Source organism: Pongo pygmaeus, chromosome 7 (assembly GCF_028885625.2).
Source record: "Pongo pygmaeus isolate AG05252 chromosome 7, NHGRI_mPonPyg2-v2.0_pri, whole genome shotgun sequence".
Lineage (NCBI taxonomy): Eukaryota > Metazoa > Chordata > Mammalia > Primates > Hominidae > Pongo > Pongo pygmaeus.
Window position 1 is genome coordinate 26,561,488 of NC_072380.2, and position 288,358 is coordinate 26,849,845.

General features: G+C 44.9%; 2 protein-coding genes and 1 pseudogene across 3 annotated transcripts; 2 read left to right on the forward strand and 1 right to left on the reverse strand.

Annotated features, from left to right (window-relative positions):
- Nucleotides 1-65,694: 65,694 nt before the first annotated feature.
- PNMA2 (PNMA family member 2) lies at nucleotides 65,695-74,932 on the reverse strand. The gene is made up of 3 exons (XM_054498545.2): nucleotides 74,788-74,932; nucleotides 70,518-70,647; nucleotides 65,695-70,214 (listed from the first exon to the last, which is right to left on the reverse strand). The coding sequence occupies exon 3, from the start codon at nucleotides 69,724-69,726 to the stop codon at nucleotides 68,632-68,634; it is 1,095 nt and encodes a 364-aa protein (XP_054354520.2). The 5' UTR covers nucleotides 69,727-70,214; nucleotides 70,518-70,647; nucleotides 74,788-74,932; the 3' UTR covers nucleotides 65,695-68,631.
- A 59-nt stretch (nucleotides 74,933-74,991) lies between these two features.
- Nucleotides 74,992-215,045, forward strand: DPYSL2 (dihydropyrimidinase like 2). Of its 2 annotated transcripts, none has more exons than XM_054498542.2 (14): nucleotides 74,992-75,651; nucleotides 139,316-139,404; nucleotides 141,154-141,338; nucleotides 181,190-181,354; nucleotides 183,658-183,719; nucleotides 184,254-184,334; nucleotides 184,910-184,978; nucleotides 191,647-191,767; nucleotides 200,338-200,494; nucleotides 200,849-200,990; nucleotides 204,518-204,688; nucleotides 209,151-209,330; nucleotides 210,124-210,289; nucleotides 212,484-215,045. In XM_054498542.2, exons 1-14 carry the CDS (start codon nucleotides 75,298-75,300, stop codon nucleotides 212,573-212,575), a joined length of 2,034 nt encoding a protein of 677 aa, XP_054354517.1. In that variant the 5' UTR covers nucleotides 74,992-75,297; the 3' UTR covers nucleotides 212,576-215,045. The 2 variants fall into 2 exon arrangements, with proteins under 2 accessions (XP_054354517.1, XP_054354518.1); XM_054498543.2 differs by lacking the exon at nucleotides 74,992-75,651 and adding an exon at nucleotides 134,889-135,633.
- On the forward strand, nucleotides 108,726-109,423 carry LOC129042466 (proteasome activator complex subunit 2-like; annotated as a pseudogene).
- Nucleotides 215,046-288,358: the final 73,313 nt, after the last annotated feature.

Below are 288,358 nucleotides of genomic sequence, written 5' to 3' on the forward strand. Positions count from 1 at the left end.
CCTGCCTAATTTTTTTTTTTTTCAATTTTTAGTAGAAATTTAAAAATCCCCCAGTGTGGCTGATTGGCTGACAGCCACACTGAAGCTTCATTCCTGCCTCTGCTCACTCAGCAATCCTCATTCCTCAAATACCTCTTCTCCCTGTTGTCCAAATGTCCCCTGTACTTCAAGACCCATAGGTCACATCCTCCAAGAAGTCTTCCCAGTCCACACTTATCCTTCTTTTAAATCAGGGGTGCACACCCTGAGTACGTGTTACAATCACCTAGGAAGCTTTAAAAAATAAGATTAGGGGTTAGGGAGAGGGGACCAGAGCAGCTGAATCAGACTCTCTGAAAATAGGACCTGGGCATTTGTAGTTTTTAAAGCTCCCATGTCATTCTAACACGGCCAGGATTGAGAAGTACCATCCTAAGCAAATATTACAAATATGTCGTGCTTCCACACCCATGGCTATGTTTTGTTTGTTTGTTTGTTTTTGAGAAGGAGTCGCACTCTGTCACCCAGGCTGGAGTGCAGTGGCGTGATCTCAGCTGACTGCAGTCTCCACCCAAGTTCAAGAGATTCTTCTGCCTCAGCCTCCCACGTAGCTGGGACTACAGGTATGTGTCACCACACCTGGCTAATTTTTTTATTTTTAGTGGAGAATGGGTTTCACCATGTTGGCCAGGCTGGCCTTGAAATCCTGACCTCAAGTGATCCACCCACCTCGACCTCCCAAAGTGCTGGGATTATAGGAATGAGCCACCACGCCTGGCCACCCTTGGCTATGTTATTTAAGACATACAAGGGAAACATTAACTTCCATATTAAAATATTCTCTTTCTTTTTTTATCCTGTACAGAGCATACCATAGCAGCTTGTGCCTGAGACCTCGACAAATATCTGGTGGATAGATTGGCTTGCAGAGCACATTCTGCCTGTAGAAATGAGTTAGCAAGGTTAGTCAGCCATTGTAGATTTCAAAGGGCGAGAAGCCTAGCCAGAGGTTATAATATAGCATGATATCCTCCTGGAAATGGAATTCTTCACTTGCAATGCATTTTAGGAGCCGCTGCTCTGTATGAGCCACTCTGCTAGGTCCCAGCATGCATGATATTATTCTATACAAAGAATAATATCAGAGCTCACAGCCTATGCAGGAAGTAAGCAATTAGTTAGAGCGTGATGTGTACTGCAACCCAGGTAAGTACACAGTGTCACGGATGCTTCCAGGAGGAAGTCATAGTCTGACCAGGAAGTTTGAGAATACTTCTCATAGGAAGTAACAATCTACCTGGAAAGATCTAGAAAGATGAACAGTACCAGTGTATTGATTAGAAATGCGTTCAGCAGCAAGTCATAGAACACATGACTAGTAAGGTTTAAATAAATAGAAGGTTATTTTCTCATATAATAAGCCTAGAGGTAGGCACTAAAGGTGGTACATTGGCTCACTGGTGTTGGGACTAAGGTTTCTAAAATTCTCTTGTCCTCTGAGACATGGCTGCAGGTTGGTTGCAGCAGCTCCAGGCATCGTGTCCACATTGAAAGGAGAAAGGGGGAGGCCAGCTATGATTTCCCCTTTTATCAGGAAAGCAGGAAACTTCCTGTGGATTTCTGCTTATATCCTACTAGCCAGAACTGGGTCATGTGGCTATCCTTAGCAGCAAGGGAGCCAGGAAAGAGAGGATTTCACTTTTCCAGCTTCTTCTATATATGGGAGGGCAGGTAGGAGAAGGGGGCTAGACTGAATCCTGTGTGAGCCAACTAGCAGGCAGAACATTTTGCGCAGAACTGCATTTGCAAAAACATGGAGCTGTGAAAGTGTGTGGAACATTTACAGTCTATTTATTTATTTATTTATTTATTTAGAGACAGATTCTTGCTTTGTCGCCCAGGCTAGAGTGCAGTGACACGTTCTCGGCTCACTGCAACCTCTGCTTCCTGGGTTCAAGCAATTCCCCTGCCTCAGCATCCCCAGTAGCTGGGATTACAGGTGCCTGCCACCATGCCTGGCTAATTTTTGTATTTTTAGTAGAGATGGGGTTTCACCATTTTGGCCAGGCTGATCTTGAACTCCTGACCTCAAGTGATCCACCCGCCTCAGCCTCCCAAAGTGCTGGGATTACAGGCATGAGCCACCGCCCCCAGCCTACAATCAAAAAATTTACTATCATCAAAGTACAGGGCATGTGGCAGAGGAGTGTGGGCAGACAAGACAGAGAGAAGTAGAGATGAGACTCTTCAGACCCTTGAATGACATGTTGAAGAGCTTGGAATTTTCTCATAGAACGTAGGTAATCAATAGAGAGGTTTCATCCGAGGAATGATAAAAATCCGTTTGGGAAACAGAGGCAGTGTGGAGGATGGGTCAAGAGAGAATCAGAAGGCAGATGATTTACAGCAATCCAGGCCAGATATCAGGAGGGCCTACTCTAAGATTGCTTTTACCATAGCTACTGGGGAAGAGTCGGGCAGGAGAGCCCAGAGGCCACGCATGTGATGGAAACAGCTGCCCAAACTGCATCTTCAGGTAAATATGGCGGACCACAGTTCCCCCTTCATAAAGGCCTCTCGGGTGTGTTTCCTGGAAGGAAGAGGTGGGAGATGTCGCCACGCTCAGCACACCTGTAAGGTGTTGCATTAGTCTCCTGGGGCTGCCGTAACAAAATACCACAAAGCAGATGGAAACAACATGCATTTATCCCCCCACAGTTCTGGAAGATGGAAGGCCAGGATCAGGTGTCAGGAGGGTTGGTTTTTTCTGGGGGTTCTGAGAGAATCTGAGGGGAATTCTATGGCTTTCTCCCAGCTTCTGGTAGTTGCTGGCAATCCCTGGTGTTCCCGGGCCTGTAGACACGTCACCCCCATCTCCGCCTCTGTCTTCATGTGGCATCCTCCCTGGTGTGTGTCTGTGCGTCCCAACCCCCTTGTCTTATGAGGCCCACTCTAATGCAATAGGACCTCATCTTTGCGTAATCAGATCTGCTACGATACTATTTCCAAATAAGGCCATGTTCACAGATATATGAATGCTAAGAGCCAGTGGGCCAGGTTGCCCATGTGAGGGAGCCAGTCTCTGCACCTTGAATTTCTCTACTGTTCTGGCCTCCGGGGCCATGACATTGAGGATGGCTGGCCACTGGGCATTGCTCCTTGCACCATTTTCTCTGGGACTCCCTGATACATGTGAGGTTCTTCTTTCTCAGGCCTCCTTGAGGTGCAGGGACCCCCCCCCCCCCATTGCCTAGTACTCCAAACTGGCCTAGGTCCACCTCTCCCAGCCCAAATGTCCTGAGGTCCGTAACTGGATTATGACTTCATAAACACCCTTCCCCCACCCTCAGCACCACCACACCCAGCGTCTGAGCTGGAAGACTGCCCACATCCTTCCAATCCACTTCCCTTCCCTGTTGTTCATCCTCACATTTCCCTAACCACAGGCCAGCAGAGCTAGAAAAAACCCTAGGACAACTAGTCCAGTGACAGCGAGACATTCATTTTAACCTTAGTTCACATGGTGCAGCCGCTACAGAAAATGGTATGTGAGTTCCTCAAAAAATGAAATGTATGATCCAGCAGTTTCACTTCTGGGTTTCTGGGTATAGTCCAAAAAAAACTGAAAGCAGAAACTTAAATAGCTGTTTGTACACCCATGCTTATAGCAGCATTAGTCACAATAGCCAAAAGGTAGAAGAAACCCAAGTGTATATCAACAGATGCATGGAGAAACAAATATATATACATACAATGGGTTATTATTCAGCTATAAAAAAGGAATGAGGCCAGGCTCGGTGGCTCACACCTGTAATCCCAGCATTTTGGGAGGCCAAGGCGGGTGGATAACCTGAGGTCAGGAGTTCAAGACCAGCCTGGACAACTTGGTGAAACCCCCGTCTCTACAAAAATACAAAAATTAGCTGGGCATGATGGCGGGTACCTGTAATTCCAGCTACTTGAGAGGCTGAGGCAGAAGAATTGCTTGAACCACGGAGGCGGAGGTTGCAGTGAGCCGAGATCTCACCATTGCACTCCAGCCTGGTTGACAGAGTGAGACTCTGTCTCAAAAAAAAAAAAAAAAAAAAAGAATGAAATTCAGATACATGCTACAACATGGATGAACCTTGAAGACATCATACTAAGTAAAATAAGCCAGTCACAAAAGGATAAACAGTATATGATTCCACTTATATGAGGTACCTAAAGTAGTCTAATTCAAAGACAGAAAGTATAGTAGTGATTACCAGGGGTTGGAGGGAAGGAGAAGGGGAGTTATTGTTTAATCAGTATAGAGTTTGGGAAGATGAAAAAGTCCTGGAGATGGACAGTTGTGATGGTTGTACGATAATGTGGATGTACTTAATGCCACTGAATGGCACACTTAAAATGGTTAACATGGTAAATTTTATGTTATGTATATTTTACAACAATAAACTAGTAAATACACAGGTTCTGTTTATTCCCTTTTTTTTTTTTTTTTTTTTTTTTTGAGACAGAGTCTCAGTCTGTTTCCCAGGCTGGAGTGAAGTGGCACAATCTCAGCTCACCGCAACCTCTGCCTCCCAGGTTCAACTGATTGTCTTGCCACAGCCTCCTGAGTAGCTGGGATTACAGGTGCCTGACACCACACCCGGCTAATTTTTACGTTTTTAGTGGAGACGGGGTTACCCCATGTTGCCCAGGCTGGTCTCAAACTCCTGACGTCAAGTGATCCGCCCACCTCGGCCTCCCAAAGTGCTGGAATTACAGGCATGAGCCACCATGTCTGGCCATTAATTTCTTTATTCAAGTGTTTTACGTCACTTTTTGCTTCTGAGATGTGACCAAGATAGGAGTTAACCTTTCTAAACTCAATGTAATATTTGCAATTTTCCTTTTTTGGGGAGACAGTTTTTACTTTAGGACCTAAGGGCTCGTGACTGTTATTTCTCCCTTTTAAAAACGAGTGTAAAATCTTTGTTTCGTTCATAATTTGCCCCTTGACTTTCACTTTGTATAATGTTAGGTTTATCACCTCTGCTGTCTTTTCTGGTTTGTATTTCATTCACTGCTTCCTTCTGGAAATAACATAGTGCTCCTACTATGTGCCAGGCCTGTTCCAGGTACCGAGAATACAGCAGCAAACAAAACAGACCTATCCTGGTGGAACTCACATTCAAGTTCGGGAGATAGTAAATCAAAATACATAGGAAAAATAAACTTTTATATTATCTGCATGTTGGACCCTTTGTAAGTCAAAGGTCCTCGCAGATCCGCAGGCAGGTGGGGAGCAGCAGAATATCACGGACACGCGTTAGAAACTTGGGGACCCACCCTCGACCAAATGAATTCGCATCTGTGTTGTAGCAAGGTCTTCAGGTGATTCACAAACGCGTTCGAGTTTGACTGCGGCAAAGGGCTAAGGAAAAAAAAACTAAGCAGTGAAGGGACTGAGGAGGGACTGTGAATTGCAGGAGTGGGGGTGCTGTGATTTTAAAACCAGTTGCCAGGGAACAGGGAAGGCCTGGTTTGGAAGGAGGCCCTTCTGTAAGATCTGAAGGGGGTCAGGGAACGAAGCTCTGCGGGTATCCGGGAGAAGCCACAGCAGCAAATGCGAAGACCTTCGGGCTTCGAGGCAGGGGACTGCTGTTCAGAGAGGCTGGGGCAGAGCCAGCTAGGGGCAGCGTGGTCCCGGGTGCAGCCGGCTCATTTTTACTTCGTCTGTACTCTGTGTTTGGGGTGTGTCCTGCGGCACAGTCCCTGAGCGCTGGAACGTGCGCGGCCCTGCAGGGCAGCGCGGCCGGGGAATGCACCGAGCTGCGCGCTTCCAGCGCCGTCGGTCTGGAGTTTCTGCCATTCTAGCTCCCAAGGCTCTTCTATTTTGGGCTTTAAAAAAAATGCACAGTCCTCTTTTATCGGTCAGGCTTGTAGCAGAAGGTTCAGGTCCAAGAGGACCTTTTGGATTTAGTCCTTTCTGTCGGCTCCCGCAGTCAAAACCCCCTTCCCTTAAACTCCGCCTGCCCTCGAGCCGTCTCTCTACACCATGGAACCTGCACAGAGGCGTCCAGGCCAGTGCACCCGAGCCGGAGCAGACGGAGAACGCCCCTGTGCTCACCCTGCCCTCGGCCTTGCGTGGGGAAGACGCTCTGGGTCTGACCCTGGCGAGTCACTGCGTCTCTCGACGCGCGCTGCTCCCTCAGCGAAAGGGGGAAGTATCAGCGGCCCAGCTGGGTGGTTCTGACCCAAGTGGGATCACTTCTAGGGAAGCTGCTGTGGCCAGAAAGCACTGCACAAAAGACTAAGTGTAGCGCGCCGCCTTTGGCTAAACCACGGCTGTGCGGACCACCCTGGACCCGCGCCGGGATCTTCTGGTTTCTTCTACACAGGGAGTTGTGAGGTTGCTACACCCCCGGGTCTGGATTCCGCACCCGCAGCGGCCCCCGCACGGTGACCACATACCAGGGACTCGACCGAGCATCTCCGGCCGCAGGATTCCCCGGGGGAGCGTCCCCGAGCGGAGGAGAGAAGCGATTGGCTGGGAGGGAGGTGGGACGAGCGGTTACGCCGGCGCCAGGACACTGCGGGGCGGGGACCAGGGGACGGGCGGGGTGCGGAGGAGGGGAGAGGACGGAGTAGGGCGGGAGAGGGGAGAGGAGAGGGAGGGAGGAGCGGAGGAGGGGAGAAGAGGGGACTGGGACGGGGTGACCCGAATGGGGAGGCGGGGCAGAGGGGACGGGGGGCGGGGAGGGGAGAGGGCCGGTAGGGAGTGGAGAGGGGAGGTTGTAGGGGAGAGGAAAGGGGCAGAGGGACCTACTGGGTAGGGAAGAAGGAAAGTGGGGTGGAGTGAGCGAAGAGGGGACAAGGAACTGGGTGTGGAGAGAAAAAGGAACTGAGTGGGGAGGAGAAGAAAAGGGAGAGAAGCGGAGAGGGGCGAGCAGGAGGAGGGAGGGCGGGGCGCCTCCCAGCAGCCGGGCGCAGGCCTGGGGTCCTCCCCTCCCCCGGAGGCCAACGTCCCTGGGGCGTGATTAGCAGCTCCTTGGGGAAGAGGACGGAGCCTGAGCTCGGGGCGCGGAGGTCTGGGCGGGGCGACCCGCGGCGCTGCTCGTGGCCGCGGCGATGGTGCGGGGACCGGGGAGGTTTGTCCAGGAGGGCGCTGGTCACACCGCGTTTCTGAGCCTTTCGATTCCTCCTCGGCTCTGCTCTCTGCAGCCGCTCTGCCTTCCCTCCGCGCTTCTAAGCCGAGTCCCGAGCGCCCAGGGGCGGGGCGGCGGGGTGGGGACACTGATGGACGCCCCAGCGAGGACCTGCGGCGTGCGATCCCGGGCGCACGGGATGTGCAGCTGCAGTGACTACATGGTCACCCGAAGGACCCTGAGAGAGGAGCAGCTGTAGGGGGTCCTTGAAGAGGGTCTGACCACGGGGTTTGTGAGCGTCAGCGCGGGGGAGGCGTGGGCCTGGAAAGATGGGGGAGATCTGGCCGGTAGAGACGTGAGTGCCCCAGAAAGGGGGGCCGAGGTGGTGGAGGCGGGCGCGCGGCTAGCTGGGCTCCAGGACAGGAGCGGCGGGAGGCAGCTGGGAAGGCCTCAGGCAGGGCCAGCGAGCAGCACCCCCTGCAGCCTGCCAAGTGCAGGTACCAGGCCACCCCTGCCCTCACCTATGTGTGACCCGTCGAGGTAACCTTTCTGAGCCTTGACTTGTCCACATATGCCAGTGGGGCAATCTCTGAGGGTGGTGAACATGTGTATATGGGAAGCCGTATAGTGGCCTTCCCAGCGTGGCAGCTTCATAAACTTAGTCCCTTTCCCTCCTGGAGGAAGGAAGTCAACCCAGAGTCTTGTCACTTCTGGGCACTTTCCTAGCACAGGTAAGCGCCAAATAGAATCAAACAGAAGAGGCATCTCAGAGTTCAACAGAACAGGTGCCTGGCCTAGCTGGCCTCCGTTTGCGGGATGAATAAGAATTCCCTTACAGGCCAGGTGCGGTGGCTCACGCCTGTAATCCCAACATTTTGGGAGGCCGAGGCGGAGGGATCACGAGCTCAGGAGTTCGAGACCAGCCTAAACAACATGGTGAAACCCCGTCTCTACTAAACATACAAAAATTAGCAGTGCTGGTGGTGCACGCCTGTAATTCCAGCTACTTGGGAGGCTGAGGCAGGAGAATCGCTTGAACCCGGGAGGCGGCGGTTGCAGTGAGCCGAGATCCTGCCACTGCACTCCAGCCTGGGTGACAAAGCGGGACTCCATCTCAAAAAAAAAAAAAAAAAAAAAAAAATACCCTTACAGATTGCATCTGCATTAAGACTTAAGGCCTCAACTTGTTGATTCTTTGCTAGGGATTCTTATCACAATACAAAGAATTTACTGCCATTGATTGCGTCCGAATGGACAGACACACACAAAGATGCACATTTCATGGGAGGGTCTCTCTCATAAGGAGACAGAACCCTTCTCAGCCTGAATTCCTTGACTTGCAAGTCTGTGTGGGATTCAGGATTACAGATTTAATGACCAAAACGTAATAGGGTCTGCGAGGCGGGATCCACAGCAGAGCTGTGGGCAAAACTGCTGGAACCAGGCAGGTCCTACCTCCACTATACAGCATAGAAGGTGACGTGTCTGAGAGCACACAGGCTCTGGTTAGGCTTTGTGGAATTCTGACCTCAATGAGTCACTGAATTGTTGAGATTGCCCTGGTAAGTCAGATCTTGATTCAGTTTCTCCATAGGTAAATTGGGAACAAATATATTGGCTGTTTAACTTCCCTTAGGGTAGGTGCGGTCTTAAAATAGCTTCTCCAAGTTGAGGCAGTTGGTGGGTGTGACTGTCATTTCTGTGGGATGGAGGAGTTGCAGCCTCCCTGTGAGATCAGTGCCCTGGCATGGCTGAAGTGACATGGAAAGGCCAGGAGGCAGCCTGGCAGGAAGGGTGGCATCCCCCAAAGGGAGGGAAGAGGGAAGCTGGAGAGGTGTGGCCGACCCTTCCCAGAGAGATTTCATGACACTGGCATTCCCCAGGGGCAGTGTGTGGCTCTGCGAATGTTCCAGACATTAGCCAGGGCAGGTGAAGCCGCCCTTTATGCCATACGTGGAACTGTGATTTAGGAAGTGGCTTAGTTGGTGGAATAATCATTGCTGAACCACAGTGTAACCACAAATGCAAACAAGCGTGCACCTTCTTTCCTGGTGAGTGCAATAGTCAGCCAAGTCCTTCTGGACCAGCCTGGCCTTGTTTCCTAACTGGGTAGGCCCTGCTTTGATGACAGGTGCATTCCTAGAGGTACTGTCTTCCTGCAGAGCTTTACGTAATGCAATGCCAAGAAGGCTTTGATGGTGTGGACTCTTACTGTCATTGAAACATCCCAATGAACTCTCAGGGCAGCAATGAGTGAGAGCAATGGCTTGGGAGACCCTTCTTCATCTGGTTGGGCTGGTGTGTTTGCTGCCCTTGGAAATTCTCTCAGCATTCCCGCTGTTTCTCTCCTCAGCAAGCTTATTTATGTCTTTATACCTACACTCAGGGGACCTAAAAATAATGTTTCTCATTTCAGTCAATCTTCCTCATCCTCAACGTCTCATTCAAGCCACACCTCCATCTTCGGTCCTCCCAGACAGCTCCAGGATTTTTCTCTGAGCTCATAGCATTCAGAGTCATTTCACACACATAATGATCTTGAGTTGCCTGTCATTTTTAGGTTCTGAGTCTTTTTTTTTTCTTTTTTAGGCAGGGTGTTGTTCTGTTGAGCATGCTGGAGTGCAGTGGTGTAATCAGTCAGAGCTAACTGCAGCTTCAAACTCCTGGGTCCAAGCGATCCTCCCCACTCAGTGCCCCAAGTAGCTGAGACTACACCACCATGCCCAGCTAATTAAAAAAAATTTTTTTAGAGATGGGGTCTCACTATGTTGCCCAGGCTGGTCTCAAACTTTCGGCCTCAAGTGATCCTCCCGCCTTGGCCTCCCAAAGCACTGAGATTACAGACATGAGCCACCAAGCCTGGTGGTTTATGAGTCTTAACTCCTCTTCTGGAATCTAAGTTTCCTGATGGCAGATATGCTATGAGATATATCTTTGTATTTCTGATGAATCCAAAACAATGTGGAAGGTATTTCAGGCTCTCGCTCAATACTTAGAAATAAAACTGGTAGGTTGAATTACTTCTGGTAATTCAGTGTGCTGGGTTGAGCTCATTTCGTTCTTCTCTCACCCTATTCCGGAGATGGGACATTTATCTCCACCCCTTCCTGGAGCCCTGGCTCATGCCAAGCTAGGATGATAGACAAGTTTCTGGTAAGATGGAGAAAGGGGATTAGTATAATAACACATTACAATTGGGCTAAAGGAGTCAGCTTTAGCAAGATTTTGAATGATCTTGCAGGTAGCAACCCCCAGCCCCCAAGACCTAGTGACTTAAAACAACAGCTGTTTATTTGCTTATAAGTCTGCCATCTGGGCTGGGCTCATGTGGGTGGTTTTGCTGCACGTTCTCACCTGGGCCACTTACAGGTTGCAGTCAGATGGCACCTCAGCCAGAAGGTCCAAGCCAGCCTCCTTCAGGTGGGCAGCATGCTGGCAGCAGTGGGAGGCCCCCAGGTCTCCTCCATGGAGCGGCCTCTCAGTCATTTTCGTGGGACAGACTTTTTTTTTTTTTTTTGAGACAAGGTCTCACTCTGTCGCCCAGGCTGGAGTGCAGTGGTGCCATCTCGGCTCACTGCAGCCTTGACCTTCCTGGCTCAGGTGATTCTACCACCTCAGTCTCCAAAGTAGCTGGGATTACAGGTGCACACCACCACGCCCAGCTATTTTTTTTGTATTTTGTTACAGAGACGGGGTTTCACCATGTTGCCCAGACTGATCTCGAATTCCTGGGCTCAAGTGATCTGCCCGCCTTAGCCTCCCAAAGTGCTGGGATGACGGTGGCTCTGTGCTGGGCCAAGACTGTTTCTTAACAGCAGGGCAGCTGGGTTCCAACAAGACAAAACCTTTTCTTGCCAATGCCTGACAGTCACACACTGTCACTTCCACTGCGTTCCGTTGACTAAAGCAAGTCACTGGGCCAGCCAGGGCCCTGCAGGAGGGCCGTGGGGTCCATGGATTTATAGGAGGAGTGGCAAAGTCATACTACGTCAAGGCTTGCAGGATCGGAAGGATTGTTGTGGGTGTTTTTGAGCCAGCCTACCTCACGGAGAGAGGCACCTCTGTTAGGATTTCCTGAAGCAGCCCAGGAGGGTCCCTGTGCCTTTACACAATCCCCCAACCCCCAGCTTCCCAGGTCCGCACCTCCTCCAGCTCCTCGGCCTGAAGACCAGGTGGAACTGATGGACTCGAACCAGGGCTCATGATTCCGACTGGTTTGTAGAGAGACTGAGGGTCCATGGGAGGACAAGAGGGAGAAGGAAGATGAGATGAGAGAGATGAGGCTGCCTGACGCCCCGGAGGAGGTTGGGTGTGGACCAAGAGGCGAGTCTAGAGGAAAAGTCAGCAACTGTTTGGTGCCATCCTGTGGTTTTTTTTGTCAGGCTATAATGCTTTTATTTTGGATTAAATAGCGTTTACCTTCTCAATTTCTATCCAATAAGGGCATAGGTTAAACAAATGTCTGTTCTTTATTTTTTTTCTTCTTTTGTAGAAATGGGGTCTTGCTATTTTGCCCAGGCTGATCTTGAACTCCTGGCCTCAAGCAGTCTTCCCTCCTTGGCCTCCCAAAGTGCTGAGACTACAGGCATAAACCACTGCATCCAGTCTAGTGTCCTGATAGAGACTAAGAATTTCCTCATAGCTGGAAATTTTTAGAGACCTTGTCTCTAAAAAACTTTTTTTTAATTAAAAAAAAGAATTTTCTTCTAATAGAAAATCCTGTCAGAAGAGCTGTGTTTAGATGTGTAATGAAAACACATGTAATAGCCAGGCATGGTGGCTCACACCTGTAATTCCAACACTTTGGGAGGCTGAGGTGGGAGGATTGTTTGAGGCCAGGAGTTTGAGACCAACTAGGGCAACAAAGCAAGACCCTGTCTCTACAAAACATTTATTTTTTTAATTAGCCGAGTAAGGTGGTATGCACCTGTAGTTTGGCTACTGGGGAGGCTGAGATAGGAGGATCACTTGAGCCCAGCAGTTCGAGGCTGCAGCGAGCCATGATTGTACCAATGCACTCCTGCTAGGTGACAGAGGGAGCCCCTAACTCAAAACAAAGCAAAACAAAACTAAACACAGGGGAAGAAAATTCCCACAGACGTGATGATTTTCTCTGTACTCTCAACTACTCTCAATACTTCACTTCTGAAACCAGATGTGTGAACTTTTTCCCCACATTGACCAATTTTCCAACCCCAGCTGGAAGTCCTGAAATTCAATCCAATTCTGACACTACCTGGAGTTGGCACAGCCCCTACCGGTTGAAGTCTGATGGGACTGTCATTAGACTGCCCCCACTTCAGATGCCAGTTGCAAGCCCGTGCTGTCATCTCTGCTTCTGATGGGCCAGCTACAAATCAGAGGTTCCCATGACCCCATCCTCAGATTCTATCATTGCTGGAATGGCTCATAGAACTCAGGGAAACACCTTATTACGTTTGCATGTTTATTATAAAGGGCACCGCTCAGGAACAGACGAAGGGAAGACAGCACAGGGCAAGGGATGGGGAAGGGCATGGAGCCCCTATACTCCCCGCAGGCCTGCCGCCCTCCCAGCATCTCCATGTGCTCAGCATCCCAGAGCTCTCTGAATCCCACCTTTTGGTGAGGCTTCATGATGCAGGCATGACTGATGAAATCGTTGGCCATTGGCCATTCAACTCAATCTCCAGCCCCTCAGTCTCCTCCAGCCTCCCCAGGGGGTGAGAATTGGGGGGCAGTTCTGAAAGTTCCCATCCTCTGATCACATGGTTGGTTCCTCTGGCAACCAGCACCTCCATCCTCCAAGAGCCACCTCATCAGCAGAAACTCAGGTTGAAAGGGGCTGGTTATGAATCACTTAGGAAATTCCAAGCGTTTTACGAGCTCTGTGCCCAATACAGGGTTGAAGACCAAGTGTGTATCTCTTATTATAAATCACAATACTGTATCACAAAATGGTTAACTGACGCTCTTCAGGACCAACAACAACAAAAACTTTCTCTCTCATCCGAAAACCTGAGAATCAGAAAGTTAAACTCTCAGATGCAACTGAGGGTGCTCAGCCCTTCTCTCTCCTCTGCAGCCTGGCCCCTCCGTCTTTGGCCCGTCTTGTGGGAAGAGACCAACTCTCTCCCTTGCAGACACAATGCAGCTATCTCCAGAGTCAACTCTGGAGGGACCTCAGGGAGCTGAAACATCACACAGTGCCAGAAATTTCTCTCTTCCTGGCCCAGGAAGCCAAGGCCATGATACCCTCAGTTTCAGCGACTGGGGTGGCATGTGAACTTTAAGGGGCTCCCCGGGTGAAAACACAAATCCACATGTATTGAGCTGGACATGGAGGCTCATGCCTGCAATCCCAGCACCCCACTCTACATGCCCACATGTGGACTCCTACCTTTTCAGGCCTCACAAAATGACTTTAGGACTAAGTTGTTCAGGAAGGGAAGAGGAAGAGCAACATATTACATCTGAAGCCTCAGTTTCCTTAACGTAAAATGAATGTCATCATGGTTCCTGCATAATATGGTTGCCATGAGAACTACGTGACATAATGTACCTCTGCCATATGGTGACCATACGGTGTCAACTGCCATCACCATTATTATAAACCAATGCCTGCATTGTCTTTATTGATTTATTTTATTTTTTTACTTTTAATAGAGATGAGATCTCGCTTTGTTGCCCAGGCTGGTCTTGCACTCCTGAGCTCAGGAGATCCCTCCACCTCGGCCCTGCAAAGTGCTGAGTGAGCCGTGTGCTCAGCCCAACACCTGCATTTTTACTGTGTCATTTGGCAGAAATGTATCAGAGACCCAGGGACCAGAGTAATTCAGGAGGAGTGGGTGAGAGTGGTAGATAGATCAAGATGGGAGGCTGGGCTGGGTGAGGTGGCTCACGCTTGTGATCCCAGCACTTTGGGAGGCGAAGGTAGGTGGATCGTCTGAGGTCAGGAGTTTGAGACCAGCCTGGCCAACATGGTGAAATCCCATCTCTACTAAAAATACAAAAAGTTAGCTGGGTGTGGTGGTACACACCTGTAATCGCAGCTACCAGAGACGCTGAGGTATGAGAATTGCTTGAACCCAGGAGGCGGGGGTTGCAGTGAGCCGAGATCGTGCCATTGCACTCTGGCCTGGGTGACAGGGTGAGACTCTGTCTTGGAAAAAAAAAAAAAAAGATGGGACGTTGATGCCTCTTTCTTAAGAGAATGAAGATACTCATCATTATATTGACTAAGTTAAAATATATAAGTATAGAGAAGCAACTAGAAGGAAACACTCTAATATGTTAATAGTGGTTATCCCTTTTGGTGGGATTATGTGATTTTAAAAAAATTATGTGTTTTCTAAAATTCATGAAATGAATATTTATTATTCAAATTTAGGAAAAAAATTTTGCTTTAAAAGGACCCTGGTTAAATTCAGTATAACTCATTGAAAACTGCTCTGCACCTCAGCAGTTGGTGGTGCCTTTTTCTCCTGCCTGGATTCAAACCCTGGCTCTGCCTTTTACCAACTTGAGTGATCAGGGACAAGTTAATTAACTTCTCTGTGCCTTTGCTTTTTGTTTTGTAAAACTGGAGCTTACAGTGCCTAATTCAGGCTAATTTAGCATTTAAATGAGATACTGCTTATAAAGTATCTGGCACACATAAGTACACAAAAATGTTAGCTACGCGAGGTGCAGTGGCTCACACCTGTAATCTCAGCACTTTGGGAAGCCGAGGTGGGTGGGTCACTGGAGGTCAGGAGTTCGGGACCAGACTGGCCAACATGGTGAAACCCTGTCTCTATTAAAAATACAAAAAATTAGCCAGGCATGGTGGTGCATGCCTGCAGTCTCAGCTACTCTGGAGACTGAGGCAGGAGAATCACTTGAACCCGGGAGGTAGAGGTTGTAGTGAGCCAAATTCACACCACTGCCCTCCAGCCTGGGCAACAGAATGAGACTCTGTATCAAAAAAAAAAAGAAAGAAATATTAGCTACAATAGTATTATTATTGCATGGGAAGGTCTGGAATGGTAGTGAGTGTTCCAGACCTTCCTCAGCTCAGGTATCTCAGAGGAAGAATTCTTCCTTCTCTGAGTGGCCTCAGCTATGCTGCCTCCTGGCTTACTATCCTATTATTCACCCAAAGATTGCAGGCAGCTGGGCCTCCCGTGGGACAACAATCTGAGGCAAGGGTGACAAACCAGGCGGAGGAAGTGTTTGTTTTCCTAACTTCTTGAGCGGGATCCAAAGACATTAGTTTTTTAGCTGACTCGGCCTCTTTGCATTAGGAGACCATGAGTGGCACCCACAGGGCAAACGATACAGCTCTGTGTCTGAGTCGGTATCCAATTTGGGATTTGTTATTTCATTCATTTGGTTGTTAAATTCACACGTGTATTAGATGCCTGCTATATGTCAGGCACTGCTGTAGGCAATGAGAGACAATCAATTAAAATGCAATGAATTAAAAATTAATTAATAAGGGACTTGAACAAATATTTGTACACTTATGTTCCTAGCGACATTTTTCATAATAGCCAAAAGGCAGAAGCAACCCAAGTGTCCAAGGACAAATAAATTAATAAATAGAGTGCAATCTAGATATACAATGAAATAGTATTTAGCCCAACAAAGAAAGGAAATTCTGGCCAGGTGCAGTGGCTCACACGTGTAATCCCAGCACTTTGGGAGGCCAAGGCAGGGGATTGCTTGAGGCCAGGAGTTTGAAACCAGCCGGGTCGACATAGCCGGCCCCTGGCTCTACGAAAGGAAAAAAAAAAATAAACAGGCATGGTAGTGTGCACCTGTAGTCCCAGCAATTCAGGAGGCTTAAGTGGGAGGATGGCTTGAGCCCAGGAGCTCAAGGCTGCAGTGAGCCATGATTTCACTCAAGCCTGGGCGACAGAGCAAGACTGTCTCAAAATAAATAAATAAATAAACAAACAAATAAAAAAGAGGAAATTCTGACACATGCTACTTAGAACATGGATGAACCTTGAGGACATTATGTTAGGTGAAATCAGCCAGTCACAAAAAGACAAATAACTGTGAAATTCCACTTATATGAAGTGCCTAGAGGAGTCAAATTTATAAAGACAGAAAGTAGAAAGGTGGTTACCGGTAGCAATGAGAAGTAGTGGAGAATGATTGTTTAATGTTTACAGAGCTTCAGTTTGGGGAGATGATAAAAGTTCTGGAGATGGGTGGGAGTGATAATTGCATGATGCGGGTGTATGATAGGAGACCAGAATATGCTATCCCAAAATATGCCTCTTTGACATAAGGATTATTTTGAGCTGATTATTTTGAGAAACTGCAGACACAGGAGAAATTTGAAAACAGAGTAGAAGTTACTCTTTGTAAGGGGAATTTACATTTATAAAGGAAATCTTTATTGTAAGGGTGTCTCAGTACCCGGAAGAGACAGGTGACAGGTGATTCTAAATCACTAGACTCTCATCAATGGACAAGGTGTGGATTTAAATCTGCATCACAAATCTCATCCTTGTTTACTGTATTTTTCCTGGGCATTTTTTTTTTTTTTTTTTTTGAGATGGAGCCTTGCTCTGTCACTCAGGCTGGAGTGCAGTGGCATGATCTAGGCTCACTGCAACCTCTGCCTCCTGTGTTCAAGGGGTTCTTCTACCTCAGCCTCCCAGGTAGCTGGGATTACAGGTACACGCTAACACACCTGGCCTTTTTTTTTTTTTTTTTTTTTTTTTTTTTTTTTTTAGTAGAGGCAGAGTTTCACCATGTTGGCCAGGCTGGTCTCAAACTCCTGAGCTCAAGTGATCAGCCTGCTTCAGCCTCCTAAAGTGCTGGGATTACAGGGATGAGCCAGGGTGCCTGGCCAACATCTTCTTCTAATGGGCCTTCTCCACACCCTTCTTTCTTTATTTCAGTTGAAGATGGTAATCTCAGCCTGATTTTCTAAGCCATCTCTTTGATATTCACTCATTTCTTTGTGTATCTTCCATCTATACCAGAAGTACATGTTATTAAACGTTTGTTTTCTTTTCTCTTAATAATCTGGTTTTTTTTTTTCAGGGGTCAACCTCAACTAAGAAGTATGAAGGGTAGAGAAAAATTTCTTCTCCTCTCCTACAGTTCTTAATTGCCACTGATCTGTACACTTAGCCAAGTTTAAAATGATAAAGTTTATGATATATATATATATATACACACACACATATATCACCATGATTTTTTTAATGTGAAAAAATCATAATAGCTTTAGATAGTGAAATCAAGCATAGAAACTAAGCTCATGGAAAAATTTACAGAACAGATTTAGCTTTTGCAATTTGTTTTTTTGAAACTTCTTTTGAAGAGACAACTTACCAAACAAGATACACAGATAACAAACAAGCACATGAAAAGGTGCTCAGCATCCTTAGTCATGAAACCATCAGAAGGCTCCATGACACACTTCTCACCATGGCTGAAATGAAAAAAGATTGACCTTACCAGCTGATGACAAGGATGCAGAGCAAATAGAACTCTCATGCACTGCTGGTGAGAATGTAAAAGGGTACAACCACTTTGGAAAATAATTCGGCACTTTGTTGAAAAGTTAAGCAGTACTACCCTATGATCAAGCCATTGCATTCCTAGATATTTACCCAGGAGAAATGGAAGCGTGTGTCCTACCAAGAGGAACACAATGTCCATCAACAGGTAACTGAAAAAAACAAACTGTGGTATATGCATACAGCACCATGTCATGCAACAATTCAAAAAAAAAAAAAAAAAAAAAAGAACTGGCCAGCTGCAGTGGCTCACGCCTGTAATCCCAGCACTTTGGGAAGCTGAGGCGGGCGGATCACTTGAGGTCAGGAGTTTGAGAGCAGCCTGGCCAACATGGCGAAACCCCGTCTCTACTAAAAATACAAAAATTAGCTGGGTGTGGTGGCAGGCACCTGTAGTCTCAGCAACTCAGGAGACTGAGGCATGAGAAGTGCTGGAACACAGGAGGCAGAGGTTGCAGTGAGCTGAGATGGCACCACTGCACTTCAGCCTGGGTGACAGAGTGAGACTGTCTCAAAAAAACAAAACAAAAACAAAAACAAAAAAACAGGTAAACTCTGGTATATGCATACAGCATATATGCGTATGTGATTTAAAAAATGATTTAACGATTTAACGATTAAAAAAATGAACTGTTGCCACTCTACAGATGAATCTCAAAATAATTATGCTGAATGAAAAAAGGCAGGCAAAAAAGAGTATATGCTGTATAATTACATTTAATGCAAACTAGTATATGGTGACAGAGAGCCAGTCAGTAGTTGCCTGAGAAGGAGAAGGAGGGGAATGAAGGAGGAAGAGATTACCAAAGGGCACAAGGAAGTTTTGAGGGACAATAGATAAATTCATTATCTTGATTGTGATTTTTTTTTCATGGGCGTGTGTCTGTGTCACAATGTGTAGAACTGTACACTTATGTGCAGTTTACTGTATGTCAATTATACATTAATAAATCTGCTAAAACCAAAATGAAAAAAAATGTAAATGCACACACAAAAAGTGCAATTAGGCTGGGCATGGTGGCTCATGCCTATAATCTCGGCACTTTGGGAGGCTGAGGCGGGAGGATCGCTTGAGGCCAGGAGTTCAGTACCAGCCCCACAAGATATTGAGATGTCGTCTCTACTAAAAATTAAAAAAAAATTAGCCAGGTGCGGCGGCATGTGCCTGTAGTCCCAGCTACTTGGGAGGCTGAGGCAGGAGAATTGCCTGAACCCGTGAGGTCAAGGCTTCAGTGAGCCATGATTGTGCCATTGCACTCCAGCCTGGGTGACAGAGCAAAACTCTGTCCCAGAAAACTTTAGAAAGCTTTAAAAAAGCTTTTAGAAAGCCAACCTGGCTCTTAGGAAATGAACTGGAGGAAAACTAGGGCACAGGTAATAACTGGAGGGTCTAGGTAAGAAGAAGGGAGGACGTTAACTGGTGGGGGAATGGCTGGAGTCCAAAGCCACATGGATATGGTCTGTTGCTATGCCAGCCACTTCCCTCCATCTTTTCAAGACCCTGGAGAGGTAGGAAATTTGGTCCCAGCTTTACAGAGAGGAGGGTGACTAGGAGCAGTGAAGCAACTTGCTCAAGGGCACACAGCTGCTGGAGAGCTGGGGTTTCCAGTCCTGTGGGTTCTGAGTCCAAAGCCCATGCTCACAAGCGCCTCTCTAATGTAGATAAAAGCCATTGGGGAAGACTTTTCCTTGTCTTGCTGTCTGAAATTTCTCACCCTTACGGGGCTTTGTTGCATGACCATCTTTCCTTGGGAGGAGGCAGGGTGCCATGGGAACATGAACAGAGGTTGTAACGTCATCTAGGCAGTCAGGACAGGAAGGCTTCCTGGAGGAAGGGACATTCCAGCTGAACCACAAAGAATGTGCAGGAAGGGGAGGAGCTCAAAAATGAGCAAGTTTGAGGATGGGTATGAGCAGGGGGAGAAGGCATTCTAGAGTGGAGAGGAGGGGGCGAGGTGTGACTGCATGGAAATAAACCAGGGCAGGGCCCGCTTGAAGATCTGAACTTCAGCATCGCAAAGTGGTGGTGTGAGATGCAGAGAGAGGCACCAGATGCTGATGTTTGTTCTCTGCGTGGCGGCTTAGAGAATGGAGTGGATGGGAGGGAGCCCAGGTGAGATCCTGCCTGCCAGGCAGCTGCCTATTGTGGTTACCATGGAAACATTAGACTGCAGACCCAGCAGCCTCTAGTTCAGCCCCTCTTATTAAAGATGATGAGACTAAGGACCAGACAGGGGAAGAGATTTGCTCTTTCCTGCTGCTGGCCTGGAAACCTCTGTCCAAAAATACTGCAGTAAAACACGCTTAAGCTAAAAGTCACTATTTACTTTGCAACGATTTTTATTTATTATTATTTTAGACAGAATCTCTCTCTGTCACCCAAGCTAGAATGCCATCTTGGCGCACTGCAACCTCTGCCTTCCGGGCTCAAGCGATCCTCCCTCCTCAGAATCCCAAGTAGCTAGGACCACAGGCACATGCCACCTTGCCTGGCTAATTTTTGTATTTTTTGTAGAGGCGGAGTTTCACCATGTTGCCCAGGCAGGTCTCGAACTCCTGGGCTCAGGCGATCCTCCCACCTCAGTCTTCCAAAGTGCTGGAATTACAGATATGAGCCACTATGCCTGGATAACCATTTTTAACCATCTCTAGAACTCTTCTCATCATTCTAAACTGAAACTCTGTACCCATTAAATAATATCCACCTCCCCTCCCCCCAGCTTCTGGCAACCATCACTTTACTTTCTCCTCCTCCTCCTCCTCCTCCCTCCTCCTCCTCCCTCCTCCTCCTCCTCCTCCCTCCTCCTCCTCCTCCTCCCTCCTCCTCCTCCTCTCCTCCTCCTCCTCCTTCTTCTTCTCCTTCTCCTTTCTTTTCCCCTTCCCCTTCCCCTTCCTCCTCTTCCTCTTCCTCTTCCTCTTCCTCTTCTTCTTCTTCTTCTTCTTCTTCTCAGAGAGAGAGAGAGAGAGAATCTTGCTGTGTGGCCCAGTCTGGAGTGTAGCGGTGTAATTATAGCTCAGTGCAACCTTGAACACCTGGGCTCAACAAATCCTCCCACCTGGGCCAACCCAGTAGCTACGACTACAGGTGTGTGTCACTACACACGGCTAGTTTTTTAATTTTTTTTTTTTTTTTTTATGGAGACAGGGTCTCACTATGTTGCCCAGGCTGTTCTCAAACCTCTGGCTTCAGGTGACGCTCCCACTTCAGCCTCCCAAAGTTCTGGGACTACAAATGTGAGCCACCACGCCCAGCCTCTACTTTTTGCCTCTATGGATTTGACTCCTCTAGGGACCTCATGTAAGTAGAATCACATGATATTCATCCTCTTGTGTCTGGCTGACTTCACTTAGCATAATATCCTCAAAGTTCACCCATGTCATGGCGTGGGTCAGAATTTCCTCCCTTTTTAAAGGCCAAATACTATTCCATTGGGTGGGTAAACCACACTTTGTTCATCTGTTCATCTGTTGATGGACCTAGGGTTGCTTTTGCCTTTTGACTATTGTGAAGGAGGCTGCTATGGACATGGTGTATTGGAAACCTCCTTCATAGACATCAATTGTTGGTACTTAGTGAAGAACAAAGACTTTTGTTAAGTTTTAAATATTAGGAAAAGAGCCCAGGAGTTCAAGATTAGTCCTGTTAACATAGTGAGATCCCACCTCTACACAAAATAAAAAATTAGCTGGGCATGGTGGTGGGTGCCTTTATTCCCAGCTACTCGGGAGGCTAAGGCAGGAGAATGGGATTAACCCAGGAGGCAGAGCTTGCAGTGAACTGAGATCGTGCCATTGCACTCCAGCCTGGGCGACACAGCAAGACTCTGTCTCAAAAAAAAAAAAAAAATTAGCCAGTGATAGTGGCATGAGCCTGTAATTCCAGCTACTAGGGAGGCTGAGGTGGGAGGATCGCTTGAGCCCAGGAGTTGAGATTACAGGGAGCTGTGATCATGCCATTGCACTCCAGCCAGGGTGACAGAGCAAGACTTTGTCTCACACACACACAAAAAACATTTGTCAAATGAGTGAATGACTAACTGGACCCTCCATGGGGTCCAAGACAAATTTCCTTAGCTCAGGAAAGGAAGGACCCCATGGAGGGTCCAGTTAGTTATTCATCCCTTTGACAAATGCTTTTTTTTGTTTTGTTTTGAGACAAAGTCTTGCTCTGTTGCCCTGGCTGTAGTGCAGTGGCGTGATCACGGCTCACTGTGTAAATGACTCGGGCATTTACCCAGGCTGTAATTCTAGCAGGACTCTTCCTGTTTTCTTATCGCTCAGCTGGTGGAAATGACACCAGCTTGAGCCAGCCTCACCAGGTGTCATGAGCAGGAGCATCCAGGGGACCATGTAAATAAGTGCTGTCCCAATAGATGTCATGATTGTCCCTTACCGTGACCTCTCCTCGCAGCACCAGCCCTGCATCTACCAGTAATCTCCCACCTTTGGGCACCTCTCAGAACTCAGAACCTCTCTGTGAGCAGCCCTCCTTTCTGCCTTCCTGTTTCCTTTCTCCTTATATCACTATTTTCTCAGTCTTCTGTGCTGGAAACTCAAGTCATGTCTAGCTCTTCTCTCTCCGTGGCCTCCCCTTTCCTGCTCCAAGTCTGGCTGCTTCTTTCCGTTCATGGCCCTCATTTCCTGGGCTGTCACCTCTAGTCAGGAGTCCCTCCCTCCTGTGTGACCATTGTCAAAGCCTTGACCGTCTTCTGCTTCTGGACTTTTCTGCCCACCTCACCAATGCGGCCAAAGAGATCTCCCAAAGTGCAGCTCTGACCTCATGCCCCTAATTCAAAAATAACTGATGGGCCGGGCATGGTGGCTCACACCTGTAATCCCAGCAATTTGAGAAGCCAAGGCAGGTGGATCACCAGAGGTCAGGAGCTCAAGACCAGCCTGGCCAACATAGTGAAACCCCTCTCTACTAAAAATACACAAAATTAGCTTGGCATCGTGGTATGTGCCTGTAATCCCAGCTACTCGGGAGGCTGAGACAGGAGAATTGCTTGAACCCAGGAGACAGAGGTTGCAGTGAGTCGAGATTGCACCACTGCAGTCTAGCCTGGGTGACAGAGTGAGACTCCATCTTTAATAAAAAGAAAAAAATGACTGATGGATGAACCAACTGCACATAACCTCCTCTCTGGCTTTCCAGGGCCTCCCACCCCTGGTCCCTCTGATTATCAAGAGGGACCCTCTTGGCCCCTGCATCTCTTCCCTCCAGCTGCAGTCAGCCTCCTGCCTCTCCTGAGCATGTGCTCTCCTGAGCATGCCTCTCCTGAGCATGTGCTGAGCATCTGCCTCCCTGCCTGTGCACGCTGTGCTCCTCCGGCTGGAGCATCAGTTCTCTCTCCTCCCTGCTCTGCTAAAATCCTTTCTATGCTTTAAAATGCAGCTCAAATGCCCCACTGTGCTATTTCTATGCTAAATCCACACTCCTCTCACTGTACACACCACATCGGCTCAGAAGTGTTTGTTTGCATTCCTTCCTTGGCTTCCCCACTAGACTGAATTCCTGAGAGTGGAGAGGATGTGTCTTGTTTCCACTCCCAGCACTGTCTGGTCCAACCAGCGAGAAGTGATTGCTGGTTTTGGAAGACTCCTTGCTCTCCTTCCTTCTTTGCCCGGGTCTTGGGTGCTGACCTTATCAAAGGGCAGCCTGGGGTTTTTCTTGGCATCACCAGCACATAGCTGGTTTATGCACACAGCGCGTCGCCCAGTTCCTGGCTTGGAGGGAGTGTGCTCATTTTTGATGGTTACAACAATGGGTGGGAACCTATAGCCAGTGGCTTCGATGCCTCTGTCTTGATGGGAAGCTGAGAAGGAATTGACAGAGCTCTTCTTTCTTTTGGGTCACTACCGTCCTGCGGCTTCAGCGTTTCTTTGTGCTGGAGCAAGTGCAGTTGCCAAGACCGCAGAGGAAGGGGGTGGAGGAATGGCCTCAGCCATCTCAGAGGACGGCACTTGTTGCCCCCAGTGCCATTGGCCAAAGACCTTTTCAATTACACCAGACGCATTGGCTCTAGGCAGCCTCAGCTTCCTGTCACCACGGACTCTGTTTAATGTCTCAGCTGGACTTGGCTGCATCAGAGATTACAGGGAATATGGCTGGTCCACTTGGGTGGCTTTGCACATGGCCATCCTGTACATGTGCCCTTCTGCCAGCCTGGCAGCCTGTCCCTTCATCTGCCTTTTCCTTGGAAGTTCATCAGCAGGGGGAGCTGGATCTATCCTCAACCTAATGGAAAGCAGACGTCCCCGCACGCAGAGGAGCAGGCTGCCTTGCAGGGTTTTTCTGGAATAGCTCAGATGGTTGTTATTTTATTCATTGGAATGGAGATGAATTGCTAAATGTACCAGTTAAATGTGATTTAAATTGTATATCTTTGTCAACTTTTTCACATAAATTCACTCATTAAAAAAAATTCTTTGCACAGACATTTGCCTTTATTTTTGTGTTCCATGGGCTGGGGAGACAAAATGTTCTGGCTGGGAAGACCATTTTCTGTTTCTAAACTACATGAGGGTTTGCCTTTAAGACATTAGACATAAGACACTGGAAGGCTAAAGTCAGCCTGTTTGTGGGGAGCCTTAAAGCATCCCCAAAGGTGCTCGTTAAAGAACTAGTAGGTCCTCATATAACCATTTGTTTTATTTTATTTTTATAATTTATTTTTTAAAGGCAGGGTGTTGCTCTGTTGTCCAGGCTGGAGTGCAGTGGTGCGATCATAGCTGACTGCAGCCTTGAGCTCCTGGGCCCAAGGTATCCTCCTGTCTTAGCCTCCATAGTACCTGGGACCACAGGTGTGGGCCACCATGTCTGGCTAACTCCCATATAACCATTTCTTCCCTTCCAATTTGCCAGCACCTTGACTATCCCAGTTTCATGATCGTCAGTTCCCATGTTGAACTGAAACTTTTGTATTCGTCATGTTGTTTTATTTTCTGTATTTCCTGATGATTTGGCATCTGGGGCCTTGCTGATCTTGGAGAGACCACCTCTCCCAGGGCCAGCTAATTCCTACAGATGGTAACCACTTGCCTGCAAGTGTGCCTTCCATATGGAAACCAGCCAATCCAAGGTCCACACCCCCACCTGTCTCTATGACAGAGGATGAAACTCTGGGCCTCTGCCCTAACCACCCTAGGGCCAGGTATGAGGAAACTAGGGGCAGCTCCTACGCTGCAGAGCCCACTGCCAGTCCTCAGCCTGCTAGCCCTGCCTTGCCTGGCCGTTCCCATGGAAACCACAATAAAGGCTCCTGCGTGTGTTTCCAGCCTCTCTCCCTCCGCCTCCTGACCCACCCCGCTGCCTCCCCATGTGGCCCTGCGTGGTGTGCCGTACTTCCTCTTTCTAGGGGTCTGTGAATATAAAAAACTTCTGCCTTCATGACAGCAATTTTCATGTTGCATGTTAAAACAAATCCTGGGTATAATTTGCAACAACTTTTGACCTCTCTTCAGCTCAAATCTTGGTAATGACCACTCAGACTTACAATGGGACTTGGCTTCTTGTCCGTGGCCCTGACTCTTTAGCCAGAAAGTGAAGCTATCATCTTGTTAACAGAAAAAAGGTCCGATCCAGACCCCAGGAGAGGGTTTTCAGATCTCACATAGGGAGGAATTCAAGGTGAATCACAGAACGCAGTAAAAGAAGAAAGTTTATTAGAAATTCTCCATTGCAGAGCAGGGTGACCTCAGAGAGCAAGCGGAGGAACGCACCATCTTTAAGTTTTTCTCATAGACGGTCTTGTCTAAGTAAAGACTAAAGCTAAGCTGTGTTTAGGTGCAGATGGGCAGACAGCATGACAAAATGGATTCTTCTATTGATTTAAAGAAAACTACCCTTGACATTTAAGAGTGTAAGTACATCGAAGCATAACTGTAATTATCTTTTTTTTTTTTTTGAGACAGAGTCTCGCTCTGTTGCTCAGAGAGTGCAATGGCACAGTCTCGGCTCACTGCAACCTCTGCCTCTCAGGTTCAAACGATTCTCCTGCCTCAGCCTCCCAAGTAGCTGGGAATACAGGCACACACCACCACACCCAGCTAATTTTTGTATTTTTAGTAGAGACGGGGTTTCACTATGTTAGCCAGGCTTGTCTCAAATTCCTGATCTGGTGATCCGCCTGCCTCAGCCTCCCAAAGTGTTGGGATTACAGGCGTGAGCCACCGCGCCCAGCCGCATAACTGTAATTATCTTACAAGCACATATTGCTGTGGGTACTGGGGCATCTGGACTTTCTGTTCTTACAGGGGTGTGTCCTTGCAGGTGTCTTTGACTTGTTTTCTCAGCTGTAAACATCTTATGACCATGTGACTGGCAAGGATGTGCCTTGCTAGCTTGAAGGTGGGGTTGATTGTAAAATGGTGTCTCTCTGGCTCTCCTAGACTCCTGCTTTCCTCATATCCTGACTCTGCAGGCTCCCTTCGTTCATTCCTGTCTGTCTAAGTGTCAAATCGGACACAACAAGCGGAGCTGAACGCATGCTTGGAAGAGAAGTTCACCTTTGTGGTATAATTTGAGTTGGCCTAAGAAGTCTCCAAGACCCCAAATAAACTGGACTCTGATGCCTGAAAACTTCCCACAACAAAATTCCTTTTCCTTGAGTATGACTCTCTCCTTATTCTTTTTGAGACAGGGTCTCACTCTGTTGCCCAGGCTGGAGTGCGGTGGTGCAGTCTTGGCTCACTGCAACTTCTGCCTCCCAGGCTCAAGCGATTCTCCTGCCTCAGCCCCCTGAGTAGCTGGGATTACAGGTGCGTGCCACCATGCCTGGGTAAGGTTTCACCATGTTGGCCAGGCTGGTCTTGAACTCCTGGCCTCAAGTGACCTGCCCACCTTGATCTCCCAAAATGACCCTCTCATCTTTTTGTTTTAAAATGAGCTTTTCCAGTTACTTTCCCCTTATAATAACAGAATCGAGATTGGATCAAATTGGCAACCAAGACATCATGTACCTCTTTCTCCTCCCACCCCAAATCCCATAAAATGAAAGAAAATATATCTTTAATAAGGAGGCCCTCCAAGCTCAAAGTCATTAGTTCCCCAGGACCCAGACTAAGAGTATTCAGTGGAATAATGTACATTCTGATTAGCACTAGATTTTAACAGATAAAAATGAATTTAAAGGATATCAGCAAAAAAAAAAAAAAGAAAAAAAGGGATCATAATGTAGAATTTCCAGATCATTAGAAAACAACTGCAATCCAATAGTTGGAAAATAAAAAGAATAAGAAAGCATGGTTAAAAAAATGAATTAGGAATAAAAGATAATTAGAAATAAATCTAAGTACACCACTACTCACAATAAATAAAATGGGTTTAAATGTTCTATTAAATGTCCCTCAGACTGGGTTAAGAAAAAAAAAACACCTCAAATCCAAGAATACACAATATATAGGAGATCTTCCTAAACTAAAATGTTATAGGAGAGTTGAGAAAAAAAAAAATAGATGAGAAAAGAATTCCAGCTGGGTGCGGTGCCTCATGCCTGTAATCCCAGTACTTTGGGAGGCTGAGGCAGGCGGATCACTTGAGACCAGGAGTTCGAGACCAACCTGGCCAACAAGGTGAAACCCCATCTTTACTAAAAGTAGAAAAAAATTAGGGGTGTGGTGGCGGGCACCTATAATCCCAGCTACTGGGGAGGCTGAGGCAGGAGAATCGCTCAAACCCGGGAGGCAGAGGTTGCAGTGAACCAAGATTGTACCACTGTACCTCCAGCCTAGGTGACAGAGTGAAACCCTGTCTCAAAAACAACAACAACAACAAAAAGCAATTCCATGATTTATTCATGTATTGAAACATCACATCGTATCCCATAAACATATACAATTACTATTTATCAATTAAACATAAAATAAAACTTTAAAAAATTTGAAAAAAGATATTTTAAACAATAATAAAAAGAACATAGAGCATTATTTGTATTGAAAAAATAAAATTCAAAGTGAAACTTATCATAAGAGTGTGATTCTTAGTTATAAAAGTTACAGTTCACCAAGGAGTTATAATACAGTCATGCATTGCTTAACAAAGGGGTTTCATTCCAGAAATGAGCTGTTAGGTGATTTTGTCATGCAAACATCATGGCGTGTACTTCCAAAAACTACATAGTATAGCCTCCTTCACATCTAGGCCATATAGTATGACCTATTGCTCCTAGGCTACAAACCTGTACAGCACGTTACTGTACTGAATACTTTAGACAATGGTAACATGATGGTATTTGTGTATTTGAATCTGTCTAAACATAGAAGAGGTAATGCATTGTGCTACAACATTATGATGGCTATGTCACTTGGCAGTAGAAATTTTTTAGCTCTGTTATATTATCCATTATAATCTCATGAGACCCATTCTGTGTATGCAGTCTGCCATTGACCAAAATGTCCTTATGTGGTGCATGACTGTAGTTACAAATCTTTATGTACCTAATAACAGCTTCAAAACAATAAGGCATAAACTGATAGAAATTCAAAGACAAACATACGAATTCATAATCATGGTGGGAAGAGTTAAAAAATTCCCCTCTCTCAGATATTGACAAATAAACAAAATTTGAGTGAGAATATATAGGGTTCAAATCAACACATTTTACAAATAACTCTATGTAGAATTTTATAGCTCCCAAAAGAGACTACATTATTTTTACACACTTAAGGTACAAGAATAAAAACTAGAGACCAGGCCATAAAGAAAAGCCATATTCCAAAAGTGCAGGATGTCCACAACAACAAAAATGACTGCAAAAGAGGAAACAAAAAATGAAATTATGCATATAGTGACTTAAGAAAGAGAATCCAAAACTATCAGTAGTGATTACTTCTGGGGAAGATAGTGGGGGTGAATATGGAATTTTTACGATTAGCCACATGTATTAAGTATTTGCTTGAAGTTTTTATGTTATTTTTTTATTATTATTTTTTATTTATTTTTGAGACAAGGTCTCACTGTTGCCCAGGCTGGAGTGCAGTGGTGCAATCCCAGTTCACTGCAGCCTTGACTTCTCAAGTTCAGGTGATCCTCCCACCTCACCCTCCCAAGTAGCTGAGACTACAGGCGTGTGCCACCACGCCTGGTTAATTTTTTTATTTTTTGTAGAGACAGGGTTTTGCCATGTTGCCCAGGCTGGTTTTGAACTCCTGGCTCAAGCAATACACCTGCATTGGCCTCCCAGTGTGGTGGAATTACAGGCATTAGCCATGGTGCCCAACCTGCTTGAAGTTTGTATTACTGTGTGTAATTTACAATTGTTTAAGGTAACAGGTATATAAAGTAACAAATGAATATATAATAAGCTCCCTTTTCCAATTTACAAAAAAAAAACACTGAAAAAATAAATAGTTTAGAAATAAAGTCATAAAAACCATTATATAGCAAAACCTGTGGATGATGACAAAGCAGTAGCCTGGGTAAACATGCAGCCTCAAAGGTACTGATTAGACAATAATAAACACAAATGAACTAAGCATTCAACTGAAAACAGCTTTTTAAAATCCTCCCCAAATTAAAGAAAGGCCAATCCAAATAAAAGGTACAAACATCGAAAACAGATAAGACTATTATTTGCAGTTACTGCAGTTATCTACTATAAACACAACCTAGAGAATCAATGGAAACATCCAGTAATCCAGTAAATAAGAATAAAACGAAGTGATACTTTTGCCCCTTATTTAGACAAAATTTAGATTTTCCACGTTGCTAAGGATGTGGGAAACAGGCACTTGAATATAGTGTTGGTGGAGATATAAATTGGTCAACTTTTTAAAAGTTTTAGTTCTTATATATATATAATAGAGATAAGGGTCTCACTAGGTTGCCCAGACTGGTCTCAAATTCTAAGGCTCAAGTGATCTTCCCACCTCAGCCTCTCAAATAGTTGTGGTTACAGGTATATGCCACCACACCCAGTTAAATTGGTCTATTTTTGAGAGCAATTCTGGAGAATCTACCAAAGTTTCAAATACACTTATCCTTGGAGAAATAACTGCACTCGTCGTTATTCTGTTAATTCTAGAGCAACAGTTCCACATCTGCTTGAAGAAACCTGTGCAAGGAATCTGGGGCAGCGTTGTTTGAAATCATAGAAAATTAGGAGCAATCTAAATGTTTATCAACTTGTAACATACATTCTCATCTGTTTATGCTATGGAATACCATGTGGAATGAAAAAAAATGATATCAATGTACTGACAGAGACTATGTAAGACATATTGTTAATTGAAAACATATACAAATGAAAAAACAGATGTTTTGTCAGATACAGCTGTTGGTTGTCCGAAAAGCAATTGTCAACTGCCTTCTTTGATGTCGTTCCTCCTGGTGGTTGAAAGAGTTAAACACTGGCCTTTCTAGCTTCCACTGCATCTAGAGGTGGCCATGGGACACACTTGGCAAATGAAACATACAGAAGTGTGTTGGTGGGTTTCTGGGAAATATTTTCCTGATGAAAGGCTGGGTACAGCAGCCCTTTCCTCTTTTTCCTACATTGAACACACAGGAATATAGCAGGTGGACTGTGGGAGGGGCCATCTTGCAGCCGCAAGGTCAAGAACTCAAAGGAAAGCCCCTGAAAATCATTAAGACAGGCTGGACACAGTGGCTCATGCCTGCAATCCCAGCACTTAGGGAGGCCGAGGCGGGCAGATGGTTTGAGGCCTGGAGTTTGAGACCAGCCTGAGCAACATGGCAGAACCCCATCTTTACAAAAAATAAAAAAATTAGCCCCGCATGGAGGTGCATGCCTGTAGTCCCAGCTACTTGGGGGAAAGAGGCAGGAGGGTCACTTGAACTCAGGAGGTCAAGGCTGCAGTGAGCTGAGGTCGTGCCACTCCTCTCCAGCCTGGGTGACAAAGTGAGATCTTGTCTCAATAAATAAATAAATAACAAAAAATAAAAAAGAATCACTAAGACAGTGGGGCCACCTAATGTCACTGAGCCACTGAGCTAACTCTCAGACCTACTTATGTACAGAATTCTTGGATTGTGAGTCAAATAAAAACACCATTTATTTAAGTCACTCTTAGTAAAAGATTCTAGATGAATGCATTTCTAATGGATACAACCCATTATTGGTATAGGTACATCCATGTAAATGCATAGAGAAGATTTGTAACAATTCACACCAAATTGTGTATGACTACAACTCAGGAATGCAATAGGATTGCCTTTTCACTCTAAATACTTACATAGTATTCTGACTCTTTCTTTCTCTTCCTTTCTTTTCTTTTCTTTCTTTCTTTCTCTCTTTCTTTCTTTCTTCCATCCCTCCTTCCCTCCTTCCTTCCCTTTCTTTCTTCCTTCCTTCTTTTTTTTTTTTTTTTTTTTTTTGAGACAGGGGCTTGCTCTGTCACCCAGGCTGGAGTGCAGTGGTGCAATCAGCTCACTGCAGCCTCAAACCCCTGGGCTCAAGCGATCCTCCCACCTTAGCCTCCCCACTAGCTGGGACCACAGACACGTTCCATCATTCCTGGCTAATTTATTTTTTTAATTATTTATTTATTTTTTTAGAGATGCTTGTTATGTTGCCCCGGTTGGTCTTGAACTCCAGGGCTCAAGTGATCCTCTTGCCTCAGCCTCTCAAAGTGCTGGAATTACAGGCTTGAGCCACTGCACAGAGCCTCTGAATTTTTTCAATAAGGAAGTTTTTATGAATCAATCATGTAATTAAAAAAATTTAGAAAACACAAAAATAAAACCTCACTGTTGGAATTTTGGGATTATAGCCAAATGGAAACAAAAAGAGTATCACTCATAGTTCCATCACAAAGAAAAAATATTGTCAGTTCCCTCTGTCTTTTTTTAATAAAATTATAAAATTAAACATAAAATTAATAAAACAACTTCCAAAGCAGGAGTAAAATTTTATTAAAAAGCTTTAGAACAGTAAGAAAAGGAAGGAAAGGAAAGAAAGGAAGGAAAGTACACTTGGAAGAGGGCCAAGAGAGCAGCTCGAGAAACCAAGCAACCAAGTGCGTGACTCTTGACTTGTGGTTTTCTACGTTGGCATACTTGTGGGATCTTGCATTACTTCTCCCCACTCCTGAGATCTTACTGGGAAGCTGCAGGTCAGTTTCACGTGAGGGTCAGGTATCTATTGGGAGACTGCCTTTCCCTGGGGCTGGCTGCGACCAGTTAATTAACAGATTTTATGTTTTGGGAGGTTTTGATTTATAGAAAAATTGAGCAGATAGTACAGATAGTTCCTATATACTTCCTCCCACCAGTTTCCCTTGTTTATTAACATCTTGCGTTAGTGTGGTACATTTGTCACTATCAATGAGCCAATATTGATAAACTATTATTAACTGAATTCTATGCTTTATACCAAGGTCCCTTTGTGTTATACTGTTCTATGGATCTTGATAAATGCGGAATGTCATGCCTACATCATACACCATACAGTATCACACCGAACAGTTTCACTGCCCTCTGTGCTCTGTCTACTCATCCCTCCTTCTCCCCACCCTCCATCCCTGACAACCACAGATACTTTTTTTTTAAGACAAAGTTTTGCTCTTGTTACCCAGGCTGGGGTGCAATGGTGCCATCTTGGCTTACTGCAACCTCCGCCTGCCTCAGCCTCCCGAGTAGCTGGGATTACAGGCATGCGCCACCACACCCGGCTAATTTTTGTATTTTTAGTAGAGACGGGGTTTCTCCATGCCATTGGTCAGGCTGGTCTCGAGCTCCTGCCCCAGATGATCTGCTGGCCTCGGCCTCCCGAAGTGCTGGGATTACAGGCATGAGCCACAGGCGTGAGCCACCGTGCCTGGCCAACTACAGATACTTTTATTGTCTCCATACTTTTGCCTTTTTTAGAATGTCATACAGTTGGAATCATACAGTATGTAGCCTTTTCAGATTGGCTTCTTTCAATTAGCAACACACACTTATAGTTTCTCTGTGTCTTTTCATGGCTTGAGAGTGCACTTTTTTTTTTTTTTTGAGGTGGAGTCTCTCTCTGTCACCAGGCTGGAGTGCAGTGGCGCGATCTCAGCTCACTGCAACCTCTGCCTCCAGAGTTCAAACAATTCTCCTGCCTCAGCCTCCTGAGTAGCTGGGACTACAGGCGCGTGCCACCACACCCGGCTAATTTTTTTTATTGTTTTAGTAGAGACAGGGTTTCACTGTGTTAGCCAGGATGGTCTCGATCTCCTGTCCTCGTGATCTGCGCGCCTCAGCCTGCCAAAGTGCTGGGATTACAGGCATGAGCCACCATGCCCAACCACAACTCACTTCTTTTTAGCCCTGAATAACATTGCATTGTCTGGATGTGCTACAGTTTACCCATTCACCTGCTCAAGGACATCTTGGTTGTTTCCAATTTTTGGCCATTACAAATGAAGCTGCTATAAACATCTGCGTGTAGCTTTTTGTATGGGTGTACGTTTCAACTCAACTGGGTATATATCTAGGAGCACAATAGCTGTACCATCCTGTACTCCTTGCCAGCAATTAATGAGAGTTCCTGTTGCTCTGTACACATTTGGTATTGTCATATTTGGGGATGTTAGCATTCTGATACGTGTGCAGTGGTATCTCACTGTGGCTTTCATTTGCAATGATCTCCTGACATACGGTGTTGCACATCTGTTCATATGCTTATTTGCCATCTGTTGCTCTCTTTTCATAAAGTGTGTAACCTAGGTGACAGCTGGGGTCTTCCAGCCCCTTGAAAATCAGATAAGATTTATTAAATTCCTTATTCCAAGTTCTATGAAGGTGCTAATGCCTATTCCAGATACATGTAGACTAGATTAGACAAGGAAAGACTCGTAGCAGTGGATGAATTTTTAATACTTAACATTCTTTACACATGTTAAATATTGAGTGTTTTACAAATGCCTTCCCTGCACTATCTCATTTAGACTTGGCAATAACCTTGTCTCAGATAGGCATGGCAGGTATTATCCCATTTTAAAAATCAAAATGGGGACCAGGTACAGTGGCTGAAGCCTGTGATCCCAGCACTTCAGGAGGCAGAGGTGGGAGGATTGCTTGAGATCAGGAGTTTGAAACCAGCCTAAACAACATAGCAAGACCCCTTACCCCTACAAAAAAATGAAAAAATTAACTGGGCTCGGTGGCACGCACCTGTACTCCCACTTACTTGGAAGGCTGAGATGGGAGGATTGCTTGAGCCCAGGAGCTGGAGGTTACAGTGGGTATGATTGTGCCACTGCACTCCAGCCTGGGTGACAGAGCAAGACCTTGTCTCTTAAAAGAAAATCAGGGTGAATTTCTCTGAAAATTCGGTGAATTGTCCCAGCTTATAAAACTCTAAGTGGCAAAGCTGGGACATGAACAAAGTCTTTTTTACTCTGAAGCTAGAGTTCTTTTCACTATGCCCCTAAATTCCTTCAGGAGGAAACCCGCTTTTATCCCAAAAACCTGGGAGGGCAGTAGCCGTCATTATCTCCTGCTGCTGTAAGGGTCATTGACATTTCCAAGTCCACACAGCCAGGAAGTGGTGGGAAGTCTGAGTTATTTACTACTGCATCCAGGAACTTGATTTGGGGTAGAGCTGGAGTGTGGGGTCTTAGTCCCTCCCAGAGGGGCTTTGACTGCATCCCGCTTTGTGTTGATCGGGAAGGCTGGCCATTCAGAGCTGGGTGTAGGGCAAGGGGTAGTCACCTGTTAGTGAGGGAAGGAATGCACTAAGCATGTTTTTCTCTCTTGATATTTTGACATCTTGGGGCCTTGCTGACACTTGGAGGACTGCCCCTCCCAGAGCTAGCCAGTTCCCAGAGATAATAAAGGACTCCTGCCCAGAAGCAGGCCTTTCATGTGCAAACCAACCAATCCAGAGCCCACACCCCACCAAAACTCCAAAGCACAAATTGTAAGTGAACACATTGATGGATTTAAGCACATCAAAAATAACATCTTTTTTTTAAGCAAAGGACAACATAGGTAGGCATTAGTAATATAAGAGACTGAAAAAGTTATCTCCAACATTGAAAACATAAAGGCTAATATCCAGACTATATGAGCAAACTGCAGATCAAAGACAAATCAAATAGAAAAATGGGCAATGCTTATGAAGAGAATAATCACTGAAAGAGAAAATGGAATGACTAACAAGTCTGTGAAGAGATGCATAAATTCATTAGTAATCAGAAATTCAAATTAAAACAACAATGAATGCCTCTTCACAGTCATCAGACTGGTAAAGTAGTAAATGGGATAATGCCAAGTGCAGAAGAAAATGTGGGAAAACAGAGGAGTGGAGACATGAACGGGCACTTCAGAGAGATTCCCACCGGTACGGGGCAATGGAATATGGGCATATTCTGTTGGATGGCTAACTTTATGTGTCAACCTGATCAGGCTATAGTACCCAGATATTTGGTTCAACATTTTATTCTACATATTGCAGTGAGGGCATTTTTTTAGATATGATGAATGTTTAAATCAGTGGACCTGAGTAAAGCAGATGATCCTCCTTTAAGGTGGGTGATCTACTCAGTTGAAGGTCTTAAGACTGAGAACCTGGGGAAGAAGGAATTCTGCCCGCAGATGGCCTTTGGAATTGAGCTGCCGTATCACCTCTTCCCTGGGACTACAGCCTGCCAGCCGGCTGGCCTTCTGATATGATTTGGCTCTGTGTCCTCACCCAAATCTCATCTCGATTTGTAATCCACACGTGTTGAGGGAGGGACCTGTAATCCCCATGCATCAAGGGTGGGAGGTGATTGGATCATGCGGGTGGTTTCCCCCATGTTGTTCTTATGATAGTGAGTGAGTTCTCTTGAGAGCTGGTGGTTTTATGAGTGCTTGGAAGTTCCTCCTTCGCTCGTCTCTCTCCTGCTGCCTTGTGAAGAGGGTGCCTGCTTCTTTTTCTTCCATGATCGTAAGTTTCCTGAGGCCTCCACAGCCATGTAGAACAGTGAGTAAATTTAACCTCTTTCCTTTACAAATTACCCAGTCTCAGGGAAGTTCTTTATAGCAGTATGAAAACGGACTAATACGCCTTCCATGCAAAGTTTAGTTTTGCTAGTCTTCACAATCATGTGAAGGAATTGCCATTCATTAAAATCAAACTCGGCCCTCTCCCTCTCCCTCTCCCTCTCCCTCTCCCTCTCCCTCTCCCTCTCCCCTCTTTTTTCGGTCTCCCTCTCCTTCTTTTTTCGGTCTCCCTCTGTTGCCGAAGCTGGACTGTACTGCCGGGATCTCGGCTTGCTGCAACCTCCCTGCCTCGGGCTCCTGTGACTCTCCTGCCTTGGCCTGCCGAGTGCCTGGGATTGCAGGCGCGCGCCGCCACGCCTGAATGGTTTTTGTATTTTTGGTGGAGACGGGGTTTCGCCGTGTTGACCGGGCTGGTCTCCAGCTCCTGGCCTCGAGTGATCTGCCTGCCTCGGCCTCCCGAGGTGCTGGGATTGCAGACGGAGTCTCGCTAACTCAGTGCTCAATGGTGCTCAGGCTGGAGTGCAGTGGTGTGATCTCGGCTCTCTGCAACCTCCACCTACCAGCCTCCTGCCTTGGCCTCTTAAAGTGCTAAGATTACAGCCTCTGCCCCACCGCCACCCCGTCTAGGAAGTGAGGAGCGTCTCTGCCTGGCCGCCCATCGTCTGGGATGTGAGGAGCCCCTCTGCCCCGCCGCCCTATCTGGGAAGTGAGGAGCGCCTCTGCCCGGCCGCCCATCATCTGGGATGTGAGGAGCGCCTCTGCCCGGCTGCCACCCCGTCTGGGAGGAAGTGAGGAGCGCCTCTGCCCGGCTGCCCCGTCTGGGAGATGAGGAGCACCTCTGCCCGGCCGCCCCGTCTGGGAGGAAGTGAGGAGCGCCTCTGCCCTGTTGCCCTATCTGGGAAGTGAGGAGCGCCTCTGCCTGGCCGCCACCCCGTCTGGGAAGTGAGGAGCGCCTCTGCCCGGCTGCCACCCCATATGGGAAGTGAGGAGCGCCTCTGCCCAGCCGCCCCTTCTGGGAGGTGAGGAGCGCCTCTGCCCAGCCGCCCCGTCTGGGAGGTGAGGAGTGCCTCTGCCCGGCCACCCCGTCTGGGAGGTGAGGAGCGCCTCTGCCTGGCCGCCACCCCGTCTGGGAGGAAGTGAGGAGCACCTCTGCCCAGCTGCCCCATCTGGGAAGTGAGGAGCGCCTCTGCCCGGCTGCCACCCCCTGTGGGAAGTGAGGAGCGCCTCTGCCCGGCCGCCCACTCTGGGAAGTGAGGAGCGCCTCTGCCCGGCCGCCCACTCTGGGAAGTGAGGAGCGCCTCTGCCCGGCCGCCCACTCTGGGAGGTGAGGAGTGCCTCTGCCCGGCCGCCCCGTCTGGGAGGTGAGGAGCGCCTCTGCCTGGCCGCCACCCCGTCTGGGAGGAAGTGAGGAGCACCTCTGCCCGGCCGCCCACTCTGGGAGGTGAGGAGCGCCTCTGCCCGGCCGCCCACTCTGGGAAGTGAGGAGCGCCTCTGCCCGGCCGCCCACTCTGGGAGGTGAGGAGTGCCTCTGCCCGGCCGCCCCGTCTGGGAGGTGAGGAGCGCCTCTGCCTGGCCGCCACCCCGTCTGGGAGGAAGTGAGGAGCACCTCTGCCCGGCCGCCCACTCTGGGAGGTGAGGAGCGCCTCTGCCTGGCCACTCCCTCTGGGAAGGGAGGAGCGCCTCTGCCCGGCCACCCCGTCTGGGAGGTGAGGAGCGCCTCTGCCCGGCTGCCACCCCGTCTGGGAGGAAGTGAGGAGCACCTCTGCCCGGCTGCCCCATCTGGGAAGTGAGGAGCGCCTCTGCCCGGCCGCCACCCCATATGGGAAGTGAGGAGCGCCTCTGCCTGACCACTCCGTCTGGGAGGTGAGGAGCGCCTCTGCCCGGCCGCCCCGTCTGGGAGGTGAGGAGTGCCTCTGCCCGGCCGTCACCCCGTCTGGGAGGAAGTGAGGAGCACCTCTGCCCGGCTGCCCCGTCTGGGAGATGAGGAGCACCTCTGCCCGGCCGCCCCGTCTGGGAGATGAGGAGCACCTCTGCCCGGCCGCCCCGTCTGGGAGGTGAGGAGTGCCTCTGCCCGGCTGCCACCCCGTCTGGGAGGAAGTGAGGAGCGCCTCTGCCCGGCCGCCCCCTCTGGGAAGTGAGGAGCGCCTCTGCCTGGCCGCCACCCCGTCTGGGAGGAAGTGAGGAGCGCCTCTGCCTGGCTGCCCCATCTGGGAAGGGAGGAGCACCTCTGCCCGGCCGCCACACCGTCTGGGAAGTGAGGAGCGCCTCTGCCTGGCTGCCCCATCTGGGAAGGGAGGAGCACCTCTGCCCGGCCGCCACACCGTCTGGGAAGTGAGGAGCGCCTCTGCCTGGCTGCCCCATCTGGGAAGGGAGGAGCACCTCTGCCCAGCCGCCACACCGTCTGGGAAGTGAGGAGCGCCTCTGCCTGGTCGCCCCGTCTAGGAGGTGAGGAGCGCCTCTGCCCGGCCGCCCAGTCTGGGAAGTGAGGAGCGCCTCTGCCCGGCCGCCCTGTCTGGGAGGTGAGGAGCGCCTCTGCCTGGCCGCCACCCCATCTGGGAGGAAGTGAGGAGCGTCTCTGCCCGGCCGCCCCGTCTGGGAAGTGAGGAGCGCCTCTGCCCGGCCGCCCCCTCTGGGAAGTGAGGAGCGCCTCTGCTCGGCCGCCCCCTCTGGGAAGTGAGGAGCGCCTCTGCTCGGCCGCCCCGTCGGGGAAGTGAGGAGCGCCTCTGCCCGGCCGCCCCGTCTGGGAGGTGAGGAGCGCCTCTGCCCGGCTGCCACCCGGTCTGGGAGGAACTGAGGAGCGCCTCTGCCCGGGAGGCCCCGTCGGGGAAGTGAGGAGCGCCTCTGCCTGGGCGGCCCCGTCGGGGAAGTGAGGAGCGCCTCTGCCCGGCCGCCCCGTCTGGGAGGAGAGGAGCGCCTCTGCCCAGGCGGCCCCGTCTGGGAAGCGAGGGGCGCCTCTGCCCAGCCGCCCTGTCTGGGAGGTGAGGAGCGCCTCTGCCCGGCTGCCCTGTCTGGGAGGTGTACCCAACAGCTCCGAAGAGACAGCGACCATCGGGAGCGGGCCATGAGGACGATGGCGGTTTTGTTGAAGAGAAGGGGAGGAAGTGTGGGGAAAGGAAGGAGAGATCAGATTGTTGCTGTGTCTGTGTAGAAAGGGGTGGGCATAGGAGACTCCATTTTGTTCTGACTAGGAGAAATTCTTCTGCCTTGGGATGCTGTTGATCTATGGCCTTTCCCCCAGCCCCCTGCTCTCTGAAACATGTGCTGTGTCAACTCAGGGTTAAATGGATTAAGGGTGGTGCAAGATGTGCTTTGTTAAACAGATGCTTGAAGGCAGCATGCTCTTTAAGAGTCATCACCACTCCCTAATCTCAAGTACTCAGGGGCACAAACACTGCAGAAGGCCGCAGGGTCCTCTGCCTAGGAAAACCAGAGACCTTTGTTCATGTGTTTATCTCCTGACCTTCTCTCCACTATTATCCTATGACCCTGCCATATCCCCCTCTCCGAGAAACACCAAAGAATGATCAATAAATACTTCAGAAATTAAAAAAATAATAATAAAAATAAATAAATAAATAAATAAAAAAGAAAAAAAAAAAAGAAAAAAAAAATAAAAAAAAAAAATAAAATCAAACTCGCTCTCTCTCTCTCCACATACACACACACACACACACACACACACACACACACACACACAATAATTTGAATGTGTCCCCAAAGTTCTTATATTAGAAACTTAATCTCCAATGCAACAGTGTTGAGAGGTGGAACTTTTAAGAAGTGATTTATGTCAATATCTCGAGAATACATTTATTATAAAAGTGAGCTTAACCCCCTCTTGCTCTAACCCTCTCTTGTCTTTCCACCTTCTGCTCTGTTACAATACAGCAAGAAGATCCTTGCCAGATTGTGGCACATTGATATTGAACTTCCCAACCTCCAGAACTGTGAGCTGAATACATTTTTATTGTTTACAAATTACCCAGTCTGTGGTATTCTGTTACAGCAGCACTAAGGCAACACCCAGTTGGTTCTGTTTCTCTGGAGAGCCCTGACAAATAAACTTGTGTTGCTGAAATCTCCCTTCTCTGGCCTGGCTCCATCCCAAGGCAAGAGAGTAAAGGTTTTCTCTTTGGAGGAAGGGGGCAGTTTGAGGAAAAAGAGCCCCAAATCCTGACACTGGCTGGGTTCCCTCTGTGTTCCACACGGTGAAGCCCATCAGTCAACAGGTCTCGGCAGTGCACCAGAACATTCAGTCAGCGTTTTTGTGCCTCATTCTTAAATGGTACATACAGAAGGTCAAGATTTCCAGATATTTGCAGAATGCATCTGGCATGAAAAACAGAGGCCAAAACAAACAGAAAAAAGGGACTCAGAGGGAAAAGAAGCAATACTGGGAGGAAAAGACAAATAAAAAATTACCCACCTCCTCAGGTGATAAAAGGAATGATCAAATTCATGGAACAAAACCAGGAGGACTTAAAAGAAATAAGAAGAGGTTTTGGAAATTTAAATATGAGAGCAGGAATTTTTAAAAATGCTAGAAGAGAAAGTTAAGGAAGTTTCCAGAAAGCATAACAAAAGATAGAGAGAAAGGATAAGAAAATGAGAGGGTTAGTCCTGGAGAATAATTTGTGTCTGGTGGAAATTCCACAAACAAAGAACAAGAAAAATAAGAGGGAAATAATTATCAAAGAAATAGCACCAGGCATGGTGGCTAACGCCTGTAATCAAGCACTTTGGGAGGACAAGAGAGGAGGATCACTTGAGTCCAGGAGTTCGAGACAAGCCTGGGCAGCTTGGTGAAACCCTGTCTCTACTAAAAAATGGAAAAATTAGTTGGGATTGGTGGTGCACGCCTGTAGTCTCCGCTACTTGGGAGGCTGAGCTGGAAGGATTGCTTAAGCCTGGAAGGTCCAAGCTGCAGTTAACTGAGACTGCACCACTGCACTCCAGCCTGGGCCACAGAGCAAGACTCTGTCTCAAAAAACAAACAAACAAACAAATAAAAAACCCACCCACAATGACAAAAAACCACTCTGGGCCCAGGATAATGAATGAAGAGAAAGAGACTCATACCAGGGCACATCTTCATGAACATTAGGGATTAAAGAAAAGATCCCAGAAGTTTCCTGAAAAAATATCAGGTCAGATAGCAAAGGATTTGGGAATCACAAAAGCAATTGACTTCTCAACACTGGTAAGTATTAATGCCTTCAAATTCTGAAGGAAAATTATTTCAAACACAGTATTCAATAAGCGGGCAAACAATCAAGTAGGAGAAGAAAATAAAGACACTTCGATACCTGCAAAGCCAAAAAAAAAAAAAAAGGGACTTCCTATTATCTTATCTCAGGAAGTAAATGAAAGATTTGCTCAGTTAAAGGTGAAGAAAACAGGGACTGTGTTACATGAATGAGGTAAGGGGACTTCCCAGGAGAATGAAGAAGGCCCAGAGGAAAGCCAGGAGGAGGAGCTTGCAGGGCGTGTCTAGAGCAAACAAAACATACATGTGACAGGTTTCTAGATATCTTGGACCATAATGAGAGGAGTTTGAAAGTTGTATTGGAGAGTTTTGGGCCAAAATTAGTGAGCAGTACATATTTAATAAAAAGCTAAGCCAAATTGGCCGGGCACAGTGGCTCACGCCTGTAAATCCCAGCACTTTGGGAAGCCGAGGCAGGCAGATCATTTGAGGTCAGGAGTTCAAGACCAGCCTGGCCAACATGGTGAAAACCCACCTTTACTAAAATATATAAAAATTAGCATCATTTACACTTTTTGTGTGTTTCTTTGTATTCCACACATTTCTTAACCAACTTCAGTTTAGCTTTCTGCTCCTCATGCCACCCAAACAGCCCCTGATAAATTCATCAGTGATCCCTACGTTGTTAATGGCAACTTGAGCCTCATTGGACTTGACTTCTTGGCTGCATTTAACTCTGTGGACCACTCAGCCTCCCTTCTTGAGAGTCTCTTTCCCTTGACCTCAGTAATCCAGCGCTTGGTCTCCTGGACTGCCAGCCATGGAGACGTTCCTTCAGGCTTCGCTGGCTCTGCTTGGATACCGCATGCGGCTTTTCCTCAAGGTGTGGGGGCCCTAGGCTCTCCTATCTCTCCATGCTCTCTCCTAAGCCCATCTTGTTCAGTCGTGTTTATAATCTGTTTACTACAGATGTCCTAGAAATTGTCTCTGGCCCAACTTGTTCTCTGAACTCCATGTCAGTGTCACCCTTTTGAACAGCTCAGAGTTTCCCTCAATGTGAACATGCTCAAAACCAAACTCCTGACTTTGACCCTAGTCCTGGTCCTCTTCCAGCAGCCTCTGTATCCATCACCATCCAGATGGGCAAGCCAGATCCTCAGAGCCATTCTCCACCACTCCTCTCCCTCATCCCCTTACCCAAGTACCATCAATGTTAGTTCGAAAATGTTTCTCAAATCCGCTCACTTCCCTCTATGGCCACCATCACCACCAAAAACAGGAGCAACCTTGTTCAGACTGTTTTGTCTCACCTGAACTACTGCAAATGGGACAGCAGGCAGTGACCTCGTCAACGCGGAAATCTCATGTCATTCTCCTGCTTCCAGAATAGGTAACGCCCCTAGCGTGGCCCCTGCGCCACCTCCACTCACTCTGCTCCACTCACCTTGGCCTTATTTGGCTCCTCCTACCTTCCGTGTCCCCTCACACCACAGACCTTTTGCACACTCAGTGTCCTTCTGCCAGAATCCTTCAGCCTTGCCTCAATTCCTTCAGCCTTGCCTCAATTCCTTCAGCCTTGCCTCAATGGCTAGCAGTGCCTGCTCAGTCCTTATATCTGGACTCATGCATCACTTAGCAAGGAAGCTGTTCCCTGGCGGAGACAAAGCTCCTTATGACAGCACAGGCTCTTTCTCCTGTGAAGCGTCTGTCACAGTCTCAATTTTATACAGCATGTGCCTTGCATTTAGAGCCTGCTTTCACCATTAAATTGTGAGCTCCACGAGGTTGGAGATTATACCTGCTTTTGCTCACCATTTATCCCCAGGACTTAAAACACTGTCAGACTTATAATAGGCACTCAATAAATATTTGTCAAATGAATTGATGACTACATAAATCACTTTCCTATGGGGCCCTCGAAACAGGACTGATCCTCCCCATCGCCTTCTCCTGAGGCTGGCAAAATAATGCAAATTGAAGAAAAAAATAGCCTGAAAACCTGAGTGAGTCTAACACAGATGAATCCTATTAGACTCCGCTAAAAAGAATGGTTTTTGACTTTCTGGGAAAGGATCCAGTACAAGGAAATAGTGTTTCTTTCTCCCAGCACACAGCTGTGTCCAAAGTCCAGCTTGTATTTGACATCATCCCCATTTCCTTAGAGCTCAAGCAAAGCTCTCGGTATTTCAGATGCCAAAGTCTGGACACATTTGTGAGGTTGAATTTCTGCACCTTACTTACGTGACTCGCAGGAGGAAAGTGCCTGGACTTGGCCGTGTCAGCCTCCTCTCCCATGTGGATCAGGTTGCCATATGATGGGCTCAGATGGGGACCTCTGTTTCTCCCAGGAGCCCACAGCCTATCTCATCCAGGACAGGGCATGCATTGGGAGCATGTTTGGACCACAGACCCTCCTGCTGAGTCATCTGCCTCTAAACTTTGAAATGAATGCATTAAGGGCAGCTTTGGGGAACCACGGAATATTTTTAGGTGCCTGCTCTCTTCATGCCCCCTTCTCCTGAGAATCCCTTCTGCAGAAGGGCAGGGCTCAGCTAGCACCATCTCAGGTCACAGTTGAAGGGACTATGGCGGGACAACTCATGGACTGCGGGTAAATGAGATGATCCTCCTGGAACGGGCTGGCAGGGAGACTCTCTCATAGACAAGTCAGGAGTCCACATGGAGTCAGGGCTGGCATGACCTTTCCTTCTGCGTGCACAGAAAGACAGGGCAGGCTGACATGCAGAGAGACAGGCAGGCTACAGTACAAGGAGACCACTGTGTTGCAGTAAGGTGAAGAGCATAACCTCAGTCCTTGGCCTTCTAGTTCCGGATTCCAGTCCCTTATGAGGCCTGGATGTGTTTCCTACCCTGATATTCCATGAGATACCCCTGAATCCTTCCAGTGGATTCTAATGTGTGCTGGAGCATGTTGCATGCAAACAGAGACAGAGATGAGGTGGGGAGGAGGGGTGCATTGAGGGACATTTCTTTTCTTTTCTTTGCTTTTTTTTTTTTTGGACAGGATCTTGCTCTGTTGCCTAGCTGGAGTGCACTAATGTGATCATAGCTCACTGCAGCCTCGAACTCCTAGGCTCAGTCTATCCTTCCATCTCAGCCTCCCAAGTAGCTGGGACTATAGGTGTGTGCCACTGTGTCTGGCTAATTCTTTTATTTTATGTAGAGATGAGGACTCACTATGTTGCCCAGGCTGGTCTTGAACTCCCGGCCTCAAGCGATCCCCCTGCCTTGGCCTCCCAAGTCACTGACGAGAGACATTTCTAAGGAAGAAATGCCAGTTTTCCTGACACACGGAAGTCGGTGTGTAAATGGAAAGAGAAGCAGGCCCTGCCATTGGCTGAATCGTGCCTGGTACTGTGCTAGGAACCTCCCATGGGGCACCTCTCTTTTGAATTATAAGAACTTTCTGTGGTATATCTTATTATCCTCATTTGACAGACAGGAATCAGAGGCTCAGGAGGTCAGCCAATGTCTCTAGTTTCTAGGTCACACAGCTAGTAAGTGACATGGAAATGGATGTGGAGCTGGCACTGGAAGAAAACACAGCAACTCCAGTGGCTCTGGCCCAGACTGACCAGCCGATGAGAAGTGGGGGGATGGCTGGAGTGGCCATTGTGTCCCTGTCCATGGAAGCAGCAGCATTTGCGTCTCCTGTTCTAGTTACACCTGGTCATTGTTTATCCACACTACAGAACGCATCAAAGACATTGCCCTGTGGAAAATTCCTTCTCTGCCCCTCAGCCTTGTATCATTTCCTTCTCTGACATGACAAGGTGAAATTAACATTCTAACCTCCGCAGGCAGATGCCAGTCTGACCCATCACTCAGAGCAGCAGAGGTCTGTGCTCAAGTGACTGAAGGGCTGACGTATTTCCTATTGTGGGTGGCAGCAGGGAGATGGGAGCAGGAGGGAGGAGGAGGATGGTGTGCATTCTGGTTGTAGTGGGCAGGCATTTTGCTTTTCCCTCCTGACGCCTTGTCTGCAGGTTCCTACCTGAGGCCCCACATTCTCTCAGGAGCCAGGGCTGACTGTGCTACAAGCTGCCCTTTGGATGCACAGCACAAGCCTGGTTTCCATGGTAACATCTCAGGAGGAGGATGCGGATTCCAGGCTCTGTGTGGCCTTGGGTAAACAATGCGTTGGATGTTTCTGAGAATCTCAGAACCTTCCCTCTGCCTTCTCTAACACTGCTTACAAAAAGCAGCTGAAATGAGAAATTAGGTCCATGCGGCTTTTAATATGTAGAAGGAAAATCCCATGTGTTTATTTAATAAACCAAATGTGAGTGGGGGGTTTCAAAAGATTTATATCTGTCAACCTGCTTAGAGAGACAAAGAATTCTAGGAAGGAATTCTAGTGAGGTGCTGCTGGGTTCCTCCAGGCATCTGTCTCTCTGACACCTGTCTGCTCAGTCACCACCTGACTTAGCAGCCTCTGCAGTGCAGCTCATGCCAGAGCTGGGGCAGTTTGCTCCTTAGCTAAGGGTGCATTCATTCATTCATTCATTCATTCCCACATTCCACCACCATTTATGGACCACCTACCTGGTACCAGGGACTGTACCACCAGTTGGGGACATGAAGAACACGAAAGGAATTCACAGCCCAGCAAAGAAGACAAATAGTGGGAGAAGTGTAAATTACAGATGGATTCAGATCCAAGGCTGAAAAGATTCAAGCTCCAACTGTTACAACTCAACCGTCAAGACGTTTTTGTTAATGGTCAGCCCTTTACTTCCTGCCCTGGTGACTTCCAAGTGCTTTGGTGCCATAGTAAGAGGAGAACAGCCTTTCTCTTTTGATATGGTTTGGGTCTCTGTCCCCATCCAAATCTCATGTCAAATTGTAATCCCCCATGTTAGAGGTGGGGCCTTGTGGGAGGTGATTGGATCATGAGGGTGGATTTCCCCTTTGGTGCTGTTCTTTTGCTTATGTGTGAATTCTTATGAGATCTGGCTGTTTAAAAGTGTATGGCACCTCCCTCTTCACTCTCTGTCTTCCTCCTGCTCTAGCCATGTGAAGATGTGCCTGCTTCCTCTTTGCCTTTCACCATGATTGTAAGTTTCCTGAGGTCTCCCCAGCCATGCTTCCTGTACAACCTGCAGAACTGCGAGCCAATTAAACCTCTTTTCTTTATAAATTACCCAGTCTCAGGTACTTATTTACAGCAATGCAAAAATGGACTAATAGATCTTTCTACACCACCTGCTAAAGATTGGAGCCCTGTTGTGGAGCCCCTGTGGTTCCCAGTGAGAGGTGACAGCGTGCTGGCAGTCCTCACAGCCCTCTCGCGCTCTCGGCGTCTCCTCTGCCCGGGCTCCCACTTTGGCAGCACTTGAGGAGCCCTTCAGCCCACTGCTGCACTGTGGGAGCCCCTTTCTGGGCTGGCCAAGGCCGGAGCCGGCTCCCTCAGCTTGCAGGGAGGTGTGGAGGGAGAGGCGCGAGCGGCAACCAGGGCTGCGTGCGGTGCTTGCGGGCCAGCTGGAGTTCAGGGTGGGCGTGGGCTTGGCGGGCCCCGCACTCGGAGCAGCCTGCCGGCCCTGCCGGCCCCAGGCAATGAGGGGCTTAGCACCCGGGCCAGCGGCTGCGGAGGGTGTACTGGGTCCCCCAGCCGTGCCAGCCCACTGGCGCTGCTCTCGATTTCTCACCGGGCCTTAGCTACCTTCCTGCGGAGCAGGGCTCGGCGGGACCTGCAGCCCGCCATGCCTGAGCCTCCCACCCCCTCCGTGGGCTCCTGTGCAGCCCGAGCCTGCCCGATGAGCGCCACTCCCTGCTCCACGGCGCCCAGTCCCATCGACCACCCAAGGGCTGAGGAGTGCAGGCGCAGGGCGCGGGACTGGCAGGCAGCTCCACCTGCAGCCCAGGCGCGGGATCCACTGGGTGAAGCCACCTGGGCTCCTGAGTCTGGTGGGGACGTGGAGAACCTTTATGTCTAGCCCAGGGATTGTAAATACACCAATCGACACTCTGTATCTAGCTACTCTGGTGGGGCCTTGGAGAACCTTTGTGTCGATATTCTGTATCTAACTAATCTGGTGGGGACATGGAGAACCTTTGTGTCTAGCTCAGGGATTGTAAACGCACCAATCAGCGCCCTGTCAAAACAGGCCACTTGGCTCTACCAATCAGCAGGACGTGGGTGGGGCCAGATAAGAGAATAAAAGCAGGCTGCCTGAGCCAGCAGTGGTAACCAACTCGGGTCCACTTCCACACTGTAGAAGCTTTGTTCTTTCGCTCTTTGCAATAAATCTTGCTACTGCTCACTCTTTGGGTCCACACTGCCTTTATGAGCTGTAACACTCACCGCGAAAGTCTGCAGCTTCACTCCTGAGCCAGCGAGACCACGAGCCCATCAGGAGGAAGGAACAACTCCAGAGGCGCCGCCTTAAGAGCTGTAACACTCACCGCGAAGATCTGCAGCTTCACTCCTGAGCCAGTGAGACCACGAACCCACCAGAAGGAAGAAACTCCGAACACATCTGAATATCAGAAGGAACAAACTCCAGACGCGCCACCTTCACAGCTGTAACACTCACCGCGAGGGTCCGCGGCTTCATTCTTGAAGTCAGTGAGACCAAGAACCCACCAATTCCGGACACACTAGGACCTTGTTTTCAGCTGCCTTTCGGATGCTTTAGTATGGTGGGGCAAGACTGTGGGCTTTGAGTCCAAGATCTGGGGTCAAAACTATCCCTGTAATTTGCCACGGTGAGTGACGTCTGAATCTTGATGTCCTCATCTGTAAATTGGAAATACCTCATAGGGCTGTTTGAGAGATAAATAAAATATGTGCAAAGTTCCTGGCACCGTGCTTTGGCATATGGAAAGAGCTAAATATTAGTCTCCTTCCCTTATACTTTGTCTCAGATTCCCATCCCTTTCCACTTGTTGCCAACTGTTGCCTGTGACCTGGAACTGTTGCTACCTGGGGCCCAGGGTTACTTGCAAAATGGCACCCTCGTTCTAATGGAACCTGCAATGGTTAATTTATGTGTTAACTTGACTGGGCCAAGGGATACCCAGACTAAACATTATTTCTGGGTGTGTGGATGTTTCTAGGTGAGATTCGCATTTGAATCAGTGGACTCAGTAAAGGAGTGCCATCTGCAACACGGGTGGGTACCATCCAATCTGTTGAGGGTCTGCATAGGACAAAATGAAAAAGAAGAAGGAATTCTCTCCTTTCTTTTCTGTCTCACTGCTGGGAGCTGGAGCATCTCTTCTCTTCCTCTTTTGCCCTTGGAATGGGTTTTATGTCATCGGCTCCCACAGTTCTCAGGCCTTTGAACTTGGACTGAGATGCACCACCGGCTTTCCTGGGTCTCTAGCTTGCCAACTGCAGATCGTGGGACTTTTTAGCCTTCATAATTCCATGAGTCAATTTCTATCATATATCTACACATCTCTCTATATATATCCTGTTAGTTCTGTGTCCCTAGGGAACCCTGACTAATACAACTCCAAAGCAGAGTGAGATCCCCCCAGCTTCTGGCTGGTCCCATAGATAAATTGTTTTCTGCACCTTAGAAAGTTCATGACTTCCCTGTGCTCTATTCAGTTGTAAGAGAATAGGAAACCATGAGGTTCCTATGAAGGAACTTAATGAAATAAAGTATGTGGGAAAAAGTATGTTGAAAAGACATGCCCAGCCAGCGAAAGTAAGGTGAAGTTCTCCTCCTCTGTGCATTTAATTGATAATTTATGTTTCTCTTATTCCCTGAATAATCTCATTGCTCCACTTCCCTGAGTCTCAGTGCACAGAAGGATAAAAGTATATACCATATAAATATAAAAGTATACACCATATAAATATATAAGCATATAATTTTATCCATCCATGTTCACTGGGAGGCTCTGAAGAAAGCACGTGTGAACTCTGGGTCAGAAGGAAAAGTAGGTGGGGACTCTGGCTCAGAAAGCTGGGGAAGGACAGGAACAAAGAAGGACCCTAGGCACACATCGGGCCATTCAGATGCTTCCTTCCTCAAAGACCCTTGCCAGGGATTGGCTTTGAACACTTTCACTAGAAATGAATGAACTACTAGACCTCCTTCTATTCTAATTACTGCAGGCTTCTCTATGATTAATAATGTTGCACTTGAACAGTGCTCTTTGGGCCTTGCTTTCTCTAAAAATGGCTTTTCATATTCAAAGTTCCTTACCACCTCATGAGAAAAATTCACTTCTTGCAATCCAAAGTCCCTTCATTCCCGAATGTTTGTTGTTGTTGTTGTTGTTGTCTTTTTTGTTTTTGAGGCAGAGTCTCACTCTGTTGTCCAGGCTGGAGTGCAGTGGTGCTATCATAGCTTGCGGCAACCTCAAACTCCCGGGCTCAAACTCAGCCTCCCGGCCAGCTGGGACTATAGGCATGTGCCACCACACCCAGCTAATTTTTTCTTTTTTGTAAAGATGGGGTCTCTTTATGTTGCCCAGGTTGGTCTCAAACTTCTGACTTTAAGCGCTCCTCCTGCCTCAGACTCCCAAAGTGCTAGGACTGACATGAGCCACCGCATCTGGCCATTCCCAACTTATAATAGGTTCTCAGTCATAAAACAACAGGTACCATCTTGGGATAATTTATAAGAAAGGGAATTGAGTATGGGAAAATGGGGAGCTCGCTGACTCTATAGGAGGGCTGGAGAACCAGGTTCAGAGGCTGTACATCCAGAAACAAATCATGCCACAGTCAGGGGGCCTCCTAGGCTCAGATGTGATTTCCTTCTTTTTAAAGGCTGGATCATAGTCCATTGTGTATATACAATGCATTTTCTTTATTCATTCATCCATCTGTGGACATTTAGGTTGATTCCATAACTTGGCTATTGTGAATAGTGCTGCAATAAACATGAGAGTGCAGATATGTCTTTGACATACTGATTGTATTTCCTTTGGATAAATACCCAGAAGTGGGATTCCTGGATCTTATGGAAGTCCTATTTTTAATCTTTTGGAGAATCTCCATACTGTTTTCCCTAGTGTGTGTCCTAATTTATATTTTCACCAGCAGTGTGTAAACATTCACTTTTATCTACATCCTTGCCAACACTTGTTATTACTTTTCTTTTTGATAATGGCCATCCTAACAGGTGTGAGGTAGTATCTCATTATAATTTTGATTTGCATCTCCCTGATGATTAGTGATGTTGAGCATTTAAAAAATACAGCTGTCAGCCATTTGCATGTCTTCTTTTGAAAAATATCTATTCCATTCCTCTGGCCATTTTTTATCTTCTTTTTTTGAGACGGGGTCTTGCTATCACCCAGGATAGAGTGTAGTGCTGTGATCCTAGCTCACTGCAGCTTTGACCTCCAGGCTCAGGCAATCCTCCTAGCTCAGCCTCCCAAGTATCTGAGATAGCAGGTGCATGCCACCACACCTGGCTAATTAAAAAAAATTTTTTGAGACGGAGTCTTGCTATGTTGCCTAGGTTGGTCTTAAACTTCTGGGCTCAAGCGATCTTCCCGCCTCAGCCTCCCCAAGTGCTGAATTTACAGGTGTGAGCCACCGTGCCCAGCCCTTCTGTCCATTTTTAATGGGGTTATTGCTTTATTGCTGTTGAGTTGTTTGAGTTCCTTATCTATTTTGGAAATTAAGCCTGGACCAGACCCTCTCAAGGAGGGTCTAAGCAGTGCCTCCTCATGACTGCTGTGCTAGCTTTGGTCCCAAGCAAAGGGAAACACTCCCTCAAGAATGCAGAATCTCTGCATGAGATTCTGAGTCTACATCCATCCTAGGCAGGAGTGCACACGTAGACAAGGGCATCTTGACAGTAGCCGCACACATCCATATTGCACGTTGGCTTGTATGATTTCTCTTATTCTGTGTGTGTTGGTTCCACTTCCCCAAAGAGCTTGTTAGCTCTCCAAAGCTACAGATTATGTTGAACTTTAGCAAACCCACAGAACCTAGCACAGGGCGGAGCACATAGTAACAGCCTGGGGAATGCTGAGCACTGCATCTGAAGGCTCCATGAGCACAGACCATCCCTTAAGCCAGGGGCCCACTCTCAGGGCGAATTTCCAACAGATGAGTGCTTTCCTCCCTGCCCCCATCTCTGATCATTCATTTTTCTTGTCACAGATTGAAGAGGAAAGCAAACAGCACTTACAAAACCTGCAGCCCCGCTCTTGACACCTCCCGCGCAGAAAAGCATTTGACAACTGGTTCCCATGGCAACAGTCTTTCTTTGAAAGAATGTCTTGTTTGGTGCACCAGACCCCCACCTCTCTCTTCTTGGGAGTAATGGCCAGTGTTGACAATGAGACGGATGAGACAGGCAGAGAACATCCGGGAGGAAGCCAGCGGGTGGGCAGGGGGCTCTCCTTGGCTCAGGGGTGGGGACGGCACTCTAGAGCCCTCTCCTCAGTGGCACGCTGGTGCTCACCAAGGGGTTAAAATACACCAGAAAGAGGTCTGAGAAAAACTGACGGCTGCGTCAACAGGCGCTATTTAGAGCAACGCAGTAGCACAGAGTGCGCTAATTTTGGGAAAGGGCCCTTTTTGCACATTCTGAGTGGCAGGGCCTGCCCTGGAGGCTACCGGCTTCCTTCCTTTGTTTGGTGTCAGCTGTGACACATGAGCAGAGTTTTTCCCTCAGACAGGAGTGGACCTTGTCCCTTGCCTTTCGTCCTTGTCCCCACTGTGGTAAGCAGTGGGAGCCCCAGGCTTGACTTCTGCTATGAGCAGAACTGTGCTCCTCAAATTTCTTTTCGTTTTCTTTTTTCTTTTTTTTTAGATGGAGTCTTGCTCTGTTGCCCAGGCTGGAGTGCGGTGGCGCGATCTTGGCTCACTACAACCTCCACCTCCGGGGTTGAAGTGATTCTCCTTCCTCAGTCTCCCAAGTAGCTGGGACTACAGGTGCCTGCCATCACGCCCGGCTAATTTTTTGTATTTTTATAGAGACAGTGTTTCACCATGTTTGCCAGGTTGGCCTCAAACTCCTGACCTCAGGTGATCTGCCTGCCTCGGCCTCCCAAAGTGCTGGGATTACAGGCGTGAGCCACCACGTCTGGCCCGTGCTCCTCAAATTTCTGTGTTGAAGTCCTAAGCCCCAGTCCCTCAGAATGGGACTGTATTTGGAGAAAAAGGCCTTTAAAGAGATAATTAAGTTAAAATAAGGTACTTAAGGTAGGCCCTACTCCAATCTGATTAGTGTCTTTATAAGAAGAGCAGATGAAGACACACAGAAAGATGCCAGAGGTGCACACGCTCAGAGGAAAGACCCTGTGAAGACACAGCAAGGAGGGGGTTGTCTCAGTCTGTCCAGGCTGCTTTAACAAAATAGCATGAACTGGGTAATATTACTCCTGTAATCCCAGCACTTTGGGAGGCTGAGGCAGGCAGATCACTTGAGGTCAGGAGTTCAAGACCGGCCTGGCCAACATGGTGAAACCCCACCTCTACTAAAAATATACTATAAATAGCAGAAATTTATTTCTCGGGGTCCTAGAGGCTGGGAAGTCAAGATCAAGGTGCTGGCAGACTCAGTGTCTGGTGAGGCCCTGCTTTCTGGTTCATAGACAGAGCCTTCTTGCTGTCCTCATGTGGTGGAAGGGTGATGAGCTCCCTTGGCCTTTTTTATAAGGACACTAATCCCATTTATTAGGGCTCCACTGTCATGACTGAATCACCTCTCAAAGGCTTCATCTCCTGATAGCATCACCTTGCGGATTAGATTTCAATTCATGAATTTTGAGAGCTGGGCTTGGTGGATCCTGCTTGTAATCCCAGCAACTCAGGTAGCTGAGGCAGGAGGATCACTTGAGGCCAGGAGTTTGAAACCAGCCTGGGAAACATAGCGAGGCCCCATCTCTAAAAAAATATTGAAAAAACTTAGCTGGGGATGGTGGAGTGCATCTGTAGTCCCAACTGAGGTGGCAAGATTGTTTGAGCATAGGAATTTGAGAATTCAGTGAGCTATGAGCACGCCGCTATACTCCAGTCCAGGTGACAGTGCAAGAGTTAGACCCTCTGTCTGTAAACAAAGGAACAGTTTGGGCACAGTGGTTCACGCCTGTAATCCCAGCACTTTGGAAGGTCGAGGCAGGCAGATCACTTAAGGTCAGGAGTTCAAGACCAGCCTGGCCAACATGGTGAAACCCCATCTGTACTAAAAATACAAAAAAATTAGCTGGGCGTGGTGTTGCATGCCTGTAGTCCCAGCTCTTCGGGAGGCTAAGGCAGGAGAATCGCTGGAACCCGGCAGGCAGAGGTTGCAGTGAGCCAAGATCACACCACTGCCCTCCAGCCTGAGTGACAGAGTAAGATTTTGTCTCAAAACAAAACAAAAAGAAGGAACAAACTCCCCCAAAATACGTGAGTTTTGGGAGAGACACAAACATTCAGTTACAGCAGCAGCCATTTACAAAGCAAGGAGAGAGGCCTCAGGAGAAAATTGCCAACACCTTGATTTCAGACTTTCAGCCTCCGGAAAAGTGAGGATACAAATTTCTGTTGTGTCAGCCACTGAGTCTGTGCTATTTTGTTACAGCAGCTTGAGCTGACTAATAGAGCTCCCCTCTGGGCTGCAGAGGCTCCCTTTGTCAGGCTGAGGCTCCAGAAAGAGCCTGAAATGATGCTGTTCTATGGTCATTTTCAGAGAGGGTTGTGCTTGGTGAACCAAGCAAGCTGGCCAAACCCACTCCCCTCACGTCTTGCTGTGGGATACCCTTGTGTCTGGACATGCCTGGGGATCTGTTCTCTCACTGGATACTCACAGTATTCTGGGAAGTCACTGATGGAGGCCCAGCCATCCACCATCTACAGCAGAAAAACGCAAAGACAGATCTGAGGGATTCCCCTTAGTGGGGCGTGGGAGGCATCAGTGGATGCGTCCTTGCTTCTTCCACCAGTCCACTTTTACAACTAGAAAAGTAAATCAAATAACACTTCAAAGGATATTGAATATCAGGTATTTTTAATGTTTGTGCCATCCAATAACAGGGTTCCCTGAGGTTTAGGATGCTATCTTGGGTCTCTTTGTATTTCAGCCACTGGGAAGGTTCTTGTATTAGTCTGTTTTCATGCTGCTGATAAAGACATACCTAAATCTGGGTAATGTAAAAAGAAAAAGAGGTTCAGTGGACTCACAGTTCCATGTGGCTGGGGAGGCCTCACAATCATGGTGGAAAGCAAAAGGAATGTCTTACATGGCGGCAGGCAAGAGAGCGCTTGTGCAGGGGAACTCCCCTTTATAAAACCACCAGATCTTTTGAGACTTATTCACTATCATGAGAACTGGGTCCCTCCCATGACACATGGGAATTATGGGAGCTACAATTCAAGATGAGATTTGAGTGGGGACACAGCCGAACCATATTAGTGCATAACATGAAGGTGCTTAATAACTGTTTCTAAATAAATTAATGAATTTATTCTGGCCAAGATTCAGGAAGCTTCAGATTTAAAGTTAAAAGAGAGCTTGCTGATCTTTTGTTCCTAACATTCTTTTGCAGAGGATGAGGCAAAATCTCAGGGAAGTGAAGTGAGTTGCCCGAGGCATGCATGCTAAGACAAAACCAGGACCAAAACCAAGGTCTCCTGAATCCCTGTTCAGGATACTTTTGTTCTGCCATTCACTAAACTTAATATAGATGGCAAATGTGTACAGACCTATGCCAGGAGAACAGAAAGAACACTCACCTTTGGAGTTAAACATATTCTCTTAGAGAGAGCAACAATTTTAAAAAATCACATCAAAGAACATTATAATCTAATTGTTGAAAAAACTGAAAAAGAGAACATTTTAAAGAAACTATGAAGATACATTGTATATAAGAGAACACAAATTAGAATTAACACAGAATTTTTGTCAGAAAAAGTGCAAGCCAGAAGGTAATTGAATGCCATTTAACATGCTGATTTTTTTAAAAATGCCAACCTAGAGTTCTATATCCAGTAGAAACATTCTTTAAAAGTAGAGATAAAATAAGGACATTTTTCATACAAACAAGCTAATTCATTGCCAGAAGACTAGAACTACCAGAAATTATTTAAAGGGTTTCCTTAGACTGAAGGAAAATGATGCTAGATAGAAACTCAAATGTACACAAAAAATGAAGAGTGCAAGAAATGGTAAACATAAAAGACATTTGTTCTCATTTTTTAATCTTTTAAAAAGAAAATGGAAGACAGAGGACTTGTGGATTCAGCCAAGATGGAGTAACAAGGATTGAATTTACATTTTTAGGGGGTTTGAAACAACTAGAAAAGTAAATTAAATAACACTTTAAAAGATATCGAATATGAAGCAACAAAGGCCAGTGATCTCTGAGAATCAGGAAACAATTCAAGTGACCCTCTGATTGCTCCAGCTTACTGCCCAGGGAGAATTTCCAGACTGCAGTGCAGACAGAGGGAATCCTAGTAGAAATCAGAGGTCTCCCTGAGTTAAGGAGAGAATTAAAAAAGGCCAAGTTAGCCAGAGTTCACAAGGTGGCTAGAGTTCACAGGCAGAGTACTGGAGATGAGAGAGGTTTTACTGAGATAATTCTGGAGATTTGCAGAAAGCCCCTTCAGATATTCAGCTAACTCCTCCTGATTGGCTCCTGTGTATGAAGAAGGTACATAATGCTGGTAAAAGAACCACTTAAAAGGATGAGAGGGAACAGTCCTTGGTGCTATTAACATGAAGGTGCTTAATAAACCTTTCTAAATAAATTAATGAAATTATTCTGGCCAAGATTTAGGAAGCTTGGAATAGTGGTCTAGGAATAGTGCCTCTTCCCACCAGCCAGAGTGGAGAGCCTCATAATTCATAAGACATTGGGTAGAGTACTCAAAGATTGTGAGTCAGTATTGGGGCAAAATTTGGCCTAGATTAAATTCATTTTTGTGGTCTCTAACAATGCTCAAGAGCAAAAATCAAAAGGGTAAAGTTGTTATCAAGTAACTTATCTGCATCAAAGAACAAAACTCAAGAATATTTATAAGATTTTTCAAATCTAGCAGGCAAAATTCACAATATCTGGCAAAAATCACCAGGCATGCACAGAAGTAGAAAAATATCACCTGTAATGAGGAGAAAAAGAAATGGAAACTGAGCCAAAAGCAACTCAGAAGGCAGAATTAGTAGAAGAGGTCATTAAGACAGTTATTATGACTGTATTCCATATGTCTAAGAAGCTAGAGGAAAGAGCAATGTATTATATGCTATATGTTTAAGAAGCTAGAAAAAAGATTAACCAAGTAGACACATGAAAGATGTAAAAAAAAGACCCAAATGAAATTTCTTGAAATAGAAAACTATAAGGTCAGAATGAAAACATACACTGAATGAGATTAATAACAAATTAGATGTTGTAGAATAAAATATTGATGAACCTCAGATATAGCAATAGAAATAAACCAAAAAGATAAAGAACAATTAATAAAAAAAAAACAATAGAGCAACAGTGACCTGTGGGATAACTTTATGCAGCCTAATATACATGTCATTGGAGTCACCAAAGGAAAAAGGAAACAAAAAATATTTAAAGAAATAATGACCAAAATTTTTCAAAATATGATGAAAACTATACACCTGCAGATCCAAGACACGCAATGAACTCCAAGCATAAGAGATAAGAAGAATCTATACCAAGGTACATAGTAATAAAATTGCTTAGAACCAGAGCTAATGGGAAAACTCTTAAAAGAAGCCAGAGATAAAAGACCCACTATGTATGAAAGAACAAATAAAATAATGACAGCAAGTTTCTCACTGGAAACAATGCAAGCTAGGAGACAGGAGAGCATACACCTTTAAAGCTCTGAAAGAAAAAAATTGTCAACCAAGAATTTTTTACCCAGCACAGATATCTTTCAGAAAAAGAGTGTAAAATAAAATTTTAGACATAGCTAATGGAACTCATCCAACAGAATTGCACTGCAAGAAATAATAAAGAAAGTCTTTAAAAGACTTAAAGCAGAAGGAAAATGACACTAGGTGAAAATAGGAATCTATACAAATTAATAAAGGGTGCTAGAAAAGTGACCTAACTACGTGAGTAAATATGTTGGATTTTAAATTGTTTAAACAATAATTTTAAATTGTTTTAACAATAATTGACTAATTGTTTGTTGTTTGTTTTTGAGACAGGGTTTTGCTCTGTCACGCAGGCTGGAGTGCAGTGGCACAATCATGGCTCATTGCAGCCTTGGCTTCTCAGGCTCAGGTGATCCTCCTGCTTCAACCTCTCAAGTAGCTGGAACTACAGGCACATGCCACTATGCCCAGCTAATTTTCAAAATTATTTTTAGAGATGGGGTCTCCCTATGTTGCCCAGGCTGGCCTCAAACTCCTGGTCTCAAGGGATCTTCTCATCTTGGCTCCTGGGATTACAGGCATGAGCCACCGCGCATGGACAATAATTGACCATTTAAATTTTTTTTTTAATTTTGAATTTAAAGTACTCTATTATAGCACCAATAACTGATTGTTTAAACAACAACCACCACAGAAACCAACATATTTTGAGTTTATAACATATGTAGAAGTAAAACATATGATAACAATAGCACAAAGGCTAGGAGGGAAAAATGGAAGCCCATTATTATTGCAAGATAGTTTAGTTATATGTGAAATAATGTAATATTTGAGGGTAGAGGGTAGTAAGTTAAAGATGGATGCTATAGACCATAAAGCAATTATTAAAATAATGCAGCCAATAGTTGCACATAGTAACCCAACAAAGGAGCTAAAATAGAATCATTTAAAAACCCAAAAGAAGGCAGAAAAAGAGTGAAAGGGAAACAGAAAACAGATGGGACAAATAAACACAAATAGCAATACCAATAATTACATTAAATGTGATCATCACATTAAATGTCTAAACACCTTAATTAAAAGGTAGAGAGTTCTAGATTAGGTAAGATCCAACTATATGCTGTCTACTAGTAAGTAACGTACATTAAATAAAAAGATGCAATAGGTTAAAAGTGAAAGGATGGAGAAAGATATACTACGTTAGCACTTATCAAAGGAAAACTGGAGCAAAGTGGATTTCACAGGAAAGAATAATTCCAGAAATAAAGACAATAATTTTATAATGATCAAGTAGTCAATTAGTCAAGACAATCCTATATGTGTATGAATCTAATAACAGAGCTTTAAAATGTGGAGCAAAAACTGATAGAACTGTAGAGAGAAATAGATAAATGTACAATTTCAGTAAAAATATTTTTTAAACTCTCTGAAAATTAACAGAAAGGTAGATTGAAATTCAACAAGGCTAGAGATGTCTTGAACACTACCAACTAACTTACTTTAATTGACACCTATAGAACACTTCACTCAAAAAGTGCAGAATTCACATTCTTTTCAGGAACACATGGAACATTTATATGTGGTGGGACATAAAACTAATCTTAATAAATCTGAAACTATTTTAATCACATAAAGTTCTTTCATTATAAAGAAATTCAATTGTAAACCCAAACCAGAAGATATAGACACCCATAATATTTGGAAATGAAACAGCACACTTCTAAATATCCCATGAATCAAAGAAAAACAATCAGAAGGGAAACTAGGAAGATTTTGAAATGAGTGAAAATCAAAATACAACACATCAACATTTATGAGATGCAGCTAAAGCAGTACTGAGATTAAATTTTATAGCGCTAAGCACCTATATTATGAAAGAGGACAAGTCTCAATGCTCTTTCTGCCTCAAGAAACAGAAAAAAGAAGAGCAAACAAAACTCAAGGTAAGCAGAAAAGAAGAAAAAGTAAGAAAGATTAAAACAGAAGTTAATAAAAGGGGAAACAAAAAATAGCAAAATTAAAGTTTTTTTTGAGGAGAGTGACAAAATTGAAAAGCCTCTTACTAGACTGGTCAGAAAGAGAGAAAAGATACGAATTACCAAGGAGAGACAGAGGAACAAGGAAGGTGATGCCACAGATTTTGCAGATATTAAAAGAACAATAAAGGAAATTACCAAAAAATTGTGACAATAAATTAGGCAACTTCGATTAAGTGGAAAAAACCCTTGAAACCCCCAAACTTACTCAAGAAGGTATTGATAATCAATGTAGCCCTATAGGTATTAAAGAAATTGAATTTATAATTAAAACTTTTCCCACAAAGAGAACTCCAGTCCCAGAAGGCTTAACTGGTGAATTCTAGGAAACATTTACGAAAGAAATAATAACCAACCACTTCCAGAAAAATGAACAGGACGTACTACTTGCCCTCATGCTGTGGGGTCTGTATTACTCTCATTCCAAGACCAGGCAATGACGTTATAAAAAGAAAACTAAATACCAATATTCCTCATATACTCATATACATAAATGAGAAAATTCACTTTTTTTTTGAGACAGGGTCTCACTCTGTTCCTGATGCTGGAGTGCAGTGGTGCAGTCTTGGCTCCTTGCAGCCTCAACCTTCTGGGATTTTAAGTAATCCTCTCACCTTAACCACCCAAGTAGCTGGTGCTACAGATGAGCACCACCACGCCCAGTTAATTTTTGTATTTTTGGAGAGATGAGGTTTTGCCATGTTGCTCAGGTTGGTCTGGAACGCCTGGGCTCAAGCGACGCTCCTGCCTTGAGTCAGGAAAAAACCAGCAAGAATTATAGGGATTAATTGACAATTATACAATTACAGTAAGGAATTTTAATATAGCTGAATTAGAACGTGATGGGTAAAATAGTGAAAAATTAAAATATACAGGATTTGAACAATAAATTAACAATTAGGAATCCTACAACCAACATATAGAAAATATAGATTTTTCTCAACAGCACATGGGGCATTTACAAAATTGGTCACATGTTATGCAACAAATGAAGCATCAACACATTTCAGAAAATTAATATGTTCTTGTCACAATGCAATTCCTTGGAAATATCATAAAATAAAGTACTTATTTTAACTACTTTATTCCCCCCAAAATTAACTCACAGTTTAAAGAAAAAATCATAATAAAAATATTTAAAATATTACATATCAAATTGTGGGATGTGATAAACATAGTACTTGGACATACATACATTTCTATGCTTAAATACATTTACTGAAAAATCAGGAAACATAGAAAACAAGGAACTATCTTCAAGAAGGTGGAAATGAAATGGTATATTAATTCTAAACATGGTGAGAGGAAAGAAAAATAAGAATAGGAATTAATGAAATAAGGATGCAGAGGATTAAAAAACCTAAAAGCTGATTCTTTGAAAAAGTAAATAAATAAAATGGCCAACTTCGGCCGGGCACGGTGGCTCACGCCTGTAATCCTAGCACTTTGGGAAGCTGAGGCGGGTGGATCACCTGAGGTTGGGAGTTCGAGACCAGCCTGACCAACATGGAGAAACTCTGTCTCTACTAAAAATACAAAAAATTAGCCGGGTGTGGTGGTGCATGCCTGTAATCCCAGCTACTCGGGAGGCTCAGGCAGGAGAATTGCTTCCTTACACCATATACAACTCCTTCCTTACACCATATACAAAAATCAACTCAAAATAGATTAAAGACTTAAATGTAAAACCCAAAACTATAAAAACCCTGGAAGATAGCCTAGGAAATACCATTCTGGATGTAGGCCCTGGCAAAGATTTCATGATGAAGATACCAAAAGTAATTGTAACACAAACAAAAATTGACAATGGGACCTAATTAAACTGAAGAGCTTCTGCACAGCGAAAGAAACTATCATCACAGTAAACAGACAACCTACAGAATGAGAGAAAATTTTTGCAAACTGTGCATCCAACAAAGGTCTAATATTCAGAATTTATAAGGAACTGAAACAAATTAAAAAGCAAAAACAAACAACCCTGTTAAAAAGTGGGCAAAGGACATGAACAGACACTTTTCAAAAGAAGACATACATGCAGCCAACAAGCATATGAAAAAATGCTCAACATCACTGATCAGTAGAGAAATACCAGTCAGAATGGCCATTATTAAAAAAAAAAAGATGCTGGCAAGTTTGCAGAGAAAAGGGAATACTTATATACTGTTTGTGGGAGTGTAAAATAGTTCAACCATTGTGAAAAGCAGTGTGGTGATTTCTCAATGAACTTAAACAAAAGTATCATTAGACCCATTAATCCTATTATTGGGTATATACCCCAAAGAATGTAAATAATTCTACCATAAAGACACATGCACAGGTATGTTCGTTACAGCACTATTTACAATAGCAAAATTATGGAATTAAACTAAGTGCCCATCAGTGGTAGACTGGATAAAGGAAATGTGATACATATACACCATGGAAGACTACGCAGCCATAAAAAAGCACATGATCATGTCCTTTGCAGCAAAAATAATGGAGCTGGAGGCCATAACACTAAGTGAACTAATGCAGGAACAGAAAACCAAATACTGCGTGTTCTCACTTATAAGTGGGAGCTATACATTGAGTACACAAGAAGGGAACAACAGACTCTGCGGCCTATTTGAGGGTGGGAGGAGGGACAGGATTGAACAACTACCTATCGGGTACTGTGCTTATTACCTGGGTGACAAAATAATCTGTGCACCAAACTCCTGTGACCATACTTTACCCATATAACAAGCCAGCACATGTTCTCCTGAACCTCAAATAAAAGTTAAACAAATTTTCTCCTTATCTTTGGTTTATAGCAGTTTGACTATGCTATGCTTATATGTGATTTTCTTCATATTTATTCTGCTTCGAGTTGTCTGTTCCCATCTTATGTCTTATTCCACTTCTGATTTAAGTTTTAATTTCTTTCCTTTTCTTTCTTTCTTTCTTTATTTTTTTTTTTTTGAGACAGAGTCTCACTCCGTTGCCCAGGCTGGAGTGCAGCAGTACTATCTTGGCTCACTGCATCCTCTGCCTCCTGGGTTCAAGTGATTCTCATGCTTCAGCCTCTCTTATTCTCCTGAGTATCTGGGATTATAGGCATGTGCCACCATGCCCAGCTAATTTTTGTATTTTTTTAGTAGAGACAGGGTTTCACCATGTTGGCCAGGCTTGTCTAGAACTCCTGGACTCAAGCGATCCACCTGCCTTGGCCTCCGAAAGTGTTGGGATTACAGGTGTGAGCCACCATGCCAGGACCTAAGTTTTAATTTCTGTTGCTTGATCTTTTGTTTCTGATGTAGGGTGGAAATGCCCACAGTGAGTGTTGGGGGAAGGTGTTAGGTATGATCTCCTCTGCCTCTCTTCTTATTCCTTCATCCATATTAATTACCATCCTGCCCCGGGCCTGAGTGCTGTAATCACATCCTAAGTAGATGCCCAGTTTGGGTATAACCTACCGATTCCTGGAAAATACTATATCCCCACCGTGGTAATAGAGGAAGTAGATGTGCCCAGCCTTACCTCTGCACTACAATTTTGATTGAGTCTTAAGTTGAACCAAAATATATTCTGGTTACGGGAGGAATACATTTCAGACCATGCCATCACGAATTCTGAAGCATCAGAGAACTTGTGGGCAAGCCTGGTCAAGGAGGAATAGCTCCTAAGTGGTTCAGCTACTGATAAACTTAGTGGTCCCAGTAGAAAAAATATGACCTAGGGATTCCAGGGGGCTGCCAAGCAGCCCCTCTAGTAATTTACAAAAGCCCATACAAGGTCTTGGGAATAGTCTGTGAGACTTATACAGCTTTCTTTCTCATCCCACATTGCCACTTGTAGGCCAAACTCAGACCAGTGACAGGGCTTGTGAATCTTAAGACTTACTACCTTAGCTTTAGACCCATAAATCACCTTGAACTTGGAAATGGCCTTGTCCATTCTGGATTGACAGATGTTATTCCTAAGATGGCAGCACACCTAGCTCTAGACATTTACAGTTACCTTAGGCTCATACAGAAGATTTTTATTCTGAACATAAAAATGTCCACTGACCAGTACTTGGAATAGTGAGCAGGGTCGAAAAGCTCCACAAATGTGATCACAGGCTGACACCTTTGTATCGGATGTTGCCAGGCAGTGCAATGCCACTGCTGGTCAGCAGAACCCAGCCTCCCGTACTCACCAGCCTGGTTTCCATTGACTTGCTTATGCTCACTTACAATATAAAGTTTACTTTCGTGACAACTGCTTGTTAGTTCCAGAAAGCTTTTATTTTAGTTAATTGTGTTCATTGAGAAAACTGTTTTGCCCAGAAGCCAGGAAAGGCCTTCAATGGGACTTTCAGGCAGGGAGCATCCGGTGGGATGGGATGGGGACCCCTTCCTGCTGTGGGACTACCCACAGTGGCGCCCAGCCCCAGCACCCTGCACAGTCTGGTAACTCTTCCCCTTTGGTAAATTTTCCCTTCAAGTGGGAGGAGGGCAGGTTGGGAAAAAGCCTCAGCTGCTGCTTCTGCTGCTTAAAGCAGTCCAGACGATTAATGGGCAGCTCCAGCTGCTATCCTGAAAGTGAGACTGAAATCTTACACCTTTTTTCCTTATGATAAAATTGATTTTGGCATACACTTTTGGAGTTGCTGTAATTTTCAGGAAAGTGCCTGTCTGGAAGGTCAAGGAGCATTTGGATACAGCAAAGGAGTTGTGTCACACAGGTTAGGACCAGGACAGCTCCAGGACCTGGTACATGGGAAGGCTTTCTTTCCCTTCTCTCCCCTCCCCTCCCCTCCCCTCCTTTCCTTTCCCTTCCCTTTACTCTCCTTTCCTCTCCTTTCCCTTCCCTTTACTCTCCTTTCCTCTCCTTTTTTTTTCTTCCTCCCTCCCTCCCTCCCTCCCCCTCTCTCTCTCTCTTTCTTTCTTTCTTTCCTTTTTTTCTTTTTGAGACAAGATCTCACTCTGTCACCCAGGCTGGAGTCCAGTGGTGTGATCATGGCTCACTGCAGCCTTGACCTCCTGGGCTCAAGTGATCATCCTGCTTCAGTCTCCTGAGTAGCTGGGACCACAGGCGTGCACCACCATGCATGACTAATTTATTTTAAATTTTTTTTGTAGAGACAGGGTCTTGCTATGTTACCAAGGCTGGTCTTAAACTCCTGGCTCAAGCGATCCCCCTGCCTCAGCCTCCCAAACTGCTGAGACTACAGGCGTGAGCCAACCACACCCAGTCTGGAAAGGCTAGCTTCCGAGAAGCCTACTTATGGGCACCATCTTTCTCTCCAGAAGAGCATCTCCATGAGTATAAGTCTTCTCTGGGCAAACTCAAGGAATTCCTGGCCCACCCTAACAGAGAGCGGGTAAGTGAGATGTCTGCCCTGATCCTGGGCCTTCAGACCATTCAAAGATTCAGCTGGTGGCTAACATAAAACAAGCCTGCAGCACGTTCGACAACACTTGTCTCAGATCTTCTTACCTAGCTTCTGCATTTCATTTCAGGCTCCACTCCTTCAAAACGCTAGCTTCCAACCCTCTTTGCTATTTCAGTCTTGTAGGACTTCCTTGGACATGTCTCATGGTCATTGTATTTTTCTTCCTAGTCTTTGTTGCTTTAGGTAACACCAGGCCACATTCAGTCCTAAAGGGACCCCTCTGCCTTGACTTGTTTTGTCATTGCTTTGTCATTGCCATCATCCAGGCCTGTCAGGGACACTCCACAGCAGGTGGTGGGACAGAGTGGGTGACCTTATGCCAGGAAGGAACAAATGTATTTGCAATGACAATGAGCTAGGAGGAATGCTACCACCACCTTCCAGCCTCTCCTGAGCTGGCGGAGACTGAGCCGCTTCCCCTCCAGGGGCTGCACAGGCCACAGAGCACTGGGAGGAGGACCAGAGTTCAGTGCAGGAAGATGGTGACAAGGTATTCAGTAAGGACTCTGATGTTCAGGCTGGTTTGTATAGATACCATGGAATGTCCAGAAGGTAAGTTGGAAGCATGGCACAGCGGGCAGGGAAAGGAGAGCAAAGCCAAGAGCTGCTGAGCGAAGTCTTGCATTTAGGATGGGCAGCAGAACCCAAGAGGAGGGGTGGCCTGGTGGGCATGGTTGGTGCAGGTGCATGGCAGGTGACACCAAAGGCCTAAAGAGGCAGGAGGCTGATGGCCTCAGTCTTCACCAGACAGCACTGGTGGAAAGTTATCCTCAGCAGTGATTCGAGAATCTTGGAGCCTGTATTTGAGCGTCAGGACTGGAGAAGTATGAAGTATAGGATGAGACCACCCCTTGGAGAGTTTGCTTGGGTGAGTGGGAGATGGAGTTGGGCCCCCTTGGGACATTCCTCTTTAATGGGCTGGTCTGCAGGATGTATGGCCCAGTGAAAGATACTCCCCCATTGCACTTTAGAAAAAAGAAGGAGGAGCAATTTCAAGAAGGCCAAAGGCAAGAGGAATTTTCCCCCATATACCTCCATAGAATAAAAGGTGACTTCAGGCTGGGCACAGTGGCTCATGCCTGTAATCCCAGCACTTTGGGAGGCCAACACAGGTGGATTACCTGAGGCCAGGAGTTTGAGCCCAGCCTGATCAACATAGTGAAGCCCTGTCTCTACTAAAAATACAAAAACTTAGCTGGAACATGGTGGTGCACCCCTGTAATCCCAGCTACTTGGGAAGCTGAGGCATGAGAATCCCTTGAAGCCAGTAGGCAGAGTTTGCAGTGAGCCGAGGTTGCGCCACTATACTCCAGCCTGGGTGACACCTTGGCTCAAAAAAAAAAAAAAAAAAAAAAAAAAAGAAGAAGAAGAAGAAAAAGGGTGACTTCAGCCCAGAAAAGCAATATTCTACCTTCAGGGTCATTCACCCTTGGCAGAATAGAGCCTGGGAATTTATCTGTACAGTTACTTTCCTAAGCAAATGAGCTGGGGGGTCTCTGAGGCAACTGACCTCCATCTGTTGTTTCTGTATATTTTAAAAGAGAAATCGATGATGGGCGGACCGAGCTCTCCCTTGTTCCCGGAGACATAGTTCAAGTATTCTTGTTGAAGCATTTTTTTGCTTTCAGGTTTTCTTGCCTAGAGGATTCTAAGACCTTTTGGCTTTAGCTTGATTTTCTCAACTTATCTCTCAAAATTTTTCAGTAACAAAGCTCCTTCTTCAAGCAGTAGTTTATAGAGGCCATGATATAGGAATCAGAAAAACTCAGGATTTTATTAGCATATATTTATTTTATAACTTCACATTTATAACATTTTACTTTGTATACTGTCAATAAATGACAATGAAACCATTTTTATAAATACAAAAACACATGAAATTAGGGTGTCATGGTAACCACTGCATCACTTTGGTGGAACAGTATTAAAAATATAATTTAGAAAGATAAATGATCACAAGTGATACCTTTTAAAAAATGCTTTTCTTACAATTTCAGGATATTCTTCAGTTAAACGTCGAACCACAATCAGAAAAAATAAGTAATTATTTAAAAGTCAAACCTCTAACAATTGTCAACAACTGCTGGAAGAGTCATCACAAATATAAAAAACAACAAGCACTCAAATTTACAATAAGAGCTGAAACGGTTTCTAACACCAGGGTAGACTGGAAGTCAACTGGAAACATATTAACTTGTTACCACACAACTGTCAGAACAATAAAGAAAGCATGCATTGAGCAGACAGGAACATCGTGAAAATCCTAAGAGCTTCAATGTATTGAGGGCTTTCTGTGTTCCAGATGTCATGCAACATGCTTAAAAAGCATTAAGTCATTTGTTCATAACAACCGTGTACTCTCATCTTCTTATTTTTCAGATGTGGAAACTGATGTCTAGAGAAGCTAAGCAATTTGCTTACAGTAGGCACAAATCTACCACAAGACTACACATCAACTGTGTTGGAGCTTTGCCTAGCACATATAACTAAATGGTGCTCATCTGCACTGCACTCACACACTTAGGTGATACACAGGTCTGATCTAAATACACAGGTCTGATCTAAAGAACCATGTGGTGCTACCGCTTTTAAAATCTATGAACAATTAAAAGAAGTTCGAATACGTACGCAGATACCATAAAGGAAACTTTGCTCTAAGGTCTGCCCAAAATGAGCCAATCTGGAAATAAAAGTAAACCTGGTGGTGAATGCTGATGTGTTAAAATTTGGTTATCAGCCCATTTGAATCTAGCTGCTATTTACTAGAGATTTAAAGAGTTTAGCCCGGGCACGGTGGCTCACACCTGTAATCCCAGCACTTTGGGAGGCTGAGGTGAGTGGATCACTTGAGGTCAGGAGTTCGAGACCAGCCTGGCTAACATGGTAAAACCCCGTTTCTACTAAAAATACAAAAATTAGCTGGGCGTGGTGGTGGGTGCCTGTAATCCCAGCTACTCGGGAGGCTGAGGCACGAGAATCACTTGAACCTGGGAGGTGGAGGTTGCAGTGAGCTGAGATTGCGCCACTGCACTCCAGCCTGGGCGATAGAGCAAGACTCAGTCTCAAAATAATAATAATAATAATTTTAAAAAATAAAGAGTTTAAAATACATTTTGGAGATGGAACTGCTAGAAAATCTCTGCAGAACTGCAGAGCACAATTTGAAAGTCATCATGATGGTAGAGGATGGACTAGTGGGAGTGAGAAAGTTCTGGGCTTCTGTCTAGGCTCCATCATTTCTTAGCATTTTGGTGTTGAGGAGCCCACTTAACCCATCTGAGCTTCAGTTTCTTTCTCTTTATAAAGAGCAAAATTATACCACAACAGGGTGGCTGTATACATTCAATGAGATATACATGAAACACTTTGCACATAGTAGGCCCTCAATAAATGTGAGTTCCTTTTTTCTCCTCTTTGTCCTTTGTTGCCACTAAAAACCTTCTCTAAGCAAACCAGCCTGCTCACTAAATCCAAACCTGCCCTAAACACCCCTGCTCTCGAGCATGCTGTCCCCTCATGTCCCCCTTTCTTTGGGGACACCTCTCAGGCTGTGGACCTCTGGAAAGCAAAGCTTAGGTTGAGTCATCTGTGTCTTCAGGGCCTGACACAGCACCTAGTTCTGGGACCATCTATCTGACACCTAGCAGAAAAGCAGGAAGAACACTTCCCAGGTTAAAACAACAACAACAACAACAACAACAAAAATCTGCAGGCAGAGATGGTCCTATTCACTGGGTGATGGCACTTTTACTGGGGTGATGAACTTATTTACACGAAGGGTTAGTTAGCCTTTTACCTGTCTAGATCATCTCCTCATCTAGACTGGAAACTCTCTGAGGGCAGGGCCCATTTTGTAGGTTTATAACTGCTCAACTGCAGGTTATAGCTGTAGTCTTGTAACTCCCTGTGCAGTGTCTCACAAAGCCAGGCACTCAGAGAGAATTTGCTGATTTGAGAAAGGAAAACACCTGACAAGTCAAACAGCTTTATTTTTGAAACATTACAAAAGGTATTTTTTTTTTTTGACTGCTAATTCTTTCTTCTATGGTATGGGCCAATTCTGGTCTATTTGGGATTATTTAAAGAAAATTGGAAGTACAAGTGTTTCAGATTCCTTCAGGCTTACTATCTAACATTTGGAGTTTAATCTTTTGTTCATTAATAATCTACATAGGGTCTAAGAAACTCCTAGATATTTTTTTCTTAAAAAGAAAAATCAAGGGCCAGGCATGGTTGTTCATGCCTGTAATCCCAGCACTTTGGGAGGCCAAGTTGGGCACATCATTTGAGCCTAGGAGTTCCAGACCAGCCTGAGCAACACAGCAAAACCCTGTCTCTACCAAAAATACAAAAGAATAGCTAGGCATGGTGGTGCAGGTCTGCAGTCCCAGGAACTTGGGAGGCTAAGGTGTGAGGATCACCTGAGCCTGAGCCTGGGAAGTCAAGGCTGCAGTGAGCCGAGATTTTTGCACCACTGCACTCCAGCCTGGGTGATGAGAGTGAGACCCAAGAAATAAAGAAGAAAGAGAAAAAGAAAAAAGGAAGGAAGGAAGGACAGGAGAGGAGAGGAGAGAAGGAGGGAGGGAGGGAAGGAAGGAAGGAAGGTCAATAATTGGCTTTCATGCTTTGATTTCAGTCCCATACATTAAAGAAAAAATTTTTTAAAGGTCTTAGCCCACTGGCTGTGGGTCCTGCCCCCAGGTGGTTTTCAGTCGTCTCCCTCATGATTCCAGCGGCCATAGCCATCTCCTTCCTCTGGCTCTTCGATACTCTCATTCTCAAAGGAGGCCTCTTCCTCCTCTTCTTCCCGTATTACCTTCATTAGCTCAAGGAAGCTGGGGGGCGGGCCCTGATCCTTCAGCTCCCTAAGCCGGCACCACAGCATCTGGTTAAGAGTGGCCCCAGCCATGACCTGCTCCAGGCGGACCTGGTCCGCGATACGCCGAGGGATGGCGCGTTTCTCCACCGCTCTCCGGAGCAGGGTTTCTAACCGTAACACATAGGCTGAGACCTTCTCTCCTTCCTCCTGATAGGTCTTCAGATACCTCACCTGGGCTGCCCTGCGGCTCTCTAGGCTCCCAAACACTTGCTTAAAGGCCTCCAAACACTCTTCTACACTGATGGACGGGTTGTCTGCCTGCACTATGTGCATGAGGTCCAGGGCAGGGCCCCGCAGGCTTTCCGCCAGCCACCTTTTCTTTTCTGCCTCTGTTACTGGCCACTCTTTGACTATCTCGGTGGCCTGTTCCAACCAGACCTCAAAGGGCTCTTCCTCTGGGGCTGGGACAGCACTCCCCGAGAATACTCGCAGTTTCCGGTATCTCATGGGTAGCAGGGGCTGAGGCGCGTGTGCCATTGCCTGTCCCAACAAATGGGCCAGTAATTCTGGTGAGATGCAGGGCACTGTGGCTGAAGACACACCCTCGTGCCCCAGGGCTCGAAACATACCCGAGACCGTCTGCCCCTCTTTTTCTAGAAAGAGGTTCAATCTTTCAAGAAACTCAGTGTCCTGATTAGGGGTCTTAAAGATCACCTTCCAGACACCCCCCTTTCCCTGGACTTCACTGGGAATGGCCGAGACATCAGTATCTTCCAGAAGCTCTAGTAAAACAGCATTGGCATTCTCCTGCTTCCGGAATATCTTGCCAAGCAGTCTATACCTGCCCAGAGACTTTAAAGTCTCCTGAAGGACCTCCTGAATCTCAGCCTCCTCATAGTCCGCCGGTATCCCCGTAACCATCAGTGACTTCTGCTCATCCACACTCATTATCCTGCACCAGTCCTCTAACAGTGCCAGCGCCATTGTCCTAAGAATTGACCCACTCTGACTCTACAGGCACCAATTTGTTAGTGGTGCAGCTATGCACTGACTTAATATTGAAAATATCCTGGATGAGCTTCTAACCTTAGAACCCACCAATGAATGGGTCCCAGACTAGGACACTCAAAGACAGTCACAAAGTTTTCTGGACAAATGACCCTGGCCTACTCAGTGGCAAGAACTCAGGACTTCTTGTCTTTAGGCCTGACCCAGGTGGGCAGGTCGTATCTCAGTTCTAACCACACCTCTGCCTGCAGCTCTGAAGTCCGGTTGCCAATGATTTTCTCAAAGATGCTGGCAGCCACGTGGCGCTGACCCTTCTCTGATAGTTGAGGCACCTGGGACAGCTGCTTTCTCCACAGCCTCCTGGTCTCAGATGTTTCGTCTCTCTCCAGTTGATGGGAAAATGCCTTCCACTCTGGCACCCAGAACTCTTGAAGAAAAGCCTCCCAGCAGGGCGGCTTGGACCCCTGGTGAAACAATGTTCAGTTTTACTATACAGCACTCTCTTTCCCTGGAAGCATCCACACTCTAGTCTGGAATGGAACTGGGGGCAGATGGTGGTTCTACTTTACACTGTGCTTGCATTTGTCCCACTCTGTCAGACCCCTTCTTTGCTCACTGTGACTTTTTTTCTCTTGAGGACTCCAATGAAATCTGGTGTTCCCACCATATGCTCATCAGACCTGTTGATTAATGTCTGAGCCCCATTTAAGGACAGGATTCAAGGTCTTTGCCATTGAAAGATGAAATCAGGAGATGTGGCTAAATACCTGTTGATGTGTTCTCGAGTGTTCCGCGAGAGGTGAGGAGCTTATTTATTCACCTTTTAGCACGGGAAGACGTCACCCACCTCCACACAGTGGTGTGTCTGGCTCTTAGCTCCAGCCAAGCCAAGCTGCCCTGTTACACATAAACAATAAGAACAGGTATTTATGCTTCATTAATATTCAGTAGGAAGACCGTTAATGCACTTATTCAAAAATATGATAATCCTTCACAATACTACTCAATATTAAGTTGCTTTACCTCTTTGATTAACAAAACTAATGAGGAATCACTCAAACGTTTAAAAATAGTTTAATCTAGGTATAACAATTCAGGGAAAAAAATCTCAGGGCCGACTAAGTTAAATTGGGTATTATGAATTAATTCTCTTTTGTTGTGTCTGGAAGGCTTTGCAAACACACATTTGGGCTTTGCTTTTGCTATGAATGGTAAGTGAAATAGTTTGAAGGTTTGTCCCCTCCAAATCTCATGCTGAAATGTGATCCCCAGTGTTGGAGGTGGGGCCTGGTGGGATGTGTTTGGGTCATGAGAGTGGATCCCTTATGAATGGCTTGGTGCCATTCTTGGGGTAATGAGTGGGTTCTTGTTCTATTAGCTTCCTCAAGATCTGATTGTTAAAAACAGACTACCACCTCCCTCCCCTCACTCTTGCTCCCTTTCTTGCCACATCTGCTCCCTCTTTGCTTTCTGCTATGACTGGAAGCTTCCTGAGGGGTCACCAGATACAGATGTCAGCACCATACTTCTTGTACAGCCTGCAGAACTGTGACCCAAATAAACCTCTTTTCTTTATAAATTATCCAGCCTCAGGTATTCCTTTATAGCAACACAAAATAGACTAAGACAATAAGTTACTAACACAACACTCTCCAGGCATTTGTTTCTGTTTCTGTTTTTTGAGACAGGGTCTCACTCTGTTGCCGAGGCTGGAATGCAGTGGTGTAAACACGGCTCACTGTAGCCTTGATCTCTCCTGGGCTCAAGCAATCCTCCCACCTCGACCTCCTGAGTACCTGGGACCACAGGCACATGCCACCATGCCTGGCTAGTTTTTTAATTTTGTGTAGAGATGGAGTCTCCTTACGTTGTTCAGCCTGGTCTCAAACTCCTGGGCTCAAGCAATCCTCCCACCACAGCCTCTCGCAGTGCTGAATTACACACTTGAACCACCACACCCAGCCTTTCCTAACATTTGAACTTTAACCCATCATTTGAGAAAAAAGAAAAAAGGAGGAAGCACACCTATCAAGGATTTTGTTCTGGAGAACCTGTGAGGATTAGAGAACATAAAAAAGTTAGAGTTGGCCAGGCGTGGTGACTCATGTCTGTAATCCCAGCACTTTGGGAAGCTGAGGCGGGTAGATCACCTGAGGTCAGGAGTTTGAAACCAGCCTGGCCAACATGGCCAAACCCCGTCTCTACCAAAAATACAAAAATTAGCTGGGTGTGGTGGCAAGTGCCTGTAATCCCAGCTACTTGGGAGGCTGAGGCAGGAGAATTGCTTGAACCTGGGAGGCAGAAGTTGCAATGAGCCGAGATTGCACAACTGCACTCTAACCTGAGTAACAGAGCAAGACTCTGTCTCAAAAAAAAAAAAAAAAAAAAAAAAAAAAAAAGTTAGAGTTCCTGATACCTCCCAGTTATTGCTGTGGAGTGTGTGTTAAGGGGCTACAACCATTTCCCCCTTGGCCTAAACATCTTCATCAATTCGAATGGGGGCCATACACCACAGTGCTGTCCTGTAAATCTATCAGCAGTGCTCCTGCTGTGGGCACATCTCCTGAGTCTTCTGGGAGGTGCTGAAGGCACCAGGGGTGCCAGAGAGCCAGGAGGGCAAAATGCTGCTTCACCCCCGTGCCCAGGAACCCCAGAGACCTGAGACTGCTGACTTCTCCATGCCTGACTTTTCCTTTCTAAAATGTGGGGACTGTGGGGGAGGGCCAGGTGCAGTGGCTTACACCTGTAAACCCAGCACTTTGGGAGGCCAAGGCGGGAGGATCACTTGAGCCCAGGAGTTTGAGACCAGCAACACAGTGCGACTCTGTCTCTACAAAAAGGAAAAATTAAAAAATTAGCTGGGTGTGTGGCACTCGCCTGTAGTCCCAACTACTTGGGAGGCTGAGGAGGGAGGACTGCTTGAGCAGAGTGGGTCAAGGCTGCAGTGAGCTGCGTTTGCACCATTGCATTCCAGCCTGGGTGATAGTGTGAGACTCTGTCTGAAAACAAAAATAAAAATAAAAAAACAGCTGGGGGCAACCTTCCTCCCCACTGGGATATTTAGAGAAAACAGGGAATGTGAAAAGATACTGCCTGGGAAAAAGCATCTCTACGGTCTACAGAATGACTGCTATGCTGAAGTTAGGCTGTCTTCAGATGACTCTTCCTCCCAATGTCACCTGCAGTGTGACCTTCAAATAAAAACATGGCAAGAAACATCCTTGATATACAATAGGGCCACGGATGGAAATATCTGGACACGGTAGAAATAGAAGAACCTTGTATTTTCTCACATAAAGGGGGTCACAGGACAAGCTGGAAAAGAAGCCAGACTTTGAGGTGGAAGACCCTCCCTGGAATTGTTGGATCATTTAACTAAATACCCAACCTTGGCTATGCACCTCAAGCTCTCTAAATCTGTTTCCTAACCTGGAAAGCAGTGCCGATAAGGCACGCATCTCACAGTGGGGCTGTGAGTAGGAAATGATGTAATTCAGTTGGAAGCGCTTTTTTCAAATGCTTTATTCAAATGCAAAGCACATCTGGCGCTAAGTCCAAAATGCCCCCTCCTGTTCTCTCAGCCCCTCCACTGCTATATTCTTCTTCCCCAGTCTGTTTCTCATCCGGAGACGCCTTTCCACCGATCAAGGTGGGCTGATCTTCAAATTGCGACTGGTTGTCCACCAGATGTAACTATATTCACCAAACTATCTCTCACAATTGGACTGTGGGGGTGGTTGGTAACCGCATTTAATCCTGGGCTGACAATGGGACTGGATCCCTGGTTACATGGCCCTACGCGGTGGCCCTGCGGTAAACGGCCTCTCAGCCCAAACCCACCCTGGTTACTGAGCATGCCCAGAACTCCCTCCCGGGCAACCAAAGGAGGGGCACCATTTCTGCAGGATTTTGCCACTGTGGAAAGAGAGGCGGAGCTGTCATCGCGCAGAGGCAGGGACTGATAAGCGGAAAGGACGTGGGGATGGGAAAAAGCAATGAAGGACCAGCATTGACCATGTTAGGCACACAAATCTAATTGCCCCCTGGTTAGTTATCAACCTGGTGGCCGTGGCTCAGCTACCGCACACACACACCAAGTTCCTACACACCTTTCCCCTGCTTGGCCCCACACAATTCATGACACTCACAGCCCACATCCTACCTCCTACTCCGCACCAGATGCGCACCCGCACTTACTCCCCAAACACGTGGCATCTGGTAACCCGGGAAACACCGCGGCTGTGGCGCAGTGCGCAACAGGGGCGGGGGAACCAGGCGGGGCTCTGGGGCGCGGGGAAAAGCTGGAGATTTGGGGAGGGGGTTTCAATTTGTTTGTTTGTTTTTGTTTTTGTTTTTGTTTTTTTGGTGAGGGAAGCAGAATAAACCAAATCGCGACACGTTCCTGCGCCCTTCTTGGAGCAGTGGCGCAGACACGGTCCATGGCGCCTTGCGCAATAGAGCCGGTCTGCACCCCCTCTTTAAGTCGTGGCACTGGGCTGGAATTCCTGACTGCACTCTTTGCTACACCCCCATAGACCGCAGACCTGCGTCTCTCTATATATTCCTCTCCCATCTGCTACGCCCCTCTGCATTTCTTCCCGCCATGTTTTGTGCCCCCCCACTCCCCCGTCACCCCAACCACACCAAAGTGGATGCACGAAGCGGGAACCTTCTCGTTTCAGTCTCTGCTCCCTGCAGCCTGCCAAGACGAGTGGACAAACTGAAGCTTGGGTGTCCAGCGTCTTGGCTGCCCCCCTCCTGTCCACCCTGCCTGTGCTATCCTTGTCCATCTTCAGTGCCATCCCCCTTCCCACACCCTGGGTAGCGTGGCGCCCGGCTTGTCCCCTTTTCCCATCCATCAGCTCACACCCAGGGTAACGGAGAGGAACCCCTATCCACAGTGCGCCCTCGCCCCCCGCCCACCTCCGCCATGCGGCGGGGCAGAGGCGCCTGGGCCAGGCAGGTGGAGGAGAAGGGCACTGGGGCCGGGGGCTGCGTCCTCGGGTCCTCACTCCGCGTGCCCTACCCGATACTTACCCAGGCGCGGAGAGCGGTCAGCGGGCCCTCCGCTCCGCATCCATTAGCTGGTGGTCTGGCCGCTTCACTTCCGGAGCGCGGGGCTAGGGGCGGTGCCGCCCTCCCCTCTCTCTCTCCTTCCCTCCCCTCCAGCCCTCCCCTGCCCTCCCCTCCCCTCCCCGGCGCCGCGCCCCGCCCGCGCCTCCCTCCTCCCCGCGCTGCCGGGAACTGGCAGCCTCTCGGCTCCCGCAGTCGCAGCGGACGCCCTCCCAGATCCAACTTTGCCGCTTCCCCGAGCTCGCGCTGTAGCCGCGGGGGGCGTGGGCAGGGAGGGGAGAAGCGGGGTCAGGGGGAGGGACCGGGAGGGTGGGTCGCCGGCTCGCCAGCCCTCCTTCCTTTCTGTGCACCTTGCGGTGGGCGGCGAACGGCAGCCGCGGCAGCAGCTAGGGGGCTTGTGCACACAGCGAGGGAGACTTAGGGACTGGCAGACGGACGGACGGACGGCGAGGACCCTAACCGAGCCCCCGAGCCATGGCCGAGAGAAAGCAATCCGGGAAGGCGGCAGAGGACGAAGAGGTCCCTGCCTTTTTTAAAAACCTGGGCTCCGGCAGCCCCAAGCCCCGGCAGAAATTCTGTGGCATGTTCTGCCCGGTGGAAGGGTCCTCGGAGAACAAGACCATCGACTTCGACTCGCTGTCGGTGGGCCGGGGCTCGGGGCAGGTGGTGGCTCAGCAGCGGGACGTCGCCCACTTGGGCCCGGACCCGCAGCCGCCGTACTCGCGGCAGGGCCGGCGAGCCGGCGGGGAGCCATCTGTTGAATCGGGCCGGAAGGTGGAGATCCGGAGAGCCTCGGGCAAAGAAGCCCTGCAGAACATCAACGACCAGGTCGGTGTGGGGGTGGGGGGTGGAGACGGAGGACGGGGCGCAGGGATCGCCCCTCCCTCGCCCCTGAGCCCGGCGCGCCCACCTTCATGCCCCGCCCTGGACCTCGCCTCCCGCATCTGCACGCGCACCCCGCCCTACCCGCCCCTTCTCCGCGCAGGGTGCGGCGAGGCTCGGGCTGGGCGGTGGGCGGCCGTGCGCCCACAAAGGCTGCCCGCGTCTCCTTGAGCTTGAGAAGTGGGGGGTGGGCATAGGGAATGGGCTGCTCCCCTGCTGGGGCGGGCGGTGGTCGTCTGGGAGGGTGTTGGCCGCGGTTCCATTCTTCTGAAACCCTCCGGGGCGGCTTCCGATTGCAGCTGCGGCTGGGTGCCCCACCCTTTTTTTGAGGCGGCTCAGAGCGTGCGGTGGAGGCTTTGCGTGAAGGCCCGCGGCTCCCCGGTGGTCGGGAGGGGCGGGGGTTCCGACGGCCGCTCCCTGCAGCCTCCGCCGGCGCCTTCTGCGCTCACGTCCCGAGCTCCGAGGCTAGGACCATGGTCAGCGCCCCCGGACCCCATTCCGAGCACCGCACCGCCCTTGACTCCTGCTCGCAGCGTGAGAAGAGCCAGGGAGGCCTTGGAGTCGCCCGAGGAAACCGAGACGCTCCTAAATAGCCTATGTGGGGAACAAAGTTCCAATAAGTGTCTCAGCCAGGGCTTCACAGAGCGCTCCCCAAACCGCTATGTGGGAGGTGCTTTAGGAAGCGGGGAAGTAAGTGGATTATGTTCAAAGGGTCAAAAAGACAAGAAAAGGGGGAAAACCCCTCGCATTCGAAATAGACTGTCGAAGAAGACTAAACCCCCTCTTATTGTGTTAATGGGGGAAACAAAGGCCAATTTGGTCACGCTTGATTTTAGAAAATGTTTGTCACTTTCTGACAAATATGAACAGTGAGCATTTTCAGCGCAGTAATAATCTCACACCCCAATTCTTTCTTTATCTGAGTGATCCTTACACTAGTGTAATTCTTTTCCACAGCCTTAATTTCTTAACTGAGAATTTACAATGCAAAGTGTTTTAGCACGTTTTCTGTTTCTCTCCCATGCCTGCTGGTAAAAATGAGAAGTCAATCAATGAATGATTATTGATTGAATACCTATTGTGCGCGTTGCCTTGTAGGGCAGGGGGAAGGTTAGTTATACAAAGTGCAAGAGGTTTCTTCTTCTCAGAGGGCTTCCAGAGTAGTTGGGAGTGGTCTATACATATTCAGCGAGGGATTCCACAAGCATTTACATTTGTGTACTTACAGTGACAGCCTTTGAGAACAATTCAGAATTGGTGATGATGGTTGGGGCATGATTTGACTGTTTGCTGATGTGACATAGAATTTTGCAGCTTTTGACTTTTGTAGGGTCAAGTCTAGGAAAAATAAGCCATTTGCTGTCATTTGTAAAAGGTGACACAACTGGTAATTTATATCCACCCCCAGCCCTGCCCTCTAATTTATTCATATAAGGGAGTGTCTCATATCCATATTTCACTACGTGTCAACCAGAAGAACCTAAATCCAAAAAACTTGCTTTGTTCCAAGTGATCAGACAAGTAAAAGTTTCTAATAATGTAACTTATACTGAAAGCTGAGTGAGTGTGTGTGAAACACTTCCCTATGTGAATACATTGAGTGAGGGCCAAAATCATATAGCATCATGGTTGAGTGAGTAGCCTCATGCATGGCGAGTTGTGCTGGTGATTCTGATGTCCTAGAGGAAGCAGAAAAACAACTGGAGAATAAAGAAGAAATCATGTAAAAAATGGCAAATCAGAGGATGGGGTTGAAAGTGGCCACCCCTATCATGAATTAGAACTCAAGTTTGAAAGGCATAGTTTCATCGGGTTGAATAACACTTCTTTTTTCTTGGCCATTTGGAAGCTTAGATGTTTGAAATTGTAAATTGTAAAACTAAGGCACACAGAGGGGGAGATTTGAAGAGAAAATACTCAAACAAACCACAAGGGAGTTTTAGATTGCAATCCACATTGGCTTCAGTTGCCCAGTTATTAGTAACAGAGGGCGATTCTAGCTTGGCCTTTCTGCAGCACCTTCCCCTGAATTTTCATGTTTAATCTTGTCTTATCATATAAGGCCTATTCAATGAGATTTTGTCATTCATGACTAAGAGCATTTACCTGGATCAGTACTTGCAATGTTTCAATATTTCATGTCTGTACAAAAGGGGAAAGGCTGTGGCTATACATGTGTTTATATTTATAACAATGTGACTTCCGAAAAGCTCAATTGGCCCACCATTTTGACTGAGTTGACTTGTCATTAGTTAGTTTTCAACGAATGAGTTGGGTGAGTGCCAGCATCTCTGTGCATTCTAATTGGAAGCCCTGGCACAGAGAAATGTGCGGGAGATTGAGAATGGGTGGATCCTGGGACCCTGACTCACACCATCCCTCCTCTCTTGCAGTTTTGTTTATGTGTTACTAATGTATGGTCAGATGTGACTTTGCTCATCTGTTGCACTAAGAGGCCTGCTGTTCCCCTAACAAGGCTTTGGGAAGGGAGAGAATAGGCTTCCTTGACCCACATGCCACATGGCTCATGGAAGATGAGAGATGTTGGACATGTGCATTTGCAGGAACTAAATGAAATTATGTTCAGAGTGTGAGCCAGACAGCACCAGAAAGCGATGGGTGTGGCTTGACTTGGCATGTCAGATTTTGGCGGAGAAAAAGAGCTGGCATAGTGGTTGTGAATGAGGAAAGCCCCTATCTTGTTACTCTCTTTTCCCTATAAGTCCATTTTGGGCTGCAGTGAGGTTACATTGATTACCACTGTGAAATCCGAGCCTCTTGGAAGAGAGAGAAGAAAGGCATCTCTGTTGGCCCAATCCTCCCTTGTCAGTGCCCAGGGGTCCTTCAGCCTCTTCCCTTCCTCCTAGGAACTTCCTCCATTCCACCCCAGACACAGTGTAGCCAGAACCAGTGGCTCCACCAGCGATACTGGACCATAAGAATGCTTTCCAAAGGGGCCTCTAGGCTGTTTTCCCAGCAGCAAACAACCTATGCAGGCTGGAGTGACAGGGAGTGATTCTCCTCCTCTCCAGGGCAGGTGCCACTGAATGAACTGCACAGTGTTGCTGAGCTTGGCAATGTTACTGAGTCTGTGAAGTGCTTTCTGGTGCTCCCTTCCATCAGGGTCCCCATCTCTTCTCCCTGTGTTGAGTCTCTTCTGGCCCTGGGAGCCCAGTGCTGTGCTGCCCTCTAACTGCACAACATCATCCCTACTCCATCCCCATAGGATGCCCCTTCTAGACCTTTCTTCTTCCAAAGGGCAACAGGTTCTAAAATCACTCTTGGCCTCCCTTCTCCCATTCAGAATTCTTAACTTGTATTAATCTTAGTTAAAGAGAAATTCCAATGATTAAAGCCATCTGCTCCTCAGGCAAACAACTGATGCCCAAGTTGTCCCCAGAGATCCGTGTTTGATAATAGACTAGCCTGTTAAACAAAATGAATGTGTGGTTAGTGGGATGTGTGGTACAGATTTGGAATAAAGGCAATACCTTGATACTTTACAGGTCATATTGATTCAAAACAGGAGATACGAGCATTTGTGTGTTCAGGAGTCCAAAAAACCTAAGACCCACCTGGGTTCAAAAGGAGGAAAGTGAGGGTGGGGGGTAATTGGAGAGGGGAAGGAAAGGATGAAAATCCATAATTATCATTTGCTCTTGATTTCCCAGCTGGTTATTGAACTAATCATATAATTAGTTAAATTAAAAAATAATTTTTACATAACATAAAATTTGCCAACTTACTCATTTTTAAGTGTATAGCTCAGTGGTGTTAAGTGTATTCACATTGTTGTATAACCAATCTCCAGAACCTTTTCATCCCCCCAAGCTGAAGTTCTGTACCCATTAAATGCCAACTTCTCATTCCACCTCTTCCCAGCCCCTGGCAACCACCATTCTCTTTTCTGTCTCTGCCAGCTTGACTACTCTAGACTCCTCATATAAGTGAAATGACACCTTTTACATTCTTTGCGACTGGCTTATTTCACTTAGCATGATGCCTTTAAGGTTCATCTATGTTGTAGCATGTGACAGAATTTCCTTCTTTTTTATGGCTGAATAATATTTCTATAATTAGTTAAATTATAACAAGTCTTTAATGATTTAAAAAGTTGTTATTCAATTAATTGGCCTGCAATAATTAATTGTGGCAGGAAGTAAGAAGGATTAGATTTGGGATGAAATAGGCTTCCCCAGGTCTGGGGCCTATAACCTAATTAGAAGAAAACTCCTGCCAGCTAATCAGCATCTACCATCTTTCTCCTTGGAGCTCAAGGATGGAGAGGAGAATTGCTGTCATTGAACTGCCAGTGACAACTTCTGGCCATGACCTTTGCATAGTTGCATATGCAATGTTATGTGGTTCACAAACTCATGGCTCTGTACCATGGAAATCAGGGTGAGGCTGGGGAGTTTTTCCAGCCTGGTAAAGACAGGCCATGTATTCCAGGGTCCTTTGATGCAAGCATCCCTCTTCACTTTCTTGAGCAAGAAGGGGAAGTCAGAATTGATTATGGATTCATATGTGTACCATCATTGAATGTCAGAGCTTGCAAGAGACCTAATGATTGTTTAATTACCTCATTCTAGAAGTGAAGAAAGTGATGTCCTGAAAACTACTTCATTCCTTGGAGCCCAGGTGATAGTCCCAGGACTGGGAGAGAGGTCTCTTGTATTCAGTCCCACTGCAGTCCTCTACCAGTAAAGCCATGTGATTTATGTAGCATTATATAACTCTAGAATGTGCTTTTAAATTCTAGATTCTACATTTTAGAATGTTTAGAGTATATTATTCTGTTAATAAAACCTGCCCCAACACTGTCTGATACAGGCATTATTTACTTTCTGTAAATAAGGAAACCGAGATTTAGTGATATTTACTTAGCCAATTCCTAAGGTCTTGCTATTTAGTAACTATGTAAACTAGGATTTGAACTAATATTTCCTAATCTAGTATCATATTTCTTCCAATAGTCAACTCTGTGGCTCAGTTACACTGCCAGAGATATGTAGTAAACATAAGGGTACAATTTAATTTTGCAGGCAAAATATTTTACATCCCATTAAACTCCATATTTTCTATGGGCTAAGTCCTGTGCTAAATGCTTGGTATGGACTATTTTATTAATTCTAGGATGACTCTATTAAGTAGGTGTTACTCTTATTCTTATTTTGCAAATGAAATATATAAAGGTAAAAGTAACTTGTAAAATGATATGGTTTGGCTGTGTCTCTACCCAAATATCATCTTGAATTGTACTCCCATAATTCCCACATGTTGTGGGAGGGACCCAGTGGGAGATAATTGAATCATGGGGGCGGTTTCCCCCATACTGTTCTCGTTGTAGTGAATAAGTCTCACAAGATCTCATGGTTTTATAAGGGGTTTCCCCTTCTGCTTGGTTCTCGTTCTCTCTTGCCTGCTGCCATGTAAGACATGCCTTTCACCATCTGCCATGATTGTGAGGCCTCCCCAGCCATGTGCAACTGTGAGTCCATTAAACCTCTTTTTCTTAATAAATTACCCAGTCTCAGGTATGTCTTTATTAGCAGGGTGAGAACAGACTAATACATAAAGCAACTTACTAATGAAAAGCCAGAGGCAGGGCCTGAACCCCAGGGATATGTGACTAGATAGCTTTTTCTGTCACTCTGATATATACTGATTTGCTTTTGATATTAATTATTTTTTCTCATTTTATCTCCAAATAATGTATTCTTGCAAAAAAGTTCTGAATGCCTGTTTTTTTTTTCAGTGTACTCTTTGGAGCCATTTATAAAATGGACTGTTGATTTGTCTTTATGAATGTGCCCTAAACTGCTGACATTCTGTCTATCATTTTTTAAAACACAAGAAATGTCTTCAAATATCCCTGGGACACAAGCCAACTATGATAGTATGAATGACATGCTTTTCTAAGATTAGAAATTAGAGCAATGTGATGACAGTGTAATTTTTCTACTTGATGTAAATCATTGTCTTAGGCTGTGATAACAAGTTACCATGACCAGGTGGCTTGAACAAGAAACATTTATTTCTCATGGTTCTGGAGGTTGGGAAGTCCAAGATCAATATGCTGGCAGATCTGGTGTCTGGTGAGGGCCCACTTTATGGTTTCCAGATTGCCATCTTCTCATTGTGTCCTTACATAGTGGAAGGAGCCAAGGGAGCTTTCCGGGGTCTCTTTTATAAGGTCACTAGTCCTGCTTATGAGGGCTCCACCCTTATGGCCTACGTACCTCCCAAAGGCCCTACCTGCTAATACCACTCCATTAGGGGTTAGGATTTCAACATAGGAATTTTGGAGAGGGGAACACAAACACAAAGTCCATAACAATCATGAAATACAGGCAAATGAAACTAATGAAAGAGTCATCAATAAACGCATTGGCAGGTGGGACTGATGGACGCTTGATTTAGTTGGTTGCAGCTGGTGGTAACCTAGTACCATAGGTACTGCGCGCAAATACTGTCTTACGTGCAAGTGCCTGGTCTTAAAGGTGGTTTGTGTTTGTTTTTGAGAATACACAGATAACCTGCATGGGCTCTGATTCTGAGGGCACTCTGCAGAAAGCACTGAGTGAAGCCAGCTGGTAGTCCTGGCTCTGCCATTGACTGACCATGTGACCTGCACAGTCCTCTAACCTCAGTGGTCACTGGGCTGTCCTAGGAATCTCTAATGCTTCTTCTATCCATTTCCACTGAAGGCTCTGAAAGAAAGCTATGCTGCCCATGGCTGTTCTTTTTTTTTTTTTTCTTATAATCGAGGCAAAATTGACTTAACATAAAATTCTCATTTTGGCCGCTTTGAAATGCACAATTTAATGGCTTTTACTGCATTCACAGTGTTGTGTAACCATTGCCACTGTTTAATTCCAGAACATTTTCATCACCCCTCCAAAAGAAACTTTGTACTATTAAGCAGTCACTTTCCTTTTCCCACTCCCCCCATCCCCTAGCAATCACTAATCTGCCTTCTGCTTTTTTTTTTTCCTGAGTGGATTTGCCTATTCCGGACATTTCATAGACGTGGAACCATACAGTACATGGCCTTTTGTGTCTGCTTTTGTTTTTCACTTAGTATGATGTTTTCAAGTTTCATCTATGTTGTAACATGTATGAGTGCTTCCTTCCTTTTTAGGTCCAAATAATGTTCCATTGTTTTGTATGTATCCTATTCATTAGTTTTTCCAATTACTTGATGGACATTTGGGTTGTTTCCACCTTTTGGCTATTAGGAATAATACTGTTATTAACATTTTTTTTTACAAGTTTTTGTTTAAACATATGTTTTCAAGGCTGGGCACAGTGGCTCATGCTTGTAATCCCAGCACTTTGGGAGGCCAAGGTGGGCGGATCACTTGAGGTCAGGAGTTTGAGATCAGCCTAGCCAACATGGTGAAACCCCATCTCTACCGAAAATACAAAAATTAGCCGGGCACAGTGGCACACGCCCGTAATCCCAGCTATTCAGGAGGCTGAGGCATGAGAATCGCTTGAACCCAGGAGTCGGAGGTTGCAGTGAGCCAAGATCGTGCCACTGCACTCCAGCCTGGGCAATCGAGTGAGACTCTGTCTCAAAACAAACAAACAAACAAATGGTTTTCAGTTTTCTTGTGTTCTGCCTAGAAGTAGAATTGCTGGTCATATAATAACTCTATGTTTAGCTCTTTGAGGAACTTCCACACTCTTTTCTATAGAAGCTGTACCATTTTACATTCCCACCAGCAACATTTGAAGGTCCCAACTTCTGCACATCCTGGCCAACACTTGTTATTTTCCTTATTTTCGTTATAACCATCAGGTGGGTGGGAATTGGTATCTCATTGTGGCTTTAATTTTCATTCCCTAATAACTAATAATGTTGAGCATCTTTTCTCGTGCTTTATGGGTCATTTGTGTGTCTTCTTTGGAGAAATGTCTGTTCAAGTCTTTGTCCATTTTTTTAGCTGGGTTATTTATCATATTGTTAAATTGTATGAATTCCTTATGTATTCTAGATACTAGGCCCTTATCAGATCTATGGTTTGCAGATATTTTCTCCAATTCTATGGATTATCTCTTTACTTTTTTGATGGTATACAAAAGTTTTAAATTTTGATGAAATCCAATTTATCTATTTTTTTCTTTTGTTGCTTATGATTTTGGTATTATACTATGCCTGGCTGTTCTTAAAAACTTCTGGATCATCTGAAATCTAGCAAAGAAGTTCCGGTACCTAATTTCCTAGAATCATATTCATGTATCCAAATCCTTGGGGAGCTTTAAAATTCATTTAGAGTAGCATTTGTAGTAGCTCAGTATTCTTGAGTGTTTTGTGCACTGAATAAGCCAGACTTTTCTATCTGAAGATCTTGTTCATATGTAAAAAACTCCTTCTTTGTGTGTGCATATATATGTATGTATACAGACATACAGATATATATATATATATAAATTTTTAATAAAATTTAAAATTTGCTTTCTAATCCAATGATTTGGGAGTGGCAGGGATGGTGTAGAGGAAGGCAGCAACCAACAAGCTGAGTTTTAAACTAATAAATTTGGGAAAATAAATGAGTTCAATTAAAAATATATATTGTAATAACGTAGACATAACATAAAATTTACTGTCTTAATGATTTTAAATGTACAGTTCAGTAATGTTAAGTATATTCACATTGTTGTGCAACCAATCATCAGAATTATTTTCATTTTGCAAAACTGAAACTTTATACCCATGAAGCAACAACTCTTCATTCCCCTCTCCTCCCAGCCCCTGGCAATCACCTTTCTACTTTGTGTCTCTGTGAATTTGACTACTTTAGGAACCTCATGTAAGTGGAATCAAAGAGTATGTGTCTTTTTTTGACTAGTTTATTTCACTTAGCATAATGTCCTCAAAGTTTCTTCATGTTGTAGCATGTGTCAGAATTTCCTTACTTTTTTTTTCTTTTTTTACTTAAGAGACAGGGTCTTGCTCTGTCACCCAGGCTGGAGTGTAGTGGTGCCATCATAGCCTACTGTAACCTTGAACTCCTGGGCTCAATCAATCCTCCTGTCTCAGCCTCCCAAAGCACTGGGAGTACAGGCATAAGCCACTGCCCCTGGCCCAGAATTTCTTTCCTTTTTAAGGCTGAATTTAAAAAACAAGACCGAAGATATTCTATTGTATGTATACACCACATTTTGTTTATTTGTTCATTTATTCATCAGTGGACAATTGGGTTGTCCATCTTTTAGCTCTTGTGAATAATGTTGCTATGAACATGGCTGTGCAAGTATCTATTTGAGACCTTGCTTTCAATTCTTTCGAGTGTGTACACAGAAGTGGAATTGCCAGATAATTTGATAACTATTTAATTTTTAAAAGAAACTGCTATATAGTTTTCCACAGTGGTTACACCATTTTACATTCCCAACAACAGTTTCCAAGGTTTCCAGTGTCTCCACATCCTCGCCTATACTTATTTTTTGGTAGGTTTCTTGTTTGTTTGTTTGTTTTGATAGGCATCATCCTACTGGATGAGAGCTGGTGTCTCATTGTGGTTTTGTTGAGCATCTTTTCACAAAAGATTATGTCCTTTGCTGAACAGACATTCTGATTTCAATTTTTATTTTGTTCTTTTTTAAAGAAATAATAACAAAAGTACCATGTTTATTGTAGATGACATTGGTAAACAAATTTTTAAAAAGAAAAAAATCATCCATAATCTTACTACGTAAAAATAACCATGGATAGTATTTCATTGCATTATATTTTCCAGGCTTTAAATTCCCATTAAAAATGAATGAGGGCTGAGGGCGGTAGCTCATGCCTGTAATCTCAGCACTTTGGAAAGTTGAGGTGGGTGGATCACCCACCAACATGGAGACCAGCCTGGCCAACATGGCAGAATCCCGTCTCTACTAAACATACAAAAATTAGTCAGGCATGCGTGGTGGTGTGCACCTGTAATCCCAGCTACTTGGGAGGCTGAGGCAGGAGAATCACTTGAACCTGGGAGGCGGAGGTTGCCGTGAGCTGAGATCGCACCACTGCACTCAAGCCTGAGGGACAGAGAGAGACTGTATCAAAAAAAAAAAAAGAGAGAGAGAGAGAATTACTGTTTTTCAATATTCCTGACATCACTAGATATTATAGTTCTTGGAGCTATTTCCCAAGTTTATAGGTGGCAAATAGTATCCTGTTGTTTGATGGTTTTCCTATCTGTGTTCATATTTCAGACTGTGATTTGTAAAAATTACATGTTAAAATGTATTCATTTTAATGTCATCTGCTACATATTTTTTCTTAGTTTTCCTCTAATTTTTAAATGGCTTTGATCTCTTGACTTGCAAATTTAAAATTTACAAGTTAAGTTGATCCATTTTTTCTGCCATATTTTTTGCCTTTGTAGTCATCCTGACCTTTAAGATTATATAATTATTTACCTGTGCTTTCTCCTAAAATCTTTTTGAATTTCATGAGTTTTTGAAATTATTGGGTTGGTTTTGAGACAGGGTTTTACTCTGTCACCCGGACTGGAGTACAGTGACATCATCATAAGCTCACTGTAGCCTCAACCTCCTAGGCTCAAGTGATCCTCCCACCTCAGCCTCCTGAGTAGCTGGGACTACAGGCGCATGCCACCATGGCTGGCTAACTTTTAAATGTTTTTGTAGAGATGGGATCTCACTATGTTGCCCAGGCTGGTCTTGAACTCCAGGCTCAAGAGATCCTCTTGCCTTTGTCTCCCAAAGTACTGGAATTACAGGCATTAATCACCATGCTTTGCCTGAATTTCATTTTTATCTACATTTTAATCTGATAATTAAGTTTTGTCTTTAACTTGAAGTAACATGTAAGTTAATTTTTCAAGTAGATGATTTTTCCAATGGCATTTATTGAACAATTGTTGTTTTTTCCGCTTATTTTTTTCATATGCTGAACCTCTTATATACACCAGGATCAATTTTTTAGCTCTCTCTTCTGTTTCATTGATCCAGTTTACTAAATCCAGTGGTTCAATACTGCTTTAGTTACTGTAGCTCTTTAATATCTTTACTTTTTGTTTTCCCCATCACTCAAATGTGCTTTCCATTAAAGATATTTTTAGTTACAGAAACCTGATATGATTTTTTAACCAGAATTATATTAAATTTATATATTGAGTTATTTTAAGACACATTTATTTTTAAAATAGTCTTTCTATTTAAGTTTATATTATGTCTTACCTCTTATTCAGATATTTTGTTTTGTTTCTGTGACACTTCTTGTTAGATTTATTTCTAGATGTTTTGTTACTATAGTGAACAAATTTCCCTGTTATATTTGGTAGTTTATGTTCTGGGAGACTCTGGGGTTTATTTTATTTTATTTTTTCGAGACGACGTCTTGCTGTGTCACCAGGCTGGAGTGCAGTGGCATGATCTCGGCTCACTGCAACTGCTGCCTCCTGGGTTCAAGTGATTCTCCTGCCTCAGCCTCCCGAATAGCTGAGACTACAGGTGTGTGCCACCACGCCTGGCTAATTTTTTGTATTTTTAGCAGAGACGGGGTTTCACCATGTTAGCCAGGATGGTCTCCATTTCCTGACCTTGTGATCCACCCACCTTGGCCTCCCAAAGTGCTGGGATTACAGGAGTGAGCCACCGTGCCAACTCTGGGGTTTTATATTAATTAGCAATAGGTCACGTTATTGAACTCACTCTTGGTTCTAACAGTTTTCCATTGATTCTTTTTAGACAGTTTTATTATCTGTGGCTAATAATAGTCTTGTGCGTTTTTTTTGCCAATGGCTTTATTCATTATTTGTCTTCCTTGTCTGATTACATTGACTATAACTTCTAGAACCATGGTGGTAATATTCGGGTTTCCTGTTTGATTTCTGACTTTGATGAAAAGGCCTCTTTTGTCATTGTTTGAAAACGATGCGCTCTATCATGTTAAAGAATCATCTTTTAATTGCTACTTGAGCATATTGTCAATGCCATTCAGTGAGTGACTACCAGGAACACACGTGTAGTTGATCCAGTTGAGTTTGTGCCTTGTTGCAGTGACCCCCATTGGTGTGTTCCATGGGGTGCCTCTGTCCAAGGGTGTGAGAAGGATCTGGGCTTTGGTTGGGTGATTTTGGAGGCCCAAGGAAGTGAGGGTGTCCTCTGGGTTGGGTGATATCAGAAAGTGGGGACAATCCTATGACTGGGCATCTCAGTGCATCTTTTGCAGAGCAGGGCAGATGAGACTGAGGCTAACACTGTAGTTGACAAAGAAGCAGTGATCACTCCTATTAGTTAGAATGGGGGAGTTTGGCATTTTGTGGCTTGAGCCAATGTTCAGATTTTATTAAATATGACTTGGGAGTGGGCTAGTTTTGTCTTGGTCCATCCTGGACAAGAGTGACCTGGCTGCTGCTGACGGTCCCTGAAATCATTTCTGTTCAACAGGAGAATGCCCAACCCTTGCTGTGGGTGGCAGGTCAGCTCTTGGTGACTTTTTTTGTTTTTCAATATGCTGTTAAAATCAGGGATTGATGTGATAAGTTATATTCTCTGGTGTTTTATTTTTGTTTTAGAGATATCGTCCTACCCTTCATTGAAGATGCTAAATAATTTCCTGAAAATTTTTTTTAAGGATGATCTGTCCTATCCCTTGTGGTGTAGTAATTTTTCATAAGCTTATTTTTTCCTTTGTATTTATCTCCAATTCAGGTGAAATCCCTTTGGAATCCATGTTTTTGGCAGAAAAGTGTGTAAATTGTCTTTGGCCCCACTCTGATGACATATATTGGTCATTTCAAGCACCAGGTCTTTGTCCAATTCTTATTTGCTGGTGCAGAGGTTTCTGGTTTGGGTTTTTACACGCACATTTCAAAAATGAATTGGGGGACGGTTGCCAACTTTTTATGTTGCCAAATAAGGACATTAAAAAATTATCATAATATTATTTCATAAAATAAACAACATCTTAGCAGTGAAATCATAAAGAGAAATTAATCCCAGAATTAAAAAAATATGTATAATTTGGGCTTTATAAAAAACTAAATGTATGGTTCTTATTTGTTTATCCTTTTTTTTTTTAGATGGAGTCTTGCTCTGTCACCCAGGCTGGAGTGTAGTGGTGGGATCTGGGCTCACTGCAACCTCTGCTTCCCAGACTCAAGCAATTTTCTTGCCTCAGACTCCTGAGTAGCTGGGATTACAGGTGTGCGACACAGCACACAGCTAATTTTTGTATTTTTTAGTAGAGACGAGGTTTCACCATGTTGGCCAGCCTTGTATTGAACTCCTGGCCTCAAGTGATTCTCCTGCCTCGACCTCCCAAAGTGCTGAGATTACAGGCATGAGCCTCCATGCCCGGTGTCTCATTTTGACCCAGGTTTGTGAACACTACCTCACGCAACCTGGCATCAGCTACTAGAACAGCACTAGTGAGGTGGCACCTCTGCCTCTCCTTGTCTGCCCCTAATCCCGCTTCCTGCACAGTCCCTTTCCAGGAGTTGTGACTTCTGTTGAACAGAGAGACAGGGCCCCTGGCAGACCAGTATGGGCAATTGTCTCAAAATGCACCTGGGATCAGGTTTGGTGAGACACACAGATATGTAAATGACTGTCATAAAGAAAGAAATGGGCTGGGTGCGGTGGCTCATGCCTATAATCCCAGCGCTTTTGGAGGCCGAGGCAGGTGGATCCTGAGGTCAAGAGATCGAGACCATCCTGGCCAACATGGTGAAACCCCATCTCTACTAAAATTACAAAAATTAGCTGGGCATGGTGACTCGCGCCTGTAGCCCCAGCTACTCAGGAGGCTGAGGCAGGAGGATCGCTTGAACCCAGGGGGCGGAGGTTGCAGTGAGCCGAGATCGTGCCACTGCACTCCAGCCTGGCGACTAAGCGAGACTCCGTCTAAAAAAACAAAGAAAGAAAAGAAAAGAAAAAGAAAAAAGAGAAAGAAATGAATACTCACAGATCCCTGGAAACAGGAGGCACTAAAAGCAGTGCAGCGCCACTCCGGGAAGCACCAAGTTGGGCAGGAGGCAGAGGGAGCAGGGAAATAGGTGGCCAAGAGCCTTTATTATGGTTTCTGGGAAGGAATAGGAGAGGAAGGGTAAACAGGTTTAGGGAGGCTAGTTTGGATAACGTTGATGGGCCCTGGAGCATAGTGGCTGTCCCTAAATGTCTGGTTCCTGACCCTGGGGTGATTAGGGTAGGTGGATATTGGCCCTGAGTTTCAGAGCTTCCTGAAGGAGGAGGATGGAGTGTGAGCTCTGGATTAGTTGGTTTGCATATGAAAGACATGCCTGCAGGAGAGTCATTTTACTATCTCTAGGAATTGGTTAGCTTGGGAGGTGCAGTCTCTCCAGGGTCGGCAAGGCCCCAGATGGCAAAGCATCAGAAAAACAGAATAGAAAGGCATGATTCATATGGCACTACTAGCTGGCAATAGTAGGCCTAAGATCATTATAAGATTCTGGTCTCATAAATATAAATATATATATATATATATATATTTAGAGACAGGATCTCTCTCTGTCTCCCAGGCTGCAGTGCAGTGATGTGATCATAGCTCACTGCAGCCTTGAACTCCTGGGCTCATGTGATTTTCTTGAGTAGCTGAGACTATAGGTGTGTGCCACCACACCTGGCTCATTCTTTAATTTTTTGTAGAGACAGGGTCTCATTTTGTTCCCCAGGCTGGTCTCAAACTCCTGGGCTCAAGGGATCCTCCTGCCTCAGCCTACCAAAGGGCTGGGATTATAGGCATGAGCCACTGTGCTGCCTATAATTTTTCTTTTAAAAACTTGATGCATGTTCAGAGTTATAGTCACATCACTAAAACCAATGGAGTCCAAAACTGTCCATCCAACTGCTGGATTTTTAAATTTTAACTGTAATTTTTTTTTTTTCTTTTACAAATGAATTATATTTCTTACAGGACATATGATTGTGCCAAAGCTGGTAGTGAAGATGGCTAGAAAAGAATTAACTGGGGCCGGGCGCGGTGGCTCAAGCCTGTAATCTCAGCACTTTGGGAGGCAGAGGTGAGGGGATCACCTGAGGTCAGGAGTTCGAGACCAGCCTGGCTGATGTGGTGAAACCTCGTTTCTACTAATAATACAAAAAACTAGCTGGGTGTGGTGGCCCGTGCCTGTAATCCCAGCTTCATGGAAGGCTGAGGCAGGAGAATCACTTGAGCCCGGGAGGTGGAGGTTGCAGTGAGCCGAGATCGTGCCATTGCACTCCAGCTTGGGCAACAAGAGGGAAACTCCATCTCAAAAAAAAAAAAAGAAAAGAATTAACTGAAAAGAAAAAAAAAACAACTATCATCTACAACTCTGTTCACTAAATCTCCTCCAATTTCAGTGACGTGACAGAATTAGCAAAGCAGGATTTCCAAGTAGGGTCAGCTTTACCTTCCTCCCATGAGATCATCCTGTAACGCTGAGCACTGTAATCACTGTGTTGTCTTGGCTATCTTAGCTTCATCACAGCACACCAGCAAATGTGTATCTTTGCCTTATGATTTCTTGTGGTAACATTCAATTGGTCCGTGGCATTTCGGTCACATCTTAATTGGATGTGGACTTTGAAATTGTCATGGAGCATTCAGGAATGAAGCCTGCATGAAGTTATCCAGGCTTAGAACCATAGAGAGAAATGTGCAGACATTCTACAAGTTCCTCAATTTCCAATAGGACTCTGGACTGTTTTTAGGACCCTTTAAAAAATTTAACATGATCATCAGTCATTTCTTTGTCCTTCCTTCTGGCCATTTAGTTAGGTAAGAAGACATACTTCTGTGAGGAAACCGTTCCAATGCTGTGTTTCAAACTTAATTCTTGATATTTCCTGGAATGTCACTGGAGAATCTGGTATGCAAAAGATTAGGATGAGTTTCACCAGTTATAGTGAGCTTTTATGGTATGCCAGATGGTGGGTTTAGCAAATCATCTATTTCTTTTAGATCTGCGTCCTCATTTGCAAAGTGGGTATCATGACCAGTTCCTTATACGCTGGGTCTTGACAGGGAGGTCTTGCTACTGAATGATTTCCCAGTTAGGTGTGGTGGTTCAGTCCTGTGGTCCCAGCTACACAGGAAGCTGAGGTGGGAGGATGGTTTGAGCCCAGGAGCTTGAGGCTGCAGTGAGCCCTGATTATGCCACTGCACTCCAGCCTGGGTGACAGAGCAAGACCTCATGTCAAAAAAATAAATAAATAAATAAAAAGTGATGAGGGAGCTCAGCTGCTATGACCTAAGCACCTCTCCAAAGACCCCACCTCTTAACACTATTGCATTGGGGATTAGGTTTTCAATACATGGATTTTGGGGGACACATTCAGACTGTAGCAAGGACAGAAACAAAATAAGGAAACAGCAGAGGAAATTGAGTAGGCCTGCAATGGAGGTCTGAAGAGAACACAGGGGCATTAATCCCTGTGGAAGGGCAGCTCAGGGGCTCATGGAAGTTCCCACAGGCCCAACACTAACACTCCTGGGTATGCAGAGATCACCTCTCAACCTCTGCAACCAGCTGGAAGTGAGCTCAGAAGAGATTTGGGGGCTGGAGATAGAGATAGGGTGCCATTGGCAAGGCGGTGGTGTCTGAAGCCATGAGGTGGATGAGATCAGTCAGGGAGAATGTGCGAGGTAGTAGAAAGAACATGGATGTTGGAACCATCTAGAGCTGGGTTGAATCATTTATTCTGGGCCTTGGATGTAACTGATCTTGGCTCCAGTGCCACATGAGACAAATAGAGAGAACCTCTGTTCCACAGTATTGTTCACACTGGCCCAGCGGACTGGTGAAAGTACAGGGCCTGGTATTAGCAGGTGCTTAATAAAGGGTGATTTTATGTTAATGAATATTTAAAAGTCAAGCTAGGGAAGGGAGACAATGGCATTTCAAGAGGTACATGATGGTCAGCAGTATTAAAGGCAGAAAAAAAATGAAGTAGGATGAAACCTGAAAGGACACCACTGGTTGGGTTTAGGTGCTGGTCTTGGTGGGAGCAGTCTTGATGGCGGGTGAGTGGCAGCTGCCATGTGCTGTGAGGTTGGGAGAGTGGTGGGTACTTGGAGAAACTCATCTTGGTGTCCTTTGGGAAGACAGGTGGTTTGCCAGGGATATGGGCACAGGGAGGGCACTTGTGCCTTTTGAAGGTCTTTTGCTTTTGGTAAGATGTGGAAGCCATGATCATGTTTGTGTAGAGAGAGGAAGGCCCCAGAAGGGAGAGCAGGACAGATAGAGATAGGAGGCAGGTGTGGTTCCCTGACAGGAAAGGAGGGATTGGCTTCAAGTACAGAGGAGGACACAGTTGCTGGAGGATGATCAGGGCTTTCTCTTGTGGCAGGGAACTTCTGTGAACCCAGGGATGAGGTCAGAGTTGGATTTGAGGGACTTTATGTCTGGTGGAGTTAATTTTTAGGTGAAAGAAGAGGGGCAGAGTTTCTCCCAAGGGCAAGTGGTACCAAGGTCTACTTCAGGAGAGGAATGAACTTTGGTCAAGTATTTACTATTGAAAAATTTTTCACATACCATAAAATTTGCCCCTTTAAAGTGTGTAATTCAGTGGCTTCTAGGATATTCACAAGATGTGCACCCATTATCATTGTCCACTTTCAGAACATTTGCATCATCCCCAAAAGAAACCCAGTAAACAGTCACTATCCATTTCCTCCACCCCTAGCCCCTGACAACAACTGATCTGCTTTCTGTCTGTATGGATTTGCCTATTTTCACATTTTATATACATGGAAGCATATACTATGTGGTCTTTTGTGACTGGCTTCTTCCTCTCAGCACAATGTTTTCCAGGTTCATTGGTGTTATAACATGTATCAGTACTTTGTTCCTTTTTGTGGTGAATGAGATTCCATTGTATGGATATAATGCCTGTTTTTTAATTCATTCATCAGTTGACAGGTAGTCGGGTTGTTTCCACTTTTTAGCTATTACAAATAATGCTGTTATGAATATTCATGGTAGAGTCTGTATGGACATATGTTTCCATTTCTCTTAGTTACGTATCAAGGAGTAAAATTGGTGGGTTATTTGATAACTATAATTTTTTGAGGAACTGCCAAACTGTTTCCCAAAGTGCCTGCACTACTATACATTCCCATCAGCAGTGTATGAGGGTTAGTGTATGAGGTTTCCAACTTCACTGCATCCTTGTCAACACTTGTTATTGTCTGTCTTTTTGATTCCATCCATCCTACTGGATGTGAGTCAGTATCTCTTGTGGCTTTGGTTTGTATTTCCCTGATGACTTGATGCCATTGAGCATCTTTTCATGTGCTTATGTCATTTGTATCTCTTCTTTGGATAAATGTCTATTAAAATTCTTTGCCCATTTTTATGTTGGAATATTTGCCATTTTGTTGTTGAGCTGTAAGAGTTCTTTATATATTCTGGATACTACATCCTTAATATATATATTTTTTTCTCCTGCTCTGTGGATTGTTTTTTCACTTTCCTGATAGTGTCCTTGACGTACGAATGCTTTTAATTTGACAAAGTGTAACTTATCTATCTTTTCTTTTGTTGCTTGTACTTTTGGTGTTCTATTTAAGAGTGTATTTCCTAATCCAAGGTCACAAAGACTTACCCCTGTGTTTTCTCCTGGATGTTTCATAGTTTTTGCTTTTACCTGTAGATTTTGGATCCATTCTGAGTTAATTTTTCTATGTGGTATGAGATAGGGGTCCAACTTCATTATTTTGCCTGTGGATGTCCAGTTGTCCCAGCTCCATTTATTGATTAACAAAAGCATTTTAGGAGATGGCAAGAAACTAGAGACAAAACATTGCCACACAGCATTAGAGAAACCACTGGTGCTGAAAAGGCTGCATCGGGAGTGAAGTCAATGACCACAGCTGTCAAATGTTCTCAGGTGAAGAGATTGAGAGGACTCCTGGAGATCCCAGATGGAGAAAGGATGGTGGAAGAACTGAGGCTTGCCAGAAGTGACGTGCTGCTGAGGTGGCAGGGACTGATGGAGAACCCAGTGACAGCCTAGTGACAAGAGGGTCTTAATTAATGTAATTGAAAAGCAGGTCTTGTGAGAATGAGTAACAGTGTGAGAGGAGAGGAATGGAAGGGCTTAGGAGTTAGGAATTGGGAAGAAGCTAGAAGTCCGTGGGCTTTGAAGGTCCAAGGAATGAAATGGTAGTGGGCTGTTAAGGATATTGAAGATCTCAGGAACAGAGGAGTTCAATGAGCTAACAACAAGACTGGTTATTGGAATTATTAGTGACAACTAGTGTGTGGATCCTTCCTAGATACCAGACACCATGCTAAGCTATTTATATGGACTATTTCACTTAATTCTTTTCTGTTTTTTGAGAGCGAGTCTTGCTCTGTCACCCATGCTGGAGTGCAGTTGCGCAATCTTGGCTCCCTGGAGCCTTCATCTGCTAGGCTCAAGTGATTCTCCCACCTTGGCCTCCCAAGTAGCTGGGACTACAGGGGCATGCCACCACCCTTGGCTACATTTTGTAGAAATGTTGTCCAGGCTGGTCTCGAACTCCTGGGCTCAAATGATCCGCCCCCTTACCCTTCCAAAATGCTGGGATTATAGGCATGAGCCACCATGCCTTGCCCCTCATTTACTTCTTACAGGATTTCTGAAATAAAAGTGTGAGCTCTGGAGCCAGTTACCACTGCTAACAGCTGTGTGGCTGTGTGGCCTTGGTCAACTTACTTACTTTTTCTATGTACGGTTGCCACTTTTTTCAAATGAAAATATATTTCATTTGAATATATTTCAGACACACTGTATTTTTTATTTTTATTTATTATTATTATCATTTTTTAAGACAGGGTCTTACTCTCACCCAGGCTGGAGTGCAGTAGCGCAATCATAGCTCACTGCAGCCTTGAACTCCTGGGCTCAAGTTATCCTCCTACCTTAACCTCCTAAGTAGCTAGGACTACAGGCATCAGCCACCATGCCAGGCTAATTTTTATTATTATGTTTTGTTGAGATGGGGTCTGTGTTGTCCAAGCTTGTCTCTAACTCCTGGCCTCAAGTAGTCTTCCCACCTCAGCCTCCCAAAGCCCTGGGATTATAGGCATGAACCACCACACCCATCCCAAATCTTGTATTTTATCTAGCTACAGCATTTCTATGACTGTTTCCTCATCACTTAAATTAGGGTTAGAACAGTGTCTACATCATTATGTGTCTTAGTCCAAGCTGCTATAACAAATCGGCATAGATTGGGTGGCTTGAACAACAAATATTTATTTCTCACAGTTCTGGAGGATGGCAGTCGGAGATCAGGGTGCCAGCATGATTGGGTTCTGTTGAAGGACTTCTTCCACATTGCAGACTTTGTACTTCTTTTCTCCTCGCGTGGCAGAAGGAGTGTGAATTAGCTCTTTATTCTCTTCTCACAAGGGAACTAACTGCAGTGTGAGGGCCCCACCCTCGTGACTTGATCAACTCTCAAAGGCCCTACCTCCAGATACCATCACAATAGGGATTAGATTTGGCCATGTGAATTTTAGGGGGACATATAAATCCAGTCCATAACATGAGGATTGTTTAGGGGATTTAAATATATCATACATATAAAGTTTTGGAGCACGGGCTGGCACATAAGAAAAACCCAACTAGAGGTTTCCCGTAGAGGTCATACTCTGATGTTGCATGACCTTTTTCTGCTCTCATTTGAAACCTGAATTCATTTCACAGAATGTAAGTACAGAGATTGCAGTGGAAACAATAAATAGAAAAGCATGCTATGTTTGGGCCCGTTTATACAAAACGGAATGCTGAGATTTATATATATATATATATATTTTTTTTTTTTTCAGTGTAGGGAGCATGTGCAACAGTGTTATGAACTGGGATGCAAACTAGTTATCTACTTAGATGAGCTGGTCAAGATGATATTGTTAATTTGCCGACATTGCTTTGAAATGAATGTGCCAGGACATAGTGCAGTATATTCTGTGGCAACAACAGGAACTTCATGTTAACACACAGTGGCGTTATCCTTGTAAAGTATTGTTACAAATTAATACAACTTTCTTCCCATCAAAATTATAAGCTCTCTATGGGTAGTGTGTGTGTGTGTGTGTGTGTGTGTGTGTGTGTGTGTTTGAGATGAGGTCTCACTCTGTCACCCAGGCTGGAGTACAGTGGTGTGATCATGGCTCACCACAGCCCCAACCTCCCAGGCTCAGGTGATCCTCCAGCCTCAGCCTCCCAAGTGGCTGGGACTACAGGTACATGCCACCATGCCCAGCTAATTTTTGTATCTTTTTCCTTTTTTTTTTTTTTTTTAGAGACAGGGTCTCGCTAAGTTGCCCAGGCTAGTCTTGAACTCCTGGGCTCAAGTAATCCTCCTGCCTCGACCTCCCAAAGTGCTAGGATTACAGGTGTGAGCCAAGGCACCCAACCTTAATTTTTGTGTTTTTGGTAGAGATGAGGTTTCACCATATTGCCCAGGCTTGTCTCAAACTCCTGGGCTCAGCCTCCCAAAGTGCTGTGATTACAGGCATGAGCCACTGTGTTTGGCTCGTAATTATAGGCCAGGCGTGATGGCTCACGCCTATAATCCCAGCACTTTGGGAGGCTGAGGCGGGTGGATCACCTGAGGTCAGGAGTTCGAGACCAGCCTGGTCAACATGGTGAAACGCCGTCTTTACTAAAAATACAAAAATTAGCCCGGCGTGGTGGCACACACCTGTAATCCCAGCTACTCGGGAGGCTGAAAAGGAAGAATCGCCTGAACCCAGGAGGCAGAGGTTGCAGTGAGCCGAGATTATGCCACTGCACTCCAGCCTGGGCGACAGAGAGAGACTCCATCTGAAAAACAAACAAACAAAACTGTAAATTATTAGGTGGGCATGACATGAATAGTGAATTTATGAAAGGGAATAAATTGTGTTTGAATGAAGAGGAATCTGTAAGTAAGTCTTAAGGAAGCATAACAGAGACAAAAGAGAGACATTTGCAAATTATAGAGAAACAATGAAGGGCAAGATTCTGAATTGCAGCTGTATTGATGGGAAAGGCAGTGAGAAAATGGTGAGAATGATGCAAATAAGCTACATCTTGACTCGGCCACCAAAGGGACTCTATTTGGGAATAGGTGAGAAAATGTCTACTGAATCTGGCAGTTCCTTCCCAAATGACAAGTATATAAATGAAGGTTATGGTAAATAATAAGTATTTTTTTTTAAGTAGAAAGTCTTAAAAATTTGATTTGCTGATGAGTGGCTTAAATAGATTGGTTTATGGCTAAATTAATGTCAAAGGGCTATTAAGAAGTACAGGTAATTCCTACAGAGTTGGTTAGGTAATATTATTACTGCCATTATCATTATTACTGCCTAAATATTTGGGTAATGAAATCAAAGTCAAATGTTCTGGGAGAAGCTGAGGAATGGCTTTGACTCTCCACGTTCCTATTTAGTGGAGCCTATTCTGGGCAGGCTGCCTTCGCTTGTTGCAAAATCAAGATAAGTTCAGGAGCTGCAGGATGATTCAGCATGGAGTCCCAACCTCCAGTCATTTGCTAGTTTTTGTCATATCTGCCTATAACGTTTGCTATTATTTATCTAATATTGTGTAGAAAAAAATTGCTTGTGCTTTTAAAGCTTTTTAAAGACTGTCTTTTGGAGAAATTTAAAATATAAAGAAAAATTACAAAAATGATGCAGAATTTTTGTAGACCTTTCACCTAGTTTCCTGCATTGTTGGCATTTTACTGCATTGACCTTACTATCATTCTCTCTCTTCACACACACACACACACACACACACACACACACACACCTGTATATTTTTTCTCATTCGAGAGTAAGTTGCAGATATGATGCCCCATTTCCCCTTAATACTTCAGTGTATATTTCATAAAAGACAAGATTACTTTTCTTCATGACCAAAGTGAAACCATCAAAATCAGAAAATTAGCAGTGATACAATACTACCCTCTAATCCCCAGACTTTGTTCAAATTTCACCAATTATCCAATAACATTCTTTAGTAGGTCCAACATTCAAGTCAGGATTATCATTTACTTGTCATGTATTTTTTCCTTCTATCTGGAAGAGTTCATCTTTCCTTGGCTCATATAACCTTAACACTTAATGAAAACTACAGGCCAGTTATTTTGTAGACTGCCTCTCAGTTTGGAATCATCTGGTGTTGCTTCATGATTTATACATTTTTGTCATGACTATGTCTGAAGCAATGCTGGATCTTCTGGGAGAATCCTATCATGAAGTGCAGGATGTCAATTTATCCCATTATTTGTCATCTTAACTCTGGTCACTTGATAAAGGAGGTAGCTATCAGATCTATTCACTGTAATGTCAATTAAGAAAAATTTTATACTTATTGATGAGGAGTGATGTCAGCAAGATGGTGGACTAGGAGGCACCAGTGCTTATCTCCCCAACAAAAACAATGAACAAACAGCTACTTGCCAATGAAAATAGTTATGGGAGAGCTCTAGAGTACAATAAAGGAACTATAGTAACCCAGTGGAGCATGAAAACTGAGGATGACCACATAGAAAAGTGTAGGAAGCATTTTAACCCATGCTACCCCTCCCTCAGTCTGGTATAGGTAGGTGCCAAGAGTGATCCCTTGGCATGACCTCTCCCTGTGGGGGAAAAAGGGAGCAGGAGGACCCCAGTGGTCCTCATCACTGCCAAGAACACTAACAGCTTTCTCCCCACGGTCTTCAATGATGTTGAGCCCGTGTAATGAAGCTTCCTGGAGTCTACAAAGCTGTTCCTGCCTTGAGGAAGGAGCTGCTATTATGTTTCCACAAGAGTAAGAACCACCACTGTGTCCTGCCCTCCTTCAGGGCCAAAGCCACTACCTCCTTCCCACAATCACGTGCATGCTCCAGACCCTAGCTCCATGGCTACCGTGCATGTTCCCATGCCTCAGACACCAGCACAGTCACTGCAGTGAGTGTATTTACAAGCCAGACCTGTTGCAAAGAGGGATTCTCTTGGGCATGACATCTCCCAGTGAGATAAAAGAAGACCACTGGGCCCCAGTAGCCTTTAACACCAAGGACCCCAACAACCCTCACCACAGCAACAGCCATTTGCAACCTTGGCCACTAAGGACCACTATAGAATCCAACAATGTTTTTCAGCCCTTGCTCCCCTCCATCCCTCCCCCTTCTAGTAGTTCCCAGTGTCTATTGTTCCCATCTTTATGTCCACGTGTACTCAGTGTTTAGCTCCCACTAATAAGTGAGAACACACAGAATTTTGTTTTCTGTTTCTGCATTAAATTGCTTAACTACCTCTACTTTTAACATATTTTAGGCATTAGGACTTGCTTAGCCTTTAATACACAGGAATATTAACTAAAATGCACATATAGAACAATGGTTAGACAATCTGAACTAATTTAGCTTATGGGTAGAGAACCCTTCTCTCTGCATGCTTCCTTCTCTCCCTACCCACCACCACCCAGTGATTAGTCAGCATCAAAACATCCAGTTTCACAATTCCTTTCCCAAATGCAACCACTCCTGTGAGATAACAAAAAAATATTTAAACGGTGTTACTGTAGCCCTCTACTTTTAGCATATGTTGTGCACTTTTAAACATCTAGAAAGACTAGGTGTTTCAAATAGGGCCTAAGTTTTCCACCATATACACAGTAATGTGGAATAAATGGTACACATGTAATAAAGGCTCTAATTTGAAAGTGTTATTTATTTATTTATTTATAGACAGAGTCTCACTCTGTTGCCTAGGCTGGAGTGCAGTGGTGTGATCTTAGCTCACTGCAACCTCTGCCTCCTGGGTTCAAGCGATTCTCCTGCCTCAACCTCCCGAGTAGCTGGGACTATAGGGATGCACCACCACATCTGGCTAATTTTTGTCTGACCTCAGCAGACAGAGCTCCATGGAAACTACACCACCATGCCCTTCCTGAAGGCAGAACTGTTGCTACCTTCCCCGCCCTGCCAGAGTAGGATCGCCACACTCCACCCAGCCAACACCCTCACACCCACCTGTAGTTGTAGGTCTTTCCCCACTGAAGCCAGCCTGTTAAGTCTGGAAGAAGTGACTGTTTCCACAAGTGCATAGATACCAACACCAACATATGGCTATAAGAAACAAACAAACAAAAAATCAAGGAAACATGAAACCACCAAAAGGACACAATAATTTTTCAATAATTGACCCTAAAGCAATGAAAATCTACAAATTGCCTGACAGGGAAATCAAAATAATTGTTTTAAGGAAGCTTAGTGAGCTACAAGAGAACACAAGCAGACAACCCAATTAAATCAGGAAAACAATGCACAAACCTAATGGGAAGTTCAACAAAGAGATACAATAATCTTAAAACCTCAGACATTCTGGGGCTGAAGAGTGCAATGAATGAAATGAGAAATTCAGTAAACAGCTTCAACAGTAGACTTGATCAAGCGTAAGAAAAAAAATCGGTAAACTTGAAGACAGGCCATTTAATACTATTTAGTCAGAGGATAAAAAAATGAAAAAAGAGTGAAAAAAGACTACAGGATTTATAGGACACCATTAAGTGAACCAATGCACATATTATAAGAGTTCTAGAAGGGGAACAGAGAAAGGGGTAGAAAGCTCATTTAAATAAATAATGGCTGAAAACTTTCCACACATGGTTGGAGAGAAATGGACATCCAGATTTCTGAATCTCAAAGATCCCCAAATAGGATCAACCACGGAAGACTACAAGTGCTCCTTAACAATGGATGTCCTGATAAACCCACTGTAAGTTGAACATATTGTAAGTTGAAAATATATTTAGGCCAGGCATGGTGGCTCACACCTGTAATCCTAGCACTTTGGGAGGCTGAGGCAGGCAGATCACCTGAAGTTGGGAGTTTGAGACCAGCCTGGCTAACATGGTGAAATCCTTTCTCTACTAAAAATACAAAATTACCTAGGCATGGTGGCATGTGCCTGTAATCCCAGCTACTCAGGAGGCTGAGGCAGGAGAATTGCTTGAACCCGGGAGGCAGAGGTTGCAGTGAGCCGAGAACATGACATTGCATTCCAGCTTTGGTGACAGAGTGAGACTCCGTCTCAAAAAAAAAAAGGAAATATATTTAATACCCAATAAAGCCATCAGGAAGTGAAAAAATTGTAAGTTGAACCATCATAAGTCCAGATGCTCCTCAACTTGTAATGGAGTTAAGTTCTGATAAACCCACCGTAAAGTCAAAAAATCTTAAGTCAAAACACCATGCTGGGAATTTGTCTGTACACCAAGACACATTTTAATCAAGTTGTTGAAAGTTAAGGACAAATAAAGAATTTTCAAAGCAGCAAGAGAAAAGTGATTTGTCACTTTTAAGAGAATTTCTATTAGAATATTAGTAGATTTCTTGGCAGAAACTTCGCAGACCAGGAGACAATGGGATGATGTGTTCTAAATATTGAAAAAAACCCAACTTTCAATCAGGAGTACTATACCAGGCAAAATTATCCTTTAAAAGGGATGGAGAGATAGTTTTTCTCAAACAAACAAAAATGAAGGAGTTCATTACCACTAGACCTAACTTACTTATCATTTACTTGTCAAGTCTTTTTTTTCTTCTATCTGGAACAAAAAAAAATGCTTCAGAGACTTCTTCAAATTGAAATAAAATGATCTTAAACAGCAACACACACACAAGCATATGAAAGCATAAATCACACAGGGAAAGGTGAATATATAGACGCAGACAGATTCATGTAACACTGTAAAGATGGTATGTAAATTACTGTTAACCCTAATGTAAAAGTTATTAGAGAAAATGTCGCTAATGGATATACGATATAAAAAGAAGCATTCTTTGTCTACAAGAATACAAAGTGCTTGTGTGGGGGAGTAAAATGGTAGTGTTTTTGTATGCATTTGAACTTAAAATATAAGGTTAAAAACTATAAGATATTTTACACAAGCCTTTATCTAATAGCAAAGAAAAAAACCTGTAACAGATACACAAAAGATGAAAAATCAAAGTATATTACTACAAAAATCATCAAACAACAAAGGAAGACAGCAAGAAAACAAGAGTCAAAATAATGCAAGACAAATAGAAAATAATTAACAAAATGGCAATGGTAAGTCCTCATCAATAATTACTTAAATGTAAATGGATTAATCTCACCAATCAAAAGGTGTAAAGGCTGGGTGTGGTGACTAATGCCTGTAATCCCAACAATTTGGGAGGCCCAGGCGGGAAGATTGCTTGAGCCCAGGAGTTTGAGACCAGCCTGGGCTCAAACTATGTCTTTAACATAGGGAAACCCCATATCTACAAAAAAATTTTAAAAATTAGCCAGGTGTGGTTGTGCATGTCTGCAGTCCTAGCTACTAGGAAGGCTGAGGTGGGAGGATCACTTGAGGCCGGGAGGTTGAGGCTGCAGTGAGCCAAGCTCACCACTGAACTCTAGTCTGGGTGACAGTCTGAGTGACCTTGTCTCAAAAACAAAATAAAACAACAAAAAGCCCACAAAAGGTATAGAGTCACTGAATGAATAAAAAACAAGATACAGTCATATACTGTCTATAATAGATACACTTTACTTATTGTTTCCAGGTTTTAAAAATTACCTTATTACTTTAGGCTCTATGGTACATGTAATAAGCCTAAAGTATAATAATAATAATAGTAATAATAATAAAAAATAAAAAATAAATAAGTAAATAAATAAAATAAAAAAAAAGAAACTTAAAAAAAAAATTACCTTATTAAAAAAATTTTTTTTTTTTTTGAGGTGGCAGTCTTGCTCTGTTGCCCAGGCTGGAGTGTAGTGGCGTGATCATAGCTCACTGGAACCTCAACCTCGTGGGCTCAAGTTGTCTTCCTGCCTCTGCCTTCTGAGTAGTTGGGGCTACAGGCATGTACCACTGTGCCCAACTATTATAATTTTAAATTTTTTTTTGTAGAGATGAGGTCTCACTCTGTTTCTCAGGTATGTTTTAAACTCTGGCTTCAGGTGATCCTTCTGCCTCATCCTCGTAAAGTGTTGGGATTACAGGAGTGAGCTACCACACCTGGCCTAACTTTTATTTTTAAAAAGTTACTACATGCATTATAGGAAAATGAAAAACACAAGAAGCAAATAACAAAGTTGTCCACAATCACAAGCAGTTTACAGTTTGCTGTGTCCTTCTAGGTCCTGTGTGTGTTTAGACACAATATCCAGTTTTATTGGATTGAGAGCATACAGTATGTATGTTTCATGCTTTTTCACACATCATGAATATTTACCAATTTAAAATCCCAAAGTGATATGAATATTTTGATAACCAAGAATACACGACACCAACTCAATCTGTTAGAAAAAAGTATAATCCCACCTCTTTTGAGACAAAAATTTCATAGAAGACAAAAATGGCAACACTCCTCTAGATAAAGGTATTGGCAGAATTCCGATTAAAATACTGCTTTCCTTAATGTTCAATTTAAAGTGAAACATAAAGCAACAGAGTACACCAAGTATAGTTTGTAAGATATCAGATCTATACCATTCAAATGTTAGCAAGGAGGTATATTTCCATTGAATTACTTAATTTATTCTTGCAATTCAGCCAAGGAGATGCACATACGTCGGTTGGCTACAGTCAAAATGTAAATATGAACACATCTGCATACATCTCTCCCTTCACACTTCCTTCTGCTCCTCTGCTGCCTACCTAACAAGTCCTGATATACACTGCTAAGGGATGGGTTAACAATTCTGTATCCAAGGTTCATTTTTTGTACCAATTATAAGATGATACTTACAAATTGGCTAATTCACTGGCTCTACTTTGTTTTTTTGTTGTTGTTGTTTGTTTGTTTTGTTTTTTTTTTTTTTTGAGATGGAGTTTTGCTCTTGTTGCCCAGGCTGGAGTGCAATGGCAGGACCTTGGCTCACTACAACCTCTGCCTCCAGGGTTCAAGCGATTCTCCTGCCTCAGCCTCCCAAGTAGCTGGGATTACAGGCATGCGCCACCACGCCCAGCTAATTTTATGTTTTTAGTAGAGACAGGGTTTTACCATGTTGTTCAGGCTTGTCTCGAACTACTCACTTCAGGTGATCTGCCCACCTCGGCCTCCCAAAGTGCTGGGATTACAGGCGTGAGCCACCGCGCCTGGCCACTAGCTCTACTTTTTATCATACATTGTTTGATTAGGGTGTTCCTTTTTAAAAGATACTTTCAGTCCGGGCTGGTCTTGAACTCCTGACCTCAGGTGATCCACCTGCCTTGGCCTTCCAAAGTGCTAGGATTACAGGCATGAGCCCCTGTACCCAGCCTGAAAGTATCTTTTAAATAGGAACATTCTAGCCTAGAACCCTTTTCCTTCCTACTTCTGTCAACCCAATGGACAGATATAAGCATCTATAGTACTTAGCAGGGATTTTCACAATTTCACTTCCATAAGGGCTAAGAACAGTCTTTTCTATGAATTTTAATACAAAATAGACTCAATGTATTAGTTTACTAACCCTACTTTTGTCATATGCTGGCGACCTCTTTAACATCTAGAAGGACTAGATGTTCTAAATCAGGACTTGCTTGTCCTTTTCTATGGTATAAACATAGCCAAGTAAAAGATAATGCACGGACATAAGGGACAGTGGCCAATTGTGCCTCACCACACACACACTAGTATCAAACCCTTTGGAATTCCCTCTCCTCCTTTCTGCCTGAACCAGCGTGAATATAGTAATGTGTACTGCTCAGAGAAGTGGTGTGATCATTCAATTTCCAAAAGACAATATTTCATATGAATTTTACAAAAGGATATTTGCAAAATGTGTTCTTTATTACCGCTACATTTAATATACTTTGTGCACTTCTAAACACCTAGACAGACTAGATGTTTCAAATAAGGACTTAAGTTCGTCTACTATATACACAGTAGTATTAAATAAGCTACACACATGTAACAACGGTTATATCTGAAAGTATCATCTATATTGTTCTGGTCTAGAATCCTTCATTTCTTCCAGTTCCTCTCCACCGCCAATCCGATGGATATAAGTACATGTATCACTTGGATGTGATGTTATCATTTTACATCTAAAAGTCCTTTTGAGAAGACAGCTTTTCTGTGAATTTTAATACAAAGTGTACAAAATGAATAGATACAGTTTAGAATTAAAGACACATGTAGGTTGACAGTAAAGGGATAGAAAAGGATATTTTATGCAAATTGTAACCAAAAGAAACCAGAGGTGGCTATACTCATATCAGACAAAATAGACTTTAGGTCTAAAACTGTCTGTAGACACAAGGAAGATCATTTTATAATGATAAAAAGGTCAGTTCTACAGGAAAATATAACAATCATATACACACTCAACATCAGAGCACCTAAATATATAAAGCAAATATTGACAGATCTGAGGACAGGAATTGACAGCAATACATTAATAGCAGGGGACTTCAATACCTCACTTAACAATAAGTGATAGAACATCCAGACAGAAAATCAATAAAGAAACACTGACTTGAACAACACTATGGAACAGATGGACCTAACCACCATATGCAGAACTTCTTATCCAACAGCGGAAGTATGCACATTTTTCTCAGGCACACACAAAACATTCTCTGGGATAGATCACATATTAGGCCACAAAATGGGTCTTAACAAATTTAAGACGTTCAAAATAATTCTAAGTACCTTTTTCAACCACAATGAAATGTAACTACTAATCTATAACAGCAAGAAAATGGGGAAATTCACAAATATGTGGAAACAAAACACAGTCCAGAACAACCATTGGCTCAAAGAAGGTATCAAAAGGGAATTTAAAAAGTGTCTTAGCGAGGTGCAGTGGCTCACGCCTGTAATCTCAGCACTTTGGGAAGCAGGTGGGCAGATCACTTGAGGTCAGGACCTCCAGACTAGCCTGGCTAACATGGTCTGGAGTCCAAGATCATCCTGGCCAACATGGTGAAACCCCATCTCTACTAAAAATACAAAAAATTAGCTGGGCATGGTGGCATGCACCTGTAATCCCAGCTACTCGGGAGGCTGAGGCAAGAGAATCGCTTGAACCCAGGAGGCAGAGGTTGCAGTGAGCTGAGATCATGCCACTGCACTCCAGCCTGAGCAACAAAGTGAGACTCCATCTCAAAAAAAAAAAAAAAAAAAAAAAAATCTCAGCATTGAATTTCCCTGCTCCTTTATCAAAGATAACTCGACAATATTTATGTGTGTTTCTTTCTGGGCTCTCTGCTTTCTTCCCTTGATATGTTTGTCTTGACAACCATAGCTTTATAGTAAATCTTGAAGTCAGAAAGTATCTGACATGTTCTACTCCTTCAATTTCATGTTGCCTATTCTGGGTCTTTTGGCTTTTCATATAAACTTTAGATTTCATTTGTTGATATCCACAAACAATTTGCTGGCATTTTGATTGGGATTTTGATTGTGTCGAATGTATAGATCCAGTTGGGAAGAACTGACATCTTGACAATATTGTCTTCCAATCCATGAACATGGGAATATTTCTTCATTTATTTAGTTCTTCTTTGATTTTGTTCATCAAAAAAATTGTAGGTTTCCTTACGTAGATCTTGGATGCGTTTGTTAGACTTACACCTAAAGATTTCATTTCGTGGGTGCTCATGTAAATTGTATTGTGTTTTTAATTATAAATCCCACTTATTCATTGTTGGTATACAGGAAAGCAATGGACTTTTGTATATTAACCTTGTATCTTGCAACTTTGCTACAATTGCTTATCAGTTCCAGTTTTTTTTGTTGATTGTTTTAGACCTTCTACATAGATGATTACACCATCTGCTCAACAAATATAAAAAATATTAGCATTTTGGTGTATATCTTTCTAGAGTCTTTTAAAAATAAATTAGACACATTTATATTTATTGTGTGTATATACACATAATTGTATGTAACATAAATGTTACATAATTGGGATTCAGTGAGAAAGCTTCTAGTTTCTTATCTGAGATGCTAGGTACTTATGAGTCATGACTTCTATTCTCACAACAAGAAAAATCCTGCAGAGGCCGGGCGTGGTGGCTCACGCCTGTAATCCCAGCACTTTGGGAGGCCGAGACGGGCGGATCACGAGGTCAGCAGATCGAGACCATCCTGGCTGACACGGTGAAACCCCATCTCTACTAAAAATACAAAAAAATTAGCCGGGCGCGGTGGCGGGCGCCTGTAGTCCCAGCTACTCAGGAGGCTGAGGCTGAGGCAGGAGAATGGCTTGAACCCAGGATGCGGAGCTTGCAGTGAGCTGAGATCGCGCCACTGCACTCCCAGCCTGGGCGACAGAGTGAGACTCTGTCTCAAAAAAAAAGAAAAAGGAAAAATCCTGCAGAAACTGAAAATCAACAACTCTTTATCAGTCAGATGATTGAGGTCACAAGGCAAGACACTTCACCTACAATTGGTGAGACAAGCTAATACACAGAATCAAAGCTTACTGGAGGCCAGGAGTGGTGGCTCATGCCTGTAATGCCAGTACTTTGGGAGGTCGAGGTGGGTGGATTGTTTGAGCCAAGGAGTTGGAGGCCAGCCTGGGCAACGTGGCGAAATCCCGTCTCTACTAAAAATGCAAAAATTAGCTGGGTGTGGTGGCACACACCTGTAATCCCAGCTACTCGGGTGGCTGAGGAAAGAAAACTGCTTGAACCCAGGAGGTGGAGGTTGCAGTGAGCCAAGATTGTGCCACTGCACTCTAGCCTGGTTGACAGAGAGAGACCCTGACTGGAAAAAAAAAAAAATTGCTTACTGGAGCACAAGCCCACTGCAGCAGCAAGACCCAGATTCCTTTTACTCAGTACATTGTATCTGCCCTTCAACAAAAAATTACAGGGCAAATTGAAAGACAAAAAACAATTTGAGGAGACAGAACAAGCACCATAACCAGACCCAGATATTGTAGAGATTTTGGATTGCTGACAGGAATTTAAAATAACTATTTAACGTGTTAAGGCCTCTAATGGAAAAAGTGAAAAACATGCAAGAACAGATGCATAATATAAGCAGAGAGATGGGGACTTTAATAAAGAATCAGGACTAGCCAGGAGACCAGAGATCTAGCACCTGGAGCAGCATGGCCCAGCCTTGTGGAGTGCATCTGAGTGGGGAGGCCTGCATGCAGGCAGAGGTCTTCAGGCAAAATCTTTTCCAGGAGGCTGAGGAATTCCCCTACAGATTCTTGCCACAGAAAATCATATATCTGAATCAGCTCTTGCAAGAGGACTCCTTCAATGTGGCTGATCTGACCTCCCTCTGAGCGCCACTGAAATCCCCATCCCAGATCCTCTATCCAAGGATGATGAGTTGGAAACACCTAAGCAGGAGAAGAAAGAAGTCTCCCTGGCATGAGAAGGTCCTGTTCCTGTTCCCCTGGATAAGACAGAAGTCTAGACTCTCAAAGAGAAATGCATTCTCGTGATCACATGGATCCAGCATCTGATCCCCAAGATTGAGGATGGACATTATTTTGGGATATCACTCCGGGAGAAGATGCTGGAGAGGATAAAGGCAGTCAAGACCAAAGTGGTTCCAGACAACCACGTCCAAGTACTTCTCAGAACATGGAGATGCTGTGGCCAAGGCCTCCAAGGAAATTCATGTAATGGATTATTACCAGGCCTTGGTGCACGGGCAAGATGAGGCACCTATAGGGAGATTGGGGACACCGTGCTTGACCTGAGGGCTTTCTATGCTGAGCTTTATCATAATTTCAGAAGCAACCTAGAGAAAATTGTTAACCCAAAGGGTGAAGAGAAGCCGTCTATGTACTGAGCCCAGGGCTAGAGGAGAAATAAATGACTTATACTTTGTGTGGATTAAAAAACAATAATCAAGACCTTTTCCTCTCAGAAGTCCCCTCTCTCACACTAGAGAGAAAGCTATTTTCCTTTCTATTTTTTTTTTACCTATTAAACCTCCATTCCTAAACTCCTAACAGTAATAATAATAATAATAATAATAATAATAATAATAATATTCGGTCCATGTGTGGTGGCTTACGTCTGTAATCCCAGCACTTTGGGAGTCTGAGGCAGGAACATTGTTTGAGCTCAGGAATCCAAGACCAGCCTAAGCACTATAGTGAGACCGCCTCTCTTAAAAAAAAAAAAAAAGTCGCCAGACATGGTAGTGCATGCCTGTGGTCCCAGCTACTTGGGAGGCTGAGGCAGGAGAATCACTTGAGCCTGGTGGTCAAGGCTGCAGTGAGCTGTGATTGCGCCACTGCACTCCAGCCTGGGTGACAGAGTGAGACCTCATCTCAAAAACAAAACCAAACAAAACAAAAAATAGGCCAGGCGCAGTGGCTTACGCCTATAATCCCAGCACTTTGGGAGGCTGAGGCGGGCAGATTATTTGAGGTCAGGAGTTTGAGACCAGCCTGACCAACATGGGGAAGCCCTGTCCCTACTAAAAATACAAAAATTAGCTAGGGGTGGTGGCAGGTTCCTGTAATCCCAGCTACTCAGGAGGCTGAGGCAGGAGAATCACTTGAACCCAGGAGGCAGAGGCTTCAGTGAGCTGAGATCACGCCACTGCACTCCAGCCCAGGTGACAGAGGGAAGACTCTGTCTCAAAAAAAAAATTAAGTAAATAATAATAATAATAATAATCAAAAGGACATGCTAGAAATAAAGAAAACACTATACTAGAAATGAAGAATGCCTTTTATTTGATTGATCAAGAGGCAGGACACAGCCAAAGAAAGAAACAGCTAGCTTGAAGAAATGTCGGTAGAAACTTCCAAAATGGAAATGAAGAGAGAGAAAACAATGAAAATGACAGAACAGAATATCCAAGAAATACAAGAAAATTACCGAAGATTTAACATATGTATGAAGGTGATATCAGAGGGAGCAGAAAGACAGAAAGGGACAGGGGACATACTGGAAGCCATAATGACTGAGAGTTTCTCAGAATTAATGATAGCATACCACAGGTACAGGAAGCTCAGAGAACACCAAGCAGGATCAGTACTACAAAAATCTATCCCTGGGCATATCACATTCAAGCTGCAGAAAATCAAAGTCAGAAAGAAAACCTTGAAAGGAATCAGAAGTAAAAAGCACTTTATATATAGAGGAGCAAGGATAGTGTTATACCGGATTTCTCTTGAGACCCATACAAGCGAGAAGAGAGTGAAGTGAAAGATTTGGTGCTGAAAGAACAAAAACACCAATGTAGAATTTTGTATCCAGCAAGATTGTCCTTCAAAACTGAATGATAAATAAAGACTTTCTCAGACATGTAAATGTTGAGAGAATTTGTCACCAATGACATTGCAAGAAATGTTAAAAAAAAATTCTTCAGAGAGAAGGCAAATGACATAAAAAGAGAGTTGGATCTACTTAAAGAAAGGAAGAGTGTTAGAGAGAAATAAATGAAAGTAAAATAAAGTAAAGTATTTTTAAAATTCTTAATTGACCCAACAGATACCTATTTGTCCAAAATAACAACAGAAACAACAATAATGTATTAGGTAGTTATAGCTTATGGGTAAATTAAATAAGGAAAAGTAACATTACAAGGGATGGGAGCATTGGGAATACTCTGCTGTAAGGTATGTGTATCACCTGTGATGAAGTGGTATAGTGTAATTTGAACATGGACTTGTTGTAAATGTATACTGCAAACTCAAGGGCAATGACCAGAAAAAGCTAAAAAGGGACATAATTGATTTTTTGAGAGGTGAGAAAATGGAGTTACATAAAGTAATCAATTAAAATGACAGAAGGCAGAAATAGAATGAAAGACAAGAAAGAAAGAACAAGGACAAAAATATAAAATAGTAACAAGCATAGAAGATATTAATCCAACTATCAATAATCACTTAAATCTTAATGGTAAATACACCAGTTAAAAGATATTGTCAGAGTGAATTAAAGCAAAATAGACGTAACTATATGCTGTGTACAAGAAACCCACCCTAAATATAAAAATACAGATGGATTAAAAGGATGGAGAAAGATATGTCATGTCTTTTAGTCAGGGTTCTCCAGAAATGTAGACTGATGGGAGATAGACAGACTGATAGATAGATGACAAGTGGCTTATTAGAGGAATTAGCTCACTCCGTTATGAAGGCTGAGAATTCCCATGATAGACTGTCTGCAAGCTGGAGAACCAGGGAAGCTCATAGCTGGCTCAGTGCAAGTCTGAAGGCCTCAGATGCAAGGATGCCTATGGTATAACTCTCAGTCTGAGCCAAAGGCCTGAGAGCTGGTGGGGAGAAGGGGTCTGGTGTAAGTCCCAGAGTACAAGAGCTGGAGAACTCAGAGTTCTGACACCCAAGGGCAGGAGAAAATGGGTATCTTGGCTCTGGAAGTGAGAGAGTTTACCCTTCCTCTGCCTTCCATCCAGGCCCCCAATCAATTGGATGGTGCCCACTCACATTACATGTGGATCTTCCCCACTTTGTCCACTGACTCACACACTAATCTCCCCCAGATATACCCTCATAGACATACCTGGGGCAACCCAATTATTCTAATCAAAAGCCAAACCCTTTGAGCAGAAGAGGGATGGTCTTAGTGCCTACTGACGCACTGAGAATAATTGATCCTTTACCAGCTATCTGAGTATCTTTTCATCCAGTCAAGTTGACAACCCCAATCTACTATCACACCATGCTAACACAAATCAAAGGAAAGTTAGAATAGCTATATTAATTTATGACAAAGTAGACTTCAGAGCTAGGAAAATTATCAGGGATAAAGAGGGGCACAACATACTGATAAAGAAGTCAATTCTCCAACAAGATATAACAATCTTTACTGTATATGTCCCTAACAACAGAGCATCAAAATACATGAGGCAAAAACTGATAGAACTTCAAGGAGATATAAACAAATCTGCTAGTATAGTTGTAGACTTCAACACCCCTCTGTCAGTAACTGACAGATCCAGCAGACAGAAAATCAGTAAGGACATAACAGAACCAAATAACACCATCAACTAAATGGATCTAATTGAAATTTATATTATACATCACCCAACAACAGCAGAATTCACATTCTTCTCAAGCTTACATGGGACATGGAACGTTCACCATTCCAGGCCATAAAACACACCCTTAACACATTTAAAGGAATACAAATCATACAAAGTAAGCTCTGAGACCACAATGAACTTAAACTAGAAATCAATAACAGGAAGATAGCTGGAAAATCCCCAAATACTTTAAGAATATACTTTTATTGTATTTTATTTTTAGAAATGAGGTCTTGCTCTGTCTCCCAGGCTGGAGTGTAGTGGCATAATCATAGCTTACTGCATCCTTGAACTCCTGGGCTCAAGCAATTTTCCTGCCTCAGTCTCCTGAGTAGCTGGGACCACAGAGGCATGCTACCATGCCTGGCTAATTTTTAAATTTTTTGTAAAGACAGGGTCTCACTATGTTGCCAATGCTGGTCTTAAACACTTAGGCTCAAGCAATCCTCCTGTCTCAGCCTCCCAAAACATTGGGATTACAGGTGTGAGCCACAGCACACAGCCTAAACAATATATGTTTGAATATCACATGGGCCAAGGAAGAAATCTCAAAAGAAATTTTAAAAATATTTTTTAACTATGAGAAAATGAAAATACAACTTATCAAAATTTGTGGACCGCAGCAAAACCAGTGCTTAATGAAAGATTTATACCATTAAATGCATATGTTAGAAAAGAAGAAATATCTAATATCAATAATCTAAACTTCCACTTTAGGAGACTAGACAAAGAAGAGCAAATTAAATTCAAAGTAAACAGAAGAAAAGAAATAATAATAATTAGAGCAGAAATCAATGGCATTGAAAACAGGAAATCAAAAGAGAAAATAAAACCAAAAGCTGATTCTTTGAAAAGATTAGTACAATTGATGTCTCAGTCCATTTACTGTTGCTATAAATGAATACCTGAGACTGGGTAATTTATAAAGAAAGGAAAGTTATTTCCTACAGGTCTGGAGGCTGGGAAGTCCGAAGTCCATGTGCTATTTCTGGTGTGGGCCTTCTGGCTGGTGGGTCTTCTCTGCAGAGTTCTGAGGAGGTGCAGGGTGTTACATGTGAGAGCGCTTACGAGAGACTGCCAAACTGGCTTTTATAACAGACCCACTCTTGTGATAAGTAGCCCACTCCCTCAATAACCCATTAATTGGTTAATCTGTGAATGAATCAATCCATTCATGAGTGCAGAGCCCTCATGACCCAGTCACCTTCCAAAGGTTCTACCTCTCAACACTGCTGCACTGAGGATGAAGTTTAATGTGAGAAGGGACAAACATTCAAACCATAGCATTTGATATAACTCTAGCTAGGCTAAGAAAGGAAGAGAGAAGACACAAGTTACTAATATCAGAAATGAAAGACAGGCCATCACTGCTGATCCCATGGACATGAAAATGGTAATAAAGGAAGATTACAAATAACTCTATGTCCACAAATTTGGTAATGTAAATGATATTGGCCAATTCTTTGAAATACACAATCTACCTAAACTCACACAAGAAGAAATAGATAATCGGAATAGACCTATTGCTATTAAAGAAATAGAATAGAAAATAACCTTCCAACACAGAAAGCACCAGGCCCAGATTCATTCACTGGTGAATTCAACCAAATATTTTTTTAAACTTTTATTTTAGGTTCAGGGGTACATGTCCAGGTTTGTTATATAGGTAAACTTATGTCATGGGGCGTTTGTTGTACAGATTATTTCATCACCCAGGTACTAAGCCTAGTACCCAATACTTATTTTTTTCTGATCCTCTCCCCTCCTCCCACCCTCCATCCTTAAGTAGACCACAGTGTCTGTGGTTCCCCTCTTTGTGTCCATGTGTTTTCATCACTTAGCTCCCACTTATAAGTGGGAATATGCAATATTTGGTTTTCTGTTCCTCTGTTAGTTTGCTGAGGATGATGTCTTCCAGCTTCATTTATGTTCTTGCAAAGGACATGATCTTGTTCTTTTTTATGGCTGCATAGTACTGCATGGTATATATATATCACATTGTCTTTATCCAATCTACAGTGGTCATTTAGGTTGATTCCAGGTCTTTGCTATTTTGAATAGTGCTGCAACAAATATACACATGCATGTGTCTTTATGGTAGAACAATTTATATTCCTTTGGGTATATACCCAGTAGTGGGATTGCTGCAAATTAAAACAACAATTTAACTGCAAATTAAACAATTTAACTGCAAATTAAAACAACAATTAGAACTGGCATGGTGGCTTATGCCTGTAATCCTAGAACTTTGGGAGGCGAGGTAGGTGGATCATTTGAGGCCAGGAGTTTGAGACCAGCCTGGCCAACATGGCAAAACCCTGTCTCTACTAAAAATACAAAAAAAAAAAAAAAAAAAAAAAAGGCCAGGCATTGTGGTACATGCCTATAATCCCAGCTACTCAGGAGCCTGAGGCATGAGAATCATTTGAACCTGGGAAGTGGAGGTTGCAGTGAGCCAAGATCACACCACTGCACTCCAGCCTGGGTGACGAAGAAGACTCTGTCTAAGACAAACAAACAAACAAACAAATCCAGCAACAATGAGATACCACCACACACCTGTTAGGATGGCCAACATTCATCCTGGATTTTCATGTGTAGTGGCATCTCATTTCATCCTCACCAGCAATGGAGAGTTCCTGTCGCTCTACGTCCTAACACCAAATGCTTGTGAGGATGTGGAGCAACAGGAACTCTCATTCATTGCTGGTGAGGATGCAAAATGGTACAGCCACTTTGGAAGACAGTTTGGCAGTATATTACAAAACTAAATATTATCTTACCATATGATCCTGGAATCATACTCCTTGGTATTTATTCAAAGGAGATGAAAACTTATTTCTAACAAAAATCTCTACAGAAATGTTTATAGCAGCTTTATTCATGATTGCAAGAACTAGAAATCTACCAAGATGTCCTTGAGTAGGTGAATGGATAAACAACCTGTGGTACATTCAGACAATAGAATATTACTCGACGATAAAAATAAATGAGCTACAAGCCATGAAAAGAAACGAAGGAACCTTAAGTATTTATTGCTGAGTGAAAGAAGCCTATCTGAAAAGGCTACATAATGTGATTCCAACTCTGACATTCTGGCAAAGGCAAAACTGTGGAGTCACTAAAAAGATCAGTGTTTGCCATGGGCTTGGGGAAGGGGTGAGTGGAAGAGAGCAATAGTAGGTAGAGCACAGGGGATTTTTAGGACAGTGAAACTCTTCTACAAGATACTGTGGTGGTGGATACATCTTATTACCTTTTTAAAACTATAGAATATACAAACACCCAAGAGTGAGCCCTAATGTAAACTGTGGACTTCAGTGAATAATAATGTAACTATATTGGCTCATCACTTGTAACATATGTATCACACTAATGCAAGATGTTAATGTATTAGTAACAGGAGAAACAGTGTTTGCCTTGTGGTGGAGGAAGAAAGGGATATATGGGAATCTTGTTACTTTCTGCTCTTTTTCTGTAAACCTAAACTGCTCTAAAAAATAAAGTCTATTAATTTAAAAAGATGGGATCCTAATGTATAAACTCTGTTGTATCTTGCTCTTTGTATTTAATACTATGTTGCACACATTAAAAAAATTAATAGTTATATGGTTAGATATACCATGAATTTAAACAATTCTCCATTGTTTTTACTATTTTTGAAACTATTTATTTATTTATTTATTTATTTATTTTTTTGAGACAGAGTCTTGCTCTGTCTCCCAGACTGGAGTGCAGTGGCGCCATCTCAGCTCACTGCAACCTCCGCCTCCCGGGTTCAAGAAATTCTCTGGCCTCAGCCTCTCGAGTAAGTGGGACTACAAGCGCACGCCACCACACCTGGCTAATTTTTTGTATTTTAATAGAGTTGGGGTTTCACTGTGTTGCCCAGGCTGGTCTCGAACTCCTGAGCTCAGGCAATCCGCTCGCCTCTACCTCCCAAAGTGCTAGGATTACAGGTGTGAGCCACCATGTCCGGCCTAGACTATTTCTAGTAGTGCTATGAAGAACATTCATAAACATGAATATTTGCCCATTATTTCCTTACAATAAATTTATAGAAAAGAAACTTCTGTATCAAGAGTTATGGACATTAAACATTTTAATCATATTTCCTTCCACAAAGATTGTACCAATTTACATTCTTGTGAAAGAAATGAGAGAGCCCATTGCTTCACACTTTGGTTAATACTTAGTACAGTATTTTCAATCTTTTCAGGCTCCATCTATTTAACATCTAAAATACAAGATCTCAATTTTTAAAAATTGTCCTTTAGTAAAGTTAGACATATTTTCTTGTATTTATGAGCATTTAATTTCTCTTTTTATGAGTGGCTGGTTCATGTGTTTTTCTTAGTTCTTTAAGTAATTTGGAATGTTCATCTTTATGATTCATAAACAGTTAATTAAGGATATTAACTCAGGTTTCAAATATTTATTTCTTAATTTATCATCTACTTTTAAATTTTATGTATATTAAGAGATTTAAATTTTCTATATCATCAGCTCTATTGATCTTTTCCTTGATGGTTTCTTGCTGTGAAGTCATGCTTCTCAAGGTCCCCTCTAACTACCCCAAGATCTTTTATACTCTGGCTTGTATTAAATTCAGCAAGTTTCAATAGGAAGTCAGGTTTGCAGGGAGGAGCCCCCTGTGATGTCTCAGTAATCCCACTGCTCATTCCTAAACTCATCAACCACGCCTGGAGACCACGTTCCCATCTCATCATGCTGAGCTGAAACATTGCACAAAAGTCCTTCCTCCACTTTCCTTTGCCTCACATCCCAGCTCTGCCATGGCTAGTCCATGGGAGATAATCTGTTAAAAGAAATAATGCAGATATGCTAACAAGAGTTGGTTCAGCAAAAGGCAGGGTGTAATCATTAATCAGGAGCAGACGCGACCATGCCCGACGGCCTTGGCAGCTCACTCTGCCTGAACCTGGGTGGCAAGTGCTGCATGTTTAGAACTTTCACAAAACAGGGTATATTTCCATTTTCCAGGTCAGGCCTTCCATGGATTATTTACAGAATGAGGAATAAGACAAGCCTTATGGTACTTTTAGACAGAGCCCAATCAAAGGATTTATTTTCACTTTATTCTCTATTTAAGATAACATTTAGCTTTTATTCACAATGATTGCAGCCCTCTGCTGGTGGGATGCACCTATCTGCAGGTCTGGGAAGTTCTGGACCTCCATTTACTCGATGTTGAAGGCAGACATAAATGAGTTTGTCCACAGCTCACAGCTCACAGTTCACAGCCAGGCTTTGTGGGCTGTACCCTATGAGAACTTCTAGGCGAAGGATTCGAGGGCTTCCTCTCTCCCAAGCAGAAATAATGGGTCTTGGTGATACCCAATATCTCACTTGAACCAGGTTCATCTCTATGCTTTAGCAGAAACATTAAAACAGTAAGCAGCCATCATTTTTGGGCAGAGGGAGAAATTCCTACTGGTATTTTCCAATCATTAACGTCCTCTGTCTTCACAATATGTATAATTTTATCCTTTTAGTAAAGGTGCATGCGGACGTTAGTATGATCTATGTAAGTATAATCACCAGCAGTTACAAAGTGCTGATTCCACCCATTTTCCAACCAGAAAGGAAAGAAACATCATTAATCATATGATGAGTGTTTGTCAGGCCTCCAAGTCTAAAGAAGAATTTAAATTGAGCTAGAGGAAGGGAAGTTGTAAGAGAGCAGCTGTCCACAGTTATTAATGGTACCTTACAGCAACTACAGTTGCTGCCACATCCATTATCTCACCCTCTACCTGCCCTCAGCAGCCTTGAAAGAAGCAGGGGGAGGGATGGGAGAGGGGTGAAAATGAGAAATGCAAGACTCTACTAGAGTTGGTCATTGGGCATTTCTGAGTTGATGCCCATGGGATGTGGGAGTGGTTATATCCAGTTGCCTCTCAGCAGCCTCAGACAACCACTCCTGCTTTCTTGAAGTACTCTCCATTCTTGGTGTCCAATACATGCTACTCTGCCTCTCTCTGGCCACTCCTTCTGAGTCTTCTTTGCAGACCACCCTTTCTTTAGTTGAATTAGAGGTATCAGGACTGACCCTCTTCTCTCCATCATTACCTCCCCCTCAGCTGGTGTCATAGAATTATTTGACTTAATTACCATCCATGAGTGGATGTTCCTAAATTCACATCTTAAGCCCCAACTTCTCACTTGAGTGCCTTATTATTTCCACTTGGATATCTTAAAGTCATCTCAAATTAACATGGCCCCATTGGAAACCATCCCCCTAACCGAGTGGAAATCCTGATCAACTCCCCCATAATCCCACACCCCCACTTCACCCCACTCCTCACTTTGTCTTTCTTACATCCATTAATACAGCAGCCTCCAACTTTTTTGGCACCATGGACCAGTTTCACAGAAGACAGTTCTTCCATGGAAAGAGGGACTGGGGGATGGTTTTGGGATGAAACTGTCCCACCTCAGATCATCAGGGCCTTCGTCAGATTCTCATAAAGAGCATGCTATCTAGATCCCTCCCATGGGCAGTTCACAATAGGGTTCGAGCTCCTATGAAAATCTACTGGCCGGCTGATCTGACAGGAGGTGGAGCTCAAGTGGTAATGCTGGCTCACTCGCTGCTCACCTCCTGCTGTGAGGCCCCGTTCCTAACAGGCCATGGACTGGTACTTTGAGTCAATTTCCATTCAACTTTGAATCATTCAACTTTGAATCAATTTCCAAATCTAGAGTTCACACTTGATATTATAGTTTTATTTATATACCACCATTCACCTTGATTCAATCCCCAAATCTAGAGTTCACACTTGATAGTTTTCCCCTACTTACTCCGCATCTAATCTATTGGTGAGTTTTATTGGCAGCAGAAACAAGAGTGGATAAGAGGAAGGACACACACTGGTCAGACTGCAGAGCTTGATTCCTGGCTCTGCCATGTGTGAGTTTTGGGTCCTGGGGAAAGTTCCTTAATCTCACTTTGTTTCCACTCTACCTCACAGAGTTGTTGTGAGGATTAAATGTATTCTGAGGCTTAACCACAGTTAATACTTGCAAAGCACTGAGAACAATGCCTGGCCCAGTAATTGCTGCAGAAGTGGTAACCGTTATTATTGCCTCCAACATAAATGACACATCTGTCCATTTATCTCAAGTGCCCTTGCCCTGGTCCTAGCCACAATCCACTCTTACCTTCTTACTGTTTGCCTCTCTTCGACCCTTGCACCACCACACTACAGCTGGAATAATATATGAAAAATATTGGTCAGATTTTGTTGTTCCCGATTAGAATGCTTAAATGGTTTCCTTTTAAACATAGAATAAAATCCAAATCTGTTTCCATGGCCCACAGTCCTGCAGATGTGTCCCTGCCTGCTGCTTTAACTTCAGTTGTACAAAGCAGATGTTACTGTGTAACAAATAGCCCCAAATTGTAGTGGTAAAGACCAACAACAGTCTTATTGTGCCCATGGATCCTGTGGCTCAGGAATTTGAACACAGTAGAGCAGGGATATGTTGTCTCTGCTCCACGATGTCTAGGGCCATATCTGAGAAAACTTGAATGGCTTTGGGTGACTTGAACAACCGGGGTGGAGTCCTCCAGAGTCTTTCTCACTCATACGTCTGTCACCTTGGCACCATGGCAGGAAGGCTGGGCTGGGGGGGACTCTCTGCTGGAATTCCTATATTGGTCTCTCCATAGTTTCAGCTTCTTTACATCATGGTGGCCTTAGGGTAGCTGGATTTCCCACACCTGTGTCTGAACTCAGACCATGCTTTCTGTGACCTGTGCTTGGGAGGCATCTCTTCTGTCATACTCTACTGGTCAAAGCAGCCAGAAGCCCACCTGAATTCAAAGGGAGGGCATGTAGACCCCACCTTTCATTAGGAGGATGCCAAAGAATTTGTGGCACAGTTTTTAAAGGGCCACGCTCATGTCTGTCACTCTCTCTTGCTCACAGTTCTCCAGTCACACTAGACTCCTTTCTGTTCCCAAAACACTCCACCTCATCCTAATCTCAGTCTTCCCATGTTTTTGTTTTCTCTTACATAAGCTCTCTTCTCCCAGATGGCTTCCTCCTTCTCATCTTAGTCCAAAGACTAAGTCTTCCCTTTTAATTAACACATTGAGTCAGAAACTTTGCTGCAAAAATTGAATTGAAGCCCCAATATCTTTTTCCAGACATGAAGTCCTGAACTCAGCTCCCAGACACCACGTTTTGCTACTTCCTCCAGAGGCTAAGTCTAGAACTCTGCTGGCTGAGGCTAAGTCCAGAATTTTCCCTCCAGAGGCAAAGTCTGATTTTTGCTCTTGGGACTAAATCCCTACCTAAATGTCAGCTCCCCAGAAAGACCTTCCTAGACCACCCTGTCTAAAGTGCCTTTCCACCTCTCTATCCGTTTATTTCCTTGATGGCACTGACCACAATCTGAAGTTATCCTTTGTATTTGTTTCTTTACCCATTAATTAAATGGCTACCCCCTTGTAGAAGGTAACTTCCATGAGGGCAGAGGTGTTGTAGGTTTTTTCACTATCATATCCCTTGGCACATAGAAGGCACTTAATGTAACCTTGCTGAATGAATGAATGAATGAATGAAGTGTGGAAAGGGTGAGGAATAAAGCTTTGGAAGTTAGAAATATTTAGGTAGTTGTTGAAACCATGGCAGAGAAAGAGGCTTAGGAGGCAACCTCAGGGATCATTGATATTTAAGACTGGGTAAGAGGAACTCAATGAACGTTTAGAAAGAAGAGTTATAAAAGTGTGAAGAGAGCTGGAAAAAAAGGCATCACAGAAGCAAGGGAGGGGAATTTGGAAGAAAAAAGGTAGAGGCAATAATGTTGAGTATCACAATGAGCTCAGTTAAAATAAAGATCACAAAGGGGGCATTAGCTTCCAATCAGCATGCCGTTTGCCCAAGCTTTTCTAATGGAGTCAGGGGAAGAGGCCAACAGTAGTGGGCTGAGAAGCAAGTGGGAGTTGAAGTTGAGGAAGTGATGGTCAGGAATGTATGCTACACATTCCTGAAGCTTAACTGTGTAGGAACAGCAAGGCAGGGCAATCATGGTGAGGAGCACAGGGCCAGGGAGATGGGAACGGCTGGAGGAGGTTTCCAAGCTCAAGGGACTGAGTGGTGGAGAGGAAGACTTTGAGATCTGGGAGCAGGGCGGGGTGGGAAACAGTATGGATTTGGGAATAATCCTTGAATGGGCTGACCTCTTCCTATGAGATCTAGGGAAGGAGAAAAGAGGGGTGTGTGTGATGCTGTGCTATGAATCCTTATTCCATTTGTGATTCCTCATTCAGCACTGGGCTCTCCAGCCAAACTGAGCTCATGAGAACACAACTGAGGATGACCCAGGAAGCATGGCAAAGGTGGTGACAGCTGCTGAGAGGCGTGAGAGGGTGGCCAGGCCAATGACCAGTGGGAAGTCTTTGGGGGAGGCTCTTCTGGAGTGATCTGTCCCAGTCGCTTTTTAAAAGAATTTTTTTTTTTTTTAATTTCAGTAGCTTTTGGGATAAAAGTGGTTTTTGGTTACATAGATGAATTGTATAGTGGTGAAGTCTGAGATTTTAGTGCACCCGTCACCCAAGGAGTGTACGTTGTACTTAATGTGTAGTTTTTTTTCATGCCTAGCCCCCTTCCCACCCTCCTTCTTCTGAGTCTCCAAAGTCCATTATATCACTCTGTATGCCTTTAGTGAGAACATACAGTGCTTGGCTTTCCACTCTTGTGTTACTTCACTTAGAATAATGGCTTTCAGCTCCATCCAAGTTACTGCAAAAGATATTATATCATTCTGTTTTATGGCTGAGTAGTATTCCATGGTGTATATGTACCACCTTTTCTTTATCCACTCATTGGTCAGTGGGCACTTAGGCTGGTTCCATAGTTTTGCAATTGTGACTTGTGCTGCAATAAACATATGAGTGCAGGTGTCTTTTTGATATCATGACTTCTTTTTGTCCCAATCTTTAATGCAGTATGAGTGTTCTGTGGCTGCTCCCACAGAAGTGGTGAGGGAATAGTGAATTTTAGGGCTGCCCCAGGATTGGGAGGTTGCAGGGTAAGATTAGCGGAATGATGTTGCTGGTGAGAGTGGTCCAGGAAATGGACCATGGGGGCCCAGCTGTGAATGAAGAGGGTGACTCATCGCATCTTGATGATGTGGTGAGGGGATGAGGGCTCAGATAGCCCTGGGAGTCAATGGCTAAAGATAAGGGCAGGCCAAGGTCACAGGGGTCAGCAAAGTGAAGGAACTGAGGGTATGTGTGTATTTCACACAAATTTTAAATTCAAACAGGATTAAGTTAGGAGTTGTGGTAGAAAGAATACTGCTGCTATGATAAATAGACTCCACTATGTATAATGACTCAAGCACAAAAGGAGTTTATTTGTGTATCACATAATAGTTCAAGGTGGGTGTTTCTGTTGAGTGGGCAGAGAAAGGTACAGGGTCCCCGCTCCATGCAATTAACTGGAAAGTCAAACTGCTGGTGGTTCTAACATCTTCAACACGCAGCTCCCAAGGTTGTCTGGGCAACCATCATCCTGTCAGCTTGGAGAAAAAGCCTGGAGGAGGAAGAGGGAATTGTCTATGTCCCAGGCCTTGAAGAGATGCACTGCGTTGGCTAGAACTCTGTCACATCTCTCTGCCGATGAGGGTGGGAAATGTAGTCCAGTTGTGTGTCCTGGAAGAGGAGAAGAGCCTGGATTTCATGAAGAGCCAGTGGCCTCTGCTACATCTCAGTGCCAGATAGACATGGAAAGACCCAGCTGATTATGTCCTGAATAAATGTGCAGAAGTGTCTTGGAGACAGAGATGACGGTACACAGAAGGGCAGGGCTTCTGCAAGCTGCTGAGAAAGTGATGGTCTGGAAATGACCTTGCAGGGTGGGCAGTTGGAGTACAGAGAAGTCAGACAAATCTTAGAGGAGGACCTGGGGGAGGAGCAGCCTCTGGTTGATGACTCTTGGAAGGGGCCTGGTCAGATACAAAAAATCACAGGATCCCCCTCCCCTAAAGGGGCCCTGCAGGAGAAAGGAGGGAATTGGAAACCTGAGGGAATTATCCCGTTGCTTACTGTGAAATGCTGAATATTTTCTCAAAGAGAAAATACCTAATACGAACTCTTGGACTATAGGGCCTTGTGGCATGCATGTCCTCTTTGGACTTGATTACAAACTGAACAGAGTGTGGTTGACAAAGCGGTGGGGCTCATAGGCCTGAAGGGTAGGAAGGACACTGACAACAGCCTTAAGGCAAACCTCTCACAGGCTTGACAGGAGGGAAAGGAGTAGATGATGAGAAGAAAGACAATGGAAAAGAAGCCACCCACAGTCCTCCTAGAAACTTTAACTAAATGGATGAGGCCTAAGACAGGACCTGGTTGTAAATTTTGTGCTTCAGAAGGTTATGGTAGACTGAAGTCCTAGTGAGTCTATGTTAGACTCAAGTCCCAGTGTTTGGGCTTATTTTATAATGGGGACATTTGTGTAATGTGTTTATTCATCTATCCATTGTGCACCTGCCTACCCACCCATCTATCCATCCATTCACCCATCATCTGTCTATCCATCTGCCTGAGCATCCATCCTTCCATCATACATCTATTCCATCCACTCTTCCACCCATCCACTTTTCCATCCATCCACCCGTCATCTGTCTATCCATCTATTCATCCATCATCCATTATTCGTCCACCCACCCATCCATCTATCCACCTACCCACTCACCCATCCATCCATCCATTTGTCCACCCACACATCCATCCATCTATCCATCCACCCATCCACTTATCCATCCATCCATACAAACATACATACATACATCTGCCCATCCATCCATCCATCCATCCGTCCATTCACACATCATCTGTCTGTCCATCTACCCAAGCATCCATCCCTCCATCATCCATCTATCCATCCACCACCCATTCGTTTATCCACCTACCCATCCATCCATCCATCCATCCATCCACCACACATCCATCCACCCACACATCCATCCACCTATCCATCCATACATACGAACATACATACATACATCTGCCCATCCATCCATCCATCCATCTGCCCACCCACCTATCCATTCATCCATCCACCCCACCCATCTGCTATCCATCCATCCATCCATCCATCCATCCATCCTTTCAGAATTTGTTTGCCTATTACAGGCAAGGCCTTATGGTGGGTGCTGAGGAGAGAGAAAGTATAGTCTCTGTCTTCAAGATGCTTACTGTCTAAGAGAAGGAGACACTGTATAAGGAAATAGTCGAGCAGACTGTTTTGGCACTCTGCCAAGAGTCTGTACAGACCCCAGTGGGGGCATAAGAGAAGGAGTAATCAGCTGGACCTGAGGGCTCAGGAATGGTTGCACAGAGGAGTGATGGTGTGAGGGGTCCAAGAGGGCCTAGGCATGCTGGGAGAGGCAGGCATGTGAGCGCAAGTGTGGAGCTGCAAACAGCCCAGCATGCTCAGGGAATGTGAAGATGGTGCCCCCGGTGAGGCAGTGGCCTTAGATGGGGAGGAGGAGAGATGAAGAGCATCAATTCCCACTTAGTCTCTCCAGGCTCCAGTGTTATTTTCTTCCATCAGTGCCCTGTCCCTTTAAAGTGGTCTTTTTACTATCCTACCTCCATTTCTAATTCTCTGAAGAAAGAGAGAGAACTCCTGAGCCCCGATGGACATATGCAGGCACTCATTCCTCCGCTGGTTTGGCAGTGCCCACAGGAGTTAAACACTGCCTACAGTTGTAGAATTTAGTTTAAAGCCCACAAATGAGACTGATGGTTACTAACAGCACAACGGCATTTGGCTGTTTATTCTTTCAATGATTTCCTTATCTGCTTGATAGGCAGATAGGAAGAGTTCTATCTGGTTCCTCGAGACAGTGGATGTTCCCAGAAGCTGGAGGGAGACCAGTCGTTGAGTTGATGACACTGTGGGGGTGGAGAGCCCCCAGCCTAACCCTAGGTAGAGGGGCACAGTTTGCCTGGAGCTGGTAAAACATTGGTAAAGCATCATGTGCCATTCACCTGTGACTTCTCTTTCTACAGCATTGTACTACAAGAGGGGGACTGTGTATGGGGAACTTGTAAACATCTCCTGATCCCCCTTGGTCTCCTGAGGGCTGGCACACAAGGTCAGTAATAAATTCTCACTCCTTGAAAACAAACAGGATGGGGGAGTGAGGAGGGCAGAAAGAGGACCAATTTATTTACAGGAAAGGTCAGAATTTTGTTAAATCTTTACAATATCCAAATGGACTACTTTCAAGCATTCCCAGACTAAGCTAATAAATTGCCCCAAAGTGGCCTCTAGGGAACTGAAATGGACAAATGGGCAAGAGCTATGGCGTGGTTTTGGATGAGTGAGCAGTTTTCAGTACATTGATTGTGGCGAATTCTTTTAAGAGACAAAAACTCCTGAAATGTTATTTACACTTTCAGAGTTCACAGTTACCCCTTTTGCTTGGCCGTTTTCAGAATCGACACAGATTCTGAATCAAGGAGGGCCCAGTTGAGGGGGATCTGCGGTATTTTCTAGCTGTGGTGAGTACAAGCCTGAAGTGCAGGATTGAAAAGAGGAATCTGGCTGCAGTTATCATGATTGGACCTCCAGGCACAGCTGAGCTTTGTGAATGTGAGGCTTGATGCTTCCCAAGGACAGATCCCAGTAGAAAAGGAATCTGCACACTCTGCCATGTATCATTAGAACCTAGGCCATGCGACCTTATCCAGTGAGGTGAATCCTCACCATCTGGTCTTTTAAAAACCTGGGGTGAAGGCTAGGCGTGAGGGTCCCCAACTGTAATCCCACTGCTTTGGGAGGCCAAGACAGGAGGATTGCTTGAGCCCAAGAGTTTCAGACCAGCTTGGGCAACATAGCGAGACCTTGTCTACACAAAAGATAAAAAGACTTAGCCAGGCATGGTGATGCATGCCTGTAGTCCCAGTTATGTGGGAGGCGGAGACAGATCGCTTGAGCCTAGGAGTTTGAGGCTGCAGTGAGCTATGCTCATTCCACTGCACTCTAGCCTGGGTGACAGGGCAAGACCCTGTCTCCAAAACAAAAACAAAAAGAAAAACAAAAACAAAAACAAAAAACAACCAAAAAATCACCCAAAGCCTGGGATGAATCAGGATTAGAGAACGGCAGGTGCATATCTGGGAGGCAACAGGTAGAAGATGAAGCCTCGGTCACCTGGGCTGAAGAACAGGTGTCCTTAGAAAGGTTTTCCTGTTCATTTGTCATTTAACTCTTGTTTGTTGAGTGTTGTGTGGTCACTGCGAGGTGGAGTGGAGGACTAGGTGGTTTAGGGGCTTTGCAATTGAGAAGTAGAGACAGACTGGAAATACTCAAGTAAACAAATGCACAAAAATACTTCCAAATTATAATTGTTGCTATTAAAGAGACAGTGCTGAGACAAGGAAGAGTAGGAGTACATGGGCTGGCATCAGGAGGGAGGTCAAGGAGGGCCTCCCTGAAGCAGGGATGCATGGGCAAGAAGGAGAGATGGGAGAAGAGAGAACAGCAGCAACAAAGGGCCATTGCAGGGAAAGGAAGGACATCAGTGTGCTATGGCATGAGAGAGCTTGGGGACGTAACACAGGATGAGGGTGGAAAGGAATAGAAGGGTAAGATCAGTCGGGCGCAGTGGCTCACACCTGTAATCTGAGCACTTTGGGAGGATCAGTTGAGGCCAGGAGTTTGAGACCAACATGGGTAACATAGTGAGACTCTTGTCTCTACTAAAAATAAAAATTAAAAATTAAAAAAAGAAGGGCAAGATCACACGCAGCAGACTTGATAAACAGTTTGCATTTTATTTATGCAAGCAGCCTGGCTTTGTGTCTGAAATTCTACTAACCAGAGTCTTCTCTTTTTAGCAGAGGAGTAGCACACTGAGCGTTTATCATTCGTTTAAACCTTTGTGTTCGTCTGTCATGTTTCCTATGAGGGGAGGGCCAGGGCCACTGAGTGAAACTGAGTTACATTGGGTTGTGAGGAAAGAAAGAGATGGAGAATTGATTTTGGGAGAAGGGGAAACATCCAAGGAATGTGGACTGGGGACAGTGGAAGGAGTAAAGAAAGACAGCCAATCACCTGTGCCCACCTCTTGCACAAGGTGGGTCCGAGTTTCTACTAAACAAGTACCTTACCATTAAAAGAACTAGCCTTGGCCAGGCGCAGGGGCTCATGCCTGTAATCCCAACACTTTGGGAGGCTGAGGTGGGCAGATCACGAGGTCAGGAGTTCGAGACCAGCCTGGCCAACATAGTGAAACCCCATCTCTACTAAAAATACAAAAATTAGCCAGGTGTGGTGGGCACCTGTAATCCCAGCTACTTGAGAGGCTGAGGCATGAGAATCACTTGAACCCAGGAGGCAGAGGTTGCAGTGAGCTGAGATCACGCCACTGCACTCCAGTCTGGGCAACAGAGTGAGACTCAGTCTTAGAAAAGGAAAAAAAAAAAGAAAAAAGAACTAGCCCCTCGGGTTTTGGGGTCACACAGACCCAAATTAGAATCTGGGCCTGGAACAAGAGGTTTCTTTGTGCTTTTCTCTCCTCATCTATAAAATGAGGATCTGAAGATTTACCTGGTAGGATTTTGGAGAAGATTAAAGCAGATTTATTTAAAGCACTCAGTGCCATGCGTAGAGCATGGTAGGTGCTCAATACATGTTAATTTCCTCCTCACTGACAACATAACAATATTTTAGAAGATTGTACTGTTTCCAGAAGGCAGACAAGTGGAATGAGAGTGATAATATTTACCACTCTTTCATAATGTTCCCCCTGGACAAAGAGCAGACCAGTGATGCCCTGTGGTGAGTGGAGCCCTCACTAGGTAGGAAGTGAGCCCTTCCTCCTAGTCCATGTTTTCCTCCTTCTATAAATAGAGGGTGGAGTGGGCTGGATCTGTCGCTAAGTGTCCAGAAGTAGACTAGTTTAAAAACCTTCCTGGACCTTACCTCCGGATATTCTGTTCAGGATGTCTGAGCTGGGGCCCAGGGTGATTCTGACGGAGGGGAGTACTTGGGCACACCAACGGAAACAAGTGATCTCCAAGGCCCTGCCCTGGCTTGGAGACCAGCACGCAGGGCACCACGTGCACACTCTTTGTTTGCCACCAGAGGGCGGGCCTGAGGCACGATGGCTGAGCTAGGTGCCCTTTGTCCCCATCAGGGATAGAAAGAAGACCCCAGGGAAAATCTGTAGCCACCCAGAGAACGAGGTGCAGGGCGGGCATTGCAGGAGTTCTTCAGGAGGTGTGTGCGCTAACTGGGGGATAAGAGAAAGCCCGAGTCGACTAGATTCTGTGAAGTGCATGCTTCCTCTGTGCCCTCTTGTCCAGCAGGATTTGGACAGATGACCCTCTTGTCTTCCTGCAGGGAGGATGTGTCCTCAGAATCCTAGCAGAGCCCCCATGCTGGCCGGCAGTCTGTCCAGTTCTAGCCAAAGCAGCGTCTGTTTCAGAGGGCCAGTCACTGCTGTCCCCCATTTGTCACCACCGTCACTGCTGCTAAAAGGATGCAGCCACAGGGGAAGGCAGTGGGCAGGTTCCAATCCGATCCGCAGTCTCTGACCCTTCAGAGCTACACACACAAAGAAAATGATCGTCATTGCCTGATTCCATCTGCAGTGAAGAAGGCATCACTTCCAGCTCAAGTGTCCTAGTCAATGCCCTTTGTTTTTGGCAAAGAAGGATTCCAGTACCTTCTCTTTACTGCCGCATTCATTTCAACCTTCTCTGCAGGCTGCATTAGAGGCCACAGCCCTTGGCATCCAGTTGCAGCACTCTGGGCATTGGGGATTTTCTTTGCCACCTCTGGGCTCTGTTTTGTCAGCAGTTTCTGCTTTGGAGTTCCCCTACTCTGTGAAATTCTGAACATTGCACTAATGCAGAGACCCAGGGTGCCACAGAAGCAGAAATGGCTACTCTAGCTCCCCAAAGAGGAACATGAAACCAAGAGCAGTGGTGGGCTAGTCAGGGAGGGAACACGTTCCTGGCAGATGCTGAGGAACTGAGAGCAGCACAGCCGCCCGGGGCACTGGAGTTATGTCTGCATCTCCCCAGCCCCACTTCCCTGCAGTTTGGATGATGCAAACGTGAGCAAAGGGCTAGCTGGGTGCCTCCACTCATACCTCCCTCCCTGCATTCAGTCCTGCTTGAGCCCCCAGCCTTGTCAGGCCTTCTGTAAGGATAAGGAATGAGTAAGACTTTTTTGTTTGTTTGTTTTTGAGAAGGACTCTCGCTCTTTCACCCAAGCTGGAGTACAGTGGCACATTCTCGGCTCACTGCAACCTCCATTTCCCAGGTTCCAGTGATTTTTCCAGCCTCAGCCTCCTGAGTAGCTGGGATTACAGGCGTCCCCTACCACGCCCAGCTAGTTTTTGTATTTTTAGTAGAGATGGGGTTTCTCCATGTTGGCCAGGATGGTCTCAAACGCCTGATCTCAGGTGATCTGCCCACTTCAGCCTCCCAAGTGGGATTAGAGGCATGAGCTACTGTGCCTGGCCAGGAATGAGTAAGACTTTTGAAAGAGTTTTTCTTCCCTGTGAGCTCAAACCTTGAATGGAAGAAAAATCACACTTACCTAGTTATGGCGTCGGTGAGGATTGTATTGTGTAGGTGGTTTACTGCGATGAATGGGATCACACAGGGATGTACAAAGAATAATGGGAGGATGGAGTAAAGGACAGTTTCAGAAATTGAGAAAAAATTACTAGAGGCACCTTGCATGACTTAGACCTTCATTTTAGGATTGGGTGCTGTCTCCGTGTTCTACCAGGCTTGCTGATACACAGCAGTTTTGTTAGTGGAGGCGGAGCTTAAAATCTAGGCAGCTACAGCCCCACAGAGAATAATAAGCTGTTAATAATAACATTAGGTCCTCCTGGAGTTTCAGGGGCTTGGAGAAGGGGAGGCTGCCAAGAAGGAAGGCCCGGCAAAGTGATATTCCTGACTGGGTGTGGTGGCTCACGCCTGTAATCCCAGAACTTTGGGAGGCCGAGGCAGGCAGATCCCGAGGTCAGGAGTTTGAGACCAGCCTGGCCAATATGGTGAAACCCCATCTCTGCTAATAATACAAAAAGTACCTGGGCGTGGCCGGGTGTGGTGGCTCACGCCTGTAATCCCAGCACTTTGGGAGGCCGAGGTGGGCGGATCATGAGGTCAGGAGATCGAGACCATCCTGGCAAACACGGTGAAACCCTGTCTCTACTAAAAAATACAAAAAATTAGCTGGGCGTGGTGGTGGGCGCCTCTCGGGAGGCTGAGGCAGGAGAATGGCGTGAACCCAGAAGGTGGAGCTTGCAGTGAGCTGAGATTGCGCCACTGCACTACAGCCTGGGGTGACAGAGTGAGACTTCGTCTCCAAAACAACAACAAAAAAATTACCTGGGTGTGGTGGCGGGCACCTGTAATCCCAGCTACTCAGGAGGCTGAGGCAGGAGAATCACTTGAACCTGGGAGGCAGAGGTTGCAGTGAGCCAAGATCATGCAACTGCACTCCAGCCTGGGCGACAGAGTGAGACTCCACCTCAAAAAAAAAAAAAAAAAAAAAAAAAAAAAAAAAAAAAAAAAAAAAGTGATAGTCCTAAGGGAAAGGCTTGCTTGCATTGGGGATTTTTTTTTTTTTTTTTTTTGACATCACAACTCACCTTGGTGCAAGAACCTTTGTCCTCGTCATAGCAATGATGGCACTTATTTATGCACCAGATGTTAAGGGCATCTGCCAGAGACAAGGCTGGGAGAAGAGGGGGCTCTTTGCTTCTAGGAGTCATGGCCTGATGGAAGAAATGTGCAAGTCATTATAGAGTGATGGTGTTATAGTAGAGCTGAACACAGGAAGGAGTGCTCAAGGCTGCGGGGGTAGGATGGGGAAAACTTCATAGACAAGGTAACATTTCAGTTGTTTTAGAGGGAGGGAGGGGAAAAGAACAGCTTAGGGCAAGACGTAGATTAGGGAGGGCACACTGTTTTCAGGGGCAGTGAGAAGTTTGCTCTGACACTGTGTGCGTGCACCCACTGAGCATGGGGACAGAGTAGGTGTCCAGGGAGGGGAGTTGAAGCTGCGGAAAAGACAGGGATCAGACTCTGATACAGCACCTGGTTAAAATGCATTCTTCCCACTCATGGATCTGCTCAGGCAGATCCTCCCTTCCTGCACACCATGCAGAATGCCAGGGATGTTACCATTTCACTAAAACATTGTCTAATTTAGGTACTGCATCTGGCTCTTTTCTGGTGCTGGGAGAAAAGTATGGGAAAGTGGAGGTTTGGGAAGGGCTGTGATTGCGGAACAGACAGTTTTACATTGCTTTCTCATGTTTGGCATGCATTTAATGTTTAAAAATTCGGAAAAGTCATGCCTGACAAAAGGAACGAATATTAGATTCACAAATAATGATTCATAATTTTACAGGAAATTTTCATTGAGTGTTTTTCTACAGAAAGTATAAGAAACATTATTTAGACAAGGTCTCACTCTGTCACCCAAGCTGGAGTGCAGTGGCACGATCATGGCTTATTGCAGCCTCGGCCTCCCAGTCTCAACTGATGTTTCTGCCTCAGCCCCAACCTTCCCGTGCCCCCAGTAGCTGGGACCACAGGTGCCCTCCACCACACCCAGCTAATTTATTTTGTCTGTTTTTGTTTTTTTGAGATGGAGTTTCGCTCTTGTTGCCCAGGCTGAAGTGCAATGGCTCTATCTTGGCTCACTGCAACCTCTGCCTCCCGGATTCAAGTGATTCTCCTGCCTCAGCCTTCCAAATGGCTGGGATTACAGGCCCCAGCCACCATGCCCGTCTGATTTTTGCATTTTTAGTACAGATGGGGTTTCACCATGTTGGCCAGCCTAGTCTCTAATATTTGTGTTTTTGTAGAGATGGGGTTTCTTCATGTTGCTGAGGCTGGTCTCCAACTCCTGGGCTCAACTGATCTGCCTGCCTTGGCATCCAAAAGTGCGGGATTACAGGTGTCAGCCACTGTGCCCAGCCTCTCATTTATTTTTACAAGGATCTCTGAAGTAAAAGTGTGAGGCCTGTTTATCTGTGGTTTTTTGTTTTTTTTCACCTTCATCAGTGCAAAGCAGGTGGAAGATTCTCCTCGGCCCTTTTTTACTTTTCCTCATTGCGTTGAACGGTAAATATGGTAAGAAATGCAGGTTGCAGACAGTTCTCTTCCTCGGTCAATTTAAACCATTTGTCTGGTATCTTTTATGTGCCAAATACTCTCTTAGGCTCTAGTCAGAACAGACAAATCAGTTTAAACCTTACATTTTTGGATATTTACGAGTGGAAACGTCAGTTATCATGGACTAAGAACCTCATAGCAATGGCTATACAATTGAAGCCAACGAGACAGACACAGAAGCTCTTGGAAACTTTTATTACAAAACAAACGATTCTATGGTAAACTGGTAAATAACAAGATATATTTAAACCCATTAAGCTCAAACAACGGGGACGGGGGTAGGGAATACAACAAGAATACAAACAATATAATTAGAGGTTACTTTGTTTTAAATTAATTTGAGTGTGGTTATTTACTCCCTTGCCAAGTAGTATTTTTGTGAGCTAATAGGACACTCCTCTCCACTGCCCTGTCCTCCGCAAAGCTGGGACTGACTGTTGGTTCTTCACAAGTACAAAGGCCAAGTAGAAAGGCGTATTTTAAGCTTTCTCAGACTCGTGACTTTAACCATTACCGGTTGACAGCAATACTTGCCGACATCATCTCACCTTGCTTGCGGCATATCAGATTGCTGGAGGGGGAAGTGCTTCACTTTCTCTTTCAGATGCACAGCTAAATTGAACTTGAATGAATTAACCAGCGGCGAAACTTTCTACGTGCCCTACAGCTCCTTTCTGGGACTTCAGATTTTTAGAGATATAGGAGTGAAAAGAAGAATTTTACACCTCCTCTGAGTCTGGAAGGACAGTCATTCCCCTAAAGTGGCTAAGGTGGTGAAGGGCAGAAAGATTGGAAGTCAGGCCCACAGCAGCTCGAATTATTCCGTATTTATCTAGCTAAGCTTTGCTGAGCAGGTGTGAGCCAATTACATACTCTTTCTCCCCCCACCCCCCCGCCCATGATTACGTAGGGATTCTATGTATCCTTTGACCTCAAGCAGAAAAGCCCGAGAGCTACGATGGCTGGTCCAGATGTTTTACTTATTGTACCTGCCAGGGCAACCTCCCACGGGGGTTGGCCCCGGTAGATTCCTGAGGATCAACTGGATCAGCGTTTTTCTTTCCCACGGACCGTGAAGTTAGAGCATCCCAGCATGGCTTGGACAGGCAAAGCTAAGGGGTCCCAGGCCTGCTCAATTGCTAGGGCCACGAAGGGGCCTTGAGTGCCGTTTAAAGTGACTAGGCTCTGCCTGGGCAGTCAGGACACTCTTGATTTTAACTCCGATTCAGTAGGTTTTCCCCAAGACTCAGTTTCCCTTTCCTGTGGGATATAAACTCTTCCCTTCTTGCTCCTCCACAGCTCATCTCCTCCTGTCCGCCTTACGGTGCGGTGTGGGTCCCATCCATTGGCACTATAAACCCTCAGTCCCCCGCGGCGCTGGGATCCCAGCAGCTGCCCCCGACAGCGCTGCAGGTACCAGCGAAATGCGCTGCGCCCCCACGCACCCCTCAGGGGGCCGAGGTGGGCGTGACTGTAAAGCGGGCGCACAGAGCCCAGATCGGGCCACCTCGGCCTCGGCGGGCTGCGGCTGCTCCCCATTTCTCCGCCCTACTAAGTTCCTCGCGGCCGGAAGGCACAAAAGGATGTTTCAGGGCGGGGTTTCCCATACCCCGCAGCCTTCCCCGGACGCCTCCTTCCCGGCTGGGAATTGGAAGGGTTTCCTCAGGGCTCTCATTTCCTGCAGCCCGGCGCCTCCACGCGGGCCAGATCCCGTCTCTGCAGCCTCCCCTCGGCCCGCGCCCATTCCCCGCCCCCCAGGAGCCGGGCCCGGACGCTCCCGGGGAGCAGCCGCCCTCTCCGGGGCCGGGCGTGGCCGGGCCCTTCCCGCCCGCCGCCGTTCGAGTCCTCAGCCGCGCCAGGGCGGGGGCCAGGCGAGCTCAGCGCCAGCAACGGCGGAGGAGGAGGGCCCGGGCGCCCTCCCGGGCTGCGCGGCGCCGGCCGGCGGTGCAGTCGCGCGCTCGCCGCCAGCGAAGCCATTGGCTCGGCGCAGTCACCCCACGCGGGGCTGCCGCGGCGGCCTCCGCGGATTGGCGCGCAGGCGGGCAGGGACCGGGGCGCGCGCAGGCGAGTGCGTGCGGCCCCGAAGCCCCGCCGTCTCGGGGTCCCGCCCCTCCCTCCGGCCGCAACGACCACCCCTCCATTGTCCCCGCGTGGCCCAGGCCGCGCCTGGGGCCGCCGCCATTCCCGGTCCCCACCGCCCCGGCCGGAAGAAAGCGCGCGAAAAGCGCGCTCCCCGCGCGGGCGCCCGCGCCGCCTGCCGCCCCCGGCCGCTCACTGCCGCATTTCGCGCTCTCGCGCCGCGCCCCGCCCCACAGGCCTAAATTTGCATATCCCAGGATCGCGGCCAATCGCTGCTCGTCTCTCTCGAAGCGGATGGCTTTTGCCTGAGAGGAAAGGGAGTGGCTGGCGGCGCATGCGCCACGGTGGCCGACTTGAACCGAGGCTTTTATTGCTGTAGTTTATTTCCACCCCCTTCCCTCCTGTTTCTCTCTCTCCTTCTCTCTCTCTCTCTCTCTCTTTTTTTTCCGCCCTAGCTGGGGCTGTGTTGGAGGAGAGGAAGAAAGAGAGACAGAGGATTGCATTCATCCCTTACGTTCTTGAAATTTCCCAATAGCAAGACCAGCGAAGCGGTTGCACCTTTTACAATCTTGCAAAGGAAAAAAACAAAACAAAACAAAACAAAACCCAAGTCCCCTTCCCGGCAATTTTTGCCTTAAAGCTGCCCTCTTGAAATTAATTTTTTCCCAGGAGAGAGATGTCTTATCAGGGGAAGAAAAATATTCCACGCATCACGGTGAGTTTGGTACTTGGGAAATCTGCGGTCGGCCAGCCACCTTTTGTAGCACAGAAGGTCTAAGGAATTTTTAAAAAGGAGGGGAAAGGAGAGGGACCGAACTTTTTTTTTTCCTTTCTGTTGCTAACGGAGGCGATGGTGATGGTGGTGGTGGTTGTGGGAGATGCAGTGATCCAGGATTAGAAGTCGCATCGTTTGCAAGGCATTAAACAGGAGCGCGAGTGCACGAAGGTAGCCTTAGGTAGCGCGCCAGACCTGGTCTATCTTTTATTGTCAGTGAGAGATGCTGCAGCGTCGGCCTGCGGGGTGCAAGCAAATGGATGCCAGATTGAATATGCATGCCTGGAGCTCGGATATTGTTCTCTGGGCTGCGTGCTGCGAGGCTGGACTCCTCCAGCAGCGGTGGGGAGATGGGGACTTCGATCCTCCCCGGGTCTTCCGCCCCCACCCAAAAAGGGCTTTCTGGAGCCTTCTCCGGGTCCTTGGAAAAAAGGAGAGGGTTTGAGCCCGAAGGCGTAATGACAGCAGAGGGATGCTGAAAAGGGCAGGGTGTACCGGAATGGTGTGGAAACGGGAAGGAAAAACAGGGAGGAGGTGATGAGCAGAGTAGGAAGGCGGGGGGCCAGGCGGGGGCTTCTTCTTGGCCAGGAACCGGTTTTGGGTGCCCTCCCCCCGGTTTTCTCGCCCTGTAGTTCGGGGCTGGGGCCCTGGCGGGGATTCGGGCTCGTTTTCTCCTCTCTTTTCCGCCCCTTCTGCCGCCCGGGAGGCGTCCGTGTTGGCGCATACAAAGCGGGCTGCAGGGTGGGCGCGGGGACCGCGGCGAGCGGCCGGGCGCTAATGGCGCTGCGCGACGCGGGAGCAGATGGCCCGGCCCCGGCCAGACAATGATCGCGGCGGCCGGAGGGCTCGGCGCAGTGCTGGGGCCTGGACTTGTTGGTTTGCAAACCACGAGGAAAACGTCTGTGCCGTGAATTAGCGATGTCTCAGAGATCAGCACCGGTCTTGCTCCCACCTCTCCCCTGCTCCCGCCCTCTCCCCATCTTTTCCTGGAAAAATTCGTTCGTCCTATTCTTTCCATCCCCAGTGAAATCCCAGGGAGGGGAGAACGCCAGGGAAATTCATTGTTATATAAAGATGTGCAATTGCAACCGGCCAGCTGATTCCCGGGTAGAACCCGGGACTGAGACAGAGATCGAAAGAGTCTTTTAAAACAGTCAGGATGTGTTTTTAGGGCTGGATATAAGGACGCTCTTTGGTTCTGGTTTTCTCTTTAGCTATGGGCACCCCGGCTTCCTCTCCGTGCACAAGGGCACACCCATCCGCAGGAGAGAGAAGGGGAGCAAATGCATTGGGGAGGGGGCGTGTGCTCGGAGGATTTTCTAGGATGATCTGAAGAAGGGCGCTAGCTTCTTCTTGAAGGCAAAAGACCCAAGATCCCAAAGGGCCGGGCACGGGGCACCCACCCTTGTGTGTTCACTGTGCTGGAGGAAGGAGTGGTGACTCTGGGGAGGGAGGATGGAAAGCAGATTTGCAGCAAGCCTCAAATAATTTGCTGTCTTCGTGAATGAACAAGGCAGCTTCATTTTGATAGTGTGGGGAGAAAAAAAAATTAAAAGCAAACAATCAACAAGACTTTTTTTTTTTTTTTTTAAAGAGCCCCCCCCCAACACCCTCTAAAAAATCTGGTTGCATTATCATAGGATCTATAGCATGGTATTCCTCCCTCCCTCACCACTGGCAGCCTCTTATGTAAGAGCCTTCTGGAAGGCACTAGAGTGAACGGGGGTGTGGTGTTTCACTTTTTTTCTTGGCATCATGTTGGCTCGGGGTATTCGCAGTGATGGCTGGGGCAGGTACCACAGTGACTATGGAGGCAGGAGGTGAAGGGCGAGGCCTCTTCTTGCGTTCCAGGTGATATTTATTCCATGGAAGCTTAGAGATCTGGGAGAGAAGTGGAGATCATTGTAGACAGAGGACAAGTGCACTGATTTGAGTGACCTGGGCAAGTGGCCTAACCTCTCTGAGCCTCATTTTCCTTATGTGTCATGGGAATAGAACCTGGCCTCATCCACCTCACAGATTTCTTTCGAGGCTCTGATGTCATGATGTGCACGGCTTTGTAAAGGTCTTTACACTTACCTTATACAGGTGCAGGAATTATTGTTGGCTATTCTCCTTTGGCTTTCCAAAGTCTACGGGAGGATCAAGGACCCTGCAGTGTACAAAATTAAAATGATCTTGTTGGTTTTCAGTATGTTAGAGAGACAATAAATACTTTCTGAACCAAGGTGTGTGTATTTATGTGTAAAATTATCTTTTTTCCTTGCTCTCTAGTAGCTTATCTCTTTTTTGAAGATTTTCTATGATTTCCTTTTCTTGGTAGCTGCTAAAGAGAGATAGCACTTGCCGAGAATATTGTTTCGTAACTGAATTTTGAGTTAACTATTGCCAAAAGAATGTCATTCTTTGAAATGTGTTGCATATTAAAAGGGCAATGTATGGTTCAGCTTGCCAGGTTTAAGCCCATTCTGTATAATACAGGTGCATATTTACTCAACACTCGATGCTAGCATTCCTTCCATCAGCAGCATTTGCAATAACGATGAGTCATAATGTAGCATTTCTGTCACATTCTCAGACTTTATCTGCTGCTTGTCCTTTATTTTTTAGCATAAATATCACCGGTTAAAATATAAGTGCATCAGCAATCTGTAGTGCATTGCATCTTAGAATTTGCTATCTCAGGTACTTATTCGTGGGAGTTTACCTTTTTCTTAACAGCCTAGTTAAAATGGCATAAATGGCGTATTTTTTGTAGTCTTTTCCCTCCCTTTTTGCTATACTTGCTGTGATTTACCTCAAAGATAAATGCAAATATAAAGGACATTCTGAATGGAAACCTTGCTATGGTTGAACCCAGTGTATTTGTGTGGTATATCCCGTGACAACAGACTTTTTGGTCAATTGTGCTTGCTTGACACAGTCTTTCCAAGACATGGCTTTCCTATATGTAGGTGTTTTTTTTTGTTGTTGTTTGTTTGTTTGTTTTTAAATTGGGGTGTAGCCAAAAGCCATTTAAAAAAGTACTATCTTCTTTTTCTTTTTTTTGAGTTGGAGTCTTGCTGTGTAACCCAGGCTGGAGTGCAGTGATGCGATCTCGGTTCACTACAACCTCTGCCTGCTGCTTCAAGCAATTCTCCTGCCTCAGCCTCCCGAGTAGCTGGGATTACAGGCGCCCACCACCACGCCCAGCCCATTTTTTGTATTTTTTGTAGAAACGGGGTTTCACCATGTTGGCCAGACTGGTCTTGAACTCCTGACCTTGTGATCTGCCCGCCTTGGCCTCCCAAAGTGCTGGGATTACAGGCGTGAGCCACCGTGCCCGGCCCTATCTTCTTTATATGAAATAATTTTCACTGCTTTTTTTTTTCTTTGGAGTCCAAGGTCTAATTGAAAGAGATGGTTCGTTTATCTAGGATAAGCTGTCCCTGTGTGTTCTGACTCATCAGGTGATGAATAGGTTGCCACATACAGGCTTACCTTTGTCACTGAACCTTTCCAAAATGGGCTTATTTTGAACATCACTTTTGAATAGCGAAAATGTATCCTTAGCTCACATGTCTTAGCACCTGTTTCTCATATGTCAGTTATGCATTGTGACCTTACTGCCTCTTTATTTCAGAGCGATCGTCTTCTGATCAAAGGAGGTAAAATTGTTAATGATGACCAGTCGTTCTATGCAGACATATACATGGAAGATGGGTTGATCAAGTAAGTGTAACTCATGATATACAGATGTATTTGAACACTTTCCAGGCTTCCCAAGTATTAGATGCCATTCGTATCCAAAGTATCAAACTTCAGGAACATCAGAGAGTGACCAACTTAGTATCTGTTTTAAACCGGTTTTGATTGGTGGTAATTAGTGAATTTGAAAACTCAAATTTAGGGAATTCAAAGCAACAATTAATGTACACTCGTTGCATTAGGTATTATGTAATTTACTATTTTTAACTGAGGTGATATGATATCTTTCTGTTGCCAGCTCAAATACTTGGTTTGTGATATGTTGAATATATTAAAGTTTTGCCTAGAATGTCATGGTTTGGGTTGGATTGCCCAAAGGACCCAAACGTGAAAGACAGTCTCCTCTATTGAGACAGCACGTCTGCTTTCTTCATCAAGAATCCAAGTTGGAGGGGCCAAAGAAAGATACCAAGTTAATTACTAAGTAATACAGACAAATTACTGCCTAAATCCTGAGGGAATTTTAGGTTTTATTCTAAGTGGCAACTAGTGCAAATAAGACTGCCCTTGTGTTTATTGTGTTAATGTTACAAAGGAGAAGCAACAGAGCAGTTCCTGAGTTTGGGTATTTTTGGATGCCAGAGGGTTAAGGAAGCTGAGTTCATCCCAGTATCCCCCTGCCCTTTCTACTGGGGCAGCTCCCGGGGCTCTGGAGAAGTAGCACATCTGTTTGAAGACAAACACTGCAGCCAGTGACAGCTTTTAAATAAGCAGCATTCACCAAGCGATAGCTGTAAACCGGTCCAGAGGAGTGGAAAACTGGAGTGGCTGTGACTGTCGCCTCGGAGCTCACACCCAGATTTATGAACCTAAAATAGATTTTAACATTTCCACGTTTAATGTTTTCTCCATGTGTGTTTGCTGTGACAGTCTCAGCTCCAGGCTCTCAAATGCCATGACTTTCATGTTCCATTTTCCCCCAATTATAAGACGGCACGATCTGGTCTGGTAGAACGACACTGGCCCAGAAGTGCGCAGGCCTGTGTGCTATTTTTACTCATCACCAATTTGTTCTAGAACTTTATCAACTTCTCCTAGATTAATATTCCTGTTAAAAAATTGGTAGAAAGATATAAAAATTTTTTTAAAAGTTGGAAATGAATCATGTCCCCCAACATAATGAATATTCATTTTTCTGTCTTTTAAAATTATATTTCAGCTTTTAGCTTTTTCATTATCTGAATAACTAAACACACGCTTCCAAAATTTTTAATCATTGCAATCATAGTGTTCACTTTTTTTTTTTTTTTTTTTTTTTGCTTTGTTTTGTTCTACCTCACCCTTCCACCCCTATTTTCCCTCTGGTGAAAAGGATATGATAAAAATAAATGTTTGGAAAGTACAGCCAGGTCTGGAGAAAATTGCTATGGGATAATTAGCTCAATTGCAAGTGTTGTAAAGAAAGTTTAATGACAGTTTTAAGAAATATCTTGGGGCCTTGTTATCATTTGATCTTAGGGGGTTTCTTGGGAACAAAACGTCTTTGAGTGGGGCCTCTGGTGCCTTATTTAACTTTTGCTTTCTAGTATACTCTGCATTGCCTCTTGCTGGGGGGTAGGAGTATATAGTGTTTTTATTATGAATCATAACGATGATCTGAAAAGCCCACGGCACAGAGTGGAGGATAGTTTATAGGTTAGTGAAAGTAGCTGTCAGATCCCATTTGAGTCCACGTTTCATTTACAACCCTTATCACCAACCCTGTTTATTTAGGCAAATAGGAGAAAATCTAATTGTGCCAGGAGGAGTGAAGACCATTGAGGCCCACTCCCGGATGGTGATCCCCGGAGGAATTGACGTCCACACTCGTTTCCAGATGCCTGACCAGGGAATGACGTCTGCTGATGATTTCTTCCAAGGAACCAAGGCGGCCCTGGCTGGGGGAACCACCATGATCAGTAAGAAGCTTAAAAATCATCATTGTAGTGCTGAGGAAGTGTGAGAGTTTGCAAATAAGTCTGTGTTGTTTGATTCTCTCCTTCTAAAACTTGCTGTCCTGAGTCACATTTCAGTCTACCAAATAAGGGGGTGAGGATGTGTTAACCATTTGTCTTATTTATTTATGCTCATTTTCTGTCAAATTTTAAGTTCTTCCATTGAACTAGAGAATATGGTTCTAAGGAGTTTTGATAAGATGAATGGCTTCTTGCTTTCTCTCCATGTGGACTTTTGTCTTCCTTGACCCCAGAATGTGATTTGGTTTTGAAAACATGGCATTTGAAGTCATCTTCAATGCCACCAACTTTAAGCCGTTGAGCATAAGTATTTGATTGAGATTTTTAGAAGAATTCCTAAGAGTGCTTCTTTTTAGAATGAGGATGGGCTGCAACAAATGAAATGTTGAAGCAGGAACTCCTAATCCTCTGATATGAAAATCAAATGGAGGCGATACTCTCTAGGCTGAGTTTAACATAAAAGGAATTGGGCAGCCCTGTCTGGAGGGGGACCCACAGATAATTGTCTTTTAGATATGAAATTGCTGACACCCACAGCTGGGTGCCCCTTACGTATTGCTCCAAGGGCTTTGTGCTTTTTTTTTTTTTTTTTTTTTTGAGACAGAGTTTCTCTCTTGTTGCCCAGGCTGGAGTGCAATGGTGCAATCTGGGCTCACTGCAACCTCCGCCTCTGGGGTTCAAGTGATTCTCCTGGCTCAGCCACCCAAGTAGCTGGGACTACAGGCATGCACCCCCACGCCTGGCTAATTTTGTATTTTTAGTAGAGACGGGTTTCTTCCATGTTAGTCAGGCTGGTCTCGAACTCCCGACCTCAGGTGATCTGCCTGCCTCGGCCTCCCAAAGTGCTGGGATTACAGGCATGAGCCACCGTGCCTGGCCGCTTTGTGCTTTTTGTTTAACTAAATCTGAACTGTATTCACAGCACTGTGACACAGCACACATAATATTAAGAGTTTGCTTGTGAACTGCTAGATTCTAGCATGCCCACTGATTGTCCTTTTGAAAAATGTCATTTTGTTTTTGAGGAGGTGGGCAAGCTGCATAGTGGCCTGTCAGATACATATTTTAAAAACAGATTGCATCCAAGAGTGACAGTCAACATGGAGTCTGTCATATATGAAAAGCTAGCAGTTCAGTTCAGAAGAGGGTCTAAGTAGAAAGAACTTAGCTGTTTCTGCTATAGAAAAACCTTTCTTACTGGTATTTTTCTGAGTGGTGGTCTTTTTGCTTGTGGCTTTGGGGTCTGTCTGGAAACTTCTTTTCTATCTTGCCTGAGCTAGAAGAATGTTGCCCTGCCATCCCCTCCTAGTCTGAGTTCCCCCCCATTTTAAATCACAACTCACCCTCTGGCGTTCTCTCTGTCCTGGTCTTCAGGGTCTGAAGCATCAGGAACAGCTCTCTCCTGTTTCAGCTTTCTTGGCACCACTGAGAAAAGCCTCCAAGTGTAAGCCTTGTGACTTGTGTCTTGCTGCACACGTTGCCCTTTAACCTAGTGGGTGCCATTTTCCAGGGATGTCGGGGGGACCTTTCATGCACACCTAGGGAGAGCAGAGCCTGCACCTTGTCAGTTGCTGGGGAATCACTGGCACCTGTGGGTGTTTCTGCCTCTCCTCCAGGGCAGGCTGTGGAGAAACACTTGAACTTGGAGAAGCTTAGACTGTTCGGGCGTCAGCCAGGAAGGCCAAGTCAGGGTGATCATCTGCCTCAGTTTGGAGTTCACAGGGAGACCCTGCAGGCCCCTGGATTGGTCACAGAGAGTCAATAGCCATTAAAAACAATATTTCTCTGGCTGGGCGCCATGGTTCATGCCTGTAATTCCAGCACTTTGGGAGGCTGAGGTGGGTGGATCACTTGATGTCAGGAATTTGAGACTAGCCTGGCCAATATGGCGAATCTACTACAAATACAAAAATTAGCTAGGCATGGTGGCATGCTCCTGGAGTTCCAGCTACTCGGGAGGCTGAGGCAGGAGACTCTTTGAACCCGGGAGGTGGAGGTTGCAGGGAGCTGAGATTGCACCACTGCACTCTATCCTGAGCAATAGAATGAGACTCCGTCTCAAAAAAAAAAACAAACAAAAAAATTCTCGAGTGAATGGTCAGTGTCATCTATCATTGGAGAGGGAAATGCCCCCAGCCAGGAGTTAGGAGCCTGGAGTGCTGGCCCCCTTCCGACACTGACTTGCCGTGTGACCTTGAGTCACTACCCTACTCTATGCTCTAGCTGTGCATCTGCAGTGAGGGATTTGTACTACATGACCCTGGAAGTCCTTTCCAGCCCCTACATTCGGCCATTCACTGAAACTCATTCACTGAAACTCAGGGAGATTTTGCCTCTCATCAAGTACACTTTGCTCAGCAGATACAGAAAGGCCCTGTTTTCTCTCACACTTGCTGGAAAGAACCCCTCAGCCCACCATCTCCTGTCCTGCGTTCCTGGATCTGCCTCTTCCCTCCACATGCTCGCCCCACGCTTTGGCCCCCACTCTTGTTTTTGACTCTTTACTGCCTTCCCTTCCTTACCACAGGAGCATCGCCTTCTTGCCACCACCCTGAATTTCTCTTTCGTCTTCCCCCTCAGCGGCTGTGGCCTTTTTTCCAGTCATCCAGATGGGTTCCTTCTGTTTAGGGACGAGGGACATACCCCTCTGAGTGCGGCACCTGGCCCAGGGAGCTCAGAAGAGTCAGCAGATGGCCTTATGGGCAGGTGGTCCGGAAAGGGGAGTGAGGAGTCTGACCGCCTGCTCTGCTTCCTTGGCCAGAATGCTATGGCATTTGCACGGAGGCTGTGTGATGCGATCTGGCTATAGAGTGGGGCATCCAATGAGCGAACCTCAAGGAATAAAAGTCATCAGAGGGGGCAGTGTATGGTTAGCATTGTGACCCCCAAATGCCATTGCTTTTATAGCCTGAGAAAAGTACTAACCACTCTTGCAAATAACCACCTATGGTTACTGACCCTTGTAGAATTTCTGCTAGCCTGCCTTTCCCTGGGGGAGGGAATGGTAATAATACAGGTGAGGAACTGAGGAATTTTTTTCCTTTTTCTGTTTGCTGGCCAGACGTTCTGCATTGCTTTAAGTGAGTGAGTGGCTGGGAATTGCTTCACAGAGAAGGAGGTCTTGCAAAGAGAAATAGCTTAATGCCGCTTCATTGGCACCTAAGACCTGCTGCTTTCTTTGACTTAATATATTGAGTCCAGAAAGAAATGCTTGGGGCACTTTGAAAACTTCACAGGCCCACTGCTGCTTGCTGAAATAAACAATTGAAGTGAATTGGTACAAAAATCTCCCTCTTCCTCCCAACTCCCCGCCGCCCTGCCCCTGGGCACTCCACCCTTCTGGCTTTCTGGCCTTCTCCAGACCATGTCACCATGTCACCTGCCCTCACAGGTAAATCCTCGCCTGCCTCCCTGCTGGTTCTGCGTTTCCCAGGTCACAGGCCCTGGAGGCTCCTTTCTGTCTGAAATGGCGCCGCATGTAGAGGAAAACACAGCCAAATATTCTTGGTTTAAAAAAGGAGATGGCATGTCAGCAGCAGAAGATAATATTATTGCCATTAAACAGAGCCTGCTATTGAGAATCGCACAATGAGATCTTTATGAGGCGGACTCAATGTGGAGCCGGGGGAACGCCCTTTGCCCTTTCCACCCAGTGGTGGGTGGGCAGAGACTGCAGACATACCCTGCAGGCGGCATCCAGACCGGCTGAGGGGTTGCGGGGGCGGCCGCATTGCTGCTTGGGGAAAACCCTACGGACTTCCCAGGGCCTTCATGGTCATTCAAGTTCAGGATCTCAGAGTTTCTAGGAAGCAGCTGGGAACAGTTACCTCTATTTTATAGGGGAAGACTGAGGCTGGAAGGACAGACACGACTTGCCAACACTTACCCTGTGCGTCGGTGCAGGTGGCCAGGTGTGGAACATACACCTGTAGCTCTGGCCTCACCGCTTGCCGTGGGGCCACCTTTGCTCTCAGCCTCAGTGGCCTCATCTGCAAAATGGGGCAAGTTTTGACAAAGGTGGACTGTGGTGGCATCACAACAGCATCTGTCCAGTAGTGAGCACTCCCACGTGGTAGCTATTGTTATTCCATCCTTGCTGGGTACTGGCACCCTCCCATCTCTTGTACACTGAGCTCTACTCTCCCTTGCATAGCTGGAAAACAGGCCCAGCTGCCGCAGGGCTTGACCTGAGCATTCACTGAGAGCAAGCGCTGTCTAGGCATGGCTGGTGGACTGTGTGCTTTGTGTGTTGCTTCTGGGGGCTGCATCTTGAAACATTACACTTCCTGGGCCCCACCTTACCTGGTTAAAGTAGCAAATCTGCTGGTGGGGACTGTGACTCTGTATTTGAATCTGGTGCTTGGGGAGCTTTTTGAAAGCGTGACTTTCAGGGGTCCATGCCGGATCTGCACACTCTGGATCTCCAGAGCTTGGGAACCACTGCTCTGAATGTCATTTCTGCTCACCTGAACTCCAGGCTTTCCCTACAGGATGTGCACCCTCAGGCACAACACACCCAGCAGGCTTCCTGGTCCCTGGGTAGCACTGCACAGCAGAGATGGGGATTGGACTCTAGCAGGGAGGAGGAGGGGAGGTGCTGCCACCGCAGGCCTGGAAGGGGCCGTCCCTCCTGAGCACCAGCCTTGTCACTTCTCCTCTGGCTGTGGCTCCCTGGGTGTGCATCAGGCACCTCCATCCACCTGTCCCCAGTCGGACTCCCTGTCTGCTCCCTGCTGCTTTTCTGGTGCCCAGTCCTGGAGAGGGCTCTCTCGAGGTTGTGCTGGCGGTATCTGCAGAGTCATCCTAGCATCTTCATGTCCTCGTGCTGCCTCAAGTTGCTTTCATCTCTGTGTTACCTCTTGCACTCATTCCCTTACCCATACAGATTTGACTTTTGTCACCTTTTCCTGAATTTTGGCCCCGGTCCTCGGAGGAGGCTTGCTGTCTGTCCCCCACCTCCTGCCTCTCGCCAGGCTGTTTTTCTGGCGCAACTTTCATTGTGCCGCCTTCTTCCTCTGAAGCCTTCAGTGACTCCCTCTTGCTCAGAGAATCAGCCCAAGTGTCAGAACCCTCCACGACGTGGCCTATTCCTGCTGCCCCAGCCCAGACTTGCATTGTCATCTCAGCCAGGGATGCCCTCCCTTTCTTTCCCTGCCTCTAGAAGCTTCGTCACCTTTGGTGGCCCAGCCTGGGTGCTTCCCATTCACTGATCTCCTCCTGTGATCCATGGCTGCTGTGTGGCCCCTTTGCAAACGTTGGGCTTTTATCCCACAGCCCAGGTGGCATTCAGCCTTGCACGTGGTTCATTCAAGTCCCCCCCGTCTCTTACGTTTTCCTATTCCCTGCCGCCTGGGCAGCCTCACTCCTCAGAGGCACTCTGTTAATGCCCATGGGTGAATGAATGAGAGAATGAATGAATGAATGAATGAATACACTAACGATACTTGATATCCTGCTTCCTCTGAGTGATGCCAAGAGACTTAGTGTGACAAGGAGGGAGGAGGGTTTAGGTATCCGATGTGGACTGTGTTCACCCTGATGGAAGCAGCCGCTTGCTCAGCAGTGGCTCCCTCTGCAGCCCCAGCTCCCTGAGTCCCTGTGGTCAGCTCTGGTCATGGTGAGGGAGGGTGGCAGAAAGGGGAAGCCCAGAGCCCAGGCATGGCCTGTGGTTGTGGATGGGACAGCTCCCTCTGTCCAGGATGTTCTTCAGAAGGGGGTGGGAACAGCAGCTCTCTCATTGGTCCTCTTGGGAGAAAGCCTGCTCTCCAAGTACAGAGGGTCACGACATGGAGAAATCACATGGTCCCAGCACCACAGTGGACCCAGCAGTCATTCCCCCAAGTGCCTTGGGCTTGTCCTGGCTCTTCCTACTGAGCCTCCCCATGGAGGCAGGAGGGCTGGGAGGAAGGCGAGGTGGCTTCCTGAAGGGATGTGGCTCCTGAGTGTCACTGCGGTACATCCACGGCTTGTCATTTGTTCATCCATGTGGCATGTGGGTTGCTCCCTCCTTATGGCGAGTACACATATGTGAACGCATGCACACACTGTAATATGGATGTGTCTGTAATTGATACTTTGATTATTCCCTTTGCAGCACTCATTTGACTCGGGTTAGAAAGTGTTTACAAAAACGCCCGACCACATCAGACCTAAGTTTCAAAGTCCAGGACCAAAGTTGTTGCCACAAAATCTGCCTGTGGCCTGGCGATTAGAAAGCCACGTTATCCAATGGGCCATTGGTGTGGGCTGGTTCTCTGTGCTCCTCCCCTCGTCCCCTCAGTCTCCACATGGTTGAGGTCACACATTTCTCCTAAGGACACGGGTGCCCTCTGCAAGCAGACGCCGGGGGCCTGGGTCCACTCAGGTGTCCCTGCGTGAATCTCGGCCTTGAGTGGCTGGACTGGAAGAATCCATCCGTCCCCTTGGCATAGTTTGGGCCAATCTAATGCCTGGCACTGAGCAGAGCGGAGGGATCTCCTAATGCCTGGTGCAGTGCAGAGGAAGGATGACGGAGCATCCTGAGAGACAGCACCGCTCTTCCCAAAGGTCCAGCACGCACACTTTACTGAACGCTTTTCTTGTGAAGGGAGTCATTGGGTCGGGCTAGCCAGGTAGGCTGGGTAGGCCTGTGGGGGTTAGGGACTTCTAGGCCCTTCCAGAAGCAAGGGCATCCCCGAGTGGGTGTCTAGACTCTGTTTCATGGACATTGTGGCAGTTATCATACTGTCCCAGGGTTTCTTGCCCCCACCTGGCCCTGGGAGCTGGCAGTTACAGTGCTGGAAATGAGCCTGACTCATTGGGGCGGTGATTTTCCACCCCTTCAGGTGCGCTCATCCCAGTTCCTACTCTGCCTATGGGTGTTGTACATGGAGAGTGGCAGCACTGGGGGTTTCCCAGAGCCTAGTCTTTGACTTGCCCTAGAGCTGAGTCACACAGACTATTGGGAACTTCCTGTCGATCCTGCTGGCCTGATTGACAGCTGGAACCAGGAGTGGAGGTGGGGCCCGTGGGAATGCCAGGCTCCAGCAAGGTCTGCCTGACTTTTGGATGTGAGGGTCAGGCATTCAGTGGTCGGGTCTCAGAGTTCCTTAGTGCTAGATGAAAGCTTCTACGACACACATGTGTCTGAGTGTGTCCTTGTCTTATGTCCTGGCTGAGTGAGTTGGGCAGAGACTTCTGAGGACAGCGATCGTGGCCTCTCCATTTTTCTAAGGCCCCTGCATGCCCGGAGCTGGCTGTGGGGGCAGCCGGAGAAGCTACCCAATGAGTCTGATGGGAGCCAGGCCCGTTACTCCTTCTACTCATGATAGCTTTAGCATTGTTGTCCCGGGGCAACCCTTTCTCATGTGAAACCTTACGTGGAACCCCCTCCACCTGAGACATGAGACTGATGAATGCAGAACTGCTCTGGTTGGAATGGTGGGTGGCAGGTGGGCTGTGGGGGAGCTCAGATCCTCTCCGCTTTCTCTTTGTCATCCCCGCATGGCAGCCCCTCTGCCTCTGGAGAATCCCAGAGCTTGGGGAAGCACAGGATGGAAACCACCCCATCCTGGCACCGCCTCCCCGTCTGCCCACCTCCCCTGCAAAGCTTGCAAGGCAACTGGTCCTGGTGTAGCCTCCCTGTTGAGTTGTAGGGGAAAGGGTGTTTAAGCAGGCATATACCCACGGAGTCGCTTAAGAAAACACCTAACCACACTGTAAGTTTTTAGTAGTTTTGTTTAATATCCCTCTCTCTGTTCAAGACAGGAACCAGGGTAGAGGGCCTGTTTCATTTTCCCTGCCTAGGTTTGGGTTGGTTTTCTTAGCTTTTTATGACAGCCCATAATAGGTGAGCATTCTGCCCTTCTTTGAAAAATTAATGGTGCAGAGAATTTTATTTATTTGTTTTTTAGAAATGGTGTCTCACTCTATCACCCAGGCTGTAGTGCAGTGTTGCGATCATAGCTCACTGCAGCTTTGAACTTCTAGGTTAAAACAATCCTCTTGTCCCAGTAGTTGAGACTGTAGGTGTGCACCACTACACCCGGATAATTTTTTACTTGTTAGTAGAGATGGGGTCTTGCTATGTTGCCCAGGCTGGTCATGAACTCCTGGCCTCGGCTGATCCTCCTGCCTTGGCCTCCCAAAGTGCTGGGATTACAGGCGTGAGCCACTGTGCCTGTTTGGTACATTAGTTTTTTTTTATTGAGACGGAGTTTCGCTCTTGTTGCCCAGGCTAGAGTGCAATGGCGCAATCTCAGCTCACTGCAACCTCCACCTCCCAGGTACAAGTCATTCTCCTGTCTCAGCCTCTCAAGTAGCTCGGGTTACAGGGATGCACCAACATGCCCAGCTAATTTTTTTGTATTTAGTAGAGACAGGGTTTCACCATGTTAGTCAGGCTGGTCACGAACTCCTGACCTCAGGTGGTCCACCCGCCTCGGCCTCCCAAAGTGCTGGGATTACAGGCATGTGCCACTGTGCCCGGCCGGTACGTTAGTTTTAAAGGGAAGATTGACGTGGGTGGCCAAGGGATTTGTGTTTTCTGACTTAACCATCCATGGCTCTGACCCCAAGTCACCCATTAAGGGCTGTTTCTCCCTTTTGTTTTCCTCTTCCTCCCCAAGCTGACCTTTCTCTTTCTTCTTAAGAAGTGATTACTGATTTCTTTGGGTTTTGAGGGTTCTGTCTTTGACTCTCTGTGATTGTTGGGTGAAGCCATTTGCTTAAATTCCTTGCTTTTAGAGCGTCTTAACTGCCATGGTAATGATAAAGGGGAGTGACAGTGAGTAGAAATTAGAGTTCTTTCTGGTTAACCCATCTGGGAGGTAGCTTTCTTTGAATATGACTAAGTGTTCCCCCTAATGACAGAGAGGATGTTGCTGGGGGTTGGGTCGCGGCGGCTGAGGCTGCTGTCCAGTTAAGAGAATTTTGCAATGAGCTAGGGCAGTGGTTTAAAAACCTGGACTGCACATTGGAATCCCCTGGGGAGTTGTAACAAAATGCAGAGAACAGACCTTCTGACTTAATTGTTCTAGGTGGGCCTGGCATTGGTTGTTTTGAAAGCCTCAAGGTGATGGCTGGGATTAAGAATCATGGATCCCAGTGCTTGTTCTGATAGTTGGACTTCTGTTGAAACCGAATGAATGTCTGCCAAGATTTTCTGAAACCCAGAGCTGCCCTCTGCTCCCTGCTCTGTCCTGTCGTCTTCACGAAGGGAGTGGGATCACACTGTTGCTATCTGGCCAGGGTGGAGTCTACAGCCAGATGCTCCCCAGAAACTTAACCATGGAGGGGCTGAGCTAATTGTCACCAGAAAGAGCCTCCTCCTTCAGTTGCTGTCCTTGGTGTTTGGGAAGGTTTTACTTGGCTAATTCCCTAAAAGGGCACTGGTTAGGACTTGGAGTAAGTGGTGATGAGCAGGAGCAGCCCTGGCTGGTGGGACAGGGTGGGTGCCGGGGGCAGAGGGGAACTGGAATGTGGACTGCTGTCCCCAGCCTGTGGCCACCTGCTGTGCTGGTTTCCCTGAGAAAACCCTACTGTCTTTAGGTTGAATCTGTAGTGTTTATGACCTAATCACTCTCTAATGATAGGTCAGGACTGGAATCTTTCCTTGTGGGGAGCCTGTGAGACAAAAATCAAAAGGGCCTGATAATAACATAGAATCACGGACTCTTAAGGCGGCCATTCACCTCCTTCCCAGCCCCGCTCCCACAGCTGGGCACAGTTTATTGGACCAGGCTTCAGAGGATGGGGTTGTAAGTAACTCAACAGGACAGGATGGGAGCGCTCCAAGAATCAGATCTAAGTTTAACTTCCCTTTCTAGTGCTTTCTGTCTGAGCGTGATCATCCTAATGTGTTTCTAGATGGCTATTTCCACATCTGTAAAATGGAGACAACCAATTCTTATGTCTTAGGGCTATGGGAAAAGGTGAGTTTTTTTGTGCCATACTGTTTAAAAGTAATCATTGTGACACCTTTGGAACACATGTGAAAAGATCTCCCTCTCTGTCTCTCACATCTGTGTGTATCCATCTTTATCTTTTTATCATCTATCTATCTGTCGATCTATCTATCTATCTATCTATCTATCTATCTATCTATCAATATATATTTATCTATCTAGCATGACCTGGCATAGGTGAATTCTATAGCCAGGTGGCCTCCAGAAGCTTATGAAATGATCATCTACCAAATCTACCATCTATTTCCCTACCTACCTATCATTTGTCTTATCTATCTATATATTGATATATATCTATCTAGTCTATAGCTATCTTGATATGACATCTGTCTATACCTATGATCTATCATCTCTATTTAATCCATCTCTATATCTATTGATTATCACTTATCTGTTTTATTTATCCTAATCTATCATTAATCTATCATCTTTCTAATCTATCTGTATATATCTATTATTTATCTAATCTATCAATTGACCATTTGTCTGTTCATCTTTCATATACCAAAGATGCAGTTGCATGCCACTGATTCCGGATGGGTTATCTCACTTCACTGTCACTTGGTGAGATCAGGAAGAGGTCTCAAGGATTGTTTCAACTTCAAGCCCATGTACATGAGTTTGTGTTTTGAACATAGCAGGAAAAACAACGATGTATAAGAAGCTTTCTTATTGGCTGGGCATGGTGACTTATGCCTGTAATTGCAGCATTTTGGAAGATTGAGGTGGGAGGATCACTTGAAGCCGCCAGGAGTTCAAGACCAGCCTGGGCAGCAAAGTGAAGCCTTGTCTCTACCAAAATCAATCAATCAATCAATCAATAACTAAAAATAATAAAAATAAAAAATTAGCTGGGCATGGTGACACATACCTGTAGTCCCAGTTGCTCAGGAGGCTGAGGTAGGAGGATTGCTTGAGCCCCAGAGTTTGAGGGTGCAGTGAGCTATGATTGTGCCACTGCACTTCAGTCTGGGAGACAGTGAGACCCCATCTTAAAAAAAAAAAAAGGTATAATGTAGCTTATAGGGCTTATAATCCTGTAAGAAGACTTCTTATGCAAGAAAATAAAAATTTTACTTTTCACTATTTTTTTTTTCCTCCTCCAAATAATCTCTGGAGAATTTGGAGCCTGATTTTCTTGACAACACATCTGGCCCTGCAGATGTAAAGCAGTGTTCCCAGAAAACAGCCCATCAAATCAATAACTCTTGCTGTCTTTGAATTTTCAGCCTTTTTTGGCATTCAAATGAGGCCATCTTTATAAGTGTCCATTGCTGTGCTGTTGAATTCAAGCCCCTCCGTTTTTCATGGTGGATTCCTTGCATTGTCTGCCGGGGGGGTTGCATTCCTCGCTGAACCAGACCTCCGCCCTCTTCCCCCCTGCCCTGCAGTTTGCTGAGCTTCCAGGCAGGGCTGCAGGGTCGTGCTGCTGGAAGTATTGGTGACAAATTCTTCCCCAGTGGGTGTTTCGGCTAAGGAAGCATTTAGTCATGTAGGGCCTACCGTGCCCAGCAGTGCAGCGTGGGAGAGGCCTGGCAGAGGGCAGAGCTCTCTTCTCTCCAGCCGGGTGTGGCTTGTGGCTCCTTCCTCTTTTGTAGTGTCAAACCAAGGGATAGTATGGACCCAGCAGAACTGAAAGCAAAGGGAGGACCCATTACTAGCCAGTTCTGGCAGAGGCGAGCAGCTTCTTTGTGTGGACAGGCACATCTCATGCCTTTTTGCTTCAGCTGGGAGTTTTTTTTTTTTTTTTTTTACTGTTTTTTATTTATTTAGTACCTTAGCTCATTAGCTGCAGAAATCACAGGGGATGAAAAAGCAGGTAGGATGGGTCCATTCTTAAAGCAAGGAGAGTGTTGAGTGAGGAAACTGTCCCTGAGGACTTGACAGATATTTTGGAGCCAACTCTGAGCCCAGTGAGGGACGACCTAATCTCTTGGAGGAAGTGCAACTTTAGCTTCAGAGTTTTAAATGGAAACTGGGCAGAAAGCCACAGCTTGGTGGCGTGTTGTTATGTCACTTTGCACAGTTAGATGGGGCTTCAGCCCTCTTTGTAGGATGAACGTTTAGGTTCTTGTCCAAATGAGTAGACTTCTATATCCTACTAATAATGATTGCAGGACAGCAGTGCAAACCAGGGCTGTCCTAGGCAAACCCAGGCATCCATCACTCTAAAGGACACGTGTTGAATCCTCTTGTCCTCCAATGAGCTCGGGAAGGGGATGACCCTAGCAGTTGCTCTCTGGACCTCTCCACAGACCTGCCGGGAGTCATGGGTGGGAGTTGTGTGATTCCATCCTTTTCACAAGAGATAGTTAGAAGAAAGTGAGGAGTTTGGAGGGAGCAGATAATTGATATCATTTATCGGGAATCTGTGGGATGCAAGCCCTGCATACACCATTTCTAATCCTTCCATCAACCCTGAAGATAGGTAGGCTTATCCTCCTGTTATAAATGAAGTAATGAGAAGTCCAGAGAAGTGAAATGACTTGCCTGAAGCCACAGAGCCTGCAAGTGCGAGGGCTGGGATTCCAATCCAAGCTCTGGGCCAATGGCCCTTGCAGATCCTAGAATGCGAGACGAACGTTTGCTTTGTAGCAGTTAGGCAGCCTGTTCATGAAAGCTGCTTTGTGCCCAGCCTTGTGCCAGGTGCTTTACAACAATCCCAGACACAGCACCCACCTTGAGTTTGCCCTCAGGTACAGGGCTCCTATCCATCCTGGAAGAACAGAAAGATTTTGGTGTTCAAGTTTTATCCTGCCCTTCTATCCACCTGTTATTTAAAAGTACTTTTTCTGTAATATATAGGGAGAAAATGATCAGATATCATACATCTCCTACTAAGTGGGAGGCTGCACCCAGCATGGAAGATGCTTACCAAAACGGTGGTATATTGGGTGTCTCTTCTCTCCTACGGAAGCCCCGGATTGATGCCCTAGATCTCCCCTTGCATCCCAGAGGGGGATTTGGAGAGCAACCAAGAGGAGTAACTGATGCCATGCATTCATCAACTGAACTTAACCCTTCTTCTGGGAGGCCTGGGAGCCTTCTTCCACGCGGGGCCAGATTGAGCTGATTTCTGTCACGTAGGCTGCTCCGAGGTTGCCTTGCCCTTGCCTGGCTCTCATCTTTTGCATTTCTCTGAATCGTTTTGGCGTGGGCTTTTATGAGGTTCATTAGGCTCAGCACCTCCCATGTCTGCTTGGGAAACACCACGGGCAGATGGCATTTTTCTTTTCTTTTTTTTTTTGATACAGAGTCTCCCTCTGTTGCCCAGGCTGGAATGCAGTGGCTTGATCTCAGCTCACTGCAAGCTCCACCTCCCAGGTTCACGTCATTCTCCTACCTCAGCCTCCTAAGTAGCTGGGGCTACAGGCGCCCGCCACCACGCCCAGCTAATTTCTTGTATTTTTAGTAAAGATGGGGTTTCACCATTTTAGCCAGGATGGTCTCGATCTCCTGACCTTGTGATCCACCCGCCTCGGCCTCCCAAAGTGCTGGGATTACAGGCGAGAGCCACCGCGCCCGGCCTCTTTTTTTTTTTTTTTTTTTTTTTTTGAGGAGGGGCAGAGACAAGGAGGAAGATCAGACAATTTCTCAGAGTTGGAATTGTGTTCTGGGTATTGTTTTTCTCCTTTATGGAGATAATCCAGGGAGAAACATGAAGTGTAATGGAAAGAATTTGAGGCCCAACCTTCTTGATGATGCATCTTCACGGAGCTGGGAGACCTTCATGCCAGGGTTGACTCTGCTGCTTATTAGCTCAGGCTGGGTGCCCCACGGCTTGGTCCTGGTTTTCGGAATCGTCAGAAGCACCTGGATCAGCATGTCTTGCATAATAGGGTTGCTTTGAGGATCCAGGGAGGTGGTGGCCATGGCAGGGCTTGGACAAATTACATGTGTTGGGGAGTAGCCCCTTCACCCCAGTTTTGCTCCTGACAGTTGAAGCTTTTTAAAATGATGCATGGCCACTGTGGTATTCGAAGGGCTAAATTTGTTTTGTGGCTGTTGCCTTCAGCAGCCATCGCATTACATCGTCTACCTCTTCTCGTGTTCTTCTGTCATCGAGAATCAATTAAAATGGTCAGCATTGCTATGAAATGGTTTATTTTTTTGTGGATGTTTTAGAGCTCCTCCTCTCCATCTCCTGAATTTCTTTTCTTGCTAAGCCTATTCAGCTCTGTTTTTTAGAGAGTTCTTTTCCCCCCTGCTCTATGAAAACATATTTTCCATGTTAAAAAAGGAAGATTCATGTTGCTGTATTTAATGCTTCATGTTTTAGAATGTTAGTGCCAGCAGAAAGCACCAGGAGACACCCGATGTGCCCCCACCTTGGTGAGCACCTTTCCCCCCAGGCACAGTCCCTGCTTACAGGAGATTTGAGGCATTTGATCATTTTCTCCCTTTAGCTTACAGCACAAAGTACTTTGAAATAAAGATTGGCTCGCAGGGCAGGTTGAAGCTTCAACACCAAAATCTCTGCTCCTTGCGGGTGGATGGGAGCCTGACACCTGATTGCAAGCTCCAGGTGAGGGGCGGGTTTGAGACTTAGACCTTGTTTATTGCAATCTTTCTTTCATTTTGCAGGCAGTGGGGGTGGGGGAATGAAAGCCCAGAAAGGGATGTGGCACTTGGGCAGGACGGGGGCTGTGCGCATTCCTAGCTGCGCAAGTGTCCAAGTGTCGTGCGTTTAGCTCATACCCAGCGGGAGTGCCATTCTTGTGAAGGAAGCTTGTTCTCTACCGAAAAGCTCACTTTTCAGAGAAGAGCTGCAGAAGGCCTATTGTCCATCTTAGTCCTGAAATACGAGTTTTAATTCCATGGCAAGTCCTTTTAATAAAAGATGGACTGGAGAAGCTGATGCGTAGAAAAGAAATAGGTTCTTTTATGTAGAGGGGGAAAGTGCCCACTCTGCAGTATTTCCTGGGTCCTGTGGCTTGTAGGCATTTGAACTGTTTTGTCTTGGTTCTGAGAGAGTCAGATGATTCAGAAGCTGTGTTCTGCTGAACATTCCTGCCTTCTTGACAGAAATCCCCTATTTTTGTGGTCCCCCTGGCAGGTAAAGGTGGCCCCTTCTGACTTATAGGATTTCTGTCCATGATTGTGTCTGAACTGTCATTTTTTCTGGTTGTTTTCCCTCTTCATGTATTAGCTTGGCTCTTTCTTCTCCTCTTTGTCTTTAAGGTAATTTGCAAAGGTCATACTATTCTTGCTTCTCCTTAGAAATGTCATAAGGGATTTTCAAAGAAAGAAAATTTCTGAGTAAGAGTATCTCCTTCCCCTCCCCTCCTCTCCCCTCCCTCCACTCCTGTCCCCTCTTTTCCCCTTCCCACTTCCTCCTTTCCTTTCTTTCTCTCGCTCTCTCTCTTTCTTATTTATGTTAGCTTACATGAGTATACTGACTCTAAAAATTCTTGATTGCACTACTGCACTCCAGTGTGGGTAATAGAGCAAGACCCTGTCTCAAAAAAATAAATAAAAATAAAAAATCTTAAAAAAATTTAGATATGATTTGTGTACCCTCAGATTCACTCTCTGAAAGTCTACACTCAGTGCTTTTTAGTATATTTACAGAATTGTGGAAGCATCACTACCATCTAATTTCAGAACATTCTTACCACCCCAAAAAGAAACCCTACCAATTAGCAGCTGCTCCCCATTCCCCACGTCTCCCCTTGCACCCCTAGCCCATGGCAACCACTACTTCATTTCTATAGCGTTGCCTGTTCTGGACATTTCATATAAATGGAATAATACAATATGTGGCCTTTTATATCTGGCTTCTTTCCCTTAGCATAATGTTTTCAAGGTTTATCCAAGTTGTAATATGTGTCAATACTTCATGCCTTTTTATGGTCGAATAATATTACATTTATGGGTAGACCACATTTTGTTTGCCCATTCATCGATGGATGGCATTTGGGTTGTGTCCACTGTTTTGGCTATTGTGCATGAATAATGTACATTTGTGGGCAAGCATTTGTGTGGACGTGAGTTTTCTGTTCTCTCGGGTATATACCCAGGAGTGGAATTGTGGGGTCATGTGGTCATTCTATGTTTAATTTTTTTTTGGCCATGTTACTGGCAAATATGTTTAACTTTCTGAGCAACAGTCAGACTGTTTCCCAAAGTGGTTGTGCTATTTTACACTCCCACCAGCAGCGTGGGAGGGCCCCGGTTTCTTCGCGTCCTTGCCAACACTTGCTATTGTCTGTCGTTTTGATTATAGCCATGCGAGTGGGTGTGAGGCGCTGTGTCATTGTGGTTTTAATTTTAGGCTTTATTTTGAGGCCCGTGTACTCATTCACTGACTCCTACTCACATTTATCTTGACCTGTGATGTGAGAACTTGGTTTGAGTGTGTTTTCCCTACCCTGCACTGGCACATCTGGTGTGGCAAGTGCAAAGATGTTCACAGAGATGAGAACGAGTACCTGCAACCAGGGGTCCAGAAAGGCAGGCCTCTTAGCTCTCCCCACTGAGGACCCTTGAGCCCTCCCTCTAGGGCTCACCATTTGTGGCTGGCTGGAATGGCTACCTCCATTCCCTTGAGCCTGGCACTGCTCCTCCAGATTTGCTCTGATCTTACCGCATGGCTGAGAGTAAATCCTGTTTTGCTCCCTTTTGTGAGCCTTCTTTCTGCTTCCTGATGGGGTGGGCAGGTAGGTGGTTCCATGCTGGGGAGGGAAGTTGGCAGAGGCCCTGTTAGCCTCTTCCTCCAGTGTCACCCTTCTGACAGCACACAGCCTGCGGGGTCCAGGCACTCTCAGCCATGATGTGGACCATCTCCAGGGCCAGTGCCTTCCTGCCACTGATGGAGACTCCCTCCTGATCTCCAGAGGGCAGAGGAATCAGAATAGTTTCCTTCTACACTTGTAGTTTGCAGGAACCATTGCTCACAGCTGCTCCCTCCTTGGATGCTATACCCTCACTCTGTAAGATAGGGTGGGAAATGTCTCCTACTTTACCCATGAGAGCATCGCAGAAGGGAGAGGCTGAGGGACTTGCCCAACTAGTATGAGGCTGAATGAGGACTCAGATCCTGGTCATCTGGCTCCGGGGCCAGCACTTAATCCTGCTGGGTATGTTCCTGGGCCCTCCTTTTTTTGTTTTTGTTTTTGTTTTTTTTGTTTTGAGACAGAGTCTCGCTCTGTCCCCTAGGCTGGAGTGCGGTGGCACCATCTCAGCTCACTGCAAGCTCTGCCTCCTGGGTTCATGCCATTCTCCTGCCTCAGCCTCCAGAGTAGCTGGGACTACAGGTGCTGCCAACACGCCCGGCTAATTTTTTGTATTTTTAGTAGAGATGGGGTTTCACCGTTTTAGCCAGGATGGTCTTGATCTCCTGACCTTGTGATCTACCCGTCTCGGCCTCCCAAAGTGCTGGAATTACAGGCGTGAGCCACCGTGCCTGGGCCCTCTCTTATAGGAACTTCAGGTGCTAATGCTGCGGGATTTAGGAGGACGTGAGAGACCTTGGGTTGAAACAGGAGAATTTTTACTGAGTGTACTCAGGCCCAGCTGACTTATGTTTGAAAGACTGGGCCTGGAACAAAGACAGTACTTGACTTTTATATATATTTTATAAAAGGGGCTGGGCTAGCTTGAAATAAGCTCATAGTGGTGTGAAAGCAGGGATATTGAGGCAGGACAAAGACAGGATTGTATATGACTGTTGCCAAGCAACCTAGATGTTTGTTATTTAGGTTTGCCTAGGCAAAGGCTTATTTTATAACCTTTATTATGGTGCCCAGGCAGCTGTAGTTTAGGCTTATTTAGCTTTTTTATGACTTTTGTTGTATTTTTTAGATAAAACAGAATACTTGAAGTTACTAGTTATAGAGAACAGGAATTTATAAATTTATTTTATAAAACAAAGGAAATTTTTTTTTTTATGTTGAGGGAGTGCTGCGAGAGTTTTTAAGAGCATATTAGATAATATTATTAAGACTTTTTTGGGTCTGGGCTGTGCCTGTTGCTGCCTTTGGGATAAGTTAGCTTAGTACAGGAAAACTTATTTGTTTTTAATTTTATATAAAAATTCTCCTGTTTCAACCTGAGGTGTCTCTCGTCCTCCTAAATCCCACAACACCTAAGCGTGGTTCCCTTAAGTGCACTGGATTCAAGGTGACTTCGTCCTTGCTTTTGGATGTTTTGGATGTAACAGCGATGAGATGGCCCCTCCCAGAACCGAGAACGGAGAGTATTGTGCTAGACGCCTGAGGCTGCAGTGATATGGGCTGTTGGAGGGTTGTCAAGGAGAAAGGATGTGGTCACCTTCACGGCACCATCACAGCCTTTGGTTTGTTTAAACAAAGTGAATTAGTGTGGTTTCTGCTGCTAAGAAAACCGTGTTCGTTTATTCATTCACCTATTCATTCATTCATCCATTCATTTATTCATTTATTCATCTATGCATCCATTCAGCTGACATTTATTGGCCATCTGGCAGGTGCTGATCTGGGCATTAGAAGTACAGATAAGATCCTCTTTGCAAAAAACTTCTTGTCTATTGGGAAGACCTACAAAGAAAAGATGAAAATGAAATGTGAAGATTGCTGTACTAAAGTTCCAGTGGAATAGAGAAGAGAAATCTTTAAAATCTGCCTGGGAGAGCCAAGGGAGGCTTCAGCCAATAGGTCCTATGTGAGCTGACCCTTGAAAGCTGGCTCAAATTTTACCCTGGGGTGGATTTCACCCGTTGGGTGGGCAGGAGAAGGGAGTGTCCACCCAAGAGAGAGATGTGTGGGGAAGAATTTGGTAGATGAGAGTCTGGTGTATTTTAGAATTTAGACTCCGGATTTGGCCATAGGATGTTTGAGTTCTACCTTCATGGCTTGCTAGCTGGGCAAGTGACTTTTCATTTCTCGGAGCCACAGTTTTCTTTCTTCTTTCTTTCTTTATTTTTATTTTTATTTTTTTGAGACAGAGTCTCATTCTATCTCCCAGGCTGGAGTGCAGTGGCCCAATCTCGTCTCACTGCAACCTCCACCTCCCAGGTTCAAGCGATTCTCCTGCCTCAGCCTCCTGAGTAGCTGGGACTACAGGTGTCCGCCACCGTGCCCAGCTAATTTTTGTATTTTTATTAGAGACGGGGTTTCATCATATTGGCCAGGCTGGTCTTGAACTCCTGACCTTGTGATCCGCCCGCCTTGGCCTCCCAAAGTGCTGGGATTACAGGCGTGAGCCACGACACCCGGCTCTTTCTTCTTTATTTTATAGTGGTAACATACATAACATAAATTTTACCACTCGAACTATTATTAAGTGGGCAGTTCAGTGGCATTAAGTGTATTCACATTGTTGTACAGTCATCACCATGGTCCATTTCCAGAGCTTTATCGTCATGCCTAACGGATCATCATCCCTAAACTGTTCCCATTAAACACTAACTCCCTATTCCCACCTTTCTCTAGCCCCTGGTGGCCCCCATTGTATTATACTTGTTTCTATGGATTTGACTGTTCTAGGAACCTCGTATAAGTATATATGCATATGACATTGCAGAATGGCCTCAAGGTTCACCCATGTGATAACCTGTGTCAGAATTTCCTTTTTTTTATGGATAATATTTCATTGTATATATAGACCATATTCTGTTTATCTGTTCATCCATTGATTGGTAGATACATGGGCTGCTTCCACCTTTTGGCTATTGTAAATAATACTGCTATGAACATGAGTGTGCAAATATCTATTCAACTCCCTGCCTTCAACTCTTGGGTGTGTGCCCATAAGTGGAATTGCTGCATCATACGGTAATTCTGCACCACAGAGTTCTGATTTGTAATATAATTTCCGGGTTACTGTGCAGCTTAAATTTGATTGAATGTACAAAGTACTGAGCATTGCCTGGCATATAATCAGTATTAAGTCCCATCCTGAAGGGCCCCTTCTAGCCTCTCCTGAAAAGTGAACCCTTTAAAGCAAAAACACTTTTAACTATTTGGATGAAAAAATACCTCTTCAAATGTAGTGCATGGTTCTTATATGGAGGTCCTTTTTGGCACTTTTGTGGAGTTTGGGTGAGGAGTCAGATGGCCACATTTGCATAGTGAGGTGTGATTGGGTCCTGGAAAGTCATGCCAGGGAGCAGGTGAAAGCCAATGAGTATTCTGCCAGGTCCAAAGGCCCAGTGGCCAGTTTCCATCTGGATGGGCCTGGAAGGCTTCCTGGAGGAGGGGGTAGTGGACCCAACTGGGGAAAGAGGAGGTAAAGGAATGGGTGAGAACCTGCCTGCTTCATCTTGAGAGAGGCTGAGGAAGCACAGAGCTGGGAAGGTAGCCACTGGTCTCCATGGCCACTATGCTTTGAACATGCCTTTGCTGCAGGGCCGATGAAAAGTTGGACATTAGCTTTTTTTTTTGAGACAGGAGTCTTGCTCTGTCACGCAGGCTGGAGTGCACTGGTGCCATCTCGGCTCACTGCAACCTCCACCTCTGGGGTTCAAGTGATTCTCCTGCCTCAGCCTCCCAAGTAGCTGGGATTACAGGCCTGTGCCACTATACCTGGCTAATTTTTGTATTTTTTTTAGTAGAGATGGGCTTTCACCATGTTGGCCAGGCTGGTCTCCTGACCTCAAGTGATTCACCCACCTCGGCCTCCCAAAGTGCTGGGATTACAGGCTTGAGCCACTGTGCCTGGCCAAGTCTTGCATTTACCATGGGAAATTGTTAGCATGATCATCATTTGGTCTGCTTTAGTAGAGAGTATCTTTTATGTTTCTCAAAGGCATTATGTTCTGCATTGTAAATGTGCGGAAATCAGTCACCTAGTCACCTGAACTTCCATTTAGCATCAGGTCCCTGGCCATGGGACTTGGGCAGGAGCACCAGGGCTAGCCCATCAAGTACCTCAATATATTGCTCCCTGATGAGGGAGGGGTCAGAATACATGTTATCACTACTGTTTAACATGGTTCTGGATATGTTAGCCAGTGTAATAAGATAGGAAAAATGAGAAGTAATAATAATGGGGAGAAAATATAAGATTATTACTATTTTTTTTTTTTATTGCCCAGGCTGGAGTGCAGTGGTGTGATCTTGGCTCACTGCAACCTCCAGCTCCCGGGTTCAAGTGATTCTCTTGCCTCAGCCTCCCGAGTAGAGTAGCCAGGATTACAGGCACCCATTACCACACCTGGCTAATTTTTATATTTTTAGTAGAGATGGGGTTTCACCATGTTGGCCAGGCTGGTCTCGAAATCCCGACCTCAAGTGCCTGCCTCAGCCTCCCTAAGTGATTATTACTATTTTTAGATGGTTTACTTTAGCCATTCAAAGGAATTAAATGAAGAAATATTTGATCTAAGAAGAAAGTTTAGTAAGATGACCGACTTAAAAATAATGTATTAAAAATTAGTAGCTTTCCTGTATGTCATAAATAACCAATTGGAAAATATAATTTAAAAAATCCATACACAATAGCAACATAAAATATAAAATTACTAGGAATTATAAGAATACATTCTTATATATGGAATCCAAGAAGACTCTTAAATAAATTAAAAGAAATGCTATGTTAGTAAACAGAAAAACCCAATACTGTAAAGAAATGTATACTTTAGATTAATTTTAAAATTCAAAATCTCGAAAGGTGGTTGAGTTTTTGTTTTGTTTTCCATTTGACCAAATGATTCTTAAGTTCAGGTGAAAGATTAAACAGGTGATAAGAACCAAAAAATATTCAAAAAGGTCATAATGAATAGGGCTGGGAGACCACTACTGGCTAGATATTAAAACAAACTGTAAAAATATAATAATTAAAGCTGTGTGGTACTAGCTCCAGAAGAGACAGCTATACAAGCAGGTTAAAGTAGAAAATCTGCTAGTGTGACTAACTGTATCTAGGTATTTAGTATATAAAAAAGGCAACATTTCATACTCATGGTAAAATTGTAAAATATTCATAGTATTATACTAGAAGTTAACTATTTTGAAAACCAAAGTAAACATCTTACCTTAGTTCATATACCAAAATATATCCCAGATGGATTAAAGAATTACATTTAAACAGTAAAGTCAGAAGAGACCAGAAGAAAATACAGATGAAAAGCCATATAATTTAGATATTTCAGCAAAGGCAGAAATCAGAAAAGATGGAGATGCTTGACTACATAGCAATTAAAAACATTACTAACAGTATAATAATAAAAGGATAACAAGAAGTAGAACATTCGATTTGCAATATATGATAAAGGGTTGATGCATTTAAAATATGAAATCTTAACATTTTAATAAAAAAACATGCTTTAATAGAAAAGGTAAATGGTATGAGCAAGGTATTCACAAAAAGGAAATAATTCCACCATTGAACTATAAAAAATATTCAACTGAATGAGTAATAAAAGAAATACAAATTAGAGTTTCACTGAGCTGAGTTTTTATCTACTAAACTTTCAAATGTTAAAAGAGGTTAAGTAAGCTGAAAAAAATGAAACTATGTTGGAGGATTCACTTTTATCTGTTTTATTTAATTTCTTTTATATAAATAATACTTCAGGCAAATATGATAAACTTAATAAATGTCAATTCTGAGGGGGAAAGAATAAAGGAGTTAAATAAGTAGAAGTTGTAATACCCGCTGTTGGCTAGGTTGTAGTTAAATGAACACTCAAACTGCTGATAGGTGTTTACATTGGCATGGCCCTTTCTGGAGGGTAATAAGACAGACAGTATCTAACAAGAGCTGTAAAAATGTGTAAACAAAAAAATTCATACCCCTTGACCCAGAGTAATCTATATGTAAACACTTAGCTCTAAGGATGTTCATTGTAGCATTATTTATAATGAGGAAAACAGGAAATGAGCTGAATGATGAAAATTGGTGACTGGTGTAGTAAATTAAGGCCATCTCTAGAAAATAGTAGTATATAGTCATTAAAATTTATTGTGGGGGGCGGGCGCGGTGTCTCACGCCTGTTATCCCAGCACTTTGGGAGGCTGAGGTGGGTGAATTGCCTGAGTTCAGGAGTTCGAGACCAGCCTGGCCAATATGGTGAAACCCCATCTCTACTAAAAATACAAAAATTAACCGGGCATGGTTGCACGCCTGTAATTCCAGCTACTTGGGAGGCTGAGGCAGGAGAATCACTTGAATCTGAGAGGTGGAGGTTACAGTGAGCTGAGATTGTGCCACTGCACTGCAGCCTGGGCAACAGAGTGAGACTCCATCTCAAAAAAAAAAAAAAAAATCATTGTGGGGCTGGGTGTGATGGCTCACACCTGTTATCCAGCACTTTGGGAGGCTGAGATGGAAGGATTGCTTGAGCCCAGAAATTCAAGACCAGCCTGGGAAGCATAGGGAGACCCTGTCTCTACAAAAAAATTTGAAAATTACCTGGACATGGTTTCGTGTGCCTGTAGTCCCAGCTACTTGGGAGGCTGAGGTGGGAGGATTGCTTGAGCTTGGCAGGTTGAGGCTTCAGTGAGCTATGATCCTGCCACGAACTTCACAAAGCAAGACCCTGTGTCAAAAAGAAAAAAAAAATCGTCTGGGTGTGGTGGCTCATGCCTGTAATCCCCGCACTTTGGGAGGCTGAGGTGGGCGGATCCCAAGGTCAGGAGATCGAGACCGTCCTGGCTAACACGGTGAAACCCTGTCCCTACTAAAAACACAAAAAATTAGCCGGGCATAGTGGCACGCACCTGTAGCCCTAGCTACTCAAGAGGCTGAGGCAGGAGAATCGCTTGAACCTGGGAGGCGGAGGTTGCAGTGAGCCTAGATCGCGCCACTGCACTCCAACCTGGGTGACAGGGCGAGACTCCATCTCAAAAAAAAAATAATTGTGGAAAATATTTATTAATATGACCATGTTCACAGTATGTTGATGGAAATAAGCAGACCATGATTTCATTATGTCTGATTTGATACTTTTTTAAAAAATAGCTTTTTTAAACATAAAAACATTATGATGCTACTTTTGTAAAAAATGTATATATGTATAAGTAGATAGGAAAAAGATTGTTTAGACATACATCAACATAGTAATAGTGACTTTTTTTGGACGATTGGATGAGTCATGGAAGATTTTATTTTTTTCTCCATTCTTTCTGGTGTTCCAGGGTTTTGGCATTGAAGTACTTTTGTACTTAGAGGAATTTTATAAAAAACAAAAGTTCCCTTTGAGGGATGTTTTGCATCTGGACTATTATCTCTTACCCTCATCATTCCTGAGGACAAAGAGAAAATACCTGTGAGGAAGTATTTACATTTGTTACGGTGGTGCTGGGCTGAGTTTGTGTGGACCCTGGACTCCCAGCTGTCCACACAGTTATAAAGAGTAATTAAAAGCTCCCTGAATAACAGGTCCCTTATCAGCCTTAAACCTTATTGTTCAGATACATTGGCTTTTATTCATAGTCTTACTAATCAACTGGGGACAAAAAAGACCCATTGAACCATTAGCCCTCAGCCTGAGATGGGAAGCGCATGATGGTACAATGGCCGTGGTTCAGACTCAGATGTTATGCTATGTTTTGAATTCAGTCCAGGTTCCTAGGAGGAAAACACCCATCAAATTATGTTGGCTTTAGAGCGATCTCAGTCAACAGATGACATCACCGACTTTTCCTTCCCTGCTGGACTTTATTTGGAGGGGATGCAAGAATTGTGCAACCTTGGAATAAACAGAATAGAGACCCAACTCCTCATGCATTGTGTTTCTGAGTTTAGTTTCAATCCAACAGCGGATCTTTTTTTTTTACTCCATGTAATGGGACTGTTGCCACAGCTTTTGTACAAGGGTGGAGTGGGTGTCCATTTGCTGATGAGCATCCTGTGTACACGCTAGTTTTTATTTGAATGAGGTGGTCTTGTCTTTATTATGTATTGTCTGCCCATAAATGATGTCTTGAAATAGAGGGGTGAGCATCACCTGATTTATTTCAATCCGTGTTTGTACAGAAGGATTTTTGTAATCAGATCATGGTTTGTGTGTAGAACTCAGTAAGAAATAATCATGACCCTGTCCATTCATTTGCTCATTGTTCTTTCCTGTTATTAACAATGGCTTTGGGGCTTTTGGGGAGCATTTAGTTCTGCACGTTGTGTATGTAAGTATGTGTTCTTCTGTGGGGGCTGCAAGTCCTTAAGTTATAGTTGGATTCCCTTCCCAGCGAGGAACCAACAGGAAGGAAAACGAAGTCAAACCCAGTCTTTGCACGTGGAAGCTTGTGGCGTGACTGTTATTTTTTTGTGATGTTCTGTACAGCCCTGTAATCTCTTATTTTTGGCAAGCCAACTCTGAATCTGTGGTCCCGTAGCCCCAGGCAACCAAAAGCTGAGACAAACAGAGGAAGTGTCGTTATTCACATGTTTCTCTGGCCGCCTCATTGGGCTGGACGCTGCCGGCTGCCACACCTCGCTGAGCTGGAGCTCCCCAGAGTGCAGCCTGGCCAGGCAGGGATTGTTGACCCTGGCCCCGTAGGAAGCACCTCTGGCTTGTCCCCCGGCCCCCAGGGTCCCTGCCACTCATTACTTCTCTGCACTGTTTCTGTAATTTGTTCATCGTCTGGAATTTATTTCTGGCAGACTTTGTGGTCAAAACTGGGAAGTGTCTGTTTCCTTAAAACAGCCTTTCCTCAAACCCAGGAAGTGAAGTAGGGAGCTATCCTTCCTCACCTCCTCCCTGTCACACGCGCATGGGCACACACACACATGTACACACTCACCCATGTGCACACACAGGCACACACATGAGAAAGGGACGGGGAGAGCTAGGGTGTCTACCCCAGCCTGGGCTCCTGGTATCCCTAGGGTTTTGGAAGAAGAGTTTCAGTTTTTCAAAGCCTGCTGAAGATTTAACTGTCATGATGTTTTGTGGGATCCGTGAGGGCCTGTAGCATCAGGTTTCTTTCCTTTTGATTGGGATGACATGAAGTCTGTTAATGAGGGATCATTTGTGTTATCTGCTCTGATAGGTAGTTTTACTTGCATTTGATTTTTGATAGAATGAGAAACGAATTGACTTGTTCCTGATACATTCTGTTGGATACAGTCCATTTGATAGGAAGGTTGTTTACATCACAGTGTCCTGCATTTGGGGGCTGCCCTGGGATGTGAAAGGTCTGTATTTATGTCTGTTGACAGAGGGTCTCTATGCTTCTTCCTTTTCTAGCATTTACTCTTATTTTTACAATTAGTGCCTGCTTGCTGTGTGAACAGGACAGATTTGTCTTGTTTGGGTCGTATGCAGTTTCATGCAGAAGACTTAGCTAGATGAGTGACTCAAAGTTCCATGCCCGGGGCCCTCCGCCCTGCTTCCCTCAATCACGCCTTTATCCAGTCCCTTCCCACGCCCTGTTTTTCCTCATTGGAATCCTCTGTCCTAGCCTATCCCCCCTGCTCTCCCCTGACATAGAAGGGTGCATCTCGTCTCCCCACAACAGCACTGGAAGGTGCTAGAACACTTGGAAAATACTAGTTCTGTACCAGGGATTATGTTCAGCAGGTTTATCTCCTTAAGGCATCCCTAAAGTATGTTTTTACTATTTAACACACGATTTTGTAGGCCCTACTGTTGTTAGCTGTTCGTAGATACTATTTCAGAACAATGCTGTGAGTAGCTACTATTATTAGGTCCATTTCACAGCTAAGAAACCTGAGGCCCTGACAGGGTAAGGAGTCCTAAGGTTCTGTAGCTAGCCATGGTAGAGCTGGGGTGTAAACTCAGGCTTTCTGACTCCAAAGTTTATATTTTTAATTCGTATACAGTGAAGTAGGCACTGTTGCTATTTCTATTTTGCAGATGGGGAAACTGAGGCACCGAGGAGTACTTTGTCCAGGGTCCTAGAACTAGTCAGTGGTAGAGTCAGGATTCTACCTGGCTCTGGAGCCAAAGCCCTGAGCATCTATAGTAGATTCCTCATGGCTTTCTGTCCTGTCCTTGTTCTCAGAAAGTTCCCAGGGGACAGTTACGGAATCACTGGGTGCTTGCTGTTCTCACACACACGGATTCTACTGGCTCTCTAGCATTTCTTTCATTAGTGAGAGAATGTTTCAGCCCAGATTTTCAGATGGTGGAGTTGAGGCCCCCTTGTCTGAGCTGGGTATTTGAGAGCCAGCAGGCTTGAGGGCCTGTGAGGTCTCTGGAGAACACGGTGGTGGTGGGGCCAGGAGAAGTCACTTCTTGGGACTTTGGAAGGCCTAGTTGAATTCCAGAAATGAAACACCACACACTTACTGGAAGCCAAGTTCGTGTTTCTCCCACTGGTGGAAGGGATATGAGGTGCTGTAAACGTGGCCTTTTTTCAGACGCAGAATGCCTATCTAATTACAGGAAACAGAGATGTCGCCCCACACTGAGCCAAGGATTTCAACATCTCTTGGAGAAATTCTGCATGGACCTGAAGTTTGAAGCTTTACATTGTAACCAAGTTGGCTCTCCTTGCCTTCTCCCCAGGCCACGATTTCGTCATCCTGCTTTACGGATGGCATTTCCTATTAAGTGTCTGTCTGTGAACATAAACATGGAGCTGAGACAAAGCACAGCTTCTCCCTGGACCCGGAAAGAGGGACTCAGGCGCCTGGGGCTGGGGCCTGACTCCAGAGCTGCTGCTGCTGCCTGGCCTGGTTCGGGGATGCCTAGCTTAACAAGGCAGCCTGGGCTGGGAATCGCTTAGGCCTCAGGTTGATGAAGCTGGGAGAAGGGTTGAGAGGGCACCAGACCTAAGATGGTGGCCAGAGCCATTTAATCTTGTGGTTGTAAAATTGTCAGCAACTGCTTTGAATGGCTAGTTGATCTGATCTCTCATGTAGGACTCAGTCCCCCAGTCGGATCTTGGAAGGTAGCCATTTATTTGAAACAGACAGCCTGGTAGAGTGAAAAGAGCTTTGTGTTTTACCCCCTCAGATAGTAAGCAAAGAAAATGGAAAAAGCAACGCTGTTTGGGGTGACATCCTGATGCATTGCTGGTGACAGAGTGAAGAGGTGACACATTTGGAACATAATGTGGCCGTCTGTATGAAGAACCATAGTTCATCCAGTCATCCCAACCCTAGAACTCCAGAGAAAACCGTTTAATATAGGGGGAAAGTTATTTGCATGAATATGTTCATAAGAACATTACATATAATAGAGGAAATTTGGAAGAAACCTATAGGTTCTTCCACAGGGAAATGGTTAAGGAAATGATGGTAGATTCTCCGCAAGAATGGCTCCCATTAAAAATTGAATTAGGAAGACTTTAAGATAATGTGGCATTAAGAAAAAAAACTCCATGATTAAAAATGAGCATGGGCCAGATGTGGTGGCTCACGCCTGTAATCCCAGCACTTTGGGAGGCTGAGGCGGGTGGATCGCTTGAGCTCATTGTCTGATGCCCTGAATTGGCTTTTTCTCATGCACATTGGGTTAAGGTCATTAGTTATCCACTTAAGTTACCCATTGCATGTGTTTCCAATGACAGAAGAGGATTTAGGGATGGATCGTTGAGGTGACTGCTATGCATAGAAATGCCTAGAAGGAGGCAGTGGTTTAAGCTGTAGAAGGAGGCAGGTGCCAAGTGCTCCCAGTTTGGGGTTTGATCTCCCACATTCTGCTGCACAGCAGCAGGCAAGTCCTGTGGCCCCCAGGCTCTGCATCTGTGATGTAAGGATTGTAAACCTGCCCTGCCTACCTTGTTTGAGCATCAGATGAGATAAGGTATGTGATAACACTTTGTGAATCACTTAAAAACACTATGTCTATGTGAGGTTGATATTATTGCTATCAAATAAATGCAAATGTGTAGGAAATTATAAAATGGTTCAACTGTTCCATTCCTGTTTTTGAAACTTTCTGAAGACAGGTGGATATGTTTCCCTGAGGTGGGGAGCTAGGGTTGTGCCTGTGTTCATCCAGGAAAATGGGATGAAAAGCCCAAGGTACATCTGCGACATCATCTTTAGAATGTGAAATTACAGTGGGTTTGGAATCTGGGCCTTCTCTCTGCCTGCTCCCCGCCTCTCCTTCCCCACCTACAGTCTCCAGCTCTGACTCCTGGCCTCCCAGGGTCCTCTCCCAGCAGCCTGGAAGGAAGGGACATCCTCATTCCAGGGCCCAGGCCATGAGAAAAGAAGCAGTGGGCAGGGATGCAGGCTGCAGGTGTGGGCAGCTCCAGGTGCCCACTCTAGGCTTCAGGATGAGCGGCTCCCTTCGTGCAGTGGGTGCCTGTCCTGGCAGGTACAGTCACCAGAGAGGCCCACCTGCTTCTGCTGCATACCATGGGGTTTTTCCTGAGACTGAAGAGGGTCCTGCTCCTCATATCCATTGACCAGTGAGTGATGAGGAAGACTGAATGCCGAGGGATGGGAGGAAGGAGGTCAGGAGAACGGGAGAAGGGCTGGCCAGGAAGGAGCAGAGAGGAAACGACAGAGGAGAGGGAGAGATTAGGAGCCCCATGCCTGCCAGCCAGGGAAGGCCCTGCTGTTGCGCTCTTCAGAACCCCAACTCGGGACATTTTGAATAGATGTTAGGAGTGTGAGTGGAATCTAATGAGTGGGACAGACCTCCCAAGTGAGCATTGAATATGAGGGTGGGTGGGGCATGGTAGCTCATGCCTATAATCCCAGCACTTTGGGAGGCCAAGGTAGGAGGATCATTTGAGCCCAGGAGTTTGAGACCTGCCTGGGCAACATGGGAGACGCTTTCTCTACAAAAAATTAAAAATTAGCTGGGCGTGGTGGCACGTGCCTGTGGTCCGAGCTACTCGGGAGGTTGAGGTGGGAGGATTGCCTGAGTCTTGGAGGTCAAGGCTGCGATCAGCCAGATTGCACCACAGCATTCCAGCTTGGGTGACAGAACGAGACCCTGTCTCAAAAAAATAAATAAAAAATAAAAAATAAAGAAAATGAGGGTGGAGGAAGAAGAGCCAGGGGAAGATTCTTCTGAGACATGGGAAGTAAATTTGCAAGATTGCTGTCTGGGAGCTGGACAGACAGGAAGGGAACAGAACTGGGATGTGGCAGGGACAGGTTCCAGGCACCGGCAGGATGGGGGCCAGTGTGCAGTGGGCCAAGAGGGAATGAGAGCGAGAAAGTGGGGCGTCAGCAACATTCAGCTCCCTCCATAGCTCGATGAGAAGAGAGGGGTGGGGACAGTCGGTAGCTGGAGGGTCCTTCAGGATTATTTTATCCATATCCCTTTCCTATCTTTTAGTGAGTTTTTGTTTTCCCTAACTGGATTGTTGGCATTTTAAGGGCACAGTTTATATCTTCTACCTCTTTGTTTCCTCCAAAGTTGGCTGATCACCAGATCACTTAAAGGAGGTTGTTTGTTTTATAAGCGTTTTACCAGATCTTGGCTTAACACTTCCCCCAGAGTTAGTCATAATCATTCTAGCAGGGCTTCTAGATGCTGAACAATGACCGATGGCGCCACTTGATTTGTATGAAGATACTGGTTTAGTTTTAAAAGCAAACTTACATTGAACAAAGTGTAGGAAAGAGAAAGGAGAAGGCTACTCAAGTGCCTGAAGGTCCGAGCAGTGAAGAACATGTTTCCATATGCCTGCCACCCTTAGGCTAAGGACACGGTTTTCCTATCTGTTTATTGAATTGGGTCACTTGCTTTAGTTATAATATATGAAGGGATAAGACTGAATTTCACTTCTCAATTAACTAGCCCTCTTGCTCTCTTTTGATCACATGTTCTGGGGTCAGATTCCAGCCCTGTCAGTCAGTGGCTGCACTGGCCAAGGTCATGTGGTTGACCAGCATCCAGAGTTCTGCCAAGAGCCCTGCCTGCCAGAGGCACGGGAGGTGTGGCTGTTGCGCAGCTTCTGTGGCCCAGGCCCTCTGCCTGGTACATTTTAAGTAATGTGAGCAGGTTACTTAATCTTACTCTCTGTTCAGCTGAAAACTAGGGCCAACCCTGGCTCAGAGCTCAGGGGGCTATTGTGAGGATTAAATGAGAGAATCCATGGAAGATGTTTAGAGTCGTACCAGACACATAGGAAGTGCTGAATAAATCAGAATGGTTTTTACTATTACTCTCACCTTTCAATATTTATGACTTAAACTTATGTTACAGTTAGTCATTTCACTGGCGTGTGCTAACCAAAGGTGGCCTGGCCCCTCCCCATCCATTAGGAGGGCTTGAATTTAAAATCCAGGCACTGTGAGTCTGCAGGGAGGACCGACAGGAGAGCTGGGTACTCCTGGGACTTCAGTGTCCAGTGGATGCTGGGGTTCTCAGGTTGGTGTATTGAGTCACATAGTTCCATGACTGAGTCCCTTGGAGGAAGAGGCTAAAGTTGCCTAGAGGCAGGTGTGATGTTTGGTCTGTCCTGTGTGCACTGAGCACCTTCTGTATACCAGTCCCCCTGCTTGCTTCTTCCAGACAGAAGAAAACACGGACGGCAATTGGTCATATTTGAACAGTGCCTCTTATAGCTTACAAACACCATCTTATTGAACACTCATGAAAAATGCTGGGATGTATGTTATTTTTACTGTTTCAAAGATGAAAAAACTCAGGCACAGACATTCTAAATAGTTCCAGGTCTTAGGAAAATGCTTCTTTAGCATTGCGGGAGAAACAGTATATTTGTACAAGGCAAGTAGTTCACCCTGTAAGGCGGCACGTGCTTTGGAGGCACCTAAATACTACGCAGTGTTTTATGCATGGGCGTTTTTCTTACAAAGGAACATAGCTTTGTCTTCCTGGGGGTGTTTATCAAACCACATCTATGTAGCAGATGCTCTTCAAGCATTTTCCATATTCCCTCGTTTACAACACCCTGGAACCCTGAGTTAATTATTAGTCCCATTTTGTGGTTGAGGAGTCTGAAGCTCTTGAGAGTTTGAACTTCTTGTCTAAAGTCACATGGTGAGGAAGTGGTAGAACTGACCTGGACCCCAGGTATCTGGCTCTGGTCTTTCCAATAGTGCCTCTTCAGTGGGTACCCCTTAAATTCTCAGGGGCAGGTGCTTTCTCCTCCTTTTCTGCCCTTTTCTTCAGAGCAAAACCACGTTATCCTAACTGCCAAGCACAAGTCACAAAGGCTCTTATCTCTCCTTCAACAAAAGCCATTCCCTGCCTGGTTGATGAGGTCACACGGCATTTTGCAGGGCATTTTGCAGGGTAGATGCCAGCTTGGGAAAGCCACATAGATAAGCCAGTGGGTGGCTTGTGTTACTGCCTCCCTGTTGGTTTGCTTTTAATTCAAGTCAATTCATTTATCTGAGATGAAAAAGGGAGAGGCTGATGCACACACATTGAAAAGCAGGGAATGGTGCTGGAGAATGAGGCTGTGACTATTTGGAATAAGATCCTGGAGATGAGCAGTGCTGATAGAGTGAATATCCAGGGAGCAGGGGGAGGTGTGTGCACTGACAACAGGAGTTTTAGCATCTGCCCCTCCTTGCTTCAAGGGGCTGGCGGGTACCCGAGGCGGGGTCGGAGGGCTGAGTGATTGCTTCCCATCCTCCCTCTTCCCTCCTGCTCCACGGGTGTAACCTTGAGGTGGGATCAGAGGGCTGGGTGGAGGGCTCCCCATCCTCTCTCCTCCCTTCTGCTCCATGCGTATAACCCCAAGGTGGGATCACAGGCTGAGTGAAGGCTCCCCATCCTCCCTCCTCCCTCCTCCCTCTTGCTCCATGTGTGTAACCCCGAGATGGGATCAGAGGGCAGGGTGGAGGGCTCCCCATCCTCTCTCCTCCCTCCTGCTCCACGTGCATAACCCCCAGCTGACTTACAGACTGTGGTACCTGCTCAACTGCTTCAATTCCAGAACTGGAACTGCAGGGAAGGTGTTTCTGACATCCCTGGTTTTAATTACAGAGGGTCCCTTGAGACCTTATCAGAAATACTGCCAGCCTAGCCCTTTAAAAACTCATGGTATTGGATTCTTTATCAGTGTCGCTGCCTGGCTGTAATATTGTACTATAGTTAGGCAAGTTGTTTCCTTTGGGGGAAACGGGGTGAAGGGTATGAAGGTTCTCTCTGTGTCATTTCTTAAAACTGCATGTGAGTCTATAGTGAGTTTTAAAAAGAAAAAGTTCTAGCCTGGGCAGCATAGCGAGACCTATTATCTCTACACATAATAATAATAATAAAATTAGCTGGGTGTGGTGGCACACGCCTGTGGTCCTAGCTACTTGGGAGGATGAGGTGGGAGGATTACTTGAGCCCAGGAGGTCAGGACTGCAGTGGGCTATGATTGTGCTACTGCACTCCAGCCTGGGTGCCAGAGCAAGACCCCTTCTCAACAAAAGAAAAAGGATAAAAGAAAAAAAATTTAAAAGTAGGGTCATTTAAATATGGCAAACTCCAAACGGGTCTTCTCTTTGAAGTTTTAGGGAGCAGCTTGTTTACTTTGTGTCTCACACTTTGCTAATATCCAAAACGCAGAACAATAGGGAACTGCTTGAGGCAGGAGGGGAATGAAGCACCGATGAAGCTTGAGGCAGGAGGGGAATGAAGCAGCATGGATGAACCTTGACGGCATGACGCCAAGTGAAAGCAGACAGACACACAAGACCACATCTTATATGATTCCATTGATAGGAAATGTCCCGAATAAACAAATCTATGGAGACAGGAAGTAGATTGGTGGCCAGGGTTTGGGAGTAGCAGGGGTAGGAGAGAATGGGGAGTGACTGTAAGTGGGTACGAGGTTTCTTTTTTGAGTCATGTTCTAAAATTAGATTATTGCAATGGTTGTAAAGTTCTGTGAGTGAACTAAAAGCCATTGGGTTATACCTTTTAAATGAGTGATTGCATAGCATGTGAATTATACCTCAATAAAACTGTTAAAAAAAAAAGTAGGTTCCTTTGACAGTTTTAATAAAAGTCATAATAAGAGGAATAGTCCTTTTTCAGAGACTGCTTGTAACTTGCAAATTCAGGCCACTGTCCTGGGTCATGTTCTTGGCTCTCTCATAAACCAGATTCACAGGCCTACCACGCAGACTGTGAGGGTGTTTCCAGTCACTCATCCTGAGGGAAGGAAAACCCAGTGTGTGCCAGGCATTTTGCGAGGTGCTTTTACCTACACTTTATTATGTAAACTTTTTGTAGCCCTGCATAGTATGTGGTTTTACGCCTTTTTTTTTTCTTTTTCTTAATAGAGTCTTGATCTGTTGCCCAAGCTGAAGTGCAGTGGTGCAGTCATAGCTCACTGCATCCTCCAAGTCCTGGGCTCAAGCGATCTTCCCCACTTAGCCTCTCAAGTAGCTGCGACTACAGGCACATACCACCATGCCCGGGTAATTTTTTTTTTTGTAGAGTTGGGGTGTCACTGTGTTACCCAGGCTGGTCTTGAACTCCTGGCCTCAAGCAATCTGCCCACCTCAGCTTCCCAAAGTACTGGGATTACAGGTGTGAGTCACTGAACCCCGCTCATGCCTATCTTTTTATAGATGAGTAAATGGAGGTTCTTGGCTGGGCGCGGTGGCTCATGCCTGTAATCCCAGCACGTTGGGAGGCCGAGGTTGGGAGGAACATCTGAGGTCAGGAATTCGAGACCAGCCTGGCCAACATGGTGAAACCCCATCTCTACTAAAAAAAAAAAAAATACAAAAATTAGCCTGGCGTGGTGGCGCACGCCTCTGATCCCAGCTACTCAGGACGCTGAGGCAGGAGAATCGCTTGAACCCGGGAGGCGGAGGTTGCAGCGAGCTGAGATCGCGCCACTGCACTCCAGCCTGGACAACAAGAGTGAAACTCTGTCTCAAAAGAAAAAAAAAAGAAAAGAAAAAAGAAATGGAGTTTCCTAAAGGCTAAACCACAGTGAGGGAGTACTGCAGCAAAAACTAGAATTTGGGGGCTCCTTGACCCCCAAGCCCATTCTCTTTTCACTGCTGGTATAGCCGGGTTGCCAAGGCTGCCCTCTTGCAGGGGCGGATAGCTCAGGGAGGTCACCAGAGGAAAGGCCTGTGAGCTCTGTGCAAGTCATTTTCAGGCTTGTGTCCTCAGTGGGGACTCTGCTCCCTCCGGAAGTGAGTGTGACATTCTGCCCTATTCCCTTGGAGCAGCTCTTCCCAGGAGAGCTTCAGTGGAAAGAGAACTGTGGGAAAACATGTGGAGGCTTTTCATGGACACGTTTCTGAGTGTCACGAGCTCTTGAAGGAAGCATGTTTATTTCCCCGAAGTGCTCAGCTGTGTCCGGGTCCTGAGTTTTCAAGGGTTTATAACCCCTGGAGCTGAATTTGGATATGCAAGGAAGCCATGGGATTGCAGCCAGGGAACGTGCTATTTTTTGTAAGTGATGATGATGCTGTTGTGTAGTAAAGAGGCCCCTCGTGGTAAATGGACAGGAGTGAATGGAGGTGGAGGGAGAAGTTTTGGGAAAAGATTTGCACTCAGTTAATGATACTCAAGGTAGTTCAAGGCAGACTCAGTAGCTCCCGGGTTGCTTAGTAGAAATGCAGATTACTGGGTCCCAGTCTGGACCTGCAGCGTCAGAAACTCTGGGGTAAGGTCTGGGAACCTGTGTTTTATTTTTATGTTATTTTTTTGAGACAGGGTCTTGCTGTGTTGCCCAGGCTGGTCTTGAACTCCTGGGCTCTAGTGATCCTCTTGCCTCAGCCTTCCAAAGTGCTGGGATTATAGGCATGAGCCACCACACCCGGCCAGAACCTGTGTTTTAATGAACACTGGAGATCATTACTGTGTACCCTGAAGTCTGAGGAGTCTAGCACCAGATGATCTGACGGCACATTGTTGGGATGTGGAGTCATGGGTCCGGTCACCAGCCTGAAGTTGTCCTTGTCTGTCACCTTCCCCACGTTGTCTAAGGGTGAGTGGTACAGAGACAGAAGTAGACTAGTGGTTGCCAGGGGCTGGGAGTAGCAGGCTAGGAGGGAATGGGGAGTGACTGCAGGTGGGTACAGCCTTTCTTTTTTGGTGGTGTTCTAAATCTAGATTGTGTTGATGGTTGTAAGGCTTTAGATGGCTTGCTTGAGCCTTGCAATGGGAATGAGCGCCTTGGCCTAAGGAGAAGGGAAGAAAATCTTGTGGAAGAAATGAGCTTTTATTTTTTTTCCTTTTTTTTTGTTTTGAGGCAGTCTCTTGCTCTGTCACCCAGGCTGGAGTGCAGTGGTGCAGTCTCAGCTCACTGCCACCTCTGCCTCCTGGGTTCAAGTGATTCTCCTGCCTCAGTCTCCTGAGTAGCTGGGATTACAGGCACCTGCCACCACACCCAGCTAATTTTTGTATTTTTAGTAGAGACGAGGTTTCATCATGTTGCCAAGGCTGGTCTCGAACTCCTGGCCTCAAGTGATCTTTTGCCACCAGATATTAAAAAGTATCAAAAAGCTGCTCTATTTAGTACTGATTGAGATGAATGGAGCAAAATAGCCCAGGAACAGAACCTGGTATTGTCTCTCTGCAAAGTATGCGTGAATTTAAAACATTATTAGATATGTTATCTAGTAATAATAATGATAAAGTATTTTTTAAAGTCATCATAAATCAATAGAAGGAAAGGATTATTCAGTAACTATGAGCATGTGGGTCTTAGTGTTACCAGTACTTATCCTTCTTCTTAGGAGGGATTTGTTTTTTTAATCTTAAAGGAAATAGATATGTTAAACATATCAGGCTTCCTTATTTACATTGGCTAGAGAGCCTAACTCTAAATTTAGCCAATGTATAAGACTAAATGTCAAGTATTTATCTATACAAACACACACATACGTACACACTTGCATCCACATATACATACACGTATTTTACATACATATATACACATAAATACACATATACATACATACACATACATACATGCCTCGTTCCTGATTTTATTTTACCATTATTTTTCTTCTGCTTTATCTTGCATTACTCTTTCTGGTTTGTCACATTTTCTTGTATTTTATGTATCTCTATAAACCACCTTAAAACTTTTTGGGGGAAGAAAGTGGAGTATAAATAAAGAAATATAATAAGGTATAATATATAGAAAAAAGGCAGTGAAAATACACCCAAATTTGAATAGGTTGATTTTGGGGTGGTGGTGGTAATGGGATTATTAACTTTCCCTAAAATTTTCTGTATTTTTGAAATTTTCTACTGAAAGCATCATATCATCAGAAAAAAATTATTATTTCTGCTCATTCCCTTTGCTGGCCAGTGAAAGGAATGCATTTCCATAAGTGAGGGTCTGGCACAGCAGTGTTGAGGGGAGGGGTCTTTGCCGCAGCAAAAGCTGGTCCGGTTCCCAGGAGAGTCCCTCCTTTGCTGCTTGACCTGATTGCAAGTGGAATGTGAGAGCCGGAAGGAAACATTCCATCACTTATTTAGAGCATTCATTTGGCTCTTCCCTGATCTAGGCGTTCAGTACCTGCTCAGAGGGAGTTCACATTCTAGTCAGGGGTCAGACAGTAAATGAGTGAAACGGATTCAGAAACGATGCCACCCTGGGATGGTGACATATAGCCCCAGTGAGAAGGATGAGGAGATGCCCAAGTCAAGAGCGAGGGGAATGGATTTCCAGAGAGAGAGGGCTGCTTGTGCACAGGCTTGGAGTTGCCCAGGGGTTGGGTAGGTCAAAGTGAAGAATGGCCGGGGTGGCCATTGTGGGTGAGCAGATCGGGGATAGAGAGTACCTTGGAGAGATCAACTAGGACCGGATCTGACTGGCCAAGAGAAAGAGTTTGAATTGGACTCTAAGGATGGTAGACAGCTACTGAAGGATTTAATAAGGGGAATGGCGGTGTGTGATGAAAGGTTTAAGATCCTTCTAGCTGCTTCTGAAGGGTGATTTGTAGGAGGACAAGAGATGACGCCGGGGGAGTGGGTAGGGAGATTCTGCCCAAACTGATTCCTACACAGTGATATTTTTATGCTTTTCTTTCTTTCTTTCCTTCTTTCTTTCTTTTTCTTTCTTTCTTTCTTTCTTTCTTTCTTTCTTTCTTTCTTTCTTTCTTTCTTTCTTTCTTTCTCTTTCTTTCTTTTCTTTGTTTCTTTCCTTCTTTCTGTTTTTTTTTGAGTGTTGATGAGGGGACATACAACTTAAGAAGAAAAATTGGAATTTTTTTGTCAAGTTTCCTACATCAGCATTTTACTGATGGAATAAGCTTGCATTTAAACTGGACATCGTTTTTGTTTTTATTAGATAACATTATCCGTATTACAGATACCAGATATGTGTGTACCCATTTAATTACATACACTAATACTTACAAAAAAGTAAATTTTGTCAAAAGAAAATTCAGCTTAGATGGCCATATTGTGTGTATGTGTGTGTATATATATATATATATATATATATATATATATATAAAATATGTATTTTTTTTTTTTTTTTTTTGAGAAAAGGTCTTGCTCTGTTGCCCTGGCTGGAGTGCAGCGGCACAATCTTGGCTCACTGCAACTTCTGCCTCCCAGGCTTAAGCAATTCTCCTGCCTCAGCCTCCCAAGTAGCTGGGACTACAGGCATGTGCCACCACGGCCAGCTAATTTTTGTATTTTTAGTAGAGACAGGGTTTCACCATGTTGGCCAGGCTGGTCTCAAACTCTTGATTCATGTGATCTGTCTGCCTTGGCCTCCCAAAGTGCAACGGCTATATTTCTGACATATACAAAGCCAAGCCCAGTTGATCAGAATTTAGCAGTATCTGCAAGATTTGATCCATTTCAGAAATCTGAGCTCTCTAGCATTACATGGACTGATGTTCTCTTAGCTCAGAACTGCTTACCTAAGTGTAGAAAATCTAATATTTAGGAAGAATGATTCATTGCTTTAAGTGTTCAGTCCTGGTTTTTATTTCTATTGTTGCACAAGTTTGATTTGACCTTGGACAAATCATTTCAGTTTGTATTTTAGTGCTTGTGTACAGAAGATGGGTAGTAATAGTCCTGGTAATCCTCCTGCCATCATGTTAACTGGGCGAGAGCTCTCCAAGACCTAGGAGAGATAATAGCAGGTGCAAAGTCCCTGTGGTGGGAGGCAGCAGGTAGATATTTTAGGAGCTGAAAAACGGTCCGTGTAGCTGGAGAGCAGGGTACAAGGGAGAGATGGTCCAGGGTCATGTTATAGAGGTAGGCCAGGGCCACACTGGTTGGGATTTTGCAAACCTTAGTGGGGACTTGAATCTTTATCTGAAGAGCAGGGGGAAGCCATTGGAAGATTTAAATCAGGTAATGACATAAGACTGATGGATGTGCTATCTCCTTTAATACTCATAACAAATGTATGTGCTAGGTAATATTACCCCATTTTAAAGCAGCACAGAAATTAGGGCAGTGGAGATTAAGGAGTTTACCCCAGGATACCATGCGGGTGAATGATGGAGCTAGGAAACCAACTCAGGTCAGCTTGCATCCAAAGTCCTCAGTCTTCCAGATCAGCCTACCTCCATAGTAATATAACAATGACTGCAGTTTTAAAACACTTTGAACTCTTAAGATGAAAGATTTCCCTTAAATTACAAAGTGGTATTATGCTGCAGAAATGTGAGTGGTAATGAGAGAGCAGGTAATGCCCGGGAACTTTTGAAAGGCCCGGTCCGTGTAGCTCTGCTCCAGCACCTTCAAGTTCCCTGCCGTCTGGCGGGGGGTCGTCTCATAAGCTGCTTTCAACACAAAGAAGGGTTTGGCTGCTCCCCGGCCATTTGACACTGCCATTGTCCATAAGGACTCGTTGTCCGTGAAATGCACCCAACGCTTGAGCTTTCAGGGGTTTTGGGAAATCAGATCTGGGCAGTGCTTGTGTGGTTTCGCTGGAGACATTATGCATGCCAAGTTTCTGCTTTCTGCTTTCTCCCTCTTGGATAATCAGCTGGGTTACATGGATTCTTAGAAGCTGGTTGTAGAGATCACCATCTCGATTTTGAACCCAAGAAGCCTTATTCAGGGTTCAAGTGGGAAAATACCTGCTGGCCCATGGCCCTTGAGGCTCTTGGTGATGACGACGTATGTCTGTTTCTTTCTAGTTGACCACGTTGTTCCTGAGCCTGGGACAAGCCTGCTTGCTGCCTTTGACCAGTGGAGGGAATGGGCTGACAGCAAGTCCTGCTGTGACTACTCTCTGCATGTGGACATCAGCGAGTGGCACAAGGGCATCCAGGAGGAGATGGAAGCGCTTGTGAAGGATCACGGTAGGTTGCACAGAGTCAATGCCCTCTGCAGATGTTTCCGCTTCAGTCCATCAACTGGCACAGCCGTGGGAAGAAAGTGATAATGCTTCCAGATCCCATTTGCACCTCATGCCCATGCCTGTCCCTGGGAAGGAGAGAGGGCTTTGAGCCGCAGCTCGTGCTGATTGGAGGTGGCCTTACCCAGTGCAGTAACATAAGCCTTCATTGATGATAAGAGAAGATGAGGCTTACTGCTGGGACCTGTTCTTAGGTGACAGTTGCTCACAGCTTATTGGTTTGTGAGCACCGTGCTCTCTAGCCAGGGTGGGGAGTTGAGGCTACCGAGAGAGAGATTTACCCTCAAAAGATAACAAATACATATCTCAGTGAGGATTTGGCAGTCTCAGGAGAGTGTTGGGCAGCCCCTTCCTACCAACCTGGATGGATCTAGGATAGATTTGAGGGCTATGAGACACTTCAAAACTGAGTGACAACCTGAGAGGGCTTTTCCTTTCCCTAGAATTATTTTGGAGAACAAATTTCTAGGGATTGGAAAGATTCACAGAGAGGCAGGAGGAATCTACCACCTCAAGGTGCCTCTGGGACTCTTGTCAACAAGAACCTCGGGGGTTTGCGGGGAAGAGCCAGGCCACATCGTCTTCCTGGGTCTCGTTGGGTTTGGCTAGAGACCAGATTAACTAAGACTGAGGTTCACTGGATCTTAGTGTTCAGGGAAACACCTATTGCTTTAGAGTTCTGGGACTTCCAGGCTCAGAAGCACCATGTGCTGTGAGTGACACGGCAAGAGGGAAATCTCTAGGTACTAGAATGATAGAAAATGCCCTGGAATGAAAAGCAAGAGTCTTGAGTTTATTTCTCTGATCTTCCACAGACTAACTGTGTGACCCTGGGTAAATTGCTGAAATTTTATGGGTCTCAGTTTTTTAAACATTTCTCATATATGAGGGTCTTGGACTAGATGTCCTCTAAGATTCTTTCCAGCACGAAGCTTCCACATAAAAGAAAAGAGGTAACCTTTGACTTTTCTCGCTTTTGAGCATGCAGAGACTCCAAGTGGTTTAACTGTGGATACTTAGACTGAATCTGCTCCAAACTAGGCAGGAGGGTTACCGTGGTAACTGTTGCCTGGCAACGGGAGAAGGGCCAGGATGTCCAGAGGCATTTAACTCAGGCAGCTCCCAGCACCCCCCAGGTGGCTTGAATTAAGCTCCAAGGCTGTGAGGTTGTCAGGACAATTGTTTAAAATTGTGATGAATGTTGGGAAGGGATGTTTGGTCTGGTGCCTAGGGAGGCAAGAACTCCAAGACGCCAAGATGAGAATTGTGACATCTGCTTGTTGAACTAATGGACCTTTTCTTACTTAAAAAATCATTTTCTTAAAAATCAGCGTGGAAGGCAGTCTGTCTGCCAAAGAAAAGACATTTATCACGGTTCTTCATAGGCAGAAACTTCTAATTCATTTTCTTGTTACAGTCGCAACAGACTTGTTTGGTAGAGGCAGCTTAAAAAAATTAACTGTGGTAAAATAAATATGACATTAAAGTTACCATCTTAACCATTTTTAAGTGTGCGTGCAGTTCATTGTTTTAAAATACACTCATAATGTTGTTGCAACCATCACCACCCTCCATCCACAGGACTCTTTATCTTGCAAAAACTGAAACACTACACTCACTCATTAAACACTAACTCTCCACTCTACTTCACCTCAGTCCCTGGCAGCCACTGTTGTACTTTCTGTCTGTGAAATTGACTTCTAGGGACCTCATACAAGTGGAATCATATAGTATTTGTCCTTTTGCAACTGGCTTATTTCACTTACCATGATGTCCTTAAGGTTTCTCCATGTTGTAGCATGTGTCAGAGTGTCTTTCCTTTTTAAAGGCTGAATAATATTCCATTGTATGGATAGACCACATTTGGTTTATTCGTTTATCAGTTAATGGAGGCTTGATTTTTGCTTCCACTTTTTGGCTATTGTGAATAGTTCTGCTATGAACATGGATGTGCAAACACTGGCAACTTTTAATTTTGATATACTTGTAAACGTATAGGAAGATTATAAGAATACTAAAAAGCATCCTTGTGCATCTTCATCCCACATTCACCGGTTATTTATATTGTACTCTGCTTCCTTTACCATTCTGTGTCTCCATTTCTCTCCTCTCTCTTTCTCTGTACTGAAACACACACACACACACACACACACGTACACACACAGACAGTATTATCACTTTCTTATCCCTTATTTGGTTATTTGGTTTATCTATTAAAAGTCCACCTCTCTATTTTGTCTGTACTAGGGGTAAACTCCTTCCTCGTGTACATGGCTTTCAAAGATCGCTTCCAGCTAACGGATTGCCAGGTAAGAAAGTCGGCTTTTCGGAAGAGACACCCTGACATTTGGTACCTTCAGGCTGTGGCTGTTTGGGAAAGCAGTCTCCAATGTATGCATGTTTCCTAGCTTCCTGGGAAGTGGCTGGTGGATGCAGTTACTGAGGTAATTGAGCCTCGAAAGAGAGTATGAACGCAGTGCCCTGGCCCCCAGCACTGCCACTCCACCGCCCTGGATCTGAGGCTCTGCCCTGCACGTGTGTCTGGGAGCGGCACTCAGAACCTCCTTAGCAAACCTGGTGCAGAGCCAGGTGCCACCCAAGAACTTCTCACTCCTGGTCCACGCCCTGCTAAGTTGTGCTGCCTCTGTTAATTTCTGAGGGGTCTTTCTCCATCAAATGTGGTCAGAAACATTGCCCTCATCATGTCAAAAAAACCAGGCTGATAGAATCGCCTAGGTGTCCTGTTTCTCATCCCAGAAATGCTGCTGGCGGGGAGATGATTGTCCTTGTGAACAGGAAGATGGAAGTCCCTGTCTCTGATCCCACCCTTGTCTCTCTCTCAGATTTATGAAGTACTGAGTGTGATCCGGGATATTGGCGCCATAGCCCAAGTCCATGCAGAAAATGGCGACATCATTGCAGAGGTACAGGGCTTTCTTTTTCGTCATTTCTTCATCACCTGGAGGGTGAGAGGCAGGCTCAAGAAAGGGAGGCAACATCTGTAGCTTAACACCAAGGTAGAAAAGCAGAGGGACCTGGTGTTCCCTTGCTGGAGCTCTGCTCAGTCTCACCCATGGCGTGAACGCCAGTGACACACGTGCCTCTCCGTGTGTGCCACAGAACATCTAAGTCAGTTACCATTGCAGAGAGAGGCCATTTCTCTCGGTGCTGTAACGCAGCTGCCTTGGGTGGGGTACGGGAACCCTCACGTCACATGCAGGCATTTTACACCGTGGCTGAGGGCCGCAAATGCACCAGCCGTCAGCATCCCAGGGAACAGCTGAATGGTTTTGGGAGGCTGTAATTGATCCATCCTGCTCAGGCGGGACTGGGAACAGGGCAGCGAACCCTTCTCTTCATGAGGTCTTGGGATGAGGGCAGAATGATTGGCAGTGGTAATTTTCCATCTTGCCCGGATAACTGTGTGACTGGGTCTCTGCCATCAGAGCTGTGCAAAGTCCACTCTCCCTCACAGCCTGGCTTTCTCTAAACATTGCAGGAGCAGCAGAGGATCCTGGATCTGGGCATCACGGGCCCCGAGGGACATGTGCTGAGCCGACCCGAGGAGGTGAATGTTCGCCAAGCGGAATGCTTGAATCAGTGTCCCCTGGGCACTGGGCAGAGCCGCAGGGAACCCGCTTCCTGCCCGTTGAGAAGGGGGCTTCTCTGATGCTGACTCTGGTCTTTCTGAGAAGCTGTGGGTCACGTGTGTGTCTATCTGTCTACACAGGCAAAGTGAAGTGTTAGATGACTCCTGAGGGTAAGGTGGTGTGGACTGTTTTGCCAGAAGATTCCTCTTTCTGTCTGTAATTCTTCAAGCCATTGCTTGTATAGACACAAACAGTTCTTCATTGGCATCCTGCAATCTAGATTTTAGTGGTTCACAACTTATGGTCTCCAATATCTTACCAAAATTCACCAAAACATAGTTGGAAGGATGGAAAAGCTCTTCTAAATGCCTAGAAGGCATGTGGGGAATTGTAAGTTTTTCCAAGGTAACCCTGCACAGGATATCACATGATATGCAGAGTTTGGTAGACAGAATCTTTTAAAATTGTGGAGGGAAGATTCAGAGCAGGGGCCTGTGCTGGCTCAAAGGTGGAGACTCACCGTCTTGGTGAGGTGTGTGAGTTTGAAGGGAGAGTGCATACGTCTTAGGTGATGGAGAACCTGTGTTCATCAGTTAGAATTTGTGGCTGTGAAATACTTTTCAGAAGTTGGCTCCTTAATGACAGGCTGGATGTCAGCCTCTAGGGGCCCTGACTAGGGCAGGTTTGAGTGAAGCGCGTGCAATGGGGGAATCTCCAGGGAATCTCCAGGGAACCACCAAGATTTCCCGTTTATGGGAGGAAGTGGCAGAAAAGGGACTGGTGCCGAGCAGGGGGTCAGATCTCCAAGGGCCTGAGTGGAGGCTGATAGTGAGGAGGCTCCAGAAGCCCGGGCGGGAGGAGCTTGGCAAGAGCTCCCTGCAGGGCTGTGGCCACTGAGTTGCTGAGTGGAGTGTCAGCACCGTGCTGCCACCCTGAGTTCGGGACATGGTCATGTTGGTACCAGTTTGGGAGGGGAGCCAGTCCCTGTGATAAGGAAGTGGATTCAGGAGGGCTTGGGAGCGAAGGCACCATCTGTGTACTGCCTCGCGTGCAGGAGGGGGTGGTTGGGATCCTTTCAGACTTGAGGGGAGGGAATGAGGCTGGAAGAGGAGAAAGGAGTCAAGACAGGCAGAAAGACGTGAGTGGGAGCCACTCGGAATGCTTTGCACACAGTCAGGGTCCACGCTTTGTTCTGTCCTTCTTGCTGCATGCATATGCTCACGTAAACACACATGTACGCACCGACATAGGCACACGCAGACAGGTAGACACACAACAGACATAGACACACATGCACACACATAGTAACACACACAGACACACAGACAACTAGACACAGACACAGACACCTACACACACACACATACACATAGACATACAGACACATAGACACACAGACACAGACACCTAGACACACACAGACACATAGACATACACAGACACATAGATACACACGCAGAGGCAGATACACAGAACTGCGGGCTCCAAGACACTTTCAGTACCATTTGAGGCCCTGAGGACGTTTTCCTCTCCCTAGATGACAGGATGGAAGCCGTGACATTTTCAGGACTGCATGTTCCTGCTTCAGGCCAGAGATGCAGGCCCTTTTGTAGCTATCAACCTTCTCATGCGTGCTAAAAGCTGAAAGGGTGGCCTGGCGCTGGCCCGAGGATGAGGGAGGCAGGCAGGCCCCTGTGTCAGCTGAAGGAAGCTCCATGCTGAGACCATGGCTGGTGGGCAGTGATTCCAGGGGACAGCTTGCAGGCGAGAGCAGGCTAAGATCAGCCGATGATAAACATGCCTGAGGCTGATTTTATGCACATTTGTGTGCACACATACATGTGCACAAGCACACACACACGTGCACACACTTCACATTCACACACATATACATACACACACATCCATAGGCACAGAGATGCACATGTACACACATAGACACATTTTAGCATATGCACATATGTGTTATACCCCCGTATTTTCACATACAACATACACATGTGCAAGCACAGACACACATAGGTATACACACACATTTTCGCACACACATGCACATATGTGCTTGCACACACCTGTGCAGGCACCATCCCACTTTTGCAGACACCACAAGGGTTCCTTTCTGTGGTTTCACTTCTCCCTCTGGGCCGGCTTCTGTGACTGCCCTCGCCAGATTCCCCAGGATCCAGATCCACCTGTTGGGTGGTTTAAACCATGCCAACATAAGCCATGGTCGCTCTCAGCCCTGACCTCCCTGGAATTGGTCCTTTGTTCAGCCCTGAAACAGTCTTGGGATTGGGCCTTGGAAATGCACAGAGTCCGGGAGAGGTGGAGGGCTGACACAGTTCTCACATGAGCCCTGTTCAAAGCTGCCTTCATTTAGCGCTCACGTGTGCTGGACACTGTGTTCCTGGCCCACATTTCAGTTTTGTAACTGTCCTGTGCAGGAGGTACAACAGCATCTCCTTCGCATAACTCCAGGGGATGCCATTCATGCAGGCTGCATGGTTGTATTCAGGGAGCACCATTTACATTCTACTGCCCATGCGTGGTGGTACCAGAGCTGTGCCGCGGTGGGCTCCTTGGTTATCTCTCTTTATGTGAGGACACTCCAGAAGCATGAAGTTAAGTGACTGCCCAGTTATCAAAGTAGAGAGCTAGAAAGTGTAGGGTCCTGCCTCTACCCCAACCCCTCCTGCAGTGTACACACACTCAGCTGAAAGCCACACCTCGGCCTGGGCTTTATTAGAGTTTCCTGCTGCTTTCCTCCTGTTTGGTGACTGGGAGCCAGTCCCTCTGCCTGCCATTTACCAGCTGTACAAGGAGGTGAGAAGATGTCCTCTGAGAAAAGCAAATGCCACTTCTGCAAATGCTACATGAGGCTCCTACTGAGACCCTCATTCTTGTCTAAGTTTTAGAGCCTTCCGAGGGGCTTGCATTCCTTCTTTCTCCTGCTTTCTGCAGAGAAGAACACAAACACAGAAAGAAAAGGCCCTGGCTTTACTGAAGAGGAAAAATCTCTCAGAGAGTTGTTATTCTGGTTGCTTATATTCATCCATTTTCATACTACTGTAAAGAAATATGTGAGACTGGGTAATTCATAAAGAAAAGAGATTTAATTGACTTACAGTTCTGCATGGCTGGGGAGGCCTCAGGAAACTTACAATCATGGTGGAAGGTGAAGGGGAAGCAGGTCCGTCTTACATGGCGACAAGAGAGTGAGTGAGCAGAGGGCACACTGCCACTTTTAAACCATCAGATCTCGTGAGAACTCACTCATTATCACGAGAACATCATGGGGGAAACTTTCTCCATGATCCAGTCACCTCCCACCAGGTCCCTCCCTCAACATGTGTGGATTACAATTTGAGATGAGATTTGGGTGGGGACGCAGAGCCAAACCATATCACTGCGATTTCGACCAGAGAAATTGAAACCATTTTTACATGATTAGGCCCAGCAGCCATTGCACTGAGAACTTCAGAATCCCCAGCAACTGATTACGGAGTCTTCTTGAGGGCTGGCAGATCCGGGGATGCACCAGTATGGGATGCAGTTTTTCAGCTGATTTAGAGGCCCCTCTTGTATGCCAGGCCCTGAGTCGTTTTAGCCATATGACAGCCCAGCGAGGAGAGGAGGGGGATGCAGGGGGTTTGAAAGGCTTGGATGGTGGCAGAGTGGGATTAGAACTTAAGCCCATAGGCACCTGCTGGCTGACATCTCCTCTCATGGTGAGTTTGTCAAGAGGGATCTGTTGTGTGTTAAACCCTGTGTGGGTGATAAAGAGAACAAGTATGGAACGATTTTGCATGAGTTTGAGCTTTCCAGTCTACTTGGGGAGGTGCTGCTGATGGAATGAAACACACCCCAGTAACTTCTCTGCAGTTTGGTGACCTGTCCATCACTAGCATGATGGGTCTCTTGGATCTGAACTTTCCAAAACATGTTCCTAACCCACTAGGCCTTTCTTCCCAACCCACCATGTGAGACCACCCAGTAGGATTTTCCCTCATTTTCCACCCAGAGGATTGGAAAGGACATTAGGGAGTTCAGACATCTGGAACTGAACCATCTGTGGCTGAGAGGAGTGGCGACTGAGCCTGCGTGCCGATCCGGGCAGTGCCTGGCATTGTGGGGATGCAAAACAGATAAGAAAGTGATCCTTTCTGAAGGGACTGTGGACAAGGCGAGGAGAAAGAGGTAGACAGAAAGTGAGTGTAGAGATAGAATTTGACAGTGGCTCTGAGTTGTAAGACTGATGTCTGGGAAGAGAGTGGGGACTTGGAGATGAGAATAACGAAGAACCCTTCACAGGGACGGACACTTTCCAGCAGGCCTTGCAGAATGACAGATGTCCTGACACTGCCGTGTGTCCCCGGACAGGTCATTTCCCTCTCTGAGTTGCCTCATCATTAAAATCAGAAGATAGGCATAGTGGCTCGTACCTGTCATCCCAGCACTTTGGGAGGCCGAGGTGGGAGGATCGCTTGAGCCCAGGAGTTCAAGACCAACCTGGGCAACATGGCGAAACCCCGTGCTGGGACAATAAACGGAGTAGTCACCTGTATCTCTGGGAGGTGCTGAGGGTTCTAGTGGAGTCCATCTCACACTTCACACCCATGCAAGACGTCCCTGCCCCCGCCTGGTGCTGCCGGGCCACAGGCTTCTCTGCTGTAAGTGGGGGAGAGGGCTTGTCCTTCAGCTGTCTTAGGAATGAAAAACATTTGGGTGTTTAATGAGCTTTTTCAAGAGCCCTTTGCTTGGATTGTGGATTTCTAGACATCCCTTTTCACATAGTTGATGCCTGAAAGGCCAAATGTGAGTGAAGTTGTCTCAGCTCTGCTAAATTAGATTACCAGTTAATGCAATTACAGAATTTAATCTTTTGGCCAAGCTCTGGTGGAGACAAGGTAGCCAATTTAGTTATAGGGGCTCAGTTATTTCTTGTGAAAAATAACAGTGTTCTGTGGAGCAGCCTAGATTGAAATACCATGAACATAAAATGAAGTCGTTTATATGCTTAGCAAACATTTTTGAGCATGTGCTGTGTATCAGGCAGGACATTGGGAGCTACCGGGGGCAGGGCATAGAAGATACTAAGCGGTGAGTAAGCCCCAGCCCCTCCCCTCCAAGAGTTCAAGCCAGAGCCCTTTTGCTGGGATTTGGAGAGGGAGCCAGTGATGTTCTGAGATCTGCCTTCCACAATTTTACCTGCTCCTTCCCTTGCCAATTGGTGATTCCTCTGTAGGATAGAACTTGATCCAGGGAGTCTTGCTTGATCAGATATTCCACAGTCATCACGTGGGATTTGAAATATCATTCATCTAAACATCCGATGTATTTATTTATTTATTTATTTATGAGACGAAGTCTCTCACTGTCGCCCAGGCTGGAGTGCAGTGGCGCCATCTCGGCTCACTGCAACCTCCGCCTCCTGGGTTCCAGCGATTCTCCTGCCTCAGCCTCCTGAGTAGCTGGAATTACAGGCACGTGCCACCACGTCTGGCTAATTTTTTTTTAATTTTTAGTAGAGACGGAGTTTCACCATGCTGGTCGGGCTGGTCTCGAACTCCTGACCTCAGGTGATCCACGCTCCTCAGCCTCCCAAAGTGCTGGGATTACAGGTGTGAGCCACCGCACTGACTGCAACATCTGATTTAAAGCGCCAGATTATTTACTTAAGCAGTTCTCCAATCTTGTGCTGAAGGTCGTACCAGGCTGTGGCTGGCCACGTTTGTGCTTCACACACAGGGGGCCATTGGTGTAGACAAACGGGGCCCACTCCGTTCCCGGAGCCCTGTGAGGCTGCATTGTTTCGTGGGTGATGCTGACTTCATTCATGAGCATTTAATGGGAGCCCAGCACGAACTCCACATCACTGAATATCTTGAGTCAAGACCCTGGGAGCAGAATGAATATATGGAATTGAGAGCAATCAGTGTCTGTGTGTGGCGGTTCTCAAACATTAGTAAGTGTGAAAATCACCCACATTGCTGGGTCCCACCCTCAGAGTTTCTAGCCTGTGAGTTTCTAGTCCAGGGCAGAGCCAGAAAATATGCATTTCTTACAGACTCTGGGCCAGTGCTGATGTCACAGGCTTGCTGCCTGCACCTGGAGAAGGGTCAGAAGGGAGTTTTCTTTTCTTTTTCTTTTGAGACTTAGTCTCACTTTGTTGCGCAGTTTGGAGTATGGTGGTGCAATCTCAGCTTACTGCCACCTCTGCCTGCTGGGTTCAAGTGATTCTCCTGCCTTATACTCCCAAGTAGCTGGGATTACAGGCACCTGCTGCCATGCTCAGCTTTTTTTTTTTGTTTTTTTTTTTGTATTTGTGGTAGATACGGGGTTTCACCATGTTGGCCAGGCTGGTCTTGAACTCCTGATCTCAGGTAATCCACCTGCCTCAGCCTCCCAAAGTGCTGGGATTACAGGCATGAACCACTGTGTCCAGCCACAGGAGGGAATTAGTTCAACCAAACCAATGTTGAGAGACACAAAGGCAAGTCATACTCCTCTGAATTGTCCTCTGGGGTAGGACCTTGGAGACCAGCAGCCTCACCTTCATCTTAGCCTCTCTCTGGGGTGGAGGATAAAGGTAGCAGCTCGTGGGGTGGGCTGAGCCACATTCTCATGTTCTGCTGCCGTTTTGCAGGTCGAGGCCGAAGCCGTGAATCGTGCCATCACCATCGCCAACCAGACCAACTGCCCCCTGTATATCACCAAGGTGATGAGCAAAAGCTCTGCTGAAGTCATCGCCCAGGCACGGAAGAAGGGTGAGTGTTGTGGCTGGACTGGCTGTTGTCAGGCGGGCGGGTTTGGAGAGGAGGGGGGCTCCTCACTGGGGAGGGCTCCTTTTCCAGACCCTCATGCCAAGTGGGCCACTTGCACCATGTTCTGGCATTAACCTAATTACAGCCAGGCAAGGCAGGAGCTCCAGTTTCCTCCTCTGCTCCACTGCTGCGGCCTTGTTAGTATCTATTTAAAGCCGTGTGCACGCCAAGGGAGGGTGGGCAGGCACATGTCCCCCAGCCCCAGTGCAAGAGCTGGACTTACTTTGATGTGGTTGAAATAAACTAGGCACATACACAGATTACGTCAGTTTCCATCCGCCCCAGAATCCTTGGTCGCATCATGCACCTCCCCTCCAAAGCTGGGAGTGATTTCTGCTGGGGTATGTAAGGCAGCTTTGTGGGGTGTGGGGATGCATTTTGCCCCAGACACTATCACATCCAGATGTTTTGGTGCTTGATAAACTCTCTTGATGCATTCTGAACTGAGGCTGGGTCTCTGATATTACTAGGGTGTCCACTGAGAAGGGTCCTGGAAACTAATTGATGAAGTGCAGCTTCCAGTGCTTCCTCTAGAGGACGCCCCATGAGGCATCTCATTCATTATGAATGCAGCTGAGCCCTGTTGTCACCTGCTGCTGACTACATGACTTTCGATAATCACACTGCATCTTTTATGCTTGGGAATTCTCTCCTCGTACAGAAAGCCTGAGGGCATGTCATTCGTTTTGATGGTGGATCTTAGGCTGATCTGAAATGAACATTATGAAAGGGTCCCCTTCTTTCTTCCTTCCTTTCTCCCTTTTATGTCCCCTCCTCCCCTTTGCCTGTTGGGATCTCTCCATCTCTGTGTCTCCACTTCTCTTCCCTTTTTTCCTGATTTCTGTTTCATTTTATCTTTCATTTGACTCTTTCTCAGTCCCACTGTCATTCTCTCTCTGTGTCTTTCTTTCCCTGTTAGGAAGGGAGCCATTTGACCCTATGGCTTGGTTTCTATTCTCTGCATCATGTGGTCCACATGGATCAAGGTGGGCTGTGGGGTTTTTTTCACTGGCGGGTGACTTGCTGCAAGCCCTGGAACAAATTGCTCAATGACGACTGAGTCATCTTGTCCCAGAGATGATGACTTCCAGACGGACCCAGAGGCTCCTGGCCCTTGTTCTTTGGAGTGCTCCTGGGGCCTCTGTCCTTACTCTACGCATCAAATGGTTGCCGCCTTTCTGTCTTCTCCTGGCACCTTGAAGGAATTGCCTTTTAGAAATAAGAAAGCATTCACCTAAAGTAATGTAACCTACTCAGAATGAGCTTTGAGTTGTTTTCTAGGAGATATCCTGGATGACGATGGAATCGGTGGCCCTGGGTCACCCAGACCCACATTTGCAAGAATGCCTTCCCACGCATTTGTGGGAATCGGCCTCTGTACGGAAGGCCAGCCACAGCACCGCTGCCCCCATGTAGTGTGGGGATGTTTGGCATAGTGTCTGAAAGGGGGAAAGAATGAGACGGCTTATTTTCTGTATTTTACTACTGCACTATACCTAGATGATGATGATACATGAGTTAGGCTAACATTTCAATGTAATTTTGGATAGAGACCTTGTCTAAAGTTTACTCCATATTCAAACACATACCTGTCCAAATGAGAAGACGGAGGGGTCCTACATGTCCCAGACTTTAGTTGGGGGAGGTGGAGTCGTGGGCCAGCCCTGCCGCAGGCCTCTTCCTCTCTGTCCCTCAGGGTTCTTCTCACGTGGAGTTCAGGAACTGGAGTGTGTTGTTGCAGTGCCCAGTTTGGACCTAGCACCCCAACTCAGTGCCCGGTAACCCTTGTTGTTGTTGTTTTTTTAATTTTCTTATTTTATTTTTGAGATGGAGTCTCACTCTGTCGCCCAGGCTGGAGTGCAGTGGTACCATCTCAGCTCACTGTAGTCTCCACCTCCTGGACTCAAGCAATTCTCCCGCCTCAGCCTCCTTAGTTACTGGGATTACAGGCGCCCCCCCGCCGCCACACCCATCTAATTTTTATATTTTTAGTAGAGATGGGGTTTCACCATGTTGACCAGGCTGGTCTGGAGCTCCTGACCTCAGGTGATCTGCCCGCCTCGGTCTCCCAAAATACTGGGATTACAGGCGTGAGCCACTGCACCTGGCCACCCCTATTGTCTTTATAACCTTGACACGCTGTGTGTCTTATGGGGTGAGCAGTGGGAGGGGACTTTAGTCTGTTCCCTTCCAGAGCCTTCTGAGTGTGAGTCCAAATGTGCCCACACCATGGTTCCCAGGATGGCATTTGCATTCAAACTGTTACCCATTAATCCCTGAAAGCCTGAGCTTTAGACAAACCTGAGCTGCCAGAAAGGAATTTCCAGTGCATTCAGCTGCTAATGAGCAGGAATGAGAAGTCCTAGCTAACTTCCTAGGCTCTTAGGCTCTTTCCCATCTTGCTAGAACTTCCTAGCAACTTTGGGAGGCAGCCCTGGCAGGAATTTTTATATTTTGTTTTACTTTGCAGCTGAGTAAACTGAAGCTCAGAGCTCATGAATAGTGGAATTGGGGCTTGACTGTCAGGCATCTAACTTCAGGCCACAAATATCCATGTTAATGTTTGACTGACTTACCTTTGTGCTTTGAGATTATTTTAATATGGTGATGCTTGTGACCTATGTCTGTTGGGGCTTAATTCCTTAAGAATCCTGATTGAAACAGTGGCCTGACACCCAGCAGAGATATGGGTAATGTACACACAAGGATTCCCAAATGACCAAGAAGGAAAGCTCTGTAAGGGAGTATTAATTGTTTGCTCTCCAGGATCAGTATTCATTCTTGGATCAAACCCCAGCTCCACTGTACACCAGCCATGTGATGCTGGGTGCTTCCTCATCATCTCCACATGTCCTTTTGCCATCTGCAAGGGGAGGATGGTAACCATGACTTATCTCACAGGGTGATGATGATGTGTACATGAGATATTGCAGGTAAAGATGGAGACGAGAAGCGTGACCAGTTATTGTGACTACACGATGAAGGGGCTGGTCTAACCTTGAGCTTGCGAGGAAAGCAAAGTAAACATGCCTGCTGACCCTGGACAAAGGTTTTCTGCTCAGAATTGTTTGTCCACTTCAGGTGGGTTCTTCTGGCCCCCTGAGGCAAGTGTGTGCACTGCCACAGCCCCCTTTCTGATGCTGCATTTCTTCCTCTGTGAATGGAGAGATTCTGAATTCATTCAATGCACTTTCATGATGTGATACTTCAGGCGTGTGTACCAGGAACAAGAAATGGTCCCAACCACAGTTAGCTCCTCCACTTGCAGGGGAAGGACGCTGAGTGGAAAGTCACGTTGGGAGGTGGTCGGGGCTACAAAAGGGGTACAAGTTAGGAGGGGTTGAGCCCAGAAGGAAGTCTCAGAGAGGTCAGGCTGCGTAAGCAGACTCGAAATTTTTCTATAAATGTGAGCTTTGAAAAATGATAATCCTGCCCTGGGAGGAGTAGTAATGTCTCCTTCTCTTAGTGATCCACATGAACCTCCCCAGCCAGAGACCTGCTGGTCCGGAATCTAAGACAAGAGAAGTTCAGGGAAGTGAGGATATGAGGTGAAACGAATGAGAACTGTTTTCACGTGCTTGCTTGAGCCAGCATGACTGCGTCCTGCCTTCCCTGAGGGACACACTGAGAGACACGCTGCTTCCATCAGCCGCTCTGTGGCTGTCCAGCAGGGTGGCGTGTTCAGCCGGGGAGTGGTGTGTCATCAACCCAATTTGGCAGCTGAGGCAATGAACACAGAGCCAGGACCAGATGACCTGGGGGCATTTTTACTCTTGAAAATAACTTAGACATTGATCAACTTAATAGGCTCATTTCACTGAAGAAGTAGAAATGCAGAAATTGAAAATCTTGCCCTAGATCATGTAGCCTGTGGGAATTAGAAACCATGATTCCAGGCTCCTGGCCACCTCTCTTTCCATGGAGGGCCCCTTATGGGGATTTCTCCTCTAGAATGAGCTCCCTCTGACCACATTTTGTCCATGTGTGAAATCCAGCATGACTGCTGATGCCTTCCATGTGTAAGTGGTGGCCCGTGGGTAGTGCCTGATGACCTCATCTGGTGGACATTCTTTTCCATCCTCCTTCTCACCCCTCTCCCATAACCCGGGTGCAGAAACATTCAGGACATTAAACCGTGGGAACCTCAATTTGAGATAAGACCTCTTATGTCCTGTGGGTCGGTAGGAGTGACTCAAACATTATGAGAAGCACATGGTCGTGGGGCCTGTGAGGACCACCTCAGCTTGGGGATGAGTCCTTAGTTAAGCTTATGCTTGATGTTGCAATCTTGAACAGAAAAGGGGGGTGAGAGAGGAGAGAGGACAGTAGAGAAAGGGGGAAGATTTATTTTAAAGAATTATATTTAAGGAATCAACTCACATGATTGTGGGGATGGCAAGTCTGAAATCTGCAGATCAGGCCACGAACTGGAGAACCAGGGAAGAGCTGATGTTGGCATTGGAGTCCAAAGGCAGAATTCCTTCCCAATCTATGCCCTCACTTTAACAGCAGATGCTCTGCAAGGTTGGGAATTCAATTTGCATTGTAATTCAGCCACTGGCAGGATGAGATCCTACTTCTGGTTTTCAGCCATCTCAGCTCTGCATCTATGAGACATAAGGGCAGACATAGAAACTTTTCATTCATTCATGCGGTGCTTGAGCTGGGAATTTGAATCCCTGAATCCATTCTTTTTTTTTCCCCCCACTTTGTCTAGTACAGTTAGGAGCAACCAACCACTCTCGTTATACTTGTTAATTTTACAAAAATGTTTAAGGTATCAGCTACACACCCACCTAGAACCTTGCCTCTTAGAAGCCTTTGGGAGTATTTAATAATATTTTCTGTATCTTTATTGTCCCATCATACCCTGTACTCTCCTCTTTTTACTACTGGACGTAGAATCATTAGTGCCTTTAAACCCAATCAGATTTGAGAACGAGTTTCAGAAACCTCAGAACCCATTCAGAAAACTCATTTTTAAGATGATGTTCTTCTAGAACCACTCTTGCTACGAAAACCTGACAGCACAGGCCCCAGGCTGTTTGTTAGGGACTGGCATGAATTCTTGGAAAGGCAATGGAGAATGGTGAGAGCGTGTGTAACTGTCTGTCTGTCTGTCCATCCCAGTTGGTTTTCACTGTGCTTTGGTGGCTCATATGGAGCTATAGATACTGGTTTCCCACAGTTCCCACTTTGGATTTGTTCTCCTGCTTTTCGTCCGTGGGAAATGACTGCCAGAGCTGGGAGCTGTCAAGCATTGTTAAACCCCAGCCTTCCATTTATTCTTCATGAATGCACACGGGCCCCAGACTGGTTGCAAATAAGCACTAGCTCCCATCCCCTGCAGTTCTTGGCCTTATAGAGAGCCTGCCAGAGGGTGGCTTGGTCACATCCTTCAGTTTAGACTTTCCCTGGAGAAGAAAATCACGAAGGTCTAACGGGCACCAAGATAGCATCTTTAGAGAAGTGCAGAAGGGCCAATTAAGCCCGTTTCGTGGTTTATTATTATTAGTGGTAATTATTTCTGGCATGCCGTTCAAGGGCGTCTGTGGCCTGGCTGAGCTCCGGAAGTGCATCCACAGCTCCCTCCTATGAATGTTTATAGACCCAGGAGGGGAGCCCTGGGTTGGGAGCTCCAGACCACCGGGGATGGGAGGCAGAGACTCCATGTATAGATCATACTCTTGTGGAGGTAGAGGCCTGGTACATGATGGCTAAACTCCTGTCCCCAATTCTGGGCTAAGAAAGAAAGAAAATCCAAAAGACAGCAAGGACCTCTGAATCCCTGAGGGAAGTTGAACAGAGCAAAGTGGAAATGAACCACAGGATGGCTCCGTCCCTCCCCCGGCATCCACTGCCCCTGCCCCTGAATGTCCCTATCTTTGCTTAGCTGTGGCCCAGAAGTCCACTCAGCCTTTGTCTAAGGAGGCAGGTTCTGCTCAGCAGTGGCGTTGAGAGCTCAGACCCCGTTTTGGGTTTTCTAGAGGCTGAAGGCCAAGTTCATTCTCTTGGAGTGAGGTACATATTCCTGTGCAGAGAGAGAAGGGGAATCCAGCTCCTCATAGAGCAGCTCCCCACCCCAAGCTGAGTCGTGTTTCGCAGGGAGAGATAAGCCTGTGGTCAGCAGCATTCATCCCCATGGTATTCAGGCCACTTTCCAAGAACCAGCCCCTCCTTGTACTTAAGTTTCCAGAGGCAGGGCCGAGGAGCAGGCACAGGGAGAGGATGAGCGTCGGCAAGTTACAGGAAACTCAGGAAAATGTTTATGCGTGTCCAGGGATTTTCAGAGACTATCCAGCCATTCTTTATCTCCAAGTGCCTCTGCTCTCATGAACTTCTTCATGTGGACAAAAGCAGGAAGCCTTTAGGGCCGCGCATCCCTTGTTTTCCTGTGACTTACACAGCCCTCACCTTTGTGCTTAGATGGACTGTGGCCAGCAGGACCTCCAGGCCTGGCTGGGTCAGGAGAGTTTTGCTTAACCAGAGCTGTTTGATGCTTGAACCAAAAGTGAGGAGCCAGAGAGATCCTTTGAGAACTGATGACTGCTGCTGGGTCCTGCCCAGCCATTTGCATTTTTATAGAGGTCTTTGGCAGCGGCCAAGGCCTTCTCATTATGTGGTGTTTTTCCACTTTGGGATGAACCGGAGTGGTTTGTGCAGTCACCTTGATAGCTCTTTGCACTAGCTTCTGCATGGGAGGCTTTGAGCAGGCTGGGAGCCAAGGGGACCCTCCTAGGCCTTCCGAGCACCCAGCACTGGCCCTTTTCTTCCTCGAGGCTTCCTTCTGGAGGAGGTTTCCCTGGGTTTGGAGTCCTCCCTCCTGCTGGGGGTGGGGGCGTGGTTGCTGGTGGCCTGGAGTGAGCTGCCTGCTGTGGTCTCCAGCACTCCCCGGCTGAACAGCGAGTCCTTTGTGAAATTCCTGAGGCAGGAGGGGGCAGCTGTGCAGAGCCAGCTCTCAGAGTGGCCGACAGGGAGGGTGTTGTGGTGTATCATCAAGTGATAAGGCCTTCGGAAAGGCTGTGGAGAGGAAGGAAAACACATTCCTGACTGCGGTGTGTTTGCCCTTGAGGGCCCTGTGTTTGGAGAAGTAGAGAAGCTTGGCTGCATTGTTGTGGGATGGGAGTTAGCCCTATGCTGGGGGGAGCCAGTGAGAGATGAATTCAGCTGATCTGGGATCAAATTCCAGCTTGGATGCCTTTAATTGATAACATACTAGACCATTTAATCAATTTAACACACGTTTATGGAGTGCCTACTGTGTGCAGGCAGGTAAATGATCTTCAAGATGTCTCTATCAGGTGGAAAGTCAAAAATTCAGAACTGGGCAATGACTGGAGGGGAGGATGGGATTCTCAGATGGAGGGTGTGATACCCGAGTTGTGTTTTGGACGATGTTAAAGGAGGAGATCAGCTTCCAGTAGTGAAGAGCATCTGAGGCTTTGCTGAGGATGATTTTCTTTTAAGTCCTTGAATGCAGAAGGGCTTCTTTGGAAGATTTTATGCAAGAGTATGGCATGGAAAGATTATATTTTAGTAGATCACTCTGGAAGTGTCATGCAGAATGAATGGAGAGGTAGGGAGTGGGGTTGAGAGAGCAAACGTAAATCTAAGGTCCAATTGGGAGGCTCTGTTGGAATGAGCTGGCGAGAGATGATGAGGACCTGACTTAAGGAACGATTGTATTGAAGGCACTAAGGTATTGACATTCAGTGAATGTACGTGAGTCTCAACTTTCTGGTTTACATCTAAATGGACAGAGAAGAGGACATGATCTGAGCATCAGGGAGTTGATGTTTGTCTTGGACATTGCATTAATTAATATAGTTAGGCTAGGCTTCCAGAAACTCTGAAATCCCAGTGGCATAATGTCCAGTTTGTTTCTCCCTCACAGATTCGGCTGTGAAGCTGGCGGCTGTAACGGACAGCTTCTTCCAGGCAGTGACTCAGGGATCCAGGCTGTCTCTTGAGCAGATCTGGGGGGTTATGTATTTGCCCTGAAATACTTCAGCCTGGTGATGTCATGTGTGATTTCCTCCCACAGACCTTTAATCAGAGCTAGACACTGTGAAGGGCTAGGAATTGTGAAGAGATTGTGTGAATGAACAGGAAGGTTAAATTTGAGGTGCCATAGGCCATGCGTAAAGAACAGTCCAGATGGCACCTGGGACTGGATGCTTGGACACCATCTGAGCAGATTAATAGAATTGAAAATCAGCAATGTAGGAGACAGAAGCCTTCAGGATGTCTGGGATCCTGTAGGGAGGGTGTGTTGTTTGAAGAGCAGGGGCCAAAGGTGGAATCTTAGGGAGCTCATGTTCATGGGTGACAGGCTGGTGGAGGTACTGGATTTCTCCAAGTCTCAGTTTCCTCATCTGGAGATGAGCCTGATATTTCCCATAAAGGGATAGTGAGAGCACTGGGTGCTGCTGGGCAGGCAGTGGCTCCTCACAGAGGTGGTTCCCTTCCCCCTACATTGTGTTGGACTGAACCTTCTGTGTTCTGTTTGTCAGGAACTGTGGTGTATGGCGAGCCCATCACTGCCAGCTTGGGAACAGACGGCTCTCATTACTGGAGCAAGAACTGGGCCAAGGCTGCCGCCTTTGTCACCTCCCCACCCTTGAGCCCTGATCCAACCACTCCAGACTTTCTCAACTCCTTGCTGTCCTGGTGAGTCCTGGCGACTTGTTCACACTTCATATCATGTCTTTCTTCAGACCAGACCAACCCATTAGGTGAAAACAACATGGTGGCCAAGAGCAGCCATAAAACCGGGAGACCCTTGTTCACCAAACTAGGTTGGCTACATGAGTACAGGGAATTGTCATTCTAGCACCATTTTGGGAGGGGATTCTGGATAAAAACCTGGGCCATGTTGAAAGTCAAGCCAAGAAGGGAGAGGAGGCGTCAAAAGGACTCCACTTGGGTTGGTGTGATGCCATTCATGAGACAGCCTACCAAATAGGTATAGGCGCTCAACATCTTGACGACGCTGCAGCACCACGTTACGCGTTTTCTTTGCAGTGGAGACCTCCAGGTCACGGGCAGTGCCCATTGCACGTTTAACACTGCCCAGAAGGCTGTAGGAAAGGACAACTTCACCCTGATTCCGGAGGGCACCAATGGCACTGAGGAGCGGATGTCCGTCATCTGGGACAAGGCTGTGGTAAGGAGCAATGGCCTCACTCCTCGGTGGCTCTCAGCCTTCCTTGTCCTCCTCATCTGGGGGCCACGGGGCTCATGGAGACCTTGAAATGACAGACAGTGGAGGACATCCTAGAAGCCAGTACTTATATGACAATATTTCTGAGGGTTGGAAATCTAAGACCTCTTCTAATAGGTAATTTCTTCCTAAATATTACATATATATTTCTTTTTAAAACAATTTAAAAAATTTTTTCAGACAAGGTCTTGCACTGTTACCCAGGCTGGAGTGCAGTGGTACAGTCATAGCTCACTGCAGCCTCAAACTCCTGGGCTCAGGTGATCCTCCCACCTCAGTCTCCTGAGTAGCTAGGACCAGAGGCACACACCATCATGCCTGGCTAATTTTTTTAATTTTTTGTGGAGATGAGGGTCTCACTATGTTGCCCAGGCTGGTCTCGAGTTCCCGGGTTTAAGCAATGTCTCGGCCTCCCAAAGTGCTGGGATTATAGGTGTGAGCCACCACGCCTGGCCTACCTGTATATTTCTTATCATTATCATCAACGGAGCAGTAAAGACGGAAAACCTACACAGCTTTAGATGTGACTCTGGGTCAGTCAGGAACAAACATCCTTAGCAACCAGGTGACTTACTCAGTTAATCCTCTTCTACTCTTGGAAATGGGCTCAATTTCCTTGAAAGTGTCTTTTAGGGCCCTCTGGACTTAGCATATCTTCTACTGCCAGCTTCCGGTAGGCCTGCTACGAACATACACTGACCTTTAGAGGATCTTTGGGCTTTTTCATTTTAATGTTTTGAAATATATTAACAGAATAGGTTTTCTGTTTTTTAGTGAATTGTTTAGATTATATGAAGAATATATCCTTATTTCAAGAAGAATAAGGAAGTAAATAAAAGTCACCGTGTTTCAGATATAACCACAATTAACATTTTGGCAAATGTCTTTCCATTTTTTGCTATGACACAAGCGCACATGTGTATATGTGATATGCGTGAGTGTGTAAATAATATTGGCATCATACAGCTGGGCCCACTCCCAGGCTCTTTGGGAGGCCGAGGTGGGCGGATTATTTGAGCCCAGGAGTTCAAGACCAGTCTGGGCAACATGGCAAAACCCTGTCTCTATTAAAAATACAAAAATTAGGGAGGCATGGTGGCGGGTGCCTGTAGTCCCAGCTTCTCGTTGTTGGGGAGGCAGGAGGATCACCTGAGCCTTGGGAGGTTGAGGCTGCAGTGAGCCGCAGTCGGGCCACTGTACTCCAGTGGGCGACACAGTGAGACCCTGTCTCAAAAAATAACAATAATAATAACAATAATATTGGCATCATACATACTATTTTGTAGTCTTTTTTTTAAAATTAATATATCATGGAAATATCTCCACCTGCTTAAATATACTTGAAAAAGTTGATTTATAATAACAGACTCTTCCATGTGAATGCTAAACTGGGACTCATTTATTTATTTATTTTTTTGAGATGGAGTCTCACTCTGGAGTGCAGTGGTGCGATCTCAGCTCACTGCAACCTCCGCCTCCCGGGTTCAAGCGATTCTCCTGCCTCAACCCCCTGAGTAGCTGAGATTACAGGCGTTTGCCACCGCACCCAGCTGATTTTTGTATTTTTAGTAGGGACGGGGTTTCACCATGTTGGCCAGGCTGATCTCAAACTCCTGACTTCAGGTGATCCACCTGCCTTGACCCCCTAAAGTGCTGGGATTACAGGCGTGAGCCACTGTGCCCGGCCGGGACTCATTTATAATTCTTTTTTTTGGCTGGGGGAGACAGTTTCACTCTTTCCTCCCAGGCTGGAGTGCAGTGGCGCAATCTTGGCTCACTGCAACATCCGCCTCCCGGGTTCACGCAATTCTCTTGCTTCAGCCCCCTGAGTAGCTGGGATTACAGGTGCCTGCCACCATGCCCGGCTAATTTTGGTATTTTTAGTAGAGATGGGGTTTTGCCATGTTGGCCAAGCTGGTCTCAAACTCCTGACCTCAGGTGATCCACCCACCTTGGCCTCCCAAAGCACTGGGATTACAGGTGTGAGCCACCACGCCCAGCCACATTTATGTCTTTGGTTGAGCATTTATGTTGTTTCTGGTTTTTTTTTTTTTAACTGGAATGACATTTTTATAGACATGTTCTTGATTATGTTTGTAGGAGAAATTTCTACAAGTGGCATTGCTGGGTCAAAGGATACATAAATTTTTAACGTTTTTGATACATATTGTCAAAGTTCCTTCCAGAAAGTTTGTACTGCTTTATACACCACCACCAATATATGTCATTCCCCAGTGTCTTCTGCCACCTGGGTGTTATCACAAAAATCCATTGTTTGCTGATTTGATAGGTGAATTTTGTGTCTCATTGTTTTACATTTAATTTATTCAATTACTGATTAGAGTGAAAATTTTTTCCTATGCTTCGTGGCCATTTGTACTTTTTTCTCCCTCTTAATGCCAGCTTATTTCCTTTGCCCAGTTTTTTACTGGATTTAGAGTGGGTTTGGGAGGGAAAGCACTTGAGGAAATGTGATTGACACCTAAAACCAGATGTGGGGCGGAGACTTCTAGGTTGGCTAGACTAGAAGATGACATCTGGCCAGGCGTGGTGGCTCACCCCTGAAATCCCAGCACTTTGGGAGAGCGAGGTGGGAGGGTTGCTTGAGCCCAGGACTTCGAGCCCAGCTGAGCAACATAGTGAGATCCTGTCTCTTAAAAAAAAAATTAGCCTGGTATGGTGGTGCATGCCTGTCTTCCCAGCTACTCGAGAGGCTGAAAGAGGAGGATTGCTTGAGCCTGAGAGGCCGAGGCTGCAGTGAGCTGTGATCACTCTACTGTACTCTAGCCTCAATGACAGCAATATCTTGTCTCAAAAAAAAAGATTAAAAAATAAAAAAAAGGAAGCCTAGATCTGTGGCTGTGTTTTGTTGAAAAGGACAGCCAATTGGGCCAAATGATATTTCCTAAAGAGGCATTGCCATCCCTGCAAATTAAACGAAATTTTTTTTGTTTTGAAATAATTATAGATTAAGAAGAAGTTGCAAAGATAGTACAGAGAGAGGTCCTGGGTACCCTTCACCCAGTTTCCCTCATGGTTACATCTTATATAAATGTAGAACGATATCAAAACCAGGACACTGACAGTGTCACAATGTGTGAGTATAGCTCTAGGCTGTGTGGCCACCTGTGGAGTCATGTGGCCACCACCACAATCAAGATGCAGGTCTAGTCCAGCATTTCAGAGACCAACCTCTTGCTGCTCCTCCCCTCCACCCTCCCTAACCCTGGAAGAACCCATCTAGCCCCTCATCTGTTCTCCATCTCTACCATTTTGTTATTTGGAGAACGTTATGGAAATGGAGTCATACAGTGTGTGACCTTTGAGACGGTTTGTGTTTCACTTGGCACAACGCTCTTGACATCCATCCAAGCTGCCGTGTGTTATTGAAAGTAGTTTGTTATTGAAAAGTAAGTTTTTAACTCGTTTTGCTGTGTGCCTCCTGTGCACACCTATGCTGTCTCCCTCAGGTCACTGGGAAGATGGATGAGAACCAGTTTGTGGCTGTGACCAGCACCAATGCAGCCAAAGTCTTCAACCTTTACCCCCGGAAAGGCCGCATTGCTGTGGGATCCGATGCTGACCTGGTCATCTGGGACCCCGACAGCGTTAAAACCATCTCTGCCAAGACGCACAACAGCGTAAGACCTGTTAACTGTGCAGACCCCATCCAAACGAATTACAGTCACAGAGACACAGACTGTGTTCTAAAAAGAACTTGCTGTGATGGGAATGCGCTTTTCCTGAGGATGTTATGATTTGCAATTTGCTGGGAAAAGAATAGTTATTTCATTTTCTTTAGTGAGATCAATAAGATTGTTACTCTCATAATCATTTTGGAATACCACAGCCTCTCTATCTATAGACCTTTAGAGCCTCTAAAGTGATGTCAGGATGTGCAAAGCTTCCAGAAGTCAGGCATTGCTCCATTTTCATAGTTTGGCACAGCACTTCTCATGGCAGTACTTTGTGCAAGGGACCTCAATGAAACAGTGAGATGTCCTCTCCTGAGATGCCCACTGGGGACTTTGATCCTCTTAAGCCATTGTTTTCTCAGGCCAGTGTCCATGCGGAAAACTGGATGACAGCCATTCTTATTATCTTAAAGGAACTGATTGACTGACTTCTCCCTAACAGAAGTACCCCTCAGCCATTTGATTGTTGTTTTAGGATCTGCAGCTTTGGGTATCTCTTCCCTCTGGGTCTGGGCTTTAGAGCTTAGAGATGTCCTCTTTTGTTAACAGGACCCAGGGAAAGTACGTTAATGTCTTAGGCTCCTTAGCTGAGAGTGAGGGGTTCAGATGAGGTCTCCAAGTGTCCTATGATTCTGTGAGGTTAGCAGACATTAAGCAGAGGTGTTAGACACCTTGCTTGTGTTAGATTCCTCACAAGCAATATGGTATAGGCAGAAGAACTGAAGGAATATGCACAGAGGGAGAGCTTTGGAAAAGAAATGGGCCTCAGGCAGAAGCGTTTCATGTCAGGAACTCATTTGAATCTTGAAGACAGCTCAGGCCAGCAAGCACTGACATCTCCCCCACACGCCACGACAGCTCAGGGCAGGTTTCTGGCATTTCTCCGGGACAACCCTGGGACTTTGCCCTGTCCCAATCCTCTCTCATTTGCACACACAGAGGTGTTTGGGCTGCAGTGGGCTCAGGCTCAGCTCTGGCTTCTGCTGCCACCTGTGAGGACCAGGACAGTGGGTGCTTCTCAGAAGACTGTTCATGTCTGTGTTTAAAGCTGCCTTTCTCCCTCCCCCACCACCACTCATTGGCTCAGCCTGACAGCGCAGCCTTATGGTCGTGCCTCTTACAGCTCAGATCATGACTTCTTGGGTGTCTTGACTGGCTATTTTATGGTCAGAGGTCCTAGGGCCCTGCCCCATGAACCTCCCTATTCGTGTGCCTGTAACTTCACATTCTCATTGACTGTTTCATTTGACCTTCTCAATAAAGGGACTGGTATTATTATCCCAATTTGGGAAAATAAATAAATGGAGGCTTAGAGAGCTTAAGTGACCAGTCTAATGTTACATAGCGATTTTGCGGTTGAGCCAGAATTAGAACCCAAAATTGTTCAGGACTCTTCCCTGCCAGAGTGCATATGCAGCCTCTTGGTCAGGCTTAGATGGGGAAAATGCTTCCCCTCTCTTGCAAGGTTGCTTCCCCCAGAGGTGCTATAAATGGCTGACTGGGCTCATTATTTAAGACACAAATGACCTAGCTGGGGAGCTTGCATTTGGAGTTCTTAACCTAGAAGAAGAGACAGGGGAAGGAGTGAAGATTTGGGAAGACGGATTCTGCCCTCCAGACATTTTCACCCCAACCTACCCTGCTTTTACCGCCAGGCGACCTATGGAAGAAATGTTGACTTTCAAAGCGGTGCTTTTCCATCCTCACCTGTTTTAAAGAGCCAGCACTAAGCATGTGCCTGTGCATTCATCTTCTGGGAAAATGCAACTAGGAGACTTTCCCTGCATAGTACAGTGTTTTCTACCATGAGGCTAATTAGCTTTAATTCGGAGCATCTAGCTAACTATTATCGACAGCCCTGTTGCTAAGCCTTTGCTTGGATTTTCCAGGCATCTGGCCCGATGAATAATTTAGGGAGCCTGTGTGGATGTAGGTTAAAAATGTCTGTGCATGGTGAGTGAGGAAGCCTCCCTGCATCATGGTTTGATGGATAGTAGGCTCTGAGTATCTGGGAATTGTGATCTGACTATTAACAGGACTTGTCAATGTTAAGTCACTGAGAGTCATGGGGCTGGTGCCTCCATCTTTTAAAAGTGAGAGATGTCCCCAGAGGTCTTCTAGGTGCTCATTTATAAGCAACAAGACTCAGCGCATGCATTGTATGAGATCTGGATGCTGCAGGGCTGGCAAGCGTTAGCAAAGTGCAATAGAAAGCCAGACAGTGAATGAGTGAAGATTTTCTAAATGCCTACTGTGAGCCAAGTAGTGAGCTAGATGCTTTTGTTCATTTTATTTCATTTGATTCTCACATCAGTCCTGCAAAGGGGGACCTACTTACCCCTCACAGGTGAGGAGGTGGAGGCTCAGGGGTGTGAGGGATGCGTCCAAAGTCACATAGCTGGTGAATGGCATACCTGGGGTGTGAACCCAGGGCAAGTGTCTCCATGGCGGAGGCTGTGCCCATACTGTACCCAGTAGGGCACAAGAGGAGGTTGTCAGGGCATAAACTGTTAGCTGTGGAGTGATGTGGACGAGATGGCTCTTGATCCAGGCCTTAAAGGATGACTCACACCCTTTCAAAGGTTGTTTCTGAGATGACCAGGGATGAGGCTTTTTGTATTGTCATCTTCACATATGCCTCGGGAGGGTGCAGATGAAGAAACTGAAGCTGAGACAGGATTAAAGCAATCTCCCCAGAGTCACACAACTTCTGGATTTTACTGTTTCTGAGATGCCATCGATTTTAAGATATTCCATTAGGTTATGTACCACGATGAAAGAAAACATGCCCAAGATGAGGAGTCTCATGGGAGACTGGGCCACCAAGGGCCAGCGTGTGCTTATTACGGCATCTCTGGGGAGAGCATCTGCTGTGCAGACAGGGGTGGCAGGAAATCTCGCAGGCCTCGACCTTGGCATTGGTTGCCAAGAGGAAAAAATGTCTCCCCCAAGAATTGGAACTGGAAGTGGGTGCTTGTCCAGCCTTGTGGTCTGAATGCGTGCCGCCTGTGTGGTCCAGAACAACGTCAAGCTGAGAATTTACTGTAAAATGCCCTCAGTGGGGTTGTCCCCCAACCCAGTGGCACAAGCAAACCCATATCCCCCTAGAAGAACTTGGCTTTAGTCTAGGCTGGCAGTACCCACGTGGCTCTGGCTGCTGTAAGACACATTCTGCCTTCGGGGATGAGTGTCTTAGAATTGACGAAAGACAATTTTAAGTCTTGGGTCTCAGTAATCCAAGTGCAGAGTCCTCTTCCCTCCCTGCTGGCGCCTCTCTGCTACGGTTCCTTTGGTAGCTTCTGCATGACTGCTTTGAGACTCAGAGCAATGTACTGACAGCCCTCGTGGTTGTTTTCAACCCAACATTGTATGCGGAGCATTGTGCATTTACATGCCCGATGTGAGCTGCTGAGCCGGCCGAATCCATGTTACCAGCCGCTGCACTAAGCAGAAATGTCATCTTGAACTGCAGGGTGCTAGCACAGCTCTCTGTTCAGAGGCCAGCTCTCTGAGTGCTGATAACCTGGTCTGAACTTTCCCAGAAGCCCAGGGTGCTTTTTATGGTTGGAGCAACCTATTAATCCTCTAGTCCAGACTCAGCCACAGCCATTGGTCCCCATGAACCAAACAGGCAGGAAGAAGCAGGAGGCATTTGGGATCTGGGAAGTAGCACTGGGTTAGCAGAAGCTGCAGGACGGAGTTTTTGATGTCAGGGTGCAATGACTCCTGTGTTCTGTTGCTTCATTACCAACCACAAACTCACATCCATATGGAGACCCCACCTATTTTCCAAGAGGGCACACAGATGTGTCTCTGTTTTACCCGGAAAAACTTGAAACCAGAAGGATAGCTACATAGCTACATTGTTCTGGAAATTAACTAGCCCTCAATCATTTTATCGGAGGCATGTCTCTTCAGTGACCACAATCCTTTCATTTAGGGACTTCAGTTTAACCACACCGCAAGCAGACTGGAAAACCAGGCTAGCCAGTGGGAAAACCTACTTGTGGATGGCTCATTTCAAGATTAAATTTAGAACTTGGTCAGAGAAGGCCTTTGGAATTCAACCGGAATGGAGCTGGAGATGGTGGGAACACAGTCTCTGTTAATAGGAGGAATCCTTTTCTTTGTATTTGTGTAGCATTTACAAACACGCACCCTTTTCACACAATTATTCTGTTTAATTATTTTTCTTTCTAACGTGGAGAGGTAGGAAAAGTTATTTCATATTCTAGACAGGGAAATGGAGACACAGCAAGTGAGTGCCTGCTGGGGTGCCCATTTGGGACAGGATCCCTGTTTCTGAGTCTCTCTTTTGTCTCTGTGGGGTTGGGGCAGTGGGTGCTGCCGGGTGGATTGAGTCCAGCCAGAGTGGCCTGTTCTAGAGTTTACTGTGCCTTCTTCCCAGTCTCTCGAGTACAACATCTTTGAAGGCATGGAGTGCCGCGGCTCCCCACTGGTGGTCATCAGCCAGGGGAAGATTGTCCTGGAGGACGGCACCCTGCATGTCACCGAAGGCTCTGGACGCTACATTCCCCGGAAGCCCTTCCCTGATTTTGTTTACAAGCGTATCAAGGCAAGGAGCAGGGTGAGTAGTTTTGTTCTGATGAATTTTTTGTTAAATCACGAATTAAGTTCAAGGCCGCAAACATTTATTAAGCACCTTGAGACAGAATATTAAGATGAATATAGTGGATTCCAGGGATAAGAGGGAGCCTGAATTTTTTATTTCTGGCATTTAAAATACTGGAGAAGGAGTCAGGCGTGTCCACAGAGAGCCCTAGCAAAGTGAGATCATGGTATATGCTATGATAAGGAGTGTGGAGTAAGGACCCAGAGGAGGGAGCCACTGCAGTAGTTGGGGAGAGTGTCATGGGGAGAGGACATTTTGAGTTGGGCTTTGAAGGTTAAGTAGGAGTTTGTCAAGTCAAAGAAGGGAGATGAGGGAATTTGATAAGAGTATCATGAGCATAGAAAATGTACAATGTATTCGGGGCATGTGAAGCAGGAATGAGATGGAGCTATAAGGGAATTAGAAGGAGAATGCAATTGGAAAGAAAGTATGGGGCCAGATCTTGAACATGATACCAGATCCGCCTCACAGCATGCTTAGGGGATTCTTACAGGGTTTGAAGTTGAAGTGCCTTGGGGGAGAAATGGTAAGGCGTGTTAGTTTTTGTAGAGTTAACCAGTTACTGGACCTTGTTGGGAGTTTTGGTGTGGCATGGTAGGAGCTGACCCCACACAACACCTGTCCACCTGTCTGTAAGGAGAGCCCTCCATCCCTAGATCTCACAGTACCATCCTCCCTCCAGGAGGGTTTCTAGAGAGGTGTCCTCTGTGGCTCTGGCCTGAGCTGGGGGGACTCTTGTGTTTTGCAGCTGGCTGAGCTGAGAGGGGTTCCTCGTGGCCTGTATGACGGACCCGTGTGTGAGGTGTCTGTGACACCCAAGACAGTCACTCCAGCCTCCTCGGCCAAGACATCTCCTGCCAAGCAGCAGGCCCCACCTGTCCGGAACCTGCACCAGTCTGGATTCAGTTTGTCTGGTAGGGTTGGGGCTTGGGGAGGGCACAGTTCTGCAGGGCCAGCTCACTGGTGCTGGCGAGGCTACAATTACATTTGGAAAGGACACAGAAATGGAAGTGAATGATATTCCCTTTCACCCCAAAGTGAGAAATACAGTGGACTCAGATCTCTGGAGATGTATTTTCTTTTTCTTTTTTTTGAGACAGGGTCTCGCTCTGTCACCCAGACTGGAGTGCAATGGCGTGATCTTGGCTCACTGCAACCTCCACCTCCTGGTTCAAGTGATTCTCATGTCTCAGCCTCCCAAGTAGCTGGGATTACAGGCATGCACCACCATGCCTGGCTAATTTTTGTATTTTTAGTAGAGATGGGGTGTCACTATGTTGGCCAGGCTGGCAGAACTCCTGACTTCAGGTGATCTGCCCGCCTTGGCCTCCCAAAGTGCTGGGATTACAGGTGTGAGCCACTGGGCCCGGCCTAGCTTGGCCTGGAGATGTATTTTCATAGTTAATGACTGGTTGGGTTTCAGAATCTTGAGATCAGTTTGTGTCACACAATGCCCATACTGTGTTTTACCTAATATATTAAGAAGACATTTGTTCAATTTATTAGGTCCATCATAAGAAAGGACATTGTGGTATTTCAGGACTTCTCTTCTCTCCTGCAGTATATTGTAGTTTAGCTTGTGGAGTCTGGAGTTTCACAGCTCTGGCTGTGCCTCAGTCTCCACGCCTGTATAATGGCAATAATAGTAGTTGCTCCCCCGTGAGGTTGTTGTGAGGGTTAAATGGGTTAATATATGTGTCCAGTGCTTAGAACGGGGCCATTTGAGAACTGTTAGTTGTATTTGCTTGGGTAATTTGTGTGGTATCCCCTTGGTGAGAGGAAAGCGTTCAGATTTTTAAGTTTCCTTGCTTGAAACTTCCTTCCCATCTTTCATTTGGCCCATGACTAGAACATTCCACTCTTCCAGCTCCCTGGGCCACAGATTCCTATGGTGTATTAAAGAAATTGTTAAGCCAGTGAGAATTTTTTTTTTCTTGCTGGTTGTACGGGTTTTTAGAAAGTTACCTATGTACCATATATGGATTACCAATTTTCAAAACATTTAAAAATAATGAACTTTGTTGTAAGTAAAATATGTATAATCATGTCTGCGTTATCTGATCTCTTCAGGCTGTTCCAATATAAGGTGCCATCGTTCCTCCTACTTGTGATTATATGTGTAGGGTTAGGGGATTAGAATGCCAGAAGAGGGCTGTGTCCTCAGAAAAGCCACAGCCAATTTGACTAATCAGAACAGGGGACAGGACAGAGTGTAAGATGTAGTGATATTTTGTATATAGTTTTACTTTCTCCAGTAATAGATCCAACAACCTTTATATAGTGTCTGATTCTTTGGCTACCTTAGGCTCATCTCCTTTTTTAAAAGTTTTTTTTATTTTTAGAGATATAATAGTATCTCACTGTGTCACCCAGTACCCAGGCTGGAGTGCAGTGGTGCAATCACAGCTCACTGCAGCCTCGACCTCCTGGGCTCAAGTGATCCTCGCAGCTCAGCCTCCCCAGTAGCTGGTACTACAGGCTTGCGCCATCATGCCTGGCTAATTTTTTAATTTTTTTTTTTTTGTAGAGATAGGCTCTCACTGTGTTGCCCAGACTGTTCTCAAACTCCTGGACTCAAGCAATCTTCTCACCTCAGCCTCCCTAAGTGCTGTTAGTAGGATTCCAGGCATGAGCCACCATGCCTGGCCTCCACCTCCTTTCTGTAGTTTAAACTTCATTGAGGTTTTAAGAGAAGAACAAAGAATGTGAGGGCGGGCAGGGTGGCTCACACCTCTTATCCCAGCACTTTGGGAGGCAGAGGTAGGAGGATTGCTCGAGCCCAGGAGTTTGAGACCAGCGTCAGCAACATAGCGATACCCCTCTTTACAAAAAATTTAAAAATTAGCTAGGTATGGGGGCCTGTGGCTGTGGTCCCAGCTTCTTGAGGGGGCCGAGTGGGAGGATGGCTTAAGCCCAGGAGATTGAGGCTGTGGTGAGCTATGATGGTGCCACTACACTCTGGTTTGGAAAACAGAGCAAGACCCTGTCTCCAAAAAAAAGAATGCAACTAGCACTTTTCCTCCTGAGCTGTGAGATTTCACCTTCAAGCAGGATCTTGTGTGACTGTCCTGGCCTCTCACCCGCTCCTTTCTTCTCCTCTCCCTCCAGGTGCTCAGATTGATGACAACATTCCCCGCCGCACCACCCAGCGTATCGTGGCGCCCCCCGGTGGCCGTGCCAACATCACCAGCCTGGGCTAGAGCTCCTGGGCTGTGCCGTCCACTGGGGACTGGGGATGGGACACCTGAGGACATTCTGAGACTTCTTTCTTCCTTCCTTTTTTTTTTTTTTTTTTTTTTTTTTTAAGAGCCTGTGATAGTTACTGTGGAGCAGCCAGTTCATGGGGTCCCCCTTGGGGCCCCGCACCCCATCTCTCACCAGGAGTTACTGATTTTGCTCATCCACTTCCCTACACATCTATGAGTATCACACCCAAGCCTACCTACCAAGCTCATACAGGGAACCACACCCAACACTCAGACATGCGAACAAGCAGTCCCCAGCGAGGGTCTCCTTCGCCTTCAGCCTCCTAGTGTCCGTTAGCATCTTCCTTTTCATGGGGGGAGGGAAGATAAAGTGAATTGCCCAGAGCTGCCTTTTTCTTTTCTTTTTAAAATTTTTAAGAAGTTTTGTTTGTGGGGCTGGGGAGGGGCCGGGGGTCAGGGAGAGTCTTTTTTTTTTTTTTTTTTTTTAATACTAAATTGGAACATTTAATTCCATATTAATATAAGGGGTTTGAACTGGACATCCTAATGATGCAATTACGTCATCACCCAGCTGATTTCGGGTGGTTGGCAAACTCATCGTGTCCGTCCTGAGAGGCTCCAAAATGCCCACCCACATCGCCATTCTGTAGTCTTCAGGGTCAGCTGTTGATAAAGGGGCAGGCTTGCTTTATTGGCCTAGATTTTGCTGCAGATTAAATCCTTTGAGGAGTCTCTTCTCTTTTACCATTTTTCTGCGTGCTCTCGCTCTCTCTTTCTCTCTAGCTTTTTAATTCATGAATATTTTCGTGTCTGTCTCTCTCTCTCTCTGTGTTTCCTCCAGCCCTCGTCTCGGAGACGGTGTTTTCCTCCCTTGCCCTGTTATCTTTTCACCTCCCAGGTCTACCGTTTCATAGTGGTCATTGGGTTTGCCTAAAGGATTTGAGCATTTGCCGTTGCAAGCATAGTGCTGCGTCATCCTGGTCCATGTGGGACTGGTGCTAACCACCTGCCATCATGAGGGTGTGTGCTAGAGTGTGGGACCCTGGCCAAGTGCAGGAATGGGCCATGCTGTCTCACCCGCAGTATCACATGTGGAATCGCAGACAGGGCCCAGAAGCTTTAGAGGTATGAGGCTGCAGAACTGGAGAGATTTTCCTCTGTGCAGTGCTCTCTGGCTAAAGTCACGGTCAAATCTAAACACCGAGCCTCATTAACCCAAGTGAGCCAACCAAAGTCACCAGTTCAGAACTGCTAAGCTAATAGGAGTCTGACCTGAGGGCCTGCTGCTTCCTGGTTAAGTATCTTTTGAGATTCTAGAACACATGGGAGCTTTTTATTTTCGGGGAAAAACCGTATTTTTTCTTGTCCAATTATTTCTAAAGACACACTACATAGAAAGAGGCCCCATAAACTCAAAAAATCCTTGGGAAACTTTAAGTCCGTTCTACTTTGCAAGAGGAGAAATGTGTTTTATGAACGATAGGTCACATCAGAACTCCTGTGGGGAGGAAACCTTACAAATTAAACACATGGCCCCCTTAGAGACCACAGGCGATGTCCTGTCTCCATCCTTCCCTCTCCTGTCACCTTTCCCCCTAGCTGGCTCCTTTGGACCCACCCCTGTCCTTGCTGACTTGTGTTGCATTGTATTCCAAACGTGTTTACAGGTTCTCTTAAGCAATGTTGTGTTTGCAGGCTTTTCTAAAAACCAAATCTGCTTTTTGTAAAGTGTAAAAACATCACAAAGTAGGTCATTCCATCACCACCCTTGTCTCTCTACACATTTTGCCTTTGGGGTTCTGGTTGGGGTTTTGGGTTTTTTGTTGTTGTTGTTTATTTGTTATTTTAAAGGTAAATTGCACTTTTAAAAGAATAATTGGTTGACTTAATATATTTGCTTTTTTTCTCACCTGCACTTAGAGGAAATTTGAACAAGTTGGAAAAAAACAATTTTTGTTTCAATTCTAAGAAACACTTGCAGCTCTAGTATTCACTTGAGTCTTCCTGTTTTTCCTGTACCGGGTCATGGTAATTTTTGGTTGTTTTGGTTGTTTTCTTAAAAAACAATTTAAAACCTGACGATTTCTGCAGGCTGTGTAAGCATGTTTACCTGTTGGCTTGCTTTGTGTGTCTGTTAAATGAATGTCATATGTAAATGCTAAAATAAATCGACAGTGTCTCAGAACTGAATAACTGCAGTGACTTGATGCTCTAAAACAGTGTAGGATTTAAGAATAGATGGTTTTTAATCCTTGAAATTGTGATTGTGACCCATGAGTGGAGGAACTTTCAGTTCTAAAGCTGATAAAGTGTGTAGCCAGAAGAGTACTTTTTTTTTTTTGTAACCACTGTCTTAATGGCAAAATAATTATGGTAAAAAAACAAGTCTCGTGTTTATTATTCCTTAAGAACTCTGTGTTATATTACCATGGAACGCCTAATAAAGCAAAATGTGGTTGTTTCAGGGGTGTGTCTGTATTGAGATGTTCAGGAGGCGGCTGCTTGGCTTGGGCCTCCAACCAGACTTCCCCTTCACAAGCATTCACGGAGCCCTCAGCTTCAGTTTGGTGAATATACCAATTCAAGAGTTTTCACTCCATGTCACAGGCTGCTATGTCCAGGCCACGGGATTCTAATTCTAAGCAAAGATGCAGCCTGCGGGTGTGTGGCAAGCCAAGTGTCAGAAATTCACAGACTCTATCCTGGAGAGCCCTCCAGAATCAAGCTGCATACTGAAGCTTGAAACTGGGAATGAGGTGGGACCATATGCTTTCATGTGGGTGACCCCTCTGGGCTCTCTGCTTCCTTCCAGCTTGTTTACCCCGGAAAATCCTCCAGCGTGAAAGATAAGAGGCAGGTGTGTTGGCCCTTATCCACACCTCAGTCCGGAAGCTTGTGGGAAACCAGGTTATAAAGGCTTGGTCTTCCACTTTCATGCAAGTGTCAAGAATGCACTTTGGCCAGGAGCCCCGCCCACCCCAGCAGGCCAGATGCTTGGTTTCTGTGGTTACCCTGATAACTGGCACTCACATTATTGATTCTGAGAAGAGTGAATGAAGAGAGTGTGTGCCTTGGGCCCCCCAGGCCTATCATAGGGTTGATGAAGTCATTATCTTTTTTTCCCTTCCTCCTCCCATCTTTTTTTTTTTGAGACAGGGTTCCACTCTGTTGCCCAGGCTTCAGTGCAGTGGCACGATCTTGGCTCACTGCAGCCTCGACCTCTTGGGCTCAAGCGATCCTCCCACATCAGCCTCCTGAGTAGCTGGGACTACAAGTTGTACACCATCATGCTCAGCAATTTTTTGTTTGTTTGTTTGTTTTGTAGAGACACGGTTTCATCATATTGCCTGGGATGGTTTTGAACTCCTGGGCTCAAACAGTTCACCCACCTCGGCCTCCCAAAGTGCTGGGATGATAGATGTGAGCCACTGCAGCCAGCCCATTTTTGTTTTCTGTCCAGCCCTGTCCAAACAGGATATGAGGTGACTTATGCAAACATACACACAGTGCCACAGTTTATAAAGAAAGAGTGTTTGGGTGAAGGGAAAATATGAGCAAGAAAAATAAGGCCTTGCTGGGGTTAGCGTGTGACACCTGCCACGAGGCTGTAAACTTGTTAGGGAGCTCCGAGTGTCCTGGCGACATGTACACAAAAGGGAAGTACGGCCACTTACAAACTTACAGTGACTAGAAGGTAAAGAAGATAAATGAGTCCTTCATAAGGACTGCAGCAAATCCTGGGTCCTCCCTGGGGCTGACTCTTACCTGCCTGTCACTGCATGCTGATGGCAGAGCACTGTGAACCAGTCAAATCGAGTCTGTCCACAAGAAAGGGATGAAAAGTCTCACCTTAACATTGATGGGACCTGGGACAAGAGTTAACATGAAGCCTCCAGGCCCACAGCCCATCCTCCTATTCTCACACTGGCTTCATCCCACACCAAGACGGGCCTCATGCCCATGCCTGCGGACACTGCAGCCCACGTGGCCAAGTTCCACCCAAGCCCAGCAAACAGCTGCCCCGTGAGGTGTCCATAGCAGCTGTGAGGTCTTCCCTCCAAAGAATAGAGCCAGCACAGAGTCCCTCTTAGGTCCCTTTGAGCAGGGACCCAGGTACCAAAGCTGGCCTGGAAGGGCTCTGGTTGGGAACATCTCACTGACCCTTGGAAACTCCTCTGTGGTGAAAGGCGTGCTGGAGGGGGCCCAGAGAGAGGGCTTCTATAGGTAGACCAGCCTCAAACTCCTGGGCTCAAACGATCCTCCCGCCTCAGCCTCTCAGCCTCCAGAATAGCTAGGACTATGGGTGCGTCTACCACCACTCCTGTCAATTTTTTTTTTCTTTGTAGAGCTGGGGGTCTCACTATGTTCAGGAGTTCAAGACCAGCCTGGGTCTTGAACTCCTGGCCTCAAGCTATCCTCCTGCCTCAGCCTCCCACATGTTTTCAATGACTATTATTCCACCGTCTCTTAGAAAGCTCCTATTTAGAAGGGTGTGAGCAAAGGGGACAGGGAGTGTTAGAGAATAAGACTGAGCAGGTAGGCAGGCCCATAGGAGAAAAATGTGGGCAAATGAGAGCTTTGCAGGAAAGAGTACAATGACCTCAGGAAGCCAACACAAATTTGGAAATAGTGGGGCTCTAGTTAAGAAATGAAAAAGCCTACAAAATAGACAAGAGGAGGAGTCAGGAGAAAAATGGCCTAGAGGAAGACGAGACAGGTAAAGGAAAGCAATAATAATCTGAGTGCATTACATTTTTTTTTTTTTTTTTTGACGGAGTCTCACTATCACCAGGCTGGAGTGCAGTGGCACTATCTCAGCTCACTGCAACCTCCACCTCCCAGGTTCAAGGGATTCTCCTGCCTCAGCCTTCCGAGTAGCTGGGACTACAGGCACGCGCCGCCATGCCCAGCTAATTTTTTGTATTTTTAGTAGAGATGGGGTTTCACCATGTTGGCCAGGATGGTCTCGATCTCCTAACCTCGTGATCCGCCCGCCTCGGCCTCCCAAAGTGTTGGGATTACAGGCGTGAGCCACTGCGCCCAGCCAAGTTTTATAGATAAGAATTGAGAAAATTGTGTTGATTTGGCAGAAAAATTACAAATGTGTGTCTATACACAAATGTATGTATGTAATTTTTATAAGGATCTCAAAAGAATAAATAAAATAGGCCGGGTGCGGTGGCTCATGCCTGTAATCCCAGCACTTTGGGAGGCTGAGGCGGGTGGATCACCTGAGGTCAGGAGTTCAAGACCAGCCTGACCAACATGGCGAAACCCCGTCTCTGCTAAAAATACAAAATTAGCCGGGTTTGGTGGTGCATGTCTGTAATCCCAGCTACTTGGGAGGCTGAGGCAGAAGAATCGCTTGAACCTGGGAGGTGGAGGTTGCGGTGAGCCAAGATTGTGCCATTTAACTCCAGCCTGGGTGACAGAGCAAGACTCCGTCAAAAAAAAAAAAAAAGAAAAAATAATGTCTGAAAATTCTTTGGGGAGGGACAAAGGGACCTAGACACAAATGCATCGTCATTTTACTAAGCCTTGGTATCAGGACAGGGCTTGGGCAGACGAGAAGACAACAGGCAGGTTGTCTAGCAATGAGTGTCTTGTTGAGGCCATGAGGCGTGGGGCCTCCACTCAGGGCGGGACAGAACCTGAGCGGCCCGTGGGAGAAGCACTGCGGGGTTGACAAAGACTAAACACAAGAGCTTATAAAGTTTTACGGTTCAAACAACTTATTACATTGAGAGTATTCACGTGATTAGCTTTGGCAGCTACACCTCATCCCTGCCAGGGATCACACACAGTTCTCATCCTAACAAACATCCCTGCACCACACAGGACCATCCAGCCAACCTGGCAAGTGCAACGGGAACAGGGTTGTGATCACAGAGGATGAAGGCTAGGTCTCCCCTAGCTGTGACCTTGCTTCGTACTAGCTTTTTGCAGCTTTATCCTGGGACTCTTGGGACCCCAAGGACCCTGGAAAATGCAGTGCGGACCCCACAGGAAGAAGTGGGCGGGGAGGAGAGAACTCCCTGTTTCACTGCCCACAGCTCCTTCAGGATCAATGCCTCCTCCTCGAAGTCCAGATGTGCCATGGCCTTGACACTGAGGCTTCCCGTTACTGGCGGGCATGTCTGGATTTTTCCTGTCCCTCCAAAGCTGTCCCTCTAGTCCTCGGTGAGCCTCTCCCCAGTGGCCCCAGGGAAGCGGCCCACTGGGTTCAACTCCGTAGGGCTGAGCTCCCTCTGCTGGAGACATGCACCTCTTACTTTTGTTTTGTTTTGAAGCAGGGTCTCTGTCACCCAGGCTGGAGTGCAGTGGTGCGATCTCAGCTCACTTCAACCTCCGCCTCCTGAGATCAAGCAATTCTTCTGCCTCAGCCTCCCAAGTAGCTGGAACTACAGGTGTGCGCCAACATGCCCGGCTAATTTTTTTTTATTTTATTTTATTTTTAGGAGAGACGGGGTTTCACCATGTTGGCCAGGCTGGTTTCGAACTCCTGACCTCAAGTGATCCACCTGCCTCAGCCTCCTAAAGTGCTGGGATTACAGGCATGAGCCACTGCACCTGGCCTTGCCTCTCACCTTTTATTATGGATTCCGGCAGTCAGAGAGGAAAGCACTGCATGCTAGTCCAGGACTGCGCCATCTCTTGGTTGCATCCAAGACCCCATCTCTCAGGAGAACAAGGAGGAATTATGAGAATTCATGCCTAGGCCTAACTGCCTAGAGGCAGAGAGAAGGGCTGTCAGCCCGATTCCCCACTCTGGCCACTTTTCTCGCCCACTCCCTCCCACTGCGCCCACTTTTGATGTCCTGCACCGCCAGTCTCTTGTCCTCTTGGTTTTCTGGACATAAGCCTCCACCTAGCCTGTCCTCTGCACCCCACCAGGACCCCATGGCAGATACTTCAACTCTCTCGCGAGTTCCCTCAGTTTCCTCGAACCCACGTCTTCCCACTGTGAAACCAAGAGGTGAATCTGATGAGGTCCCCCACCGTCAGCCTGCCCTGCTTGATTCGGTCACTTGCATATTGTTACTTTTTTCCCCAGGTAGCTGAAGGATGCACTGCAGAACGCTGGAACTTAACCCTGCTGGCTTGCTTAAGGATAACATTTATATGTCACCATGGTAACGGCTGCTTAAGTTGTTTTTCAGGAATCTGGGGCTGCTCCTGTCCAGTTCAAATCAGCAGAAATCACTTACTGACCCGTCAACTGGGCCTGTGCAAGTGCCCAAGAGGTGGCTCTTTGATGTCAGAAGGACAAAAACTCCATCCTCAGATATGCTAACACCACCGTTTTCTGAACATGTGTTCAGTGAAGCGCCATGAACCCCAACTACACTTGTGCAGAGCACTAATTACTTCATCTCTACCAGTCACCACTACCAGTCACCTCTGCCTATGCCTTAGACCATCCCACTTTGCTAACCCACACATATCCCTAAGCCTTATCTTGGGGAGGTGAATTTGAGAGCTGTTCTCCCACCTCCTGACTAGGCTGCCTTGTGAATAAATCTTTTCTCCTTTGCCAAACCTGCTGTCACAGTGATTGGTTTACTGCTCAAGGCAGAACCAACCTGGTCAGTGTCAACTGTACCTGTACAACAACTCCCCCAGCCATAGTAGGTTGCAGCTCCTGCCTGCTCTGTCTTTAATTCAGAGCACCAACTCCAAAGGACAGGGACAGCCTGTACAGCGAAGAACCTTCTGACTCTTGCTTGATTGCCCCCTGGTGCTAGACCTGTTGTGCCAGACCATGAAGAATGGGAATTCATGACCCAGCCCCAGGGCCTGTCCTCCCTCCTGGCCATGGCTAAATTCTGTGAGGCCCCAGTGCCGCTGTGCAAAGGGGCTCTGGAAATCCAGTGATTGCACCTTGTCTTCTTTTCTCAGTTGTCATCTACATATTGTCCCTCTGGGCATCTGTCCTCCTCTGTGCTCCTTCCCCTTGAGAAAACCTCCCACTCTGAAACTCTATATGTGTGTTTTGTGATCAATAAATGCACTTGTATTATTCAATAAACTTCCATCTTCTCCGCGCATTCTCTCCCACCTCTTTGCCTTAAAAAAATCCTGATCTTTTTTTCTAAGACATAATTCATCCTTAGTTCTCTCAGTGGAGGTTTCTCTGCATCTCACTGTCCACATTCTTCAGGGCAGGGGAGGTTGATATGTTGCTCAAGCCTCCATCCTTCCTTTGTCCTCTGCCATCTGGTTACACCACTCTCACACTCTGCACCCGGCTGTTATCTACTGATGTCGGGGGAGCTGCTTCTCATTCATGGAAGACTTTGGTATCAAACCATGGCATAGGTTTCCTCTCCACTCTGTCTCTCATCATCAATTCATCAATAGAAGTTATTAATACTTGAATACCTATTAAAGGGTGGATCACCCAGTCATTAGCCTTTCAATTTTGTGATGCATTCTTTTTTTTTTTGAGATGGAGTTTTGCTCTTGTCACCCAGGCTGGAGTGCAATGGTGCAATTTTGGCTCACTGGAACCTCCGCCTCCCGGGTTCAAGCAATTCTTCTGTCTTAGCCTCCTGAGTTTCCAGGGATTACAGGCACAGTAATTACAGGTGAGTTTACAGGGAGTACAGGGCACCGGGATTACAGGTGCCCGCCACCACGCCTGGCTAATTTTTGTAGTTTTTAGTAGAAACGGGGTTTAACTATGTTGGCCAGGCTCGTCCTGAACTCCTGACCTTAGGGAATCCACCCGCCTCGGCCTCCCAAAGTGCTGGGATTACAGGCATGAGCCACTGCGCCCAGCCTTTTGTTGTGATGCATTCTCTATGCTGTCTCAGCTATCCACTCCCTGTGTTCTATTCCCCTAGATGTTCTATTTGCTGAAATCACACATGCAGGCACCTTACTCTCTGTCAATCCACCAGTCCTGTTGGGTTTGTTTGTTCAAACACTTCCACTATGTCTGTGCTTTGGCAGCCCCAGGACCTCTTGTCATTGTCCCCTCTGTGTTCCGTCTGCTCACAAGCTTCCGCCTGTCTTCCCTTTCTGCCCTCCTTGGATTCCATGGGATATCATTTCATTCACTCTCATACCAAGGGCCCAATCCCTTGGCCCTTTGTCCTTTCATTGTCTCCTCTTTGTCAAACTGCAGTCATAGATGAACCCAACCATTCTCCACTCTAGCTTGGGCGTGAACCACAGAGTTCTGCTTGAGAAAATGGCAGAACTTGGCAGGTTGTTCTCATGACAAAATCATGGTCACTGACTTCAACTTAACACTGTGCCCTGAACACGTCCCAGGAATCCTACTGTATTTTCTTCATAGGCTGCGGTTCTGCTCTTTATATTTTGAGTCTCTGTCCCTCTTTTCCTCATGTCTCCCTCGGGAGATGTCCTTGCCTCCCACCTCACGAGGAAGATGTAAACCACCAAGCAGAAATGTCTTCAGTACCCCTCGACCAGGGATAAAACTATCTGCAGCAACACCCACCCAACCTGTCCTCTCCAATTCCACCTGTTATCCAAGTCAGAGCCTCCCACCTTCTCAGAAAAATTTCTCATCTGTATCTTCAGTCCATTCAGCCCCTGTCTCTACTGGCTCCTGGCTAATTTTATCAACACGTAAGCATCTTTGAAAATCTTTTTTTTTTTTTAAATCTTTTTTTTACAAAAATCTCTCTCCTGACTCTGTTTTTGTTTTTGTTTTTGTTTTTTTTTTTTTGTTTTTTTTTTTCCCTCTCCTCTTCAGAGCTAGTTTTCATGGCTGACGTGTTTACATTCATTGGGTCCATTTTTCCACCTCCCGTTTACCACTTAAGCTATTCAAATCCTGAATAACCACAAAATGACTTTCCTGTTACTAAATCCAAAGAACATTTTCCATCTTTATCTTACCTGGTCTTTTAGGGCACTTGGTACAATTGACTTCTCGATTTTTTTTTTTTTTTTTGATTTTCACATCACTGGTCATACTTTCTTCCTATCTCTCTGATAATTCGTTAGTGTTCTTTGGCAACCCTTTCCTCTCTAGTAAACTTGATATTTGGAGTCCTTTGGAGCTCTGTCCTTTGGCCCTTCTATTTCACTTCACTCTACATCTCTTCCTAAGCAATTTCCTCTACTTCCACAGCTGTTTTCATCTGTGTGAATAACTCCCAAGAGGTAACTGGGTGATAATGACCTCTCTTTCAAGGTCAAACCCACATATCCCCAACAGCTACTCAAACCTCAGTTGTGTGGTTTATGGTCACCCCAAACACTTGTGAAATATGTAACTCTTTGTCTTCTTTCCTTCACCAATCTGTTTCAACTTTAGTGTTTTATAAAGTGGACAGCACAAGCCATTCAGTTATTCCAAACCAAGAATCTAGTGGTCATCTTCAATCCCTAGCTATCCTTCACTCATTCTATATAAACTATCTCCAATGTCCATTCATTCTGCCTTTTCACTAGTTCTCAAGTCTATTATCTTTTCTCTGTCCTTACTATTATTGTTCCTTCTGCTCCTCTGCCATTACTTTCAACTACCATTTTCTAGGTAACTAAAGACTCTCTTAAATGGTTTTATTGCACCCATTTGTTTGTTTGTTTGTTTGTTTTTTTTTTGAGACAGAGTCTTGCTCTGTTGCCCAGGCTGGAGTGCAATGGCACAGTCTTGGCTCACTGCAAACTCCATCTCCCGGGTTCAAGCCATTTTCCTCCCTCAGCCTCCAAGGTTACTGGAACTACAGGTGCCCGCCACCATGCCAGGCTAATTTTTTTTTTTTTTTTGTATTTTTAGTAGAGATGGGGTTTCACTATGCTGGCCAAGCTGGCCTCAAACTCTTGACCTCAAGTGATCTGCTCAGCTCAGCTTCCCAAAGTTCTGGGATTATAGACGTGAGCCACCACGCCTGGCCTGTTTTGTTTAAGTTTTATTGGTTGAGGTATAAAGACAAAACATTGTACAGGGTTAAGGGTACAATACAATGAACTTTCTAGATGTATGGACCCATGTAAACAGTACCCCAATTAAGATATAGAACATTTCCATCACCCAGTAAGTTCCTTGTATGCCTTTCCAGTCAATCTCTGCCACAATAATTCTAGATTCATTCTGGGGTAACCAATTTTCTGATTTCTAGAGCCATGGTTTAGCGTTGTCTGTCCTAGAATTAGCAGTTTATTTTTCACCATGTAAATTCCAGCTCAGGAGGCTCCTCTCCCCTGTGCGTCTTTTCTCAAAGTGCTAACCATGACCCTGACTCCTTCCATTCTCAGAAACTACTGTCCTCAACACATGGCCTTCAGCATTACCAGAAGAGGAAGAGACAAAGAGATTTTTTTAGCACAGTTTTGGAAATATATTCATCATTTTAGCTTACCTTCCCTTGGTCAGAACTCACTTCATGATCCACCTACCTGCAAATGGCTTGGGAAATATAGGCTTCCTGTGTGCCCAGGAGGACAATGAAATTGCCTGGTTAGCACTGAACATTGTGTCTATCACAATAGAGGAGAGGTGATTCCCTGAAGGAAAACTGGTGTGAAAGAACTGTCAGAGGCGTTTGAACCAGAGCAACTCCATCTTGAATAGGGGCTGGGTAAAATGAGGCTGAGACCTACTGGGCTGCTTTCCCAAGAGGTTAGGCATTCTAAGTCACAGGATGAGACAGGACGTTGGCACAAGGTACAGGTTACAAAGACCTTGCCGATAAAAGGATGTGGTGAAGAAGCCAGCCAAAACCCACCAAAACCAAGAAGGCAACGAAAGTGACCTCTGGTAGTCTTTATTGCTCATTATACGCTAATTATAATGCATTAGCATGCTAGAAGACACTCTTGCCAGTGCCATGACAGTTTGCAAATGCCATGGCAACATCAGGAAGTTACCCTCTATGGTCTAAAGAATTGCCCAACCCTTTCTCGGAAGACTCATGAATAATCCACCCCTTGTTTAGCATATAATCAAGGAATATAAAATATAAAAATAGCCAACCAGCAGCCCTCGGGGCTTCTCTGCCTATGGAATAGCCATTCTTTAATCCTTTACTTTCTTTCACTTTACTCTGCGGACGCTCTCTGAATTCCTTTTTTGCGAGAGGTCCAAGAACCCTCTTTTCGGGTCTGGATCGGGACCCCTGTCATAACAGAACCACTGATAGAAGGCAACTCAGGGAATAATAAAGAAAATCTTGCACGAGGTATATTTATAATGAGCTGACTCAGTAAGACTGAGTTACTTCTTAAAATAGACTGAGGCTGAGAAGACATTTGTGGGCAGAGTTACACATCTTTGTATATTTCCACCTCAGCACGCATGGATGCTGGGCAGGAAAACACTACTGATGTCACTACCTTTATAACTGCCCAATGAGTTCCCCCTGCCCGCAGCATAAAGACCACAACATTGCCGTAAAGAGTTTAGTTGATGAAAGGCTGGCCACACTGATACAGGAGCCAGAAAGAAGTTATTTAGGCAGATACTGAGGGTAAAAGAGTCCTTGGCAGGGCTTCCTTTCTAACAAAAAGCAGCCCCCAAAATTATTTTTTCGTAATTAAAAGTAACCTGAAATATCGAGCTGCAAATATAGATAAGCAAGCTGCAAATTTGCACGGGGGTATGCAGGCAGCTGCGTCAATAGAAAAGGGCTACCTGGGAACCAGGCATATCCAACATGCAGGCTCCATCTTCCCTTTTCTTTGTTACCACGTGTACAGTAAAGAGGGAGGCAACATGGCACCGGCCAGGTAGAGAATCCATCTGCATAATTAAAGATTAGGGTGGAGGCAGCTAGCTTTTCTCGCCTTATGCGTATGGTACACTTAACCGTAATCAGTTTTTCCCGCCCTATGCAAATAGCACACATGGTCTAACCAATCTTTCATGCCCTATGTAAATCAGACTCCGCCTCCTCAAGCTCATCTATAAACCCCCCTGTATTTCACCGTGGACTGGAAAACTCATTCGGGATCCCTCTCTCTGCAGCAGAGAGAGCTATTCTCTTTCTTTTGCCTATTAAACTTCCGCTCTCGGCTGGGCGAGGTGTCTCACGCCTACAATCCCAACACTTTGGGAGGCCAAGGAGAGCAGATCACGAGGTCAGGAGATCCAGACCATCCTGGCCGACATGGTGAAACGCCATCTCTACTAAAAATACAAAAATTAGCCAGGCTTGGTGGCGCGCCTGTAGTCTCAGCTACTCGGGACGCTGAGGCAGGAGAATGGCTTGAATCCGGGAGGTGGAGGTTGCAGTGAGCCCAGATCGCACCACTGCATTCCAGCCTGGTGACAGAGACTCCATCTCAAAAAACAAACAAACAAACACTTCCGCTCTCAACCTCACTCTTTGTGTGTCTGCCTCCCAGTTTTCTGTGACTGTGAGACAACGAATCTCGGGTACCACCCCAGACAACGAAGCCGCTTCAACAACATATGGGAGACAGAATTATTACTCAAATTAATCTCATTAAAGGCTTGTAGGTTAGGGGTCTTTCAAAGGCAGCTTGGGGAAAGGGGTGGGGGTGGCTAGACAATGGGTGCTTGCTGGTGATTGGTTGGATTGGAGATAAAATCAGGGAGTCAAATCTGTCTTCTTGAGCTGAGTTACTTCTGGGTGGGGCCACAGGAGCAGTTGGCAGGTCCAGGTTAAGTCGGGGTGTCAGACATACAAAATACCTGAAAAGACATCTTAAAAGGCCATTCAGTGATGTTATTTGCAGGAGTGACTGGGGAAGTTACATATCTTGTGACCTCTGGAATAGTGACTGGCAATCCTTTATGTCTACACCTTAGCAGAATTCAGGCTCCTCTCTTCCTCCTAGCCCTGTGGTCTCTCATTAGCTTTACATAGGTGGCTGAGTTTTAGGGAAGGGCTATTATCATTTAAACTATAAACTAAATGTCTCCCAAAGTTAGCTTGGCAGCTTGAAGGCCAAAGGCAAGAGGGGGGCTGGCTAGGTCAGATTTCCCTCATTGGCACAGTTTTCTCACTGATACGATTTTTGCAAAGGCGGTTTCATCTTCAGATTAATTACAAAATTATGTACAAGGTCCAAGTGTCCCCTCACTAGATGATGATCTTAACACTTTCATCTTATGAAAAATGGGGAATAGATTCCCAAAGTGTTGCAGTTATTTATGCCAGGCTCCATGGATTCTAGCTGCATTTGAGGGCTCCCTGGCTCATGGCCTCAGCTACCTGACTCAATTGTCCTCAGTGTTTCATTGATAAATTCATAAATTTGAGACTATCTCAAAAAAATTCTGATTAGTGTTGTGATAAGCTATAAACCATAAGATACATAATTAGGAGGATGCAGCTAACTGTGGGGATGAGAAGGACTTCCCAAAGAGTTCTCAAGCCTTCGTGAAATTGAATAAAGACAAAAACAGGGAAGTCTGAAACTGCAGCGCAATGACCCACAGGCCCGTTCCATATGTGTCTCGGGCCCAGTTCATCTCCAAGGACACTGATCTGGTCCTTGAAAGTGAGCTTTTTATGTAAACTGTTTGAGGACCAAGGTGTGTGTGGATCTGCTGTTCATTCCCTGATGAGCTGATAGTGATAGGGTGTTCCATCAGTATTTAGTGGCTTATTTGCACATCTGATCTTATTGAAATGTTATAAAGTTCACGGAGGGCTACTCCATTGGGATTATTATTGCTCTTTCTCTCCCTCATTCCTTGTTCTCCATCTTCCCCTCCACACTCCACCCTGCCATGCGGGTTCCAGCCATTCCCAAATGAGTATTCTGTCCTTCAGGTCCTTATTTGGAAAAACAGTCATTGGCCTGGTTGCCTTTCAATGTTTAATTCCACTTTCATAAATGGAATTAAAGCCTGCTCTTGCCCCTTTCCTCCTAGATGACAGGAGTTAGGATAATATGGTGACCTAATTAATGGTAGTCTTGGTTGACAAAGTATTTGTCAGGTAATTTGGAATGACAGCTATGGAAAGCTTACCTCTGGCGGCTTAGCTTAGTTTGTCCAGTAGGTGGCAGTAGTGTACAAGCTGTGCGAGAGCAAGTTCTCAAGAAGACAAATGCAACTTCCGTTCCTAAGCAAGAAAAGGACAGAATGCAGTATCTGTTCCTAAGCAAGCACCCAGCCAGCTGTATCTGGATGTGGACCTGCATTCTGTCCATGAGGAGACCAACAGGTGACTCTGAGTTTAGAGAGCTATGTATTAAACATAATGGTGTGTTGATTTAGCAAGAGACACTAAAAAAGTTGATTATTAGGAGCCAAAATCTCAGAACCCCTTATTAAGTAAATTGGTTTTCCTGATAGAGGCGCCCTGTGTTCAGATAGCGTTGGTGTGGCAGAGCTGACTGCAAGGAGACAAAGGCTTGCTGGGGCTTTCATAGGATGGTACTGTGCTGGAGTGGGCTATGTACAGTACGATCACGCCAAGGCTGCAGGGAGCGAGCTTGCAGGTGTCTGGTGGTATAAGTCGGGCGCAGGAAGACTGTGAGTTATTTACACAGGAGGGCTGTGTGTCCTGGACCATGAAGAAAGGCAGACTTGTAGCTTATTTGCTTCTTTTTGCTTTCCCCTGCTCCCACCAGCCTGACTTTTTCCCTAATGAGGACTTCACAGTTTGCAGCGTTGTCAAATTAGCTAACCAGATACAATTGGAGTCAGGCTCTCATTCCCTCTTGCAGCCTGTTTCGGTGCTTCATGTTAAAATCCTGTAGTTAGAGTCTCTCTCTCTCTCTTTCTCTCCCTTTCTCTCTCTCTCTGTCAACAGAGGCACTGTAAATTACCAGTGACTGGTCAAATTTGTCACCATTCTTTATCTCCTTCCCTCCTGTCCCTGAGTTTGGCTCTCGTACCCAAGCCTGGCTTTTGTATCACGCTGGATGTATGGGGAATGAGGCTCAGCACTGTCACTGCATTTGTGTTATTTCATCTGTGTCAGTGTTGTGATGAACTATAAACCACAAGGACTCAAGGGATCCCCCTGCCTCAGCGTCCTGAGTAGCTGGGATTACAGGTATTATGATACCCAAAATAGGTAATATATTAGCTGCCTATATACTATTCATGCTAATTCATTTATCTGTACTAATTAAGACTTAGCACCTTAGGTGAATGGAACATAGGCCAAACAAGCTTTTTAAAATAACGATTTAAAACAAAAGAAAAGTAATGTATGTTAAATGTAAGAACATATTTAAAAAGTAAAGTATCAGCATAATATTGGCTTCCTAAAATGATTTGGGATGTGTTCTTTTTTTTAATTTAATGCAAGAATGTATTTAAGGTATTATTTCCTCCTTAACTGCTTAACTGGTTGAATTCACCATTGAAACCATTTAGACCTAGATTTCTCTCTGTGGGAATGTTTTTAAACTACAAATTCAATTTCTTTAATAGGCATAGGGCTATTTAGTTTATCTGTTTCTTCTTGAGTAAGCTTTGGTAGTTTGTGTCTTCCATGGAATTTGTCCATTTCATCTGAGTTGTTGAATTTATTGGCATAGAATTGTTAATCATATTTCCTTATTATCTTTTTAATATTAATAGAATTTTTAGTGATGTTATCCTCTCATTCCCAAAGTTAGTAATTTATATCATCTCCCTTTTTCTCCTTATCACAATGGTTAGTTTATCAATTTCATTGACCTGAAAAAACTAGCTAATGGTTTAGTTGATTTTCTCTATTGTTTTGCTGTTTTGTATTTAATTGATACTTCACTCTGATTTTCATAATTTCTTTTCTTCTATTTAGGATGAATTTAATTTGCTCTCCTTTTTCTAGTTTTCTGAAGTGGAATCTGATATATTTTTTCTTTTCCAATGAAGGCATTTAGTGCTATAAGTTTCACTGAAGTTACTGTATTCATTTTCTCTTTACCCATGAGTTATTGAGGAGTATGCTATTAAGCTTCCAAGTATTTGGGAATGATCCAGAGATTTTTCTGTTACTGACTTCTAACTTAAAGTCATTGTAGTTAGAGAACTTACATGGTGGTGTGAACTTAAATAACCTTAAATTTATGGAGACATATTTTATGAGCCTAAATATGATCCATCTTGAAAAATGTTCCAAATGCACTTGAGAAAAATGAGTATTCTGCTGAGAGGGAATGGAGGGTTCTATAAATGTGGGTGGGCCAAGTTGGTTGATGGAGTTCTTGAAATATCCTAATGTCCACAGTGATTATTCATCTACTTGTTATATCAAGCCATACCAGGCTATTAGCTGAGAATGACTGGATCTGAAATTTTAGGGCAGTGTCAAAGTGGAGCCAGCAGCATCATTATTTGGTTTTCCACCTTGTTGGGAGACCATCCCTGTAACATATTCCAAAGCAAATTTCTATAAAATGCCAGTCTGGGGAGATGCTCTGTGGAAACAATATGATATAGGTCAAATGGGTATGAAGCACTTGGGGAGTTAGAATACATATATGAAAGCTTGTTTAATTTGGTTAATTATTTCTCAAATTTATTTTATCATAGCATCATTTTTTTACATGACACTAATAAAATCCTTTGGAACTAAAATTATCTGGGATACATTTAGAGAAATATGTAGATATGGCTGGTATCTAGTAGGTACTAGATACATTTCTGGCTTTTTGGTCACATAGATACTTTTTATTTATAAAAGTATTATTACATTCCTATTTTAGTAAGTCCTTTTTTTAAAGAGCAGATACCACATTTTAACAAATCTTAATGGGATGACCTTGTGGTTTTCATTTGCCACTACTGAAGTGACAAATGATATTAATTCATGGTTATTAGTTTCTAATGAAGCTGATATCAATTTGTGTAGAGTTATATTTAGAATGTTAGATCAATATCTATAGTTGAGACAGGTCGAAGAGTTTTTGAATGTGTATGTTAGTTTTGTCAGGCTTTGACATTTAAGGCTAGGGTAGCTTCTTAAATTAATTAGGATTGTTTCCATGTTTGTGGGCTGCAGAATAGTTTACATAACATAAAAATTGTCTGAAAGCTTAAAAAGACTTGCCCATAAAACTGTCTGAGCCCAGAGCCATAATTAGATTATAAATGAGTGTAATTAAGGGAATGTTTGGTTTGTTTTATGTGTAAAGAGTGGAGGAGAGTTAAATACTTGACATGTGGGAGAGGCTTCCTTAAAGTAATAGAGCCCCTTGATACCAATTACAAGGAAACATGGGCTCCCTCTGTGTTCCCTTCCTCCCTCCCTTCTTCCCTCCCCTCCTCCTCCTCCTTCTCTTCCTCCTCCTCCTCCTTCTTTTTGTTTTTCTCCTTCTTCTTCTTCTTCTTCTTCTCTCTCCCTCTCTCTCTCTGTCTCTCTTTCTTTCTTTCTTTCTTTCTTTCTTTCTTTCTTTCTGTCTTTCTCTCTCTCTCTCTCTTTCTCTCTTTCTTTCTTTCTTTTTTTTTTTGAGACAGAGCTTCACTCCTATTGCCCAGGCTGGAATGCAATGGCGTGATCTCTGCTCACCACAACCTCTGCCTCCTGGGTTCAAGTGATTCTCCTGCCTCAGCCTCCTGAGTAGGGATTACAGGCATGTGCCACCACGCCTGGCTAATTTTGTATTTTTAGTTGAGACAGGGTTTCTCCATGTTGGTCAGGTTGGTCTCGAACTCCGGGCCTCAGGTGATCCGCCCACCTCAGCCTCCCAAAGTGCTGGGATTACAGGCATGAGCCACTGCACCCGGCCTCCTGTTGCCTGTTTCTCAGGGTCCTCTTTGTGTATTTGAAAATTAAAACATGAACCTGGGGCCTTTAGAGTCCTGGCTTCAGGGTTGTGACTTAACCTCTTAGTAGCCATCTCTATTTTATCTCATTTTTAAGCATGTCACCACTTTTAGGTGTGCAGTTCAATGGCATAAAGTATATTCACACTGTTGTACAACCATCACCACCACCCATTTCCAGAACTTTTTTCATCTTGTAAAACTGAAACTCTGTCCTCATTAAGCACTAGCTCCCCCTTCCCCCTGGCCCCCATTCCTGGTAATCACCACTCTACTTCGTCTGCATGATTTTGACTACTCTAGCTATCTCATATTAGTGGAATCATGCAGCATTGTCCTTCTGTGATTGGCTTATTTAATTTAGCATAATATCTTCAAGGTTCATCCATGTTGTAGTATGTGTCAGAATCTCCCTCCTTATCAAGGCTGAATAACATTTCATTGTGAGTATACACCACATTTTGTTTATCCATGCGTTGGTAAATAGACACTTGGGTTTCTTCTGCATTTTGGCTATTGTGGATAACGCTGCTATGAACATGGGTGTACAAATATCTGTTTGAGTGCCTTCTTTTAAATCTTTTGGGTATATACTTAGATGAAATTGCTGGATCTTATGGTAATCCTACTTTTAATTTTTTGAGGAACCACCAGACTGTTTTCCATAGCAGCTGCACCATTTAAAATTCCCACCAACAGCACATAAGGGTTCCAATTTCTCCACATTCTTGCTAACAGTTGTTATTGTCTTTTATTTACTTATTTATTTATTTATTTATATTTGTGATAATAGCCATCCGAATGGCTATATCCGATGGTATAGTTTATTGTAGTTTTTATGTGCATTTTGTGAATGATTAGTGATTTTGGCATGTTTTCCTGTGCTTATTGGACATTTGTATAATCTCCACATCTTAGAGATGATATAGATTGCTACCCATTTAGAGGTGAGTAGATTTCTACCCACAATGACACTCCAAGACCTATGCATGAGGCTCTCCAGAGATAGAAAACCCTGACCAAAATCTGAAAAAAAATCTACTCTTTTTAAAAGATTTTCGAAACTTGAACAGAGAGGCAAAGAGTTTGAAAGTTACTGGAGTTCAGCGATGGCGTACAGGAAACAGTTTGGTGTATTCCTGCTTCTCATGCCCCTGGAATTTATCTTTCCTAACGTTTAACTCCATAATTCTTCTTTTGATTCTAAAGTTTGTTTAATATTTCCCAATAAGCTTCTCTGTACTCTTGCTTTGAAAAGTTAATCAGAATGTGTTGCTCACAATAGATGAGCCTTAGCTACTCTAACCTAGGATACATTTCATCCAGGGAGTGTCACTGAGATTGATCGCCACCAACAAGCTAGCATCATTGTTCTTCATGGCTAAGTAGTAGGCTGCTGTCCAGATCCAGGCAGATAATTCACACCTGAAATGACTGTGTGAATTGAATACATGCTTCACTAAACAGTGGCTTGAAATAAGCAAGGAAAACTATACTGCAATAGAATATTACTCACGAAAAATTTTCTTGAGATGCGAAGTCTTTTTACCCTATGATGGACAAACACTAAAAATTCAGAAATGACATAAAAATACTCAGCTTTTAAAAGTTATGTCTTAAAGATTTCTTTTTCTTTTAAAGAATTGTGAGAATCAGGAAAAATGAGCAAAAGGATTTCTGAAAATATGTAATTAGCGGAGAAAGACTCAGAAGAGAAAAGAGGTCAAAAGAAAGACACTAAATTATTCTAAGTGTAATGGTTTTATTGAGTAGACTGACTGCCACAGGGCCCAAACAGAAAGTAACTTTGTGTTTCCTCCAAGACCAGCTTCAGAGATAACAGTTCTGAGGGTCTCCTTCCTGCTCTTTGATGGAATCTCCTACATCAGTGGTCCCCAGCCTTTTTGGCACCAGGGACTGGTTTCATGGAAGACAATTTTTCCATGGACAGGGGATGTGGAGAGATGGTTCAGGATGAACTGTTCCACCTCAGATCATCAGGCATGAGATTCTCATAAGGAGTGTGCAACCTGGATCCCTCGTATGCGTAATTCACAGTAGGGTTCATGTTCCTATGAGACTCTAATGCTGCTGCTGATCTGACAGGAGGTGGCGCTCAGGCAATGATGCTCGCCTGCCCACTGCTTACCTCCTGCTGTGTGGCCCAGTGCTTAACAGACCACTGACCAGTACCAGTTTGTGGCCCAGGGATTAGGAACCCTTGTCCTACATGACATGTAACATTTAGGCCGCTTTAAGTAACAAAAACAAATCCCATTTTGATGACTACCACCTAATTTTACAAAAGAAAAGACCAGCCCCAAACTCCATATTCAACTCCACATGTTAACTTCCCTCCCACTTCCAGGCTGATCTCTGGCTTGGAAACTGTCTTGGTTTGCTCAGGCTGCCATAACAGAGTGCTGCAGACTGGGTGGCTGAAAATACAGAAATTTGTTTCCTCCCAGTTCTGGAGGCTGGAAGTCCAAGATCAAGGTGCTGGCACGGTTGGTTTCCTTGAGGCCTCTGTCCTTGGCTTGCAGATGGCCGCCGTGTTCCTGTGCCCTCACTTGGTTGTCCCTCTGTGTGTGCCTGTGACCTAATCTCCTCTTCTTATAAGGACAACAGTCATATTGAATTGGGGTCCATCCTAATGCCCTCCTTTTCCATTAGTTAATTCCTTAAAGGCCTTATCTCCAAATGCAGTCACATTCTGAGATACTGGGAATTAGGATTTCAACAAAGGAATTTTGGGGGACACAATTCAGCCCCATTATAGGATTCACAGTGAGGAAGGGGGCATGGTCACGTTCTCTATTTCTTCTTTTTTCCCTCACTTCCTTTTGTTTCTGTTGTTTTCAAGGTCAAAGGAAGGGAAAGGGAGGCTAGAGGAAGGGATCAAAAAGTATATATATTTTTTAACTTAAATGCTATAGTGCTATAGTTTGCTTTTAGCTAACACTGGCTTAGGATGGTGGAGACATTCTTTGTGGCAGGCATTTAAATTCTGGCTCATCCATGGGGTGCAGGTGTGGCTTCTTCAGAGACTGACCTGTGGGCTGGGGGAGACACACTGTTGATGTCCCTGAATGAGGGGTACACTGTGTGGCTGGTATCTTGCACACTCAGCCCCTATGCTCTGGCATACACACTACAGTCGCTTGGCTTGCATCCCCCCATGACAACTGGCCCCTTCTTGGGCTGGGTACCTTCTGCAGTGTCCACTGGAACATAGAAAACTTATATATCCCTGGGCACTGCTCTGTCCTTTGTCCTGCAGCTGTGGACTGCTCCAGAAAGCCTCCAACATCAGAAGTATTTAGGCAAGAAGTATGTGTGTCTCTGTTTCATGGATCTCTTAAACTTTGAGAGACACACGTCAGTCACCCCAGGAGTTCCCTACTGTGCTGTGCTCTGATGCAAGCAGATGGTCATCAGATGCAAGAATTGCAAGTTCTCACAGGTTAGCAAGTATCCTAGGCAGTGAGGAGAACCCATTCTCCCCCTACAGGGCATCTGATCTTTGGGAAGTGTTCTGGGCCTCTGCCTTGGTTTGGAAGGGGGTAGAAGGATGGAGCAAACAGGAGGAAGGGAGGAAAAATTCCCTGGTGCTCCATTCCAGGCCAACAGCTCACTACTACTGGGAGCCCTTACTCCAAGGAAGCTGATTTTAAAGCTTGTGTTCTCCTAGGACTCCAAGGCAAGGACATAAAAATTTGGCTGGGCTTCATGAAAACTGAGACTCTTTTCTTTCTTTCTTTCTTTCTTTCTTTCTTTCTTTCTTTCTTTCTTTCTTTCTTTCTTTCTTTCTTTCTTTCCTTCCTTCCTTCCTTCCTTCCTTCCTTTCTTCCTTCCTTCCCTCCCCCTCCCTCCCTCCCCTCTTCCTTCCTTCCTCCCTCCCTCCCTTCCTTCTCCTTCCTTCCTCCCTCCCTTCCTTCCTTCTCCTTCCTTCCTCCCTCCCTTCCTTCTCCTTCCTTCCTCCCTCCCTCCCTCCCTCCCTCCCTCCTTCTCTTTCTTTCTTTCTTTTTCTCCCTTTTCTCCTTTTCTCTCTTTTCCTTTCTTTCAAGGGTTAGGGCTTTGCTATGTCTCCCAGGCTGGAATGCTGTGGCACAATTATGGTTCACTGCAGCTTCAAACTCCTGGGCTCAAGCAATCCTCCCACATCAGCATCCTGAGTAGCTAGCACTACACATATGTACCACCAGACCTGGCTAAGTTTTAAACAATTTTTGGTAGAGATAGGGTCTTTCTGTGTTTCCCAGGCTGCTCTCAAACTCCTGGCACTCAAAAGATCCTCTCACCCTGGCCTCCCACAGTGTTGGGATTATAGGCGTGAGCCACCATGCCTGGCCTAGGGAGGGGACACCTCTCCTGCTCTCAGGAATCATGCATCTCTGGCTCTGCCTCCCTCTCCCCAGGTAGACCATTCTCCTCTCTGAGCCTGGTTTCCTCTGTGACTCACTGGTAGTTTGGTTTGCAGGTGGCTTTCCCTTGGTCTGACACAGACCTCAACTCTTCATGACCTGACTGTTGGATTCCCTTCAGATCAAAGTCTTACTTGATGTGTCCCTAATTCCAGATGCTAAGACCAGGGCTTTATCTGGCCTCACACAGCCCAGATGCTCAGCTGTCCACATGTCCTATCCTCCATGCCCAGGGATGGTGTGTGCTTTGGTCCAAATGTTTGTCCCCCCAGAATCTATATGTTGGAACCACAAAAAGTGATAGTGTTAAGTGGGGCCTTTGTGGGTGGGGGGTGTGGGGGCAGTGATTAGGTCATGGGCCCCACCCTCATGAATAGGATTAGTGCCCTTACATAAGAGGCTTGAGGGAGCCCTTTTGCCCTTCACCATGTGAGGATGCATCAAGAAGGCGCCATCTTCGAAGCAGAGAATGAGCCCTCACCAGACGCTGAATCTGCCAGTGTCTTGATCACAGAATTCCCAGCCCCCAGAGAAATATATTTTTGTTGTTTATAAGTCTAAGGTATTTTGTACCCTGTTGTATAGCAGCCTGAATGAACTATTTGTACATCACACAGTACAAAGTGATCACCTACTAGATGAAGGATACAGGTCACTGTAGAAAGTTCTCTGTATGCCCCCAAGTCGAGGGTGAGCAGAAGGCTTCTAGTTCAAAAATCTGGACAAGGAGAGAGAAAGAAAATTAAAATGCCATTGGCATATCAGAAATAGGAGTCCCTCCACCCTCTTCCCACTCCTGCCTGCTTGTCCTAGGATTTGGTCGTGTTGTTCTAGTGCAGGTTCTAGGATTGAGGAAGCCCAGAAAGTGAAGGAATATGGCTCCAGGTCATTAGATTGAGGCCAGAGAGCCTGCAGCAAAGGAAACAGTTCAGGTGCAGGTGAGGTCTTCACATGGAGGATCTCAGCCAGAAATACCCTTTATTCATGCAACAACTGAGGGCAGCATAATGGTATTTAGAACGTTGATATGTGGAGGAGACAGTTTCCTTTTAAGGTTTGTAGACTTACTATTTGGTCTTCCATTTGCTATAATTAAGCCTCCTTATGATGAAAGTTCCTGCATAAGGGGAGGGTTAGAAGGGCCAGTGTATTTGCCCAGATGTACTGAGAAAGAGACATGTTCATTGATGTATGCTTTTCCCAAGCACAGAACTGGGGTTGTGTGGGATTAAGTCAGCATCCACATGAGCCTAAACCAGAAAGCCTGACAGTTCTCCTTGTCATAATCCTTAAGTCACTTTGCAGAAGAGACAGTCAAGCCTTTTCCTGGTGAACCCTTTGACATCCCCCGAATGCTGGACAAGCTCTCAGTGGACACACTGATTGCTGCCTATGACCACATTTCCATTTGCTGTATTGATTGCCCAGATCTTTGGCCCTCATGTAACTGAATATCCCCCTACTTCCCCAGACTGTGGGTGTGAAAGAGGTCACTTTAAAACGGACACCCTCATTTTGCCAACTTCATATTCCTTGTGTGCTGGTGTGAGACTTTAGCCTCTTCCAATGCTCCTTCAGTTATTTCCGGGAGTCTCCGAGATTTGTCCCATGGGTTCTGGTGCGAGTCAGCCCCTCTGTCTCTGGTGGAGCTCCAGCACCCATACTGGAAACCACCTGTTTTCAGCACCTCTGTCACTGGCTGCCACCTCCAGCACTGCCTGGTGTCAAAGCTGCCCGTGGTGGGGGGCACCGTGGGGCTGCGGGTGGAAGAATTACCTTTTTCCCCAACTCCTTCACTCTTGCCTGGTGGGAATTTATCAATGAAAATGGCTCTCCACCTCAGCTGCACGTTGGAATCACCTGGGAAACTTTACAGATACTGATGCCTGGGCCCTGGGAATCAGTGTTCTGACTTAGCTGGTTTGGTATATTGCTGGACCTCGGGATTTTCAAAAGATATCCAGATTCTAACATGGCTGGGGTTGAGAACTACTGTCTTGTGTCTTAAAGTATGGTTTGCAGTTCAGCAGTACAGGCATCCCCTGGGAGCTTGTCAGAAATGCAGAGTCTCAGGCCCCACCCTGACCTATGGAATCAGAGTCTGGTGTTCACAAGGTCCCCAGGAGAGCTGCATGCATGTGACAGTGTGAGGAACACTGGCTTCGATCACGAGGACTGTCATACAAAGTCACAAATCAGCTGACAGCGATCAGATGGGTTCTGTTGGAGTAACATAAACACCTTAATGTGTTTACACCTTATTGTGTTGAAAAATACCACTGGAGTCTTTCCCCTCTGGAGGAGTGGTGGCTCAAAGCTGAGGGGACTTCCTGAGGATTCTTGGCTCCCCTGACTCTGCACACTTCTGCACTTGTTATGGAGTGAATTGTGTCCCCCTCCAAATTCTTATATTGAAGCCCTACCCTCTAGTACTTCAGAATGTGACTATTTGGAGATAGGCTCTTTTTAAAGGGGCAATTAAAGTAAAATGAACTCATTAGGGTGGGTCCCAATCCCATATAGCTGGTGTCCTTATAAGAAGAGAAAATTTGGACACAGACACACATATAGGGAAGACCATGTAAAGAGGCAGAGAGGAGAAGTCGCCCATCTACAAGCCATATGGCAACCTCAGAAGAAACCAACCCTACCAGCACCTTGATCTTGGACATCCAGCCCCTAGAATAATGAGAAAACAAACTCTTGTGGTCCAGGAGCCGTGGCTCACACCTGTAATCCCAGCACTTTGGGAGGCCGACGTCGGTGGATCAAGGTCAGGAGTTTGAGGCCAGTCTGGCCAATATGGTGAAACCTGTCTCTACTAAAAATACAAAAATTAGTCAGGTGCTGTGGCGGGCACCTGTAGTCCCAGCTACTCAGGAGGCTGAGGCAGAAGAATCGCTTGAACCTGGGAGGCGGAGGTTGCAGTGAGCCAAGATGGAGCCATTGCACTCCAGCCTGAGTGACAGAACAAGACTGTCTCAAAAAAAAAAAAAAAAAAAAAAAAAAAAGGAAATAAACTCTTGTGGTCTAAGCTGCCCGGGCTGTGGGCCCTTTGTCACAGCAACCCTAGCAAACAAACAGAGGGCCCCTCAGAGCTTCACAAACCCTTCTCTGGCTGTGGCGTGATCTCCTGTTCTCCTTACCACCCTCTTTTTACTTGTTTCCTTACAGCTAAAGTAAGCTTTGTTGGCTCTTCTTGTGCTCTTAGGAGTTCAAGAACTTGCATCCAATCTGACAAAAGTGCAGATTCGTTCTGCTCTGTCGCTTGGGCCCCACTTCTTCTGTCTACAAAACTTTCATATTTGGCCTTTGTATCCAGCTTCTTTCACTTTGAAGAAAGTCTTCAGTGTTCTTCTGTGTTGCAGCATCAGTACTTTATTCTGTTTATATCTGAACAATATTTCATTTTATGGATCTATTACATTTTGCCTGTCCATTTATCAATCAATGGGCATTTGTGTTGTTTTCATTTGGGGGCTATTATGAATGAATAATGTTTATTCATGTACAAGGTTTTGTGGGGACATACGTTTTCAACTCTCTTGAGGCATATCTAGTGGTAGATTTGCCAGGCCATAAAATTCACAGAAACAGAAAGTAGATTAGTTTCTCTCAGTGACCTGGGGTACAGGAGCATGGGGAGTTACTGCTAATGGGTGCATGCTTTCTTTTTGGAGTGATAAGAATATTCCAGAATTAGAGGTGATAGTTGCACAACTTTGTAAATATGTTAAAAGCCAGTGAATTGTACATTTTAAGGGGTGAATTTTATGGTATATGAATCACATCTCAAGAAAATGTATGAGAAAAAACAGATGGAGTAGTGGTGGCAGTGGCTGGGGTTTTATGACCGTGGGAGTGGTACGCACTATTGCTGGGGCCACTTTGGGAAGACAGGCAAGTGGTTGAGGCTGAGAGGGGCAGGCTATTTTAGTCTGGGCTGTCAGCTCATTTGGAAGTATCACGCTGTATTGGATTCAACAGTACCGTATGTGCTGATAGCCTTCCTCATGGTGCTTTTGTAGGCCCACTTTATTTATTTGTTTATGCATATCTATTTTCCCCTTCTTTGTAGGATATAACTGACAAATTAAAGTTGTGTATCTTTACAGTGTACATGTGATATTTTGATACATGTATGCCTCATGAAATGATTAAATCAAGCTAATTACCATATCCATCATCACACACACTTATTTTCTTGTGGTGAGAACACTTAAGATCTAATCTCTTCGCAATTTTCAAGTATATAATACATCCTTATTAACTATAGTCACCCTGCTGTACAATGGATCTCCAGAACTTATTCTTCCTGTCTAACTGGAACTTTGTACCTTTTAACCAGCACCATTTACCCGTTTCCACTGTGAACGTGATAGCCATACACTTGACTTAGCCCTTGAAGTGAGTTTTAATCAACCTCAGTCACCACAGGATTTTTTAGTTTTAGCTTTTCCTGTTTGAGATTGAAAAGCAATAGGTTTTTTTAAACCCTCTCAGTCCCCAATTTCTGAACTTCCTGTTTTCCCTTTCATGCTTGTAAACAGTCAAATGCTTTCTGTGAGCTCCTCTATTTCTTGCTGTCCATTGTCAGATGAAATCTGCAGAAACCAACATATACAACTAATGCTTGGGTTTCCACCTCTTCTAGACCTTAAAATCCATTAGGCTCATTGCTGGCTTTCCAAGTTATTGAGGGCAATGTCATGTTTAGCTACTGCTGAACATGGATCACTTTCTTTCCACTTTCCATGAACAGTTTCCTTGGTACCAATAATTTGACTGCTAAGTTAGTGCCACATATTTTTAAGTTTTTGTGATGGTAGCAACCCTCTTCTAGGTACCAATTTCTTTATTAATCAAGAGAGGTTTACTGCAGTTGCATTCCAACATTATCAGTATTTTAACACAAAAAAATGTTTATTTCTCATGTGTCCATGAGCACCACGTATGGCAAACTGTGCCCTTCCTCTTAAAGTGAATGCCTTGAAATGACACACGTCACTTCTGCTTACATTTCACTGGACAAAGCAGGTCATATGACCACACCTAACTTAAAGGAAGTAGAGAGGCAGCACTGCACATCATACGTCTGACTACGTCTTTACCTTGAACCATGATATATATATAAAATATATATTTATATTTTTTATATAAATAAAAATATATTTTTATATAAATAAAAAAATATATATTTTTTGAGACAGAGTCTCACTCTGTTGCCCAGGCTGGAGTGCAGTGCATGATCTCAGCTCACTGCAGCCTCCACCTCCCAGGTTCAAGTGATTCTCCTGCCTCAGCCTCCTGAGTAACTGGGATCACAGGCACCAGCCACTATGCCTGGCTGACTTTTGTATTTTTTTAGTAGAGATGGGGTTTCGCCATGTTGGCCAGGCTGGTCTCGAACTCCTGACTTCAGGTGATCCACCCGCCTTGGCTTCCCAAAGTGCTGGGATTACAGGCATGAGTGACCACCCCCAGCCTCATGATTGATATTTTGACTGGTGTATTATTTTGCTGAACTGTGATAACAAAGTACCACAGATCAGATGGCATAAAGGAATCCTGGGCATAGAATTCTAGTTTTAAAATGACTTTTCTTCAGCGTTTTGAAGACATCACTCCACTACCTTCTAGTTTTTAGTGTTGGTGTTTTACAGGCTCCAATGCCATGCTGATTACAGATAATTTATCTTAATCGATCCATCTGGAAGCATAAGATCACTACGTGCCTGGTGTTTTGAAATTCCACAATGATGCAAATCCATTTTCAACCACTGGTCAGGCCTTTCATTCTTGCTTCATGGTTGTGATGCCCTCAAATCTCTTTGAGGGCCTTAATGATTACTTTTTCAGGCTTTCTTCTTGAATAGTATCTGTTTCTTCTACATTGATCTTTTTCAGTTTTTTTTTTGTCTTTATCTTCTATGTTAGAGAATTTCTCAGATGTTTGGCAATCTTTGCTTTTGGTCATATTTAAGAGGTACTGGAATGTTTGCTAGAAGCTTTGAGGTCATATGTGGGACTTGTCAATCTGAGTGTCACTCTAGGATGACTGAGCTGGGTTGCTTAACTGACGGTGCTCCTATGAGAGTATCTTTAATATTTTCCTCCTTAGCTGCTCAAATTCATGCCCGGGAACTAAGGGGATGGCTCTTTCCTTAGTCTTGCTGGCCTGAATTATGCCTTGTGTCCCACAGTACAGAAACACTGTGTCATCTTCTTCAGTCTTTTTCTAAGGAGAGGGAGGGCCAATTGCTCTGCAATGCACAAGGAAGTAAGAAATCAGTATTTTATTGCTTCTTAAATAGATTTTCAATAAATAAACCAGCCCTCCTTTTCTCTCTCTCTTTTTTAAAAATTTACTTTAAGTTCTTGGATACATGTGCAGAACATGCAGGTTTGTGTATACAAGTGCCATGGTGGTTCCTGCACCTATCAACCCATCATCTAGGTTTTAAGCCCTGCATGCATTAGGTATTTGTCCTAATGCTCTCCCTCCCCTTGTCCCCCACCCCTCAACAGACCCCTGTGTGTAATGTTCCCTTCCCTGTGTCCATGTGTTCTCATTGTTCAACTGCCACTCATGAGTGAGAATATGTGGTGTTTGGTTTTCTGTTCCTGTGTAAGTTTGCTGAGGATGATGGTTTCCAGCTCCACCCATGTCTCTGAAAAGGACATGAACTCATTCTTTTTTATGGCTGCATAGTATCCCATAGTGTATGTGTGCCACATTTTCTTTATCCAGTCTATCATTGATGGGCATTTGGGTTGGTTCCATGTCTTTGCTATTGTACATAGTGCTACAATAAACATACATTGTGCATGTTTTTCTTTTCTTTTTTTTTTGTTTTTGAGAGACAGTGTCTTGCTCTGTTACCTAGTCTAGAGTAGTGCGATCATAGCTCACTGAAGCCTTGACCTCCCAGGCACAAGAGATCCTTCCATCTCAGCCTCTTGAGTAGCTGGGACTACAGGCATGCACCACCATGCTCGGCTGATTTTGAAATTTTTTTGTAGAGATGGGGTTTCACTATCTTACTCAGGCTGGTCTCTAATTCCTACCTTCAAGAGCTCTTCCTGCCTCAGCCTCCCCAAGTGCTAGGATTGCTGATACGAGTCATCGTTTCTCACCAGGCCTCTATATATTATTGCCCTCTGAACACACAGCATAAACTCTTCTACCCCATGGTGCATGGGCTCGTGCACACACACAGGTGTGTACATAAGTCTAGAGCAGTGGTTTTCAACCAGGGAGTAATTTTTGCCCCTTCTTGCTAGGGGCATTGGTGACTTCCGGATATAGTTTTTGGTTGTCATAACTGGAGGTGGACACTTTTGACTCCAGAAGGCAGAGGCCAGGGATGCTGCTAAACATCTTACAAGGCACAGGACAACCTTCCACACAAATAATTATCCAGTCCAAGATGTCATAGTGCCTTGGTTGGGAACCCATGATGTAGAAACCAGGTATTTGGGGCCTCTTTCACTTCCAGCCAAGGTAGAGTATAGGAACAAGATGTATACTCCCACCTGAAAAAGACTTTCAAACTAGACAAAATATATGAAACACTGGTTTTCTTGCTTTCTTTTTTTTAAAAGAGACAATCTTACTCTGTTTTCCAGCTTGGAGTGCAGTTGTGTGATCATAGCTCACTGCAGCCTCCAATTCCTGGGTTTAAGCAACCCTCCCACCTCAGCCATTACTTAGGCCCATGAATTCACTATCAGGAATAATTCTATTCCCATAAAACAGAGTAAAAATCTCATAATTCATATGCCATCAGATAAAATATTCAAAAAATGCAGGTTCACCTCAGTACTGAGACAAAATGTGTTATATACATATGGTGGAATATTATTCAGCCATAAGAGAAATGAAATTCTGATACATGCTACAACATGGATGAAACTTGAGGATAGTCATGAATAATGAGTGCAATAAGCCAGTCACAAAAACATAAATATTGTGTGATTCCACTCATACATTATGAATGTAAGGTATACATACCTTATATGAATGTAAGGTACACATACCTTATTATGAATTGCATTGCTGAACTTGCAGATGGGGGTAGGGGACACCTACTGAAGGGTGATACAAAGATTATGTCAGTTTCAAAGGTAGGAATCTGCATAATTATGGGACTAATTAAAGCTAGGCCCTAGGTTAATCAAGGAAGGTTTCTGGAGAAGGCGACTTTCAATCAGACACCTGCCCTCTCAGCATTTTTTAAGATAAAGAATTAACATTTATTTAGTGTTAGGTACTGTTCTAAGCACTTTGCATGTATTTACCCATTTAATGATCACAAAACAGTATGAGGTATATAGATTAGGAAACCGAAGCACAGAGAGTTTAAATAATTTACCTAAGTTTACACAGCTAGAGGGTGACTTTGCTGGGAGTCAAACCCAGGCTGTCTTTAAATCCTGTGTTCCTAGCTACTAGGTTGTCTTTAAATCCTGCATTCCTAGCTACTAGGTTGTCTTTAAATCCTGCGTTTCTAGCCACTGTGCTACTTTAATAACATTAAATACACGTAACAGTAAATTTTGGAATAGATGTAAGTATACCTCATTTTATTAGAGTTTTCAAATGGATTTAATATAGTTTTAAAATACAGTGTTAAAAAATTACGGTTTCATAGTTTTTAGGGCAGTTTTGCAGAGACCAAGAGTCAGCATTCTGTTTGTCCACCAGAGGGCGCCTCCAGCACAAACTCCAAGTCCACGGTTAGCCTCCCCGTGGTTCCCATAGCGGGGGATCGGGGTCTTTGCAGGAAGCTATCCATGAGAGTAGCCAACCTCACACACACAGACAACTGTTCATCTTTGACAAAATTCACAGGTACCCAAACATGCACAAAGGAACTGTTACTTCCAAATAGATTGCATATGCCAGAGACGCTAGAAAGGAAGGAGTTCTCTCACTAGAGTGTTTTGTTTGTGGCTTTTCTCAAGGGGAGAAAACTGGGCAGGGAAGGGGACCCAACTCTGACCCTCAGTGACAATTGTGTCCTATGTCCAGATGTCCTTCTGTGCTGCCTAAACGGATGTCCTATAGGCAGGTGCACACTCGGCTGGGGTGATGGGGGCCCAGGAGGCAGGCCAGGCAGGGATCTCCCAGCATAAGGAAAATGTCAAGACATATTTGGGGCTAAGAGTGTGCCCCTTGATGAACACCCCCAGTTGTTAATAAATCAACCCTCTACGCCTGTGCAGTGCCTCAGGTGGGGAAGAAATTTCCCATGATAAGCCAAAAAGGGTGGGATTTGGAAGGGCTGCCTTACTGTGTTGGAGATTGTTGAAGGAAGCCGCGGAGTAGCTATTGTTGGCCTCGCTCTCTCCCTATCTCTCTCTCTCTGTGTGTGTGCGTGTGTGTGACTTTATTGTATCACCAGGCAGGAGGCGGTCTGTGAAAAATCTGCTCCAACAATAGTAAAGGAACGTGAAGGAGCTGAAAGAGTAGAATTTGCAATGCTGCAAGAATACAAATCAAAATAAAATGAGGATAGTTCAACAAATATACCTTTTCTGATAATTGTTTATAGCACTGACCATCACTTTATAGGTTTGAAGATATATTATCCAGAGAAAATGAACATTAAGGCAGCTTGAAGAGACTTTAAAATCCCAGTGCATACTTTCTTTCTTTCTTTCTTTTTTTTTTGTTTTGTTTTTTGTTTTTGAGACAGAGTTTCACTCTGTCACCCAGGCTGGAGTGCAGTGGCACCGTCTCAGCTCACTGAAACCTCTGCTTCCCAGGTTCAGGTGATTCTCCTGCTTCAGCCTCCCTAGTAGTTGGGATTACAGGCACGCACCACTATGCCCAGCTAATTTTTGTATTTTTAGTAGAGACGGGGTTTCACTATATTGGCCAGGCTGGCCTTGAATTCCCGACCTCAGGTGATCTGCCTGCCTGGGCCTCCGAAAATGCTGGGATGACAGGCATGATGCACCATGCCCAGCCTCAGTGCGTACTTTCAAAAGTTCTAGGGGTTGAAAGGGAGTTTAAAACACACGTTCTCCAATCTGTTTTTGATGCCTGCGTTGTCTCTGTGACAACACCCTCCCATAGGTTCTCTGGCCTATGTCTGAGATCTTCAAGGTGCCCACCTGTCATCCCTACAAGGCATTTCCTTCCATTTTGGGTAACTCCAACCCCTAGAAAATAGTCACCTTTCATTTGTATCCACTAGTCTAAGATGTTAAAATAATCATCACTAGCGTACACTGAATACCGGGAGCTGGTTCAGGTGTTGTTTTATATAATCCCCTATATATTTACCCCTATAGGTGCATCAGTCAGCTCTGGCTGCCATCCCAAGCTACTATAGACTGGGGGCTTCAACAACAAGGAGTGTATTTTTCCACAGTTCTGGAGGCTGGGAAGTCTGAGATCAATGTTCTGGCTGATTCTATTTCTGAAGGCTTGAAGGGCAATAATCCTATCAGATCAGGCCTCCTCTACCTCAGCCCTCACTTAATCTCATTTAATCTTAATTACTTCCCTAGATGCCCCTTCTCCAAATACAGCCAGACTGGGAGTTAGGGCTTTTTTTCGGGAAGTGCCTGTAAGGGATTGATTTGCCATCTCATGCAATGAGTGCTGTGGTTAGACTGAAACCCTATCTGCCTGATTTCCCTGTATGCCAACTGCCCTGTGGTCCTTATTCTTGGAAATAACCTTGGACTTGAGACAACCTGGGGCCAAGTCCTTGCAGTGGGTGCTTTTGTCCAGCCCAGTTCACCAGGACAGGAGACCCGCTGGGGATTTGGGGACACAGCCTTATCTAGAAACAAAATATGCAATTTTTTTTTTTTTCTGGAGTGGAGTTGTAGCAGGAGGGGCTTTGGCCAAAGTAATCAGGGACTCAGAATATTAGTTTGCTCAGACTGCTATAATAAAGTACCACAGACTGGGTGGCTTAAACAACAGACATTTGTTTTGTCACAATTCTGGAGGCTGGAAGTCTGAGATCAAGGTGCCAGCAGGGTTGGTTTCTCCTGAGGCCTCTCTCTTTGCTTTATAGATGGCCACCATCTCCCCGTGTCCTCACGAGGTCATCCTTCTGCGCATGTCTGTATCCTAATCGCTCCTTTTAAGGACGTCTGTCATATTGGATTAGGGTCCATCCGAATAACCCTGTTTTAACCTAATTACATATCTAAAGACTTGATCTTCAAAGAGAATCACATTCTGAAGTACTGGGGGTTAGGACTTCAACATATGAATTTTTTGGTGAGGGGAGTGGAGGGGGTCACAATTTAGCCTATAACAGTTAGGGAGCTGTCAGTTGCATTTTCACAGTCTTGGCCAACAGAGGACACTAATGCTTGTATCCCTGCTCCTAGGAAGGGACAGGTCAGATCTGTCTCCCTTGCAGGATGCTCCTGGACGCACAGCCTGTTCCGCCTGGGTATCCCTGTTTGCTTGTGTATCCCATCTACTTCCATATGGCAGGGAAAGAAAAATAATTTTTAATACAATAAAAGGTTGTGCTCTCTTTGAACCATGGGGTTGTTTTTCTGTTACCAGAAAACACTTTTTTTTTCTCTTCATTAGATAGCATCTCTCTCTGTGTGCTATTTACCTTTTCTTCTAGCCCTTGCCTTCTCTCTCCTCCCATCTGGCAATTACCAGTGAAGTTACATAAATTGGTCTCCTTACCCATCATTATACATAGGAGTCGTACCCAGCCTGCCCTGGGTACATGCTGTCCTCTGAAAAGGAAATGGACTCACAAAACTGCATCACTACAGGACTTTAGAAATATTTGAAGAGAGATAAACAAGCAGCCGTGAACTTGCCACACCAGAACAGATGTCCTCATTTTATGTATCGCTGGCTGTTTCTTAGTTGCATGCTTATAAATAAATTTTGCTTCAATATCTGTGAGGATCCAGTCAGGGAAACAGAAGCTAAACTAGTTGTTTTAACAGAGAAAATTTAATACAGGGAATTGCCCAAACAGGGGCTGGAGAATTGAAACAGCAGAAAGCCGTGAAGGGAAGGGGTGAGATGATCGAAACACGGAGCTTGGTGGAGGGTCTCTGTGCAGCTGGGGCTCAGATCTTTGAGAAGGGGGTCCTAAAGCTGCTGAGCAGATTTATTGTATTTGTCTGATTTGACAAATCAGGTTTATTGTATTTGTCTCTGAGGTGGCACATGAGGCTGGCTCTGGAAGTTTGGAAAGAAGCTTGACGCTGTAGTAACTGCTGCCTTCGCAATGGAGTGCCATTGCCAGATGGTGCTGCAGGAATAGCAGGCAGGCAGGAGGGAGCCTGGCCCTCTCCTCCTGCCTTCCAACCTCTGTCTCTACTGCCCTCTATTGGCAGAAATTAACAGGAAGCTGGTGGACAAAGGAGAAGTGCAGGGTGCAGAATTACAGCTCTACCATCGCAGAGCACGGTACAGAAGTGTAGATTTGGAGCTTTCCCAAATCCCATAACCTCAATCTAACCATGAGGGAAATAACAGACAAATTTAAATTGAGGGACAGTCTTCAAAGTATCTAACCAGCATGCCTCAAAATTGTCAAAGTCATGAAAAAAAGGAAAGGCTGAGAAACTATCACAGAGTGAAAGAAATCGAGGAGGCATGAAGATGAAATCTAGGAATCATATTCTGGATTAGAACCTGAAAAACAAAACAAAACAAAAAAACAAAAACAAAAACAAAAACAGTAACAGAAAAGCTGCCAAGGCTGAATAAAGTCTGGGGTTTAGTGAATAGTAATGTATCAATGTTGGCTTCTTAGTTTTGCAAAGGTACCCCACTAATGAAAGATGATAACATTAGGAGAAACTGGGTAAAGGTTATAGGCAGGCACTCTGCACATCTTTGTTATATTCCAAAATAAAACATGTGTTAAAAACCTCCTTCTTCCATTGCCTATTCCATGTTCCCTTTTTCCTTAGCCCAGGGCCTCAGCTGGTTGGGGTTCTTTATCCCAAGGGTGACCCCAATTTTTTTTTTGAGACAGAGTCTCACTCTATTGCCCAGGCTGGAGTGCAGTGTCATGATCTCGGCTCACTGAAATCTCTGCCTCTTGGGTTCAAGAGATGCTCAAACCTAAGCCTCCTGAGTAGCTGGGATTACAGGCGCCCACCACCACACCCTGTGAATTTTTGTATTTTTAGTACAAAAATACAGGAGTTTGAGGCCAGACTGGTCTCGACCTCCTGACCTCAGGTGATCTGCCTTCCTCAGCTTCCCAAAGTGCTGAGATTACAGGCATGAGCCACTGCACCTGGCCCCAATTTTTTATTCCCAAAGGGTCTGAATCCTTTGTTGTTTTGTCTGTTTTTTAGTTGCCATAGTTTTTCATTAGCTGTTATTGTTGAACACAGAAGTGCTAAGAAAGTCTCTGAGAATCCGCTGGAATCACTGGGTCATAGAAATATCCTCTCCCCTCCTTTGTGTAGCAGTAACCCAGTGACCTAGAATCAGGATCAATCATCTGAGCTAGTAGAGGGGTGCATTTCTTTGCCTGTTGATTCTGAGGGCTGAAAACCCCAAAAGGCCCAGTGGTAGTCATAATGGAACTATTGTATTTGTCCCTGGTCATAGCATCCCTTCCATGAGAACTAATACCTCCAAATCAGCAAAGCTTAAATTTGCAATTATGGAAACCAGAAATTCTGCAAGTGGATGGTTATGTGTAATAGTGAAGGGAGCTACTCTCATTTCATGCATTTATTCTTGGACTCAGCTCTCTGATTATGAGGGAAAAAGAGAACTGGTGTAGTTGTTGCTGATTCGAAGCATATACTGCTTCCTAAGAGACAGAGCTTTGCATTTTCAGGATGTTTTCTCCTAACTGAAATCACAGTCGAGGCTTCAAAAAGCTATTCCCCTGGGTCCCTAGGTTTTATCAGATTTGCCTTTTCTAGGGAAGGATTTGTTGAGACAAGTGACTGACATGGGCATGAGCCCATCATTTCACTTGTTTGGCTGTGAAGCGAGTTTCTTGGCCAGAAGAAATGCTGTGTGGAATGGTGGAAGATGAGGTATTCTGTAAGTCCGCAGATAATTGTTTTTGTTTTTTTTTTGTTTTTGAGATGGAGTCTTGCTCTGTTGCCTAGGCTGGAGTGCTGTGGCATGAACTCGGCTCACTGCAACCTCATTCTCCCATGTTCAAGTGATTCTCCTGCCTCAGCCTCCTTAATAGCTGGGATTACAGGCATACACCACCACGCCCGGCTAATTTTTGTGTTTTTAGTAGTGACGTGGGGTTTCACCATGTTGGCCAGTCTGGTCTTGAACTCCTGACCTCAGGTGATCTGCCTGCCTTGGCCTCCGAAAGTGCTGGGATTACAGGCATGAGCTGCTGCGCCCTGCCAGTCCACAGATAATTGTACTGGCAGAAGCATTTTTAGCCAGAAAGGCAAATGCATGTCTATTCCAGTGAGGTCAAGTTTATGCCTCCTCCTCTGTGGAAGTGGTCAGGGATAACCACCCACTGCCAGACAGCTGGCTGCCTTCCCAGGGAAAGGGGCCACCATGCAGGCCCATTGCTGGTCTCTAATTTTGACAGATTAGGCAGAAGTGTTAACTGTATTAGCCTTGTTGGAGAGAAGTCTGTGTTAGGGCTCCATGCGGAGACCCCCATCGCGAACATCAAAGCCTCTCGCACATGCACGGACAGATGTTCCTTGACTTATGATGGGGCTATGTCCCGATAAACCCATCGTTAAGCTGAAAACATCTAAGTGATACATGCATTTAATACACATAACCTACTGAACATCACAGCTCAGCCTAGCCTGCCTTAAATACACTCAGAACACTTATATTAGCCTGTAGCTGGGCAAAACCATCTAACACAAAGCCTACTTTATAGTAAAGTGTAACTTTATTTTTTTTCATGTAACTTACCGAATACTGTAGTAAAAGTGAAAAACAGAAGGGTTATATGGGCACTTGAAATAATACAGTTTCTACTGAATGCCTGTCACTTGTGCACCATCATAAAGTCGAAAAATCCTAAATCAAACCATCATAAGTCAGAGATCGTGTGTACAGAGCAAGAACTGGGTTGCTGGGATGGGGGCCAGCTCATATCCACCTAGTTATTAAGAGCCTCCACTGCAGCGGATGTCCTAGAGTGAGCATTCATACAGGGCATGCATATCTCCACTACCTCTGCTTATTCTCAGAGATGCAGCCACAGATGCCCTTGTCATTAATTTTCCAATCCTGTTCTCTCCAAGTCCCTAACAAACTGCCAAACCACTAGCCACTCCCCATGAGTCAGTGTAACTGTACCTTTGGCTACCTCTTCTAAGAGGACAACAGATATACTGATTGAAGTTCCTCCTTCTGTCTTTTGGGGCACTCCTGATTGGGCTACAATAAGCAGCAGTCCAGTTCCCATATTGTGCAGAACTAGCTGTAAGAAAGGTCAGAGCCTTCCTCCCTCCTCAATCAATGAGTTGGAAGGAACTCCCCATGAGGTTGTAGGAGTGGACTGAGGGAGAAGATGCAAGAACAGGAGCAGCTGTCAGGGAGTCCGAGATAGATGCTCATGCAGGTCACCTGTGCTTTCTGCACCTGCTTGAGCTTCCTTCATTAGCCATTTCTACCTGGAAGTGTCCAGCTCTGGTCCTGTACATCCCCTGCTTTATGAGTCACTGTGTCAGACAGCACCCCATTCGTGATGAGAAGCTCAGGCCACATAACCATATGATGTCCCATGGTCAGGTATTCAGTCCCTATCAGGTGTGTTGCAAGACAGGAACCACTTCTCAAAAGGAGAATAATTACCTGAAGAAGAGGGCAAGGCTTTGCTCCTAAACCTTAGATCCCTGCATGACAATTGCCCTGCTGCAGCTGTCAGAGGCTTCACACTGCATTGCTAGTTTCCATAGAAACTTCAAGCATTGTGGATATTCTGGGTCATAAGGCCCAAGTGACAGTGCGGTTTTCTCTGAAGGCTGAGCCTGCTGAAGACACCTTCTCGCCTCTGGTCCCTGTTCAATACTGGAAGCCTAATGGGTAAATGGGTCAAAATAGCACATTTAATGTGATATGTTTCCTCCAAAATTAAAAAAGGAGACCCACCAGGTAGCAGCATCTTGTTTTCAGTGATAAGAGGGGAAAGGTACAACAATTTTCACTTTGAATAGGATACCCCAATATGGTCTGTTTGGATTCAGGATTCATCTCCCATCCTCCAGCCTGCATTTGTCTTCTTCCTATGATATCTAAGGAAGTCGCTATTTCTTGTGCATCAGGTCTCATCTGCATAACACTGCCAATATAGTGGACCAGTATGATTTTTGTAGGATGTAAAGACTGTTAAGATCTCTACTCTGAGGCAAAAAAAAAAACAAAAACTTGAAAGTGTACCATTGATTCTGCCAGTTAAAACAAATGGCTTCTGATGCTCCTTGGAAACGGGTGGAAAGAGAACTAAGCACCTGGCACATTGGGCGCTACATACCAGATGCAATGAGTTGTGCTGATTTGCTCCAGGAAAGTGTTGGCATCTGGAGCAGCAGCTGCAAGAGAAGGCAGCATCTGCTTATGTTTACAATAATCTATGTTCTCCAAGATCCGTCTGCTCCCGACAGACTTAACAGATCTGTAAAATGAGCAAAGTGATAAGTATCACCACTTCTTCCTTCGAGTCTTTGATGGTGGCATTAATTTCTGCAGATTCTCCTAGGGATATAGTAAAGCTTTGGGTTTCTATCCTAGCAGAGGGGATGTTCTAAGGCCTTTCTGCTAGGATAGAAAGTAGTGCTCACCGTAGGGATCAGAGAGCCAACGTGGGCATTCTGTGTGCCACATTGAGTGTGGTGACTCTGTGCATCCAGGACATGGAGAAGTGATAGTAGGGATGTCCTTGTACCTACTAGGCCTGCTGTAATTTGGACTTGGGCTAAAACTCCATTTGTCAGCTGACTATTAGACCATTCCTCCCACTTTGACTAGTAGATCACATGGATGTTTTGGGTCCCTGGGAGTAAGCACCAGTTCCAAGCTAGGGTCTTGTAATGCACAAAAGGTCCAGAGATTCTTCTTTCTAGTGCATGATCACCATTTCTTAAGATTGCATACCCTTTGGGAGAAGGCATGGAGCAGGACATACTTGTGACAGGGTTGCAGAGGCCTTCCTTAAGGTGACTTGGTCTCTTCAATGAAGGGTCTGTGAAATGGCTTGTGTCTAGAAACTGGAGGAAAGTTTTTCCATTGGAGTGATGCAAGACTCCCCATTGTGGTGACTGCAGACCAAGAGCTATGTTAGTAGGCTGTCCATGCACTGCATTCCCAGGGACACTGTGATCCATGAGCCACCTTGTACCAAAGATCTGTGCAGATCAGAAGATTCCCATTCACCAAGTTGCTCCTGCTGCTCATCATTCTAGATGTGCCCACCTTGTCTCTGACAGTTAAGTGCTGCCATTGGCCTCTGCTGGTCATCTTCCTCCCTGAAATCAGGGAGCCCATCTCAGTAGAGGCATCCTGCAAAGTCACACTGGGATCTGGGAGATGGGCCCCAGAGAGCTTTGCTAGGGAACTGCTGCTTTGCCCACTGCTGTGATTCTCAGTGTCATAGTCAAGAGAATGCCCTCTTAGGGGATGAAGAAGGGGTGAGGCTAGGTGTACAGGTTGCGTATGATAAATCCAGCCCAACATTACCATATCCATAAGCTTTTGAACTCTGTCCTTTACATTATACCAGGAAAGTTCTGGAATGCCAACCTTGGTGAATATAGGCTACCACTAAGTTATAATCTCCCAGCCAAGCAGACCATTAGAACCAATCTCAATTACAGTAGCTAACATGTTCAATCCCACATGTCCAGTGGTTTGACCCCTATGTACTGATAGGGGTCTTAGTACTACTTAGGGCTACTTAGTACTTAGTACTTAGTGCACTTAGCCCTGTCTCATGCTGTGTCCTCCTACCTTGGTCCACCATCCTTACAGTTTACTCCTACACATGTTGCAAAGTTTAGAGGAGCACAATTTGCATTCTATTCCTTGGCCAAGAGAAAAAGGCTGAGGAGTTTTAGTTGGAGTCCACGAGGCTGCTGGCTGATGACTAATCAAGTAGCATGGTAATCCTTTGTTTTACTGCCTTATACATGTTTTGCCTTTATACGTTCAATTTCCAGAAATGCCTCCCAGGAAGAACTAAAGTGAATTTCTTGGAGGTCCCATGAGGACTGAGTGAGCCACCTCCTGCACCTGTGCTCTCTGCCTGGCCAGCGAGAACAACATCTAGAGGCTTATTTGAAGGCTCCCCTTAGTTGGGGATGTTGGACAAATAAAATATGTGAACGTCTTCATTTGAGAAGCCACAGAACTTTGAGAGCAATTTTTTAAGGAGACTTGAATGGAGTAGCTGGTGTGTACTTTGCAAAGCTTGGGAGAAACTTTGAAGCTGGCCCTAAACAGTGCAGGCCAACATGTTGAAGGCTTCTTTGAATGCTGGGTGTCCAGGGCTGTTAATGCCTTACTTGCACTTGCTATGAGGCTCAAAATAAAAATAACAACAACAAAATGAAAACAAAAAGTAGATCTCTTGATTAAAGGAAAATGGAAGGCCACTGGTGTCAACATGTTGATTTCATGCCTCATATCTGACAGTAATATTTGTATACTTCTGTCTATACTTGTTAAATCTCTAATAAATACATTTTCTTGCTAAAAACTTATACATAGCAAATCTTACCAGTTTATTAGTTAAAATTGGACTTTCTGTAGGCAAAGGTAAGATTTTTTTGCAATGTCAAGGAGAACTGAGACACTTCACCTCTCAAAATGTGCTATTGCATTAATGCAGATAGGTTGGAAGCCTTTGAGAAGCCTATTGCAAACCTCAGCTTGTTTATAAGAATTTTACAGAACTCTAGTTCATACAAGCTCATACAAGTCATACAAGCTCTATTGCTTAATTCACTTCCTAGACAGTGAAAGTGAAGTTTGTAACCACCTGTCAGAAAGTGATACAGTTAGGAAAGTGTAGTTATATGTCAGCTAACTCCATTTCACTCAACAAACCATATAATTAACACAGGTATGTTCACAGGAAACACAGTGAGTGCTGGTCTTTGCTTAATGGAGTCTCAAGAAGACATTTTCAATGCTACAGGAGGCCTTTTCTTTCCCCTGCTAGAAAATTCATAGTCTTAAGACATTTTTTGGTGGTATGTGAAAATACAAGGAATTGATGGTGTGGATTCCTTGACACTTTAGGGAGGACTGCAAAGGTTCAGAGCTTTGCTTCTAGTTTTTGATGGCATGAGATGCCATTTAGAAGCTCCTCTGAATGCTCACTGTAGCCAGCTTTTAAGTACAATGAGTTCGTTTGCTAACTATTATTATTTTGATATTAAAAAAATCAAATGGCTACTATTGGATTGTTTGCTTTTGTGGATCGCTAGGACTTTCAAGTAGAACTTAAATTCCAGTTCTAGAAATCCAGATAAACATTCAGAAGTTTCTGTGCATATTTGTGGAAGTCAGGGATGAGTTCAAGTTAGAGTGCACCAACAAACTCCTCCATTTCTTCAGCCAAAAGCCTCTGCCTTCCTCATAGAAAGTACAACTCCATGGGACACCTGAGATGGATTCCTTTCAACTTGAAGCTCTGTGAAATCAACGTTTGGAAGTGTCTGTGCTTGGTGACTATGCTTATGGCTGAAGTGCAACAAAATATTATAGAAACTGCTTTACTGACACTTATACCTCTGGTAGCACTTAGTTTGTGAGAACTGGAGTTGGGGGCTCATTTATAAATATTAACAGTTGGAGGAGAGTTCAGAGTTTCTCTCTACACTCTCTCAGCTTGGTAAGGGCTGATTATGTTTAATGATACAGACTGGGCCACATTTGCTCTCAGGTGGATTTCCTCTATGTTCATAGAGTCTCTCTGGGGTGAATCCTATGACCTGTCTGTGAGAACCAGTTGAAAGCACAAGAGATTCTGGTACTAAACATTGATAACAGTGTCAGCAACCTTCCTCTGTCAACGCTGTAAGGCCAGGGTTGAAATTTAGCCAAGTTTTATGCTCGTTGATTCCTGCCCCTCACTACTTACTCCAATTTCACTTCTTAAAAATGTGGCCACTATCTAATATTATTATTATTATATTTTTTTGAGATGAAGTCTTGCCCTGTCCTCCAGGCTGGAGTGCAATGGCGTGATCTTGGCTCACTGCAACCTCCACCTCCTGGATTCAGATGATCTCCTGCCTCAGCCTTCCCAGTATCTGAGATTACAGGCACCCGCCACCATGCCCAGCTTTTTTTTTTATTTTTTATTTTTATTAGAGATGAGGTTTCACCATGTTGGCCGGGCTGGTCTCGAGCTCCTGACCCCATGATCCGCTTGCCTCAGCCTCCCGAGTTGCTTGTGAATTGCCTTTGTTCCTGGTTTAGGTGGCATGAGGCATTCAAGCTGTGCTTTTGCTTCCTAAGATTAGAACTAGGACATTGGAGACTGTGTCTTTTGATTCTTCTTTCTGAGAATTCTTTCAAATAGCTTCAGGTCCACTTCCTGTAAGCAAATTAACATCTTGACTGAGATTTGCACTGGTCTTAATGAAGTATTCACGATTCAATTGAAAGCAATTTAGCGATAGCTGTACTGAGTACTGACAGAAATCTTCAAAATATCTAGCCCTAAACTACAAGAGTTTGTTTGGAATGGTTGTCTATAAAATGTCAAAGAATCACAACAGCTACTTGTTTCAAGTTCTATTTTTGAAAGCAAAGTACAGCAGCCTTGAAAGTCCTGAGCCGGAGGAAGAAAAAGGAATCAGAAGAGTCAATAGAATGACATTTCCTGGCTTTTCTAAAAAAATAATAGGCCTCAAAAAAAATTAGCCTGGCGTGGTGGCGGGCGCCTGTAGTCCCAGCTACTCGGGAGGCTGAGGCAGGAGAATGGCGTGAACCCAGGAGGTGGAGCTTGCAGTGAGCAAAGATCATGCCACTCACTGCACTCTGGCCTGGGCGACAGAGCAAGACTCAGTGTCCAAAAAAAAAAAAAAAAAAAAAAAGAAAAAAAAGAAATATCCAACCATCATTTTCAATACCTAGGACATGAATTTAATCACGTGGAGTGGCTTAGTTCTCCCCAAAAGTTGAAGGAATCCTCACCAGCATCTCCTACATGTGTATTTCCTGTGAATAAAATGGTAGCAGCACTTAAGCAGGGAAATGAAGGTTTGATCATGCATCGGCTTCAGTACCAGTGATAGCAAGAAACAAAACACGTACACCCCAGTATTTCTCTTGTTGTCTACTACTGGTTTCTGAATAACAGCATTTAGTTTTTTTCTCAAACTTGAAAGCCTGAGCAGCAGCTCTGCAATGTGAATCTAGCTCTTAAAGTTTTTGTAAGAAGCAAAAAGTGACTTTATAGCTGATGAAATGTATTTAAGTGTGTAGCAAACTCAAATGCCCTCTAGGTGGAGTATTCACAGATACTGGCAGAAATCTCTAATTGGGCTGACTTTATTTATAACCAGGCAGTGCTTATTGAAACTGATATCTTGGCTCTCTGTGCATCTTTAGGGAAGCAACACCAGCTGTTCCTTGGAAATTTGCAAACAAACTTGCAGTTGTTCTTAGTAGTTCATAGCAGGTGAAATAAAGGAGATATCACCAATCGGATTTGGGGGAGTTATGTGCTTTGGTTCTGTTGAGCTTGTTAGCAACCCAATCTCCTGAAATCTTGCAACTAGTACATTTGGAACATACTATACTATTGCAGCAATAGTCTCTCTTTTTGATGTTGTAGGCTTTCTTCAGTTGTCTGGTAAACTCTGATTGCTTGTTCATATTTAAATATGAGGCAATAGAAAGACTGACCTGGATCTTGGTAGGAGTGGACGTGGCCTGCTAACTGGGTGAGAGGGCAGGGGGACAGTCATCACATAAGTGACCTCAAACTTTGTCATTGTCCTTACAAGGCTGTAGGCAAGGCAACTTGTGTCCCCTAGTTGATGTTTTGCTTTTTTTCTTTTGCCTTTCCCTGTCATGTATGTGTGAGAGGAGACTGTAGACATCTAGTTTCTCTGCTGCTTTGCGGTGGGGTGGTGAACTTGGGCATACACAGACCTTCCATTAACGCCTGTCTCCTGGCCTATCTTTTCTGCTTTCCCTGCACTCTGAGCCTAGAGTCTGCAGGGTAGGTCTGTGGCTTCTAAGGTTGGGTTCAAAGGCACGCATGCTCAGCTCTGCTTCACTGGCCACACCCCTCCATTTGTATCCTGTCCTTCAGAGGTGTATTGAGGTGCCTTATTTACTGGTGATCTTCTCCCATTCTCTTCCTAATGCTTTAAAAATTGGCTGTAAGCCTATTAGTAGCGGGATGGTGAGTTTCTAAGTAAGTAAAATGAAGGATTTATCATTCTGCTACATTTTGGGTGATGGCTCAGTTACTTCAAGGAATCCATGCCAGCTGTTAATAGCAAACATAGTTCATTAAAATCAAAGCACGGGCAGGGCATGGTGGCTCAAACCTGTAATTCTGGCACTTTGGGAACCTAAGGTGCTTGGGAGGCTGAGGCAGGAGGATTGCTTGAGGTCAGGAGTTCAAGACCAGTCTGGGCAACATAGTGAGACCCTGTATCTAAAATAAAAAAATATATATATAGCATAACCTCACCATGGTATAGGTGAAATGGAAAGGTTAGCATGTAATAGTAGCCTTGCTACTTTTGTTTTTATTATCTTCCTTAAATTCATTTTTTCCTACTCAATTGTGCAATATAACAACCTAATTTTAAAAAGTTCCAGCTGGGATTCTGATGCTTAATAGGTGCTATGCTTTTTTTCTTCCCCCCAGCAGATAGCCACTAACAGAATTGCAAATTAAAAACTTAAAGTAAGATTAATTATTATTCTCTGTTTTATACACTTGAATTAGTTATGTTAGTGAATATGAGGGCCTATAGATTTGGAAATTTAGGTCTTTAAAAAAAAATAAAAGTAGATCCCTGACCAGCATTTCTTTTAATATGTTAATTAACTTAAAAATAAATACCTTTCAGTAAAATATAAGAAGGAATTCTAGATGGCTAAGAAACATATTAAAATATATTTAAGATCATTAGTAGTAAAATGCAAATTAAAACTAATAATAATGAGGTATCTTTTGCCTATAGGGCTAGCATCAGTTTTACAGAATGATAACACTCAGTGCCACAAGGGAGCAGACTGAAAGGAGTGGAAACAGATGTTTCTGGGGGAAAATTTGGCAATAAATATAAAAAGCCTTAATGATGCATATGACTGTATCAAACGATTTTGCATTTAGGAGCTTATCCTAAACAAAGAAACACTCATGTTTGAAAAAGATATAACTGAAAGAATGTTATAATAGTGCTATTCATTTAGCAGAAGTTGGGACCAACCTAAATATCAAAAAATGGGAAACTGCCATTATCCCTTATGGTATACATAAATGGAAATCAATATAGCCAAAATAATGTAGAATGTTTACTAACTGGGAAAATTCTCACAGTACATAGTTACAAAAAAAGATAAAGCCTATGGGAGAATATTGATAATATGATTTCATTTTTGCCTATTTAATTCTTCATTTATGCAAAAAAAATCTGGAAGTTTGTGCAGGCAAAGTTTATTGTCAGAAAGAAAGCAAAATTTTGTTGATAGATTTTATGTTTTCAGAGCAGTTTTGGTTTATAGACATATGAACAGGAAATACAGAATTCCCATATATCTGTTTACCTCCCACCCAGTTTCTCCTATTACTAACATCTTGCTTTAGTGTGGCACATTTGTAACAGCTAATGAGTCAATATTGATACGCTATTATTAAAGTCCTTGGCTTACGTTAGTGTTTGTTCTTAGTGTTATACATTTTATAGACTTAATAAATGTATAATGGCATGTATCCACCATGATGGTATCATACAGAGGAGTTTCCCTGCCCTAAAAATTCCTGTGCTCCAACTGTTCATTCCCCACTCTCCCTAAATCTCTGGCAACCAGTGGTCTTTTTACTGTCTCCATAGTTTGTCTTTTCCAGAATGCCATAAACTTGGAATATGTAGCCTTTTCAGACTGGCTTCTTTCACTTAGCAATGTGCATTTACAATTCCTCCATGTCTGTTCATGGCTTGATAGCTCATTTCTTTTAACCACTGGCTAATAATAGTCCATTGTATGGATTTCTCAGTTTGTTTATCTATACACCTGTTGAAGGACATCTTGGTGACGTCCAAGCTTCACAACTATGAATAAAGCAGCTATAAACATTAATGTACACTTTTATGTATGTGGACATAAGTTTTCAACTCATTTGGGTAAATAACCAGGGAGTGTGATTGCTGGATCATATGGTAAGAGTATGCTTTATTTTGTAAGAAACTGCTAAATGTCTTCCAAAGTGGCTGTATCATCTTTTTATTCCCACCAGTAATGAGTGAAATTTCTTATTGTTCCACACCCTTGTCGGCATTTGGTGTTGTAGTATTTTGGATTTTAGCCATTCTAATGTGTTATTAATGATATCTCATTGTTGTTTTCATTTGCAATTCCCTAATGACATATGATTAAGCATCTCTTTATATACTTATTTGCTATCTGTATATCTTCTTTGGTGAAGCATCTGTTCATATCTGTTGCCTATTATTTGGGTACTTGTTTTCTTATTGTTGAGTTTTATGATTTTTGGGAGTCTATTTTGGATACCAGTTCTTTATCAGATATGAGTTCTGCAAATATTTTCTCCAGGCCTGTGGGCTTTGTTGTTTTATTCTCTGAACAATGTCTTTTGCAGAACAGTTTTTAATTTTAATGATGTGTAACATAACAATTTTTCTTTTACAGATTGTGCTTTTGGTATTATATTTAATTATCATTGCCAAACCCAAGGTTATCTAGATTTTTTTTTCTGATGCTATGTTCTAGGAATTTTACAGTTTTGCATTTTATATTTGGGTCTATAATCCACTTTGATTTTTGTGAAAGATATAAGGTCTGTGCCTATATTCATTTTCTTTTCTTGTGCCTGTCCAGTTGTTTCAACATTGTTTGTTGAAAAGACTACCTTTGCTTCATTTTATTGACTTTGCTCCATTATCAAAGATCAGTTGACTATATTTGCATAGGTCTATTTCTGAGCTCTCTATTCTTTTGCATTTATCCGCTTGTCTATTCTTTCACCACTATCACACTGTTTTGATTAGTCTAGCCTTTTAATAAGTCTTGAAGGGTAGTGTCAGTCCCACTTAGTTCTATTTTAATTTTGTGTTGGCTATTCTGAGTCTTTTGCCTTTTCATATAAACTTTAGAATCAGTTTGTCAAAATAACTTGCTGGGATTTTGATTGGGATTGCATTGAATCTATAGACCTAGGTGGAGAGAACTGACATCTTGACAATATTAAGTTTTCTTATCCATTGCTATGATTTGAATATGTCCCCCATATTTTCGTGTGTTGGAAACTTAATTGCCATTGTAATAGTTTTAGGAGGTGGGGTCTTTCAGAGATGACTAGAATGGATTCATGCTGTTACGTGGGAGCAGGCTTGTTATTGTGGGAGTGGGCTCCTGATAAAATGATAAGTTTGGTCCCACTTCTCTCTCTGTTTTGTGTGCTCACTTGCCATGTGATGCTTTCTGTCATGGCATGCCTCTCACCAGGTGCTGGTGCCATGCTCTTGGACTTGCCAGCCTCCAGAACTGTGATCCTAATAAATTTCTGTTCTTTACCAATGGCTCAGTATGTGGTGTTCTGCTATAGCAGCAGAAAATGGACTAAGACATTCATATAAATGGAATGTTTTTCCATTTATTTAGATCTTTGAGTTCTTCCACCAGTATTTTGTAGTTTCTTCATGTAGATCCTGTACGTTAAAAAATTTATAGCTGTTTCATTTTTTTGGTGCTAATATAAATAATACTGTCTTTCAAATTTTAAATTCTAATTATTTCTTGCTGATAACAAACTTATTTCTAAGAGATCATAACCATATCAGAGGATGGGAACAGACATCTTCTCTCTTACCTATCAAGTTGTTAAATAAAATATTTTGTAGTAGTTGAATTAAAATATGTGTCAAAGTTTCATTTTAACATTAATGTAAAGGAAAAAACATTAATATATTAAAAAAACTCACTTTCAGAGGCACATTTTAGGGGAAAAGGGAATGATCAGATAGTCATTTTTAAACTATATACTAAAAAGTTATAGAAAAAATAAAGGAATATTTGTCCTAAGAATTTATTGTCCCAACTGGCACACCTTTGAGGGAGCAAGGGCACACTATTAATGATTACACTGAGACAAACCTGGGACTGTCCCCTGCACCCAGTAATGTGTGTCCACTAGAATCTTGATGGACAGTCAGTGCAGACAATGATTCACGATTTCCCAGAACAGGTCTTAATCCCATTAAAGTTTATCAGAAAATTGTGTAAGCATTTTTATCAGGAATACTGTTTTTCTTTCACAATGAACTGTGAATTACACCATACAAAAAGGTTCTGTCGCATGCTAGGCTTAGCATAATTTTTGTTTGACATTGCCTTTTGATCCTTATGGAGTCAGCTTCTGGTAGGTGTCTAGGAGTCGCTTCTCTCTCTGGTTTCTCTTCCTCTCCTTCTTTTCCCCATGTCTCTCTGCCCTCTTCCTCAAGTTTCAGATCCTTGCTAGTGGTACTCCATCTTAGGATTTCTTAATAGTATTAGGAATAATAACAGAAAATTCTTACAGAGAGATTAATATATAACAAATATTGTTCTAAATGCTATCCGTACACTTACAAGAGTCTTTTGAAGTAGATACTGTACATATCTCATTTTAGTTAAGGAAACTTATGCACAAAGAGGTTAAACAGCTTGTCTAATGTCACAGAGCTAATAAGTGGTAGATTTAAACACAGCAGCCTGGAGCCCCTACTTGTAAACACTTTGCTATCCAGAGGAGAATCTTTCACACAAACTTTCTCTTTCTTATATGGAACGCTTCTCGCCTGGGCAAGGTAAATAAGAAACTTGGGAGTGAAGAGGGATGGAAAACCATTGGTCCACATTTAAAAAGATACACCTATCTTAGTCTGGTTGGGTTGCTAAAACAAAATGCTGTGAATTGAGTGACTTGTGAACAACAATAATTTAATTTTACACAGTTCTAAAAGCTGAGAAGTCCAAGATCAAGGTGTGAGCCGAGTCAGTTCGTGGTGAGGGCCCACTTCCTGGCTTGTAGACGGCAGCCTTCTCTCTGTGTGCGCACATGGCCTCTTTGTGTAGCAAAAGTATAAGGGGAGGCTGGGCTGGTGGCTCGTGCCTGGAATCCCAGCACTTTGGGAGGCCTAGGCAGGCAGATCACTTGAGGTCAGGAGTTCAAGACCAGCCTGGCCAACATGGTGAAACCCCGTATCTAAATAATACAAAAATTAGCCAGGCATGGTGGCACATGCCTGTAATCTCAGCTTCTTGCATGGCTGAGGCAGGAGAATCGCTTGAACCTGGGAGGCTGAGGTTTCAGTGAGCCAAGATTGTGCCACTGCACTCCAGCCTGGGTAACAGAGTGAGACTCTGTCTCAAAAAAAAAAAAAAAAAAAAAGCGTATAAGGAGAGTCCTGGTGTCCTTTCTTTTCTTATAGGTACACTAATCCCATGAAAAGAGCTCTACCCTCATGACCTCATCTAAATCTACTTATCTCCCAGAGACCCTACATCCCAATAATATCACATGGCAGGTAGGGCTTCAACATATGATTTTGGGGCAACATAAACATTCAGTTCATAACAACACCTTCACATATGATGTATGAAAAGAATGTATGTGAACAAGTTAACACTGGTTGTCTCTGTGTAGAAAAACAAAAGTGATGTATTTTTGCCTATTTGTATTTGTCTTTAAAAGAGATTTTACTTTTATATAGGAGAACACATGTTATTAGAAGATCCTATAGTTTAATAATTACCTAGAATTTGCTTCTCTCAGTTTTGCATTGAGGTATGAAACATTCTCTCTGAATTCCAAAACAAAGTACTTATAACAAGCACCTTCTTTTAAAGTAGGTGAAGTGACATTGTGGCATTCAAATCCACACTGTGTTGGCTCTGGCCTTTAGGGGAATTACAAACCAACTGAGCTAAGCTTTCAGCCCAGGCAGGGGAAGTTTCCTTTGTATGTGCAGAGCATAATTATTGAATGCCCTTGCCATCCATTATTTCAGGTTCACTCCAGGACTAAGCATAGATCATCCCCTCTCCTATTAAAGAACAAGCAAAAGAGGCTCCTGGGAATTGCAATTAAGAGCAGCATACATCAAACTGGAAAATTGCCCACAATTTCAACCATTTGTTCAGATACTTTCCCCATCTCTCATTTTTGCCTGCTTTTTCTTAATTCTATTTTTTTTTTTGTTAACACAGGATTCAATTATGGAGGGATGCTTTATCTTTCTTTTATGAATGTAATAAAAGAAAAGAGAAAAGCTATAGAGCTAAAAAAAGCTGCATTAGGAGCCCACATATACCTAAAGAAAAAGACAAGCAATGAGGAAGTTTTCTTAGAGGACCACAGCAGAGATGGCTGAAGCTATTCCCCAAAGGTTGCCAATCTCTATGGTGTTATTGGTGTTACCTTAGAGGCTATTGATTTTCCTAGACACTAAGACACATGAGCTCGTACACAAAAAGTAGAAGTCTCATTTGGTATTGATTAAGTCTGCTTGATATCAAAATAACCATTTATACTTTGGGAGGCTGAGACAGGCAGATGGCTTGAGTTTAGGAGTTCAAGACCAGGCTGGGGCAACATGGCAAAATTCCATCTCTACAAACAACAAACAAACAAACAAACCATTTAAATCATTGGAGAATGTGACTCAGCTTAGTGCACAAAACTCAATCCAACCAGTTTTGGGATCTTGACCTTCTGTATCCTATGTTCACTAAGTCTATGTAAGAACTTGGATCCCATGCTTACAGGATGGAAACCAAAGGCCATTTTCCCAAGACAATCATTTTCTATGTTTTGAAGTCCTCTGTTAATATCTGAGTAGCCGTTACATTTCTCCCTGGCTGAAGATCAAAGAAAAAAGAGGAAATCCAAGCGTTTCACTTCTCCATCAGTATCATTGGGAATGTGTAGACATAGAATTTAGATCTTTTAGTTGTGATGAGTCTCATCACATGGAGACCTGGAGTTTTTAGGTTTCCCTTTTCTGAAGTGGGATCTTCATGCAAAGTAAACAGGATCAGAAAATTATAAATGGTTTCTGTGTCCTAGAGAATCAGGCCCAGTCTTCTCGCTTAGCCTTTTTTTATTCAACTGGCCTTGCTCTACTTCTCAGCTGATATGTTTGTCCCATCCCTGGAGTCATCCCCATTATTCTGCAGGCCCTCCATGTTCACTTCTGTCTTTACAAATTCTCTAAGTGAAGAGGGGAATGGCTGTGTTTCTTGTAGGCATTCCTATAAAATTCTACTATCCTTCAGAATCCAGCAAAAATTCCATAAACTGTTTTCTTTTTCTTTTTTTTTTGAGACAGGGTCTTGCTCTTGTCACCCAGGCTGTAGCACTGGCATGATCACAGCTCACTCCAGCCTCAACCACCTGGGTTAGAGCAATCTTCCCAGCTCAGCCTCCCAAGTGACTGGGATCATGGGCAGACATCACCATGCCTGGCTAATTTTTACATTTTTTGTAGAGACAAGGTCTTGCTATGTTGCCTGGGCTGATCTTGAACTCCTGGGCCCAAGCGATCCTCTTTCCTCGGCCTTCCAGAGTGCTGGGATTATTACAGGTGTGAGCCACCGCACCCGGCCGCCGTATCATTTTTTTGGATAATTCTAGTTTATACCATTCCCTTATTATTCAGAACCATGAAAAATTGTATTTGGGGGTTCATTACTCAGAACAGAATTATTTATTAATTATCTGATTTATTTATTCATCTAAGAAAATGATATGAGCCCCTACTGTCTGCTGTGCTCAAAAGTGGATGCAAAAATGAAAGAGATGTAAATCTTCTCCTCAAGAAGCTTGGAGTCTCACTGAGGAAAGAGGAAAAGATAGAAAAAGGTATAAAGTAGTGTGGGGGTTTATAGGAAGAAGACTTGAGTTTTTTTAGGGAATGGGAGGGGCCAAAGATAAATCAGTGGAAGAAAATATGACATCACGACTTTGGGGTTTTTATCATGACTCCGCAGCTATCCAGCTACAAGGTATGCCACTTGATGTTTATTTGTGAACTTCTCAGTGCTAGCTAGAAAGTAGTACTTTTATTGTAAAATATAATACACACAGAGAAGAGCACATAAAATGGAACCGCATGGCTTAATGAGCTATTGAGGTGAACATCTATGTAACTACCACCTGGGACAAGTAATTGAATGTTCCTAGCCACCCAAAGGCTCCTACATGCCCCTTCTAGATCATGTTAGTCAGAATTTTCTAGAGAAACAGAACCGATAGGACACACACACACACACACACACAGAGATCAAGAATAAAAAGAATTGGCTCATGTGATTGTGTAGGCTGGCAACTCTGGAATCTGCAAATAGGTGTGCAGGTTGGAGACTGGGGAAAGAATGCAGCTAGAATCTGAAGGCAATCTGGAGGCAGAATTCTCTCATCTTCTGGGAACTTCAGTCTTTTTTTTCTTAATGCGTTCGACTGATTGGATGAAGCCCTCCCACATTATGGAGGAGAATCTGGTGCACTCAAAGTCTACTGGTTTAAATGTCAGTCACATCTAAAAATAGCCTTCACAGCAACACTTAGAATTGTATTTGACCAAATATCTGGGAACTTTGTGGCCTAGCCAAGTTGACCATAAAATTAACTATCACAGAGATCATAATTCCTTTCCTTCTTTCTTTGTTTTGCTTGATGTTTTCTTGAAACATTTTTTTTTTTACTTTTTAATTTTTGTGGGTACATTGTAGGTAGATATATTTTGGGGGTACACGAGGTATTTTGGTATAGGCATGCAATGGGTAATAACCACATCATGGAAAATTGGGTATCTATTCACTCAAATATTTATCCTTTGTGTTACAAACAATCCGAGTATACTCTTTGTTATCTTAAAATATACAATTAAATTATTATTGACTATAGTCCCTCTGTTGTGCTTTCAAATACTAGGTCTTATTCATTTTTTCTAGCTATTTTTTGTGCCCATGCTTTATAGTTTTATCACCTACGTATGCATCCCTAAAATTTACTTAACTTTTCCTGATTTTGACCTTTATATAAATATAATTATTCAGAGTAAATATTTTTGTGTCTGGTTTGTTTTGTTGAACATTTACTTTTTTTTTTAACTCTTTAAATTTCGGGGGTACCTGTGCAATTTGTTATATAGGTAAACATGTGTCATGGGGGCTTGTTGTACAGATCATTTCATCACCCAGGTATTAAGCCTAGTACCCATTAGTTATTTTTCTTGATGTTCTCCCTGCTCCCAGCCACCACCCTCTAGTAGGCTCCAGTGTCTGTTTGAACATTTAGTTTTTAAGATTCATCCAGGTTGCTGTATGTAACAGTAGTTCCTTCATTTTCATTGCTGTATAATATTCCATTGAATGAGCACACCACAGTTTATCCATTTTTTTTGGCCAGTCTATCTATTCTTCTGTGGGCATTTTGTTTTCACTTTTGGCCTATTACCAACCGTAATGCTACTCTGACCATATCCTAGAGTGCATAAACATGCATTTCTATCCGGTAATTACTTAGGAATAGAATTGTTAAGTTGTAGGGGGTCTGCATCTAAAACTTGGTGAGATAATGACAGATGATTTTCCAAAATAATGGGATCAATTTACTCTCTCACTGGTGGTATGTGAGCGTTCCTCTTCCTCTCTCTTCTCCTTTTCCTTTTCCTCCCCCTCCTGTTTGCTCACTTGTCTACTGTGAGTCACGTACTGTACCCTCTTACATACTTTATTTCATCTCAAGCAGTAGTGATATTTTTATAATAGATGGTCAGTAAATATATTGCCAAACTGATTGAGAGACTGAATTAGTGACTCAAATATTTTTCATGTCCATTAGGGTAGTAGCTTGAAATAAATAAAATATCATCATGCACTTAGTCAGTTATTTCGGGGAACGTGAACATTTTCAGGCAGATTTTAATCCTGCTTGAGGACTGCCTAAGAGAATTGCATACGTGTGACAGTGCATGTGTGTGTGTTTATGGGACAGAGTGTGTGCGCATTACATCACATCCTGTGCCCAGGGCACTCTCATCCCTAGTTTATGGAATGATAACAGAGACACCACCATCATCTGCAGTGCTCCTTCATCCACCTCTCCTCTCAGCTTCTGAGGCTCCTTCTTCCTTATTGCACAGATCCCATCTGCAGTAAAGCCAGGCTCTTGCTCTCCCCAAGAAGTGCTGCAAAATTTTCCATGTTCTGGAACTCTCTTGGTTCTGCATTTATCCACTTACTTCTCTTTAATTCATCTTGTATCCCACTCTTTCTGGGCCTTGATCTGCACTAATTAATCTGATGAACAATTTGGGTTCCAGTGCTTTGCTTGAGTCTTAAAACTCTACTACAATAATCTAAAAGAAATATGGTCACATATAGGAATTTTTTTGTGTAGTGGGGATTTCCAGTTTTTTTCTTATTTCCTGAGCACTCATGATGTTAGTTACTGCTGATTAAACTGCTCTAATTTCCATAGAGTAAGTGACAGCAAGAAGATTGGCCAATAATTCCATCCTGTATTTTAGGTATTCTTGGGAATGACAGAGAGAAAAATATGTAAATAAATGCAAGATTTCATAAAATGAGAAAAAAAGCACAGACCATAAATGAATATGGGTACAACATTTAGGGGTTTCAAACATAATAATTTATGTTAGTCTTTTCTCAGATGAGTAAGCTGTACTCTTTGAGTTCAAATGACTTGTCCAAAATCATCAGCCAGCAGTTAAGAAAACTAGGTCTTCTAGGTCTTCTAATACTTTTTTTTTTTTTTTTTAAATGGAGTCTCACTCTGTTGCCCAGGCTGGAGTGCAGTGGCGCGATCTTCGCTCACTGCAGCCTCTGCCTCCCAGGTTCAAGCGATTCTCCTGCATCAGCCTCCTGAGTAGCTGGGATTACAGGCACATGCCACCATGCTCAGCTAATTTTTGCATTTTTAGTAGAGACAGGGTTTCTCCCTGTTGGCCAGGCTGGTCTCGAACTCCTGCCCTCAGGTGATCCGCCCGCCTCAGCCTCCCAAAGTGCTGAGTTTACAGGTGTGAGCCACTGTGCCCGGTCTAGGGTCTTGTAATTATAAATCCACCCTCCATTTAATATTCCTTATCTTAGCAAGAAAATGTGAAGAAATAGCATTACACTGTTGTGATTGTTGAGAAGTAAAGAATTAGAATTAAGGAATTAATTTTTTTGTTTATTCTCAGTGTCAGCTGCTTGACATATGTTTCTTATTGTCACTCAAGCCTTCACAATAACCATGTGAAGGAAGTCTTATTAGCCTCACTGTGTTTTTTTTTCCTTCATAAACACATTTAATGATTGGTCACGTACTGCATATTAAGAGAATTTCTAGTAAGACATGCAGAGACTAATGCTAGATCAAGTCTTGCTCAGCCCAATTCTAGTTTATTATATCATTATTTTTGTTGGATCCCAGGTGCACAGAATTGGGTTAATCATAATCTAGAATCACATTCCTTTTTTTTTTTTTTTTTTTGAGACCTGGTCTTACTCTGCTGCCCAGACTGGAGTGCAGTGTCATGATCTCAGCTCACTGCAGCCTCGACCTCCTAGGTTCAAGCCATCCTCCCACCCCAGCCTCCTGAATAGCTGGGGCTACAGGCATGCACCACAATTCCCAGCGAATTTTTAATTTTTTTGTAGAGATGGGGTTTTGCCATGTTGCCCAGGCTGGTCTTGAATTCCTGGGCTCAAGTGATCCAGTCACCTCAGCCTCCCAAAGTGTTGGGATTACATCCCAAAGTGTTGGGATTACAGCCTAGAATCATGCTTATAACTGGACCATACGTGGTCTGTGTTTATTTACATGGTTGGCTATGTGATCTTAATGTGATAAACACCCTGAACCCACCACCGAAAACAAAAGCTAAGATCTTGACAATAACTGCATCTAGTGGGAAAGTTTCTACTTCCATCTCCCTAATTCCTCCCCACTGAGGTAGCCCCCGTGCTGGATCCTGTGTCCATCATTTCCTTGTGTTCCTTTTTATATCATCTCACTTTTATAATGAATGTTATTTTGCTAAAATTCATCCATATTGTAGATTGCTATAGTTCATTCATTTTATCTTCTGTTATATTCCATCGTGTAACTATGTCAAAGTTGATACACTCTCCAGTTGGCGAGCATTTTGGGTTATGTCCAGGATTTTACTTTTGTGATGGTATTGCTATGCACATTGTTGTGTATGTGTGTGTGTGCGTGTGTGTGTGTGTGTATGGTATTGCTTGTGTGTATCTCTTGTACACGAGTACATCTTCTCTTGTATATATTTCTAGGAGTTGAATTTCTGAGTAGTCACAGGTTATATAAATGTGCAACTATAAAAGAAGTGCATCCAACAGTTTTTCAATGTAGTTGCACACATTTATACATCTAGGACTGATTTATAAAAAGTTCTATGGCAATCACTTGAACCTGGGAGATGGAGGTTGCAGAGAGCCAAGATTGCTCCACTGCACTCCAGCTTGGGAAACAGAGTGAGACTTCATCTTAAAAAAAAAAAATTCTATGGCTCCACATGCTGTCCAACACTTGCTATTGTAAAACTTCTATATATATTTTTCTCACCAAATTGGTGTCAATGGCATCTTATTGTATGGTCTAGATATCCCTGAACAGGATGATGTTGAACATCTCTGCGTGTTTATTGGTTCTGGGTATTTCCTCTGAGGTGAAGTGTCTCTTCACTTTCATTTTACAGAGGGGGAAACTTAGGCTTAAAGAGGGTAAGGCCAGGTAAAGTGGCTCATGCCTGTAATCCCAGCACTTTGGGAAGCTGAGCAGGTGGATTGCTTGATCCCAGGAGTTTGAAAACAGACTGGGAAACACAGTGAGATTGTGTCTCCACAAAAAATTAAACAATTAGGTGGGCATGGTGGCACATGCCTGTGGTCTCAGCTACTGGGGAGGGTGAGGTGGGAGGGGAGTCGAGTCTGCAGTGAGCCATGTTTGTGCCACTGGACTCCAGCTGGGGTGACAGAGTGAGACCTTGTCTACACATAATAATAATAATAAATAAATAAATAATAGAAAAATCCACTCACTCTCCCCAAAAAACCAAAACCAAAACCAAAGAGGTTAAGTATCTTGATTGAAGTTACATTAAGTACCATGTAGTAGACCTGGACTTTAAACTCAGGTCTGTCAGAATATAAAACATTTGTTTTCTCCAACATCTGATATTGCTTCCTTCCATGGGACTGGTGGTTTTTTTTTTTTTTTTTTTTTTTTTGATAGAGTGTCGTTCTTTTGCCCAGGCCGGAGTGCAGTGGCACAATCTTGGCTCACTGCAGCCTCTGCCTCTCAGGTTCAAGCAATTCTCCTGCCTCAGCCTCATGAGTAGCTGGGATTACAGGTATCTACCACTGTGCCCATCTAATTCTTGTCTTTTTTAGTAGATATGGGGTTTCACCATGTTGGCCAGGCTGGTCTTGAACTTCTGACCTCAAGTGATCATCCGCCTCAGCCTCCCAAAGTGCTGGGATTACAGGTGTGAGCCACTGCACCCGGCCATGGAACTGGTTTTTAAATAAACATATCAGAAGTCACTCACTCAAATAAGTAATTTACCTTAAAGGACTCACTTTAGAAGTCTATCCCATTATTCCCAAAATGAGGTCATTGTTAGAACAATTGGTAGTTTTTTTTCCACAGTTTTTACCATTTTAAACTGTCAGTTTATAAGACTTGTAAGAAAAATAAATTAAAATTTTCTCACTTTCTTTGGAATCCAAATGATAGTTCCCAGATAATTTTTTCGCTTCAGGAACCAGGACCGTTCTGAATAACCATTGGTTGTTTCCAAAAGTCAAACCCATTCTCTATGGATGGATATTTACTACTACTGAAAATATTGAAAACACATGTGCCTCATGGGCTCATTTCAGTGGTTTCCAGTTGTGTCCCTTGAGGTGCTAGCATTTGTGAACATAATGGAGGGTCCCCATGGGGGAGAAGCAGCTGTGTGCCTCATTTTAACTAGACATTTTCTATTTTCTATATTGGGCTTGTGTATATTATTTATTTTGGAGGAAAAGGAGTTGCTAAAAATCAATTTATGAGATGCCTTTCTTGAATCCTTCAGCCCCTTCCAACACTTTCTCCGCCTCCTCTGCTTGATGTCTCTTCATAGCATTTATCCACCTAATGCATTTCTTTGGCTGCTCACCAACTCTGTACCGACTAGAATATAACCTCTGTGAGTGGGGAGCTTTGTTTTGCTGTTGCACCCTCACACCTAGAAGGGTGCCAACATAGAGTAGATGTGTAAGAGGTATTCAATGAAAGAAAGATGAAAGATGTACTGAGTTGCCACTGCTTTTTGAAGCAGCGAGGGGGCTCTTCCACACCCTCATGTCATCTTTGCCAGTTGTTTTGCCTCTACTGATAGGTAGTAAGAGGAAGAGGGATGATGGCAAGGGAGATTTCACCATGAGACCTTTAACCCACCCCCAACCCCGCCCCCTCTAGATTAAGCATTCTCTGTGGGAGTCAGAGACTAAAAAAACTCGATAGCAGTACATTTTGAGGATTGTAGTTTTATATGTTCTCCATCTATTCCCACTATCAGAGAGCCAGGTGCTGGACATAAAATTTTGATGACATTTTAGCTTAACAGAATCACGTTGGATAAAAGCTTCCTAGACATGGAAATTGATCCAGAAGCTGAATATATCAACTCCTCACCAGCTGCATATTTGAGAATAAAATTCAGCCAGTACCCCAGTGGAGAGAGTTCAGGGACAAGGACAGTCCACACACCTTAAATCTTAGTAAACATTGAGTCCAGATGGATATCTTCTCTTTATTGAATAAGTCAATAGCAAACATTTCATCATGGGGCTTATGAAATCCTACTGCAAAAGATGGGAGAGAAAACATCCTCCTGAAGATTCTGATGGAGAGGAAAGTCTGAAACAACCTGCTGCAGAAGTAGAACATTTTAGGAAGTAATTTGCATAATAGGATGCAAGCAGACATGGCTTTAGTGACAAAGGGATAGAAATTTATAATGGGAAAACATGCTGCAATGAAAATCTAAGAGGGTAAGACAAAAAGACAGGTGGATAAATTAAGGAATCACTGCAAAGCTATTAAAATGCAACAGCTGAATTACAAGCCACACTGAAGGCAGATTGGACGTGAAAACAATGGAACCACTGAAGTGGAGAACACATGTGCTAATCTCTTCTGGAATGCAGAGAAAAAGTACAAGGACTTTTAACCATGACGATGTGGGAGTGGATAATAGCTATCAAGGATAGCAAAGTGAGAGTCAGGCTCAGAAATTTGGATATTCCCAAGGAGGAAACAAAACAACGGAAATGGAAGCAATCATCAACGATTTGAACTAACTCTCCCAAATTTGTTCCAAAGAGGATGTATTTATTATATTTGAGGAAAAATCAGTGAAATGCCTCCCTCCCTCTCCTTATGGTTCTTATGTTTGGAGCAGTGTGATGGAGTGAGATCCATGTGCTGAGGGTCTCAGGTGGTACCATCTTGGAAGAGGAGTGCATAATAGACAAGGAATGTGAGCCGACCACATTCTCTGTAGTCTTTCTAGAAGGTCCAGTTCAATGGCTTCTTGTTTCTTTCTTCCATTTTTTTTTTTTTTTTTTTTTTTTTAGAGGCAGTGTCTCTCTGTCACCCAGGCTGGAGTGCAGTGGTGCGATCGATCATGGGTCACTGCAGACTTGAACTCCTGGACTCAAGTGATCCTCCTGCCTCAGCCTCCTGGACTACAGGCATGTACCACCATGCCCAGCTAATTTTTAAATTATTTGTATTTTGTTTTAGAGATGGGGCCTCACTTTGTTGTCTAGGCTTGTCTGGACAAGTGGTCCTCCCACTTCAGCCTCCAAAATGCTGGGATTACAGGTGTGAACCACAACACCCAGCCAGAGTCTTCTTGTTACCTTTAAACTGCTACAGTTTAGTCCTACCTAAAATTCAGTCGCTATGAATTTTAAGAATCATAGGGTTCTCCAGAGAAATGGAAGCACAAAGTTATGGCTTTATCTATATCATTTATATTATAAGGAATCGACTCATGACATAATAGGAATTGTCAACTGCCAAGATCTGCAGGGTGAGTTGGCAGGCTGGAGACCCAGGGGAGCCAGTGGTGTAGTTCCAGTGTGAAGATCACAGGACCAAGACCCAGGGAGAGTCTATGTTTCATTTTGTATCTGAAGGCAGGAAACAGCTGATGTCCCAGTGAAGGGTCAGGCTTTTCGTTCTATTTAGGCCTTCAACTGATTGGACAAGGCCCACCCACATTAGCAAAGGCAATTTAATTTACTTAATTTCCTGATTCAAATGCTAATGTCATCCACCCTCACAGTGATACCCAGAATAATGTTTGGGCACCCTGGGGTCCAACCAAGGTGACACATAAAATTAGCCATCATAGAGCCCTTTCCTGTCTCTGATCACATTTGCTAATTCTTAATGTCTTTTATCTTCTGTGCTTGGGGGAGGGAAGGGACCAGAGTGAATTTGAAATAGCTCAAAAACACAGGACCCAGGTCTCCTCTATGTCTCAGTGGCTATGAATTTTAAGAATCATAGGGTTCTCCAGAGAAATGGAAGCACACAGTTGTGATTTTCTCTATATGATGTAAGGAATTGGCCCACAACATAATGGAAATTGACAAGTCCCAAGACCTGCAGGGTGAGTCTACAGGCTGAAGACCCAGGAGAGCCAGTGGTATAATTCCAGCCTGGGGGCTGGCAGGCTCAAGACCCTGGGAATTGGCAGGTCCTCTGAGACACTGTTCATAAAGAAAAGCATCCCTCGGAGAATCAAATCATAAAAACCTACCTCCCTTCCAGACTCTGGCAGGTGGGCCCCGACTGATAGAGTTTGCCTCTGGGAAGTGTGGGCTGAGCTTCTGACACAGCAGCAACATTCAGGTCAAACACACAACACTGGCATAGACACCTGTTACTTAGCCTTGACTGCATGCTGAAACTCCTGAGGAGCCTCCAAAAATGCAGATACCGGGGTCCCACCCAGAAATTCTGAATTAATTAGTCTAGATATGGCCTGGGCATTGGAATTTAAAATAATTATAAACAGTAGTATTCACTTTTGTGAATACGTTTTATCATATGCACCGATTCATGTAACACCTGCCACAAAAAGGATGCAGGATAATCCCAAGACTCCAAAGATTTCCCCAGTGCTGACCCTTGGAGCCATTGTGGCTTGTTTCTTCAATAACATGAGGGCTGCTGCTTTCTTAACTGAACAAGAAGGAACATTGGATCAAGACCCAAGAACATTCCAACAGTAGATCCAGAAAGGCGACCCAGTGTGGAAAGAAGATAAATCATTTTTTAAAGAAAAACAGGTGATGCAAATGATTGAAAAGCTAGTCCAGATAGAAAATATCCTAAAATGGGAGTGTTCTACGAGTTTAAAAATAGAGAACAAGACTTTCTTGGCAAAGAGCAACATCCTATGACATGCCGGAGCCTCTAATGGCCGTACTTAAGGGTTTGCACATAGGGGAGGAAATAAGACACCATTCATTCAGTCCAAATGAGTTAAATTATGATTGCTGCCAGATGTCCCTAGGCAAAAACAGGATTTCAGGCAAATGAAGGCTGTCTCTCTTTGTGGCTCTTTTTTTTTTTTTTTGGAAAATCATCTCTGAACTAAGACTATTATTACAACAGCAAGATTCTAATTAAGGTGCTGTCGACCACAGAGCCATTTCACCATGGGGTGTTCTCAGAAAGCTTTGAAGGTAAAATTTATGGGACTTTATGGCATTCCTCTGTGTCGGGGCTTGGGGGAGGTTTCTCTTGGAGAAATGACAGCCTCATCTCCCTCTTTTGGGAGCTGATTGTGAAGACAGGATTCTCTTCCTTCCCAGGATATGCCCCCCTCTTCCATCTCCTCAGTGCGTATCCTTCTCTTGCTACCAACCCCAGCCCACAGGCTCCACCAGGAAGAGTGCTGAAATTAGGCATGACTGGAGGATAATTGTGAGAAAGTCCCTGGAGCTCATCAGTGTCCACAGCGCCATATGCAAATGCATATGGGGACAAGATTCATAGTTGAGTATTCTCTAATGGAAGTAGAAGCCTCTCTGGGTAATACTAGGAGGCCAGCAATATGAAAATTAAGCTTCATAATTTAATTTAACTGCCTCTTTTGGACTGCAGAATGCATCAGGGGATTCTGCAATATTACAGTTTTGAGCTCACCTAAAAATAGCCAGACTGGGGACCTGAGACTGCACAAGTATCTTTCTGGCCATGGGGTGCTCGGCTACTTAGCCACCCACATTGTCAGTGGTAGGCTTGGGCAGATACAGATTCTGTTCACCAGGCTGAGAGTAATGTTTTTCCTACTCTCTGAGGTCTGCAAACTTGTATATCAAGAAGCAAGAGAGGTTGCAGTCCTAAATGTCCATGATTGATCAAGGTAAAGGAACCGAGATCAAAAGCCAGAGGAAGGCTGGGTGCGGTGGCTTACACCTGTAATCCTAGCACTTTAGGAGGCCGAGGCAGGCGGATCATGAGGTCAAGAGATCGAGGCCATCCTGGCCAACACGGTGAAACCCCGTCTCTACTAAAAATACAAAAATTAGCTGGGTTTGGTGGCACGTGCCTATAGTCCCAGCTACTTGGGAGGCTGAGGCAGGAGACTTACTTGAACCCGGGAGGTGAAGGCTGCAGTGAGCCAAGATTGCAGCGCTGCACTCCAGTCTGGGTGACAGAGTGAGACTCCGTCTCAAAAAAAAAAAAAAAAAAGCAACAGCAAGAAAAAACGGATCTAATGTTCTAAAACAGGGTTTGGTGTTCTCAGTTCTGGCACTTTTGGCGTTTTAAGTAGGATTCTCCCTCAGATTGCAAGATATTAGCATACTTGGATCCATGTCCTAAATGCAAATAGAAGCTCCTCCCAGTCCTTTTGACAGCTCAAACCTAACAAACCAAACAACCCCATTCAATCAACCAATCAGCCGATCAACCAACCAACCAAATTCTGCACCCACATGTTTCCAAAATGCCTTGGTTGGGAATTACTGAATAACAGAGAATTTCTGGGAAGGAGGACTTACAGGGAATGACGCAAAGTGATGATGGGCTTGGGTATCACATCTTCTTACAGGGAGAGTAAGCATTTTTACTCATTAGAAATGTTATATGTTCATTACAAAAATTTAAGCGATACAGGAGTGCATGAAGCAAAAATATCTGTAATTCCCCCGATAACCACATTTGTAACTGTAAACAGTGAAAGACATATCTATATTTGAACTCAACAATATCATTTCAAGGTCTTACCCTACAGAAATAGTATCACTATTTTGTAATGACAGATGTGTAAGACCATTTGTTTCAGACTGGCTTATAATAGCAAAACAGTGGAAACAACCAAAATGTCCATTTATAGGGAAGTCATTGAATAAGTTATGGTGTGTGCATGGAATAAACACAGTGTGGTCATTATAAGTGGCCAAAGTTGATGTTCACGTCTAAAAATTTATCCTTGATCTATTATTAAATGGAAAAGCAGTCTAACGCAGTGGCTCACACCTGTAATCCCAATTGGTGATACTGTTGGGATGGTGAGGTGGGAGGCTTGCTTGAAGCCAGGAGTTCAAGACCAGCCTGAGCAACATAGCAAGACCCTGTCTCTACAAAAAATTAAAAAATTAGCCAGGCATAGTGGCATGCATCTGTAGTCCCAGCTATTTGGGAGGCTGAGGCGACAGGATTGCTTGAGCCCAAGAGTTTGAGGCTGCAGTGAGCCAAGATTGTGCCACTGCACTCCAGCCTGAGTGACAGAGCTGTCTCAATAAATAAATGCGTAAATAAAAATCAGTAAATAAAAAGAAAAAGCAGGATATAGATAACTTCGCATAGCAGATTTCCCTTTTCACTTAAAAATGTGTGTAAATATTTATGTGTGTGTGTTTCTGTGTAAACTTTGGAGTCAGGAAGGAGAGGTGGCAAATGGAAATGGAACTTCTTGGGGTTGGGATTGAATGGGGCATGGGGGGTGCATGGGGAAAAAGGGTGACTCCTGCCTTAACACACTTTTTAAAAGTAGTAGAATTATTAATGACTTTCATTATTTGTGATTAAAAATATTATTCATAATATTAATGTTTTTGTTAAATTATGTAATAGCACAGGAAGATGAATTTATTATAAAGCAAAGTTGAACATAAGTGCTTAGCACATAGTAGATACTCAGTGACGTTTATTCAGTAAGTTAGAAACAGCAGAAATCAAGCTGTGCATTTTACCTGGGGTTCTCAAAAAAGTGACTTTTTAAAAAAATTAAACTTTTTATTTTGAGATAATTGCAGATTCACATGCAGAATCTAAAGAGACATCCCAGATACCCTTCATCCGGTTTCCCCTGGTGGTTCTATCTTGCGAGACTATAGCACAATATCACAACCAGAATATTGACATTGATCAAACTCATTAATCCTATTCAGATTTCCCCAGTTTTACCTGAACTCATGTGTGGGTTTAATTTCGTGTGTAGGTTCCTGTATCGATGACCACATTCCCATCACCATGGGGATCCCTTTGTTGTCCTCTTATAACCACACCAATAGCCTACATTAGAAAAGGCCCAGGTGTCCTTCAGCAGTGAAAGGTTAAACACACCATGGTACATCCATACAATGGGATACTACTCAACCATAATAGGCAGTGAACTATTGATACATACTAAAACCTGGATGAACCTCAAGGGAATTATGCTGAGTTTTAAAAAAGCCAATGCCAAAAGTTTACACACTGTGTGGTTCCATTCATATAATATTCTTTTTTTTTCTTTGAGACGAAGTCTTTAGCTCTGTTGCCCAAGCTTGAGTGCAATGGTGTGATCTTGGCTCACTGCAACCTCCGTCTTCCAGGTTCAAGCGATTCTCCTGCCTCAGCCTCCTGAGTGGATGGGATTGCAGGTGTGCGCCACCAGGCCTGGCTAATTTTTGTATTTTTAGTAGAGACGAGGTTTCACCACATTGGCCAGGCTGGTCTTGAACTCGTGATCTCGTGATCTGCCCACCTCAGCCTCCCAAAGTGCTGGGATTGCAGGCGTGAGCCACTGTGCCCGGCCCATACAACATTCTTGAAATGGTCAAATTATAGGGGTGGAGTCCAGATTACTGGTTGTTAGGAGTTAGCAGTAGAGGTAGTGGGAGAGAGGTGAGTGAGATTATAAAAGGACAAAAGGAAGGGTCCCTGTGAGAATGGAACTGTTTTTAAGTATAATTATATTCCCCAGTGGATGCCTGAGACTGCGGATAGTACTGAACCATATATACATATTATGGTGAATTTCTTTTTCCTTCTTCACAATTTCATGGATAGAAGATTCGTTCCTCCTGTGGGTCTTAGCAACCTCAGTAGATGACTTTTTTTCTTTTCCTATGATGTAGAGAAATTTCACCTTTGCCCTTAAAGGAAGAATTTTATGGCTTCTGTTTGGAATATCTGAATTTCCAGCATCACTACTTTGATGCTTTGGGGCCGCAAGAGCACAAAACAAGTGTAAAATGAGGGTGATTTGGCCATAAGCAGTATAATGCTGTGACGGTGGTTTTGATAACCTGGACGGCTCCTAAGTGACTGACGGGGGGCATGTACAGTGTGGATACGCTGGACAAAGCAACAATTCACATCCCAGCAGGATAGAGTGGGACAGTGCAAGATTCCGTCATGTTAATCAGAACCTTGTGAAATTAAAAAGTTATAAATTTTTTATTTCTGGAATTTTTCATTTAATATTTTCAGACTGAGATTGACGGTGGGTAACTGAAATCATGGAAAACAAATACACGGATAAGGGAGATGTTATTGTATTTTTAAAATGAGAATTTATAATATATATTTTTTTCATAAATTGGATTATATTATTTGTACTCTCAGGCAATTAATTTTTCCACTTAATATGTATTAGCTATCCTTTCATGATACAGGGATATCTCCTTTAAAAAAATAGTTACATAGCACTTCATAGAAAGGCTGTATCATAACTTTTTTTTTTTTTTTGGATAGAGTCTTGCTCTGTCATCCAGGCTGGAGTACAGTGGTGCGATCTCAGCTCACTGCAACATCCGCCTCCTCGGTTCAAGAGATTCTCATGCCTCAGCCTCTAGAGTAGCTGGGACTACAGGCACGTGTCACCATGCGTGGCTAATTTTTGTATTTTCAGTAGAGGCAGGGTTTCACCATGTTGGCCAGGTGGTCTTGAACTCCTGACCTCAAGTGATCTGCCTGCCTCGACCTCCCAAAGTGCTGGGATTACAGGCATGAGCCACCTCGCCCAGTTCATAACTTATTTAATCAACTCACTATTAATAGATCAGTAGGTTGTTCATACTACAAATAGTGCTGCAATAAGCATTTTTGTAAATATAGTTTTGTGTATTAGAAGGGCTTTGTGTATAGAATAAAAGTGTATAGAAGTGGAATTGTTGGGCCTGGGGACAAACACATTTTAGCATTTGATATAAATTTACCAGATCATTCTCCAAAGTAGTTATGCTAATTGATGCTCTTACCAATAGTATATACATGTCTACTTCCCCACACTTACATATTAATTTTAAAAGGCTTGTTCATCTACAGAAGCAGCAAACTCTATTTACAAGTAGGAGCACGAATAGGACTATGTTCTTTTATACCATGCCTTGTTCAATCGGTAGGGTCTTCTCCCAGCTGGATGAACAAAGCCTATGGGAGCCCACCTCCAGCTTCAAGAATGATCCAGATTATGTCAGGCACTTTGTTTGGCAAACCCAGGGAGGTCTCAGTCCCACTGCAGAAGGGAGAGTGTGGCACAGGTAGAGTGGTAAAGCGCAGTGGCTGGCCTCGGTAACTTCCCACACTGCATTCTGCTTGCTTTTGTCTTCTGCTCTGATACGGTTTGGCTGTGTCCCCACCCAAATGTCATCTTGAATCGTAGCTCCCACAATCCGCACATGTCATGGGAGAGACCTGGTGGGAGGTAATTGGACCATGGGGGCGGGTCTTTCCTGTGCTGTTCTCTTGATAGTGAATAGGTCTCACAAGATCTGATGGTTTTATAAAGGGGAGTTTCCCTGCAGAATTTCTGTTATTATCTCCTGCTGCCACCACGTAAGAAGTGCCTTTCACCTTCCGCCATGATTATGAGGCCTCCCCAGCCACATGGAACTGTGAGTCTATTAAACCTCTTTTTTTCCCCCAGTTTTGGGTATGTCTTTATCAGCAGTGTGAAAACGGACTAATACATGCTCTGTGCTCCCCTCCCTGGCTCTCCGAGTCCTGGGTCCATGGTGTCTCAGAGTCTCAATTGTCCCCTTTCAGATGTGATGACAGGTCCCAACTTCTCTCTCTGACTTACTGGGGTGGAGCCCTTGGCCAAGTCTCTGTTCTGCACATCCTCCCAACTTTGGTGTCCCTGGAGCCTTCCTGGGAAAACCCCCTCCAGCCTGCATTGGACACAGACTTTGAGTTTGGCATGACTTAGTTGGAGTCCCAGCTGTTCGGTTTGGCAGATAGTGTGAACTTTGCACAAGGTTTGCACAACTGAACAGGTCTCACAAAGTTGTATTTTCCACAACAAAGAGAAGCTCTGTTTTGAAAATAATTTTGTCCTTCACTATAAAATGCAGAAATAGCTTCCAGCATTCCCAAGGCCAGCACTGGGGCTTTAAAAATTTGGAGTGCCATTGTTAAGCCCCTGTGCTGACCAGCTCTGTGGATTCCTGTGGAGAATGGGGAGGAGACTCAGGCACTGAGCCATGTAAACCACCCTGGGCTACCTGACCTTCATCAGTACTGAGAGATGAGGAGGTCAGGAATTAGTCATGTTTCAAAGATGAAGAACTTGAGGTTCAGAGAACTTAAATGAAGGTTGCAAAGCCATTTAGTAGCTGAAGTATGATTAGATTCCAGGACTTCTGAGTCCTAATCCCCCAATCCATCTCATAAATACTACAGTTCAAGTCTTCCTCATACTATTTCCGGATTAATGCATTTATTGGCCTCCATGATAACATTTTGGAGGTTCAGTTGACATCACCTCCTTTTGGCTGAGTTCTGAACCAAACGAGAGATGGGGCCCAGGAGTTAGCCAGCGTCAAATTGGTTGGCTCATAGGTCAGTCCCAAATTAGCCAGGTTTGCTCACATAATCACAGACAGCCCTGATAACCCCAGGTCCCCCTGTAGGGACCTACCTTTGCAAAATTTAGGGCATGGAGGAGCTGAGCAGAACCCCCAAGGAAAGGCTAGAGAAAGAGGTTGAGACTCCAATGTTGAGCTTCTTGATCCAAATTTACTGTACATTTCTGCAGCCCACAGTGGGGAATGGTGGAGGAGGCCAGAATATTGCTCTAATGGCTACCCCAACATGGAGTCAGGAAGGAATCCCTTTCACCTCTCAGTAATACAGAACTTTATTGTCAGCTTCTCCCCTGTCCAAACCATTATATTAATGTCAGATTAACCTTTCTGAAGCATCTTCTTTTTTTTAAGTGTAGAATTTCTCTGAAAACCAAATATACATGTCTCCCCATTGTCTCTTACATCAAGCCAAATCTCTCTAGACCTCTTGCTGCCTCACATGCTGATTTACCACTGAATTCCAAAGGAAACCCTCTTTTCCTGCCAGGTCTGGTATCCTACTATCCCCACGTGGGCTCTGCTCATTCTTGCTTTTACATATTTCCTCATTTTTTCACCCCACATGAAGTGCCTTTCTCCTATCTCCTGCCCCATCAGAGTCTTCTTATCTTTAGAACACTAAATGAGGGCCAAGTTCCCCCATGAGACTTCCTGGACTGCCCCAGATCACACTCATCTCTCCCTTCTCTCATACCTCTTTGGTCCTTTTACCTAGTTCTCTAGGGCTAAGGTCATAATAATTATTATTTTTATTATGGGCTAGTACTAGCATTAAATCACTTTAAAGAAAAATAATTTTTTTGTATCCTCCCAATGTGACCATTTGTCATATTTGCCTACCCAATAACTGAATCACTTGCCCTCTTATTTTGGGAGAAACCTCATTATGTGAATCTTAGTGTAGGGCAGGGATCCACCAATGGAAGCTGAAGTGGAGAGAAACTCTTATTTTCCTTCTCTCCATGCCTGGCAGACAGAGTGGGCACACAACCTAAGCTTAGTAATCCTGGAATTTTGGATTTGCAGAGTGAGCTGTCAAATTGTTCAGGGTGATGGTGGTAGCACTGTCAGTCTAGCACAGGGATGATTATCCACTGATAACCACTGTTAGTGGCAGCAGAGGAATTGGAGCCAGGAGTGGGGTCCTCCTTTGACTGATGTTGTGATGTGACTTCATCTACATTCTCCTCTGGACTCCCCTGATGGATCTGCTCATTTTCTTAGCCTGGTTCTCCAGCCTTCCTGCCAATTCTCTGAGCTTGGTGATAGCCTTTTAATACATTTTAAGTTAGAGTTGGCTTCTGTTGCTTGCAGTCAAGAATCATGCCTGCTACACTTCACACTGTCTAGCACATGCTGAGCTCAATTAAGATGTATTGACTTTACTTGGACCTGCATCAAATGGTCCAGCCCTATATTGGGAGCTGGAGTGAATTGTCAGACTAAAGTTGTCTAAACCATGGCACAGCAATTATTTGAAAAGTAAGGGATTCGACCAATGAATTCCCTCAAGTTTTCAATTTGTCTGAGGGAGTTTTCTTCTAGAGTTGATGGCATGACTGTAGATGGATAGAATTGCGTATGGAGGGTACTGATTGTTTAGCATCAGAAATTTTTATTGCATGTTTGACTTTGAAGGTTAGACTTGGAGGGCTGGTGCACTCTACTGCTTTGGGCTGCCCAAGGTCAGCTCTGGGATTCAACTCTTACCTTCCTTATAAGCTAGTAAGTTAGTCTGTTACTGCTTCATGGAATCTGGCAGAAGACATGAGACTTTTGGGTCAGAGACAAGGGATTTTATTACTCATGGCACATACTTATACTAAAAAATTATTTGGGCCAGGCACAGTGACTCACACCTCTAATCCCAGCACTTTGGGAGCCCGAGGTGGGCAGATCACGAGGTCAAGAGATCGAGACCATCCTGGCCAACATGGTGAAACCCCGTCTCTACTAAAAATACAAAAATTAGCCAGCATGCTGGCATGCACCTGTAGTCCCAGCTATTCAGGAGGCTGCGGCAGGAGAACTGCTTGAACCCAGGAGGTGGACCCAGGAGGTGGAGGTTGCAGTGAGCTGAGATTGTGCCACTGCACTCCAGCCTGGCGACACAGCGAGACTCCATCTCAAAAAAAAGAAATTATTTGTTGGTTATTGGAAATTAACACTTAACTGGGTATCCTGTACTTTTATTTGCTAAATCTGGCAAAGTTAGGCACAGCATACTCCATGTACATCAGTATGTTTGTATTAGCTGGTGGTCAGGGCCTCTATGCTCGGCATACCAAGAAAGACAGACAGGAGCACAAGAGACCCAAGGGGCAGTGGTGGTGGCACTTAAGGCAGCTGAGAGACTGCAGGCATCTGTGGGCTCTAGCCACACATGTGCTTTTCGTTAGTGGGTGCGTAGGCTCCTGGTGACCTGCGCTCAGAGCCAGGAGCAATGGCAATGCCTCCTTTGCACTCAGCACCTACTCTGTGCTTGGGGGTTCTAGGCAGGGATGAAGGCAATTGTTAGATAGTTGAGTGACAAATGTCTTCTTTATTTTGGTTCCCCCAACACCTTTCTTTCTTTTGCTCTTTGAGCCATTACAAAACATTTGAAACCAATTCTCTGCATTACATTTCTCCTTGGATTACTTAGAGTGACGTCTCTTTTCCTGGCTAGACACTGACAGATACAGGTACAGTGGCATATTTTTTATTTATAAGCCTATGAATTGTGTCCCACTTCTCAGCATGTAATGGATGAATAAGAAATGCTACTTAAAATGAATTAAATTATTGCTGGAGATTCATAGTTACAGGCACAGGATAAAGTTATCCTAAAATGAATGGGAATCAAAGACACTAGGGGATGTCACAGGAAAACTTTTTTGAGCCAACTGTTAAAAAACTGTGGTATTCGGTGAGACATTATATACAGCTCAGAGAAGAAGGCAGTGGGAGATAGATTGTTATACCAAAAAAGTTTATTTTATTTTCAGTGCACTTCCATTCATAGTATTAATCACAGTATCAAAGTGTTATCCTCTTCTATAAATCTCCCCAAATGATGAAATGAAATACAATATCACATTCATAGGAGATGAGTATTTTAGCAGTGTGAGCATAAAAGTAAAAATGGATATTCTACAGTCATTGATTCAACAATACTTACTATGTGTTATGTGCAAAGCACAGGGTATAAGGCTTGTATTAGTAGAGTTAAAGTGACCTTCCAGATATAGTACATCTGCATAAACGTAGTAATTCTCAAGGGAATCTCAAATCTTTTCTTTTAGAATCTATGAGCTTGATCTCTCAGATGCTCTCAAGCATAACTCATAAGAGCTGATTGCATTTGGGAAGTGGGTTGAAAACATAAGACACCAACTGATATTAACATTGCTACTAGGTTGGCTAATAAGTATTGCTTCATTCATTGCTCCTGTTTTAGCAGCTGCTAGAGGAAGAGTACTCCCCCTGGCCCACCTTCTCTGACTACCACCAATACAAAGAGGGATTCTGGAAAAACATCTCACCTAAACTATAGGTAGAGCAAACCTGCTTGAAGATTTAGTGGTTCCGAGTTTCCCAGTCTCTGATTTTAGGGATCTGTGATTTTAGGGATCTACTCATTAGTAGAGTCAGGGCCAACTGCTACCGCTGTGATGGTTAATTTTATGTGTCAACTTGACTGAGCCACAGGGTGCCTAGACATTTTATCAAACTATTCTGGATGTGTCTATATGGGTGTTTCTGAATGAACACTGACGAAAGCAAATTTGAATATAGGCCTAAATAGGCTCTATATTACTACTGAAGACTTGCCTTCCAAATGATACTTGAGAGAAATTAGTTTGGTGGATGTTGTGGGTTGATGGTATACCCCTAAAAGATATGTCCCCATCTGGAAATTCAGAATATAACCTTATTTAGAATAAAGGTTTTTGCAGATGTTATTAAGTATTAAGATGGAAGAGGTCCTTAGCCCCCAGTTCATGGCCTGTTCAGAACCAGGCTGCACAGCAGGAGGTGAGCGGTGAGCAAGAGAAGCTTCATCATTATTTACAGCCTCTCCCCCTCACTCACATTACTGTCTGAGCTCCACCTCCTGTCAGATCAGTGGCAGCATTAGACTCTCATAGGAGTGCTGAACCCTAATGTGAACTGTGCATGTGAGGGATCTAGGTTGCACACTCCTTATGAGAATCTAATGCTTGATGATCTGTCACTGTTCCCCATCACCCCATCTAGTTGCAGGAAAATAAGCTCAGGGCTCCCACTGATTCTACATTATGGTGAGTTGCATAATAATATATTACCATGTAATAATAATATAAATAAAGTGCACAATACATATAATGTTCTTGAATCATCCCCAAACCATCCTTCACAACCTGTTCTGTAGAAAAGTTGTCTTCCACAAAACCAGTCCCTTGTGCCAAAAAGGTTGGCAGCCCCTGAGTTAGGGATCTTGAGATAAGATCATATATTGGGCCCTAAATCCAATAACAGATGTCTTTATAGGTGACAAAAAAGAAGACACACAGAAACACAGAGGGGAAGGCCACGTGAAGATGGGAGCAGAGGTTAGAGTGATGCAGCCATAAGCCAAGAAATGCCAGGGAGGAAGTTTCTCCTACCCAGGAGAGAGGCTTGGAACAGATTCTCCCCAGGAGTCTTCAGAAGGAACCAACCCTGCCCACTTCTGGCCTTCAGAACTGTGAGTGAATAGATATTTCTGTTGTTTTAAGCCTCCACTTTGGTGATAATTTCTTACGGCAACCATAGGAAATAGATGCAGTGCAGTGTAGGTAGGCTATACATGGCAATGAGTCTGGTGATGGGCAGATAGTGAAGAGTAGGATATGTTGGCTACCCAGGTTATTTCTATGAGCTCTGTTTGATCAAGGACCATAGTTTCTCTGTGTTGATTTTTCATAAACTCCATCTACATGACATGAACACGACTGGTTAAAAAATTAAAAAAAAAAAGCAAGGGGCGGGTGCAGTGGCTCAAGCCTGTAATCTCAGCACTTTGGGGGCTGAGGTGGGTGGATCACCTGAGGTCAGGAGTTCGAGACCAGCCTGGCCAACATGGTGAAATCTTGTCTCTACTAAAAATACAAAATTAGCTGGGCATAGTGGCGGGTGCCTGTAATCCCAGCTACTTGGGAGGCTGAGGCAGAATTGCTTGAACCCGGGAGGGAGAGGTTGTAGTGAGCTGAGATCCTGCCACTGCACTCCAGCCTGGGTGACAGAGTAAGACTCTGTCTCAAAAATGAAACAAAACAACAACAACAACACATTTAAAAATACATATGTAACTAACCTGCACATTGTGCACATGTACCCTAAAACTTAAAGTATAATAATAATTAAAAAAATGCAAATAGTCCGAATTTTAGGTAACATGAAATCCAGATTGTAGTAGAATTTTTTTTTAAAAACCTCAATATTTGTAATTGTTGTGTTTAACTAAATTGATTGAGACTACAGTTGGCCCTTGAACAACATGAGTTTGAACTGCAAGTGTCCATTCATACGCAGGGATTTATTTCCTCAACCAAATGCAGATTGAAAATACAGCATTTGTCAGATGCAGTGGCTCATGCCTGTAATCCCAGCACTTTGGGAGGCCAAGGCAGGCAGATTCCCTGAGGTCAGGAGTTCGAGACCAGCTTGGCTAATATGGTGAAACCTTGTCTCTACTAAAAATACAGAAATTAGCTGGGCCTGGTGGCGCATTCCTGTAATCCCGGCTACTTGGGAGGCTGAGGCAGGAGAATAACTTGAACCCGGGAGGTGGAGGTTGCAGTGAGCTGAGATCCCAGCACTGTACTCCAGCCTGGGTGACAGAGCAAGACTCGGTCTCAAAAAAAAAAAAAGAAAATACAGCATTTGTGGGATGTGAAACCCATGTATAGTGGGTTTTGCAAGGCTGACTGGGTGACTTGAGTATGCATGGATTTGAGTATGCATGGAGTTTGTTAGGGCTGGAACAAATCCCCCACATATATTGAGGGCTGACTTATCTCTTTAAGTGGATGAATCCCTAAGGCCTAACCTTCCACACTGTCGTATTTTGCCACCTCCTCCTTCTTAATGTAGCCCACCCCCATGGTCATTCTGGAGGACTCTGTAGAGAGCTTCTGTATGTAACTCATATACAGAACAGAGGAAAGATGCTCTGTTGAGTGGGACAAAGTGATTCAATCCTGTAAGTGAAAGTGGCCCAGGCCAGTGATGACACTGATGACATCCACAGTAACTACCTTTTTGAGAACTGGGAACTGTTGTAGACATTCATATGCACCATTCTGTTTTATTCCCCCAATGGCCTGTGA

Bases quoted from the DNA above. Each gene is read 5' to 3' on its own strand.
- PNMA2 (XM_054498545.2), bottom strand. From the start codon at position 69,726: ATGGCGCTGGCACTGTTAGAGGACTGGTGCAGGATAATGAGTGTGGAT.
- DPYSL2 (XM_054498542.2), top strand. From the start codon at position 75,298: ATGGCCGAGAGAAAGCAATCCGGGAAGGCGGCAGAGGACGAAGAGGTC. The intron at 75,652-139,315 runs GTCGGTGTGGGG...TCTTTATTTCAG, and splicing joins TGCAGAACATCAACGACCAG to AGCGATCGTCTTCTGATCAA. The intron at 210,290-212,483 runs GTAGGGTTGGGG...CTCTCCCTCCAG, and splicing joins GTCTGGATTCAGTTTGTCTG to GTGCTCAGATTGATGACAAC.